Source organism: Pholcus phalangioides, unplaced genomic scaffold (genome assembly GCF_987345545.1).
Source record: "Pholcus phalangioides strain wild (caught in Gottingen) unplaced genomic scaffold, Ppha-v1.0 ptg000013l_1, whole genome shotgun sequence".
Classification (NCBI taxonomy): Eukaryota; Metazoa; Arthropoda; class Arachnida; order Araneae; family Pholcidae; genus Pholcus; species Pholcus phalangioides.
Window position 1 is genome coordinate 23,669,058 of NW_028301606.1, and position 217,638 is coordinate 23,886,695.

At 35.6% G+C, this 217,638-nt stretch overlaps 8 protein-coding genes across 30 annotated transcripts; 4 read left to right on the forward strand and 4 right to left on the reverse strand.

The window, feature by feature from the left end:
* Positions 1-8,306: 8,306 nt before the first annotated feature.
* On the reverse strand, positions 8,307-25,370 carry LOC149078816 (uncharacterized). Its single transcript, XM_089240941.1, has 7 exons — positions 25,101-25,370; positions 22,671-22,705; positions 22,022-22,041; positions 20,809-20,848; positions 20,475-20,516; positions 18,968-19,085; positions 8,307-12,712 (listed from the first exon to the last, which is right to left on the reverse strand). The coding sequence occupies exons 1-7, from the start codon at positions 25,282-25,284 to the stop codon at positions 12,666-12,668; spliced, it is 486 nt and encodes a 161-aa protein (XP_089097067.1). The 5' UTR covers positions 25,285-25,370; the 3' UTR covers positions 8,307-12,665.
* Positions 25,371-26,915: 1,545 nt separating this feature from the next.
* Positions 26,916-30,617, forward strand: LOC149078817 (uncharacterized). Its single transcript, XM_089240942.1, has one exon. It carries the CDS (start codon positions 27,323-27,325, stop codon positions 28,874-28,876), a length of 1,554 nt encoding a protein of 517 aa, XP_089097068.1. The 5' UTR covers positions 26,916-27,322; the 3' UTR covers positions 28,877-30,617.
* Positions 30,618-37,540: 6,923 nt separating this feature from the next.
* On the forward strand, positions 37,541-47,927 carry LOC149078818 (uncharacterized). Of its 2 annotated transcripts, XM_089240951.1 has the most exons (8): positions 37,542-37,667; positions 38,885-38,962; positions 40,806-40,904; positions 42,406-42,594; positions 45,439-45,530; positions 45,624-45,734; positions 47,262-47,355; positions 47,490-47,927. In XM_089240951.1, exons 1-8 carry the CDS (start codon positions 37,622-37,624, stop codon positions 47,633-47,635), a joined length of 855 nt encoding a protein of 284 aa, XP_089097077.1. In that variant the 5' UTR covers positions 37,542-37,621; the 3' UTR covers positions 47,636-47,927. The 2 variants fall into 2 exon arrangements, with proteins under 2 accessions (XP_089097078.1, XP_089097077.1); XM_089240952.1 differs by lacking the exon at positions 38,885-38,962 and having other exon boundaries at positions 37,541-37,667; positions 47,490-47,655.
* A 927-nt stretch (positions 47,928-48,854) lies between these two features.
* On the reverse strand, positions 48,855-98,676 carry LOC149078819 (leucine-rich repeat flightless-interacting protein 2-like). 8 transcript variants are annotated; one of them, XM_089240944.1, is made up of 13 exons: positions 98,191-98,676; positions 96,722-96,839; positions 59,900-59,983; positions 59,697-59,780; positions 58,477-58,587; positions 58,199-58,378; positions 57,710-57,802; positions 56,449-56,635; positions 55,116-55,165; positions 53,841-53,958; positions 51,563-51,642; positions 51,012-51,116; positions 48,855-50,466 (listed from the first exon to the last, which is right to left on the reverse strand). In XM_089240944.1, exons 2-13 carry the CDS (start codon positions 96,803-96,805, stop codon positions 50,359-50,361), a joined length of 1,284 nt encoding a protein of 427 aa, XP_089097070.1. In that variant the 5' UTR covers positions 96,806-96,839; positions 98,191-98,676; the 3' UTR covers positions 48,855-50,358. The 8 variants fall into 8 exon arrangements, with proteins under 8 accessions (XP_089097070.1, XP_089097072.1, XP_089097073.1 ...); XM_089240946.1 differs by lacking the exons at positions 96,722-96,839; positions 98,191-98,676 and adding an exon at positions 89,563-89,829; XM_089240947.1 differs by lacking the exons at positions 96,722-96,839; positions 98,191-98,676 and adding an exon at positions 87,305-87,462.
* Positions 98,677-98,756: 80 nt separating this feature from the next.
* On the forward strand, positions 98,757-141,661 carry LOC149078820 (uncharacterized). Of its 15 annotated transcripts, none has more exons than XM_089240953.1 (23): positions 98,757-98,962; positions 101,530-101,595; positions 103,971-104,093; positions 105,211-105,450; positions 106,849-106,896; positions 107,978-108,133; positions 109,594-109,701; positions 110,893-111,033; positions 111,255-111,453; positions 111,805-111,971; positions 112,458-112,553; positions 113,344-113,490; positions 118,559-121,147; positions 122,245-122,778; positions 123,074-123,821; positions 125,199-125,329; positions 126,983-127,105; positions 131,381-131,475; positions 133,066-133,177; positions 134,446-134,493; positions 138,475-138,564; positions 138,787-138,855; positions 141,411-141,661. In XM_089240953.1, exons 1-22 carry the CDS (start codon positions 98,903-98,905, stop codon positions 138,790-138,792), a joined length of 6,027 nt encoding a protein of 2,008 aa, XP_089097079.1. In that variant the 5' UTR covers positions 98,757-98,902; the 3' UTR covers positions 138,793-138,855; positions 141,411-141,661. The 15 variants fall into 15 exon arrangements, with proteins under 15 accessions (XP_089097079.1, XP_089097080.1, XP_089097087.1 ...); XM_089240954.1 differs by having other exon boundaries at positions 101,533-101,595; XM_089240961.1 differs by lacking the exon at positions 118,559-121,147.
* On the reverse strand, positions 141,638-160,349 carry LOC149078821 (116 kDa U5 small nuclear ribonucleoprotein component). Its single transcript, XM_089240968.1, has 23 exons — positions 160,236-160,349; positions 158,949-159,082; positions 156,760-156,922; positions 156,558-156,636; positions 155,279-155,354; positions 154,319-154,384; positions 154,019-154,054; positions 152,902-152,992; positions 152,663-152,745; positions 152,336-152,502; positions 152,025-152,216; positions 151,799-151,889; positions 151,502-151,637; positions 150,959-151,086; positions 149,827-150,273; positions 147,457-147,550; positions 147,249-147,339; positions 146,675-146,888; positions 145,580-145,667; positions 145,169-145,382; positions 143,218-143,371; positions 142,878-142,985; positions 141,638-141,813 (listed from the first exon to the last, which is right to left on the reverse strand). The coding sequence occupies exons 2-23, from the start codon at positions 159,069-159,071 to the stop codon at positions 141,718-141,720; spliced, it is 2,937 nt and encodes a 978-aa protein (XP_089097094.1). The 5' UTR covers positions 159,072-159,082; positions 160,236-160,349; the 3' UTR covers positions 141,638-141,717.
* A 224-nt stretch (positions 160,350-160,573) lies between these two features.
* Chpf (Chondroitin polymerizing factor) lies at positions 160,574-170,456 on the forward strand. Its single transcript, XM_089240969.1, has 2 exons — positions 160,574-161,518; positions 162,797-170,456. Exons 1-2 carry the CDS (start codon positions 160,706-160,708, stop codon positions 164,294-164,296), a joined length of 2,313 nt encoding a protein of 770 aa, XP_089097095.1. The 5' UTR covers positions 160,574-160,705; the 3' UTR covers positions 164,297-170,456.
* Positions 170,457-180,338: 9,882 nt separating this feature from the next.
* Positions 180,339-191,784, reverse strand: LOC149078823 (uncharacterized). The gene is made up of 6 exons (XM_089240514.1): positions 190,935-191,784; positions 184,151-184,348; positions 183,726-184,010; positions 182,445-182,620; positions 182,031-182,285; positions 180,339-180,961 (listed from the first exon to the last, which is right to left on the reverse strand). Exons 1-6 carry the CDS (start codon positions 191,347-191,349, stop codon positions 180,758-180,760), a joined length of 1,533 nt encoding a protein of 510 aa, XP_089096640.1. The 5' UTR covers positions 191,350-191,784; the 3' UTR covers positions 180,339-180,757.
* Between the last annotated feature and the right edge of the window lie 25,854 nt (positions 191,785-217,638).

Genomic DNA, 217,638 nt, shown 5'->3' on the forward strand with positions numbered 1-217,638 from the left:
TGACAACCAGATGGGTGCACGGTAGCCCAGGTCGACAAGGTACTCGCTTAAAGTACCAAAGGATGTTTAGAGGTGTCGCGAGTTCGATACCTGGTTCGTCCTTGTCAGAAAACTTTACTGACACAGGGGTACAACAAAAACATGATCGCAGGATGAATTGCTACCGCAGGGAGTCCCCCATCGAGGGGCTAGCACACCAACCTCTCGATGAGTATAAAAAACAAGCCTGCCGTTCGGAATCAGCAATAAATTGTAGGTCCCGGTCTAATTAGCCCTCGTGTGCAGAAATGACCGTGGTGCGACAAAAATGATCAATGATCAAATGACAACCAGATGACCCTTCTGTTTGCGTGTTCACTATTTGCCATTATAGGCACCACAGGAAATGTCCTGAAGACAATAATGCCATGGGAAAACTAGGTATCTGTAGAATTCCTTGGAGACTGGAAAATCATCTGTGCTACTCGCCAGTGACGAAGCCGCGTAACTTCAAAGGGGAATAATTATGAGTGGTTAGGAATTTCCGGGCAATAGAAAACCACCTTCGACCATTGGACCCGCTATTTATGACCTAGCGGTAAAAACTTCTAGCAGTCCTACTATAACGATGGAGTATGTATTCACCTGATCTCAGAAAGTGCTAATTAATAAGTGTTGCGTTGATGTCAGCACAAATAAAATTAACTGTCCACTGTGAATGAAAACTTCGTATTTTGAAAGCTTCGTATCACGCAAACTATCTGAAATTAGTCTATAAAATTGAATATTAAGACGTTTCGATTGATTTGCGACCAATTGCATTTTCTAATAAGGCAGAGGCGCCGAAATGAGAAAACATTGAATGGGCTGAAAGTTTCCATTTTTCCCGTATATACGGGCTCAAGCTTTTATGCAGGAGAGGGAGTGGTGCGTTGCATTGTATATTCAATAATTATTGGGGTACTCAGCCCCCTTGTAAAATTTATTGGGGTGCTCAAACAGCCTCAATATTCAGGTTCCGGCGCCTATGCAATGAGGACTGCAGTTGCTGATGAAACGCTTTGTTTATGTTTTGACTCCTGCACGCGTTAATACAGTACCAAAAAGAGAAAAATGTTACATCCGTCCGTCAGATAATAATGGATTCCATTCATTAAAATAATTTTAATTAATTAAAATTGTTTAAATTAATTAATCAACTAATTAAAATAGCTTAAACTAATTGATAGATTAATAAAGATGTGTTAATTTAATAAATTAATTAAAAAGGGTTTAATTAATTAATCAAATAAAGGAGTTTTAAATAATTAATCAAATAATTTGCTCATAATTAAAAGATAGTTGGTTTTTATCAATTATTATCTTATGAACGAGTAAACTATTCCAGATCGGACCGTAGACTCATAGAAATTCGATTCACCGGGACGCGGTTCCAAAAAGGTTGAGAACCACTGACTTAAGCGATCTGTTAATGTGCCGTATAATTGATTTTTACAAAATTAGGTTTGAGATGACGGGCCACATCAGATGACGTCAACGGCCACATTCGGCTGGCTGGCCGTGAGTTTAGCATATATGGCTTAGAGATTGGGTCAGAATGAATTTCTTAAAAAAAAAAAGAAATTTTGTGTTCTTAGCCTTCAAATAGCATTGAAATTAACAGAAATTGACTATAATAACATATAAAGGTAGTATTAGGTATTTTCTTTCGAAATTTCAATTTCTTTTTAAATATTTTTTGCATCAAAAAAATAAATTTCTGATCATCGGGGAGGGGGACGAGCCCCCATGCCCCCTCCCCACAGAAAAAGATTGCTACCGCAGGGAATCCCACACCGAAGGGTTAGTTCACCAACCTCTCGATGAGTATAAAACTAGGGCTGCCGGTCGGAAACTCGGAATCGGTGATAAATTGTAGGTTCCGGTCGACTGGTGCTACAAGAATGATCAAATGATCACAATTGAAACAGTTCACGCATAGTCTCAGGTTTACGTATCAAGTAATAAAGCCCCGCGGAAACCGATAACCTCGAGCAAAAGCGGAAGATCAATCTTAATGTTGATTACGTTTTGATAGACTTCATAAGCGCTAAAGTTTGCGGGTTTGGATAGCCCCACCAACTTTGGTTCTTGTGTGCCGACTGAGTAAGCCTTAGAAATGTTTATCCTAGTTTGCAGGCCTAAACAGTCATGTCAACTTTGGTACTGGTTTGTAGGATATCCTTTAAGGACACGTATGAAGAACCAAAGCCCCACGGAAACCAATAATATCAAGGTCAATAAAAATATAATTCCGCTCGCACACTCTTCCCTGTTAACAAAGCCGTAGCAATTTCTGTTCTGGTTGAGCTCAGGAAGTCATGACAAACTAGTTAGCACAGGTAGCACAGTCAATAACCTTTGCCCTTATTTGGGGCTCAAAATCTAAGTAACTTTCGTTCCGATTCACACCCGTCATCCGTTTTTAAAAAACTGGCTCGCACTCACAGTTGTGTAAGTCTGGCTAACGAAAGCATTAACGAGAGTAACTGTCGTAACGTCGACAGCATCAAATGTACCAACGCCGTTTTTTTTCTATTTCTGTTCACTGACACTGCCTCCCATAACTAGTCTCGAAGTTCGTATCGTCACCTATTCTGATTCGTCGTCTCTCCTCCACCATCCCCTTCTTAGCTGCCAAAAAGTAATTTCTAACCAACCGTGGGCCCCTATTTGTTTTTATTCTCGTGGTCGTCTCGAAGGAGAATTCACACTCTGGGCTAGAAGGTTCACGTGCGAAGAACACGAGCCCCACGGTAACCAATAATTTGAAACGCTATTAACCGATCAACTGGCACAGCAGTCATCAACCAGCTTCTTGTTTGTGGGATCCCATCCGGGAACTTTCGTTCGGGTTTACGAGCTCCATGTCGTGGCAACGTCCTAGCTAGGACTGCCAAGATCTTTCACCCTTGTTTGAAGTTCAGAAAGCCGCCGTAACTATCGTTCCAATTCACCTCCTTCATCCGTTTCTAAGAACTAACGGGCTCGCACTCTAAGTCCGTACACACATTCGGCTGACGCATAACTCCTGCCATCAGATGTTCAAGCGCCATTTCCCTTTTCTCCAGAGCACTCACCGGCGCTCTGCATCCCATAACTGCTCTCGAAGTTCGTATCGTCATCTATTCCGATTCTCTGTCTCTCCTCCACCATCCCCTCCTTAGTTGCCGAGAAGCGATTCTTAACCAACACTGGGACTCTTTATTCTCGTGGGGCTTTTCGAAATGAGAAATTCGAAACGGATATTCTCTAAGGACCACCAGGGCCATCTTAAGAACATCATGGGCCCCTGGGTCAAGTAATTTTTCTGAGGTCTTACCTGGCAAATTCTCAAAAATTTAAACGGTTCTCATTTTTGTGAGGCCCTCCTCTTCTCGAGGGCCCCGGGCCCTTGTGGGCCCATGCGTTAAGAAGGCACGTATGAAGAACGAAAGCCCCACGGTAACCAATAATTTCAAGCGACAATATTTAGTTCAACTGGCATAGTAGTCACACCGCTTTCTAGTTTGCGAGCTCGGACTGCTCAGAAAAACTTTCATTCTTATTTGAGACTCAGCTCCGCAGTAACGACAGTAACTGTGGTAAAGTCGACAGCATCAAATCTTCCAACGCCATTTTATTTTTTTTTATTTCTGTTCACTGACACTGCATACTACTACTTAGAAGTAATGGGCTCGCTCTCAAGTTGTGTTTTTTTTTTTGTCAGCGTAAAGGTGGCTACACACTACTCAGACGTCATGACCCCTATTTTTTATTCTCGTGGGGCATATCGAATTTTGAAATGGATATCTTTTAAGGTCCACGTATGAAGAACCAAAGCCCCACGGGAACCAATAATTTCGAGCAAAAATGAATGTCCAGTTTACTGACTTCTATGTTAGCCCGCTCTTTCTCGTATACGGGTTCGGAAAAACCGCAGAATCTTCCGTTCTAGCTTCTTAGCTCAGGAAGCCGTGGCAACTTTTAGTGTGAGCTAGGACTACTCAAGACTAGTACCAGGAGACGAAATTTTTTTATCAATAGGCTAGCGAGTAAGTTCTCATCTGTGTGATATTCCCCCCCCCCTCCCCCCACCATAAGCAGCACCAGTAAAATGACTCTAAAAACTCGTAGATTTGTATACGCCTATGCGTGCGCATCAAAAATCGCAGTTGCTTCCGTCCAAATATTCCATCCAAAACACTCAGGACCGCAATTGGTCAGCCGAGACAAGCACGCATTTTGGAGCCCCCTCATAATGTTGAAGGAGAGGTTAGAGTGAAATTTGCCCCCCCCCCTCTCTAGTCCGGCGCCCGGGGCACCAGTCTGCAGTTTAAATAGTTTAAATTTTACCGACAAAATTTTTTTCTCCCCAACCCTGGTCTGGAACCCCTTCTACAGAACCATCCCTGATACCGACTATTTTTTTTTACATGTAGAATTTCTGGTCTTCCCTCGAACATATGCACAGTGTCTTCCAAATATACCATTCGTGTAATCGTTTAAGAACATAGATTCCCCGTTCTTCCTATAATGCGATTTCCATGTTAGTACCATCTCGAGGCCACCATGGAACCAAGGCCATTGGGCCTCGAGATGGTCATCCCCCCCCCTCATAGTTATGGGGGGGGATTTCTCCGGGCTGCAAATTTTGTGAGAAGCGAAAAATTTTCCGTTATAAAATCATCGAATATTTTACAGTGAAAAGGGGGGGGGGGAGAAAATTGCGTTTTTCCCTTCCTCCTAAAAAACTTTACGATCCTGCCATGGGTACCGGAAGTGATGTCCTGGAGTCCCCAGACTTGATTCAAAGTACCTGCCTACCATTTTTCATGCCTACTCTCAAAAATCATATTACCAAATCTCATTACCACGGAGGCCCACGACGGCCTTCCATTCATGCTCTTGAGGCCTACTGGTCATGCCTGGTTGGGCTCATACGTTAAGCCGGCCCCATCACATGGCCTATCTAAAATGTAGATCCGTGATCTTTAATCCCGTGGTCAAGGCTATTCCCATGTTTTTCAAAGAAAGCGATTACCGTGGGCTTCTTCAGAAGAATGTGCTGGTTGCGCTTGCAGGCTGTTCACTTTGCCACCCTATATCCAATTTAATATTCTTTACCACATTACAAAAATCTGCCACCTTTCTGAACTTGGACTTTTGCTACCAACGGCTCTCCGGCGTGAGTCATCGTTTTTCAATGGCTTTCCAGAATTGTCTAATGATAACCACTTCAAAGCACTGAACAGGCACACACCAATATCCGAAGCTTGCCGTGACTTCCCTGGGCCTGGCATAGGTTGGAGATGTCCCTTTGAGCAGCACACTTTCAGAACCATTGTTCTGGTACATGTACATTGACCACGTTCAGAGACACCGACATGATGAAAACATTGGGGGGGGGGGGGGAATCTGAAAGTTGCTGATATACCGGATTCAAACACGTACGCAGGAGAGGGAAGGTGCATTGTTTTTTCAGAAATTGTTGGGGGGAGGTAGGCTCAAATACAGGGGCGTAGCCAGAAATTTCGTTCGGGGTGGGGGGACCAAAGTGACAGAACAATGGATTTGACCATCTTTTTCCCCTTTTTCGGTCATTTTCTCACATTTCGGGGGGGGGCGGCCCCTCCAAGTCCCCCCCCCCCCGCTACGCCCTTGCTCAAATAGCCTAAGCTCCTAGGTTCCTGCGTTGACCCTGCTTTGTTCCTCAAATCCGAATTTCGCGGTCAATCTTCAATACATATCTCGTAATTTTAAAAAATATATAAATTTCGAGGACCTTCGCGATTACGATTACTGTGGACATTGTTGTACAGACCCACGGTGTTCCTAAAACATGAATTCTGTGGTTTTCTTAAACCCGTGCTGTTATAAATCTTTAAATCTCCGAAGAAATATGAAATGCCTAGGTTTTCCACGAATGTCATTCGCGTGATCCTGAAGCATTTTATTCCCGTGGTCCTCCGAGAACATCTATTTTTGATTTTCCTAAAATGCTGATTCGGCATTCCTAGATGATTGATTCCGGCATCCTCCTCCTCCGAGAAAAAAATTAGACTCCACGGGTTCCTACAATATAGATCCAATGGTCCTCCTAGAATACAAATGCAGATTTCTCTCATAATTTTAAGGGCCGTGGTCCTCCGATGGAAATTGTTTTCGCACGTTTATACAGTACAGATCTCCTGGTCTTCCTAGAATACGAAACGCGTGGTCCCTTATTAGTGCGTTTCCCGCATCGAGGAGAAATAAAGTTCCCGTGGTTTTCCCCCGAAAAAATCCACAACGTGGGTTTTTACGATATGGATCCAGTGGTCTTAGAATACGAAATCAGACGCTCTCATAAATTTGATTGCTCTGGTCTCCGATGAAAATTTCCATGGGTTCCTACAATATAGATGGATCCCATGGTCTTCCAAGAATTGGAAACTGTGGTATCGTATTGGTGCGATTCCCGCCGCCCCTTTGGTGGGATTCGCGTGGTCCTCCGAGATAAAATTTATTCCGCGGATTCCCACAGTATAGATCTCACGATCTTCCCAGAGCACTAAACCCATGGTCTCATGAATGCGATTATCGTGTTCCTCGTAGAAAAGACACCGCGTTCCTAAGATATGGATCACGGGGTCATCCTAGAACACGAAACCCAGTAGTTTCTTTCCGGTGCGATTCTCGTGGCCCCGCGAGCTAAAATCTATTTCGCATTTTCCCCACGACATCGATCTCATGGTTTTCCCAGAATACGAATCCCGTGATCTGTCATTAATATGATAACCGTGCTTCTCATAGAAAATACGGATTCCGATCTTGTGACCTTAGAATACGAATCGCGTGATAACGCATAATTTTCTGCAATTTGGATCTTGAGGTCTTTCAAACATTCGGATCGAATCCCGTAGTCTCTCATTAATGCAATTTTCGCATGATCTTAGACCAATGGTTTTCCAAGAAATGCGATTAAGATGGGTCTGCTAATATACGAATCTTATGATCTTCCAAACAAATGAATACCTCCATCTGAAATGTAAATCGTTTGGTACTATACTAACGTGATTCTTGTGGGCTTTTGAAATAACGATTCCGGGGCTCCGTACAATATGGATCTACTGATCCGCCCAGAATACAAATCCATAGCCTTTCAAAACGTGATTTTGGAATCGCCGGCACGTCTTTATAGGGAGGGAGGGAAATGGAATTCGAGTTGATCCACTAATGCTTCTTAAAGACAATAATTAAAGCTGTCAGCAATGCCTTTTAGTTTACATCCTTATTCTATAGAATTTGGCTTATTTTATGAAAATTGTGAGTACACCACTCCCCCAAAAAAAAAATTAAAAAGAAAATTAATACTCTTTTTCTTGCATCTTATTTGCAAAATATTTTTTTCTTCTTTTGTGTCACCCTTTGAGTGATAATATTCAACTTACAATCAAGTGCACTTATTTTTGGATAACATTTCAATATTGTTGTTGTGGCCATGGCCCGCACATCCTGGAGCAGAGCCCTTAGGCTAGAATCTTTGGCAACCAGCCTCTATAGCGAATTTATAACTTCAATAAACTACGAGAATTGCCCTGAGCCTTACAGCTGGAGCCCTGTCAGCCCCATTCTTGTTGTGTGGGGAGGGCATGGCTGTGACCATAGACATAGTATTTAATATAATTCACATCCGCGTGGCCATAGCTTATCTTGTGTTGGAGGTATTCCTAGATTCTTTTGTTTCCAATATCATCTTTGAGAATTTTCTACCAGATGGTTAGTGAGAAAAAAAAAAAATTAAATAAATAAATGCATTTAAAAACTCATAGAATTTTGTGGTTCTCAAATGAACATATTCAAATAATTTGGATCGCATTTAGTATTCTTGAATATGTATCTTATCTTCCAAACATGAAACAGTATGTACCTTGGTCTAAATGTTGAATTGGATTCCCTAAAATAGTCTTCTTAGAATGCGACCATGGAATCCCTCAGCCTGAAATATAAATCCTTCCTCTAATGGGAACGATTCGTATCGGCATAACCAGAAAAATCTCTTTCCCAATGTATTATGGGTCGAGGAAAATAAGATTTCTATACTACCGCCACTTGGGCTAGTCCTTGCTGTATGTAGTTAAGGGAGGCTGCAATGTCTCCACTCAGCGTGTTATAAAGAAAAAAGGTTTTGTTTCTGGTGTGTAGTTAGCGCAACTGCCAGTATGCAAGAGGACCGGATTTGATTCCCGGTCAGAATATCTTTGATCACATAATTTTTGTTGGCAGTATAGTTAACAGAAACTGAACTTTAAAAAAACACAAATGGAGAATATTGGCTTCAAATTTATTGTCATCAGATACACTAGCAAAATTCTACACTGCAGCATACGAAAAAAAGAAAAAAAAGAATGTCGTGCATATTTGAGAGTTATAAAACCTGGTCTGAATTTGAGAAAAATTGATCGCAGCGACAAATAATTCTGCATTTTTTAATACTGAATGATTCATCAGTTGCCTACAGGCCAAGCTCTTATGTTGACTCGAAAGGAAGAAAATCTATAGTTGAAAAGATAGACTATATTACAGAGAGTCATGCATAAATATTAAGAGCAGAAATAATATCAATCAACAGCAAACACAAAAAAGATATTGAGTAAAAAAATTAACATACGTACATATCAAGTTAGAAGAAATTCAGTCCCCCCTCTTTTTTTTTTTGAAAGAATGAGAAGAGAAAACACACCCTATTTATAATTTATATAACATTCAACAAGCAAAAACAAAAAGGGCTTCAGCTTACACAAGAACAAACAAACAGGGAACTATAATACACTGGCTACAATCTTTCCACTCAAATAACATTGTTTAAAATATCATATAAAAAACAAATATAACAGTAAACAAAAAATACGATGGGGGGGGGGGGGAATAAACAGAGAAAAGACTTGAAGGGTAAGAGAAATTACAGAACACTATTATGTATAAATGATTTTGATTCATGAGATGATTCTATCGAAAACAGAACTTGTAGCATGAGTGACATAATCTTAATAGTCACGAATTCTAAGTCGAGGAATAACAAGATATTACCAGCTCAAGGGTTTATCAATGTGACAATTTCATGTAATAAAATATAACTTCTCAATTTCTCAATACATACATATATGTAAATGAACATTAATAAATTTTCAGCCATACATAATTTAAGTACGCCAACCCCCCAATTTGTGTTTTTCCAAAATTTTTTATATAAATTCAGTTTTGCTCCAGAAGGAAATTCAAAATAGCAATCGAAAGGCAGGATTAAAAAAAAAAAAAGCACAAGCAAATTACTTTTCCTGCAGTTAGATACATATTTAATTTTTCTATTTATATCAAATTGTGTAAGGAATTACCATTGATTTCTCATTTTATTCTTATCAATTTGACAGGATATGAATGGATGAAACATATGTACTATTGCATACACACCCTATGCATTCATTGCAAAATCAAATATTTTGTATATATTTTTCTCCATTTTTTTCTTCAATATATATCATGGGTTTTATACTGTACATTATTCCAATAAAAATGAAAAAAGATGTTGCGAGGCCAAAAAATAGGATGGATTTTTCTTTTTATTTGAAGGCAGGATCAATCTCAAAAGCAGCAGCAAGAAAATTTGCAAGCTTCGAAAAAATGAGTATTACTCGATTCATGATGCAAAATATGAGCGAAACTTGAGCATTTGTTATTTTGAATGAAAATATTCAGGAAAATCTCAACTGATTTGAGAAATTAACTACAGTGATTTTATCTCCCAGAGAGATGTCTTTCTTGATACATTACTGGATAATCCATTGATAAAATACTGAAAATCATTTTATATATGTGCCATTTACTAAAAATCATTTATATTTAATTTAGCTCAAATTTAAATTGCCTTTATTCAATATTTTTTATCTATGTGTTCTTAAGCGTCTAGATTTATTATTAGATTTTTTCATTCAAAAAAAAAATTACTACCACCATCAAAATGAGATTTTCCTGTGTTAAAAGACATTTTATAAACATGAATCCATTTCTCAAACTATATCATTAAAAAAAAAATAGAATTTTTTTCAAAGAATAAAAACAATTTTTGTGAATTGAATCAGTGAATGTATGTATACAGGGAAAAGAAAAGGCAAAAATATATAACACTCTTATTTGTGCAATTATTTACACATGGAGGGGGTTTCATTTATTTACACATTGAAAATCGATATGCAAATGCACTATGTACCGAATTTACAAATGCATGAAACTAGCTTTGTCGATTCGAAGAATACTAATGGGAATAATCCCTACTTATAGTCTTGACTGTTTCGATCACAGAGACCATTTTAAGAAAAGAAAAGGGGAAAAAAATGTTTATATATATATAAAACAAACACCTTGTTCTTATCCCAAACTTTGAAAATTCACTATGTAAGGGACAATTTAAATATAAGACACAGCACACAAGTAGGCTAAATTTCAATAGAAAAATGAACTATTCTTCATATTAAAAAATTTATACATTAAGATTTTTATTATAATTCAACATTTATCAATTCTGCCAGAAAATTTTGCTTTCATGAAATTTTATTTCAAAGGAATAAAATGATGGAAAGAAAATTTTAAAGTTGTTTTAATAAAGTTTTAAGAGAATTTCAATTTTGACCATGGAATTTTTGGGACTCAAAAGAGACCCAATTAAAAATGTTTCATAAGCTGTCACATTGTTTGAACACTGAATGTTTTTTACACGTAAAGAATTATTTGGACTATGAAAGATAAGAATAATCATAAATCAACAACGTACAATTTAAAAATAATAACAAAAGATGATATTCAGTAACTTCTAAAGACACCAATGACACGTGTATCCTCAGATGCAATCTAAATTTAAAGAGACTACCAAAAAGTAAAATGAAATATTATTTTTTTGATTCATTCCAGCAAGCATTGTTATTGAAAACTGGATTAACAACTATTGGCAGGAATCTGTGATCAAAATAGCAAAAACATTAAAACAGCATATCCTCACAGATTGAACTGGAAATACTCCCATATTTGCATATCATGTATTTACAATATGTAATCACATTGTGACATCAAAAAAGTGTGGGAGGATATTTTTACTACGACAAACTACACTTTTTTTTTCAAATGTAAATAGCTTAAATGTAATAATGCTATTGAATCACTTGGAATACATAGCATATAAGGTTACAATCATTATAAGCTAACACCTAGCTATTCTACTAATTTCACTTATTCAAAGAAAAAATTAGTTTATCATTTTACATCAACACTTTTCACGACAATAGAAGTGGACAACATTTTTATTTCAAGTGCAAAAGAGAAAGCCACTCAATGTTTCTGAGAAATACATACTGATGCACATATTTTTCTTCATCTTTATATTATGCTGCATTGGCACATAAAAAAAATATCCTGGAAAAATATATGAACTAAAAAAATTCTGAAAAGAAATGAAAAATTTGGATATTTTCATTTAAAATACTGTTAGTGCATACAAGCCCTGAATTATAATGGCACATTCTTGCTGTACAGAATGTGTAACTTAGTGTTTCTATCTGCATATATCTATCCTCACTATTTTCACCCACCTCGGTTAATCATATAGTTACATATTCTTATCTCAAAACTATGAATAAACTAATTTTTATCTACAAGTCAGCATCAACAAATTAACCATAGTTAAATTTAAAAAAAAAATGTCCATATAAAGAATAACTGTTGAATGCATAAAACATTATTTCTTTGAAAATGTCATAAACAAATTTGGTCATTGGAGGTTTCACTGTATTGGATATCACAGCTATGTAAGCAAAAAGTTCTAGAAAGACAAAGCAGATGAGAAAACTACAACACATACTGATCGCATTGCATATACAGTGAATAACAATATGCACATTTTTCAAATTATGCCTAAGATACCAAGAATATGAACAAAGTTTTATTTTTCCTAAAATAATGCTTCACATTTTTCTGGAAAAAATTTAGGGCAACAATTTCTGCACAAAAGAAATTAAAAAAAAAAGTTTTTCACATCAGATTAAACTGTCTTATACACATTATATTTTGACATTTGCAGAAAAACCATGTATTCGAATTTGTTTTTAGCTGAACTATGTAGCACACATATGTTGCTTAGCTACGTAAAAAAATGGGCATTCAAGTTTTACCATAGATTTTATAGTCAGGTAATTACATGACTTATATTCTTTAATATCCGGCACATCATATAATTCAGTTGATAATTTATTTTTCCTATCATGTAATTAAATCTAAATTAACTTCAGTTATACGGTATATATTAACACCAGCTATTGTGCAAGCATAAAAGTAAATCCAATCTGGAAAAAAAGAAAAATTTATTATCAGAAAATACATCCTAAAATTTTCTCTTTTGCACTTTTTTCCCTGCTAACCTATTAGTTTGAAACAAATTATGCAGATCACAATGTTTACTACATTTTTAAATAACCTCTTCAAAAACACTATTATATTTATCCAGGTACATGTAGAATAAATGCAAAAAACCGGAGAATGGTTAATACTATGAGAACAGACTACACAGGAAGTCATCAATTATACACTGGTCAAATGATTGCCGGAAAAAAAAATTGCCAATAAAAATTATTTTCCCAAGGTTATTCCTTAAGAGCACCATTGATTGTGACCATCATCTTGCGGGAGCCTAGGCAAAAATAAATTAAAATATGAATCACACAAATATATGCATACAAAATTTAAGATATCATATGTAAAGAATAATAATAAACTTTATAATTATTTGATTAATAAAAAAAAAACAGTATTAACCCTTTACGCCATTTTTAAAATTTTTCTGATTGTATTATAACACGTTTGAAATTGTGAAACCATCACTAATTGCCACCTATTTCCAAAAAGAAATTTTTATTCCCGATTACGAGCTGATAACTGCTTCCCCTCCCAAAAAAAAGAAAATTTACTTTGCCCATCACTTTTATTTCCCTCGCTATGATACAAAAATACCTGCCATGGCACGTATGGCTTTCTAAGAAAATAAATACTTTTTTTGGAAAAAATATATTTTGTATTATTTATACTGAGTGTATATTTCTTTACAGTGCTGAAAGAAAGGCGGGAAAACAGTCTCTTTTCTTGCTCCTTCTCTTATTTAACCTTGAACCAAGAGCTGACTCCGCCCACTAGCAGTAAATTGATTGGAGGGGAACCAATCAGAGTACGGCGCTGCAGTCGGCAATGCCTATATAACACAACAAGTGTCTGGCATAGTTGTTAGATCGGTTACTGCTGCTACAATGGCAGGTTATCGAGATTTAAGGGAGTTTGAACGTGGTGTTATAGCGTAGCCGGTCAATTTGTCGCACTCAACTTGTCGCGCTCAACTCGTCGCGCATCAATTTGTCGCAGTGCCAATTCGTCGCGGTACAAATTCGTCGCGATACAAATTCGTCGCGGTACAAATTCGTCGCAGAGCCAATTCGTCGCGGTACAAATTCGTCGCAGAGCCAATTCGTCGCGGTACAAATTCGTCGCAGAGCCAATTCGTCGCGGTACAAATTCGTCGCAGAGCCAATTCGTCGCGGTACAAATTCGTCGCAGTGACAATTTGTCGTGTAACCAATTCGTCGGGACGTCAATTTATCGCAGAGTCAACTCGTCACGCGATCTGTATGTAGGTTTTTTGTCACATACGTGAAAAAATAAACATGAAGAAAAGTTTTTTTCCATCAAGAAATGCACACAGTTTATTAAATTTTTTTTTTGTCATTTCGAAAAAAATCATCGAAATTACATCGAAATTAAAATTACAATTGATATTAATGTTTTATTATTCAATTATTGTAAATGTTAAAAAAATCATTTTTTCTATGATAAAATTTTAAAATTCTGTAAAAAAATGTCGGTGTTTATGATATTCCCCAAATTACAGCACAGCGGAGGCTCTCTTTAAGTGTAAACTTGTATCTGTCCCATGTGGACTCGAGACTCCCACCAACATTAACCACTACAGTATCTCCACAAGAACCTGAAATAATTAATAATTTAATTTAATTAATATTTCATTTTCACCGGATAAGCCACACTTGTCGCTTTCTCTCGAGATTTCCATTACTCGTAGCGAGGGGAGTTGGGGCGCACACCGAGATGATAAATTGCGATCACATACATTTTCAAAATTTAATTTGCACCGGATAAGTTGCTCAAGTTAAAAACTCAAAAAATCCAACCAATAAAGTTCATAGGTTACATTCGAGCAAATGCAACCGATAATCTTATTGGTTGAATTTTTCAAGTTTTATAAAAGGACTTTTAGAACACTTTCATAGTGTAATGCTAGCCTTAGATATATTGTCGGTAAAAAATTCCTCAAAGATGTATTCTCTACATGGCAGATACATATTCAATAGTGAATTAGGGCCATTCAAGTATTACGTAAGCAGATTTTCAGCCATTTTTGACCCCCTCCCCCTTGTCAGCAAAAATCAGCAAAACACTGACCCCCATCCCCTCCCCTGTCAGCAAAATTTCACCAGCAGCTTAGAATATTTCATATCTTCAAAAAGGGGTGGTTGATGACGTAAGCGACCTTCAACCCCCCCCCCCCGCCATCAAAAGTCAACAAATCCGAAACTCCCTCCCCGATCCTGACGTAATACTTAAATGACCCCTTAGGCAAATTGTGCTTTGGGATGGGCATTGATCCTAATTTATCATCTTGGTGTGTTCCCGCAACACCCCTCGCTGCGAGAAATGGAGATCCCGCCAGAAAGCGGGAGTGCGGCTTATACGGTGAAAATTTAATTTTAAAAATTTATTTTATCATAACTTATCTATCATCTTCGTGTGTTCGCCCAACGCCCCTCGCTGCGAGAAATGGAGATCCCGCCAGAAAGCGGGAAGTGTGGCATGAATACCATGAAAACTGAATTTTGAAAATTTATTTGATCGGCGTACTGACTCTGCGACAAATTTGTACCGCGACGAACTGATTCTGCGACAAATTCGTACCGCGACGAACTGATTCTGCGACAAATTTGTACCGCGACAAATTGACTCTGCGACAAATTTGTACCGCGACGAAATGACTCTGCGACAAATTTGTACCGCGACGAACTGACTCTGCGACAAATTTGTACCGCGACGAGTTTGTAGCACGACGAATTGACGCTGCGACAAATTGATTGCGACGAATTGTCGCGCGACAAGTTGATCGCGACGAATTGACCTAGACCCTGTTATAGTCGGCGCACGAGAGATGGGACATAGCATCTACAAGGTAGCGATGAAATTTGGATTTTCACGATGGTGGGCCATCTCCCCCCGTCCAACATCACTCCCACATCATGCAATCATTATCAGCATCATCTTCATGTGATGCAGATTCTTCAAAGCATTTTTAGAAGCCAAGATATTTCGGGGTGGCTGAAGTAAAGCAGATCAAGTTTGACGAGATATCTCGGGATTGCTGCTGAAAGGGTTAAAAACTTCTTAATTTGGCAAAGTCTAACTCTTCAGCTGTTCCTGTTGGGAATAGCTGATGGTCGTAGTAGGTGGTTGAATCACTTATTGATAATTTGTAATTTAGGGAAAAGAAATTTCTCTCTCACACAGATATGAGGGAAAGGTATTTTTATTTATTTCTCTAGCTATTTGCTCAGTTTAAGGGTTTTAAATTATTCCTCTATAATGATCTAAATGGAACTGTTTACAATATGTGACACATGAAAACAGTGATAACTTAATTTTTTAAAATCTTGATATTTATTACATGCGTTCAGATTTATTAAGACATTCTAATCAACACAATTAAAAATGCTAGTCTAACAACTGAAGGAACTCTATGCTTAGTTATTATAACATAGGTGATAAATATATATATGCAACCACACTCAATGATGAATTATAACGCTTCATTATTAGATCTCAAACAGAGGTTTCAAACTCTTCTCGAGTTGTGAACAATGACTATGCCCATCATCAAATGAAAAGCACCCCTTACAGAAACCTTAACATGTACTTATGCCTAAAATGTGCATAATTATGATCCTTCAATATAATTTTTACATGGTGTTTAATTGAAGTGGCGATCAAGAGCTCGTGAGCACAAAATCTGGCATGATCATAGAGGGCTTCTGGTGCTTTGAGCAGGGTTGGCACAGTATTTACAGTTGATGGTTTTTACCATGGTTTCTACCATCGTGGTAAAAACATATTTTTTCCGCGGTTTTTACTGCCTAGGGAAAACTCATGTTTTTTATACCTTCAGAGAAAGCATTTTTTAAAAATAATTGCAGAAACAGTGATTTACTTACTTTTTTTCATTTTTCTCGAAAACATTCATGATTTTGATACAATGTTGTGTGAACACAGAATGCTGAAATTATTATATTCTTACAAGCATACCATATTAAATTATAATATGCTCATTTTGATCTTATAGTTAGAAATTTTCTTGCCATAATGTAGGGCTTGATCCTAGGTGCCAGGTCACCATAATCGGAATGAGCACCTAAAATTTTTGTTATGTACAGTAATTGTTCAATTAAGTCTATGGACGACACAAAATTTTCTGATTTCACAACTGTGTCTTTTAGCAAAAAAATGAGATATTTGTAGAGGTAAATAAAAGCAGTATTTAGTGCCATTTTTCTAGAGCAAAAAATTATGCTAGGCTCCTAAGCAATTTAACTAGTGCATAATTTTTTTTTCTTTTTGATTTGTCAAGCCCTGTCTTAAAGATAGTCTAATATTGTCATCATATGCTGCTGAATTAAAAGAGAAAATTATGCACCCTATAAATGCTAGTTCAAGTATTTGTTTATAAATAGCAGAGGCAGATTTATGTCTTTGCTGCTTGGTGACTATTAAAATTTTGCCTGCCTTTTCCTGTTTCAAATTGATGTTTTTCACCCCAAAGGTACTTAAATTCACCGCCCTGGACTACAGACTGCTTAGGCACCCCTTCCTTTGTAAATAATGCCTCTGATAGTCATCTAAAAAGTAATCTTATGAGCTCTTGGTGGAAATAAAAATGGGAAAGAACTGGAATATTGATGACGTCATATCATAATTAAAATTGGTTTGTAAAAAAAATGAGAAGCAAAACCTGTACTAACCAATAATAGTTTTTTAGTTTAGAAATAGTAGGTAACAGCCTCTATCTCTATACCAGGGATAGACAGATCCGGGTTGCCATGTCGCCTAAAAAATTAGTACAAGTGCCTAAAATTTTATTTGTGTAGTTTTAAATTGCAATCTGACAGCAGCACAAAATGTTTGGAATTTATAGCAACATATCTGACAACATGAAAAAGGGTCACTATGCCCTGGAAAAGTCTTTTTCTCTGGGTAAAAACTTTTTTCTGGTGCCTAGATTTTCTTGTGATTTGTCCTCGCGCCTGCTCTATACTAAAAGTAATATATAATAACCTTATATAATAATTTCCTTCACATCGATATTACTCTGGTTCTCATTCCTAGTATTAATATACTCCATTTATAATGATAACTCCTTTATAACAATATGTTTCTCTGATCCCTTTGATTATCCGGGTTCAAACACCACCGTTGCCGCAGTGGTGGTTGGCTGAAGTTGGTTTTCTGTGGTTCCCAACTTCGAGGCGTGAATGCGAGCTGATCTGCCTGTTAAAAAGTCTCGCTGCAAAGAGCAACAGGCCTCTAACATTACAATTATTCATTCATTACACTTCACTCTCTATGAGTTGAGAAAAACTCAGTTTAACAAAATTGATTGCAGATGGCAGCACTACGCATTACACAGAAACAAACTTCACGTAAGTTTCACTATACATACACACACTCCAACATGTACCAATTTATTAGTAGTTCTGCAGAGGAATATGGACGAGGTGCATGTCTGGTTTAGTAGTGGTCCCTTTTATTATCATTATATAGGCTTTTCACTGTAGTATGTTTGAGTATATATCAATTGTATAAGATATAAGTACTACATAAGACGGGGCAAAGAAACGAAAATAGGCTTTTACATCAACCTAATTCAAAGTGTGCTGCTGATGAAGACCCAAATATTTGTCGCATTAAACAGTTCTGTTTCTACCATCCTTATGTTTCTTTTTTAAATAAGGCTTAAGTTTATTTGAATTTTTATGATAATTATTATTTAAATAGCTTAATCATTAGTAAATAGAAAAACTGTTACTCTGCATATTAATTATCAGTACATTGAGGCTAATTATATATGGTAAAAACTGTAAAAATCTTGTGCATATATATATATATATATATACAATGTTTTTAACATTTTTACCATGGTATTTACTGGTAAATACCTAGTTTTTACCATGTCCTGGTAAAAACTCAACCCTACGAGGAGCACCACGTGCTTGAAAGCAACAGTTTGAAGATGGCTGCCTTAAAGAGATAAAAAGCAAAAAAGGAAAAGCATCTTCAACTGATGGCCTCAACAGCTCTTTATCTATATTAATGGAGCATGGACATGCGAAATAATGCTAAGGCAGATGCAAATGCAATAATTATCTCTCTTTTATTGGTACAGTTGGTAATCATATATAAATGCTTTTTCTCCTCTCTACACTGAATTGAAAAAGAATTGATGGGGATTTTTTCTCCCATCATACCAGGGTTTAAGCTGGATAAAAAATTCCTTTCGCAAAAAAGCGAAAATGGGGGGAAAAGCTTTAGCAAAATGCTACAATGCTAATGTAATGATTGATGGTTGGATGTCTACTCCTTGCATATCTCCTTTACGCATTTTTGCGAAAGTGGCTACAACTTTTTTCGCATTCTATGATTTTCTTTCGCATAAAAATGCGACCGTAGCTTAAACCCTGCATCATACTCATTAAGATGACTTTACAGTCAGTTTACGACAAAGAGAACTAAATCCCAGAAATCCCAACAGAAAGAATGTTTAAACGGTAATAATGAACATGGTTACCTGCCCGATTCCTGTGTTCACAAAGCCAAATACCTTGCCAAGTGCCCAGATTGAAGTGTCCATCAGTTATTGGGATGGTAAGCTGAGAGCCCAAAAAACATGATTTTATATGTGCTGGCTGTAATTGGATAAAACAAAAGAAGGATGAAATTTTGAAAATGGAACACTTTCCTATCTATACAGTGCACAAAAAAAATTCAAAACTAAAAAAATATGATTCGTAAAACATTCCTTTAATTTGAAAAGTGCACCTTTTCACGATCCTCAACATTAACTTCATCATTTTTCATAATAAAGGTTTAAAAAAAAAAATTAACACAACATAAAACACTGCTGATCCTAACAATAATATGAATTTTTTTTTTCATTGAGATATTTAGGGGTGACTACACATGTACCTAAAAAAAAAAAAAGTATATTTCATTACATCTACAATAAGAAACTTTTGACTAGCACATGCATAAACGTAACATTTCTGAGATAGAAAATTGCTTTCTCAAATTGTGGCAACTTTTGAGATGGGGAGAGTTACTATAGTTACATCAGAATCTATAGAGTATACTGAGTACCTATGTGGAGGCATACACATTGGGGGTTTACCCCCCCCCCCCCCCCCGGAGCATCACATTGAAAATATATATTTTAGTGAAAAAATTAAAACATCAGGATAAAATACCCTTTTCACTACCTTGATCAATTTCTGTAGGTTACCTTTTTTAAGGTTAGTAACTCAAAATATCCCTGGAAGATATTCCCAAAACCCCTACAAAGGTCAATTCTACCTACACATCCTATACCTATCAGATACTTGAAAAGATCATAGCAGGAATAAATTCTAAAATCTATTTGGTGTAATATATTTGCTGTAACTCAAAATATCCCTGGAAGATATTCCCAAAACCCCTACAAAGGTCAATTCTACCTACACATCCTATACCTATCAGATACTTGAAAAGATCATAGCAGGAATAAATTCTAAAATCTATTTGGTGTAATATATTTGCTGTACGCTCTGCTGTGATATGCACTAGTGTTGTCATCGGTACAAGTTCATTTTCTCAACATTTCCCCAATACCAGCAATCAACATCGTCGAAAGATATATCTAAGCCCTCTTAATGGTCTAGTAATACAACTCGGACACATCTTGATGATGCCACTGCTGGTATCGGAGAAACGTTAAGAAAATTATCTCAAATCAAAGACAGTCATTTTTCCCCTGAGAACTTTTCTTCAATGGAAATTGCTACATTGTCCTTTTTCAACCCCCCTTTTTTTATTAATAACGTGATCTCCATATATTCCCAAGAGATCTATATTTGTCCAGGGAATTCCAAATTTATAACTTTATACAGGCAAACTTTCAACTAGTGTAATAGAAAAAAAACTGTACGTTTATTAACCTGCACACCATTAACATAAATTTTCTGGTAGTTTTATGGATAGCATTTGATTTCATGGTGAAAATAATATATAGACATGACAAATATAATAACAAACAATGGTACCATATCATCTGGGCCTTCACATGAATGCCGATACTGCGTGGTCTGAAAATACAAGAAAAACTTTTTAAAAAAAGAAATTATAACAAATCAAAATCAAATGACAAATTAATCAAAATAATGTCCTCTTAAATTAAATGTGAAATTTAGGCTAATGTTTAAAATAAGAGCTTTTCTGTTTGATAATGAGAACAATTTTAAAAATAAATTCGAACAGAGGTAAGTTTTGAAGGCAACCTCTCTACTATAAATGAAAACCCTCTTAAAAAACAAAAAACTTGTTTTCAATAAAGCTTCACAAAACATAATTAAACCTTCAGAAAAATATGATACATACCTCTGGCACCAGCTCAGTAAGAAACATTTCCATATCCTCCCTGCGGAATCAAATAAAATTTCCATACATCATTTACTAGAACTTTCAAACAGTTATAATTATGTTAATAAATAATAAATACATGCCGAATATTTTATGACTGTCAATCACTAAATACTTGTGATTACATTAGATTTAAAAGCTACTTGACCAGTCAGCTGGCTACCACTGAATAGGACGTTGTGCTGATTTTTGGTTGAAAACTAATTAGCAATTATTTCAATTATTATAGTCTTTTGTTGCTGATTTAAAAACACAGTTGTGAACATGAGGAAAGTCAGTTTCAATGTATTCATAAAAAATTTTAATCAGGAAAATACATTTTATAAGTTCTTAATTTTAAAAGAAAAATGATAATTGACCAGATGACTGGTGAAAATGAGAAAAATTCATGCAATATCATTCACTGATGCGAATATCATATAATATACATCTCTGCTCTCAGCATTAATCCAGCAAATATTGATTAAGTTAATGGAAGAAGGCTAATACATTCTTAGTGAGTAGAGTAGAGCTATTTAAACACAGTGTTTTCAAACGCAAACTTTGTCCATCATCAGGACAGCATCCATGCTGCAACTTTGATGCGCAACTCGATACTATCAACTCTCATTCAAATTAACATAATGCTAATCCCCAAAATAAAAATTCAACAAGATTGTTTAATTGAGGAGAAAATAGTGCACAACCATTGAGAGCACATTTGGGTGCTTCTAGGTCAGGCATCTTCAACTGATTGCTCGCGAGCACCACAGTGCTCCCCTAAATCACCCAGAGTTCTTGATGCTCGTGTCCGATTTCGCGCTCGTGAGCACTTCATTAATGTTCCAATTAAACACGCTCTGCAAATTTCATTCAAGCATAGAAAACATTCTGACTTCGTGCATTTGCATACCAAACTTGCCATAAAGGTGCTCTTCCTTTGATGACTGGGTACTGGCAGTGCTCATGACTAGAAAAAGGTTAACGACCTCTGTTCTAGGTGCTCATGAGCAACAGGATCTGCATGCTTGATATAGTCCTGTCTCAATTTTTTTTTTTTTTTGTATGAATATGGCATAAACATTTTTTTTTCCTAGCACAGCTTAAAAACACAAGAGATTGGACACCATTGGTGTAGAGAAGGGATTGACAATCGGGGAAGGGGGGAATTAAACTGTCAGCGGATACTAACCTCACATCTGGATCCCAGTTCTGAAAAAAAAAGAAGAAAATATAATGAAAACCCCATTCTTTTAAAAAAAACATTTACAAGCAAAAAAGCCACATCATTTATTATCATGATGGTCTTTCAGCTCAGAAAGGTTGAGAAATGCTGTTCTATCTATCTATATATATATATATATTTGCAGTGCAACATAAAAAATGATGTTGAAAGAGAAATTCTTCATCACGGTGTACCATTATATAAAATGAATGTAAGGCTGGGATTGCACTATCAAAGTTTGATAAAATCCCTTTTATAAAACTTGAAAAATCCAACCAATAAAGCTCATAAGTTACATTTGTGCAAATGCAACCAATAACCTTATTGGTTGAATTTTTTAAATTTTATAAAAGAACTCTTTAAAAACTTTTATAGTATAATCCCAGCCTTATCGGCAGATGTAAAATACATCTAATTTTTTTACACAAAGACATTTTATAAAGTATTTTATCATATTTAAATTCAGAAAAAAAATAAACAGGTTAATTTCATAAAACTTGATTTCATAATAGTTATTGAGGCCTATTCAGTAAAAAAAAAAAAAAAGACGAGAAAAAGCAGACATAAAAAAATAGCAAGGCATTTCCGAAAAAATAAAAGCTAGATATTTACATACCTCGTTTAGTGCCAAACTTGCCGATGTGTGCATTACTGCAAAATATCAATGAAAAATTGATATTAAATTTTTATCCATATTTCAAAAATTTATTTAGCATTGATGCTTCGTAATTATTTCTCCTATTCCAAATCAGTGAAAATTCAATCAGTGCCAATAAATTTTACTGCAATTTCCTGCATACCCCTGCAAGTCCTGATTTGGCCTTTATATCAACGGTTTGTTGCAGAGGTATGGTTCTAATTAAAAAAAATGCTTTTAAAATGTGTTCAAGAATCACCCTGTACCAGTTTTCAGCGTGAAAATACAGTGTCATAAAATAAAAATAAAAAATCTAAATTTTTGTGCGAACTCCCTGTACCCCCCTAACTTCTAATTAGAAATTTTTTACCCTGTTCCTCCTGAGCCCAGCAAAAAGATTTACATGTTTCTAAGTGCACGAAATAACCGCTGAGATATTCGAATTCAAAAATCGGAGAAAAGGTGGGAAAGAACAGCATGAACTAACGGACAATGTTTCTCTCAGTCGTTTATGCTATTCTTTCTTAATTTTCAACGAATTAAAATATCTCAGCAAATATTGCACTGAGAATTTTTTATTTACTGCAAGAGAGACAGGGCACCAACTTTGCAATTGCAAGTTAGAGGATAGGGGGGGGGGGGGGCTATTTAAAAATTTAGATTTTTTTTTATTTTATGGCATGCTTTCTCTCTTTCAACCAAGCACAACTTAGGTCTATCACCATGGGCAATTTACTACAGAGTAAGTTGCGCTGAAAGTGAGTGTGCATATATCATTGTGTCTGATTTCTCAACGTTGCCATCTATATTGCAGAAGTGAAGTGTAATGATTGAATATTTGTACCATTGTAAGCCGGTTGCTCTCTGTGGCAAGACTTTTCAATGGCGAGATTGGTTCACATTCGCAGATCGAAGTTGGGAACCACAGGAAACCAACTTCAGCGACAGTGTGGTTCAAACCAGGGTCCTCACGATGCAAGTCTATCACTATGACCATTCGACCATCACAGCGGTTTTTACGGCACACTTTATTTTCCTTCTTGAAACTGGTACAGAGAAAAATTATAACTATAAATTATAACTATACTTCTATGACGAGCTGTTTATGAGATAAAGACCAAATTAGGACTTACAGGAGACCCTTTATAACCAGCAGAGGGAAACTTCACTATTTTGAGAGAAAAATATGATTCCTGACCATATTTAACGGCGCGCTCAGGCCCGAACCTCTGAAAAGGGCACCGAAAAACCCAAACTTTACACTTTTTTCTAATTTGAGGGGCCTGATATTTTCTTTTGCGCCCAGGGCATCAATTAACTTTAATCCACCACTGTTCCTGACCCTTGAAATGTATACCCTGAGTGGTATGTGATCCGTCATTCAGGAGTAGCATTTAGACAGTCAATTTTTATTAATTTCTTTCATACTAGCCGTTATAGTTTCAATCCCACAATTGTGTTTTCATTCAATACACAGACTACTTTTGACCAAACCGAGAGTGTTTTTTTTTTGCTCCGACTGTTATATTATTAAAAAAAGTAGAACTGGTTTTTTTATTATTTTTAATCCCATATCTGGTATAGATGTTATGTTTTTAATCTCGATCTCTCATTTAGTCTATGAATATTGGTGTTTTTTTATCGTAATTTTTTTTTTGTTTTAACAGCAACAGTATAATCCCTTTTTGGAGATGTATTGCACATTTTCTTCTTTGCAAGAAAGACGCTGAAAAGCATGACTCTGTTTCACTCTTGGTGACTCATCATCATGCTTTCAGACGCTTCACTCTCTGAAGAAAAAAAATCGCCAACACATCGTCAAAAAAGGGGATCACACTTACCTGCTCCCGAAGATTAAAAAGAATAATGCACGCTTTCGCATTTGACAGGTAGAAAGTGTAGATGCCAATTTCTTCCAACAGTTTCAAAACATCACAATATCAAATTGGCAAACGCATTGCTGTGCATCAAAAGGCTTTGTTATTAATGCTGACACTAACTTTGGAAAGAAAAGCTTGGTTTCTGCCAGGAGTCGAACCCTGATCCTTTTGCGATTAACACATCACTGTTACTCATAAAAAAAGAAAAGCTATATTTCATGGTGCTTCGTTTAAGAAGCAAATTTTCCTGAATTTAGCAATTAATAAACCACTTACATGGGATTCGCTAGGCGGGGGTATATTATCACACAAATATCTCCAAAAAAAGGTAGTATTCAAGTGCGAATTCTAAAGTCTTCGCGAAATGACAGTGATCGGTCACTTCGCACATTGCCCAGACTTCGGGCAGCAGGTACTTCGCGAGAAGACTGACAAGTTGCTGGTCATTTCGCGAAGACTCTAGACTTCGGACAGGGTCCGTAACATAGGTAAAACATGAAATATATTAGAGATAAAACACCATCCTCACTTTCAATGTGAATCAGCCCAACAGCGAAACGAGAAATTTCCGGGACCTGTTTCAAAACTTCGTCAGTTATTAGATGGCATCCTCTAAGAACTGGTCTGATATTAATTTTTTTCTGAAACCAGGCTGAACCGAATTTGAAGCCTGATGAACTACTGTCCGACGAAGCTACGCTCATACGCGACATATTTCTTTTTTTTTTATTTTAATGCTGGTCAAATCGGCTGTGATCACTCTCCGTACGCACCTTTCACTTTCTTAAAACGAGACTAATGCCAGCCGCTTCGAAAAAAAAAATAATAATAAATAAATAAACAACCTCTGACGTCACTAAAATACACTGTCCTTGCGGTCGATGACGTAAACGGAGGACTATGACTAGCGTGACCATATATCCCGTATTTTTTGTCTTGCTCTATCATAAAAACAGATCAATTTTTTTGTGATTTACTTAAATTGTTATTCTTTGCTGAAATCAAGTATAAAACTATTTTCATTAGGATAATTTTAAGCAAAGATATAAATATTTTATTTTAAACATTTGTGCCATGTGTGCCCAATGTTTTTTTTCGTATTTTCTTTACTAGTTTCCCAAACTTTCTGTTCCACCTCCCGCTTCATCAGAAATATTCTCTTATCGCCCCCAACTCAAGTGAACCCATAAGATCCTGTGTTAAATCCGTAGCCTCTATCGCCCACCAAGGAGCGATATTGCCCCCATGGAGGAATGAATATGTTATTCATTCCTCCATGTATTGCCCCACTGAGCTATAAGGAAAGCTTTACTTTATAGCTCAGTGTATTGCCCACTTTGGGAAACACTGATATGGAGTGACCATACATCCCGTATGTCTTGGAACATTACCGTATTTTCACGCGATTTTGATCATCCTGGCGATTTAAAATTTTTATTGAAATCAAGGATTGAAATTATTTTTTAACTCATCCGCCGTCATTTTGAGTGGTTTGTTTCCCGGAATTCACTCTAATCTACCGCAATTTCCTGTAATATTTTCCATCATTGGCGATTTGTTTTTAGAGATTTAGGCCATAGTTGGCGACTTTGTTCATTTTTGGCATTTGTTTTTGGTGATAATTGGTATTTTTGAAATCCCGCGTTTTTCTCAAGGAAATGTCGTCAGCCTAGCAAAGCCTCCACACTCTGCTTGTGACGTCAGTAAGTAGTCTTATTTTCCCTCAGAATATTCAGGGGAAAAAAAATTCCCTGCTCATGCCAGTTTTGTGAGGAAAAGAAATTATCGAACTCAGAATTGGCGATTTCTATGCCCCACATCCAATCACTACGCGGCTTTTGTGATCACAAGACTGTGAGACAATCAGGAAGATTCGACGCCCAAATTAGATGAAACGAAATACGATGCTGTGTGGCAAACTTGCTAAGTAGTCTGAATGACGTTTATGGCAAACACTGCAGAGGCCTTCTATCTCTAGGAGGTGTTGGTCTAGCCATCCCGACCTTTCAGTGTAAAAAAAGTCTAATTTTTTACGTATTTCCAACGAATCCAACTTTAATTTGTACGCTTTATTAAAATCAAGGATTGAAATATAATTAACACTATAAATAGAATATTGATCGATTCATTTTAATCCACTGCAATTTGCAAGAGTACTTCATTTACCACCACTGGAAATTTTTGATGATTTCAGCAGCATTCGGCATTTTTTTTGGCAATACTTTGCTATGTCCCGCATTAGTTTCGAAGAAATATGGTCGTTAAGAATCTGTATCGAGGTGACAGCAGCGCCTCTATACGGGGACCGAAGGAAATTATAAAGCACTATACACACCAATTTAATTCAGGAACTAATATGTGGTGTCACAGGACGTGACATTGGCGTAATAACAGGAATCAATACGCGTAAAGCAAATGAGACTGGCCCATAATGTAAACATTGTCGCGAAAGAATCGCAAATTTATCGTTTTCGAGAACGCCGCAAGAGATTCGACGACTTATTTCAGAGTACATGATGTCAACATCTCATTACGGATTCTTCGGGGCATTTAAACCTCTCCGCCAGAATGGTAAAATTTTCCGTGTAATTGCGTGATGCACGAAACCGACCAGACCCTTATGGATGGCGAGATTAGTTACATATACATCTTATTTGCATATTGTTAAATCGTCCAGGGTCTCGATTGGAAATTATTCAGTTCGATGACTGATACAGAATTGGATGAAATGTTTTTTTCATCGCCCACAGCATGGGAAGGCTTTCTGTACTATTTCAATGCATACAGAGCCTCTTGAGAGATTTATTGACGGATATGGATGACTTCAAAATACCTATCCTTAAGGCTGCCAGGGAAGGAGATCTAGATAGCCTTCTAGCGGTTCTTGATGACGGCTGCGAGCTGGAAGCACAAGCCACAGATGGGAAAACAGCGCTCGGCATTGCTGCTGCCATCGGCCATATAGACATAGTGGAAGCCCTGATAAATAAAGATGCCGACATCGAAGTTCTTGATGAAAACAAGTGCACTCCGTTGATTTTGGCCGTGGAAGGAGGGCATATAGATGTCGTTAAATTCCTGGTGGAGGCTGGGGCGAGCGTAGACATCAAAGATGGGTACGGGTGTACTCCTTTGAATCTTGCCGCTCAACTCGGCCACATAGATATGATATCTACGCTCGTAGAAGCTGGTAGCAACATTGATGCCGAAGACGAAGATGGGCTGACTCCGGTGTGTTTGGCTGCGAAAGGTGGTCACATAGACGTGATGGAGACACTCATAGCGGAAGGCGCTGATGTGTATAAAAAAGACAAAAATGGGAATTTAGCGTTATTCACGGCAGTTAAGAAGAATTCTAAGGATATTTTAAGAACTGTTCTCACTTTAGGCGTGGAAATACATCACATAGATTTAGTCAAATCATTGGTAACGGAACTGAACGTTGATGTCAATGGTGTAGACAGATATGGTCTGACCCCTCTGTGTGCTGCAGCTGAGTTTGGTTGTACTGATATTCTAAAAATACTGATAGAATATGGTGCAGATGTAAACCTGAGGGATATGCAAGGATCATCGCCTTTGTGTATTGCATCTATTTTTGGATTTACTGACATAGTGAAACTGTTGATAGCTTCTGGTGTGGATGTTAACATATACGGACGATGGTCATCTGATGATCAGACACCTCTGTGCTTTGCTGCTGAGCGGGGATTTACGGCAATCGTGCAGGCTCTGATAGAAGCTAATGCCAATGTCAATGCGAAATCTGCCAGAGGCAATACGGCTCTGGATTTGGCCGTTCAAAATGACAGGAAAAGTGTAGCTAAAAAACTGATTCAACATCTTGTACTGTTTGACTGTGAAAGAGCTATACCAGAGTGTATACATAGTAAATTCAGATTGCTTCATTTTTGGAATTCCGCCAAGGATGCAGTAAGAAATATGCATAACTTAAAACTTGGGAAAACTTACATATCGTGGCACAGGTTTTTACTGGAAGACGACGAAAACAAATTAGCCTGGTACTTATCTGATTCGGATGAAATACATGTCCCGTGGAGAGATTTCTCAATACTTTGCACAGAAAATTTCGATGCATATCAGTCCATGATAGCTATACAGTTGGACAAAGGAAGAAAAAGATCCAGTTTCATATCGAAAAGTCGCATCGTTACAAAACATAGCAGTTTGGAAAAACTACCTTTGGAAATCAGGCAAAAAATAATTGAATACTTGGATAATGAAGATTTAGGAATTCTCATAAAAGCAGGGATCGAAGCAATGACTTCAAATCCTGAAGTCTAATTTATAAATACACTATTATTATTATGAATGTTTAAAATTTACTTAGAAGCTTTTAAAAGAAATATCGTATTCCCTCTCGCATTGACCAGCATAAATAATGAATAATTATGGGAAACGGAATAAAATAGCAAATTTGTTTCTCTAGGCATTTGATGATTATTATCATCAAATGCATAAATTGGGCATGCGCTTATTGCTCAAACCAACGTGATATGAAATACAGATACTATGCTTTGCATGTTTGAAGATTGAACAAATATGCTGTCGCTGTTGTACTCAAATATCATGTTTTACATTGCAACTCTTCAGTTTTTTAGTGATTAGTCAAATCCTATAAACACATGATAAAAAAATACAAAAATGTTTTTGTTCCAGCAGGGCTAGTTCTTGACATTTTTCAAGTGTAAGCTTGAAATGAAAAAATTGAAAATATTATTAAAGTGTAAGCTAATAATATATTTTGGTGATAAAAAATTCCCCCCCTCCCCCATTGGTGGTCCCCTTCAGTTGGCGCCTTCTGTGGCCATAGTTTGCGGTATTCAAGGTCGTGCGATCCAGGGATTGACAAAAAAAAAAAAATTAGGCACCAGCCGCTTTTCTCAAGATTAAAAATCTTTTTTCTAAGGAAAACTGTCTATAATTTTTTTCACGCTTTTTTTTTGGGCCTTGGTGACCTTCTCCAATGTTTGTAGAAATGCTTACATAAATTCCGTATTCTCAGACTCCAATTTAGTCATCACACAAAGATAATTTTTAGGTGCCAGTGCCAATTTTTTAGTCACCATCGTAATCTGGCTCCCAGAATTTGCCAGGCCATACTAATTCTGTCATTTAACTCATCTAATCTACGAGAACAAACATGCTTCATATCCAATAAACGAAGATTCATAATAAAAGCAAATATTAAATTTGAACCATCCAATGTAGTTCATAAAACACAATAATCGAGGTTCTAATCAGCCAATTCAATACATTCTGTTAATGTGGATATTTTACAATTTTCTGGAATCTGTGACTCTAATTTCCCAGCTTGCTGACCTTTCTTTTTTTTGTCTTAATGCAGGGGAATATGGTAGGCCTATGCAGACTGAAATATAAATCAGCTGTTATAGAGTCAGACCTTTGTACATGGATATCGGATAGCTAGAGACTTTCTCTAGTCCCATCCTATTTCAATAAATTTATATGAGAAAAATCGTAATGAGTTAAATATATTGTTTTAGTGAATATAACTACGGTTATATTGGTTCATTTTCAGTACGGAATCTTTGAGTATAATGTAAATAATGCTTCCTGAGTTGATACTGAATTTTTGTTCATCAATCTGCATAAAAAGTGTTTGTAGTAAAAATTTAATGAAACAATTTAAGTGTATTTTGCATGACAATTTGACTGTAAATAAAAAATTTCAGGCTCGTAGGCCATGGTCCAGAAAAATCAGTGGTGTTTGTGCTGTGGGTGCTTGGGCACCCATGGAAATTAGTAGAGTCGGGCTGACAATCCTTAGAATTGATTCAGGAATTAAAATTTCCTACATGAAATTCAAAGCGAACACCCATTGATTCAAAATACTTCAGAGTCCCCTTAGGTAAAGTTGCACTTCTTTAGAAGCCTACCAGTTAAATAATTTTATGGACCATGGCACCATAGCATTGAAGTTTTATGTGTTGCATCTAATTCTGGCCAAGAAAGCTCTGATGAGTCTATTGCATTTCAATAAATTGGTTGTTTCTATGGTGTCTTTCTATTAAATGTTTCAGTATTGGTGAAAGATTTGAAATTTTGTAACATGAAACTTGATACATTATTGGAAAAGAAGTTCTCAGGGGCAAAGAGGCCATCGCTACAGTATGAGATAATTTTACGTTAATGTTTTCCCAACACTAGCAGTTGATACCATCAGGAAGTGTTGTAACTTGATACACACACTAAATTTGAAGATCTGTTTTTACGGTGGAAATCCAAGACTTTTCAACTGGCAACACACCAAATGTTCACAGCATGCATGCCTATGTATTTGTAGTTTGTCAGGTGCTGATTGTTCTGATTGGTTGTAGTGAATATTAAATTGTTGATGTCCTTGGACAAAAAGCAACAAGAAATCTGATTGGTGGTCTTGGAAAAGAGAGGATCTCATATATTTCAGAGCTTCTTGTCCAAGGAGTAAAAATGTTGTTCACAGGATATCAGCAACTTGATATTCATTATGACTAATCAGAACAAGCAGCACCGAACGGGGCTGGAAAGTCATAGGCATGCACTGCGAACATTGAAAAAGTTATGAATTTCCAGTGGAAAAGAAATCTGAATTTAAGTATGAAGTAACACTTTCTCTTGATGATGCCAACTACTATTTTACAATGTATCAACTCTGATTACATTGCCATACAGCAATTTACTACTGATCAAGATGGGCCAGAAATGAAGGCGCCGTCTATTAGTGGTTGCCTCAAGTTTGATAGGGAAAGGTCTTGTTATCTATGTTCCAGAGGTGATGAAATGAAGGAAACGTCAAGGGAGTTACCAGTTGCTCCATATATACGGGACTCAAGCCCTTATGCAGGAGAAGGTAGTATGTTGCATTGTATATTCATTAATTAATTGTCGGGATTTAGCCCCTTGTAAAATTTAATTGGGGAAGGGTCAAACTGCCTCAGTCGATGCCAGGATCGAACCTGATGGTAGCCTTCATGGTGGTGGTAGAGACAAGCATCTTGCCACTGCACCACTCTATGATGCCAACAGCTGGTACTGGAGAAACATTGAGTAAAATCAACTCGTACTGATGACAACCACTTGCCTGGAGAACTTCTCTTACAATTGAGACAACAGCTATAATACTTGATACATTATGTTATATGATATATGCAACACAACTACATGTGGTTGTAGATTTTTTTAAAAACCTTGTTTTGTATATCAGTTGTTTGTGCATCGATATCGTCTAAAGCTAGGGAATTCTTTATCTTGTGCTCACAGAAGCAGTCGTCATTGGATTCAAGCGTCCTATTATGCTCGTTTGAGTTTAAGCTTAGTTCTTAAACGGGTTCTCTTCTCCCAATGCTTGGCACAGAAGGTACTCACTTTTCTGAAAAAAATGGTTTTAAGATAAGTTCTTGACAAATCCCAAGTGGTAGGTCACCACGATGACTAACTGGAACTAGGACCTGAAATTTTCCATGTGTAGTTACTAAACTGGAATCTAAGAACCAAAAGATTTTCAGAATTTTTGTCAGCTAGTCAAGTCCCCAAAAAGTTAAAAAAAAAAAAAATTGGATAATTTTTCTTTGGGGGTGGGAGAAATGGTTGACTCCTCATTAGAAAAAAAAATTGCATAGGCAGATACAGAGAAGGGGGGGGGCGATCCCCCTCCATTTAGTGAAAAAATTGTATTATTGGCGGAGGTGGACATATACAACACCACAACAGGCAAAATGCCCAGCGAGGTGGCTGAGAAACAAATTATATGCATAAACAAATATGCCCCCCCCGGTTTTCACTATGTATACTCTAGTTTCCCTCCTGTTCGAGGCACCTGTAATCACTTGTACTCCAAAGTGTTATAAAACTTAAAAACTAATAACCCTAACTTAAAAGCTGTTATCCATGACTCTGTTATGGTCAGTGTTAGAAATATGAGCACTCAGTAAAGTGGTCAATGTGGGAAATACTCAGACTTTGGACATATGCTGTTGCAAATATATATTTTAAAAACTTATTCCCGCTTTGAATGCATCTCTAACCTGCTTGAATGCTTGCATTTTTGTGATACATGGCATCGGAAAAGCTGTACAAATAGAAGAAAAAATTAAATTAGGCAAAAGCCAAATTTTTTAGGAGCCAAGCATATTTCTTCCCGGAGAAACACTTGAAAAGTTTTGGTGAATACAGCATGATAATTATATTTATTTTTACAGTAAACTTTGGATTATGAGTAATTGGGTTTATGATACAAGTGCAGTAATACCTCAGCTAAGATAATTCATTCCAGAAATGACCCAAAATTTGAAAACTAGTTTCATAAAGGAGACTGTAAAAAATAGATATCGACTGAAGGCTGAGATGAAGAACTTAACAATTGGATGAAGAATTCAAAGGAATATGAAAAATGAAGCATATCTTTTATTTTACATTATAAACGGTTGTGCAATCGATTCATGAGCAATTGTGAAAAAGGTGTATGAGTTGGTGTGCTATGTGATGCAAGCGAGGATCTAGAGGGGGAGGGGATCATCCCTCAAAAAAGCCGAATAATATGGGGGGAATTTGTGTGTTCCATAAAATACGGGATGATACGGCACATACACAAAAATCACACTTTCTACATCTCTCTGCATCCACTCCATTTACAGCTAAAGATGCATACAGCTCTATTCCATTGACCGCTGAAAGTGTCTGCTTTTGCTCCATTTAAAGCTGGAGATATCTGCCTCAGTTTCTTTTACAGCTGTAAATATCTGTCTCCACTCCATTCACAGCTGAAGATGTCTGCCTTCGTTCAGATGCGGATCCGAGTGGGACACAATTAGAACAACTGCCCCTTCCAAGAGCAGAATAATATGGGACGATCCAACCAACTTACACAATTCGTCCCTTCCAATACATTGTCCTGGGTCTGCGCATGTGATGTGATATACTCAGCTTATTTCTTGCACATGGAAAAAATAAGTTCCTAGAATGTTCAGACTGTTCATTTTGGTATTAAGAGTGTTACCGTATCCACTGAAATCATTCAAGCTTTTTTCAAATATATTTTCTCTCATCGTAATCATTCGTTTCATATGAAATGGCTCAAAATCTTTCTGAAATAGTAAGAAAAGGGTATATCTGGAGAGCGATTCCGAGGTGGAAATAAATAAATCTGTCTTGAGTAACAGTTACTCAATGGATTCATTTTTATGAACATGAAAATTTGTTTTATGTAGAGATGTGACGTGAGAATATTCTCGGAGAACGAGAATATTCTAAGAATGATCTCCTGGATTTAAAAATTGGAGAATAATCGAGAATATTCTTTTTTTCTTTTAAATAATGAAATTATTTTTACTAATTTTGTTTATATAGTCAAACCTCTCTATCTCAAAACTGACAGGACCGAAAACAATTTCGAGATAGAGAGTTTTCAAGAAATATTTTTTTTAGTAAGTAAAAAATTTTGAAAAATTCTATTGATAAAAACTAAAAAAAAAATACTGTATTAAATTTTACTACGTACTATATAGTATATACTGATGAAATTATTGGTCAAGTTGCACAATCACACTATATGCAAATACACAGTTGGATATACGTTTGAATTTTTATTTTTATCGATTCAGTTTAATTTATACACCTGATTTAAAATAATCCGTAAGCTTAGATCGATGCATGTTTTGCACTTTGAGCCTTCACGATTTCATCTATACTAACAAGAGTTGCAAATATTTTGGGCCCTATCTTCTCAGTTTGCCCCAGAAAATGGTGCAAACGTTTTACAGCATGTGTTTAGCGCGCACACATTTATCATTATCACTTTTTTTTTCTAATTCTTCTGAAGCATGTTCTGCCTGCATTTTCGTTATCCGAGTCGGCCATAAATTCACAAATAATTTTGGTATCAGTCAAGGTGTGCAGCAAGTTTGTAGTGAACTGTCCATTTCCACAAAATGGGAAAATGAAATTTCTAGCTTTTTTTAATGCCCGATGTTTTGAAATTTCATTTTCGACATTGTCCTGAGAATTGTTGAAATTCAAGTGAACCACCAAATCTGATCCTTCATCACTAAGGTGACTGATTCCAAACCTGCAGCTTTCCTGAATCTATTTTGAATTTTCTGTTGGCTGACTTTTTGCCATGCTGAACAAGCCATCCACGTGACATCAAACCCACATGAATCATTATATCCGCCTATGATTGACAAGATCCATGAACACAATGGGCTGTGTAATACAAATCCTTTTTTATCAGTTTCTTTTACCTCCGAAGAAAATCCAGATTTGCGCGAAAGAAAATAAATTTCTGTGTTTTATTTTTACTATCATTGGGCTTGGCCTTCCAGATATAGAATTTTTTGAAAATTACTTCGTGACAGAGAGGTGAGAATGCATTAATTTAGCACAGTAAATGCTAGTAGTTTTTCATTTTTCGAGATATAGAGTTTTTCGAGAAATAGAAGTTTATATTATGAAATATAATTCAATTTTCATTGCCTGAAACATTTAGAACAATTTTTTTTGGCATAATCACCTCATAATGACAAGTTTTAGTTCGAGAATAATCTTAGAATATTCTCGGTCATGGTCAGAGGTTTCAAAAGTTTTTGTAATTAAAATTTTAGGAACCTTAAGATTTTAAAGATTAAAATATTTCTATTAAAATTAGATAAATTTTCAGAAATAAGTTCTAAGCACAAAAAATAAAATCAATGTTAATTGACTGAGGGAACCATTCTTATGATCATCATCATTTTAAAGAAGATAGAGAACTGTCATTTTGTTCAATAAACTCAATGGACATACATTCAAATTTTTTATTACTCATATTTCTTTGCGAGTTTTTCAATTCATCTGTGTTGTTTTGATTTTCTTGCTTTAAAAGCTTAATATTGTAAGCTGCAAACTTTAATATCCCTCTTCTTTCTATTGACAATTCCCTTGTTGTATGTATGAGGTTCTGAAAGCTCTTGCAGCAATTTTAGAATGCAACTTCTATCAAACTCATTCCAATGCACATTCTTTTCCACCACACAACAGCACCAGTGTTTTCTACAGAGTTCCTATAACATTAGTCTTTCTGGAAAGTCCTATTTTTCTGGATATTTGGGTAGTTTTAAAAGAATTCCCTCTCATGGCATACCTTCTGCAGTTGCCGAACAGTGAATAAATTCTGATCCATGCTCATCTTTGCTTAACCCTTTATCTACTGTTTGGTGCTTTGAAGTACCAGGTTAGCTATTTGTTATGTACGAATATACCAAAGATACAAGGTTTTACTCATCATTTGCCTTTATCGTTGCTTTTTATTTACTCTATTCAACTTCAAAAATTTGAATGATTAGTCTCAACACCCATTTCACACAGTTCTGCATCCTCTGAGAATGGGATATCTTTTTTTTAATAAAATACAGCTTCCCTCTTTCACAAACATAAATATAATCACAATTTAGCATAATTTTCTATTATATATATATTTTAATTATTTATAAAAATGTATCTTATAAACATATATATTATTTTTTTAATTTTGGAGACATTCATTACCAAGTAAAAATGAGGTGAAGTTATTTATTGTAACTTCAAGAATATTCTTGAAAATCTTTCAAAAGGTTATTGCAGAGAATTTTACATCCATAAAAATAACTGGAGAATAATAATATTCTCAATTCATTTAAATAATAGTCACTTTTTCCAGAAAATTTCCAGCATTATTTTCCATGAGAATATTCTCCAGTATTCTCAAGAACTTTCCCTAGCAGGACTATTATAAATAACTGGAGAATATTCTCAAATTATTTATAATAATTTGAGAGTATTCACAAATTATTTATAATAGTAATCCTTCCAGAGATTATTCTACTAGATGAGAATATACTTACTAATCCAAACAGCAACCAGTCCATATTCCAAAGAATTTATAACCGATAGGTCACTGCCTGGGTAAGATGAGAATATTCTCCTAAAGATTATTCTCGAGAATTTTACACCTCTACTTTTATGTTAGCGCATACATTCATGTCCACCAAAACATTGAAAAAAAAAACTTCTTTGGTTTCAAACAAAGGATTCAAATTGAAGAGCTGTTTACCAAACTTTTTTTGCTCTTACTATAAGCATAGGTGCCAGAACATTGAGGCCATTTGAGTCTTTCCCCCCCACCTTAAAATTTTTGTGAGGAAGGGGAGGGAACTCAGCATCCCCAATAATTAATGAACAGTGCAACACACCCTCCCCCTTCTATGCACGCACTTTAGTCCTTTATATACAGGAAGACTAGTGACTTTCAGCCCTCCAATGTTTTCTGTGCCTCTAACAATAAGGCATGGACAAAGATATGGGAAGCATTCCCTAACACCAAAGATGTATATTGGTGACCCACACGTGTGTATATGTATTATCATAACAATTTACACCTTTCCCCCCCTTAGACCTTCAAGCATGGCCCCCACATCCTGTAGCGGGCCCCTCGGTCAGACTTTTAACGGGGGCCCCTTCTGTAATTAATTTATAGCGTGAAAAAGCAAAAAATGATGAGATCTGTCCCAGGGCTAGAGCCCTGTCAGCCCCCCCCCCATGTGGGGGGCCATGCCTTCAAGTCTACCTGCACCTATAGGTACGAGACATTATGAATAAGAATAAACAAAACATTATATTTCATGACACAAAAATTACATAATACAAATTATATAACACTATATTTCATGCTCTTGAAAGAAAAAATTACCTTTTTGAGTCGTGTTTCAATAAAAAACATACGCTTTTCAAATCTGGACATCATGCTTCCTACGTACGACCTTGATCGATGTTGAGTGGACTTCTTTGCAAAATATGCGAGACTTGCGAAAAATGGGGAAAAAAACAATTTAAAGTTATTCAGTATCGGAAAAATTTTAGTGAATCAAATTTTGATTTAGTTAATTCAAACGTAAAAAACTTGATTTCTCTTTTTTCTCTGTTGAAATTATTAAAGTCAAAGCCGCCTATGTATCTTTGTTTACAAACAAACCACCGTTCGGCCTAAAGCTTACTTGACATAATCGGCGGTATGGCATGGGTTATATCTTGAATAATGGCGTAGAAATTCCCACCATTGGGTGTAAGTCCTTCACCATCGATGCTTTCTTATTTGGAGTTTAACATTAATTGTGGTTTTGGTTCCCTATAATTTAAGTGGTATAAATAAATATTACGGAGGCGGATTTATAGTTTTGCCGTATTCTTCCATTCAGGTCTAATTTTTGTTATCACTCACTCCTCAAATTTTCTGCCCCGGGCAGTAGCCCGTTTATTCCGTCTTGCAATCACATCTCTTAAGTCACTCACATGCTTGCACACTTTCTCCATCACTCCTTTGGTCACTCACATGCTTGCACAATTTCTCCACCACTCCTTTGGTTGCTGATTGACCTGGTCCCTAATTCCTGCTTGCGTGCTCTCTGGGTCACTCACACATGCCTGCACTTACTATAGGTCATTATTTTGGCTGCTTACTGGCCTGGTTGCTTGCTTGCTCTATGGATCACTCTTTTTGTCACTTGTATGCTTGCACACTGTTTTGGTTCCTCATGACCTGGTCCATCACTCTCTACAAACCTGATCTCTCGCTCACTAGGCCAAGTCACGCTTTTGATCATTTGCATGCCTGTACACGGTCTAGATAACTTTTGTGGTTGCTCACATGGATCACTCTTTTTGTCACTTGTATGCTTGCACACTGTTTTGGTTCCTCATGACCTGGTCCATCACTCTCTACAAACCTGATCTCTCGCTCACTAGGCCAAGTCACGCTTTTGATCATTTGCATGCCTGTACACGGTCTAGATAACTTTTGTGGTTGCTCACAGACTTTGTCCTTTACACTGCATGTCAATCTTTTTGTCACTCATTGATATGGTCCTTTGCCAGTTATTTGGTCACTCACTGACCTAGTCTTTGGCTCTCTAGGCCAGGCTGTCTTAAGAGCATCATGGGACCCCTGGGCCAAATGATGTTTTTGAGGCCCTACCTGGAAAATACTCTAAAATTTCAACCACTTCTCATTTTTGTGATCCCCCCCCCCTCTCCTCTTGAGGCCCCTGGGCCTTGCATTAAGACGGCACTGTTCTAGGCATAGGCGGATTTATGGTTTTCCTATCTGTGGGCACAAACTTGTCACTCTGGGCTATAGTCCCATCCCCTGTAAATACACCTCTGTGCCTAACCATAATTTCCATTTCAAATCTATGCATTTGAAGACATTTGCAGTAAAAACTTTTTTATTCTACATAAAAGGTAGTGTTAAATGGATTTATATTTTCTCTATTTCAATGTCAGTAGGGACATTTCAACTCAAGCATCCTGAAGTTGAGAGCATAGTTGAAGCAGCTTTGAATGATGGTTATAAGCTCCTTGGTAAGGATTTTTTCAACTCTTTCATGGGCAAAGATACAGAGCGTCATGGGAGGAAACAATGCTTTCCTAACATCAATAATGAAATAGACTGCTTTAATATATACATATTTTCAATGAAGAGAGAAATCCTATACAATTATATTTCTCTCTGGTTCCAATGTACTTTTCATAGTATTAATACAGTGGACGTTTTCCTGCTTAGTACAGCTTATTTTGGTGGTCCCATATCTCTTACAAATACTCATCAAGATTTCATGTTTAAACCGTTTTCCCACTTGAAATGTTTTTCGTGCCGTTTTAAACATTGTTAGTTGGATCCATTGTATATTCCACCCAGAGGCACCAACATAAAGAAAACATTGAGGGAGCTGAAACTTAGTGGTTGTCCTGTATATATGGGGACTCAAGCACATATGCTGGAAAGGGAAGGTGTACTGCATTGTTTTTCGGAAATTATTTGGGCCCCCAGCCCTCTTACAAAATTTATTAGGGGGGCGGTTGGGCTCAAATGGCCTCAACCCCTAGGTTCTGGTGCCTATGATTCCACCTAAAATGATACGTTTCTTCTGTCCCTTGGGTACTTTGTATAGATGTTTCACTGTACATATAAAGGAACAGATATAGTTTAATCCCTTTTGGCGATTTGTTTTTGTCACAATACTCCAAAATATTTTAATACAGAAGATAGGTTTTTATGATTCCAACCCCCTTTTTTTGTAATTCCCACCTTTCCCCATTAAATCGCAAGAAAGTCTGTTTTGGGGCAAAAGAAAGAGATGTAGAATTTTAACTCTTTTAACTTGGCTATAGCCTGCTCATCTTCCTGTAAGTATGCCTCTCTATATACTGTGTATAATATATATATATATATATATATATATATGTATATATATGTATATATGTATATATATGGCCCGTAAATATACCTTTCTTTGGGTTGCTTTTATACCCTCTAGGTTACTGACTTACCTTGCCCTCTAAATCAGTATATTAATTGGTCACTCAAGGCTGCAGCACGGAGTAGCTTGGGGGTCTGGTCCCCACCCCGAAAGTTGAGAAAATGACCGAAAAAAAAGGAAAAAGATGACCAAATCGCTTTGGTTCCCCCCTCGAACGAAATTTGTTTTGGTTACTCACATGCTTACACTCTCTCTAGGTAACTCTTTTGGTCATACCCTGAACTTGTCCCTGGTCCTCGAGGCCACTTTGGTTGATCATGTGACTGCAAACCCTCAGGGTCACTCTTTTTGTCCCTTGCTCCCTAGGTCATTATCATGCTCACACACACTCTTTTGCTCACTCTCACTTATGTGGTTCCTTCTCTAGGTCACTCTTTTTGTTACTCACTGACTCCGGCGGAATAGACTTGAAGGTCTGGGAGGGGTCATGATAATGGATAATGACGCTGAGTCTCAAAAACACACATTTTTTTATATATAAAAGTCACTTTATACATCTGTCATGTTGGGGGATGTTCATGTCTGAAATTAAGAATATCGAGAACATACCTGAGTGACAAATAGGCCTTGCTGACAAATCGAGAAAAAAATCTAGGAGCCAAGTGCATCTATGTTGGCCGAACTAGTAATCACACGCACACACAAAATTTGGTGCCAATACCAATTTTTTTGGTTGCCATGATGACCTTGCATTTGTCAAGCCCTGACACAGATTATGAAGTCATGCATTTGTCATTTGTCGATTCTTCAATTTTTGAACATTTATAGATTCATTTTATACATGCATAATTTATTGCGATAGTAACTGTTATTGTTTGGTTTCATATATATGGGATAAATATAAATGTTTCTGAAATTAGTAAAACAATATTTTTTTTGCAAAGACACCGCAGCAGTTTACCATAACGAAGCAGATGTTGGCCGAGTGATAAAGAAATTCATATCTTTGAAGAGGAACGAGATCTTTATAACAACAAAATTAGGTAATTGGTCTGTATGGGTTATATATACTTTCCTCCCACTACACATATTGCAGAATTTAAACCATTTAGTGAAGTTTGAAATTAAAAAGGATTTGTATATCTTGGACTGAACTGATCATGTCACATTTGCATTTATTATAACCATATCAAATATACAACAAAAGTAGGAACAAATTTTATTGAATCAGCAATTAGATGCAAGCTCTATGTCGGGTGCCACCCCACTCTTTATTAAAAAGTGGCATATTCTGTAACTCGTTTAAGAGGTATAATCACATGCATCAGCGCCATGACTCGTCGCCATCACGACTCTCACCTCATCTATTAAAAAGAAATATCCCCTTGGCTGGCCTTTTCATTCATAATCGTTAGGCTCAGCACAGAATCAAACCTGTCAGTTTGTTTCCCCATGTGTTTCGGTTCCGTTGGAAACAGGGTTTAAGCTGAGTAAAAAATTCCTTTTGCAAAAAAGCGAAAATGGGGGAAAAAGCTTAAGCAAAATGCTACAATGCTAATGTAATGATTGATGGCTGGATGTCTACTCGTTTTGTACCTCCTGTATGCATTTTTGCGAAAGTGGCTACTACTTCTTTCGCATTCTACGATTTTCTTTTGCATTTTGCGAAAAATGCAACCGTTGCTTAAACCCTGGTTGGAAGGTAGTTTTTGAGCATTCTGAAGGTCATCTGAAGGCATCATTCAACAATATGCTGCTAAGAAAATGCATGATAAATGTAATTACTCGCCAACAGAAAAATCACTGCTGGGAAAATTCACCAACAGTTTATCACCAGTGAGTGAGTGACTGAGTCATTGAGCAAATGAGTGACCGAATGAATGACAAGGTGAGTGAGCAATTGTGTGAATGACTGTATGAGTGAGTGATTGAATGTGACCGAGTGAGCAATTGTGTGAATGACTGTATGAGTGAGTGATTGAATGTGACCAAGTGAGCGCTTGAGTGAATGACTGTATGAGTGAGTGACTGTATGTGACCGAGTGAGCGCTTGAGTGAATGGCTGTATGTATGACAGAGTGAGTGAATGACTGTGTGAATAATCAAGATAGCTGGTAAGTGACCATGTAACCAAGTGAATGACTATATGAATGATCAAGTGAGTGGACAAGTGACTGGTTAAATAACTGAATGAGTTACTAAGTGAGTGTCTGATTGAATGAGTCAGTAACTGAGTGATCAAATGAGTTGGCAAGTGACCATATGAGTGATCGAGTGAGTTTGTGAGTGACTCGCTCACCTGCTCACTCAAGGATCATAACCCAAACCCTTTTCTGTTGTAATTGTATTCCATAAGTCTGGGACCTGACGACACCAAACTGGTGTATGTGAATAGTCCTGATTGTAACATGTCGGATCCATCGACATCGAGAAAGAAGATGGTACAATCGACTGCACTGATGTTGTGTGAATAGACCCTTAAACTGAAACATGAAATAAAATAATTTTTATATATCGTGAAATAAATTCAAATCTATTCTTCAGGCCCAGCATCCCAAGGTAAAGACAAGGCAAGAGCTGCTGCAATTCAGTCTTTAGAATCATTAGATCTGGATTATGTCGATTTATACCTCATTCACTGGCCTGGAACATCTAAAATCAAATCTGATGACATGAGAAACTCGATTTTGAGGAGAGAAAGTTGGTTGGAGCTTGAAAAGCTTTATGTTGAAGGTATATACCGTAATATGTGTAAAACAATATCATCCTCATAAAAGGACAATTCGAGACATGGTCCTAAAAATCATACAAGTTGCATACAAATGCATCAGTCAATGTCTTGGAACACCCAGGCCCTGCAGGAGTTGAGGGGGGGGGGGGGTCTGAATATGCAGATCAGTCAGCCCATTTGATTTATATTAATATTTTCATCCAATAATTTAAATGGATTTCGTTATTAGATCCATTATAAGTAGAGCCCAGAAGTTCTGTCAAAATGCTATAAATGCCTGTTTTAGAACTTTTTTTTTGTAGAAAACACCTTTTTTGAATTTTTCCTGCCCTAAAGACATATTTTAACATTGTTTTAAGTTTGTTCATAAATTTCAGAAGTCATATTCTGTAGAACTTGAATACTATCAATATAAACCAGTGCATGGAGAATTTCAGAAGTCTTGATCTTTTTAAAAACTTAAGTGTTAATTATTGTCAGAAACCCCAGCCCTATTTAAGCATGAATAGGCACCTGAGAGATAGAAAACTTATTGTTGCTCTGTATTAACTTTGCTTTGCGTGGATGGTGTTAGACATGAATGTTTTTGTTTCAGACAAATGCATCAGTCAATGTCTTGGAACACCCAGGCCTTGCAGGAATTGAGGGGGGCTCTGGAGACCTATTTTTATTTTCTTTAAACCACAAATGCATTGAAAACAACCATGGCACAGGTTGTTTCAGGAATTCAGTATTTCACTGAATTCACCAGACTCCCTCAGGGTCGTGTGACAACACCAGACTCTGCCCTTGAAGTATATGAATGAAAAAAGTTTATAGCTGTGTTAAAACTATAAAAATAACAAATTTTCAAAATAATGCAACAAAAAATAAATGAGAATCATTCGTAACTCGAAAGAGCCCCACAATAATTTTCTCTACAAGCTCTGTGTCTGGTAATGCTGGCCCTGGAACTTACCTAATCCTGAGGGGCCACAAACACCTTACTTTTAGCATGAAATCAATTTAATTTTGAAAATAATGCGGCCATTATAAGTTATAATAGAAACAATAGGTTGGGTAAGTTCAACCAATTTTTATCCAGTTTTTGGACACAATGGCTAGGCTTTTACAGTCCATCTCAAAAGTTTGGATAATGCGCTTTTCTTAAAATAACAAGAAAAATACGGTGAGTAAAATCGGCACCTTTTAATGGATAATTCCTGAAGCATTTCTACATTTATTGAACCTTTTTTTTACGAAAGAACATTTAGAATATTTATACAGTCGAATCCCGTTTTAACGAATACTGTTATAGCGAAAATCTCGTTTTAACGAACACTTTTCTAATCCCTCAAATAAGTTTATGTAGGTAATCTGGAATTCCTTTATAACGAAATTTCATTTTAACGAAGTGATTCCTTCGGTCTCTTGGCATTCGTTATAACAGGATTCGACTGTAGTATCGAAAATACAAGAAATGGCTGTCTCAGACTTACAAAATGTACAGGCTTTTAATAGCTAATAGACTTTTCATTCTTTTTCAACACAACAGCAAAAACACTATCCTTCCATGGATGGAACACTAAATTCTTTACGGTTTCAACATCAAAACTGTACCATGCTTTCTCGATAGAGCTCTTCGTCATCAACAGTTGATTACTGTATTTCATTTGCAAACACATTTACTGTAAACATGTCCCATACATTCCCAATGGGATTCAAGTACGGACTCATTGGCCAGTCTAAAACGATACATTTTTGCAATTAACGAGATTTTTCGCTGCAGCAGGTCTTTGAATAGATACATCATAATGCTGAAATGTCAAGTTTGGTCCTCCTAAATTTTCTCCAATCAGTAGCAAATTGTTCTCGAGGATCTCCTTTAAGAATCAGAGTTTTGACGACCAATTTCAGAAGTTAAGGAAGCCTGACAATTAGAAACAAATGCTGTTCGTACCATTATCGAAGCTCCACTTTAGTGTTTGCTGCATACATCCATCTGGAACATGTTTGTGAGTTACATTTTTTTTCCCCACTAAATATGATACCAAGCTATTTGTCTCGATAAAATATATTTCTTGAACATTTCAGTCTCTCCTCTACCTCTCTTTGGAGCTTCCTTGTGACAGGCGATTTCCTAACCATTCTTGTATGAATCAAATACAAGCTTCTCTGATCTGTTTATGAACTGTATCTGCTGAAATCTCCACTCCAGAATCTTCTTTCATAAATTCATGCAAGGTCTTTTCTTACATTGAAACCAATCTTCTAACAGTTTTGATTTCGCTTAAACTTGTACTGTGTAACCCACCACAGCCAGATTTTGGCTTTTCAGACACATGTTGGGTCAATACACGTCAGACACTATATTTCGACCTGCCCAAAACAATAGCAGTGCCTTTTACAACTTTTCTTTTCTCTTTCAAATAAAGTACTCGAAGGATTTCATCATACAAAATACGAGATCCTTCGGTTTTCAGTTTAAAAAAAATGCTGATCTGATAGCTTTCCACTTTTGTACTATCATGTCTCTGATATGCCATATAGATGCAATCTTTGAAGTTTGCACATAATCAGAAGTTTTTCTAAACTTTTGAGACAGCTATTTTTCAAAATTTTTGGAAATTTAAAAAAATCTAAAACTTATATTTTCCTTGACAATGACAGAAGTTAAAAGTAGGTTTTTACATTCTGATTACAATGAAATAAATCAGAATTTGAAACAGTATCCACACATGGCGCAGTTAAAAATCTATAGTGTTTAAACTTTTGAGACGGACTGTAGTTCTACAGTCTGTGAACTACCATGTTGGTATGGGGTTTTTTTTTTCAATGTTCATTCATGACTTGGATTTGCCTTTCAGGAAAATTCAAAGCGATTGGTGTTTCTAATTACACTTTACGTCATCTAGAAGAACTTATGGAATATTGTTCTGTGAAACCGGCAGTTTTGCAGGTAGGTTGAGAAAGATCAAACATGAGGTTGTTTCTTCTTGTTTAAATGCAATGTCATATTTCATCTGATGCCATGTTTTAATGTTGTTTTCAGCTCGAGGTGCATCCTTATCTGGCACAAGATGATATCAGAAAATTCTGTGAAATTAATGGCATTCATGTGCAGGCGTATTCTTCTCTGGGATCAGGATCCGGATGTCAGGAGGTGAGTAATCCCTCCCCGAGATGTAAAGAGGGCTGTTGCCCCTATCTGAATCTGCGCCCGATTTAAAGTAAATTTTTATTTATACCTGAGTTTTTCTTAGTTCCTTGTTTCATTGCAAGCTACTTGTCTAAGTTTTTTCTAAAATAATTCATGACTAAAAAATTATATAAGGTTCTTTATTTCAATCAATTAATAGATTTATACAGGGAGGGCAATTTCCCTTTAGCGTCAACAGCAGAGCTGACTGGTATAATGTAGATGCATATATATGTTTGGCACTACCATGCCCCCCCCCCATATTCTGCGTTAATATGCAGAAAATCTCTTTCCTCAGTGTATAGCTTGGAAAAAAATAATCTTTCTCACTCAATTCTTGAAGAGTTCAAATCATATAATCACAATATGAAACTCCAGTAGCATGATACAGCACAGTATATCTGATGCAGAACAGAATTAGTCTGCACAACCTCAAATCCTAGGATCAAATACTGAATACCTACTGGTGCACATGCACAGTGCCTACTTAATCGAAAAAATAGTGTCTCCCCTATTCTACTTAACCACAAAATCATGTGTGGCTACTAAAATATAAGTGCATATTGCATATTATATTTTATCATGTATATAGTTTTTATAATTCCACTTTTAATTGGGTTGCTATATTTTAGAAATGTATGACATCCATTTGTTAAGGGCATCTTTTTTTCAGCCACCTCATTGGGTATTTTGCCTGTTGTGGCCTTGTATCACTTAACGAATATACCCATGTAAATGGTCCTTATCCTCTGCATGCACATTTAAAGTATTTGATGGCTTAAAATTTAGCTAGCTACTAAATTACTTAACTTGTGTAAACAGGCCTTTATTTGAAGCAACAAAGCATTTGTGCATTAAATAAAAGCTCTTGTTTTCTTATGTTAAAGACTCACAAATGAGTCTCAAGTATTTGTTTGCAATTTGAAAAATTAAAAAGGAAAATATATATTTTGCTAGTGACTTAGATTTTTTAAAAGTAGAGACACTCATAATTCAGGGTACAACTGCATTTGGGTCATAGATGAATTTTTCTGAGGCCAAATCTGCTTGATTTACAAAAACCTTTCCTTTCCGGTGAAAGAGTTTGATTCTCATCATTAAATTTTTTTTTCATTATTGTTTAATTTTCTGCATCATTACTTCAATCACTAAAATGTTCAGTATTAAAAATAGGTATGAGGTAGAGTGCTGCCATTTTTATACTCACACAGCAATTATCATGCTGTGTATTTGGGCGAACATGCTTCCTGTGAATAAAATTTTTATCTTATTTAATTGCAAATCAGCCCATTTGAATTCATACTCCGAATAATCTGCAAAACAGTGATCTCCATAAACAGAGCAATCCCCTCATCACAGTACACAAAAAATCAATATCCTTATTAATGCACGGTAAATAGCAAATTTAGAGGAGAAGATGCAATTGGGTTAAAAATATTGAAATGGTTAATGTTTGAGTTAAAATATTTAAGAACATTTTTCTGATTTCAGCTTTTGAATGATCCTATGGTGCTTCAAATTTCCAAAACTTTGAATAGATCTCCTGCACAAATACTTTTGCGCTGGGCGATTCAACATGGAATGAGTAAGTAAATTATTTTCTTACAAAATAAATTCCATAATTTCTTTTTAGATGGAAATTTATAAACCATTTTAGTTAAACAAGCATTTATAGATCTTGAACGTGGAAATTAAAAAGTTTATTTTTTTTTCCCCCAGGTGTGATACCAAAAACATCCAAAGTTTTTAGATTGAGAGAAAATCTGGATATTTTGGACTTTTCTTTGAACGATCATCATATGGATGCTTTAAATGGTCTGAACAGAAACCAGCATTATTGTTGGGATCCAGAAAGTATCAAATAAATATAGCATGCATGCTCTAATATATTTTTTCTCCCTATGTACAGCAGAGTATAAAAAAATATATAATCCACACACAATGTAAACAGGATCAAGACCTCCTCAGATTACTGGAAATCCATAGTATACAAAAAACACACATAGTATATACGCTTTACTTAAAAAAAAATATATTGCGAAAAATACTTGAGTTAGCTTCTAGGCCATGAATTTTTGATAAAGACTGAGTGAAAAATTTCAGAGAGTAGTCAAAAGTTTCTTCTTGTACTGATTTTGAAGCAAATATATGTAAAAATATATATAAGGTTTATCTCCAGGCCATAACAGACAAAATGCCCAACGAGGTGTCTGAAAAAAAATGCTTATAAAAAATATAGATCTAAACTATTTAAAGTACAGCAACTCAAGAGCAATAAAAAATCGATATAATTATGATTAAAATATATACTGCCCATAAGTAATTATAGTTGTCTCATCAACTGAGTATGGGTAGCTTCTTGATTTATCCCAATATGTTTATCGTATTTCTTTTTAAATGTGTCAATCGTGTTAGAATTCACTAACCCCCCCCCCCCCCCGAGGTAAGCTATTCCATTTATTCGCAGTCCTATTAGAGAAAACTCCCTGCAACACCACAACCCAGAATTGTCTCTTACCAATCGATGCTGGTGTCCTTTTGATTGGCAGTGTATTAATAACTCATGGTCCATTTTATCATTCTGTTGAAAATTTTAAACACTTCAATCATATCCCTCCACACCTGCGTTCTGTCAATATAAACATATTTAAAAAATCAAGTTTCTCTTCATAGCTTAAGCCTTGTGTGCCATCAAAAGCACGTGTGGCTCTTCTCTGCACCAAGTCAATGTCCCTCTGCAAGTGATGGTCTCCAAAAACTGTATACTCTAATCCAGAATGAACTAAGCCTCGGAGAAGTGAAAGAATCACTTTAGGAGAACACGTTTTCTCGACTACTGTTGAATTAAGTCCTGAATTTGTAATCCGAAGATTTACTGTACCTCCCGGTGCCTTGTTTGACAATTATTTTTTGAATTGCCACCTTGAATACAGTTTTACTCCCACAATATCTTGGAGCATCCCTGGGCAATCTTATGGAGCGTTTTTCTGTATGCATTTTGTGATAAACTTACTGACCATGTTTGTAAGGTCAAAGGGTTTTGTAAAATGAAAGATAAATCAAGTTTGAGAATAATGCTTTAAATGTCAGAATTCAAAAATTTTAATTTTTTCCATATAAAAACAGGGGAAAAAAAATTTACATTAAAAAGAAAAAAAAGCAACTGAAAACAAGCCAGAAATGTCAAAATAAATAAAAAAAGGGGGGAAAAAATCAACAATCCAAACTAAAATTTCTTAGTCGAAAAAAAAAAAAAACAAAAACTTTGATTCACAAAAATTGTGGTTTAGCAGATCTATGTTATTATCTGATTAAAATTTTCAAATTTAACAAGTTTTAGGCACTTCGACAATCTATGTACATTTTGCATTGAAAAAAAACATTTATCCAATAAAAACAAGCCATTTCATCATAAAAAATAAGTTCGTGAATCTGATAGGTTTTTTTTAAATCCCCGAGTTACATAAATACACTTTTGCATTATGACTATTTAGTACCGAATTGCATCACAAGAAAAAAATGAGTATAACATAATAAACTTGAACTCTCACAAATACATAATGAATGCAGATTAATAAAGCTAAAAATTTGTAATTAATATTTACATGTTGTGTATTTCTTATTTCTTTTTTTCGTAGAAAAATGCATATATTTACATGTTAATATATAATTCTAGACTAGAAAAATATTTCACTCTTGCATGTTTCTTAAATCCTATAATATTCGTGGATAAAAATCAAATTAAACATTGTGAAAAAAAAAACTAACAATATGCAATCTAATTTTCAAACCGGTTCCAAGACAAAATCCATCGACTGTTTTATTAGTACTGATAGTAGTCATTTTTCAGTGAGCTACAGAATTGTTAGAATCAGTTTCATGGATGGAAAATTATACCTATTGCATTTGTCATCATGATTGACAGTTAACTCATATTGAGTATGAATGTCAAGTAAAGGTCACATTGGTGAGACAAATGGAAGATAGATCAATAGGAACACATTTTAAGGCATGAAACATAACCACAAGAAAAATGGCATCTTCGAAAGACTATAGTATCTGTATGATAATCAGGCTTTATAATTTTTTATTCAAAATATATGTGCAACGAATGAAAGAATCTTTCAGTATTTTTTTACTCTCAGACTTTAAAAGCAAATGTAATTAATGAGGAATCATGGGAAAACAAATGCGTGTAAAACGAATGTGAAGTAATTATTTGCATTCAGTATAAAAGTCAAATGGGATCAAAAATATTTGACTTGCACATTATAAAGCATGTTAATTTCATCTAATCTTTATAGTTTAAATTATATAAATGTGTTACCATTTATTGTATAAAATTAGAAAAATATCTGGCCACAAATTTTTTTTATACATCGAAATGAGATTGTGAATTGGAAGCACGAGTATCATATAACAATGCAATGTGAGAATTTTCACCAGGAGCATTATCTTCATGATTTTTATATAAATGCCAATCAATTAACACCTTCTCTCTTTTCCTTCCTTTGAATTCACAGTTGGCACAAGGGACTATCACACTTTTATCGATGATGACTATGAGGGACAAAAACATATTTCTCACTTATGTCTTTAGCAATACATTTTTCACAGTTTTCAACTTATCAATCCTTTTTTGAAGGTGAGCGTTTGCAGTTTCGAGTTCATCTGTTCTTGATTGTGCTTCCCTAAGCTGCAAATACATGAAGAGAAAAATACATAAGTTTATTTTAATTTATCATGTTTAAAAGAAGTTGGGAGAACCTCTTGCCTTATTTCAAGAAAATGATAAATGATAGTTAAATACTGCAGAACTCTTATATAATGATATGACTCTTAAGATACCAAGGAAAATTATCATTACAGTGATCTCTCACTTATGTCGATAAAAGGCATAAGTGAGAGGCGTAAGTGAATAGCATTACGATGCTATATCTTTGACCGGGAGTGCAGAAAATCATCTTATAAATGTATAAGTGAGAGGGTTTACGTTTCTAAGTGAGGTATCACTTCATATAGGAAATATAAAATTAATGATATGAATTAATTTTTAATTTATAATTAATAAATGAAAAATAAATGACTGGCAATTCTTTTGCATAATTTAAAAACTGATAGTTAAAAAAAAACAGGCATGAAGTCATACTTAGATATGATTTCTCAATAATATAACTGACTAAATTAAAAAAAATTCAGTAAATGATACAAAACAATGTGTAAACATTATGAAAGGCTAACCTCTCTTTGTAATCTTCTCTTTTCTGCTTTTAACTCATCTTCAATGGTCTCAGCAGCTTCGGCCTGGCTTTTGAACCTATTGACTTGGCCTTCTAGTCTGGCAACCTATTAAAAATATTGACGCAAAAAATTCTAACGTCAATCAACATTCAATGGCAAATATTTGCTTATTTACTATTTTCTAGTTACTGTATTTTATTGTGTATAAGGAACCCCCAGATTTTTTTTTTTGGGTTTAAAATTTGGGAAAAAATTGAAAAGATATATCTATAATATTATCCATGTATAAGAAACCCTTCCAATTTTTGGGATCCAGTTTTTGGTAAAAAAGGGGGTTTCTTATACACGTTAAACTACAGTATATTACATTTAAGATTAAAAATTTATGTCTTTCACTTGTTGTTTTTCCAAATTGAAACTGAAATATAGGTTCCTTCCTGAGTATAAAGCATTTGCTTAATACTGATATGCAAGTAAAGAAAAACGCTACAATAATCACCAAATAAACACTAGAATCATGTGATTATAATGCTATGTTAAAAAAAACTTACACTGCTCTGCAGTGTTGTAATTTCTTGTTCTGCTTTCTTCAACTTGTACTTATAATCACCGACTTGTTTATTGGCTTCCCCTGAAAACAAAGAAAAAAATAACTCAAATACAGGACTAATAAATTACGTGATTAAAGAGTTTTTTTTATTAATGTTACTAAATAATTTCACTATTATTTGAATGATAATACAGCGAAACCTGTATAAAACGGAAGTTCAAGAGACAAATTATTTTCCATTCCAGACAGGTTTCCGTTTCACAGAGGTACACATAAAAATATATGCAGTGATTTATTTCTATCGTTTACAAAACTTGTTTTGAGAACATCACCCTAACTTCTATAAACCAAGGAGTGTTAAAAAGAGACATATATATTATTATTTTGAATTTTTTCATGTTTGTTGTTTCAAATAACTACACATTTGAAATTTCATATTTAATGTTATAGTAATAGTTAAACTTGAATATAAAATGTTCTCCTGAATAACAATAGAATAAACACTTTTGTCAAAATTAAAATTTTTTTAATACAGTGAAACCATTGATAAAACAATCTTCTGCGGACCAAGAAAAATATTGTTGCAGAGGAATTATTGTTATATCGGGAGGCAAAATTGTCCTTACGCGTGATAAAATTTATGATGTCATCTTTTTACATCGTTATTAATAGCATCAGAAAATGTGATTTTATGTATTTATTCACAGCAAAAACTCGTAATTGATTAATTTATTATAAAAATTCACTAAGATGCATTGCCCCTGTAAAGAATTGTATTGCACTTTTGTGTCTTACACAGAAAGAAGCAATACCAATAACTTTAACTTTCGGTGATTTTTTTTGGTTTATGTTGATGTTATCAGATGCCTTCAGAACAGGGAAAACAAGTGACAAAGTTAAAATTAAATTCAAAAAGATTTTGAGCAAAAAAAAAAAAAAAGTGTTACAGCAGTTTCAAAAATATCGTAAAAATATTGTTATTGAGAGATTTAGAGTAAAGGGTATTGTTGTAGCAAGGTTTCACTGTATTTAAAATAAAGATTGCATACCTTTTTAAAAAAAAGTGAAAATGAGATCACCAACCAATAGTGCATGCATTTTTGTGTTCAAATTCAATATGCCTTACTTGTTGCTGGTGGCCATCTCTACACTGAATGAAAATCTCTGCAGTAGCCAAAACACAGTATCGCTGAATTGTGACCAATAATTCAGTCTTCCTAGCGTATTACTCTCCCGAAATGATCTTTTTCCAAGAAATAGGTTTTCTAACAAAAGTTACCATCTCCATCATAAATGAATGCTAAACAAGCTTTTACTAAATTTTAAATAGTAAATCCGCTTCCACTCAAGCCCGATCCCCAGAACCAGTTCAGATAGATAATAAGCATTCATCATTTTTCCAAGAAGTGAAAGAGTTCGCCTAACAAAAGGGGATTCCCTCCCATCCAAAGGACAAAAACATGCAACTTGGCCAAAGACTTTTCCTTTTTTTTCAGGTTTTGTATTTACAAACAGACTAAATATGCCTTCCATTTCCGTGTTAGACAGTTTCCATCTTAAAGAGGTTTCTTATTGAAAAAGCATTAATAATTCACAAGACTAAAACTTAACAAATATAAAGACAGGTTTCTGTCTCGTACAGTGTCAGTCTTAGACAAGTTTCACTCTAATTTGATAAATGGGGAAATTTTTTTTTTCGTGAATTAAGAAAAGGTATGTGTTTTGTTTCTATGAATGAATATTAATGACTATCAAATCTGAGTATTAAATTTTTTTCACCTGCAATATTTTGAAGACCTCCATAACTTCCAATTGCTATTTAGTTGTGAGTATAGGCTTAGCTTTGTTAACCAGTCAACTGTCCAATTTCTCCGAGCGTTACCCGCAGTGCCCACTTTTTTTTGTGAAGATGTGCACGCCTTTTCCCTTTTCTTGGAAGTTTGAAATATTAAAATATTTTTTTTATAGCTTGAATGTGTTGAGACATAATATGAAACCGTCGTCATGTCAGCAAATGCCGCCATAGGCACCAACATTACGTATGGCAGCAACGGCAAACGCCGTCGTAACCACTTGACTGGTTAAAAGCCATTATTTATTAAACTTGCTATTTCCTCAATGAAAATATACTCATTATAATTTATATTAAAAAAAATCAATTATTTATCAATTATTATAGTTCAATAAAAAATCCAAGTAACAAATAGAATGAGAACAGTTATAGAGAGTATATGCATAGTTAATGTAAGGTTTCATGTTAACAAAAATAATAATCTTACTCTGAACTTCTAGGAGTTTCACTTCAGGTCCATTAACTCCAGTGTTCATCAAAGATAATTGCTCTAATTTATAAACTTTTTGTTTTTCCTCCTCATAGTCTAACCTCAACCTATAAATCTATGCATGAAAGAAAAAAAGCCATGTTGAATTTTAACTTGCTCAAATAAGTATTAACAGCATATAAAAAAAATGCTACACATTGATTATTGCGTTTGAAAGCATGTGTTTAAAAATATCATTTTAAAAACACATTTTTCAATGACTATGAGTGTCTCTTTACTCGTAGTATTTGAAATAAGAAATCTGAATATCTGCTGAAGACTACTGAAACTAATGCAAAATATTTATAATTAACTATTAAAAATGATATTAAAATCAAATATACATAATTTGGTATGATATTGCCCTACGTCTGAGCCAGAAAGGCCCCGGAATGTGAGAAAACGTCCAATATACAGATATACCTTAGCACGAACGTCTAGACTTACACATTTTTTTTGTCTAACAAAAATTATTTTTTGTTTTTTCTACCTCAGCTAACAAACGTTTTCATAATATGGATGCACATGCTAACCTAACACAGCCATGTTGTGAGTTGAATTATTGTACCAATCATCACATCAGAATTACTCGAGCTCAATTAACTCATGCCCATTTCAGAACTTTTTTCCAGATGTACCTCTATTTCTCTTTCTGAAAGTTTTTGAACCATTTCATATAAAATGATAATTTTACATCTAATGAAATCATAGATGGAAAATGCATAAAAAAAAAAAAATATTGCCAATGTTTCCAGCGCAAGCCTCTTAGCATCAAACTGAACATTCTGGACATTCTACAAGCTTAATGTTTCCATCTGCATGTATGACACACAGAAATAAGCTGATCAAATCATAAATGAACTGGGACACCTACAAACCCGACTGGGTTGTGACAACATCAGCTTTAGAAGACTAAAGCTGGTGTACATAATGTAAAATTAAATTATTATTTTATTTATCCAACTTTGAAGCTGTTCATTTAAGCCTTCGATCTCTCAGTTGATGTCTTTTTTTTATAGTCTTTCTTAATGTTTTGAAAAAACTTATACTTAAATTTTCGGCCACATCTGGAACAAATCGAATGGTTTTCCATAGAAACCTATGGAAAATTGTGTCTCGGCTAATGAACCTAGTTCCAGAACAAACTACCTTTATTAGTGAGGTATCACTGCTTATGAGACCGCATGGTTAAGTTCATTGTTTTGAAATAATTTGTTTGGGGGGAAAACTTACTTCATCTAAAAGCTCTTGCTTTTCTTCAGCTAGCTTTTTCAATCGAACATCTGAAACAGATGAATTTAAACATGTAATGTGAGGGTTTTTTTTTTTTATTATTATAGCACAATTTGATGTTACGAATTTGCAACACTTTTGTTTTCATGTAATCATACTTGTATAATTCAAATACATAATCATACACTATGACCTTGAAACACAAGATATAGTTGACAAAAAGTTTCATCTATCTTTACAGTCTAACAAATAAAATTCACTTGGGACAGAATGACCTAAACTATACTAGTATTAAAAAAACATAACCAATGTGTATCTATATGCAGACGTGCCAACTTTCGAAATCCAGAAATCCGGAGATTCTCCCGAGGGCCCCCCCCCCGGCACTCAGACTCGATTAAAAAAATTCACAAAAAAAAAAAAAAAAAAAATTCGAAATTTTTTTTTTAAAAATAAATTAAGAAAAGATTACATTCCCTCCCCCCCCCCAAGGCCAGGTTGCCAAGGCCATTGCCCCTGAGCAGAATATAATTCCATGTCAGTCTTTCCGTGCAGAATAGAGAAATCACATCTACATACTGTTCATAAAATATGTGTTTCCTTTCGTGAATGCTATCAGTGATTCTATCTTGGGTATATGAACTCTTAAAAGCTTTATTTTTTAGCTTTATTATAGCTTAAAGTTTTATATTTTCTTTCTGAACATGTTTAATCGGAAGAAACAATTAAAAAAAACTCGAATTACAATCTGCCGACGAAAAAACGTGTTTACCGCACAGCTGTTAATTGAATACAATAACGATTATACAGGAATTTTGGCAATCAAGGTCACGCCCCTGATAAATGATTGCCGATAAACACTGTAAAAACGAAGTCGTGAACAGAACTCTGCGGTCACAGAGACTTTTTTAAGGCTGCTTGATGGAAATGACCACGGCTGTCCTCTATGGGTGTTTTCCTTAACGACGACGGTAATCATTGACGCCACGGCAACGTGAAAGCTCGCGTAAAATCTAATTTTCTGCCAAAATCCGGAGAAATTTTAACAAATCCGGAGAGCGGGAGGAAGGATGAAAAATTCGGAGTCTCCCGCCTAAATCGGGAGAGTTGGCAGGTCTGTACATAGAATGAGATTGAAACAATTTCAAAAATGATCTGAGACATTATTAAATTCATAATTGAAGTAAAACAATGAATCCATTGACATTACTTCCATAACTTACAATTAACAAATCAGAATTTTTGTCATTATTTGTAACTGAAGCTTAGTAGAAAGAAAGAGCATATAATATATATATCCATAAAATTATATCAAAAAGATTAATTTTCTGACCTAATGTTCCTGTCCCTGCTTGTTTTAAAATATCTGCACCTTCCTGAGACACCAGAGCCATCTTTGATATTTTTTTCATTCTTTTCTCATTCTTATATGCTTTTGATTCATCATCATCATCTTCACTTTCTTCATCAATAATTTCAGATTCCTCCTCTTCTCCTCCGACTAATACTAGATTATGTTCCTGAGAAAGAAAATGAATTTCAAAAAAATTATTTTCTAAGAATCACTCATTGTTTTCATACAAATAGCAATGTAAACTAATAGCACCAACTAAATTAACAATAAGTGTTTAATATCTAAATAGCAATGAAATGATGTTCCCTTTATGGTGCGCATGCACAGAGCTGAAAACGGCAAACAAAAATGCTTCCAGATAAAGAAAAATAAATGTTTCAAAATACTATTGGTCTCCTAACAAAAGAAAGATCCCAAGGTGTTGTTCTGAAAAAATTCAAGTACATTCATCTCTCTCAGAAACAAATTAAAAAATAAAAAATTAGCGGCGGAGTTCAATTATTAAAACTGCAAAAAATTATTAAAAATGACAACAGTTGGATATTTATCACCTCTTATCTTTTATTTATCTATAAAAAATTTCTTTTCACTCTCAAACACTTTTTGAGTGACACACGAGTCCTTTTTTTCCCAAGCAAGGGGAAAAAATCTTTCTTTGTCTGTGCTATACAACCAATTGTTATTTGAATGATGTCACTCTAAGAATGTAGGGTTGCAGGTTTTTAAATTCAATCTTGACCTCTATTGCCATTCAAAATATTAATATTTACAATTTTTTTTGTGAGTGACCCATAGTAATTCCGCTGAATTTTTAAAATATTTTTGTGCATATTTAAATGAGTAAAATCACTGGTTATTTTTTTTTAACTTTTCAAAGACATCATCTTCAGACCCTTTCCTTGTAAGTAGTTATTAACCTTTTTTCCATCCTGCACCACCCTGAGTGCAATATGATTTACCTTCATGCAGCCCCCCTACCCATTGGATAATGTGTTTTATATTTGTTACAAAATTTAGTTTTTTGTAATTAATTATGTTAATTATTCATTCTTATCATTGTAAACATATTGATTCCAGCCACCATGAGTGTGTAGTTAAGAACCACTGTTCCAACTGATATGAAACGTTGCCGCAGGCCTACTATGCAAAGAAAGAACAGGTCCACACAGGTTGAAAAAAAAAATTAAGGAATGTTGCAATGAAATATTAAAAATTATCAAATTTACGAGGGAATACTTACAGTAATAAGCTCATCTCTTTGCTTTATGCAATCTTTCAGTAAATTATTCTCCTGCTGTAAATCCTTGAAATCTCTATTTAAAAACTCATGTGCCTATATTAAATAGAAATTAATAATTATCTCATAATTATTAATTATTGATTTCCAGAATTTTTTGAAAGAAACACACATGAATTATGACCAAAATCATTTTACAAATGAAAATAAAACTTTTAATATTTTTTTTAAACAATAAAATTTTGATTGACACATGAACATATGCAAATAAAATGAATCACAAGAGACATTTTTTTCATTGAATTGTATTAGAGTAGGATTATATAGCTCATTTTAATAATTATGTTTTTAAATCTCTAAATTTGTTCCTGATCACTGGCAAGGTAAATAGTATTGATTGTTTTGTCTTCAAGCATATCTGTTTGTTTCCTCGCACATGATTTTTTTAAGAAAGTGAAATGTATGCTACAACTTTAAAATTAATAGCCATACCCTAGATATTGTCTTGTAATCCTTTTGTACAGATAGGTATTGTTCTTCCAATTCTTCAAGTTCATCTTTGAAAGTATCGACTTCATAGGAAAGAGTTGTTTTTTCATTGTCCAACTGAGCAGTACTGATCATTGCTTTTCTAAATTTCTCTTCCAATTCTGTCACCTGACTCATCAACAACTGTTTGAGAAAAAGTGGATATATTCATATGCATATAAAAATCATAAAAATATTCACTTATTTTCTCTCCATCGTGAGTGATTTTTATCTGAACTTACTTTATATTCCTTACTCCCAATTTTTTCCCCTTCATCTTCACTGCTCCGCCTGGAACTTCCTCTGGATCCACCACCACCACCGCTTCCAGATACAAATGAGGGTGATCTAACCTGGACGGGGGGATAAAAAACACATGCCTTTCATAAAAAGAAAAACATAATGAAAAAAAATAAACAGAGTGAATCATATTTATATCAATAGTATGTACGATTACCATAGAATATGAGAGCTGGAAAAAGCAATAGTAAGAAATTTGGAAAAGAATAAATCCTGAGAACACTTAATATTATCACATGCTCAAAGTTTGGAAAGGGAAGGAACAGTAGCCCATTTTTGCTCCTCTAACAATAGTGTTCCTGGTTCACAGATTTCATGTCAAAAGAAGTTTTTGAAAGTGAAATTGCTTCTTAAAATTTATCCCCTATCATTTAAATTTAATGTCATCCACTTAAACATTTTTTTAAAAAACACAAGATGATTATTATTATTATACCTTTAAAAATTATAGCCCTGGTAGTGGAGAAGGGAGATCGAAAACAGCCTACCATAATGTTTTTGTTTTTCAGATTCGCAGTGCACAACTTGCAAAGGGCTAAATTACAACTTGAAAAAGTAAAAGTACACCAGTTTGTGGTCCCATGAACAGTAGCAGTCTCGCACATCAAAACTTGGAGGCTAAAAAAGGTGTACCCTGTCTTAGAAGAGGCCCATCAAAGATCCAAGCCCGGGGGTTCTGCTTAAAATTTAGAATGATTTGGTTTTTATAAACACAAATTTATTTCAGAAAAAATTTAAAAACTTTTAATGATTGACAGATTAAATATCCTTCTAATCGATGCACTGAAAGTTTGGATTGACAATGTGGACATGAGTTCTTTTTTATAATTTTCTAAAATCAGTTTTATAATACTACTTAAAAAAGTAAGTAATGAAAAAGTGTATGAGTGAATTTTTTCAGTAGAAAATATTTAACCATTTTAGTCACTGATGCAGTGCTGTCTTCACCCGGGTACAACCCAAGGGCTTAAAGAAAAGAGGGGTCTCACAAAAATGAGTTGTAGTTAAAATTTTCAAGAATTCGCCAGGTAGGGCCTCAGAAAAATCACTTGGCCCAGAGCCCCATAATGCTGTGAAGAAGGCTCTGCGCTGATGAACACTAATAATGCATGAATGATTATTTATAAATTTTCAGTTAGCTTCAATAGATAGTTTCACTTACCTCTTTGTTTTCATTTCTGATACCTCTTGGTGGGCGAATCGGCTCTGCTATATGATCGTCATACTGGCCATCAACCTGTTCAGACTGCAAGGAACATAAGCATTTAACTAGTTAATGAAGTTCCAGAATCTAATTGAATTCTATTGCAATAAACAGAGGAATAAAAAAAAATTTCATTTTTTTTAATCCTATTTCACTTTTACCTCTCTTTGTTTCTCCAACTCTCGCATACGGATTTCACGAGCTTCGGCTCGAGCTTGTCTTCGTGCAACCAGCCTGGCCTCTGCCTAAAAGAAAAATAATAATAATAGGACAATGTATTTATGTTCATAATGAAAAATCAAAACTGCATCCATTGAATTTTTCAATAAACGTAAAGGGCAAAAAAAGTCGATGTCAAAAGAATATTTTATTCTTGATTTTTTTCCTCCCCAATAGATGAAAAAATCATCTGAAAATAATTTATGAATGTAGAATTTTATTAATTTTTTTTTTCAAAAAGAATTATATGAAGGACGTTAATAATAACTTATTGCTCGAGTCACGTTGGATGTCAGTCGTAAGACGAAATTACAGAAGGAACTGAGAATTTAGAAATGTATCATACACAATTATGTAGTGTACATACAAAAACTGAACATTCAGTATCGGGCTCATTTCGGTTCCCTTCAACCATAGCGAGGTTGGATAATTTTTACTTCATAAAAAATTATGTGGTTATGAATTCAGACGCAACATATTTTTGTCTTTGTTCACTTCTGTGTGAATTCATATTCCATTTATTTTTATTCGAAAATTTTCCAAGAAAACGAGAAAACTAATTTCTTGGTACAGCAGCTGAAAAGGATGCCACGCGGAATGAAACAAAAACACCCGAAATTCGAGGCGATGAAAACACAGAGGTGAGACCTTGAAAAACGGCGGGAGCAGCTGCACATACCATTAGATCCCACAATCAGACAGAGAAGAAAGAAGTTCAGCTGAAAAAACAATTAAAAAAACCCACAACAAACCTGATACATCAAGAAAGAAATCCGCATAAAAGCATTATAAACCCTCACGAAATTCTTCTCATGATAATGCCAAAGGTCACGAAAGAGCACTTGAACTAAGATCATCAACATTAAAATTTTTAACTTATTATTAATACAAAATTATCTTATTATTCGTCCTAAGACAACTAATCCTGCTTATTACTACTGGCCTTCCCCCGAACTGCCGTCACTTGTTAAGCGTGAGAACTACCTTCAAAGTGCATTTCTAGCATTTTATAACGAATTCAGTAAAAAAATAAATAAATACGAAACGTAACTTATTATAGCTGTTCAGAAATAAAAAAAAGGAGTTGATCTATGGGCATGGAGGGAGCAATGAACCCTCCCCCCCCCCCCAGTGCAAATGTGTTAACATCATCATCGTGCCCCCTCCCCAGACATTGAAGTCTAACTCCGCCTATGAGTTGATCAATCGTCAAATAACATTCCAATACGATATCGTATTCAGCGATGTCAAATAAGTAAATAACTTATAACATGTGATGATTCATTTTCCATCGTTTCAGAGATGAAATACTAAAAAAAAGAAAAATATTTCCGCGAAAAACATTGCTGTTTCGATACAAATGGTTAGTAGTAGTTACACAAATTTTTGAAATCAGATATCCACTTCGAAATGATAAAATTGTATAGCTTATTAGATGACGCGTAAAATATCAGGAACTATCTCAATCTGCAATAGCTTTATTGATATTCCATGTCTCATGTGTGTTTGATCATGAGTTTTTTAAAACTTGGGAGAACCCAAGCAGTTTTAATCATTCAAATATAGAAGAGCTTTCGGTAGTATCGAGTCGTAATTTTTTTCATTCCAAGTGCTGCAATATTGTCCCACACGCGTGTGCACGAAATTTTGGGAGGAAAAATTCCTAAACACAGCGGTCTAATGTTCCTAAAAATGCGCGTTGTTCCTTAAATGATGGCAGCGGTAGCCTCGCGTGTTTCTATGAATAAAAATAAATGTATGAATAAAGTCATTATTCAGAAGAAAACTGTTTCCGTGTAGTTTAGAATTATGTAAACTTCACGTGAAACTTCATTTCACGTTATCAGATTACTCGGTTACTTCTTTACACCAAACAATCAATTATACAGCATCCTGATTAAAAAAAAAAGAAGGGTACGCGGACTTATCGCTATGGACACAAAATGAATGAAAAGGGACAAAAAAAAGTTAAACTCATTCAATACGAGATTACGACTATTACGAACATTTTAAAAACATCCTTAATTCACTAGTTAATTACTATTGCATTGAAAATTTCAGGTTTTTGTTACGAAAGCTGAAAATAAGAAGTCCGGTAATATCGAGCAAATTTTTGGTCTGCGTGTGAAATCTAATACGTAATAATTAATTTTCTTTGTGAAATTTAATACGTCTATCTCTCTCAGTGGTTCTCAAACTTCTGGCACCCGCGGATCGTTTCAATCAGTTTTATCTACAAGTAATTATCTCCTGATGGCATCCAATTGGCAACAGCTGGCATAGGCGCCGGAAGTCTGGGGCTGAGGCTATTTCAGCCAGCCAGCCAGCACCCGCCAATAAATTTTGCGAGGGGCGGCTGAAGTAATAATTTAATTATTGGTGGTGGCCTCACCCTCACGAAATTTATGTAGCCGTACGTAAGAGGGGAGGAATTGTTGCATTGATTCATTAATATTTAATGAATCAGTGCAAGCAGTTTGAGATTCGTATATACGAGATGACTGGCAACTTTTAGACTGCTTAATGTTTTCTTCATGTCGGCGCCTCTGACCGCTGGTGCTCAGGGAAACCAAGTCGATACTCAAAATTGCGACGGCCCGTTTGCGGGGAGAACCTCATTCAAATAACGAATATATTTTTACATTTACAGGTAAAAACGGAAGGTTCGAATTCTACCGACTGCAAAGTTTATAACCTTTTCTGGTGTCTAAGAAGTTATCGTATATACTCGTGTATGAGCTGAACATCCTCCCCTATCAATATAGGAACACATTTTTGAACAAAAAACTCGGCTTATACACGAGTATATACGGTAAATAAATTATGTAAAAGCCAGAAATTTAAATAATTTCTGTCGCTTGTAGATTCAAAATGCTCCAGGATTTACTCATCACCATTATCTTCATACAGCGATAGCTGTATATCAATTGCTATATCAATACTTCATAACTGTTGATAACTGGATATAAGACGACGACTTTTACGGGAACAAACACGGTATTGTATAATCAGATTTAACTGGGTTGGATGGCGGAAAATCAGCAACATTTTTGTGAATTCAGTGAAACAAGCAAAAGTTAACGGAATGGTATAATGATATTACAAATACGTCGAGCATATTTGGAGAACAGAAGCATGTAATATATAAATGTGTAATATTCTTAAGGCTCTATCCCATTATAATTAGCAACCCAATATCAATTTTGCTATAGATTTGTCCCGGCATCTGACGAAAAATATCGGCTAGAAATGAATAAATCGTACTTATTCACGTGTATGAACGCAGCATCCCTCAAAGCAGTGCTTTTCTGGTTTCTTCCTGATGTTGTGCTCCACTGGCGATAAGGCATGTCAATGAAAAAGCATAATAGAAAAAAATACACGCATTTCGTCAAAAAGTGCTCATCGGACCGCGTCGAATTTTATGAAAGAAATCGCAACTACCGGCACTAGTTCTCAACCATTTACAGGATAACACCTTAATATAAAATAATAGAGAGAGGAAAAAGTAATATAAGCAAAAAAATATATAAGTCGGGTCTTATTCTTTTCATAGTTTTTTAGTCAACAGCAATGATAATTTGAGTATTTCCGGGCTGATGATCAAAAACGAACGATAAAAGGGAAAAAAACGATGCCGCTTTCAAAAGCAAAATTCAGGCACGTAAATACTGAAATTCTTTAGAAACAGAACTGATCCTCTAAGTTGTAATGAACTTATCGAGGTATAATACATGCATGAAGAAATTTTCACAAATAGTTGAAAAAAGGTACGTCGATTATAAATGCAAGAGAGTCTATGCTACGCTAATCGTAAGTCCAAAAAAGCGACTTCTGCACTTCCATTAGTAAATCATGCTTATCTTTCAAATAGATAATTCCACATCTGCAATATATCTGAATTCGAACGATTTTACACAAAATACAGTACCTGAAAAATATTTTAATACTGCCAAAACACGTTTTTTTTTATAGCCAATTGAACCTTTCAATTTTTGTATTATCGAATTTTGTTATCCCCAAGGAATTCTTTGTCATTTCTTATTTCAAAATTTAATCCAATCTCAGCGAATCCAAGTTGAACCCTCAATCCTACGTTTTTTTATTTATTTAATTTATTAAAAAAAATATTAGAGCATGACACAGTAACAACGCCGTTGGAACTCCTGGCATTTAATTAAGAACAAATTCGGCATCTCCCCAAGGGGTAAGGAGTATACGCACACATACGGGTGGATTCTCATCAACAGACGCTCACCGTGTCATGCCAGACACGACAAACATTCTTTAACATAATCAAAATGAACATATTCGTATCTATGGTATCGTGGCTGCGCAGGCGCAGACAAACATTATGTTAAAGGATGTTTGCCGTGTCTGTAGATGTGAATCCACCCTAACTCATAATTATGATATATAATTTGGAGGGGTAAAATTCCTCAGTGAATAATCTTAAACATCAAGATATATGCATAACAACTTAATCTAAAAAAACAACTACAAGTTATTATGACTTTTCAATAAAAAAGAACGGGAATCGATTAAAATTTTTAACTGGTTAATAAAGCAGTTTTAATCGATTAATCGAATTTTAAGCGAATATTTTCAAATAGTAATCATCAAACGTGGTATAGTGGTAACTACACTGCTCAAAACAATTAGGGGAGCACATGGTTTTAACAAAATTACGCAAAGATGTATACCGATAAGTAACATAAAATGAATCATCCATAATTTAATCCGCCTAGCAGGAAACGGAAGAAGAAAACTTCATATGCAAATCAAAGTTCATGACGTCAAAAACCAGAAAAAGGAGATAAGGGCAGAATTCGGGATGTTGCAGAAACGTCTGTTTTACTGATGTAACTGTGAAATTCGATTGCGCAGTAGTTTTTTTTGAGACAAGGTGACGAGGATGTCTCAACAACGTGATTTACCGGAATCCATGGCATGACGTGTTATAGGCAGACTGGAATCCGGGCAAACACAACGTAGTGTCGCGGACGCTGTTGGAGTCGCCAGAAGTGTTGTTGCAAGGCTGTGGAATCGATTCCAAGAAACAGGAAATGTTAGACGTCGACCAGGGCAAGGTCGGCCACGCGCCACTACAGCAACTGATGACCGGTATATACGGTTAACAGCCTGTCGAAACAGAACAGAGACTATGCAGCTGCAAAGACGGTTGCTCTTGGCAACAGGACGAAGGGTGTCCAGCCAAACAGTACGTAATCGGCTTCATGAGGGAGGGCTCTATGCACGTAGGCCAATGGTCTGCATTCCGTTGACCCCACGCCACCGTGCGGCCCGAAGAAGATGGGCTGCTGAACATCGAGATTGGGAGCAACATGATTGGAGCAAAGTGCTGTTTACAGAAGAGTCCCGATTCAGTCTGGAGTGTGACACCCGACGTGTTCTGGTATGGAGGGACAGGGGCACTCGAAATAACCCCGCATTCGTTCGTGAAAGGTCACAATACAGACGAGCTGGTTGGATGGTATGGGGTGGAATCAGCATAGGCGGACGTACGGACCTGCATATCATTCGGAATGGCACTTTGACGGCCCGAAGGTATGCAGACGAGATACTGCGACCTCATGTCATCTCTTACGCTGGAGATTCCTTTGTTTTCCAGGATGATAATGCCCGACCGCATAGAGCTCGTCTGGTGGAGAACATGCTTGAAGCTGAAACAATACAGCGTATGGAATGGCCAGCGTGCTCTCCTGACCTGAATCCAATCGACCATGTTTGGGACATGCTGGGACGACGCATTGCTGCGCGACCAAGGCCGCCTGTTACTGTCCGAGACTTGCAGATTGCACTTCTTGAGGAGTGGAACCAGGGGCATCGGAAGTGTTTCTAAACTGTGGGTGCTCGTCTTTAGTTTTATATCGGAAATTTTAATTTCTGAATCAATTCTGGGGGTGCTGGGATCCATGCCACAAATCACTATGGGTGCTTGAGCACCCACAGCACCCCCGGCTCCGACGCCACTGAGTGGAACAGTATTCCCCAAAGTCTGATCGATAACCTCATCGCATCCATGGCAAACAGATGTGCAGCAGTCTTAGCTGTTCGAGGAGACCACACGCCCTATTAAAACTCATGCATCATGTCTAAACAGTACTTTTTCTTATCGTTTACATGTAACCAAATTGTTGCCCTAAATCATCTTTTTTCCATATTTTCAAAGAATTAAAGCTTAATTCCAAATTTTTTTACGTCTTTTTTCTGTATTGCGCATTGATACGCGTGTACTATCCATTGTATGCCAATACGTGGCTGTCTCGCACGGTTTTCTTCACTTTTTTGCTTGCTCCCCTAATTGTTTTGAGCAGTGTATATGATATCATTTGATGTTATAAAAATATATGCCATTCATTTCCCGCACCTATCCAATAAATGGATGTGAAAAAAAATATAGAAATATATTACAAAAAGAAGGCCAACGGCTTAAAGGTACTTAACATGCTTAATATACTTGTTATATCTTGGAATTTCTTATAGGATTCTCTTGGATTTTTTTCTTTTAAATGATTTATTTTAGGTTAGTTACTGATTTCAAAACTAATTTCGATTGTCATATTGTTACACCTTTTCTCCCTGAAACTGCCCTCAAACGGTATTAATGAAGGAGGGGAAATGTTTCCAGAATTTAAAAAAAAAAAAAAGTGCTTTTCACAATGGAGACAATAAATTATGGTCCTGTCTTCTAAAACGTCCATAAAACTCGATTTGAAACTGAAATAATTAGTTTTTTTGAATCGACTTATATTCCATGTCGAAAAATTTGATCAAAACACTAATTCAAATATTTTAAATATGGCCATTTATCTTGTATAGAAACATAATTGAAGATATCTAATCGGTTTCGTCAAATAAATCAAGTTAAATGATAAACTTTTGAAAAAAATGTAATCGAATGTTGATCGGATTGTTATAGTCGATTTGTTCAATTGAAATTTCTAACTGCGATTAACAACTGGTCGGAAACTAACCCAATTATTCGGACCAACTCTTAATAAAAGTTAGATTAGGCCTGCTGTTTGATGAAATATTCACATGAAATCTAAGGAAGGTTATAGCAAATCTGGCACGAAAGCTTCATTTTTTGCTCTCTACTTTGAAACTAAGCAAAGGACATGATTACTTCTTTATTTTTTACACAGATCAGTTTTTGTTTATCATCCGGCTTTCGTATTCGAAAAACGTCCTATACGTCAGAATTAGATTGAGGTGCAAGAGCCAAGTACGGTTCACTGAAGTTGTCGACGATGTCATCTCAGGTTCTTTGACATTTTCAGTATACCGAGCGCCCGGTAATGATAATAAAACAGACGTGATCGAAATTATAATGAATGTCCCAAAAATAATGAAAGGCGACGAACATGAAGCGAATGCGATAACAGTAATAGGAAGCACCTAAGAAAATTAGGATCCATGGATAATGATAAACAAGTCGGTCAAAATCAAGCACTAACATCACGCTCTTCTGCGATTACCTCCTTTCTCGATTATTTCCGAGCGTCGTCCCGAATAATAATAATAATAATAAAGACACCGAGTTAAAGAGAGAGAGCCAATACCATACATAGTTCACGAATTGTTAATGCGTGACATACTTATAAAATAGGAAATATATATAGCGCTATTTCCTAGACCACCGTACCTACTGACACCAAAGGGGTCGAGATCTTTGACTTTTACAATACATACATGAATCAATTTCTGAATACCTGATCCTAAACAAACGATGGCTCGAGTTGATATGAGAGGTGGAGATACACGGACATATAGGAGCGCACATGATAAGCGAGAAGTTAGTTTATCAAGGACTCGAAATGAAACAGGATCTGAAACCGTTATGTTAACCCCGATCAGTTTTAAACATATGTATCCTATTTCCTAATAGGGGAAATAAGGTTTTTTTTTTTCTTTTTAAGTTATTTGGAATTCTTAAAATGTCCGAGTGGAAAACAGATGTATTGCTGTTCAACTTTATATACATATATGGACAAATCTAAAATTGTCATTTATAGGAAGTTTCTCCCTTTCGACATAGCAAAGCAATCCTCTTCTCTCTCAAGAGTAACGAGATGGAACTCACAAATACTGGACATGTTTATTGAGTTAAAAGAAATAAAAACGGTACTCATATCTGTAATACTAATAAAATACAAGAATTAAAATATGTACACCTAAAATTTCAATCAGCATCAATTAAAAAAAATTATGTACTACCGTAGCATTTATAATTCATAAATGTAGTACTGAAATTTCATTAATTCCTGGAATCTAGTGATTCAAAACTAATTAGAATTATTTAGTTATCAGAAATTTAAGCACTAACATCACGCAATTGTACATTAATTTTTCATTAATATTCATAGCAAAGCTGGACCAATCTCCAGAAATTTTCATGTCGGGCATGTAACTTGAAATAACACATACCTGAATCAATATTTACTTATATACCTGAAAAACAGGGATGAGTTTTTGCCGGCAATGAAAAAAAGGGGGAAAAAAACCAGGTGAAAATTGGCAAAAATGGAAAAAACGGCAAAAAATAGACGAAATAAAATTGAAAACAGTATTACATTATGGATAATATGTAATTATCAATCATTAGAACTACAATTTTGATGGATACAGTTTTCCACTATTTATTTTCTTCCATATTTATATTAATATATTATTGAACTCAATCTCAATAATATTAATAGTATCAATTGCGGTGGGAGCTTTTCGTGTAAGGTGGTGTTTAAACAAAACTGTTTAAGCATGGTTTTTAAACAAGCTGATTTCCCTTAACAACAATAACGGAAACTGCTACGTGAGAAAAAAAAATTCTTTACTTTTTCCATTCTCAGTTGTCCTTTACTGCGTAACCATATCCAAAGTTTGTTGTACAGTTCTTAATGAAGTGGCGAATTCGTCAATTTTGGTTGCGATTATCAACTTGAACAGTAGGGAAAAGATTATAATACTACATAAATGAAAACCAGAATACAAGGTCTATAATTGTGTTACTCTTTTATGTGCTTCCATTCCGGCTGTGTGGTAGCTTTGGTACCTTGTATATGGTCAAATTTCCCACATTTTGCCATTTCTTTTTGTAATCCTTGAAAATAGTTCTACTATCATCAAATGTTAAAATAGCAAGCTATTGTAATGTTTGCTTTTAATTTAAGAGATGCCAAACAAAAAAAAAAAGACAAAACTTTTAACATAAAGGTTAAAAATACTGTGGGCTTATATAGTCAATGATGGTAATCTATTTAGATATTATCTATTTAATAATTTAGAATGCAACTTTGTGGCACTAACTTCACTGACCCTTATCAAAACTAATGAAATGAAAAGGAATTTTCTTCAGTCTCACTTCTGTGATACAATATCAATTCATGTTGTTGGGTTTCATTAAGAAAAGACTTGTACTTTATTAATAACTTTACTATAAGAAAAAAATGGATCTATTATAGAAAAAATGGGATCTTATTCAAATTTATCTCCAACTCTTTTGTCTAATTGAAAGGAAAACAGCTGATTCCACAAGTAAACAAAATAAAATACTTTGCCTTTGTTAAGTCAGTTAAGATTCTCAGAACTTGCTTCCTAAAGTAAAAGTTCAAATTTTGAATTCCTTTAATTTTTGCCACTCGCAAAAATATGACAAAAACTATTTTTGCCGATTTTTTTCCACTTTGATAAAAACTTGCCAACCTGCTGAAAAATATTATATACATATATCATGTGATTTTCACGTATTCCCAAAAGATCCGTGTGATCTGTTCGGGGAATTTGAATTATTTTATTTATCTTCATTTTACCCTTACGTCATTGTAAAAAAAACATTCTGAATGATTAACAATATATATATGCAAAACAAATACCGTGGGTAAAACTCTATGTGATATTTATATACAGTAAAACTCTTTTGTGGACACCGGTGGGATAAAAAAAAATTCGTCCGTAAAAGAGGGGTGACAGTTAAGCGGTGGTTTGAAATTCATTTCTTGAACGGAATCGAGAAGTTATTTCTCCTTAAAAGAGGGGGGGGGGGAGACTATTAAGAGAGGTTTTATTGTACATAAATATTGTGTGTACTTAATCTTCTACAGAAAAGCATAATAAATTTTAAAAAAATTGAAATTAATATAAATCATTTTCAGAATCCACCTAAGACTACGGTGGCTTACGGTTATATAAGACAGAACTTTACGCAAAAGACTAAAATGGGATTTTTTTTTTGAAATTCCGAACAAAAAAACGAAGCGGTAATGTCAACATAGGGTATGTGGTCGAAAAATTAAGTGTCCGGTCAAATTTTTTACATGCCCCGGGCATGTCGCGAAATAGGTTTATCTAGCCTTCTTTTATTCACGTGATTACAAATTGTGAACGCACGAGCCAGTCAGAGTTTAACCAATACCTCCTATAGATAATATTTATCTGAATTGGGAGACTCAGAAAAAAACTCTAGAGTAGTTCACATAATTCAAATCTTATTTTGTGTATGTGTGTCGAAAACAAACCAATTACGAAAATAGAAACCTTCGAAATGCATTAGATAAAATAAACCGTACATTGAGAAATTTTTAGCTATTTAGTAATATTTTATTCAAAGAAAGACGACCAAGTTTTTCTGAGCATAAAGCGAATGTCAAATATGCTTAGTGTCAATTTACACTGACCTAAAAAGCCAATTCAAAAAATAAAATAAAAAGAGCAATAGAAATTCAACAAATATCCAGGTTAATGCTTGCGTCGATCTTCATCACTAACCATGCTATATGTAACATTGTGTAACAATGTTGACCGCAGCGAGAAAAAACCCATAGCCATTCGTAGAAATGTATGAATTTTTTCGATCATGAACTGAATTCTTTGAAAGAATGAATATCAGATTCCTATCTGGTACAAGACACGGTAAAAAAAATGAAGCTTCTAGGGAAAAATCGTATTCATATGGACTATCAATACACATAATCATTTACTTTCTATAAGAGAAAAAAATATCGATCGTGCTTCATTCCAATAAAAAAGCTATTAAAGGTGTTAAAAATGAAAAGTAAAAATGGTGGCAAGGTTGAACTGGTACATGGAAGAAAACTAATCAAGTAATTTATCACGTTTGAGACCATCGCAGCACCCGAAAAATTAACGGAAAACCATTTGCTCTGCATATTTTATTTCGGAATCACGATGATTCAAGGCTGCTTTTGATAAGCTCGTTTTATAGGAGATACAATACTGATTTCCTCTAACTACTATTAACCAGTCTGGTGATATTAAAACAAATATTAACCAGCCACCTGGACATACGATTGATAAAAGAAAAAAAATCAAGCAAGATATAAACTTTTGGATAGCACCGTAATGATAATTAACCCAAGTGTGCTGCAATCGCTGGACATGTTGAACCATGCAATGATAGACAAATTTTTAATTCGTCCTTCGATAAAAGTAGTATAATCAACATCGAAAATATAGATTTTTCTTTCCTTCTCTGTGTGGAATTGTAAAATAGATCATCAGATGATAATAGACATTCGTTGCCCTGGGGAGAAATGCAATCATAATTAGTATTTTAATGACTGCCGTGCGACACAAAGAGCGTCAGATAAAGGAACGCCCAATTGTCCCGTACGTGAGCTCGTGTCTTTGCTCGTCTTTTGCATAATGAAATTCCTCTTCCTCATCCTCTATGGACTCAAGGCCGGACAAACAAACTAAGGTGCAGAAAAAAAAGCGAATTTTCAAACACCCATGTTTCACTAAAAATATATTTTCGGATAATGTAAGCGATTTTTTCTCACAGCTGCGACGGTACATAAGGAGCTATAAAATGGGGCATAAAATAAAGAGTGAGTTTTACGGCAGAATTCATAATAAGATAAGTTTGTTTTCTCACAAGATCAAATGGGAGATTGGGCACTGTCAATTAAAGAGCCCTAACAAATTCAAACCAGATGAATAAAATAACAGCAAGAGTGATTTGTCGAATAGATGGAAACTTGTCTGGTAGAATAGTTCGAAGTTGCTATTACAATGATAAAAACGTAAAGAGGCTCATGAATCTTCCACGTTTAATTCTTATAAAAATCCTTAGCACTTCACTTTTAGGGTCTCAAATTTAAAGATAAATTAACTTACAAAATTTATAACTACAGCTTACAATAATTTACATCTGGTACGATTAATATTATGAGCCAGAAGCACTTTAAATTGGGGGGAAATAAAAGCGCAGCCCTGATTACTTCAAAGTCAACAAGGATTAAAAACATTTTTATAATTGCCGAAAAACTGATTTAAATACACAACGTTTTTAAATGTGACTAAAAGCACATGCAATACTTAGCTTGTATTTGTAACAAATACAGCACAAAAGTATTAATCAAAGGCAAGTTTATTCGCAATAAGAGACTATATCTAACGCAAGCTATCAGAAATGAAATTTTTATTAGAATAGTCCGAAGTTCTAGAAAGAAAGTCTTTCATCATTTCATTGTATGATGACATGCTAAAGATAATAAGGCATTCCAGGTTAATACTGCATAAATACATCATTCAAGATAGTTCACTCTTCTGCATCAATCTACATATTTAGAAATGAGGCCTTTGAATTATCTCACCAACACCCAAAAAATTCTCTTTTATTTTACTAGAGGATTCGATAGCATTCTGTCACACGTCAAATCTCAGACGTAGTAATGTAAAAATAAATAAATACACACACGCATAAAGAGTAGACCACCAGTATTTGTATTATGCATTTTTATCAGCATATGAAAAAAAAAAATTCGTCAAGCAAACATATCCTGAGTGAACGACCTTGCGAACCGGTAATTCCTTCACGAACACACCCAGCGAAGATATGTCCTATTATCATCAACATACGGGAGATCCACCCAAAAAATTTTCAAAAAATTTAAGTGATTCGTATAATACAGTAAATAAAGAGTACAGTATATCATATTCCCCCTATGATGAAACAAAAAAGAATATCACTTCGAAAACATCAAGTGCATAGATGAAATTTCTAAGAATAAGAATGTTAGGAAATCGGGATAGTTTTATTATCACAGTTTGTCTCCTGAGTCAACAAGTGGCGATCTCGTGAGCGGGATGATGATGGACATGCATAACGCACACTGACAGCAATTCAGTTACCGATTTAATAACTAAATATTTCTATCGCATTTTCAAATATTCAAATATATCTGAGAGATGAATATTTCATGAATATATTCATCTCTCAAATATATTAATGAATATATATATAATATATATTTCATCTCTAGTTATCATAGCGAAATAACTTCATAATTATCTACGGCGTTGAGTGGCTTATAGCTTGATGCATGATGCTAAAACAGTAGCAGAATATTACTCGATGATCGAGATAAGAATATTTTTTGACAAAGCAGAAAGAATGAGCTCTTTCTTGTACAAAATTAGAACAGGAACGGACTAAGATTTAATTTATACTTCAAATATGCAAGAGGGAAGAAAACAAAAACTCTTTAAGAACCAGAATGTTTAAGGATACCGTGTAAAATGAAAAGAATCAGTGAACGTGAAATGATTTCAAACACTTTCCGAGTCTGAAAGACAGGAAATACCGCAACACGAAATCAAGGTGTGGTCAATTGATAGCTTTCGATCAAGTTTAATCGAGACCAAAATAAAAAAAAGTGTTATTATAAAGCAATTTCAACTGTTCACGATGTCTTGGGATTGGTTGCGATGGGATAGATGCCAATAACAGCCAATATAACAAATCACAAGAAAACTGAGAAGTTGATGTTTTTCCCTTTGCATTCTGCTAGTTCCAAATATAATTCGGCTATTCATCTTAATACCAACACTAGAAAAAAGCTATGACAAAAATTCCGTGTAGAGACCTTTTCACAACATAGGTACAACTAATTATTGAGTGTTTTTACAACTTTGAAGTGAGAATTCTTTAGATAATTTTTATCACACCATGGTCATTTTATGCACACGTTGGGCAAATTAGACCAAAACCTTAAATTTATACTCGATTTCAAACTTTTTTTCACGTTACTCTACCGAGACGTTGGTGTTCGGACTAAAAAAAATCATTTCCTTTTATAAGTGGTGTTAATTAAATGGGGGCAGCAAATGTGTTTTTGGGGTCGTCTCTGTGCCACAAATGGAAGTTGTACCTCTGTGTTCGGAAAGATTCGGACAATGACTGAGCAGGTATAAAACTCGTGATCACTGTTCATTCGAAGCGGCGAGCGCGCGTCTACGCACACAAAATCATGAAACACACCATAGGTCAGACATCTTCAACTCGTTGCTCGCGAGCAGCATGGTGCTTCCCGAAGCACCCAGAGTGCTCGATGCTCGTGTTCGATTTTGTGCTCGCGAGCACTTGGTCAACGTTCCAATTAAACACCTTGTACAAATTGCATTCAAGGATTGAAATAATCCTGATTTTATGTATTCGTATGTCAAACTTGCCGTAAGGATGCTCTTTTTTTCTTTTTTTGATGATGGGTACAAGCAGTGCTCGCGACTAGAAAAAGGTTGAAGATCTCTGCCATAGGTGGCTATGGTATATCGCCATTCCAAGTAAAAAACAGGTCTACACACGTAAACAAGAGGGAACGTTGTAGGCCGTGACACATTTGAACATCCTTTAGTACAAATGCCTTATCGAACTGGAATACCAAGAGCACGAAAATTTTTTTTACAATATCCTAAGACAGGCCCGTCATTTAGGGGGGCGCTCCCCCCCCCCCGGCTTTTAAAGATACACTAAAAATGGTATATATTATATATACATACATTGAGTACATGAACTTTGCCCCCCCCCCCCCCTGGAAAAAGTTAAAATGACGGCACTGTCCTAAGATGTAACTGATGTCATAACAAACTTTATTGGCTTAAATAATTAATACTATTAATGATAAAAAAAATGTTACCTATGAACACGGTTTTATAAAATGGTTGATCAATACATTTATGGAGAAGATTGTAATTTAGAGCTGATGAAAAATGTTTAAATTGCAAATCCTGGGAATAAAAGTTTTGATGCTAATAAATCTAAGCTGACTCTTACCACGCTACAAATAATAAACAAAACGAATCTTTTTAAAAGCTTTAGAACTTTCTGCAAAATTTGTTTGCTATTTTTTTTCTTAACACATAAGGATACCATTCAGTCTATAAAACATACCTTAGAATGAAAAGTAGTTAGTCATTACAGGAGTAAAATACATAAACAATTTTAAGCCCATAAAATGGATTGAGAAGAAAAAAAGTCTTACATATTCTATCAGAGAGGACAGCAATTTCCTCATGCTTCCTAATTTCTCTTCTTTGTTTGGCGTTGGGCACCATAACCCCATAGGACTGAAGATTTATTTTTCGATAAAAACAAAAATGCTTTGCTCCTTCAAATAGTGTCACTGGATAGCAACAATTCGCGCATCACAACGCAACAAACTACACAAAAGTATAAACAAACACAAAAATATGCTTCCTCGAAAGTGAAGGGCACATATTGCAATCACAAAACTCTCTCGAGAAAAACCAGTACCCGCTTTTTGAAGACAATAAAGATTACTCCAAATTGACGAGAAAGATAATGGGACAGCGTCGTACGGCAAGTCTGTTGTTGAAGCTTCGATGATGACAACAGAATAGTTGCGCGACTCACTTGATCCAAGGATAAAAACACCCAGTTAGTAGAGGCACTAGAAACTGGACAGATCTGAAGTTCCGTACGAACGTTTCACGTGCAGCGACTGAAGCGCGCGCATTGTAAACACATCACCTACGCAAAAGCGTACGCCGTCACGCACGCGTGCAGAAACAATTTCACAGCTAATTCTTTTCAAACCGAGACAAGATGAAAACCGGGAAGCCTAGAGGCGGCATGTAATGAATATATATCGGCATGAAAGCCACACGCAGTAACGTGGTCTTGTGGCTCTGCTATAGGTGCTTGCGGGAAAGAAAATTGTTACGGATGGAAATTAGATTCCCCAGTGATGATACCAGCCACCGAGAGAGATTCATTTTTTTCTTCTCCATACTTTTTCTTCCATAACTGGTTCGATGAGCAATGTATTTGGGTCACGCATGCTGAAAAAAATAATTACGGACTTTCACTGGAAGCAGTGGTTTTCTTAAAATTATTAAAAAAAAGAGGAAGAATGCGATTACTCTACAGCCATAGCGAAAGAAAAGAGTAATTCAAGAATAGGACACCCCCGCAATGCACTCTCCGCGTTTGATTGAGATGCAAGTGGGCGATGATAAAGACTCGGAGAAAATTATCCTCATCTGCTTGCTTATATTGAACCATACAGAACGTAGAGTGGGTGTCAAGAAGGTGAGACGCTAACATCACCGGCCTCACAAGAGATCAACCATTGACCGGATAGTGCAAACACATTAAACCATGACACACATATTTTTTGGACGCTTTGAAGCAGGTAGAAAATTATATAAAAGAATAGCATGACAATCTTCAGTTTCGTTCGTAATACAGCTCCTCTAACGGCCACTTCCGAACAAAGGTAATCTTCACTTTTATGTGAGAACCGAACGTGTCCTTAACATAACAGATAATCTCCGAACAACGGCATGCTAGATGAGTGTATTGGCAGTCGAGAGGGAGAAAAAGGGATACTGAAGTGATCTATAGTTTTGCCACGAGCCACTAAAGCGATCTGTAAATGCGCCGCGGACCACTAAAGTGATCTGGAACAGCACCGAGTTCATTTAGGTGATCTATAAATGTGCTGCAAGTCACTTTAGTGATCTGAGAATGTCTGTGTGCTGCTTAGCGCATTCTTACTAGATTAGTTTGAGATCCGGGTCACATGAGAGGGACGCATTTGGCCTGCGTGTCGTGGGTTGAGCATGTATGGTCGAGTGGGAATAAAGAACTATTTGGAATTGCTGTGGCACACTGTCTTGGTCCATATCAGTTTTTCTCGCCAAACCGTTTCTATTGTGTTCTACCTCAGCGCTGCAAGCCTAAATTTTAGGATGCCAAAATACCGCTGTAGATCGATTAACAGAACCGCAACTAGATATTTAGTCAGCCGGGGCAACCACACATTTTGGCGCCCCCCCCATAACGTTGAAGGAGAGTTTAAAGTGTGAAATTTGCACCCCCCTCTGGACTGGCGCACCAGAACCGCCTGATCCCATCAGTAGCGGCCTTGTCGATTAATCAATTACATTACAGTATCAATATAATCATATATTTTAATATAATCAATTATATAATTATCGTAACAAATTATCTAATTACTTGTTATATAGATCGCAAATTTTAGTTCTTGTGCTTTCTCCCCCATAAGCCGCTGTGGTGGTCGAGTGGTTATAGTGACGGACTCGCGATGCGAGGATCCGGGTTCGAACCCCACAGTGGCGGTCGGCTGAAGTTGGTTTTCTGTGGTTCCCAACTTCAAGGCGCAAATGCGAGCCGATCTCCCCGTTAAAAAGTCTCGCCACAGAGAGCAACAGTCCTACAACGATAAATCATTCAATCATAACACTTCACTCATAGTTTGAAAAAACTGATGGCAGATGGCAGCACTACACATAACAAGCATTACACAGAAACAAAAAACTTTACGTCAGGTTGCACTACACGTACACGCACATTCCCGCATGTACCGATTCATTGGGGGTTCCGGGGGCGGCTTGGGGGGGGGGGGCTCGGGGAAAAATGGCTAGGGGATCTATGAGGTTCTTAAGTCAGTCACCTCGTTGGGCAATTTGTTGCCTGTTGTGGCGTTGTACTTGTACTTGTAGGGTGAAATAAAAAACAACCGCCATTCTCCCAATAACTGCCACATCTTCAAGGTTCCGATAGTGACCGATGTTGGGAGAATGTTCAGAAGAAAAAAAAATTTGTGTTGGAAAATATTCGTTTACAAAATAATGATTATTTTGTGGGAATTTATTTAAAATTTTATAGCCGTGTTTTAGCCATAAAACTACGCGACAAAAAACTAAACTCAAAAGCTTATGGACGTTTTCCACTGATCGGATAGGAAAAAATACTTTGAATAAAGAAAAACACCAAGTAAGGGTGCGATTTTTATAGTGCACGCGTGTTTCCGATTGGTTAAAAACTCACTCGAATTTCAAGCCAAAAAGTTGAAATTCGGGTTTTCAACCAATCGAAGACGACGTCAACCGTCATGAAGACCTAGCGCCTGCAAGTTCTGCCTTATATATGTATATATGCAGCTGAATGGGACTGCGCACGCGCAGCCTAACTCAGCTAATAGATTTCGCTACAGTAGCACTGAACCTCTCTTTGCTCCAGAGATGCAGATATGGTCCTAGTAAAGATGCCCAAATTAATTTTTTTCTTTTCTAAAATGATTTTGACATATATACAATAAACAAAAATAAATCTGTTTTAAATAGTTTTGGCTCAGGTGTGAAGAGGTCATCGACAATAGCTTTCAGAAAGAAACGATGTCGGTATCTAGATACAAAGTACGAAAGACTGGATACTAAGCAGAGATGATGAATTTTGGAAAAAAAATTCATTTGCTTATGAGAGACTCGAACCACCGTCTCCTCACAGTCCGGTCGAGTGCTCTCTAGCCATCCGGGGACTATTGTCGTTATGAGCCAGTAGCTGACTTATGGGGCTCCTCATGCGAGGTGCCATTCGGCGTACATATGAGGAGGTTGAAGTCAGAGTGGTTCAAGCCAAATTTTCAACAATTTTGACTCAAGTCCAGAAATGCAATCTAGAAGTGCTAAACCAGGCATCTTCAACCCGTTGCTCGCGAGCACCACGGTGCTCCCTGAAGTACCTAGAGTGCTCAACACTCGTACCCGATTTCGTACTCGCGAGCATTTGATCAACATTCCAATTAGAGCATTTGGTGCCAGCCAAATTTATTAGGAGCCAAGAATGATTTTAATCTCAAGAAAAATTGTCCTAAATATTATTTTTTCAACTTCTCCAGGTCTTAGTGTCATTTTCCTATGTTAAAAGACACACTGTGTTGCAAAATCACCACCTCAAAGGAATCGCATCATCGTCATTTCATGCATTTGTATGATAAACTTGCCGTAAGGGTGCTCTTCTTTTGATAAGTACAGGCAGTGCTCGCGACAGGAAAAAGGTTGAAGACCTCTGTGCCAAACTGTAGAACTTTGAAACCAAGAATTAACCAAGTATCAGCTTCAATTTTCGCCTCTACATTGTGGAGTCCCAAAATTTTTAACATGGGAGAACCTATGAAAACAATTCCAGTAAAACCTTTTTCTCAAAATGAAGATTAATCGACTTACACCACTCTGACTTTAACCCCTCATATGCTCTAAGGAAAAGAATTGCCGGTCCTCTGTAGCTTAATAGAAGAGCAATCATACGGACTGCGAGGGAACGGTGGTTTGATTTTCCGCAGAGGCAGGTGAATTTTCTTTCTGAAATTCACCTTCATCTCCGCTCGGTACACTCGTGTGCAAAATTAAGAGAATTAGCGCATTATGTCGAATTTCTAAACAACTAGTGGACAGATTTTAATGAAATTTGATACGAATCCAAAGTTGTAACAGAGAAAGATGTACCATACCATACAAGATGTATTGTAAGTAAAGCTCGTCATTGCAGGAATGGTCAAAATCCACGTTGCGAGATCGAACCGAAAATGAGTAAAATGGGATATGGCCCCCTTTCAGTCAGACAGGTCGCACAGCGAGACGGCATACTGGACACGAGGCAGTTGAGTTCCTGTGGCAATCGGTCCTACTCCTCCAGCAACATCGTTTTCAGTTCCGGGATGGTTCTCGGAGGTGAATGGCGAGATACAATGGCCTTCCCAAGAGCGTCCCAGACATGTTCTATAGGGTTTAGGCCAGGAGATCTGGATGGCCAATCCATAACGCCGAATATCTTTCCAGATAATCGTTGACCAGGTGAGCCCGATGTGTACGAGCGTTGTCGTCCATGAACAGGAACCGAGGGCCAACTGCGCCCCTGAAAAGTCGAACATAGGGCTCCAAGATCTCCTCTCTATATCTCCTATCAGTCACGGACCCTCTGCTAAACACATGGAGGGGCCGTTCAACATGCTTGCCCAGACCATGACACCTCCACCACCATAGTGCTCCATTTCCCTGATGTGGGAGGGGTGGTATCGGGTACCAGGCTCTCTCCAGATGAGTGTAAGTCGAGAATCAGTGTTCCAGGCTGAATCTCGACTCATCTGTGAAGAACACGGTGCTCCACTGAAGTCTGGTCCAAGGCTGATGTTGTCTGCACCATGCTAAAAGCGCTCTCTTGAGTGCTGCAGTTAGCGGGACGCAAACAGCGGGTCTTCTGACATAAAGCCCTCTCTCATGAAGACTTCGGGCAACAGTAAACCGTGAAACTCGAGTTCCAGGGGCAGCATGCCGCTCATGTGAGAGATGTGATGCTGTAGCAGTCTCGTGGCGCCGCACTGAAAGTTCCAAATAACGATCCTCATTGATCGTCGTGGCTCTTTGACGGACGACCTTGTCCAAGTCTTCCCGATATGGATCCAGTATCCTGAAACTGTTTCCACGAATTGCAGATGACACTGGGCGTAAGTAACATCGAGCTCTGTAGCCACCTGCATTTGTGATTGCCCTGCATCCGATCTACCGACGATTCTCCATCTCATCCCGTCATCCATACGTTTGTGGCTACTCATTTTACCTGATAGCTTATAAAATTTACCAAACTCTTGCGAGAAACACGGCGAATGTCGACGAGGAGTACGCGCACACGAATCGTGGAAACGCCTCGTGCTCTTATCATCCCCTCCGTGGTCACAGCTCCGCCCACACGCACGAGTACCCTCACGTATTCGACACTGAATATTTGCATACTTCTTCGGTGGCATTATTAGTATGTTTGGTTCAGTACTTTTTGTGAAAATAGACACAAATGTGCAAATTCTCTTAATTTTGCACACGAGTGTATATATCCAGTATTTTGTGCTCGGTATGAACAGCAGAGAAAAGAGTGACATTTTTCTCTCTTCTTGATTTGGTCAATAAATTTTATGATAACGAGATGTAGGATAAGAGAAATCACGCACTGAAGTTTTGATCATAAACAAGGCCGGAACAGGGGTGGGGCTGAAGAGGGCAGTTTGCCCCGGGTGACAAATTTCTGAAATATCATTATGGGAATACCTTTATAAAATCATTGAACTTTCGAGTGGGGGGGAAGCGAAATCATGTCTGCCGTCTCCCCCTCCCAACAAAAATCATAGTTACGGCGCTGTCATCAGTCGCAACTGGATGAAATATCTAATTTTTTGAACTTGCAATGAAGACACTGCATCTTACAAGTATGAATATGACTAAAATTTTTGGTATATCCGTGAATAATCTGTAGAGTTGTAACTGTGTGAGCCCAGAATTTATATCTTTTCACATTTATTCGAACAATCTTTTTGAACTATACTGCCCATTGTGAAAGACTACCTTCAAGTAAAAAAGTTTCTTATTCAAAAGAGATGAAAAACAAAATCCAAATTAAAAGCATTCAGACCACGCAAAACGGTAATTTCACAGGCAGTTAATGAACAAAAAAACATCCTTTCGATATCAGGATAATTGTAGATGTGTAATCAAAACCATTAACCTATTCTCAACCTGTTGTTTTCTTACATTTACATGCCGTACATACGTCATCAGTATAATTTATTACTGTTTTTCAAGGTCTTGTAAACAGACAAAAATAAAAATAATGGAACTTCAAACCCCCCTTCGGAACGGATATGAGTAACCAGATTAATAATTCATGAACCTGATGCGGTGATTCAGTTGAAGTTTCTCCCATGGAAGAAGAAAAATTCTTTTCTCGGTAATTCTTTTTTTAGTTATTGATATTTTTAGTAAAAATTTTCAGTTACCAGCACAATTAATGACAGTTTACTATCTTGATAATGTAATAAGTTATAGATTTTGAACGTCAGTGGGGTTTTCAAGACCCTAAGTATAAATACTATATTGACGAAAATATTATATTATATATAATATTATTCCGCAATTCCGAACAAGCTTGAAAGATGAACATAAGAATGAAAACTTTGTATAACAGAATTTGTGACGGTTTCCAGTATACACAACTGAAATCGATTGTAAGTATTGTGAAATTTTGTTTGAAAAGACATCCATCTAATGCAGTGTTTCCCAAAATGGGCAACATTGCCCCGCCCTGGTGGGCGATGGAAGCTACGGGTATAATATAGGATCCTAATATACTATACCCCTGACTTTACCCAAGTTCGGGTATAGTATGATGAGAGAAAAAAAAAAAATTCTGATGAAGGGGGCGATGGAACAAAAAGTTCGGGAAACCATGATCTAATGCATGTCCTTTTAGATTGTTTTCGAAGGATATAAAGTACAGTATTGTGTTCTGCAGTAGATTGTGTTGATAATTTTAAACAAAATTTACTACAGAAGGTCTGCGAAGACCAACCATTTTTCTATCTCAGGATCTACATACCCCAAACATATGTAAACTGGTATGTAAAGGGTGGTTTTTCCGGGCAAGAGAGCACCACTTTGTACGCAGGAACTATGATTCTGCCGAGACGACCCTGGTCCCAATTTCAAAAACTAACAGTCCATGCTGCTCTGTCAACTTCGAATCATCTCAAAGTGATTCGTATGTCTTACGACTGTATTGCAGCCACGATCTATCTTTTAATTTACATAAATGTTCACGATATATAAAGAAAAATTTATAAATTGAATTAAGCAGATAATGCTATAAACCCAGGTAGTTAAACGTAAAGAAAATGAGTAAAGCTCAGGACACACAGACTAGAATGTTGAGAAATGAAAACATTTTCTTTTCATTTTTATGCGACGCGACAAATGAAACGAAAACCACGAACAGTGCGTAAAATGTTTGGCGCAAAAGAAAAGAAAAAGTCTATGTTTCTACGGGGCACAATAAGATGGTAGAAAGATTCGTGAAATTACACGTGTATATAAATAACTGAAGGTTATATACTCGTGTATCACGTTTTTTACATCATTTGATAGCCCTTATATAAGCTACGTGTGTAGCCAATTCTATATACAACAGTGGCGTCGGAACGGAACGTACAACAGGACCGATCGACCCCCCAGAATTAATTCAGGAATCACAATAGCTTAAATAAATTTCGGATGGTGCAAGCTGAACACTAAAATTAACACTTCCGAAGCTTTTGCGGATACAAAATAATTGCGATCTCATTCTTTCGTTCTACGCTCCCAAAATATATCGTTAAGATATTCGAAGATTTATCCTCTCACCTGATACGCACTTTCAGAAGTCGAACTTATATCGCAGCCCTTACCAGACAAAGGGACCTGTGTGAAAACCGTTGTAAGGATACCCACTGGATAAATAATTCGTTGCGCTACATGCTATACTATAATATGATCAATGTATCAAACCACAGCAGTAATTATTATTCTTTATCGTATTATACTAGTTAAAACACAACCACTTAATTTTTGCAATTCGTTTTTCTTTATAAATTAACTTTTAATTCATTGAGCCGAGGCTCCTCCACAAAGGGCAGGGCCCAGTGCTGAAGCACCTGTTACATACCCTTAAAAGCGGATCTGACGGCCTATGAAAAACAACCTCTAACTGGAAAAACGAATTTTCGAATTTTAGACATTGAAATGGTTATAAACTTGTTGCTGAAACGAAGCTTAAAACCGTTTACCTAAAAAAGCTCAGCGACAAACACGATTTTTTTTAAAATATACGTATTAATATTTTTTGTTTCGAATTACTGAATGAGAACCGTGTCTGCTTTACAAGTTGACTTGAACGTTTTCTGAATTTGAGCTCGCGATCCCCAGATTGGACAGTTGAGAACCAAACGAATTTGATAACAGGAAAAAAAAAAAAGTAGAATCCTATATGAAATTCGATAAATATGATTTGACTTTTTTCCCCCTAATTAAAAGGTTGGGAAAAATCTATTTCTCACTTTTAGATTTCAAGTGGCGCCATCTGTGGTTTCAGCATACTAACCGTATTCACAGATTTTTCGCCCGTAACTTTGGACAGTTTTGAATTTTAGATTTACATTTTCTTGCGAGTTGTAGAGTCAAGATATCTCGAAGATGCGGAATTTGTATAAGAAAATATGACGTATTTTTTTTATGAGTTTTCTCTATTATTTTTTTTTACCTCACTCATCCGCCATAAGGCAGACAAACAAGAAACCAGTCAGAGAGAAAGATTGCGACTTAAACAAGATCAAGATCGGATTATCTACAGTGTAGATGAAGAATTTCAATAATATGACACATATACTATGTTAAATAGTTCAACTGAGGAATTATATTCGATTAATATACTCTTATTTACGTCGGAAAAGATGGAAATAAATTTCTTATCTCTCTCCCTCTCTCTCTCACACACACACACAAATGTTTTCACTATTTTATTCTGTCTCTATTCTTCACTACGTATTTTGTTTTCACTTTAAAATTAACTGGCGAACCTCCAGAGCTCATTACCATGACCCACAGTTTGCGAACCACTGACCTCAGTAAGTTCTTTTATCAAATAAAATCATGAGAAGACACTAAATATTTTTCACTCAACTTGTTTGAAAAATGTCGTTGATCACGGAAACGCGTGGCCCGCTGCCGTCTTTGACAATACACATTTATAAAATACGTAATAGTAATAACATTATAGTACAGCTCAATGGCCAGCGGACTACATTGAAATTTCAAAGTTGGCTCATGCTGTGTGAAAGGTTGAAAACATCTGCTGTAGAAATACAGAGGTATAATATTTGAAAAACGATAACATTTGACTTACATTGACTTTGAATGAAAATTACTGAATTTTGACCAAAAACCACACACACAAAATATCAAACCGTGATACTGACCCTAAAATTTCTAATGTATAAGATGGCTGGAATCAAATCATCCATTTTAGTGAGTAGAAGGTCCACCCGTTCTGTTTCCAGAAGTACCATGGAGGAAAAACAGCGATTTCACTGCAAGTCCAGACGAACGAGAAAACACGGACACATAAAAATTTGACAATGAACTTGTTACGAGTTTCTAAACTCGTAAACAAACAAACCAGTGTTAATGCAGTATATGAATGATTCTAAGAGGTTAGCTTGCAAGAGATCAGCATCAACATTAGCGCTATTTTTCAGGAGATACGGTTCACTTTACAACTGGAAGGGAAATAGTCATGCAAAACTTCCACAAGATATGTCGGAAGCCAGAAAGCACATGGTGACTCAACGAATGCCAAAACGATCTTAATCTTGTCAAGTTTTGTCTGGAGACAAGGTCCCTTGGCTTAGATTATATTTAAAACACACAAAAACTTCGTTGTTCGGATCGAATGTATGTACAAGGCAAAACAATTTCTATCACATACGCACTGCAGTGCCTACCACAGATATAAATATCCTAAAAAATCAGCATGTTCTATGGAATAACAGCAGAACTCGACCGTGAGAGGAACCTACCTAGAGAATACTGAACAGAAAATGCTCACGTCATTCAGAGACGCTTTTTTTTTTCCATCTCCTCCTCCAAAGAGATAGATTTTAGCTCCAGAAAAGAAAAATAATAAAATAAATACAAAAAGACATTCTGACAAAATGAGGCTTCAAGAAAATAGGAAGAGTGAAAAAATGTAGGAAAAAAAGATTCCGCCTAGAAAAATGAGAGGAAAGAGGAGTCACAGCCGATGAGGCGAGAAAATAACACTTTGGGAGCCTTACGAGAATTCCAGCTCCTGCTGACAGGCTCAAGTCATACTATCCTGAAAGAAGGAAAACATAAATATGTTGGCCAAATTTAAAATACTGTACCCAAAATGTCAAAATGTTTTTCTTTTTAAAGTTCACCGGACTTTACTATTTTCGAAAAAAAACCTACAAAATACTCGTAAACTCATTTCACATACCATTTTTCAAACATGAGGCAGCAAATACAGAGGAAAAAGAATTTTATAAATAAATGGTCTTAATTTCTTTTGAAACTACTCTCTCAAAATTAGAGCAACAGCAATGTGGTCATTCAAAAGTGACTGAGATGGTCATGAAGAATGGAGGGGGGGGGGGGAAAGGAGAAATGAGAGAGGGGAAGGATCTCGTAATGACCATTATCACAGAATTAATTATTCGCTTGAATGGAAAGGGCACATCAAGATGAAGGGAAAGAGGGTATCATACAAATACAGTAGGCTCCGAAGCAGGAAATCGGCGCAACAATAGTTAATGTTCTCTTTGGAACCACATATGCATTTACAGTGAAAACTCGTTACAACGATACCAGATTGAGCGAAAATCCCTCTACAACGATAGTTTTTTCAAATCTTGTTTTGAATTGCCTATAGTCGTGCTAAATTCTCTTCGATACAACGATATTCTATACTACAAATCCCTATAAAGATATTTTTATGCGATTTTGAAACTGTTAAAACGATATTTTACTTTTATATTTCGCTCAAAATCGTCTAGAATTCAATTTAACTTCATAAATTGTTTTCGTTCTTCCAAGGGGAAGTCAGATAACATCGGTGTTTTGCACCACATGATCACCGAAAGTGTTTATGAAGTTATTCGTATTATCACTATCCGTGTAAGACACAAAAGTGCAATACAGTATAAACTTCTTATCTAGGGGTAATGCATCTAAATGAAGTTTATTACGTATCAAGAATATAATTACGTAAACGGACGAAAATTTTACGTAAAATCTGTATAAAAACTGTCGTGTTTAAAAAAAAACAGCAGCAAAGCATGAATCATAAGTTGATTGCTCAGTAACAACTGAAAAAGAATACGCACAAAAAATTATTTAATATATTTTACGACTCTCTGGAATCTTCCTTACTTCACATATGCGTAATTTATGAAATTAATGTATTTAAAACTAATTTAGTCTCCAATAAGACATTTTAAGCTATAAATTAGAATATACGCATTGTTCCTTTGTTGAAATTTGAAAGAAACGGCATTACTAATTATTATCTTACAACTTTGAAAGTACAGATTTTCTTGTAATTAAAATTTATAAACAAATTTGTAAAAACTTAATAGCTCTCGAAAGTACCTTTTTGTCTTATGAGATCCCGTCGAAACAAATTACCAATACGAGATTCGGAAGAAAACATTTGCTATTTTTTTCCCAGCTGAACAAACCGAACACGGAACCGGATCTTCACCACTAAAAGTAGATTTTTAGTAGTCCACACACAAACAACAGGAAAAGACGAAATTTTTACAGGTACTAGTTTGAAAACACCTGAAGATGTTCAGACATTAACGAAATAGAAAAATCTCTACCTTCCCCCTTCTAATGAAAAGAGATGAAATTCGGGAACGTCTCCACCTCATCACTTTTGCATGTTTTGTTTTTTAGTTTCGTAGATCAAAAGAGCTGTGCTACTGCAACAGATAATCATAAACAAGTAGAGCGCATAACTCTATCTATATTCAGAAACGAAGCACTTGTTTTGAAATCGCTGGGTCCATAATTCCACGATCACGGCGATAATGATAAAAGCATGTCTAGTGCACAGAAAAAAAAAATCCTAATGATAGGCGTGACGTAAAGGGGTATTACGCAGTTTTTCAAAACAAAAACTGTTGATTAAGTTGCTGGCCATGATATCGTGATTCTCGTGGAAAAAAATATTTCACAAAAACATTGAAGACAACCTCTATTCTAGCGCATGATCTGTGTATAGAGTACATAAAAAAATTTCAGACAGGCACTTTTTGTCACAACCAGATGAAAAAACAAAACGGAAAACCCACCAATCTGGACTGTCATAAAATGCAAGCACCACCTGTTGTCTCAAAGAAAAAATCTGGCTAATTTGAAAAAAATTAAAATCTGTAATTGAAGCAAATATTATATTTTTCACACTAGATCTCTTATAGATAATAAATTTGTTTGAACGACAAGAAAACAGTAAAGATAAGATGTAACAAATTAGACTACAATACTCTGAATCCGAAATTTTCAATCGAATTAGCATAGCTAAAAAAAAATTTTAAACCTTTCATTGGCAAGCAAGAGGTGTCCCACAATCGACTGACGGTTTTCAAAATGGCATAGCAAGAAAACGGTGACAGATATTAGTCATTCCAGCGGAATATAAATGTGCGAAGTCAGGAATTTCAGCTACATCATTTATATTGCAAGGGCTTGTATAGTTATTAAAATTAAAAAAAAATTAACTTTTTATACCGTTCTCGCGTGCCCAAAATCCGATTAGAAAGTTATTTCTGTCTCTTTTAATGCCAACAAAAAAATTACCAAGTTTCTAAGTGAAATATTCGCTGAGATATTTGCATTAGCCGCTGTGGTGGTCGAGTGGTTATAGTGACGGACTCGCGATGCGAGGATCCGGGTTCGAACCCCACAGTGGTGGTCGGCTGAAGTTGGTTTTCTGTGGTTCCCAACTTCAAGGCGCAAATGCGAGCCGATCTCCCCGTTAAAAAGTCTCGCCACAGAGAGCAACAGTCCTACAACGATAAATCATTCAATCATAACACTTCACTCATAGTTAGAAAAACTAGTGGCAGATGGCAGCACTACACATAACAAGCATTACAGAGAAACAACAAAACTTCACGTCAGGTTTCACTACACGTACACGCACATTCCCGCATGTATCGATTCGTTGGGGGTCTGTCACCGTTTTCTTGCTATCCCATTTTGAAAACCGTCAGTCGATTGTGGGACACTGTAGATTTGAATGGTATAAAAATGTCATTTATTGTTTGCCAACTTCCTTTTCTATCATTTTAGAAGAATGCACGGCAATATGTCTCCTCCACACATGGTATTTCCTTCCAAAATGCAAGGTTAAAAAATCGTTCTTGCTTGGCTTGTCAAGAAATAGGAGACCCGTGTACCTGTCCCATTCTGTTCGTAATTATAGAAATAGAAAATTCATGAACAAACTTACAAGTAAAAATCGAATGCTAAGGAGTTGCTTTGACGCATCAATGCCAAAAAGAGTTCAAAATATAAAATACCTTTACTTGAAAAATATAAGAAAACCATGTTGCTTTTGAGAGCAACACAGCCAAATAAAGAGTTAAACGTCTTGGGTCATTTTTGAATAGCAGATTGTACGCAAATTTATAAAGCTAAATGCACATCTATCATAGACATAGGTTTAGATTTTTTCCGAAATCCGACTTATTGAAAAGTCACGTTACTTCATGCACTTCCTCTAAACATACACCACTGATAAACTCCCAATCTAATTCTTATTATAGGATCAAACAGAGGAAAATTCAAAACAAAAATTTCATCCACATTTTTCAAAGTAAGCTTTCGAGTACGAAATATAAAAATCCCAGTCGCAATGGTCATTACCTGTTACAATTCAATTTTATCAAAATGTTCATGAGTGAGCATTGAAAAAAAATATATATATTTATACTGCACTCATAGAAAAAAAATACGTAGAAATGATATGAAAAACAGAATTCGGTGGAGAGACAAAATCAACAAACAGTTGATATTGTTGATAAACAATAAACATAAATTTGACAAAAAATAATAACAGTTCGAGCCTACTCACCCACAGCAGCGAGGTGAAGAAAACTTGATCACCAACGCCCGAATCAACACTAACCATAGGAAAGGCGACTTGAAATCCGTAAAATAATGAGCACGTCTACCTCCAGAACCCATTCGTTTTATTATTACCTTCCTTGTACAGCTCGAGCGTTGTTCAACGTCTCGTGAGCTTATGGAAAGCTCAAGAGCGCTACAGAAAAGCTCTAAAGTGAGACAGAGGAAGTAAGACTGGGGCCCACTTTATTCTCCATCGTTTCTCCGCATCACTCGAGAAAAAAACCACTTCATCACGAATGAAGTGAACTTGAGAAGGGAGTATTATAATAATGAAACGTCACCCTCGACTTCGCGAACTGAAGTTCGATTCAGACCATAACGCGGAAGTTCTATTACTATACGCATCTCCCCGCACTAAAAATATTTTATTATTCATAATTTCTACTGACTTCCACAATTTTCTTTAATCATCATAAAATATCACTAAATGGTTACAAACACCATTTGATCGTTTGCAAAAAATTACATATTCAAAAGAGAAGGAGCAACTGTAGAAAAAAAAATTTCTCCGTAGAAAAACATTTTCGAGAAAAAGATCGATCGATCTTACTAAACAGACTACTTGAAATTGATGGAGGGGTAACTGAGGGTGGGGGTTACCCGATAGAGGAGGTCCGACGGGTGTAACTAAGAAAACAGAACTTGGTTTTTTTTTTTAAAGTTTGCGTTATATCGAGGAAGCTTCACCGTAGATATAGTACGAGCCAGTATAACTTGAAATGGAAAAATATGAAAAGAAAAGCCAGCTACAATAATTATTTTTGGTCCAGTGATTCCAAAACGTAGTGGCGCGGCACTCATTGGTTGTCATAAAAGTATTTCGAGATTCTACTGAAGAGTGCCGAGATATTCGATTGTTTAAATCTCTTTCCAAAGGGTGCTGCAATCGTGAAATAAGTTTAGGAATCTCTGCTTTAGACAATGCCAGGGTCGTCTACAGAGCATCACAAGCCCCCGGTCAAGTGATGTTCAGGGTTCTCACCTATCTGGAATTATCAGGATGCCAGTTTGCATACTTGTTCTCTAAAATCATAGCACCTCAAAAAATACTATAATAATATTCTACCGGAACCCGATGAGAACCAATGTTGTTGGGAGAAAATTGAAAGCGCTCATCAGAAACGTCTTCTTGGGGTCACTACCCACCCCAAAGCAGAATGTGCAAAAATCTGCGACGTACGTCGCAGAACAATTCACGCTACTGCGAGAACAATTTGGAAGAATTTTGAGAAAAAGTGCAAAAAAAACACTATTATATGTATGGGGGTTTTTACTGCAGAACATTTCCAGTTAGCTGAGGGATCGTCGCAGAACAGTGCTAAACATTCTGCTTTGGGGGCTACGATCGCTTTGGCAAGGTCACAACTCATTAGCTACGGGACGAAAGCCATAAAACTGAAGGTAATAGCAGAACTATTATAATGATTTGCGAGGTCCCTGAAACCACGATTGAACGAAAATTCTACTTTTTATTGCTGTTGCGAAAAGGGACATTTCCAACATCTGCGAGGCCCCCTCCAAGAGCAGTGTTTCTCGACCGTCGTGACATCAATCATACCATAAGATACGATAACAGATCTTCCGATCGAGGTGTCTAAAATAATTAATTTGATCATTTTTAATTAATCAATGTGATGTTTGTTGATAATCATATAATTAGTGTAATTAATGCTGCTTGTATTGTCTTCATTTCAATTTATCGGACCGCGGTCTCAAAAAGGTTGAGAACCACTGCTTTGGAAGTGCAGCTCCTTGCGGTGCCTTATTCGCCTCTATGTCGGGCCGCTGCTGATTACGGGAAACGTTTTGTTACGATTTCTATAAAAAAAAAATTTAGTTTATTTCTACCATTTCGTAATTATTCGGTTGCGAATATAGTGTAAATATGCTTTAACGAAAATGTTGGAAGTGTACGGAAAATTTTTAATAGATGTTTAATTTTGCTCCATTGGCGACAAAACTGTTCGGTACTCGAGACGTTTAGAAGCATTCGAAATCTCAACATCAACTTCGAGAAGAAAAAATAATTTATATATACGAACAAATGAATTTTGATGAATGAATGACGGGTGCTGAGTTGCTGACGAGGCAAAGAAACTCCTGAAAACAAAACAGGAAACAGCCAACGCGTCAGAAATCGCTCTCGTTACGTAAAAACCTCTGCAACTCAAGGAACAATGAGACCTTAGTGTACGCATTAATTCTGGCATCGAGACACAATGAAAGTGGGTGGAATATAATAGGAGTGAAAACTAGATATAAAGAAAAAACGTAATAAGAAAACAATACGGTCTAACCTCATATTAATGCTGATTGGGCTTAAATGATATTCGACAAGAAGCGCTGCACCCGAAAAAATGTTGAAGATAATTATAATTTATAACCTCAGAATTATACGAAAATACCCAACCTTCTAACTCATACAATGATAAATGAAAGAAACCACCCAGGAGACTTCGTTTCGCTCATAAATTTTCCAAAACACATATTTCAGGCCGTAATATTAGACAACCTAGAAGGGTTTCACGTGGGAACAATCTGATAAAAAAAATACCGTATATACTCGTGTATAAGCCGAACCCCGAAATCAGTGCATTTTAGAGGGGAAAAAATTGTATATTTTCATGAAATAAACGTTACAATTAAAAATGATTCGAACTTTTTAATTCATTTCTTCTGATTCTCCAAGCTCTACATCTAAAGCGAAGTCATCATACCATGTGATATCGTTTTTATCTTCAACTGCACTGTCGTCACTTTCAAATACAATGTCATATTCAGTTCCGTCCACTGCGTTACTGATACAGAACATACTTTACAAATACATAACCCTTTTAAAAGCATTCGATGATGATTTCAGTGGAAACAGAATTACACGACTTGTGAACTCACTGACACACTAGGCCAGGCATCTTCAACCCGTTGCTCGCGAGCACCACGGTACTCCCTAAAGTCTCTAGAGTGCTCGATGCTCGTGTCCGATTTCGTGCTCACGAGCACTTGATCATCGTCCCAACACTTAATATTGCATTGAAGGATAGAAATCGTCCGTATTTCATGCATTTGTATGTCAAACTTGCCGGGTGCTCTTCTTTTGATGATGGGTACAGGCTGTGCTCGCGACTAGAACAAGGTTGCAGACCTCCGCACTAGGCCGGGCCGTCTTAAAGGCATCATGGGCCCCCCGGCCAAGTGATTTTCCTGAGGCTCTAACTGGAAAATTCTCGAAAAATTCAACTACTTCTCGTTTTTCTGAGATGCCAAGGTGGGGCCAATGCCGAGTTTCTTTGAGGCACCACTTTTTTGTTGTTCCTTTATCTTCGGAATTCATCCATTTCGTTCATAAATTCAAGTAATATTTAAAACGCTTGTTGACATAGGCGGAAAGAAAGACTTGAAAGTCTGAGAGGCATGATGATGATGCCAGTTCATATATACGCATAGATCAGGCTGCTCCATCTTTGACGCTGGGGGTAGGAAGGGTGGAAGGGATGCTCCTCCACAAGGCTGTAAAATCGACGTTAGTCCACTGGGTATCAAAGATAACGACGTTTTGATTTTTTTGCTTTGGCTTTTCAACAGCATCGGTTCTGTGGGGTTTGAATATAACTACAAAAATTGCTCTACTGATTAGTGACACCATCTAAAGTAGTCCAAAAGACGTCGCGGATCTTCAAGCTAGCCGTGAGGAGGCCATGTAGCTATACGAGTTGGTAAAGTGAGTCGATATTTTCTCTTCAAAAACTGACTCATAAATAAGTGCTTCCCCACCCAAATTAAACTAAAAAATCTCGGCTTATATACGACGACATATATTTAAAAAACTTATCTTTATATATTTGTCAAGTACACAAAAGCTGTTTGGGATGAGGATTCCGAACTGTCAATTGAAAGTGATGCAGAAATTAATATTTTATAAAACAGACACGACGTTTTTCAGCTTAAATTTTTGGGTTTAACCAATGTTAATCAATCAGCGTTTTCACGCTGCAAGCGGCGCAGAAAACCTGCTCTTAGGAAAACAAGGCTTATAAAACTGTTCAACAATTCAAAGATAATTTGTTTCTGGGGCACAAGCACTTGTCAGATGATGCTACAAGAAAAAATATTAGAGAAGCTAAGGCCAGACATTTGGTTCGGGGTAGTTAATATTTCGGAGAAGGACTGAACAAATTATATGCTAGACTTTCGGGTATTTTACATGATACATAAATTCCTTCTTGAACAAGAAATTTACTTTTCGAAAGATAAGATGAACTAAAATTTATATTTTTCAAACCCATTTTAAGAGACTCGAAGAATTAAATAAATTTTTAACCAAAATCGGCAAAGCGCCGATCCGCGTTCCAATCGGATCAAAGTACAAGACAGATTATGGGTCGAAGGGTTAAAACGCATATTTTACATGATGCTGTTGTTCTCTCGGAATTTAAATCACCTGAAGTTTTCTCGTATCAGCAAATTAACGTTCTGTCATGAGTGACAGGCACGAGTCTCTTCCAACCGTTTAGGATGCGCGCTTTTCGTTTTCGTAAGGATTTAGAAGAAAAAAAAAAACCCCGAGAAAACGCACTCGCAGCAAAGGGGGGAAAATGAAGAGAATTGAAAACGAACTGAAAACACACAACTCGCGCAGCAACTAGTACTTATTAAAGGACGCCAAGCTAAAAATAAAACCGGACGAAGCGATTTAAACGGAGGCGTCTGCAAATGAACATTGGGGGGAAAAAAGAGAAGTAGAAAACGACTCAAAAGTATTCGTAATCAAGTTGACTGGGTTCATACTTCCGCTAGTTCGGTCTGCCGACTGTCTGTTATTAAAATAAACGTTAAAATCATTTTTCCTTGCAGAGCGCGAATCAAATATTCACTGGTTCTCCAAATGAATAATTGTACACAGTGAAGAGGGAGGAGAATTAAAAATCTCGCAAGTTTGCTCCGGCCCACACAGTCAACAACCACCGGTTTCCACGTGACCTATTTATGACGAGGGTTACCCAATATGGTCATCATCTGTGGTCAACAGCTTTTATAGATACACGCTGAGCACTTTCTTACAATACAAAAAATTTTTTAAACAAATTAAGTTTATCATCACGGATGTTAGATTTATGGGAAGAAAAATGCGACGACAATTATGATATCACTTCATTATTATATCAGCAATACGAGTTATTTAAAGCAATTGAAATAAAAGTAAAATATAGTCATCTCTCACAATAATGCATCACCTATATCACATCAGCACCTTCTGCTTTACTTTACTGACTATGGCCATCTTTACACATGGAGCTCATCCCGGCATGTCTCGCTGCATAAAGGACCTCTGATAGCCTTCCATAGTAATTAACATCAATTTTGCTATACTTGTAGAGGGGGCCTTCAGTGCACTGTTAGACCCGGGGAACCAAAATGCTATTAAGATGCTTCTATCACAGTCCTGTCCAATTACCATTGAGGCGATTTACTACCCTTTTACCACTAAACAAATGATAGAACTCTTTTCAATATTTTATTGGCAACAACACTTATCAATGATCCAACTTCTTTTCCCCCCTAGAGCCTAGACGTTCTTCATCATATGCAGAGACAGGGGTTCTAAAAATTAGAAACAATGATGGAGCTGACTGATCAAATATACAAGGTGCGTTCCATAAGAACTGAGAGTAAAATCATGAAAAAATCAAGAAATATAGATAGATACAGAAAAATAATTTATTCATTTTCAAAGTATCTTTTCTCACTATAGATATACAATGGTCCTCCATCGTTTAACCCACTTTTCAAAGCGAGTAGAGAAGGGTTTTTTGGAAGCTGTCTCAGTGAACCTTACAAAGCTAAAATAACTCCATTCCTTAGAGCTTCTCCTTAAACATCAGAAACAGCCAGAAATTACAGGTGTAAGACCTAAATGCAGGGGGGATTGTGACATGATTGTAATTTTGAATTTACATATCATGCTCCAGTTTTGAAAAGTTTGAGACAACACATATCAAGGAAGCATCCTGAACTGGTAGAGATTTCAGCTGTGCAGGGTTTACTAAACAGATTCCAGAAAAAGTTTTCTCTACTTGCTTTGAAAAGTGGATTAACGATGGGACCATTGTATATCTATTGTGAGAGAAGATGCTATGAAAAAAAGAATAAATTACTTTTACTGTACATATATATTTCTTGATTTTTAATGATTTTATTCTTAAGTTCTTATGGAATGAACCTTACGTATGTGTAGATATCATCATTATCATGCTCCTTCCCAACCCCACTTCAAGCCATCCACGTCCATTTTTGCTTATAATGCTTTTTGATCCTCCATTAACAAACACAATAATTTAAAATACAGTAAAATCTCTACATAATAATTTTCAAGAGAAAGTAGAAAACTAACATCATAATGGAAATTTATCATTATGGATGGAATCCAATTTGATGTACATTAACCCTGTGATAAATCTTCTAGACCAAAGAATAACATTCTAAATATACAAGATTACCCTTTGGAGATATTGATACCAACTTCACTGCAAAATAGAAAAGAAATTTTTTATCTGAGTGTTATCACCAAATTTGTGCTTGCAAACATCTTTTAGTGTTGTTGGTACCACTAGGAAATTTTAATGAAGACATAAGGTATAAACCATAAATTTTTAACCTTTTATGAATAATGAGCATCATCAGAAGAAGAGTACCCATGTGATATACAGTGAAATCTTGATATAACAATACTCTGGGTGGGTGACCATGAAAAAATACTATTGTAGGGGATTGTCGTTATATTGAGAGCAGTACTATAAAATTAGACTATAGCCATTTTCAAACAAGAAAATGCCCTTGTAGAGGGATTTATCATTATATCATCAAGATAGCGAGGTATACACAAACCAACAAACTCAAAAATCTAATCCTGTAGCCAAAGTGTTCATTTGTGAACCTATTTTGGATTTTTGAAACTGAAAAAAAAACGTATTCAAACAACCAAATATTGCCCTATAGGCCTGCATAAGCTGCACATGTGCAAGAATACATTGGATTAGTTTAATAAAAAAAAGATAAAAATTTGTTGTCCAAGCTTTATTTTAAAGGTAGTTGATAATGGGAATTACCTCTTGAGCAACTTTATCAAGAACTTCATCTTCAACGGAATATAATCTTGAAATCCCTCTTCGGCGAACTCTGGGTGAAGACATATTCTTCAGAATTTGAAGTCACACCTTCGACCAACTGACAAAAAATAAAATAAAAATATTTAATAGACTATTGATGATAGAAATAAATTCCCATCTTAAAAAAAAATTCAAATATGAAACCACTGGAAAACTACAAAGATTATGGATCAGCAAGGAACCCTTGATGGATTTTGTCCCTTGCTTTTTTTAAAATGGTTTTTGTACTTAACTCAAGTGAATAAATTAGTATTAGAATTACGATGGTCATAAGAAGAAACAAGTTTTGAAAGTTTTAGTGAAGAATATATGTAATGTTTGTTAAAGTTGGAATACTGTGAGCAGTCTACAACCATAACTATTCACCTACGAAACTTTTGAAGCAACTCAATGAAGAGACTGAGAAAGAAATTCAAAGGAAAAAAATATATAGTTCTGACATTCACCTCAAGAGGGTGTTCGGTATGTAAATTGTGATGCATATGCTGCTTTTTTCGTCGACCGAATTGTTCAAGCTTCATGGTAAGGTATATAAACATCTCCAGCGTGGCCATTTCTATTTCTTCATCAACAGTAACACATGGAGTTTATAAGAACATGATTTTACTATTGAAACTCTTTTACTAACACTGTGATTTCACAAGGATAGCTTCGCAGAGGCTTTTGGTCTTTAAACATAGTTCGAAAATTCTCCCATCTAATTACGAAGACATTCCTAAAGTTTTATAATTTCCCAATGGGTAGTTAAGGCAGTAGTCAGCTCATACACGCCAACTTCAATTATAGAAATCCTGTACTATGTTGAACTATCACAGATGATATCAACACTTGTACAACAATAATGTTGATTAGAGAAATTATAACAGTTATTGTCAGGGACAGCTCGAGAAAAAATCTCCACCTGTGCAGGACCTATTTTTAGTGCTCTCTAAACACATTAGTTATTGATGTTATAATACAGTTTTTAATGTTATATTAAAGAAGTTGATCAATATTTATTTCAAATGTTCTTCAATACATTTAAATGTTTGACAATTTAAAAATTTTGTACACTGGATAACATTTATCAATTAATTTCACATATGCTAACATCCCGAAAATTATGCGACAAATTTAATAGCAGCCAGAATCATAGCCCCCACCTTAGCCCTTTAAATTGATTATATAGGAAATTTATAGCGTAAAAAATTTATAATTATATACAGGTGGATGACAGGGTGCCTCCAAGGCTAGAACCCTGTCAGCCTCTTTCTCCTACTTCAATAACCATGGCCAGAGAGTAAAATTTCATAAAATAGGAGGCTATACATTTCAAAATTGTCTCCTACTTCATTACAAGGAATGTGGCCTAAATCAAATTTATCATTTGAATAAACCTAAACACGCTCCGAAAATAAAATTGCACTCACCTCCTAAACAGGACACATCGGCTTCCAACATTGCGAGTGCGAAAAACTCACACCCGGAAAATCTGCGCGTGAATTTCAAAGGGCATGTTAAACAGCTTTTTAAGATTGCTTTTCTTTTTTAAACCTCCCTGTGTTACCAATGACTGAATGTAAACATGATATAGCAGACCCAACAAATTTCAATACTCCAGTTGGTCACTTCATCTCACTTCACTTCCATGTGGGTTTCGGAAAAATTAAAGTCTGCAGCTTTTTACGAGAAAAACTGATCCTATATTATTTTTATAATTACCAAATTTTTATCTGAAAAAATATCTTCTGATTGATTGTTATCTCGTTGAAGTTATCAATTTTTATCGAAATGGGATCATTATTACATGCGTACACGTCTCGAGCGTTGTCCAATCAAAAACTAAATCTTAACTTATGATGTCTCGCTTAGTGTAAATACGTGTTTTTTAATTGGTTGATGAGACACACGAACTCCACTGTCACTGCATTTTGACGTGTCCTGTGACTTGTTATTTTTTTTTATTTTTTTTCCAGAGCACATGCGCGTTACCTTTAAACTGATGATGATAGCAGTCCTCTGGTATGGCGGATGCCAACTATGTATTTAGTTAAAAGGGCGTTTAAATTGAATTGTTAATTATGTGTTTATGAATCCTAATTATCAAAACTACAGTTCGATGACTTTGATTTAAAAATAGCAATGTTCAAAAGACTGCGAGAGCGAATAGCTGAAGAAGCTACGAAATTCCCGGTCGGGCAGGTAATGATCATAGTTTTGGTTTGTTTACAACTTTATGTCGTGCTTTTCCCCCCCTTATTGATAATATCTTATGAATTTTCTTTTGTTTTTTATCTATCTTAATAGAGCATCTAATAAAAAAAATGTATCAAATTATCTTTTGTTGCCACATGGGAAAAACGCACGAGAAAAGACGCTTCACTTATCTCTTATGAGTAGATATTGGATCCTAGAGTAGAATTCACACGGAGAAACAGTGATTTTCGGATGGTTTGTTTCATTGAAGCATTTCTGTACGATTGGTACACATTGAAAAATACGTGCAACTCTGTATTTTTTGTGCATGAATATCTATCATACATAGATCTATAAACCCATTTACGTTCTAAGTACAAATTGCTTCCACAAATGTCTAGTATTGAAATGTCTAGTATGTAGCCTTTACATTTGCAATGTAGTACATGCAAGGAGGTTTGTGTAATGGGTCTGATTAATGCACCTAAATTCTATTTGAAAATTAACATTCATTAGCAGCCTAATGAATGAGGAGATCCAAAAGTTATCATATGTTAGGTGAGTGTTGATTCATGCATACCTTGTAAAATTTCAGGGCTGGAGATCTTGCAGTTTGCACATAAACTTCTAGTTATTCAAGTGTAATTTCTATTCTGAGCTGATATTTCAGTTATTTAGCTGTGCTGCTATTGTGCTCGAGTGGTCATAGTGACGGACTCATATCGCAAGGACCCGAGTTGGAACCCCATTGTCGCGTAGTAGTGGTCGGCTGGAGTTGGTTTACTGTGGTTTCAAACTTCGAGGTGTGAATGCTATCCAATTTCTCCGTTTAAAAGTCTCACCACAGAAAGCAACAGGCCTACAACAATACAATTATTCAATCATTACATTTTGTTTGCTCATAGTTAGAAAAATTGATGATAGATGGAAGCAGTACACACAACAAGAATTACACAGAAACAAACTTCACGTCAGGTTTGCTATACATACACACATATTCCAGCATGTACCAATTCGTTAGAAGTTCCGCAGAGAAATATGGACGAGGTGCATGTGTGGTTCAGTAGTAGTGGTTATTTAGCTGTGCATTATTCGCTCAGATCTTGATCCCTGTTAGTGAAAAGATCATGATGCGATGGAAAGGAACATTGGCAGAGGCTTGAGCTACTTTTAATTTAGCAAGCCAGACCTGTTATATAACGATTTCTGAGCTCACGGTCTATAAATTTGAATTATCTTCTATAAGTCCTGTCACATCCCAGGCCAACTGCTGCTGCTGCTTATAACTGTAGGCCTATATGCAACTCGTAAATATTATCTGGAAAATTTCTAACAAATTAGTACCTACATGCTGTAGCATGTATGTGTAGCCTTAACATATCTATGTTGTCAGAGTTATGCCTGTTTCATGTTCTCGTGCTGCCACCTGACTTCCATATTTTCCATTGACATAAGTCAAGGGCATGACAAATCGAGAAAAAAATTTAGGCATCTCTATTACAGCCTTGAGGGCAGGACTCGATATGAAAATCTGCATTTAGGCAACAACCAAATATTTTAGGACCTAAACATATTTCTTTTGCCCAAGCTATAGTGATCAAACACTTGAAATTTTAGGTGCCAATATAAGATTTTTAGTTGCCATGGCAACCTGGTGCCTAGGTTTTTGTCAATCCCCTGATGTAAGTATCTTAATGTAATCTGCTTGCTCTCTGCAGGAAAAAACGGCACATCAACTACTTAATATTTTAAGCAGTTTTTAAAATTTTCCTGGTCTGCAATATAACTGTCACATTGGAAATGTTCTAGTAAGCCTTCGAAACATTCAAACATTGGAAAAGTCTACTAAACGTTCTAGAAATCGCCACCCATTTTCAAGATTTTTTTCCGATTGCGAGCTGATGAATATTTTCTCCTTCAACACAAAGTAACGATAAAAAAACAAGAAAGTGAAAAAAAGCCTATAGTTTTCTGTTATTTATGCTGCATGCAATAATACTATACTACTAAGAAGGAAAAAGAGAAATGCTGTGTCTCTCTCCCCTTCTGTTATCAGACTTTGAACAAAAGATGACTCCCACTGGTGTTTTATTGATAGGATGAGAGATAGGGCAGGACAGTGATTAGCAGTTATGAACATACCACAAAAAACACTGTCTAAACTAGAATGGAGAATTTCTTTGCATTCACTCTGTGACTCTTTGCAAATCAACCAGAGCCTGACCTGGATTTTTAAAGGGGTGAAATTTGTGTATTTTCTGATAACTTTCATCTGATTGGACATTTATGGTTTGCTTAAAATGAATACTTAACATCAGTAGTGAGATTCTGCTGGTTTGCACCAGTTCAATAGAACGATTCTAATTAAATGTTGAGTGTGGCAAACTTGTTAAATTTACACCTGTTATCATGGTTCTCTATGAAGTGAGTGCCTGGGCAGTTACGGGCACAACCAGTGTTACTACCTGTTCGCATCTGAATAATTGTTAAGTTATTTGAATCCCATCACTGTTCAGTATACATGCAAACTTGTTTTTGCTTGTGTATTAAATGTTATCTTTGTTTTGTTTTAGCAGAATTTTGGCTCTAATAACCTAAGGCCCTCTGACTCTCCAGCTAGGTCATCTGATAATGTTGAGGTAAAAGTTAATTCATATTTCTGTTTAAAAACATTTGGAAATTAATTTTCTATGTTTTTTCTTCAGCAGCTTAATGAAACCTATGAATGTCTGTAGGGAGGAAAGGTTCTCGCTTCCCCTTTTTATATTTCAATGTCTATGGCTAGTGGGTAGGAGCTTTATAGACCAAATTGTTTTACCTGCATCAATCTCTATGGATCATATGTACAGTAATGCATTGACTAATACATCACCCTGGATTTACATCATCTTGTCCCGAAAATGGTTTCTTTCAGTTTGACACATTTTGAGCAAATCTTGAAGGCTTCTGACCTCCTGTTCTTAGAATTTAAATATTTAGTTTTGAGAGTTGAGGGAAAGGATAAGAAAGAGTTTAGGGAATCTGCATATTTACCACTCTTTCTCCTCCATTCTCCTGAGATGGGGCATTATCAGTGGAAAAATTTACAGAGACTTGTGTCTTTAGTCTTAGAATGAATCACTGATGTGAATCTATGTAGATTAAACTAACTTGCTTTCTTGATGAAAATTTAATGATAAGGCCTACTGTTTCTTCCTTGTAAACTTCTCATTTTGACCCACTCTATATCAATTGATATCAATATCTCATATCAATTGATATCAATATCTCATATCAATTGATATCAATATCTCATATCAATTGATATCAATATCTCATATCAATTGATATCAATATCTCATATCAATTGATATCAATATCTCATATCAATTGATATCAATATCTCATATCAATTGATATCAATATCTCATATCAATATGTCAATGGATTTTAAAATCCATTCTAATAGGTACATATTTACTGTATATATCTGTAAATAAATTTCCTCTGGTTTACTTTGCAATCGTCAATTTTTTTTTTTTTTTGCTGTGGCAAGAACTTTTTTTTAGATAATGAATAGAAGTGATGAATAGTCGTTCTTTCATAATTTTATTTTACCTATTTGAATGTTCTATTTCTCTCCCTGCTTTGTGTAACAAAAATCTTGGATTAATTGTATACCAAAACTTCAAGTAATACTTGTCTATAGTTATACTTAATAATTAAAGCTATAATTAATGTAACTAAGCTGCAATTGCTCATAACTAAAACTTGTAAATATTTCAGTAGAAACAGTTTTCTACATGAATACCTCTCTTCTGTGTCAGCATCTTTAAGTATTTCTCTTACCGCATGTATTCCCCTTGTCTCCCTTGCTTCTGGTTGTGAGTTTCTGGATTTTTCTTGATGTATATTTGCAGTATTTATGACTCTGTTCCTAAGCATTAGTTATTTTTTTGGGAAGATGTCTACAAGACCTTCTCTTTTCACAAATGCTTGTTTTTGTGTTGTTGGGGTTACCTTGTTGCAATAAGAATAAATTGTCCAGCTATGTACCATATATACTCGTGTATAAGCCAAGTTTTTTTGTGAAAAAATTTGTTCCTGAAGTGGGCGGTCGGCTTATACTTGGGTCAGTTTTTGATTAGAAAATATCGGCCCTCACAATCAGTAGTCATTTTTCTAGCAGTGCTCGAGAAACCGGCATTATTGGTATGGGATATATTAAAATGCCCGAAAATGTCAAAGACGAGGCAAAGAAATCGAAACATCATTGGGTTTGATACCAGCTGGGCTAACGTCGATTTGAAAAGCCTTATGTGAGCATCAACAAGCCTCTCAAAGACGGGAATTTGTGGATGGAATGGATGAATTCTGATGATAAAGAAACCACAAAAGCCTTGAAGAAACCTGACATTGGCCTAGTATGCCAATGGGTACATGAGGCGTGGAATTCAGTTTCCACCGAAATTATCATTCGATCCTTCAAAAAGTGTTGCATCAGCAATGCGATGGACGGAACTGAAGATATCCTCTTTGAAAGTTACAATGGCGATAACAGCGTACCCATCATAGGGGCGATGCTGCACCCTATGATGATCTGATGGATTACAATGAGTTTGGAGACTCGGAAGAAAGGGATTAAAAAGTTTGAATTGTTTTCTATTGTAAACTTCCGTAGGCTATTCATTTTGCATGGAAATATATATTTTTTCTCTGAAATGCACAGATTTTTGGGGGTTGGCTTAACCACAGGTTTTCAATTTATTGCAGTTTTGGTGGTCCTGAAGTGGGGGAGGGGGGGGATCAGCTTATATATGAGTTGGCTTATACACAAGTATATATGGTATTTGCATGCTAGAATGCTGTTTCATGGCATCCTTTGGAAAATGCTAACTTTGTTATCTGATTATTTTAATCACATGAATGAGCTTATTTTTACAGATATAATGTGTGAATGCTTGACCGCTTTTGTGCTGTTTCAGTGATGGTTTAAGTGAATATCCCTTTCCTTCCCAAATTTTATTGCTTGCAGGACCTTATAACACTCAGTGACAGCTCAGCTGTTATTGACCCTCTTCCAAGTTCACCACAATTTAGTATAGCAGGTGATGAGGATGCTTCATTCAGTGATCCAAATTCTCCACAAAAGAAATCGGTAATATATAGGGTTTGTTGGTTTTGTTTAGTTAATAGTTTTTTGTTTCTTATCTCAAAGATAATAGTAATGTTAATGGTAATTATAATTATTTTTTAGACAAAGCTCTATTTACACTATGGATGCACAGTTTTCCACTTGCTGATAATTTTTCATCAATAATTTCTTTTGCGGGTATTGTTCAGTTGTATAATGTATTCAAAAGTGATTGTTATACAAATTTCAGTTGTATAACAACTGCGAATTTATAAAATTTCGAAATATAAATTTAAAAAAAAATTTTATCTAATTTTTAACAGATTTCTACATTTATTGGCTAGATAAAATTTTTGAATAGGTCAGATTGCAAGCCAGAGTTTGTGCACCCATGTTATATACAAAAATGAAGTTTTTACATATGCACATAGAACAAATGAAACATAGTCGAGCCTGCTTAAAACAAAATCAGTTATTTCAAATTTTGCATGGTTTGATAAAGTTTTTTCAACCTTTGTTAAGCATATGCATCAATTTATAATTTATAACTGTTAACATCTGTTGTTTTCAAGAGTGTTTATAATGGGATTTATTCTAATGCATAAAATTTATTGTCTAACTGCTTGTGCTAAGTGTAACAAAATAACATTTATTAGTCTGCATATTCATTCTTTTCATAAGTTCTAGCTATGTTTGCTTTATCTGTTCACGTGTTTACTGTGTCTTTCAAATTCTATCATAATTTATCTTTAGTTTTTCTTCTAACCTTGCATACATTATTTGTTGGAATATATGGCACAATAGTACCTCTCTCCCAACCTTACAAGATTAATTCCTGGAAGTTACTTATGACATGAAAACCATTTATCTTTATAATATTTTCTGCATATGAAAAAATAGGAATCTTTTCCACACACCCAAAATATTTGTATACAAAGTGAATTATAACACAAATTTTGTGTATAATAAAAATATTTTTAATACAAAATTTAAACTAAAATTAAGATATATGCTTTCATGATTTTTTTATTAGTTTACAATTTGAATTATTTTGGTCTGGTGGCCTTATTTCATGACTATTATTTTTGTTTTAGTGAAATTCTATGCTGATATTCCAGAGATTTTCTTTTTTATCATTTAGGTGAACAGCTCTGCTGGTTCCGAGCTGTATTCTACTCCCAACAATAAAAATATGCTTGATGCAAATAGTGTTCAGTCTCCCAATATGAATGCACCGCCATATATACCTCAGACAGATATTGAGAGTGAAGTAGAAGAGCCACCTACTTTGAATTTAGATGGAATATCAAAGGAGCAGTTATTAACAAGCATAGAAATATTGAAAGCCAGGCTTTGCAAGTATAAGAATAAATATGCTGAAGTAAGAATTTTTCCCCTTTGATAAAAGTTTGAAGATATGTTTTATTACAAAATATGCATTACACCAGTTTACAATTGTGATAAACATGTTCTACTTATAAACACAAATCACTTATAATATTTGGTTATATCCATATAAGAGATGTGTGAGCTGTGTGAATTTTATTATAGTGATTCAATTTAAACTTAAATGTTAAAGCATTAAACTTTTGCAATGAGATCTGTGAAGTGAAAATGTCCAAATGTTGACTACTTTAGAGCTTGTAGACTTGTCTTTTATGTTCTGACAAGAGAGCTTTCAGTTTCTTCTCTGCTTTTCACAAGGGTCTTTTAATTCTTTACTTTCTTACCACTTAACTGGCCATCTTCAGCCAAACTGAACGTTAAAGGGTTAATCTTGTGGATCAGTTATAAATGTTAAGAAAAATTGATGTAATATTATAAAGAGATGTATATTGTTGAATAACTTATGCTTTTGTCTTTATTTCTGTTTCTGCTGATTTAACTTTTTACTTCTGCCAAAACTTTACATACGGTTTGCTTATTTTAGCAGTTTCCTATGTATAAACAGGGAGTTTTTCATGAAATTTTTTATAATATAAAACATTAAATTAAGACATTATATTGGACTCATTAAAAGTTTTCAGAAAAGTGGAAACTTTCTATAGATACATGGTGAAAAGTATTAAATTTTAAAATTTAGCTCTCGTAAAGGCTTCTGATGCATATTTCAAAATGCTTACATTTTAACAATTCTGTGCTCAGATAGCAAAATGTTATGTGCGTCACTTTTCCCAAAAAATTGAGTTCACATTCTGGAGTCTCGTTTGTCTAAATTTTTAAAGGGGACAAAATTTCATCTTTCTCTTTCAGTTTATGAAGAAACAATGAGGGCAAATTCTAATAAGTCAAAAAGTCATAATATCCCATTTTGGAAAAAAATATTTACAAATTGTCATCATGAAATTTTGAAATAGTGACAACATTTTGCTATCTTAGCACAGAATTTTCCCTCAGTTTTTCTTTGCTCAATGAAGAAATTTGCTTTCTGATCAACTATTGTTTTTAATAGTCATTTAATTAGAAATTAAATAGAGTGTTACAAAAATGGGGGAAAAAATTATTTCAATTTATGACGTAGTACATTAGTACATTGGGTGTTCAGTTCGTAAAAAATTATCATAGTCATGATATCAATTAATTTTCATATTTGATTCTTGGTCATTCAAACCTGGAGATTTGCACTCATTGTTTTTTTTATGGAAAAAATTCACTTTGATATTAATAGGAATAACATATTTTTGATACTGATATTCTTTTATCCTATGATTTTGGTAATTCCAGTTTATATTTATTTTTTCTAAGATGTCTAAATAATGAAGCAATTTCATTTATTTAGGTTGTTAAAGCATATAAGGTTATGAATGAAGATAAGAAGAAACTTGAGGTATGAATATTTCATGTACATTATTTTATTTTCTAAAGCAAAGCATAAAAATATAGTAGCATAAAATGGATCTAGCTGGCTAGTTTTTCTTTGCATGTTGTTTATGTGAGCTTAAAAATGTTGCTCTTTCTGTTAAAACTTGCAAAACTGTTATCAACAGATTGTTTGCCTAATATTTTCAGTTGAAAATGCAGTAGTAGTTGCAAGAAAAATAACATGATAGAGTACCAAGTGATTTTGATTGAAATTTATAGTTATTGATACTTGTTTTTTTTCATGACAATTTTTTATTTGATAATTTCTCCACTTTAATAGTTAAAAATGTTTGCTAGTCATTGCTATCTATTGTTTTTAGTGGGAAAAAGCTTTATGATTTGAAAAAAATGAATTTTTTTAAATTAGTTATGATTGTTAATTTCACACAAATGTATGCATTGTTTCTTATGTGAAAAATTATGTTGTGTTTTTAATAGCTTTACAGATTTGAAATAAAAGGATTTTTTTAATTAGACATCCAACAAATGATATTCAGACAGGATTAAAAGAGTCTGAAATGTATCTTTTTAAGTAGATCTCGGTCTTATTAGTCATAATTTGCATAAAATGACCCTTGTGTGACAAATGATCAAATGTTAAAATTTTTTCTATAGATTTTATTTGTAAATTATACTGTTAAATTTTTGTTGTGTAAAATTATTCGTGATTGCAGGAATACTCAACTGGTTATTTATTCAGAGTTTCAATTACCAATTCTACTTTAAAAGTCAAAATTTAAAAAAAAAACTTCATTAAAAGTTTTTCTTATGCAATAGCAAAAGTATAAAATATTTCCTGGTTATTAAGGGGGTTGAAACAACTGATTGCATGATGAGGTTTAAAAAAACAAATTAACAATTTCCATGTTTGCTGCATCACATTAATTCAATTTTGTGGTTTTTCTATTACTAATTGGGGAAAAAACTTTTTTACACTAATGACAAATTTTGCATGCTTTTTTCATCTTTTTTTCTGTAATCGCATGTCTTTTAATAACTCTTCCAAGTTGTGACTTCCTGATGAATGCATTGTGTTATGTATATAGCATGCTCTCACTGAAAATCAAGATAAAAGTCTGCGTCGAATAGCAGAACTCAGAGAGCAGTGCCAGCTCGAACAGAAAGCAAAAGCTCATCTTGAAGAGAATTTAAGACTTATTCTTGAAGAGAAAGACTCAAGAATATCTGTTCTGGAAACACAGGTGAAAAAGCACCTTTCCACTTCTAAGGGTGCTGGGCATTTAATTTTGTTATTCTGGGTATTGAATCAGAAATTTAAATATGTATGTGTGTTGGAAAAACTGGGTAATAAAGTCTTGTTTTAAAATACATATGAGGAATTATTTGAATCTCATTATTCAAGACAGTATATACATGTTAAAGTGTTCATTCTATTCTAATATATCAATCAATGTCAACGACTTTGTCTATTTATGAGTTATAAATTATATTTAAAATAAGATTTATTACATATTTTTATGATTACACCTGTTTATTTATTGGACTACTTTTACTTATTTAGTGCTGCAGATTGTAAATAAGTAGCTTTATCTACAGAAGTGTTCAGGATCAGATTAAAATGATTTGAGTAATTCAGGCTCAACATTGTCTTTTGGCAATTGTGATTACCAATTTATCATTACAGACATATTAGTTCTTCATGCATGTAAATTTAGTTACATACTAATATATTTGCATGTATATTATTTTCTATAGATGTCTGAATGCATAAATAGGGGAGAGTGTTACAATAATAAAATTGCATGCAGTATAATTATGTGGGTGGACAAAATTTCTCAACAGGGTGAAAACCTCATTTGCATCGGAAAATAAACATGACAGTCACATGGAATCGCAATGCTATTCCATTTCTTAAAATAGGCAATTGTTACGTGTGAGAGTATTGAATTACCAATTTTCAAATTCTTTAATTTGATTGAGAGAGTTTTACGAGAAGTGCAGTTGCTCTGTTCAAGGTGGATTCAAGAGTGCTAATCAAAGAATCATTAGCCATAAAATGAATCCCAGAGTGTTAGATGCTATTTAAAAAAGTCACTTCAGTGTGGCCACCAGAAAATATTCTGAAAAAATGTTTTGTGCTGTCAAAATGCAGCAAGATTGTCGCATTAATCTAGAGACACACAGATTGTTTAGTTACTCGGTGGTTTCTGGGATGCATGTGACAGCATATCTATAGAGGTTGATGATTGAGTTGGTACAAATGTTTTCAATTAAGTTCAGGTGTGAAAAATTAGTGGGCCATAGAAATATTTGAAAGTCTTAGTCATGCTCTTTCTCTAATTTTCAGACATTTCAGAGCAAAATGGTATCATGTTACTGTTCGTGAAAATCCCATTCACCTCATGAGAGACAAACATTAATTTATGTGTGAATTGGATACCCTCTCAGTTTGGCGGTTGATCATTTTTGATATTTTAAATTGATAAAAGAGGTGAATAGGCATTGGTATAGATTTTTCCACCTGCATTTTGTATTGTTGTATATTTATTCGAATTTTATTAACACTTGTATGGTAGACATTACTATCAGTACATGAACTCAGTACTCCTCACATTTGTGATTCTTAGAGGTTAACCTTATTGATTATTCAGAATGATGGCTTGTTGAGAATTCTATGTTATATTATGCTTTTCTTTTTCAGATCAACCTTTTAAAGGAAGGCCAGTCTTCCAACCCTCCCAGTGAAACTGAGTCAGTAGACCAAAACTCTTTTCCTTGCACTCCAGAGAATGCTTCAATGCAAAAAAAAGTACTTTGTTTTTATTATTATTCTGTTGAATTAAACAAAAATGTATGTTAATCTTTTCTACTGTTTTTAAAGAAAAACCCTTTTTACCAATTTTGTGCAGGTGATAATGCGCTTCACCCCTTCCGAAATCTAAGCATTAAAAAAAAAAGAAACCAAGGAAGAGAAAAATACCCCATCTTTTTTCATTATTTATAATGTGCGCGTATTCTTTCTCGGGAGGGAGAAAACATTGTTTCAAGCACAGCCTCTCTTTTTTTTCCTGTTACCAAAAAAAGAACAAAAGCCTGCTTTGCCCACTGGCAGTTGATCTGACAGGTTGTGGGGTTGGAAAATATGCTTGAATGGGAAAAAAAAACAATGTAGTAGCTGGGTTCATCATTTCCGAAATAAGAGGTATTTTAAAAAAACCCAGATATCTCATGATTGCTAAAATACAAAGCATAGGCGAGATATCTCGCTAATGCCACTGAGAAGTTTAACCCTCTCAGCAGCATTAAACAAAGAAAAAATAATTTTTGTTAGGAAGTAATAAAATCATTTTTTTCTGGTCACTACTTTGAAAACCATCACATCTCAAAAGGAAAAATGTAGAAACATGACTGTTAGGGCATGAGCATTGTAATGGCAACTTTCCATGATTTTGCAAGGATGCAGGATCAGCATGTATTAGTACTTCAACAGATGAAAGATGGCATTTTCAATGTCGACAAGGCAACATCACTGTGATACCAGAGATTTTGTTGTACTTGACAGCTACACATCATTGGCAGTGTGATGTAGATGTTCTGATTGACTATTAATACTTTACCATGCATGCATCTCATACATGTCCTTCTGCAGAATTTATTCTGATCAACTACATAGAAAGTTCATAGGATGATACGCTTGTATCTTGGGCGTTAGTGCTGTCTGTGTGACTGTGTGGCTTATATAAGCATGTAAGTCAATATGATGCTGTATGTGTAAGTTTTTTTTTTTTGGTACATCCTTAGCTATTCCTAGTGCATATGATATGCATTGTTCATATTTTCAGAGATAATGAAACAATTTTATACAGTAATGCAAATTTTAGTTTCTCCTTTTGACACATATTATTATTAATTAGTCAGCAATAATACATTACTCTGTAAATAAGCTAAATATATTGATTTTTTTAGAAAATTTATCTTTTTATCTGGTTTTTATTCAAAGATACAAAAATTGCAGTCACTCTTGAAAGACTGCAAAACAACTATTTTCACAAAGACTGAACAAATCACAGAGCTTTCAAGGGAAAAAGAGATGCTTAGCCAGAAGATTGTGGCTCAGTCTAAAGCCTGTGAAGAGTTTGAGGTACAGATTGAATGTTTTTTTTTTTTAATAGAAGTTAAAATTGTATGTAACAGTAAATTTTTTTAGAAAACATAAATTGGATGAATTATGAAGAAACTTTTTCATTCAAAGAAGAAACTTATGTAGAAACGTAACTGATTATTATATGATGCTTATGGGACAAATTTCATGCAGTTCATTAGAGACAATCAATTTGAAATGATATTTGCTTATGCTTCTAGGAAAAAGAAGGACATATTCGCATGGAATATGATAAAGTCCTAGAAGGTATGAAAAATCGTCTAACAGATTTGGAGCAACAACAAGAAGACAGCATAATGTCAATGGCAGAGACTAAAAAGAATATGCATGAAGAACTGGAACTCAAAGAACGGCAACTAGTCAAAATGAAAGAAGAAATTCGCCAACTGCAATCTGCAGGTAATATATTGCCAGTTTTTTTTATTTTTCCATTTATCGTCTTGACATTTTTTCCCCAGAATCTTTGAGAAGGAATTTTGAAAACCCTATGAAAAACCTTCATGAACTTTTAGAAGCATTGAGTAAATAAATAATAAACCTTTGTATTACATCAAAAAGTGTTTGTTTCATTTTAAATGTTTGTCTAAGAATTGCCATTATCAAATTAAACATTTTGAATACCTTTTAAGAGAATGTATAAAACCATTTGTTGTCATTTTTTTAAACAATTTTCAATTTCTCAAGTTCTGTACATATTTAAAAATAGCCTTTTATTGAAACCCCATTTAGTGAACATTTGTTCCTTCACAGTTGAACAAGAAAAAAATATCAATGTAGAATTGAAAAGGCAGAATGAAGAAAAGGTTCATGAACTTTTGACTCGGGTAGAAACAACAGAGCAAGTAATGGAGGAAGGGAAACAGAGCTTAGTTAAGGAATTATCTAGAGCTAAAGCTGAAGCTATAGCACTGATTCAGGTATGTTTTATGAATTATTTCCTTATGAGTTACCGATAATATTTTCAGAGCCATCATTTAAAAGGAGACATTTTTTGTTTTGAAGAACCAGTGTATTATTCAGATGCCGTCAGTACTCAGAATCAGTTCTGATTTGTTATCAGTTATGATTATGAAACAGAAGGAATTCACCATTTTCTTAATCTTTTAGTTATATTATTCACACCACCTGTCATTTTGATCAAGAGTTACAAAATGCACCATGCATTACTTATTTTCGCAATTACATGTTGAATTAAAATCTGGATTACATGTTATCAGAAAAAAAAAGAAATTCATACGAGTTGCATTAGCAGTGATTCTCAGAAAATGTGTTAATGGTATTGGAGTTTTTTCTTTTAACTGCATTTTTAAAATATATTTTTGTGTTTTTTGATTTTATTGATGGTTTTTTAGATTTTTTTTATTCCATCCAGACTTTTTTTAGATTCATTTTTATATTTATAGCAAGAAAATGCAAAAAAAGTGACAGCTATAGAAGAAGAGTGGTCAGAAAAATTGAAAAGTTTAGAATCAGATCTTGCTGAAAATTTCAAGAATAAGGTAATAAGGGAACTTTGTGAGGGTAAAACAATGTCATGAAATTTTAATCTGAATTCTGATAAGTATAATTATATATATGATAATGAAGTCTAGTGCACTCACCTGGAAAGTAAGAGAATGGGGGTTTGATTCTCTGTAAGGGCAGTTGAATTTTCTATCTTTCCTAAATTTATCTTCACATCAGCCAGCTTTTGAAAAACCTTTATACGTATCAAATATTTACTTTTCAATCTGACATGCATTTTTCCTCCTCAAAAATCTAAGTTGTTTATATATCTGGGGTGTGTATTAGAATTGATGGCAAATACAAGCATTGAGGGACCTTTTTTTTCACAGCTAAGAAATAAAGTGCACATTGGATTCAAGTGTCAGTATGATATTTTAATGCTAGAAATGGGTATATCTTATAAAATCATTAAAACAATTTTCCAGCACAGTTTTATTATTTCATAGTTACTGAAAATATTTAGTAGTAGACAGCCAGACAGAATTTTATTGTGAGGCTGTCACCCTTTTATTTAGCAAGTAATAAAGTGAGTTGATTGCTTTCATTGGAGCTCCCCCTCCTCACCCTTCATTTAGTTTATTAGTATTATTAAATTATGGTTGCACTTGCTTTTAAATTTAAATATTGTTATTATCACGCTGTGAGGCTCTTGATTCTATAGTTGGTTTTTCCAATAGAAACACTTACATAATCACTAGATTTTGTTTGGTATATAAGACTGAACTCACTAATTTAATTTTTATTTAAAAAAAAATCAATGAGAAATATCAATGTTATTTGCAGGAAGAAGAAATTTTTGATCAGCTGAGCTCAAGAGAAAATGAGATACAAAGTTTGAATGCAGAGTTGAGTAATGTGAAGACTCAGCTTAAAAATTTCGAAGAACGAGAAATGAATTATGACTGTAATGTCAAGGAATTAAAAAGTGAAGTATGTTAGCTTTTTTCCCCTTCTGCTGCATGAATAAAAGCTGTTTATAAATGAATCTCAATGCTTTTTTTTAATCAAGTAACACACTAACTTATACACAGGTGTATTTTTTTCAAGTTTTGAACAAACTATTTACTGATAAAAATTGTTTTTTCGGGTTCGAAGACCGTCGTCCGTTTGAGTTTGTTCTCAACGTTTCCCCAACACTAGTGGTTGGCATCTTCAGGAGAATTGATAAACTGGATCAAAGTCAAGTTTTCCGGAGTCTCAGGTTGTATTTATGCACATAAGTGGCTTGAACTACACTATTGTTTTGTGATTGGTCAGTTGATTCTATGGCTGGTAGCGTATTGTAAACAGTTGTTATGCTGGTTGTTATGCTGGGCCATAGAATCAACTGACCAATCACAAAACAATAGTGTAGTTCAAGCCACTTATGTGCATAAATACAACCTGAGACTCCGGAAAACTTGACTTTGATCCAGTTTATCAATTCTCCTGAAGATGCCAACCACTAGTGTTGGGGAAACGTTGAGAACAAACTCAAACGGACGACGGTCTTCGAACCCGAAAAAACAATTTTTATCAAATGATGGCCGCGAAAACCTTATAAACTATTTAAACTATTTACTACTTCACTAATATTTTTTTACTTCCAAAATTAATACTAATTCCACCAGTTTATTCCTAACAAAAAAGAAACTTAATGAAATTGGAAAAATGCAAATTGAATTATAATAGAATACTTTTTAGGAATAAATTGTCCTCTAATTTTTCTGAAATTTTTTGATTGGTGTAGGCCATCCAACTGGATCACATAAAGGACAGGTGGGTCTGGTTGGTATTCTAGGCTCTGAATTTACGCCTTCCTTTGACTGGCATTGCAGAAAGGGAGCGAGCATGCATGCGTTCTCTGAGTAGCAGAGAACATTTTTGTTTCTATTTGTTGTCTTGTGTCTTTCTAATAATTTTGCTAGAAAGTGTTAGTGTCACATTTTTGTTGATGAATTAATATTATCTGAAGATGAGAATAATAAATATAAATCACATATTCATGTAGAATATTATTTAAGTTTGAAAACCGAACTCAACCTCGACATATTACTAAAATGTGATTTCTGCTGCACTGGTTGGGTCAGAAGAACATTATTGGAAATCTTCAGATTGTGTTTTTCATTTATGCGCTTGGGTGTGATATCGAGAATGTATTTCCACAATAATAATAAACATTTAGCAAATTGTTTTAGAAACAACATTTATGAATCAATGAGAAGCTAAACCATATTAAATGGTAAAACTGTGTTACTTCTAATGTTACATAGAAGAAAAGTTGTTATAGAATCAAATAGTAAAAATTTCAATAAAAACATATTAAATATCTTTAAAACTGTAACATGATCTCAGAATTATACGTTGTCAACATGAATAAGTACGGCAGGGGTTACATATACTGAGCTGAGCCGAGTGTTTATTCAGTGTACGACAGAAGGCTTGAAGTGATGTCACTCTCTTTGCCGGATCTTTTAGAGACATGTGACACCAGAGTCCTAATTTAATTTATCAATTTTTGTATATCGACTAGTCACTAATGCACATGCACTCTTAGAATGGACACTCAGAAGTGATGTCAGTAGGTCGAATAAATGTCAGGCTCGTACACTTATCCACAGCAAATAAGTTACCACTACATTAGAAAAAGTTCAATCCCAGACATTTTCTTACATAAATGCTGGTGCAGCTTTTTCAACACTTCTGAGCACAATTATGGTCTGCCACAATAATGGGCAATTTACTACCATTTGATTTCTTTTCACAGGGTAAGTTGCATCAAGGTATCTGTGTACCTAACAGTATACATACACATATAGGGTTACCAGACGTTATTTTTGTCATTTCAAGCATCCTCTTATGTTTTAGAAAATTTGCCCTTTTGTCTTCCTTTTTCAGATATCTGGAATTATATTCCTTTTTTGTGGGGGAAATTTTTTTTTATGCCGAAACATGTCTTGTTTTCCCCTCACACATTTCTACACACTTTGACCAACTGCTCATGAAATTCTCAGAATACAAGAACCAAACTTTCCTCCAAGAAGGGCAGATGTTATTTTAACTATGGCCCAGTTTTTCTTAGGGTAGAAAGAACAAAACCACAAAATCCATTTTAAAAGAATACCATTATTTGCTTACCAACCGCTAATGCCATTTACTGAAGTGGGGAGGGATGGGGTGTTACCTGTTCCATTCAGAAATAAAGAATAGGATGCAAATGAAACTCACTGCTGATTCCTATGACAAAATTGTTCCCCCCCCCCCTCTGGGAAAAAGCAACACTCCCAAAAGAAAAAAAAATCCTCTGATGGTAGGGAAAGAAAACCTTTCGCCTTCCTCCAGGAAAAGTAATAAAACTGACTAGGCTGTGTGAACAAGTGGGGAAATATAGATCTTTATTTGTTCTTTTTTAGTAGTTCAGTACAGTTGGGAAAATGAGAAAATTATTGGATGGCAGTTTTTTTTTGTTAGTTTAGTGGCACTATTGTGGAAATTGAGAAAGTGACGTAATCAAGGGTGCTTGCACAAGCATCCTGCTTTCTCAGTTTTCGAACCTGGTAACCCTACACACAGAATTGATATTGGTTTTATTATTTAGGAAGTCAGTGCTGCCATCTACATTTTAAATTGTGTACAAATTGAAACGATTGAATATTTGTACATTTTGGGGTCTGTTGCTCTGTGATGAGACTTTAACTGAGAGATCAGTTTTCATTTGAGTCTTGAGGTTGTTTTATCACTGTCTGCCTATCAAGGTATTTCATTACTCATAAAATTCTGTAAGCTGTCTAGCCATGTGATAGCTTTGGAAGTTTGGTATTGCTTGACTTTCTGACAATGCTGTGTATCTCATATAGCACAGAGATCTATTTCTCAACTTCCTTTTTTCACTGGCCAACTTCAAACCTTACGATCACTTTCCACCATAAATTTGATTTACATTGATTTTTTTTGCTTTTCCTGATAAAAATGTGTCCTTCACAGTTATATCAATTTTGCCATCTTTAAACTGTTTAATTGTATTCCATCACCACTATCATGATTTTTTCATTCTAACCCAGGCCACATTGGGACGATCTTGAAATTCTGTTTTTACTGTATGTTGAAATAAAAGTTATAATTTTAATAGTGAAGAAATAGTTGAAAGCAAATTCTATTGTGAATTTATATATAAAGCCCTAAATTAGCATTTACATGAGTTTTAAGTGAAATGTTTACTCTCATATACATTCTTATTTAATGTTCACATAATTGATGAGTGAATTCCAGACAAAACTATACTTAAGGGCCGTTCAAGTATTACGTAAGCAAATTTTTAGCCATTTTTGACCCCTCCCCCCCTTTATCAGCAAAATTTCGTCATCAGCTCTGCCCCTCTGAATCCTAACTCATATTTTCACAAAGGGAGGTTGATGACGTAAGCATTATCCAAACCCCCCTCCCCCCCCTTGTCAGCAAATTGGAAACCCCTCACTCCCATCGATGATGACATAATACTTGAATGGCCCCTTATTATATAGGCATTACATGAAATTTATAAATAAATTAATTAAAAAAATTCTATGAGTATAACTCGACCCATATTATTGAGTTTCTCTTGTAAAATACAATTCTAATGAGTCTATGATTGATTTTGAGTCTATGGTGAGCAGAGAGACTTTGTGTGCTTAATTTTTTTGAAAATTACTTTCTCACACATATGCTAAATAATTACAATTTTCCCCATGTCAAGAACATTAATTTTTATTATTTATTAATATGGAAGTTTTTTTTAATTTCTATGTCATTTTGCAATTTATAAAGACGTATCATTTGCTTCTCATTAATATTATCTTTTCCTTGTATATTGGGATTTTCAAACTTGCAAACTGAAACTTTTTTTGTGTGTAACTTATTGCTTGCTTTTCTTTTTCCTTGATTTTTTTTTTTCTGTTCCTTGTATATGTTTAGTTTGAATTTTTTTCGGGCTTGACAGATGTTTAAATAAATAAATAAAATGCTGTTACATTAGTCTGCCACCAAGAAGGGCAAAAAAATATTTTAATCTTGCATAATTCAATCATGCTTTTAACTTTAATTTCTAATTTTTTCTAACTAGAATAGTATGTACCTGTGTATGTTTTGGTTTGGTCTTTTCATTAAAAAATTCCATGTATGATAGTTTCTATAAAAAAAAGCAGCTTTTGGAATGTAGTTGTATACTAGCATGAGAGTTTCATGCATGTGAATCAAATGCACCTTTGAAATTTTTAAACTGAGTGGAAGTATGTTGTCATTCGACAGTAATTTAGTATGATGTTAATGAAATTTATTCAGAGACCATCATCTTGAAATAATTTAAAACTAGAAAGAAATTTATTTTACAATGAAGACTTTTTTATTCAAGAACAATTGACAATGGTAATATAGACAAGAACTGGAGAAAATTTATTTTTGAATTATGATGCATATCCCTAATTTTCCACTGATTCAAACTTTATCTTTGTAGATCCTAAATTGTGTTTACTTTATTTCTTGTGTATTCCAATTTTGTTATATCGTAGAATCATATAGGATGGCCATTTTGATATAAAGTCGCTCGACTAAATTCAGGATCAGTATTTTGCTATACAGAAGTTTTTGGTCTCGTATAGATCAGTTTTGCTTTGATTAGAATTGGGACTTCAATTTAATGCCAAAATGATAATCGCTCCAGTTATAGTCTTTTATGAACTTCTTTGAACTTATACTGCCTGTATCAAACTGTGTGCTCGACATATTGGATTGAGTACTGAAAAACATCTATGCAGCTGAAACTTGGACAGTTATGATGATCATAATAAATAATATTTATAGAACTACACACAGATAAATATATGAAGAGATGTTATGTGCTAATAAAGTATTTCAACTGTAATCACCAAGAGAAATAAAGTGTAAACCAAAGTCTGTCAAGCCCTTGTATGTGTTATTTATAAATATTGTGTCAAAGAAGAAAATACCAATGGTTCTGTTTCTTGTGCTTGTTTCTTTCAAATAGGGTGTTCAGACTAAAGTGACCCTTGATGAGAACCTAGAAACAAATTCAGAAACCTTAGTTCAGAAATTGAAATGTCAGGAAGAGATGACTGCTAAGTATCAGAAAGAATGCTGCAACCTAAGAACCATGGTATCAGAACTTGAAAGGGATATTATAATTTTGAAAAGGGACATTAGTCTGAGTAGCATTTCCAATGAACATTCAATTAGTTATGAGCAAGAAAAATTTAAAAACTGCAAAGAGCGTTTAGATTTGCTCCTGGATGAAAAAGAGTCATCATTTAACCATTTGGAAAAAATTTTGAAGGACAGATATGTATACAAGATGCTATGTTGCGAAAATGGTGACATATTACAATTTTATACCAGAGAAAATGATACTTTGATCTCTCAGAACAACTGTTTAAAACTAAAAGTATGTGACTTGGAAAAGCAACTAGCCTTAGCCAGTTCTGAACTAAAGTTACTTGTAAGTGACATTGATAAACTTTTAAAACTTCAAGATGATAACATGCAAGATAAAATATCAGAATCATTTATCAACAAAATCAGACATGTTGAAGAGTGCAGTGAAGAGGTCCAGTCATCTTTGAAGGATATCGGAAGTTTTTGCTCATCGCACCTCAATCATATTAATTTAATGGAGAGAGAGTTTCAGAATTTATTGTTAAAAAAAAAATTGTGCAATACTTTCACAAAACATTTTCAGACACAAACTTCTGATGAGGATGAAATTCTACCTGAACACTGTACTGATGTGTCTTCCTCTGAGTCAAACGAATTGGCAAATAAAAGTTTGGATTGTAAAGTTTATTATGAAACAGAAAAACAGGAGTCGGAAAAGCCAGAATATTCTGTAAAAAATATCAAGATAAGTGAAATGAGAGACATTTTCTCAAAGATGAATCATAAACTTGAGCATACCTTGAACAAGAATCAAAAATTAATAGATGAATACAAGAAAATGAATCCGCAACAGTCTATTGATAATGTAAAAATTATTTACCATCCAAAATCAAAGAAGCAAAAGAAAAATAGAGCCAATTTGGAAAGTATACGAGAAGTTGATGATGTAGACCCAATGTTACTGCGGGAAGAGACTGGTTCGACTTCTGTCATCTTGTGTGAAGAAGTAGCAGCTCTTACCAATCAAGCACACACATTTGAAAGTCTTCTGAATCAAGTTGAAGAGGAAAATTCAACCATGCAGCAGGAAATTATTACTCTCAAACAGTGGGCAGAGAAGTGTGAGCTTAAATATGTTAGTGAAATAGCATCTTTGCAAAAGTATCTGAATGATGCTAGAGAAGAATGTAGCAATTTGGGTCTAGTTCTTCAAAGTTTAGAATCTGAGATTGAAGAAAGAAACAATAATATTGATTCTTCCACTGATGAGGCTGGAAGTAGACTTCATGTAAGCTATTTAAAGTCGCTTATTCATGATATGCAAAGAAGGGAAGTTGGTCTCAGTAATTTGCTGCAGAAAACGAAGAGCAGATATGAAAATGAAATAGCGAAGATGAATTCTGAACTTGTTGTTCAAATGGAAGCCATAAATTCTCACACTGATTACCTGGACAGTGAAATTCAGTCGCTGAAAGATCATCTGCAAGAATCCCACAAAAGATATGCAGTTGAAAGAGAGCATTTACTACAACAAATAAGTTGTAGGAATCATATCTTGGCACAGCTGAGGAACGTGATACTGAACATCACTGAAATGTTCCATTTGAAAATGACCGAGTTTCAAGATAAAGTTCTTCAAATTTGTGAAACTTACAATCAGAGGATCTCTCTGATAAATCAATCTGTATGCAAAAACATGCGAGTCCTTCTACAGCAATGTAAATTGTTTCATGAACTTCAAAAACAAGATACTTGCTTTGGGCAGCAGTATGAGAGCACTCAGAAATTTAATAAATTGTTAACTGAACTTGACAAGCTTTTCAAAGATGGTTTCATAATTTCAATTAAAAAAATTTTGTCAAGCGATGGTGATGCAATAAGCATAATTGAAGATACATTAAAGAAACATTCACTCGCAGACATTTGTTCAGATAATATTATCCAAATGTGTTGTGATGTTGCATCCATGGAACTTGAAATCACCAAATTGAGAGAAAAGCTATTGAAATATGATGAAATATCCAAGATGAATCATCTCCCTGTTGGAGATCCAGATGCAGTTAGTGTCTTTGTTGAGAATTTGCAATTACAAATATTAAAACGTGAGCAAGAAAACGAAAAGCTTAGACTGAGCTCTGTAAATATGTGGAAATTATTTCAAGTTCAAAAAGGCAGAATAAAAGAATTGAAAGGGGAAATGAAAAATGCAAAAGAAATGTATGTCGAAAATTCCAAGCAAATGAATGAAAAAATTGTGAACTTGATTGATCAGTGGGAAGAAATTTCATGTGGATTGTCTAGAAACTCTGAGAATATAAGTCTTCTTGAAACCATAAAATCCGATTTAGCAAACAAAGGTCTCACATTGGTGGAAAAAGAAAAAGAAGTTGCGAAATTCAAGAATGAATGTGAATGTTTGCATAAAACTTCTACTGAATTATCTTCACAATTGGATTCCCTAAAGGTAAGATTGAATAAATGCATTTTTTTAGAGAAACATGATTGAAAGCAAATAATTTAGAATCCCCACTTGATTTTATGAATCTCCAATTCAGGAACTGATGTGTTTTTATGAAGTAATTCTCTGATCCCATTCATTTCCTTGAATGGCTTTTTACCTGTTATGAACTTATGATTTTGTTTTGAGCTAATTGTTCAAGTTCATTCAAGTTTATAAAAACGAGCATAGACTCTGTTTAGTATTTGTCTCATTTTTACTAGTTTGAGGGAGAAATCTATTGTGCATGTGAGTAGAGAAAAATAGAGCAGAAATTGCTTTAAAATTTAATTTTGTGAAAAAAATTTTTTAATTAAAATTTGAATCCACATGCATTGGATATAGACATATTGGATTTTGGCAGACAACTGATCTACAATTTTCATTTAACGAGGGAAAGCAATCATTTTTATTGTTAACTGCTTCTCGCTTTGTATTTTATCTTAATACAAAAGTGTTTAAAAGCAATGATGCTCCACATTTAAGTAAATATGAAAATCTCAGTGATGTGAACTTACTGATTCTGACATCTCTGGTAGTTTTTACTGATCAGATGTTGCATAAGTTAGCGCATCATGAAAACTCATACATTGCAAGACATCTCACATTTGTTTTTTAGAGGTGGGTGCATATATTATGTAGTTGTGGTTGGATGTTTTTGTAGTCTTGCAACCGGCCGTTATTATAAGATTTTAATAATTTGTTTATATAGAAATTGAAACTCTAATGATGCATGATTGATTTTCTAACCTTTTGCTGTGCATCTATTTGAAAGTGATTTTGAAGTCTTTTGCTTAATCATTTTTCCAGTAGTCTCCTTATGTAATTGTTTTGGTTGCCCAAATAGCAGTTTTGCGAAGTTTTTTTACTTACAGTGTGCAACCAGATGCAAAGGCTTCAGTAGGAGATGAACTTGGGAAACGAATATCAGTATTTTTTTTATGATTGTTGGCTTTCATTTTTCTCCCAAAGATATTTTCAATAATTTTAGTGCATGCTCAACTTGATTGACAATGTGACTAGTGACTCTGTGTGTTGATTGTCCTGTTTTCTATGTAATGTAGGAACAGCTGTTAACTGAAAGTGCAGGGCATGCTAAGGAAAGGGAAATTTTTGAGACTGAAATATCAAAACTTAAACAGGAAATTTCACATTTGGAAGAGGTGAAAAATGATATTCAAAATGATCATCTGTCCAAAATTGCTGTTATGGAAGAAGAATCGAAAATTAAACTTGATGAACAGTCTTCAGAATTCCTATCAAAGTTGAAGAGTAAAGAAGAAGAACTAAGACAGCTTGCAGATTGTGCTGAAAATCAGGAGAAGGAACTAAAAGCAACTCTTCATAATCTCAACTCTGAACTTTCCGATAAGCAAAATGCATTAGAAAGGTTAGAGAAAGAGCTGCTTAATTTAAAATCTACAGATTGTGAAAAAATGGAAGACTTTTTACGGAAAATCAAGCAGCTTGAACAGGAAAGAGAACAACTAATGCTTCAAGCTCAGGAAAGGGTTGCTGCTACTGACCTCAAATACAGAGAAGAAATGGCTTGTCTTCAAGAGAAAGTCAAGGATCTCTCAGAACAGAATAAAGAGATCGTAAGTTATTAGATTTCTAAGCTGTGTGAGGAAATCATATACAGTTGTGTGAAAAGAATTTGTATTTTTAAGGAAATACTAATTTTTATGTATGTGTGTGTGTTTTGTATGCATGCATGCAAGTAAAAATTGACCTGTAATGGCTATAAAAATAGCTGTGCTTCAGGAATTTAGTTTTCCAAAATTTTATTAAAAATAATTTTGTAATGAAACAATAGGTTTGACTGACTTCTGGTATTATTGCTTTTAAGCATCTATTGTAGGCAGTTTCAAATAATTTGCTTTTGCTTTTTAGGCTAAATTAAAGAATGAAAACATCAAATTGAGTTACCAGCTAGATGAAAGCCTTTTGGTTGCTGCAGGAAATCAGTCAGCTGCAGAGAATGAACTATCGAAACTGAAGGAATATATTCAGAAACTGAAAGACAAACTCACAGAAAAAGACGCAGAGTTCATGAAAAAAGAGGAAAAGTTCTCTTCAACCTTATCGGAAAAAAATACTGCGGTAGAAAACTTGAAAAAAGACAAAGAATTGCTTAATGAGAAACTGAGGAACCTTCAAACTGAACTAATCAATGCGAAAGATTTAAGCAGCAAAGTTGCCTTGCTGCAGAGTGAAAACCAAACATTGAAGTCAGAGCTGGATTCTCTGGCAAAGTTAAAGAAAGAGGAAAAAGAAGAGCTGAATTCAAGAATCAGTTCTTTAGAACAGTCTAAGCAAAAGTTGAATGAGAATGTAGAACTCCTTAAAGCTGAAAACAACAGTTTACGGACTACTGAGAATTTATTGAAGGATAAATTGAACTTGGTAGAAAATGAAAAAGTCTCTCTGGCAAATAAACTCATTGAAGCAGGTAATTCAAAGTGCCAGGGTTGTGCAGCTCTAAAGTGTGATTTAGAAAAATTACGTGAAGAGAATCAGGAGAAATTACTTTTAAAAGACTCTGAAGCAGAAAATAAGCTCAAGCTAGTCATTAAAGAATTCTATTCCCAAATGAACATTAAGGACTATGATTGTGATAAAACAGTGTCTGAATTGTTAGGTAAGCATCTATTCTGTTTGATATGTTCAACATGGATACTTGATTGTTTTTCTGCTGATATCCTTCCCATAAATTCATTTTTTTAAGTTCCCATGCTATGGTCATCAATGAATGTTTATTACCTGGTACTGGTGAAAGCACATAATGTCATTTTAGTTTTAGAAGTTTTTGTTTTTGCATATTTTGCAAAACTGTATTGTAAAGAAGGAAGAAGATACATATTTGTGTGTCTCAGAGAGCTAACAGATATACCTGAGTTACAATCAAAACAGTTATTGATTCACCATTTTTTTAAAATTGGCATCAACCAATCTAATGATGTGCGCATGGTGAATGTATACCAGAGTAATTATCAACTTCAAGGAGCAGTTGATTCTGCCATGGATTGATAACTATTATCATTCATGATATGCCACTAATAATTTCACATTTATTCGTAAAACAACTATGAACATCAACACATTTAGTTCAAAATTCAAAACATGCAAAAATATGGTAATGCAATAGATGCTGCTTATTAGAATATCACTGCTAATACTATCATTCAAGTATTGTTATCACTTTTGCAAAATATGGAAGAACCAATATTATAAACATAGGAAAAAAATTCATTTCAGTGAGCTCTATTTGGCAGTAGTAGCCATCATAATCCAACACATGAAACTAATTTCACAATTTCTTATCTATAGTGGAGATAAATTTAATATAAAAACAAAAAGGGCCCCCCTCCCTTCTTCAGTTCTTTGGCAATTTCTTTTGGTTTACCAGATTCACAGTTACTCAACTAAAAAAACTTTCTCATGAGGATCTGTGGAACTTGTACATTTAAAAATTATTATAATTCATAAAACATTAAACAGTTACATTTGACTTCTCTTAGTGAGTGAATGTTATTGTTAAAAGATGCAGGATTTTAACTTAAAGCAAAAATAACTTGTTTTAAAACAATATGAAAAAAAAAACCCAGCATGATTGAAATTTTTTTAACCAGTTATGTGGAATAGAAAAACTGAGTTGTCCCGTTTTTACATGTACTGTTTGATAAAATTGTTTCGATTTCAAACTAGATGTATAGCTATCATATTTGCTTTAGAATTTCAGATATAGTTATCAATTGGTTATTGCTATCAGAAACTCAGTCCTGATATGATCACATCAAGTGCTTTGCACTATACAAGATAATAAAAGTGCAAAACACATGAAATTTTTTTATAAACCCATCAAAATGTGTATCTGCATAGCCCAGTCCTTGCAGGATGAGGGAAGGGGTTGTCCAATGGAAAAATGACTGTTAGTAGTCCATTTTTTTTCATCCTGAAAACAGCAAGCTTTTTATTTTTCTTATTCTAATCCATGTTTCTTTGTTTTATATAATAGAACAGAGCAAATGCATTGAAGAGAAATTGCAGAAGGAGCATAAGTTAGAAGTGGCAGCATTGAGGCAGGATATTTTCGAAAAGGATTATGCATTAGAAGAGATGCATGAGCATTATGAAACCCTAATGAAAGTGAGCTATTGGAGCAGTATTTTTCTATTTTTCTGGTTTTTTGGCCAAAAAAAGTTGTGGTAAATTGTGTAACTAATTATAATGCATATAATTAGGAAGTTATTTAATGTGAAAATTATTTGTACTTAAAATATCAATTGAAATTTATGTTTGAATTTTTATATAACTCAAACTTAATTACCTTAATATTGGTTATTGATTTATCAATACTAAAGGAAAAATGTGCTGTATCAAAGTCTGACTGAAATTCCATCCATTAATTCTCACAGGTTAATCCTGAATTTATGCACTAGATTCTGTTACCCTTCTTTTCATTATAATCAAAAATTTCAAACTAGAATTTTATTTACACTTTCTTTTGGTTTTTTTCTAAGTATAATTTAATTCTGAGTTATTTAAAATGATTAAATATATAATACTATTTAAAATTATTAATATAATATTGATTTGAAACCAATTAAGTTCTTTTTGATAGTTAATTGTTGCCATTGTTAATTGCCGCTGTGGTGGTCGAGTGGTTATAGTGACAGACTCGCGATGCGAGGATCCAGGTTTGAACCCCACAGTGGTGGTCGGCTGAAGTTGGTTTTCTGTGGTTCCCAACTTCAAGGCGCGAATGCGAGCCGATCTCCCTGTTAAAAAGTCTCGCCTCAGAGAGCAACAGGCCTACAACGTTATAAATATTCAATCATTACACTTCACTCACAAATTGAAGTATAGATGGCAGCACTGAAATATCATACACAACACTAGCTACACACTCAGACTGTTAGGTGCACTCACTTTGTTCCAGACTCTGCCACGAAGCTGGGCTGGAAGAGATCTCGGCAACAGGATAAGTCTGGTGGCAGAGACCCTGTCGTTCGTTTGTCGTTGCCATTGTTAATTTTATCCTCATTTGAAAAACAAGACAAATTTGTCTTGAATTTGGTTTAATTTTTTTGTTATTTATTAAAAACTTATATAGAGAATTTTCTTTTTTTTATTCTCGGCTGTTAACAGTTGTAATTATTTTAGTTTTGAGAGAAGCAACAAACTTTGGTAGATTTTACCCTTTTAGCAGCATTGATAGGATATCTTACCTCCTTAAAGTCTTCTTGTTTTAGCATTGACAAGCGTAGATATTTTGTGAAGTTGATTTTTCAATGAAACACTCTTCCCTATACACCTTACTTTGCACCTGCTGAAAATCTGAAGAAATCATCTCTATTTCATTAAAAAAAATTAGGCATTTTATTGGGGGTTTAGCGATTTCTGCTATGCTGCTTAAAGGGTTAATTGGAGTGCACTGCCAAGGACCTGCCACATTGTGTTAAAAAACCTCATGCATTCTATGTGTTTGGTAGGTGCTCTGATCTTAATCTTTTAAATTTGAGGTGAGAAATCTGCAAAATATTTTTGAAGAACAAAACATTTCACATTAGTTCTTTGAAGGAAAACCATAGTAAAAAGCTTCCACTAACTACTTTTTGCATTTCTCCAGATCAAAAATGGTTTTTGGCAACAAATGCTGTCACAATACCCACACATTTGCTCATATTGAAAATCAAGGCAAGAAAAAAAAGTAGCATGAAATTAGTCAGAGGTAAAGCTTTTTGTGCAGTGTCATTAAGTCAACACAATTATTTATTTTTTCTTTTGCATTTATTTTAGGAAAAAGATGCCATAATTAAAGAGTTAGAAAAGAACACGAAAGCGCTTCATGGGAACTCAAATTCAGATCCTCAGGGTACAGAATCCTCAGACTGGGATGATACCTGGGTAGTTCCAGAAGAGGTATATTTTTCTTTAATGGTTAACTTGTTTTAATTGAAGTAAAATATTTACTCTTAATTATTGGTTTCTTCCTGCTTAATAGAACAGATATTAAAATTTTTGCTCACATTGTTGTGGATTCCAGGATAAATTTTCCACAAGAATTTGGTTGAGGTTTACAAATTTTTTCCCCAAGGATTAAACTCTTTATAATCTTTAACGCACATTAAATTAGATTTTACTTAATTATATAATCAATACTAAAGCCCCCTTGTTACACCACACTTAGCCAGACATAGTCATGAAAGGCAGTGGGAAGAAACACGATAATGAAAGCTGGGAAGCATGCTGATGCCAATTCATATACAGGGTGGTAACTATCGACTGCCCAATAATTACTAAGTTTCTAAGTTTTTTCTATTTTAGGATCGGACAAATATTAAGGGAGTTATAACGTTTTGAATTTGTGACATGTCATTTTTCTAATCGTCAGTTATGCCCAAACACCCAACAAAAGTAAATTTCTCCGCCAGCAGTGGGCTGCTACTTCTTGAAAGTGAACTGAAGTATTCAATCTCAATAGAAGCCAAGTTCGGTCTTTTTCTTTCACGATCAGTGCTTTTTCACTCAGTGTAGTGTGATATTATAACCTTGTAATTACGTGTAAGTTTCGTCCACTATATTAGCAAATTTATCTCCAGATTTGAAATGTTAGCCAAATGAGATATATTTGGAATTTTTTATAACCAAATCGAAACTTTTTCCCAAAATGTAGTAATTTACTCTCCTGCAGTGTTTAGTGAAAACATTGGACAGGAGGTGCATGCAGTGCATAGTGTTTACTGTGCGATCATTTTTTTTTCTACTCTGTTTTTCGAATTAAATCACATGTTGGTCAATAAAACGGCAAGATTTTTTGAGTTTTAAAATTTCATCAAAAATGTTACACTTGAAAAGGTTCAATCAAGGATGTAAAAATGGTAGCTTGACCCGATAATGCAGCGCAGTTACCTGCATTATTATTTTATTGTGGGAGCAGTAAAATAATAACAATGATTCAGTCAGAAACTTGTAACAAAACTAGTTATTTTATTAATTTCTATATTTAATATAATTAGTGATTTCAAATTTTTTTTATTTTTTCTATTGATTCGAGTCACATTTTCATACCAAGTTCTACATGTTGCAATGAAGATTTATGATTTCCTTGTGAGACTGCAATTGATTTGTATTGTGCTGAAATATTAATAAATTTATTTGAAATTTTTACGAAAAAGATTTTGATACACTTCAAAATTTATTATAGCCTGCATGATTTGCACAGAACTTGGTAATTTTTTCAGATGAAGTTTTATTGTAGGGTGCATTTATAGGGATTGGTTGCCCCGGGCCCCCTCTTAACAGAGACTGACTTCAGGCTGTTGCCGCCCCCTTTGAGATGTTCTTATATTTTGTTTCTTAATTTTTTTTCCGAAAAATCTCTTTCCCCCCCCCCCCTGCCCCCACCTCTCAGTTTTCAAAATAAAAGCCATCTCTTCAATGTTTGTTTTTCTAAATATGGTTTTGGGTAAGGACCTACTGTTTCGTACGCACATTCATAACATAAATGATATGCCATAAAAATTTTAAGCTGTAATTGTTGGACTTCATCATGACAACTTGTAACTGTTATTGATTTCATTCACCATGCATATTGTGTTAATCAAGTAAATCATGTTGCAGAATTATAATCAAAAGCTGTGATGCCGCATGTAAATCTTCCAAAACTTCTGAATTGGAACTGGGGAAAAAAATAAATCTCATCTCAAAATTGTTAGTGATACTTTATTCATTTAAGGGGTTTCACAACTGCTGAAGTAGATTTCTCAAATGGGACTTTAAAAAATACTTCATTCAGTTGTGAAAAAGTGACAATGCTTTACCATTCAACCAGCTTTGAGTTTGATAATGCCCACCTGGAAACAGGCACCCCCTCCCGATCCCCACCCCCTGCTACAACCAGTTTGACAACAAACACCTGTGCACATTCCAATCGCTAACCCCCCTCTCCCCTGCAATAATTTCTTATTGCTCCTGTGCTGCAATCTTTAGTTCTCACATTCTGGACCATCAAGTGTTTTTTTCCAAGATAAAAAAATTGTTTTGATGTACTAACAGCTTTTTCTAAAGTGATAAAATTATTGCTGTAGGCAGTTGCATCTAAAAAAGGGATTATCGCTGTAGGCAGTTGCATCTAAAAAAAAGTGATTATCGCTGTAGGCAGGTTCAAAATACATTAAGTAAATAAGAATTCCTCCAGGACCAAAGAAAATATTATAGGCAGGTTTATCATTATAGACAGTATCGTTATACACAGGTTTCACTGTATAATTTATATATATATATTGTACACTTTTTATTTAGGGTTATCAATGTCCCCCCTCCCCCTTTTTTTAATATCATTTCGAGATTTGCTTTTTTGTCCTCCTTTTGAGTTTTCAAAAATTATTTTTGTTTCCTCATTGGAGAAATTTTTTTTCACTCTGAAACATATATCTCTTGGTTTCTCCCCCCCCCCCCACATTTTTGCATGCTTTGCCCAATCCGCATCAAAATTCCCAGAATACAAGAACCCAAATTGCCTCCAAGCAGAGCGCTCCAGGATTATATGAAAAAAAAAACTGCTCTGGAAGAAGAAAACTGCAACATCCCTTTTAAGAATACTATTGTTTGCTCACCAACAGCTAATGCTGTGTATGCTGGAGTGGGAAGGAAGGAGGGTCTTACTTCCTCCATTCAGCAATAAAAAAAGTTGGATGCAAATGGCACTTAATGCTGATTCCTATGATGAAATCCTCTTTAGCAAAAAAACAAGGGTCCCGAAAGAAAAAAAAACTTTTGAGGGTGGAGAAAGAGCCATCTAAAAAACTGACCAAGTTCTGTGCAAATCATGCAGGCTATAATAAATTTTGAAGTGTATCAAAATCTTTCTTGATCAATTGCAGTCACAAGGAAATCATAAATCTTCATTGCAACATGTAGAATTTGGTATGAAAATGTGACTCGAATCAATAGAAAAAAAATATAAAATTTGAAATCAATAATTTTATTAAATATAGCAATTAATAAAATAACTAGTTTGGTTACAAGTTTCTGACTGAATTATTGTTATTATTTTACTGTTCCCAGAGTAAAATAATAATAATCCCTGGTAACTGTGGTTACCTGCGTTACCAGGTCAAGCTACCATTTTTACATCCTTAATTGAACCTTTTCAAGCGTAACATTTTTGATGAAATTTTAAAACAACTCAAAAAATCTTGCCGTTTTATTAAACAACATGTGATCTAATTCGAAAAACAGAGTAGAAAAAAAATGATCCCACAGTAAACACTAAACTTTTCACTAAACACTGCAGGAGAGTAAATTATTAAATTTTGGAAAAAAGTGTCGATTTGGTTATAAAAAATTCCAAATATATCTCATTTGGCTAACACTTCAAATCTGGAGATAAATTCGCTAATATAGTGGACGAAACTTACACATAATTACAAGGTTTTAATATCACACTACATTGAGGGAAAAAGCACTGATCGTGAAAGAAAAAGACTGAACTTGGCTTCTATTGAGATTGAATACTTCAGTTCACTTTCAAGAAGTAGCAGCCCACTGCTGGCGGAGATATTTACTTTTGTTGGGTGTTGGGGCATAACTGATCATTAGAAAAATGACACGTCACAAAAATTCAAAACGTTATAACTCCCTTAATATTTGTCCGATCCTAAAAGAGAAAAAAAACTTTTCTATATTAGTTTTTCACAAAAAGGGGATCATGTTTGTAATTATTGGGCAGTCTGTAGTTACCAAACCTCTCACCTTGCTCTAGACAAAGTAATAAAAATGACTGAACAATTCATTATTAAGTGAGAGGAAATGGATCGTTATTGTGCTATTTTTTTTCAGTGGGTTTTGTTTTGGTTGGGAAAGATTATTGTGGTTGCTTGTGATATTTTTTTTTTTTGTTAGTATAGTAGCGCTATCTGTTGGGGAAATTGGGAAAAGTGGCGTTACCATAAGTGCTTGTGCAAGCATCCTCTTTTCTCAGTTTTCAGATCTGGTAACCCTATTTCTATTAGAACCGCTGTAAAAAAAAATGAACTAATATTAAAACCTGGATGAAGTTTTTGAATACTATAGTGCTTTCAGCGTGTAATGCTTTTACTTGTCTCCAGACATGCTCATTATAATAAGTTGTTACTACTGCATTAAAATATTTTTTAATATATAGTACGCTTATGGGAAAATTATCTTTTGCAGAGCTGTGAAACAATGAGTCCTTTAACTAATAAAGGCAATTGCGACAAGCATAAAAAAGAAATAGAAGATCTCCAAGAGGAGCTAGAAAAGTGCAAGTAAGATTTCTTACGTTGTTATTCAGTGTGGTTCTTTCTGATATACTTCCCCAACCCTTCCTAAAGTGCTACGTGAAAGCATTCTTAACCCTTCAAGCAACACAGCACAAATCATTAAACCTCCTGTAAAATCCCATATCTTTTTAATATAGTAGGTTTTGTTCCGATTTTCAGCAGGTGCAAACTAAAGGGTATAAAGAAAAGTGTCTCATCAAGAAATCAACTTTATTAAATATCTGCGCTTGCCACAATGTCAAAATAAGAGGCTTTAAGTAGGCGAAATATCTCGTCATTACTGCTTAAAGGATTAAGCTTGCTGTACTGTTTTCATGCTTGGCATAGTCATTATGATTTTTTACCACTTCAAATACTATTTCAGATTTATTCACTTTGCTCACCAAATAATTTTTCCTTTCAAAAGTAATATAATAAATTTTTCTCTTAATGTTTTTGATACCAGTTCCTGAGGGACATTGTTTGAAACACCTGATCATTAATATATATATATCCACCATTGATTTATCGAAAAGCTGCATTGCACGCAAATCACGTTTTATAGATCAGCGCAGTACTACTGTACACATTACAATAGATTCTTGATAATCCAGTATTTTTCCCTTTGAGCACAGAAGAGAAAAACATATCATTGCATGTTTTTGCGCAGAAGTTTATACAGTGCATGTCGCTTAATGGGACTTGGGTGTCTGATAACAGTGACCGATAGAAAACTATATCCAAAAAGAAATCCAAAAGCAAATGTAACAACAATACTCGTACCTTCAGTTTTATTGAATGGAACAACTGTTTTTTTCCCACACAACTGGTTGCAATGTTAAATCGTGTCATTTTAATTTTCCCTTATTGTTTAAAAAAGGATATTTTTACTATGAGCAAAACTCTTGCGTTTATTATTATTTTTCAGCCATTATGAGGAGTTTGAATGGAATTATCTAGTATTTTTTACGAATTCTGATAATTTTCTCAATGTTTGGTAGGTTCCATAGATCCTCTGAGAAAGTCTTTCTTCTGACCTCTAGAAAGAAGTGCACAGATACATCTTCTGACCTCCTACATGTTCTTGCAAGTTGATGATAATAATTTGTCGGGGGGAGGGAGGGGGAGTCTAGTTCTACCTCAGCATCAAAATGCGCAAAAAAATCTTTTGATGAAAAAAAATTAACACACACACACAACGCAAACTGAAATCTAGATAACTATAAACAAAGTTTTTTCCATTTCATGATACTGGTCCATTCCATACTTTGCAAATGTCATAACAATACTCGAATGATAACATTATCCATGACTCTAGTAAGCAGCATCTACTGCATTACTCAAATGGGCTTTTTCAACTATTTTCCAATAATTCAACGATTTTGGTAATCTAGCACTAGCGGACCCTTGTCTGATATGTGCCGGATTAGTGAGAGTCTACTGTATTTCATCTTTCACTTTTATGAGCAAAACTCCTTTTTGTTACGAGTGAATGCTTTTTATACCATCAGTCTGACATGCACATTTATTTTTAAAAATGCCACTGTGTTCAAATTCTGCATAGTCAGTTTCTTTAATGAATATTTATTTTTTCAGTACGGAGCTTAAGGATCTTAGGATTCTACTTCGGCTCACTCCACCGCAGTCTCTCCATTCCAACAATAATTATGGTTCTTCAATTCCTATTTCAGAGCCCACTGAATTTGAAGTAAGTACATACATTGTATACCTTTTGTACATGACTTGTAATAATACTTGAAATTTTTATAGACAAATATATTCAAATCCTGTTGTAACGAACTTGGAAGAAACTCTAAAGTTTTATTTGCTATATTCACTATATTCGACCTAATAAGAGAACATTCTATGGGACAGGATCAAAACATTCTTTCATTGTATACAGGTGTTTATTATAAGCCTTGTTTGTCTGTTATATAAGGTTAGGGAATAAATATCATTTTTTATATACCACTTTAGTTTTCTATTACATTCACAAAAAGATTATAACCTCCTAGTAGAACTAAAAAGAATTTTAAATGAATCTTTACTAGCATTAAGTTCAATAATTCAACTATTATTTAGTACAATTAGATTGGTATTGAAAGTAATTTTATTGCAGTGTTATAAATACAGAGATGCTTCAGCTTACTAATTTTTCAGCTAATGAAGATTTTTTCTATCTCAGCTAATGAATACAGATTTGGCTAATGAACATTCTCGCTGATATGTATGCACATGCTAATATACAACAATCACATTGTGACCTGAATTTTAGCTTCAGTCATAAGAATTACTGCCACTTGAGACCTATTAACTTATGTCCACCTCGGAATTTTTTTTCCAGATGTACCTTCAATTCTCTTTGAGAATTTTTTCATGTAAATTGAAAGATTCAGCTGGTAGAAAATGCATTGAAAAAAAAAAATAGCCTATGTTTTCAGAGCATGAATTTTTTCAGTGCAAGACTCTAAGCATCAAGCTGAACAGTCTCGACACATTCTAGGAGCTTATTTTTTCCATCTGCATGTTTCAGACACAGAAATGAGCTGACCAAATCGCAAATGGATGGGGACAGCTATGATCCTAACCAGGTTGTGGCAACAACAGATGTAATAGACTAAAGCTAGTGTTGGTTGTGTACATTAGTCTAAAATCAAAAGATCTTCAGTATCTCTCATCTTCCAGTAGAGTCTCATTTATCCAATTTTGAAGCTGTTTAGGTAGTTTTTAAAGTGCTACTTTGTGTTTTAAAAACTTATCTTCAAATTTTGGGTAATTTCTGGAATGAATTAAACGACCTATGGGAAATCACGTTTTGGCTAACGAATGTGATTCCGGAAAATCATCTTCATTATCTGAGGTATCACTGTAAATGAATGTAAAATATCCCTGAATGAATTAGTTGAATACATGAGTATCTGTAATGTAATAGTTTTGTGTTTATTGAAATTGATTTAGAATTTGTCTCCCTTTCAGTATTTGAAAAATATATTGTTTGAATACATGATGGGAAAAGAGACTATGGTAAGATTTATACTGTTTTTTCTTTCCAATGATTACTTTGTTTCTAATTTCTATTGGGGATAATTCTTTATTCAGCAGGCATCTTACAGTGCTTCAAGCCCTTGACGCAATAATTCAGAATCACTGCTCTGCTACTATTTTTAAAATATATAGTCTTAACTGATCTCATAGTATCTCAAAGTGCTCCAGCACACCATTTTAGAATCACTTATGTATGTGTTTGTTATTGAACAGTAGTTAATCTGTAAATCTGAGAGGAAACAGGTTTTGATACATACACTGCTGGCCACCGTAAATGCAACATCCTGAAGGAAGCATGCGAATAATATGAAATTTACAACATGCATTAGCGGAGGTGAGATATGCAAATGATTAGAATTTCAGCGCAGACGCACATCACGCGCGCCTGTGGCGCCACTTCAAAGCGCTATTTAAGGCTTGGAGATTTCGACGATTTGAAGTACGGCAATTGTGTTTTTCTTGTGGTTTTTTCAAAAAAACGATCAATTATGCCTCGTAGAAAACAGCGATCATCTTTTGATCAAGTATCCGAGTTCAACAGAGGAAGGATAGTGGCCTACCGAGATTGTGGATTATGTTTCAGGGAAATCGGTAGTCGTGTTGGACGAAACCGAACAACTGTAATGTGGATATGTGATCGTTGGATGCAGGAGGGTACGACGGACCGTGTTCGATCGCATCCACCTCAGTGCACCACTTCACGTGATGACAGGCGTATTGTGCGTATGGCAGTGACGGATCGCTCAGCCACATCACGAACCATAGCACAGCACATTCAGTCTGTACCGCATCATCCAGTGTCTGCACGTACCATTCGACGCCGTTTACAGCAGAGTGGTCTGTCCGCAAGACGTCCATTGCTTCGTCTACCCTTGACGCAGAACCACAGACGTCTCCGCCGCCAATGGTGCGATGAAAGAAGGATGTGGACGGCACAATGAAATGAAATTGTCTTTACTGACGAGTCACGCTTCTGTCTGCAACACCACGATGGTCGGATTCGAGTCTGGAGACACTGTGGAGAGAGGATGCTGAACAGCTGCGTTATGCACCGTCACACTGGTCCTGCACCAGGTATTATGGTATGGGGCGGTATTGGATATCACTCTCGCACTCCTCTAGTACGCATTGCCGGTACTTTAAAAAGCCAGCGCTACATCTCCGAGGTGTTGGAGCCAGTTGTCCTTCCTTACCTTCAGGGCTTGCCCACAGCCATATTTCAACAGGATAATGTGCGACCACACGTGGCACGCATTGTCCAAAGGTTCTTCATCAATCGCCAGATTGAATTGCTTCCCTGGCCAGCTCGCTCTCCGGATCTTTCGCCGATAGAAAACATGTGGTCCATGGTTGCTCAACGATTGACCCAGATCACATCCCCAGCTGCCACACCAGATCAACTTTGGCAACGCGTGGAAGCTGCTTGGTCTGCTGTACCCCAAGAACACATCCAAAGTCTCTTTGAATCAATGCCGAGGCGTGTGGCAGCGGTGATCTCCAACAATGGCGGCTACTCTGGCTACTGATTTTGGCAGGAACCACACTTCACAGAAGTCTATAAATTTAATCATTTGATGCTTGGTCAACATGTTATCTACAAAATAAATATTGTTGCGATATCTCTTGTCTTTCTTGTAGTTGCAATTTGGGTGGCCAGCAGTGTATATTCACTTATAACATTAAAAAAAATTTCCACATAATAGGAACAGGGAAAATAACTTACGAAGTTTTTACCTCCAAATTCAGAAGACATGGTAGCATTTCTTAAACACATTACAGACATTACTCAGAAACAAACTCCACATTAGGTACACAACATATGCACTGTGTATTCTGACTTACACCAATTCCATCATATTAAAAATTCCTCAAAGAAATGTTTATGTGGTGCATATGCGGTTTATATATAGCAGTAATGGTGTGCAGTCAAATTCTGTTATAACGACACCTCGACTATAACTGGTGGTTTGAGCTAAAATTTCCATAGATAATAATGAAAATGAACCTTGCATGAACCATCAATGAAAACGCACCTCAGATGTAATGCCTTTTTTTGTTGAGTTTGCTTCTGTTCTTATGGCGTTTTAAACAAAAACTTCTAGAATTAGAGCATTGATGCAATGTTTGTCTGCTGCTGGTGCATAACATTCTAAAAAAGATTTATTACATGCTTGACCTGCAACTAGCTCATTAACATGACCCCATACTCGTGACATCTCCGTATTTTCCAGTAATTTTTCCCTTCCAGATTTTTTTTTTAAATAAAAATTCCCCATTTTTTCAATTAGGATTGCTTTAACTCATATTTACTAAAATAAGGGATGAAAGTGATTTGCATAATCTATAAACCTGCATTATAACAAATATGATATCATAGCTGCCAACTTTTGAAAATGAAAATTAGGGAGATTTTCATGCAGACCCATATTTTATGCTAAAACCACTCCCTAATAAATAAAAAAGGGATTTCCCACACATAAAAGTTAAAGCGTAGGGAAAAAATTCCTACTCAGCAGTTGAAGTCAAATAAAATAGGGATTTTACACACATGGAAATTAAACCCTTGGGAAGAAAATCCCTACTCAAAAACAAGTGAAATTGAAGGCCCAAACTTTAAAATTATCTAAAAAACATATGTTCAATCAGAAACGATGTGAACAAACATTCTGCGCGAATTACCCCAAAATCATCGGAAGATGAAGGGAAAAAGCGTTGATTTTTGAAGAACACTGATTTTTTGTGACACTTGATGTTTTTTTTTCATTTCACATGAGTGATGATGGCAGTCTTTCCACCATGACCGATGCTTATGTCCGTAACACAACTTGTACAAAAAGAAAGTCTGCCCTTTTCTGGAACGTTTGATGAAAGGAAATTCATCGGGAATAAGTATCTTTAAAATTGATTAAACATTTTTTTTTTGCTTATCAATATTCATGTTTTGTTATTGCACGTACATTACTTCAACAAAGAGGAAGTTTTGGCCACATGTGCGTCACTATAATCTCCAATTATTATTCAGGACTATTGGCTGCTAAGCTATTTCGCTGCACGATAAGACAAACAACTTTCTTGTTACCATCAGAGGGGTTGTAAAACTTCCTTAAAAAGGGAATTTCCCCATTTACAACGTGTGTCATTTCGAAAGGAGAAAAAAACGGGCAAATGACTTCATGCCCCACAAGAAATTCCTTAAAAATTGTTTTCAGAAGTGGGGATTTTTTTTTAATGAAGTGGGGAATTTTTAGGGACAATTAGGGATTTTTTGTGATTTTTGTACAAATTAGGGAGATTTAAGAACTTTTCGGGAGGTCGAGGGATGAAGCTAAAATTCGGGAGATTCCCGGAAAAATCGGGAGACTTGGCAGCTATGTGATATATTTGTCACGTTAAATTTTTTTACCCTGTGAAATACATTTTAAATCACTGCAGACTTGCTGTGGCCTGCATTTCTTGCCAAGGGTTTTGTTTATAAGCAATATTTGAAAATTCTGATGACAATTGCCAACATTTTTGGCGAGAATCCATATTTATGACCCCAATTTCCTGTATTTTTGTTGATCAAATATGGTCACCCTAGTCACAATGAAATAATAACTTTATGCACAGCATCTGATTACATTTTTAATCAAGATCTTGAAAATGTCAAACTTGGTTGTAATGATGCCTCGGTTATAACAACTAAGTTTCATGTAGTGATCGACGTCACTATAACCAAGTTTGACTGTATTTATTAAAGTACTGTATTAATTGAATTACTCTTGTTTAATCAGTGCATTGTTTCAAGATGAAAAAATCTAATATTTTTTATCAGCCACCTCGCTTGGCATTTTGCCTGTTGTGGTGTTGTATTTGTATCACGAGTTGTATTTATTTTTATTTAATCTCGTACCAATGTAATTGCTTTGAATGTTAAGGAAACTTTTGAATCATGGAATGACCATTTAATCCATATTTCAGACTTTGGTTAAAGTCATAACTGCAGTCTTGAGGTTCAGTGATGAACAGACCAGACTTATCATAGAGAGGGAAAAAGCAAAGCACCAAACAGTAAGTAGGGTTGCCACATGGTTTCCCTATGATCAGTTCATTTCTTATGAATCTAATATTCAGAATATAATTCAATAAATTCAAAAATTAATGAATTAAAAAAAAATTGGTAAAATTTTGTAGGTGTTGAAATAAAAAACATTGTGACTGCATGAAATAGTAGGAAATTAACCATGCTTTACTTATCGTGAAGATTAATCTGGATATTTTTTCCCTAATTAGAAGTAGTGTTTGATGAATTGAAGTGCCTTCTTAGATGCTGCTACAACTACTACTTCTCATTCACAAAGGGTATGATATGGATAATTATTATTATACTTTATCTATCTCTAATGCTTTTCCCACATGGTCTGGTGGTTAGGATACCTGGCTCTCACCCCAGGAGGCCCGGGTTCGATTCCTGGTATGGGAAGTTTTTTTGACAGCTGAATTATTGAGTTGATAGTGTGTCAGACTGTGATCCTGAAGACCAGTGATAGAATCCAGCTCGTTGAAGTTATTTTAATGCCTGAGCAGTAAGATGTTCGTCTACTACCGTGAAGGTTGCCATCATGGACCCAGGTTCAAATCTGAGGGAGGATATAGTTTCCTTAACGAACTTGAGGCGACCATAGATAGATTGCACCTTCATTTCTAATCCATCTCATTAAAGGCAGTAAATTGCAATATAACGATATGGCCAGAGTTGGTGTTTGGTGAAATAGTCTAATGCTTTACTTACTAATTAATAATAAATTTCCCACCTAATTGTTATAGATTTTAAGTGCAGTGCATTTTCTGTTCCTACTAATATTAAAGCATGAAGTTATTTATAGAGATGCTTGTTAAACCCTCTTTCGGCAATAATGAAATATCTTGCCTCTTTAAGACAAGAACCACGTTGGTCATTTTGACCAATTTAAATCTATTTTCAAAATGAACTAGATTGTTCAGATTGCTGAAATTTCATGACTTTTCTTAAAGATACTGAAAAATTATACTGTCCAACTGGCATCAATTTGAGAGAAAGAAAAAAAAAGATTTTTATTCATACAACCATGACCGGTAATGTTATAGACTCTCTCACTACATGCACAGTAAATATTTTGTCCAATCGTGACATCAAATTTCTTCCAAAACTAGATGTTCTCGCTTTGTCTAATTTAGTGTTCCCCAACAGAGGCAATATCACCCTGGGGGTGGGCCTGATGGAGAAGATCAAGTGATAGTGTGCAGAGTCAGCTTTTATTCAGCTTGATAACAGAAGGAGCGAGAGTTGTTCCCCCTTGACTGCAGAGTTGTTTTGGAATGTAACTAGAGTATAGATCAGTGGTTCTCAACGTGGGGCCATATGACTCCTTGTGGTCCTGAGATGTTCTGGGAGGGGGGCACAGGTGAAAATTCGATGAAAGGGGAGGCACGAGAAGTGGTGAAGGAGGCCACAGAAAGCTGTGACAAAATAAAGCTTTCAAGTGAAATATATGACCACTTTCACAATCCAGTAGAGATGTGCATAGAAACAGTTAACCCATGTGCCCTGACCCGAAGCCTCATATTGGGACCTTCATAATGATATATCTGGTACTATGACTTTGGAATGAAAGTATGTAAATATTTAAGCTGTTTCTTCCTGTTAAGTATGGAGGTCCCAGAATATCAGTTTGCTTGGGGATGAATCATGTCGAGACAGCCATGCATAAAATCCCCCCCCCCCCCCAAGAAGTAAGCTCACTGAACTCTAGCTGAGTGTGGGTGCAGTCACATAGTGATGTGTCTGGAGGGTGATTTATTATGTTCATTGGATTTTCCTGTATATATATCTTACAAGACCTATTTTTCTCATATAATTCAGTTCTTGGGGGGCATGGGTCCATGCCTGACCAGGGTTTCAGAGATTGATCAAATTTTTGTTCATTATAAATTTAGTTTTGAATAAACTCAATTCAATTAGTAGAAAGAGTCTCACTCCAACTTAAGAATTGGGGGGGGGGAATGAAAGATGAAAATATGGACCAAAGGGAGCCATGGGCTAAAAAAGGTTGAGAACCACTGTACAAATAGAAAAAGCCCGAGTATTTTTCTTCCTGTTTTTTTTTATCTTCTCGGAATTGGGGCGGGGGGGGGGCACTATCATCTGCACAAAATCAGATTATTCTTCTTGAAAAAAGGTGGCATTTCACTGGAGTTTAATGTAATGATTTCCACTGTGGCAGCAGAGCCATCTTTAGGCAAATTGATTTTTCTGAGGGCCCCCACCTGCTAGAGATGATTACTCATCAATTTATATGCTTAATCTCAATGAGATTTTATCATCACGAGGGCCCCCCCTCCCCATGCTGCCTGGGATAGACCTATACATTAAGATGACACTAAATGACATCCATTCAAGAATTGCTGTATTTACTTGAATCTCACACGTTATTTCTTAGCAATTTAATAGCAGGTCCAGAGAGAAAAGCCACACTGTGTATGTATCATTGAGATTCACAGTAACACCCCAGACTTGCATCATCTAATCCTAAAATTGATTTTTATCAGATAGATGCACTTAGAGCAAATCTTGGTTTCACCACAAAATACGGAGGGAAGGGGTCATCATCATCAATGCGATTAGTCTTGCAACAAATTATTGACGTGGTTAGGGTATTACTGTATGTTAAACTTCACCTGACTTATGGTAGAACTCAATATAGTACTATCGATGATTAATGTGCACTTGTCTAAAATGCCATATTATTTCAGTTTCTTGTGTTCCGATTCATACAGATTGTACTGAATATGTTTTGGATTTTTTTTATTCAGTTCTATATTCTAAGTAGAGTATAAAACATTTGTGTTATTAATTTAAAATTTTTTTTCGCAATTAGAAATTGCAGTGGCTGAATCGGTATTCCAGCTGAAGCGAGCAAATTCTGCCTCTTGCCAGCTTCCTTTCATCAGTTTCATATAGATATCCATTTTTCTATCACTGTACCTTGGAAATTTGTTCTAATGAAAAATGTCCCTGGTGATTATTAATTTTATTCTAATGTGAATCACAATTTAGTAAATGCATATTGTACTTTAATTATGGAATTCAACTATTCTTTTGAAGTTTGAATTAAAACTTTATTTATAAACAATGAGTTATTTATTTACACATATATATCTTAGTCCATTTAAAGTATGAACAAATTATAGAGGATAATTAAGCATGACATCTTGACGGGCGAGTTCGAGCAACATAGGGTCATCGAAGAACTTGTTAATACTAACATCTTCACTCAGACCCTGAAAAAGAAAAAAAATTAATCAGCAAAATTTTAAAGGATTATGCTCACTAAAAAAAAACCGCGACCATTTATTGAGGTGGGGACTTGTTCAAAGCCAAGGTCATCAACGATGTAGAATTTGTATTTCGAATGTCCTTGTGAATGGCCATGATTGTTGTCTTCTATAGCCTTTTGTTTCTGCCAAATAAATTTAATTTTATACAAGATATCGCTCCTTTCACTTATAATTGGTTACATTGGACGCAATATTTTGCTGCGAGTTTCTATACTGCACAACCAATATTTGACTATAATGGACCAAGAAATGACTAATGTTAATAGGGTTGTGATCAAACCCTTCTGTGTGTGGTTCCTGCAGCTTGAATCATTTCATTCTTGCTGGAGTCACGGTATTAACCCAAGATGCCAAAGCTTGTTACTCAGAACAATGGCCAGCCATTTTGCAAAGAGTCTGGACATTGGCTGTAACATATATGTGTGATCACATCAAGACTCTAGGTTCACAATAACCAATTGATAACTTCAACGATCGCACCCCCTCAAGTTAATTTTTTTAAAAAATTAGAAATTGTGAGGATGGAATGGAACTGACTAATGTGTATGTAGAATTATGGCACAAAATATAGTACGTGCCTTATAGAAGTCTTCAAGAGAGGCTTTCGGCTGAGGAACGGTAATGTGATCAGTTGAAAGAAACTGACCATGAACTGTAAAAAGGGACATTTTTTTTACCTTGAACATCCCTTCACCATGGGAAAGAATTTGCAAAAGAAATTTTACATGGACAGTAGTGGCAATTACAGCCCTATTATGACACGGTGAACTGACGAAAATTTTTATCCATAAAGGGGAGCCTTTTGGCATCTTATATAGTCTTGCAGCTTTATAACGATAACTTAAACGGGGAAGAATGAGCTTGGTTCAAACTTTGCAAAAAGAAAAACTTTCCGTGAAAAAAAATTGATAATGTAAACCAAATTCTTGATAACTAAGGCAGCTACTTATACCAGCCAAAAACTGACAGTAGTTTATTAGTTAACTCTGAAAAATTAGACTACCCACTTTTCTTCGTCTAGTTTTTATCATAAATTCTCTGGCCAGATGGGGAGCTGGTTGAGGCTCAAGGGGTCTAATCATGATACTTTTATCCAGAGGATCACCAGGTACAATCTAAAAAAAAAAAACAAAAAAAACAGTCCATTAGAATGAAAATCAATAACTGGTATTGTGTATACAGAAATCATACAGCACTGCAATTAATTCGATTTAAAATATATGGTAAATTTGAATAATCTCAGTCAGCAGAGATATGCTGATCTTTGCTATTATTGTTACATAAAAAACACATCTTAAAAATTGAATGTCAAACAATCCATACTTGAAAATAAAAACTATTATTTACCTGCCAGTGGTGAAATACAGATAAGCAGAATGCTTGTCCTTGTGTGTGAGTTCTCAAATCTGTTTCAAAACCAAATGAATCGATTGCAGGAATGAAAGCTTTTATCGTGTAAAGTGGTGAACCTGGTACTGGCGCATCTTGAGTCACATGCCCACTATTGAATATAATATATATTTATTGAAAAAAATTCAATATATATATATATAGATATTTTGATATAAAATATGTCATGGTCCTGAATAAAAAATCCAAGGAATGGGAAAAACTTCACTATTTTTATCATCAACACGTCTGACGGTATTTTTAAAAACTATAACATGCACAAAAAAACCCTGGATGTAACAGTAAAGGAAGTAAGTGTTGCCATTGTGAACTTCAGATTTAAAAAAAAGTGGGAGGCACCTCAGTTATTTCCTATTTTTCAACTTTGAAATACATTTGCACCTCAAAATTAGAAATATAATCTTTTGTTATGCACACAGGCTGCAGTTCTACATACAATAAAATTAAATTAAATTCAATTAAATAAAATTAATTGAATTCAAATTAAATAAATTGTGTATGAAGTATATGTAAGGTTAAGTAATAGTAGTTCATTCAATATCCGATCTAGTGAATATGAGCTAATTTCCTATTTGAAAGTTTCCCCCACAAAGAGTCAGACTTTCAACATAACACTGGACAACAATGAAATTACATCCTACATGTAAATATACAATTCCCAATGGGTTTGGCTTTCTGAACACAAATATCACCATGGAAAAGTTTTATTAGCTCTTGTTTTTGAGATATTACCATGTTAACAGTCAAAAAATGTGCTTTGTGAGCATTATTAGCAGGGCCGGACAAATCCCAGGCGACTAAAACATTGATATTGGCACCTAAAATTTTTTTTTATGTAGTTGCTAAATTGCAGGCAGAGAGCAGCACAAAATGTTTGGAATTTATAACAGCGTATCTGTTAACATGAAAGAAGCCAGTATGCCAAAGTAAAAAAAAAACATTTTGGACCTGGACCTTTTTTTCAGGTAATTTTTTTTTGATTTGTCCAGTCCTGGTTATTACATAATGAAAAGTGGTAAAGACTATACATAAAACAACATTATCGGGAAAAGGGCAGGGACCTAGTGGCAGCGAATTAATGATCCGCGACTACTAGGAATTCCTTGTTCTAGGGGGAACAGTTACAATCCCTGTCAAGAACTTGATTCTGACGTTCAGTGCCCAGATTTGAACCCATGGACCTTGATGGTAACTTTCACAGTGGAAGACGAGCATCTTACCACTGCGCCACTTGGGTGCTAGAAAATGATTAACCTTTATGCAGGCTGACTACTGTTGGGTAATTTGTAGGAGATGCTTGGTATGTCCAGTACAAGCATAATGCAAAACAAAGTATGTGTCAGATGCGATAAATGAACTATTATGCTGTAAACAATATTTTTATGCACTGTTGTGTTTTATGTAACATTAATGTTGTGGGTCTATATATTGGTGAAATTTCTATATATTTGTGTTGCGTATAAACATATCTGCAACTTTAGAGGAAACCATAGCCAATTCAGCTTTTTCACAGTCAAATTCATGGTTACATAAGAAATGACTATCTTTGTTTTAAACGCAGAAACTTTTGACAAAACTCTTTGTCCAGTGCAATTATATAACAGAAATTTAGGCACTTTCTACTTCAAAATATGGAAGACACGTGCTAGCATCAAGAGAACATGAAACACAACTCTAACAACATAAATACAGGGGCCACACTAAGAACACATGTCCGGCCATATATCTATTTGTTAGAAATTTCCTAGAGGAATATTTATTGGGGGGGGGGGGGGGAAGAGTGCATATTTGGTCAAGCAGTAGTATAGCTAATTGCTAATTCCCTTTAATGAGGTTATACATAAAAATGCAACGTATCTAATAAACAGAGCAACAAAATAGGAATTACCGTCTTCTAGCCAAAACAGTATACACTGCCGACACACAATCAGCAGGAGCCTGTACTTCAACAAAGTAATAGGGTTCCATAAGACGAGGAGTTGCCATGAGAAATGCAGAATATGCAACTCTCCTGGCAGTTGGAATGACTTGACCACCACCTCTGTGAATTGGCTCACCGGCAATTACAGCATCTAATATCTTGAACTTGACATTCCTTATGGCTGTAAAAACAAATGAAAGAAAAACAATTAACTAAAACTGATTTATTTTACACTCAACACACACACACTATTGATGAGGAATGATTCATTTTTAAAAAACACCCATATATATTTAAGGTAGCATGATTGCCAATTTGGTTTTTGAAATTTTTTAAAATGAAAATTAACACAATTACATAGAAAACAAAAACACTAACGTTCTTCACATAAGGGACCTTCTCTGGTAGCCCACTGGAAACCTTGAATAATGCTGTCTTTTACCATGCTCAACAGCGACTTGTCAACCTATGGTAGGAAAGATGAGAAGACCTTATGTGAAAATTATGTTTTGCAAATCTAGTACGAAATGATTTAACAGTTTTGTGAATGAGATTCAGTTGCCCCTCAATATTGGCGGGGGTTGAATATTGGAAATCCGTGAATAACCCAACCCAAACCATAAACTTTTTTTTAGACATCTTGTTTATAACTGCTTTGTGACACATCTGGAGATTCTCAGCAATGTGTTTTGAAAGAACGCCATAATGTATTAGCCATTTAACACAACTGAATAATGACAGTTATAGTACAGAAGTTATGCAGTACATAAATTACATATTTTTGTTATTGCTCCCCCAGAAAAACAGCACTTTCCACGTGAGAGATATGTGGATTGAGGGGTATATAGCAGCTACAGCAATGGCTGACAGAATCTGAAGTTCTTGTTTTTTCATATATCTGACTGCATATTCATCGAACCCATAATAATGGGGAAATAGCAGCAATAAAACTAACCTTTATCAATAGTTCAAGTTTTCCTAGCTAGCTTTTTACTTTCAGAAACATTTTTTTAAACAAGTTTTTTAGAAACATTTTCAGAAGCTATGGAAGTTTCGACAGCTGGCTGATGAGAAGATAAATCCAGGAAAGAAAAATGAATTGCTCTAGTGGATATTCCCGCAATGCGAGCTTTGGCCTGAGTTAGGTCTGGCTGTACATGTATGAACCAGTTCAGAACACGAGCTCAAAGTTTGTTGTCTTTTCAGTCTAGTGTGCTCACCCTAAGAGTGAGAGGACGTGGGTTTCGATTTCAGTTTCATCAGTTTTTAAAGATGCTCATTTAATTATCACTGTAACTGTGTTTCTAAAAAACAGGGGAATAGACTGAATATGAAATTCACGAATACCGAGGGTTGACTGTATATTTGATACAAACCAAATTACATCCTTCAGTAATTTTGTTCTTTAGCTAAAAGCTTCAAAACAAAATGAGTCACGTGAAACCGTATAATTAATTTGTAATAAGACTCTACCTCAGATGGAAGAGTGTCGTCGACCAATATGTTTGGCCCAGTTGAATCGGGACCAAATGCCCATATGGAACGGGCAGCCAGCAGATCCCAATCATATTTAGTTTGAAAAAATTCACCCAGTTTCTTTCTGTTCCAATTTATCTGTACAACTTCATTCTCAATATCTTCCGCAAGACCTTTCTCTAAGGGTTCAGCAATCATTGTGAGTTTGTTCCTAAAAAAAAAACCAGTAATTTATTACATAGCGGCTAATGTTGGAAAATAAGAAGTAGGAAGGTTTTTGCGTGGATCCTAATTCTGTACAAAAATAAGTATAAAAGGGATTTTTGAAAAACAATGTGGGGGATTTTCCATTTTCAAAATAAAATTGTAGAGATTCTCCCCCTCAGCAAAAAACATGACATTGTGCAATGTGAACGCTGAGGTGCGTTCTGAGCCGTCAACAGCCTTAACTGTCCATCAGAAAATTCTGAAACATTCATTATGTCTTGATGAAAGGATGGCAACAATTTCCAAAGCCTCTTTCAAGACAGAAAACAAAACTTTTTTAGAAATTCAAACATAGGTTACTCACTTTTTATTTGGCGTTTCAGCGAAACATTTGAGAGAGGACGTTTCAACAACAGTTTCACAGAACGACACCACAGGATCAGCTACTTTGATATCTGTATAAAAATGTAAACATAACATGATGATCATACAATAGAAATGAACACAGTGTATTGGCAACAAATGTGAGAGTAAAATAAGGTTGATCAAAATTAGAGAGAAAAATAACTCACCTATCTCTGAATACATTTTTCGAAGATCATGCATCACACAATCCAGGTACAGCTCACCCGTTCCAAGGACAACATGTTCACCCGACTCTTCAACCTGAATTGATTACAAAATGTCATACAAGTTACAGTGACAAGCGTCAAAATTATACCATGTTTAAACAACAACACAGGAGCTAAAAATATACAACAAAAGGATGATTAGCTTTTCTGCTGCAAAATTCTTAAGCCAGACACAGTTATTCTGAGTTTGAGGGGCAGCGCCATCGCACAAACATACCTGAACACACCCCTCCTCCCACAAGAGGACCAAGTTCGTGAAGCCAGAGATATCAGCAATGGGATACAACTTGTTGCAGAGATCTGGTGTTCTATCAAGAGGTCCTCATGATTATAAAAAAAGATCTGGTAATATAATTTTTGAGAGTATAAGTATGTAAACTGGCATGCTGGCAAGTCCAGCTAGATAGAGGCTCTGTGAGCATTGCTTGCCCGGGGGTCCATGATGGGCTTAAGACTGTCCAGATTGCCTTTTAGAAACAACTTCTTCAAACATAATACAGTGAAACCTGTCTTGAACAGAATCAAAATATAGGCTGTTCAATGATTAGTGCTTTATTTGCACCTTTATAAAACTGAAATCTGTCTAAGACAGAATATCATTGCAGTCTATATTAACGTTCCATTTTGTACAGGTTTCACTGAACCAAAACAACAAATAAATACATAATAATAACAAAAATCAACATAGGCGCAACAAGGGCCCAAAACTATGTTCTTGAAAACGTAGGCATCATGGTGGATAGGCTATGAAATCATTCTTCCACTTTTTCGGGACTTAGGCTGCCAAGGAGGTGTATGCGGTACAGTTTTGGAGACCATATCTACAACTATATATGCAGGGGGTCTGTCCAAACTTTTTTTTATGGGGTCTTATTTTTGTGAAAAATGCATAATTTTGTAAGAAGCGATACAATCCGAGTTCATTTCATACAAAAGAAATGAAATTTTAAATTTATTGTTTCACTGACTTGTATTTTGTGAAGGATGTTATTTCAGTTTTGGAATTTTGTGAAAGGTATGGAAAATGAACATTAATTTTTCCTGGACAGACTTCTGATATGTTTACTGTTACCATACCGACCTAGGTTTACATTGGAAGAACACGAATGTTTGAAGGGGAAGAACATGATCTATGATCGAAGTGTTTAAAATTTTGAACCGGATGGATAAGATGGACCACAAGTTATTAATATACGCATTATTAATGCATCAATCAATGGCTTCGACAAGGGGATACCAGTATCATTAGTAAGGGACAACTCCAGGTTGTGGCGTTTCAGGGAGTTTTTCCTCTAATAGGGCAGTGAATAAATGAAATAGCTTACCTCCGGGGGTTGTGAATTCTAACACAATTGACACGTTTAAAAAGAAATACCATAGCATATCGGGATAAATTGAGAAGCTATCCTTACTTAGAATAAGAAAACCATCATCTTTTTATAGGCAATATATTATTATTGGTGACATTATGCTTTTATAATAGGTTGCAGTATTTTGGATATTTTTGACCTCCATATTTTTTATGGGCAAATTTTTTTCAGCCACCTCATCAGGCAAATTTGTCTATTGTGGCCTTGGTGTTTGTATTTGTATTAAAATGTGACAGTACAGTAACCATGAATGGCTCATGTGCAGCACTAACACTTAAATTTATTTATGCCCAAGCCCCCAAAGCAGAATATGCTGAAATTTGTGACATACATCAAGAACAATCTCATGAGGAATTTTAAGAAGTGAGTTTTTTTTTTTCGCATGGAAAACACTATAAATAAATTTTCACCGAAGACCATTTTCATTCAGCTGAGGGCTTGTTGCAGAACAATGCGAAATATTCTACTTTGGGGGATCAAGCTACACTCAGGAAGGGCCAGAATAATCAGATCACACATGCCCAATATGAGCTCAGACAAAACCAAAAAAAGGATTAATGTGTCTCATACATTCATAAAATTTTTAAATGCTTATATTAATTTATTACTGGCAGCTGAGTGGTCAGCATTCTCATCCCAGTGAGCGAGAATAGATTTTGTTATGTAAAATAACACAAAAACAATATAATGTAGGCTATCATCTTGTTATTGAGAAATATGGTATCTTTCCCAGAGGGAGTGTTAGTGACTGGATCAGTTTTTCAAATGGGAAAAATGTTTTCTCATATATAAAAATTCAGAAGAAATTTCAGATTAAGGAAGTTTTCCTGTAAATCTCGCTAACAAATCATGGCTATTTACAATAAGTTCTATAAATCTAAAGAACAATATGTACGAAAATCGAATGATTGTTTTGTAACCTTGATCCAGAATTGCTCACCTTGGTTGTTAGAAGGGGATAAGACTTGTTGACTTTTCTGAGACCATCCAACATTTTTGGTAGTTCCGAAGGATTGACTGGCTCGACAGCAATTTTTATGACAGAGTTTGTATTGAATTTCAAAGGTCGGAAAATGTACAGGTCCTCGTCTTCTTCAGCACCAACAATTGTGGCAGTCTTGACAATAGGCTGGTCTATGCCTTCAATGAGAACCCAGTTGCCAGCTGGAACACGATTCAACTCTATTTTATAACGTGCCTCCGAAATCCACAGGCGCCCGACTGCCATGATCCTAGAGTCCTCTTCGTCAATCAGAGTGTAATTCTCACCCAATATACGCACTTCTTGATTTGCGTGCAGAGTTCCACTCATCACACGTCCAAAAACATGGAAACTAGTAGCATCTCTCGTCGAATACTGTTTGGTAGTGTGCACCATCAAAGGCCCCTATAAATTACAATGAAAACAAAGTATTAATTTTGATTTTTTCCCCCACAAAGAACATTGCAGACATCCTTTCAGAAGACACAAGAGCTGAAATCAGAACTAAATTGTTTTCTGCAAAAATTATTCTATAGAACAAACATATTCTCACACATTTTTTTAGTATTACAAGAATTTAAAAAATATTCATACAAGCAAAACATGTCCTGAATGTCTGATCTGTGAGAGGTATCTGTGATGCTTGCTAGAGAATCCAATTTCACCAGGTCTTGATTGTCATTGAAATCATGTTGCATTCAAGAGATTTTAAATTATGGTAGTTTGAGTCTGAATACGTTTTAAAATTTATTTTACATAGTTACTCTCATTCTGATGCTGAAATATGGGCTTAAATGATGCTCACAAGTAGAAAATTTTCTGCTCTAGATGCTCTCAAAAAATTATGCATCTCATTTATGAGGAATTTCAGATGAATCTGTACATGCAGTATGTAATGTATGTGTATATTATCGTATTTATGATGTCATGTATTTGAGAAATGTTGCCACCAATTGTCCAAATTGAAAGTGGCAGATACCTAAATTTTCAAACGAATTGTGTTGATGGGTTTTGCTTGCTTTTTGTGGAGGGATTTTTTTCTTCTTCTTTTGAAAGGAGATAAGATGGTTCCCAAAGTCTGGAAATATACCTCAGAGCTGCAATCCTCCATGGCAACAGCAAGATGATTTTCTGATGGGCCAGTGTATATATGCTCAACTTTGGCTTTTGCATTAGCTGCTGGTGAAGGCACATGATGTACACACATATCCACAAAACCTATAAAATTGAAAGATGAATATTTTATGGGCCAAATTCAGATTTATTTCATCATTTTTCCCTTTTATTTACCCTCATCATTTTTTAGTTCAAGGATATAAACCTCAAATATGTTATAATTTACAAAGAATTTCAAAGCGATGGAAGACATTTACAAAAAGGAATCCGATTGCTTGAGAGTGAACAAACTTTGCTACAAGTTCATCTACAATCCAATTCCTTAATAAGTATATCAATAAGTAAGGATAAAAAAATTATTTAAATAATAAATTTTTATGAGCTCAGTTTTTTTGGGGAAGGGGAAAGGAATTGGATTGTAGATGAACTTGTAGCAAAGTTTGTTCACTCTCAAGCAATTGCTCTTATCAATAATTATTGATTAGTTCACAACATAATGATCAAATGAAACATTTACCATTAAAATCCCCAATAAACTTGGAGCAAATGTTTCTTAGTAGAGGACGGACATTTTGTTTCATCTCAGCTTTAGTGAGCTTTATGTTCAGCTCATCTAAAAGGCGAGGTAATGTTGTGTCGACATCACCAACCACCTGAAAAAAACAAAAAACAATAGAATAATGCTGATCACCATGTTTCTTAAACATGAGTAATAACTAAAAACATTAAAAATATCAATTTTAATAAAAGATTTAGAAGCTATAGTAAAGCTATTAAAAATTTTCATTCAGAAAAATTAATAAATAAAAATTACCTGAGCAAATAGCTTATACAAGGGCTCCAAAATAAATTCGACAAAACTCCTCTGCACAGAGCTATGTGGTGGCTTCTTAGTGAACTTGCGCCTTAAATGAATATTTTTTAGTTATATTAAAAAACAATATACTCCAGCAAAAATAATAAATTTTTGATATTTTAAAATTTTTTCCCCACAATATTACTTATGTTCAATGTGTGTGCTTTTTATTAAAATAACTTACGTCTTGCTGTTGAAGTATATGTCACCCCATAGACGCTTGGAAAAATCACTAATGCTTATGTTGCCAAACGACTGAGAATATAAAGATGCAAAGGATCTGAGGGTGAAGCACAAGCTATATTGAGAACTGGCAAAACACACATTGCCCAGAAGAGGCGATATGACTGGATGATCCTTATCATCGGCATAAAGACTGAAATGAAAAATCGATGAAGACATGAGTGATATTTACTAATAAACTGCAAATCACATAGTAAACTATGGCCTTTGGAACTGATTAGATTGTGAATGCGAATAGAAACAAATATGTACCTCAAAAGACCATTGATTTCTTCTATTATATGTCGCAATTTATAATAGGCATCTTGAGGAGGTAATTTCAACTCCAGCATGAGTCTGTCAATTTTATTTATGCAAATGCATATGGCCACACGTTCTTGCAAAGCATGTTTCAACAAACGCTCAGTATTCAACATTACCTGAATTAATACAAAAGAAAAAGGTAAACCAAATATTATTAAATTTCAAGTGAAAAAAAAATTAATAGAGAAATAAAAAAAGGAATAGATTAAAACACAGTTGCAGCCAAAAAATACCACAACAAAATCATATGGCAAAAAGTTACTGAAATTCACTCACTCCTTCAGCAGCATCGACAAAGAGAATTACTCCATCAGACAAACGAATGGCCGCTGTAACTTCATCTGAAAAATTTACATGTCCTGGAAAGAGAATTATTTTTTGAATCACAGTATAAAGCATCACACATTCAATTCAAGGTACGAAAAAACAACAACAACAACCTTACAAACTTTATCAAAATGAGGTATCGAAAAACATTAAATAATAAATCTGACTCATTAAAAAAAAAAACTTACCTGGTGTATCAAAAACATTGACAAGGAAGGACTTTCCTTTCAAGTCTGGAAGAACCAAAGTTACTGGAGTTGCTTTTATGCTAACACCTCTCTGAAAAGAAAAGAAAAGAAGAAGAAGAAAAAAAAAGATACGAGAGATATAGTGCAATAATAAATTATAATAAAAAAACATACACCTTACATAAAAGTACAAAATTCGATCATAATCAAAAAACTAGATTGAAAATTTTTTCAGAGCTTTATAATCATGTGAAGGGTATTTTCATCTGCAAATATTATTTGGCAGATATGAAGCAATGCACATTATCAATTGATGTTTCATAATAAAATTTCGTATTAATGCAGGAAAGAAGTCACCATTCTGCAAGGGGGATGGACTAACTGTACACAGACAGCTCTGCAATAAACTTGTGCAGGTGTGTGTTGGAAAAAGAAAAGAAAGTGTAGATTACCAGTGGTGAGATAAAAACGTGTTTGTAAAAAATGTAGTTAATTTAATTATATTTTCGTGTCTGCATATACTAATTAAATACAGTTATCTTCGTTATGGCACTGAATGTATTTTCTTACATATATCTGTATGCCAGAAGTAGTGAGTTACGTTTACACTGTGTTGCATTTTTGTCAATATTGGGATGCTATTAATTTGCAGTACTTTTCTTACTCTACACACAGGTACAAGGCACCAAGTGCTATTTCAATAAATAACAGATATAAACATTATAAAACAAGCTAGCTCCATAGAAAGACATACTAAAAAATCTTTTAACAACTCTCCTGTAAAATTTTCCTTTTGTGTTCTTTACTCTGGCATACAGATATATATCATGAAAGGTATAAAAAAGTTAGTCAAACCCTGATTAAAACCCATTATTTCACGGGAAATTTTTTCTCTCGTCAGTGTAAAAAAAACAACAGCAGCAACAAAAAACAGTTCTTCTGTATTTTTAAGATTTAGATAATTTCTTTTTTTGTTATTGTATATACATTAGTGATCATCACCCCAATCCAATTTTTTTTTAAGTTGAAAACTTGGCCTTTTCATACAGGTTGTAACTGTTGAATATTATATTGTATATTTCTTACATTAAATCTGAATACATATCTCAAAACATACTTCTTGCTCTGTGTACAGGGTATCTGTGTAACGAAGCTGAAAATGAATAAGAACCAATAATTAAGAAATGCCAAGTGAATGTGCATAAAAAATATTAAAAAATTAACACAATTTTTTTCAAAGGATGAAATATCAAAACGCGTATATAAAACTTTCATACCAGAATTTTAAGTCAAACAAATAAGTATCAGTACATGCAAAATCATCAAAAGTATCAGAAAGAGGAAAAATTTAAAGGAGACCTGGGAATTGGAAAAGGTTAACGATGACATGGGAAGTAGATGAAGAATAAAAACTTACATTATTTCCTTCACGAGGTCTTACATCCGGATGTGTCTGTTCTATCAAGCAATCAACAAAAGTTGTCTAAAATTACAGAAATAAAAAAGCTAATGTAATATCACCAAAAATAAAGTAAATGAATGTAAAAATATGAAAAAAAAATCTGCATTTATAAGTGGTTCCAAGCTCAGTGATCTTTGAATTTAATCAATCATTCACCCCATACCCGATGAAAAATTACACCATTACAAAAATTGAGATTGCCTAAAAGCACCCCCCCACCCCCCAGGGACGTCAAAATTAGGAAACATATAACCATCTTCTAAGCACGAGATGAGACTTGGTCACGTCACATCAGACGATTCTATTCCTTTCTTCCATGTAAAGCAACTGCTCATAAAGAATCGCTTGTCAGCAATTGAGCCTAGCCGCTGTGGTGGTCGAGTGGTCATAATGACCGACTCGCATCGCGGGGATCTGGGTTCGAACCCCACCGTCACCGCAGTGGTGGTCGGCTGAAGTTGGTTTCCTGTGGTTCCCAACTTCTTCCCATGCCTCTATATTTAATTATCTATTTTTGAAATATTTTCCACAAAAATTTATAAAATTGCATTGAAACAGTATTAAAAGGTAAGCAAACACAATCTAGATCAAGACTTGACAAATAAAAAATAATTTAGGCGCCAGCCAAATTCCTCTGTGAGCCAAGCATGTTTTTTTCAAGTAAAATTGTCAAAAATTATGATTCTCCCCCTTTTTTGGGAATCTGTGACCCTTTTCCATGTTCATTCCCAAGCTAATATAATTTCCAAAATTTTGCATCTTCAGACTCCAATTTAGTAATCACACATAAAATTTTATGCACCAATTCCAATTTTTCAGTTGCCATGACAATCTGGCTCTTGGGATAAGTCAAGTCCTCCTCTAGATGAGTTTGTAACATCAACAGTTCAATTGAACCTCAAAAAAAAAAATTACTTTTCCATGATGAAGGTGACCAATTACTGCCACATTTCGAATGAGGTCCGAATTGTCCATCAAATCAGCCAAAAATCTATTGATACAAATTGAATTTGTTACTAATCAACAGAATTATGGTTTTCTGGAATTAAATCAGTAGATTACTCATCATAGCATACAGTTTGAATTTCAATCTTAAATAAAATATAACTGAATTTTGGAAATCATGCGCCACTAACTAAAAATATGGTTTGGAAAAGGCATAAATGTTGATACAGTGCATGGCACTTCATTTGATCACATCAGGAGGTTTAGGGTTTTGAAAACTATAAAAAATGTATACCTATATCCACAAAAAATCCTGATTGCAAGCTCAATGATCACATGAGTTATTTGTTTGAATGGAAAGCATGGAAATGGAACAACTTCGTTTCTCTCTTCCCCTTAACAGGTTTCAAAATGTTGAATTGTTCTAAAACTAGATTTATTTTCTCTTTAAGGTGAAATCTTTTTTTTTTCAATTCAGAAATTGTGAGGAGTCGAAATGGAACTGTCTAGTGTGTAGTATTACAAATTACAAAAACTTCTTTCAATGTACGGTATGCTCCACAGATTCCTGGAGTCTTCCAGCTGAGGAATTGTGAATGCAGTCAAGTCAGTTGAAAGAAGCTGACCCATGAACTGAAGACTGACTTTTTCACCTCACAAATTGAGACTTCATTATAAGACAATTATTGTAAAGGAAGAGCTAAACACACATGGACCATAGTGACTTACAGCCGAATTAACACATACTGAAATGAGTATGGAAACTTTTGTCAATAAGAAAACGCTCTGACCTCCTACATAAGTCTTGTAGATTGATAACATATAGGGATAAAAAGTCTATGAATCAATCTTAGCTTCAAAAAATGCAAAAAGAAAAACAACATTCGAGGGAAAAAAAATGATAACCTGAATCAAGTCCTGATAACTGTAAACATTTTCCCCCCATGTTATAACATTCGTTCATTCCATACTTAAAAAATGTGTTAACAATATCCAAGTGGTAACATAATCTGTAATTTTAATAAGCATCTACTGTGTTTCAGTTCCTTAAAAAGATATACCTAAACTACATACAAAGACAATTCTCTACCTAGAGCCTCCCCCACCCCCAGCAACTATTACCTATGAAAATTATTGGGCTAATTTTGGGTGCAATAAATTTTTAAGCCATCTCATTCTAATTACAAAAAGGTTTACAAAACCCAAGCTTATATTTCTCATTTATAACTACAATGCATTAAGTACTCACTCCAGTTCATATGTAGTTACCGGCAATTCTTGCTCAACATGAGAAAATTTCTTTTTTTTAACGGGAGCAATAATTGGTTCTGAAAAAAATAAATTATAATAAACTCATATAGGGTTTTTTATTTTATATAATAAATCAGCAGCATCCAATCAACCATCACATTCTTTGTGAAAAAAAAATGCATTAACAGGGAAAAAATTACCAGTCAAAAGTTGTGTGTCTTCTTCCTGGACTATTCTTTCAACATCAGGGCCATATATTTCCTCAGCAGTAGGATAATATTTCTTATCCTCGTGTAGCACAACTTGCCGGTGAGAAATATCGTCGTCGTCATCATCATCTCTTCCATCATCCATCACTTCTTCCTTATAATAATAATTAAAAAAACACAATATTTCAGTTGGAAATGCCAAATATCAGCAAATATTTTTTTTATTTTTTCGGGACTGCTTCCTTTTGCTACATTAAAAAGGCAGTGTCATGAAATTGGAGAATTTTGTGTCATGCATAGACTCCAATTTAGCAATCACATGCAGAAAATTTTAGGGGTCAATACAGATTTTTATAGCCCCCCTGGCAATCTGTCAAGCCCTGCACTATAACAGTTGAACCCCCCATTAAATTGCCAACCTCACAAATTTTTAGTGAAAAAAATATTCCATATAGGGATTATAATGTAAAAAAACCTGTTTTAGCACCAACTCATTGTAATGGCAACTAGTGTTTGGATGTACACAAAGTCAATGTGACACTTTCCAAGACTTTCTATAACATTTCTTCTCCCATTGTTTTTTTTCAACACGAAAAGAGTTGAGTATTTATACTTTTCATTCCAGTTATTATCAGCCAGCATAGCAACAATTTAGAGCATAGTTTCCCAACCTTTCTTGTGCCATCGCCCCCCACTTTTCAGAAATTATTTTCTCCCATCGCCCCCCCCAACGCAATCTAACCCATAGGATTCTATGTTAAACCCGTAGCTTCTAGCCCCCCCCCAGGGGGGCGTTAACGCCAACATTGGGAATCACTGGTTTAGAGAAAATGACTTGAAGAATAAAGAATGGTGTGTGGTCAGGTTTTTTTTTAGAAAGCACATTAAATACTTGAATGCATGTAGGAACCAAAATAACCAAACGTATTCAAAGAAACAGATTTATTGGTAAGAGAAAGTGTACAATGAACATACTGCATCAGTTTGTTCAAGGTTGCCAAGAAAAGATTTTCAACACTGCATGTTTTTATTCGCTGGTCATTGCATTTTGATTAATATCATGTCCTTAGATTTGCTCCGTTCAATCATGTCGAAAGCTGTCTCTCCAATGATTGAAAAACTGGAAATTTGTGATCATAAAATCAATACAGACTAAAAAAAATGCCATGATTATTTCTCTATTTTTTATTTTTTTTGTACTTATAAAATGTGTCACTAAATTTACGCAGAATTAAAATAATTTTGAAGGTAAGTATGTGCTTCTCTGTTAAATTTTATATCAAGAAATATTTAAGTAACTGTGTGTGTGTGTATATTGTATACAATTTTAGAAATTTCCTGAACTTAAAATTGAATGCTTATAAAATAGGTTATTTTCTTTATGGAGCAGCTTACGAGCGGTTAAAGTCTTGGTTGGTTTACCAACCAAGACTTTAACTGCCTCATCCATAGCCCAACATTGCTGATCCTTTGATCATAAGTTCAACTTTTCTTCTACCAAAATTTTTCAAAAATGCCCTTCACCTTCTGACTTGGACTTTAAATCATTCCACATCAACAAAAACTCAAACCAGTTCGTCAACGACCTAACTAGCACACCACCCTTCTCAAAAATTTCTACAATAATTATTTTTCTCCATCACTATCACATTCTTGTTTGTGATTGGCTCATCCATTTTTCTTTTCTTTCCTTCTTCTTTTTCTCTTGCAGCTAGTCATTTCAATTCGACTCTTTGTATGGAACAACAAGCAATTCCTGCTATACAGAGTATTTTCACTACCTTCCAATTCTTTTCTTTGCTACCGATGTAGGAACTTCATACAGTTCCAAAATGCGTTTAGCCACTGTTCCTTTTTCCAATTTTGGGTCTACACAAGGTTTTTCCCTAGTATATTGTCTAACCCAAAAGGTAATTCATTTCTATTTAAGACACTGACACACACAGTAGTTTATAATAAACATGTAAATTTATATAATGGAGCTCCTCTGAAACGCTATAGCCACTATTCGATATAACGTCAAACTTGTTACAGCACCAGAATTCTTTGGGACAAATGTTGGAGTTACAACAGGGTTCAACTGAATATAGTACTGGGCTTGACTATTTTTTTGGTCCCTACTATATCAGAATGCATAATACAGCCAGTTTGTAATACACAGATAAGAAATGTTTTCTCACTTCATGATATTCTATAGCCTCAGTTTCATGCTGTCGATCAAATCTTTCTTCTTCCTCTTCTGAATCACTGTCCAATTCAGGACCAATATAATTTCCGAATTCATCATACAAGTCTGTATCCATAATAAATCGGTCTGAAATGAAGTAAAGAAACAAAAATTAAAATTATATATTCAAAATAACCTTATACTGATCAATGACATTTGATGGCATACTTTGTAATAAGCTATTTGGGCTGATTCCCTATATATGGGATACAATTGTCGAGAGAATATAATAAATGTTCATTCAAATACTTACATGCATATGACTATTTCTCATATTTAGCAAAAAAAATCTCTTTTCAGCATCAGAAAATCTCCCCCCCCCCCCCGTGTTTTTAGTCGTTTTGGCAGTAACTCTAATGCATAGCACCGAAGTTTGTTAGGGAATTAAAAAGTCACCAAATCACGATATACTGTATATTGGGAATTGACCAAAATTTACTCTTGCTTGATTCATGTCCGCATAGTAAAAAACTGCATCGAAAACTGTGAAAAACAAAGAATGCTAGAAGAAAGTTTTAAGGAAAATTTTAGAGAAAAGAAAGCTGTTCATGCTGATTGGATAGTAATAGATCTAGATTATGGACTCGCACTGCTAGGACTCAGCTTTGAAACCCCACCAGAATCACAGTGGCGGTCGGCTGAAGTTGATTTTCTGTGGCTCCCAGCTTTGATTCCTCCCTGTTAAAAAAGTATCGCCAAAGAGAGCAACGAGCCTAGAACAGTAAGTACAAATATTCAATCATTACATATTTCATTCACAATTTCAAACATAGATGGCAGCGCGCACACACTCAAACTCCTAGGTACTTACACACAAATGGTAACAAATTGGCCTTGGCTATAGACCGGAATTGCGCTCAGTTTAAAAGTATGTAGATCTAGAGTAATACTAATAGATTTGAAAAGTAAACGCATGAATGTGTGAAGGCCACAACAAGGAAAAAGAAAAGAAAAACCTCAAAATGGCGCGTTTGCTATTTAAACTTTGAAAAATTTATACCAAAGCTGTTCCTTACTAGAAATCACTTAGACAAATTAGATCAAATAAATGATGCCAAGAACATGCAAAGAAAAACATGTCACGAAATAAAAAATTTAAGGAAAATGCATCATGACATATTCACGCAACATGCCTACATAACGTAACTAGTTGATCCATAATCTGCGGTAAGCGAAAAAATAGAATTCAATTCACAAGATATGAGCATTTATGGATAGAGTAAAAAAATGCGATACACACCTGAATGGCTGAATTTACAGAGTTTTTCCCACGAACCAAGTAGAACTATCTAAAGCCGGTATAAACAGACGCTAGCTACAGCTCGTGGCTGTTGTTTGTCGCGAAAAACTTACTAGATTAGTAGGTAGTTTTTAGAACTTCGTTTGTCATAAATATATACGTCGTTATCATAACCACTGAACTTAGCTATTAAAAATGTTTTAAAAACATGTTAAATTAATTAAAAAACTATTAAAAAATTTTTGGTAATATATGATCAGTATTTTTTAAAGTTGTAGGATATTTTGTTGTTGTTGTTCAATTTGCATGACAGTGAGAAGTGAAGTGCACATCGAGAATCGTCCAATGATGACAACAAAATGTTTTTCTCGACATCGCTGAGATGTGTACTCTGAGACAATGGCCATCGCCGTTAAATTTGGTCGAGTCATCGCCGTGGTTTGAAGAGTCCGGTACCGGAATCATCGAGGATGAAGCGACACAACAACGGCCTGTTTTGTTTCTCTCACCAGATGCCTTTCCTGATAGGCTGCACAGTGGGCATCGCACTGTCGCTGATCGCCATACCTTTAATAGAAGAGCATTGTTTGTGGTACACGAAGGAATCGGTTAGCCGGAGCGCTTTCGTCAGCAGCTCCGAGTCCGTGGACGAATACGAACCAGTACTTAAACTCGACGGCAAACCCAAGGAGGAAGCGTCCCGGGTCGAAAGAGTACAGCTGTACCGTCCTAGGTACTATTCAACAGAGCTTAACATAAGGGAGAAGCTACTCGTAGCTGTTCTAACCACGCCAAAGACAATTGTAACGCTAGGATACGCCCTGAACAGGACTCTGTCCAACCACGGCGGTAAAGTCGTATTTTTTGTGTTGGGTGCTGAGTCCGAGAGCACGGACGTACCTTATACATCTGTTGTTTGGTTCTCGGATAAAAGATCTGTTTTGATCCCTTTCTATATGTTGCAGCACATTGCTGATCATTTCCTAAACGAATATGACTTTTTCTTTTTCGCTAAAGACACAACCTATATAAGAGAGCACAAGCTTAATTCGTTCGTAAGTAGGATCAGCATCAGCCAGTCTGTCCATATTGGAGAGTCGCTGGATTTTGATTCGTTGTATTGCTCCCTGGAAGCTGGTATACTTCTCTCCAATAATATCGTGAAAGCCACTACGGAAGATTTGGATTGGTGTATCCAGCATGCTTTCTCAGACAGTAGTAGCGATAATTTTGGGAGATGCGTCTTGCATGGCACTCAGCAGTCTTGCTCTTCTACTGTTCAGGTATAAATGCTTCTTACTCTTGTCGATGACTTTTATACCATTGTGTGTAAATAAATATATATAAAACTTTAATGTGCATGTCACAACAATAATATATAGTTGTAGTTATAAATCTTTTTTCACTGACACATTTCCATGACTACAGCAAAACCACTTGATAAGGGACACCAGCGGGACCAGACTTTTTGTCTCTTTACTTTAATATAGGTGCCCTTTATTCAGAGGTGAATGAGTTCCTATTCGAAGAGATAGTTAATTTCAACCATTTCTGGAATAGAGATCTTGTGTAGGTTTAGTCACATTTTAACACTGTTTCCCCCCATTGTTTTTATGGTGTTAATTTTGCTTCTGTAAATGGTGTTAATATGTGCTGCATTCAATTCTGTGGATACAAGGCATGTATGGAGTTTGGTACACTTGTTGACAATGAAGCCGTTTTTCCTTAGAGATTAACCAGGCATTAGGGACCGTTCAAGTATTACGTCATCATCGATGGGGGGGGGGGTTTCCGATTTGCTGACTTTTGATGACGAGGGGGGGGGGTTGGATAATGCTTATGTAATCAACCACCCCTTATGAAAATATGAGTTAGGATTCAGAGGGGCAGAGCTGATGACGAAATTTTGCTGACAAGGGGGGGGGGTCAAAAATGGCTAAAAATTTGCTTACGTAATACTTGAATGGCCCCTTAGAACAAGGAGGATGGGGAGAAGGGGGGAAATAAATGTTTTTTCTACTCTGTGTTTGCAATCTTAGTGCAGCAAGTCTTGGTGCCAAGTTGGGATGATAATGGGGCTATTACTAATTTACACCAGTAAAATGCTGTAGTAGCCAAACTTTATGCCAGTACTTCAGAACCATATTATCATATGTCATACCATATGTAAATAGACATACGATAGTATGGTTCCGATTTTTTAAACCCTAGTGAACTTTCTCCAGAAAGAGTTTTGTGGTAATATTTGTTTCAAAGTAAAATGTACAACACAGCTTTTTGTGTACTTTTGCTTCAATTTTTGTTTTTCTATTAATTTGTACAGAAGACCTCATTATAATGTCATCACTTTTGACATTTCAAGGCTAACATCACTTTGTACATGTCTGTGCCAGCATAATTAGTGAGTTGTGATTACTCATTATTAAGTCACTTGCTTATGAAGTCATTTTTATTCTTCCCCCCAGGAATGACATTATCTTTGAGGTCTGACTGTACTTTATACTTTGTTTGTATATTTATTTGTTTCTATCCTGATGCCATTCAAGAAATTGTGATTTCAGGGACTCAAGTATATGTCCCATCCAGTATCCAAGTATACCAGCTTAGAGGATTCAGTCCTAAAATCCTCATGGGCCAAGGATTTGAAGCATGCAGTCACTGTTTATCCAGTCTCAAGTGCAGAAGATCATTACATGCTTCATCATTATTTCAGCGAACAAGAATTACTTGACAACCAAAATAATGTAATGGATTATCAAGACAAAATCTTGAGCATCAGCCATATGCTTCCCGATTGTTGTGGCAATGCAACGTGGCCAGTGGGTATTGAGGCACCATTTAAGGCCCAAAATCGTTTTGACGTTATTCCTTGGGTTTACTTCAATGAGACTCATTTTCTTCTGCCGAATGAACAAACAAGCACTTCACTGATGAAAGGCCTGTGGAAAATGGAAATTGGTGACATTCTGAAGGCGGCTGTGAACTGGGTGCGTGAACATCACGAAGATAGATTCATTTTCCAGAAGCTTGTCAATGGTTACAAAAGATTTGATCCCACCAGAGGCACAGAATACGTTCTGGATCTTGTGTTTCTGAAAGATACTACAGGCAAGGAGATAGTGATGAGGATCGAAGCTGTGAGACCACTGAATGAAGTAGAAATTATTCCAGTGCCTTTTGTTACTGAACATTCACGTGTTGTGCTGTTACTTGTGATAAGAACAAGTGAAATAATCGGTGCCATGCGATTTCTAGAAGATTACGCCAAGAATTGTTTGGAAAAACAGGACACCACTGCTCTACTTATTGTTTTCCTATATGGTCCCAATGAATCTTCTAGAGAAACCGATGATGCCTTCCTTACTGTCAAAAGCTCAATACAAACTCTGACGAATCAATACAAATCCACAGGTGCCAAAATAGCGTGGCTTAGTCTGAAGGGTGTTGGTAGAGTTCCTCCCACTTTTGCGATACTCGATCTGGTCAGTCGAAAGCTATCACCTGACTCAATGATTTTGTTGTGTAGAGTTGGCATGGAAATTCACCATGATTATTTGAATCGTGTTCGAATGAACACTATAATTAGAACACAGGTTTTCTTTCCCATCCCTTACGTTCAGTACCACCCCTCTCTAGCTTACAAAAACCTTGTCCCTCCCGATCATGTCGAAGTGAAAAAAGATTTAGGTCATTTTGATCCACATAGTTATATTCACGCTAGTTTCTATTTGTCCGATTATATGAATTGCCATAAAGGATTCTCGAGCAGGTTGCCTTTTGTACGGACAGATGGGGATTTAAAGAATGAAGAACTTTATAATATGCCATTTGATCTATATAATATGTTCCTAAACTGTGACATCCATGTTATGCGAGCTGTCGAGCCAGATTTACGGCTCAGGTTCAATATTCAATTATGTGATCAAGAATTTCCCGCTTATGAATACAATCAGTGCATGAAACATCAAGCAGTTAAACTGGCGAGTAAATCACAGTTAGCAGCTTCAGTTTTATCTCATACAGAATTTGATAACAGCTTAGAAATGAATGGCATTTTATAACAGAACTTTTTTAATGCATCTATGTAGAGATATTGTGTCACACGTGTGACCTAATTGTTTTTTTTTTATATTATCACTAACAATTTCATTTGGAACATGTTTTCAGGATTGTTAAGCAGATATTTTTGTGCAAAAAATATTTTCTTAGGAATAGGGTGACCAGATTTCTTAGCAATGAAACCAAGAAAATAGCCATTTCTTACCAAATACCACCTATTTATGAGAGAATTGCGTTGTAATCTCTTGGGACAACTAAAGAAGATAGACTGCGACATTAGAACAGGTCTCCTCAAACTGGGAAGTCTGGTCACCCTATTTAAGACTATTTTTGTTTTTCTTATGTGTATGATGATTCTTTCAGTGATTTCAAATTTGAAATATAAAGTCCTAAAATTAATAATTCCCAATTTACCAATTGTCTCAAATTAGAGATGGGATGAATATTTGTCCACTATTTGGTATTCGGCCCTTTTGCCGAATATTTGGTTCGGCCAAATAATGCTTAGGTATTCCACTGAATATCTATATAAATCCAAGTGCAACAAACTAAGTAAAAAACTATTAATTGGAATTTATCAAAGTTTTTAATATTTAAATAAGAAATTGCATAATTAAAATGCAATATCATTTAAAATTACCAATAATTTCATCTTCACTTAAAAATAGTAATTGTATTTATAATTTTGATGAATTTTAAAATATTTGGTATTCGGCCAAGTCACTATTCATCCCATCTCTATCGTAAATGAATCAAATCACATTTGTTACTGTTTAATGTGATGAAGTTTTCTCATAAAAATTCCGTGTCATCTTGATCGAAAGATTAGGGGTATTGATTTATGTTTTTTTTCAACCTGTAAAAGTAATGAATATTATTAATAAAAAAATATAATGCATCACATGTTTTGAAAAAAATAATTGTTTTTTTAAATTATTGTAAAATACTAAATTTTTTGGAAGGCGTTATTATAATTTCCTATACTTCGTTAGTATCTGTAACAATCTAAGTAATTTTTTTTTTACTTGTGCAATGTATGACATAAGTAGCTGAGAATTTTTACACAAGGTCAGTTACCAAGAAAAAATTGTGCAGATAATGTACGTGGTGATTTTGTTGGATTTATATGTGAAATTATATTTATAAAAGAAGCAAGTTTTTTTTTTATGTAATCCCTTTATTTTTTTTGAAGGTCTTACTTGTACAGTGGCGTCACCAATCCACTGCCAAACTGGTGTAAAATTATGAAATCATCACAATATGGGACAATATTTCCCATGTATTTTGTAATTTCTTGCATGCACAGATTAAATTTTATCAATTTGGAGACACAGAGTTTTGGAAACCACTTAGTCCAAAACTTTTCTCATCTGAAATTTGGTTAGCCTTTTCTTTTTCAGATAAGAAACATTTTACAGTTCTGTATGTGAGCATGATCCCTGGAGAAAATATTTATCTGTTAAGATATCAATATTTATTGTCTATCTGAACTATGAACAGACTTCCACCAGCATTTCATAATTTTTTTTACTTAATGTAAAAATAATGTAATAATTTTCTGATTATGATGGTTAGCATAATGTGCTATGACTAAAGGCTGAAACACACTACACTGATGTGACATGATTATCATATAATGTCGGAGACATTGGGAATTCTGATTCATGCAAAACTTGTGACATGGAAATTATGATAAGTGCAATTCCCACTTCAAACAATTTAAATTAAACAGAATTCATAATGTCGCTGACATTACGTGAAATCATGTCAGATCAGTGTAGTGTGTTTTCGCCTTAATACATCTGTTGGCCTCATAAACACTCTTTTCTTGCTCTCTTCGTCCTTTTTTTACATCTCTTGTGAATTCATTATTTTTTGTGACTGTGTGGCAGGGTCATTATGAACAATATATTTATTACTGAGGTTCCTTTGTAATATATTTTCCCTCTTGTAGAACATTTTTTCTACTGCGATTTGCTGTTTCATATTTTAAGTGAGATTGGGTTTTTCCTCTTCTTTTTTACTCACAGTTTTGGGAATAAATGATTTTATGCTCGTGTCAAACAGCTTGTGAGCTAGCTATACTTGAACTTGTATATTGTACGTTATTATAATGTGTATTTTTTGTGTGAAATGTTTAAGTTTATTTGTTATATCTTGCGTGGTGATTGTGCCAAAACAATTTTTTTTCTAATTCTACTTAAAAAAGGAAATTATCTATATTTATGGAAGATATATTTCATTTTTGTCAATAAGTTTTTTATTCTAATTCATTTTGTTGGATGTTTGTTCAATTCTTTAAAACCTGTTGTTTTTTATAAGAGTTGCCATAGATGTTAAGCTTTTAATTTTTCTAATGTGTACTAAACTTAACCAACTTTTCTAATGTTGGTTTCTCGATCAAAGAACCAATTCTAGCTATATTAGATTTGGGTGGAATTTATAACCATAATATGTGCGAGGTTTAATGAATTGGCCGCAGCTTTATTACAAGAAATTATGGTAATTGAATAACAGCTTTGAGTTTATCTAATGGCCCAAACCTGGTTATCTTTGTCTTCATAAGCTATTGTTTGTTTTTTTAAGAAAAATGGAAAATGTATTTGTTATATTAATGTATACACCTGCTGTTATTGGAAGATAGTTTCATCAGGGTATGCCGATTTAAATCAGAAATCGGTTGATTAAATCACTTGATTTTTTAAAAAAAAATCATTGATTTAAATCAAAAAATTTTAATTTTGCTTTTTCTTTACATAACTTCAATGATATTGAAGTAAAAGTAACCGTTGGTATTGTATGCATGTTATTGATATATGTTAAAGTTCGTGATTAAAAGTATAGATCTTTGGGGGTAAATATAGAGAGACTTCAACTTAATCCCTAGATACAGTGCAGAAAGAAAACTGCTCTATTTCTAGATTTTGTGAATGGGAAAAAATTTCAGAAAAATATAGGGATTTGAACTTGCCACTTAGCTGAACTGCACTAAATATTTTCAGTGTATTACAATGTGGCATTTAGGTTCCCCTGATTAAAAAACAGAGCAATTATGTTTTGTATAAAGCCTTTAATTTTATGCCCTAATTGCTGATTCAAAATGATAATAGATGTTGCACCAACATGAATATCATTGGGGTTTGACTACTTTTTGGCCTTAGGTTCTTGTTTGCTTGTTTTTTTACTAAAACCTATTAAATCTGTGAAAGAATAAAAATGTGTAAACTATCAAACAACATCATGTAAGTCGGAAACACATCCATTAATTGTGCAAGAAACAATCTTGTCAATAGAATTTGTTTTATTTAGTTGATGTTGAATGGCCCTTTGGTTGTGCATCGAGCGAATTGAGATGTCTGCATCAGTGTAATTACTGTTATTTGAATGAGTTGGTTGACATGACATCACTCATTATCGTTAACTTAAATAGGCGGGAGGGGGGGGGGCTCAGGTATATAAGCACTTTTCTCTAATAAAAAAATTTTAATCCATGAAGTTAATTTGGGCTCAATGACCTTTCATGTTTACATAAACACAGATTTTTGTTGTTCATATTTTTAGCTTGCAGTTCATTTGTAGTTTACTCATTAATGCTTAATTAAATTTGAGCAATTAGGGGAAAAATCAGTTAGGCGCTATGAAAATATGCATTCTTAATGATTAACAAGATTTGTTTTAATTAATAAGCAGTAAGTTAATTTTAATTAAAAAATCTAATTTTTTTTTTTTTTTTTTTAATCTTTATTTATTTTCATACTCTGAGTTTGATACTTACACTCTATCTTTCGCTTTTCTAAATTTTTTATACGTTACTTATAGTTCACTTGATATGTTTAGTATGTTCACTATGCAAGTGTTAAACTTTTTCCAATACCTATTTATTCTTTTTTTTTTGAGGGCGAGAATATATCTGATGAGCATGGAATAATAAAAAATGGAGCTTATTTGTTTGACATTGTTGAATTTTGAGCAGTATTTCCTGATAGTTACTATACACTTATTTTCATGTCTGTGTGACACATACTGTTTTCTCAATTGTTAAACTTATCACTTTAGCTGATGGATTAGAATTTGTTTTTTGTCCATTATTTTTAATGTAGTTATATGATCTGAAATTGTTAGAATCTCGTCTGTGTTTCGCAAAGAGTTAAGAAATCTCATGAAAGAGGTATTTTTTGTTCCCTTTCACTTTTTTTCTAATATTTAGCATGCCAAAAGCCATATTTATATATATATATATATTGTGCGTATTTGCCAAAAATTCACCTCTTTTGAACAAAATTTACAAAATCAATGTGCCATTTAATGAAGCCTAATTTTTATTACGCGCTTTTTATTGAATATTTATACAAAGTTTTATGCTGTTTCACCCAGTTTCCATTATATTTTTTTCATATAGGTATGTGCTATCGTTTTCAAATTGTTCAGCTGTTTAAGTTTATTTCATTGAATGTAACTTGTTCACACATGCATGCTTTTTAAAATCTTATAACGAGAATTAACGATATATTGTTGTTTAGAGCATACAGTGTATTTGATTTTTTTTTTGTAATTATATTTCAAGCAATTATTGAAAAGAAAAAACTCAAGAATTTTCTTTGTGGATAGATAAATTCACCTACATGTATGAATAATTTCATTTGGGCATCTAAAAAATTTAATGAGTATTTCATATATTTCATTGCAGTTTTCTATACTGAACTGATATTCATCAGCAAATGTTAAAAAATGTGAAATGCTGAGCACAACATCCATATCGCAATACAATCATGTCTAAAAAAAAGTCCAAATATAAGTTATTTTTGTTGCATCTTGTACGATTCCAGGCTGTTGGGACTGTAAACTTCACAGCTTTTTAATGTAACAAAAACATATTGTTTTACACATTATGATTATATCAAATTTTTGATAGCATCAAGTTTAATTTAAATGAAAATTGGAAATTTTACATTAGCTAATGGTGTTTTAGAGTCTCTTGCCATATTTTATTTATGCTACGAAAACAAAGTTTTGTTACATTTTTTGTTAATTTTTATCTGCCAAGATATACCAGAGCTTAAGAGAAAAAAAACGTTTTGGAACCAGGAAATTTTTCATAAGACCTAAGCATAATTTTTTTTTGAGATAAACAGTAAAATTATTTTTTTTTTCATGGTCGCTGCTTGGTGACATAAATTCCAAAAATTTTGCGTTGTCCTTCGACTCAAATGTAGTAATCCGATATAGGAAAGTTTTAGGAGCCAATATTAATTTTTTTGTCACCATGGCAACCTGGAATTTGTCAAGTCCTCTTACTGATATACCTTGTTGTGATTCAAATATATTTGCATTTGCTACAAGTTTCATTTTTACAAATGGGCAATTGATACTACATTGCAACACATAATAAGGTCCCTGCATTTGTAATATCTCTACAAAAAATGATGAATGAAGTTATCATATCGCACCTATGAGGATCTTAACATTGACAAATTATCATATTCTAAGAAATCACATAATTTTCTACACATTCAAGTTGGACTGTTTTGGTTATAATAAAATTATTGCCAATTAAATCCGAAATTTGCATCTCAATTTTTGAATAATTAATGAAATGATTACCTCATGAACTTTTAGAAAATATTGTCTGAGACTTTCATGGCCGGCATTCAATGACTTACAAACGGTTTCCGACAAGAAGAAAATCTCTTAGACCATAGCCTAATTGCCCAGAAACTATTTGCAAGTCATTTTAGAAAATTTGCATATCATTGGTATTGAAAGCACACTTTTTTCAAATTTTGAATAAATATACAGAATTTTTTACCTGTGGAAAAATCCATGCAATTTGTATGTCGTGAAACTGTTTATTGTATGAATAATTTACATTTTAATTTTTCTAAGAGGATTCAAATCTTTTATACATAGAACTAAATGTTTTCTTGTTGCCTTGTTTTCAGTAATTTTATATTGCATCGATAATTTTTTATGTGTTTTGTAAAGTGTAATTTCTTTTTGTAAATTAAGGCTTTGTGAGTTTTTTCCTTGCATATTTTGAAAAGTGTTTTTTATAATGTTTTTTCAACCCTCAATTAGATTTTCAGATGTGTAATGTTTATAGCGATTTATACTATAGTAACGGCATATCAAAACAAAGATGAAATTAGTGTGTTCTGTGTGTGATACATGTTTTAATAAATCTATTTTCATATAACTTTTTGTTATGAGTGAAATTCGTCATAATCTTTGTATTTTTTCTAGTCAGACATTGTCTCTTGAAGTATGTCTACATTCATAGACAAAACCGCGTAACGTGTCTAGAACAGGGGTGGCCAACGTTTTTCCCAAGTTGAGCCACAATGAAGATTATTTTGATATGCGTGTCACTCTACGATTTTAACGCGCAGACCATGCGATCCGTTTTACAGGACAATCAATTTCCCTATTTCTGTTCTAACTAAAAAGTTCTAAGTTCTAAACTCTTTTTTCTCTTATTCTTGTGCCTGTCCTCTTATTTTCACAAACATGTCCAGTTTGTCACTCTTTTGAGCTCTAATTTGTTTTTATTTTTCAGTCGTAGATTAGATTATCACAAGGCAGATTGCGAATGAACGTATATCGGTACAAGTTCATCTTACTTACAACCCCCGCTATAAACTTTGTAAGAGGACTTTGTCTCTTCTCCCCGAGAATTCAGATACACACTGTAATTTCATTATACAACGCGTGCACTCCCATGCGGACGATCCTGAATCTGGTACACATGGGACGCATTTTGGGCAACTTATGCCCAAAGATGAGAAACAAAAAATAGAAAAGCATTTGAATATAGAAAGTCATCACGTAATTATTACTTTGAGAGTGCCTGTTGTACTAAATTATAGGTTTGCGGCCTGATAGACAAGGATTGTTTAAAAGTTGGGGAGAATTTCCTTTTTGATTGAAAAATGGAATATAATTTATTTTTTGAAAAAACCGTTCGCGTCGCACTCCTGATACCATGGTGTGACACGCGTGCCGCAGATTGGCCATCCCTGGTCTAGAGTCCAGACAATCGCGTAACAAATCGGGTGTTCTGCCACTTCTCGTAGACCGAAATCGTCTATGGCAGGGGTTCTCAACCTGTGCTTGTCCTTCCCAGGGGCTCCGCGGTTGCTCCAGAACCGTATAATAAATCAGTAAATTTGATAAATTGAAAAAAAAAAAATTCTACCGGGCTCCGCCATTGGAATTATAGATTAAAAGAGGAGCGCGAGGCGAAAAAAAGGTTGAGAACCGCTTGTCTCTCTGACAATGGTTCTCAACCTTTGGAAGCCCGCGGTCCGGTTGATTTTTATTTATTTTTTTAATAATAACGTGATCCACACGTATTCCCAAGGGACCAGTATGATCCGTCCAGGGAATTTGTTAGTGTTAGTAAACATCCATGCTCGAACCGGGATACGAACCCAGACCTGCACAGTGTGAAGCCAGTTCCCTAACCACTCGACTGCCAGGCGGCTTTTTTATGAATGGAAGGCCCGTTCATTCGCAAGACTAATGGGAAATAAATGTGTGAAACTGACACGTGTAACCACTTATGGCCTGGTTTCATTGTCAGTGCCCGGCAGTTTAGAAACACTAGTCTATGGCAGAGTTTCATAACCTTTTGGATATCACGGACCCCCTTGTAGTGAAGGTGAATGTACCGCGGACCCCCGTATTGAAGGTTAAATTCAGGGCCGAAACTAGAGGGGGCAGGGAGGAGCAACTGCCCCGGGCGGCAAAATCCTAGTTACGGCCCTGAATTTACCGTGGACCCCCGACAGAGAAAATATATTTCAACAACGCTCCTTTATATATAAAAATATATTGTTTTTTTATAATTTGTACTTGATAAAAATTGTAGTAATAAATTATATTTCACAGAGCTAAATATGATATTCATACAATAGTAGTAAATGAAAATGATCCCGCAGTTCTCTTAAGGTGCGGACCACCAGGTGGAAAATACTGGTCTATGGTATCCCATCTCGGATAGATTTTACGGTGTTCGTAACCACACCTACATTCCTGTGACTAAAATGTAGGTGTGGACGCACGAGACAAAGTCAATAGATTATTTGCGATTGTCCCAGTGGCTTCAGAGCAGGGGGTGCTGTGGGGTGCTCAAGCACCCACGGTAATTTATAGCATGGGTCTCGGTATCCCCAGAATTTATTTAAAAATCAACTTTCTACATAGAGCTCCAAACGAGCACCCACAAATTTGAAACACTTCCTACGCCACTGAACTGTCCGTAGGCAGTCGCATGATTTTGTCTATGAGTTTGGAATGGACTTGGCTTAGCACACACACATTGTACTGACTCGGGGCCACGCTGATCTAGCGGTTTTGATAGAGACTTTTCGAATGGGGAAAGGGCAGGGCGAATCACTGAGGGTATGGAAAGTGAACGGGAGAAGAACTTCCACCTCCTGACTGCCAATAACATAATTTTTCATTGAAGGGGGGATCGCCCCTCTGTATCTATTGGCAAATCGCGGATTTTGTGTATAGACTGTGACGAACAAATCGAAAAGTGGACCTACGGTGGTTCTGAATACGATTTTTCGATCAATGAGAAGTTGCGGAACACCTGATTTGTTGCTCGATTTTGTCTATGAGTGTACGTACCCTATGACGTACCCTACCACCATCATGGAGCCCCCCCCCCCCGGGCAAAGTGATGGCCTGGAGCCTTCTACCTGACTGGAAATATCTTCTTATGTATATACCTTCCTAGGTACCTGCATGGGCACCACATACAGCAGCAAGGCTCCTGATCCGATATTTTAGGGGCAGCCACACGGGGTGCTGCTCGAGGAGGGGAGCTAAGTCGGACAAAGAAAGTGGTTGGGGGCGCGCCAAAAATAGTCCCCCCCCCCCCCAGGTAAAGATTTTTTTTTTTCGAGCCGTCCCTGCCCACTACAACGAATTTATAGTGTAAAAAAATTGCAAGGATTGACGCCTTGTATTGACAGTGTTTACAAATTTTTGTTTCAAACTTACTTCTTCGTATCTGTATCTAGTAATTTCGGGGGAAAAATATTCGAATATTATATATATATGTGTACAGCAAATCTATATATGTATATTGTAATTTAAAAATTTATCGTAAGATCGGGGAGTATTGAAATATATATACAATTGGGGGACATAATACATCCATATCTCTATTGTGAGTGTGTTATTGCGGAAACAAGTTCACTGCTCTCTGTAAGAGAAGGCGGAAATGTACAGGAAGCATAGATGCTTTAATAATTGCGTGGTATCGCTCTTGTATCTACGCATTTACTTCCGCTGAACAGTAATTAAGACTCCCTAAGCTGAGCATTTATTTAGGTCACGGCAAAAGAACGATTCATTAGTGCCATTAATCTTTTACGTAATATATATCACTTATCAAGTATACACAGGGACGGGGAATGTTTTAGACGTGTGGGGGTGCTCGGCCCGAGTTTTATGTAGAAGATGAGAAAATAACTCGAGATTTCCGGATTAATTTGGGGGGGGGGGAGGGTGCTCGGCTGTGTGATACAAAATACTGTGTGTGCTCGGACACCTCTAGCTCTGGCTTTTTCTAAAAGAATTTAAATCAGCCCGTGAAAGTCATTGAGCATGAAATTTGTCTGCAACTTCCTCGGTATTTTCCCGAAAATTTGCGGTGGTAATTTCCATCTTCATTCGAGTAGTTCTGACTACCAAAATAATCTGAATGCAATGTGCGACCCATTATTGAAATGATTTACCTTTCAATTATTGAAAGTCTCTTTTATCGAAATTAAGATTCATCATATGCATTGATACTAGGCTTCTTATTCATACCGGCTTGAAATGCTTATTACTGCAGACAAGATATTCTATGGAATGATTTTAGAATTGTGGAGACAAGGTCTACGTATTTTGTTCAGAAACCGTTATACGCTAATTTTACTATTCAAGAGACAACACACGTGTAAGCATAACAATAATAATGAACAATGACCAAATCGAGCTCATCTCATAAGTATGCGAATTCGCGTCTCTTCTCCCAAAATTCATTGTTTGTTGCGGAACATCGATTCTAATTACCAAAACCAATGGCCCATACGAATTTCAGGAAACCCATCAGAGACAAGAAATGAAGATCTGAGAGGCTTTTAGCGGCTGAAACCCCCACGAGAAGTTGTACGAGTTGAGGTAGAGCGTGTTTTTTTTTTCCCGCCCGTACACACACATGCCTAAAATATTCTCGTCGGAACAATACCAGAAATTCTGTATTCCTAAGTACAGCTCCTGCTGGGAAATACGAAAGAGGAACGATGCTCTACCCAGGACCTTTCACGGATACACTCAACCGATCGCGGACGAGAACGGACACTTCCTGCCGGACGTCAAAAAGCCGCCCTTCCAGGGTTGGAAAGCGTACGGGACGACCTGGGACTATGACTACAGCCGACCCTCTGTCGTCAAAGACGTTCCAGTGGAGCCTGGTCTCTGGTTGGTGAGATCCGGACACGCAAAGTGGATAGGAGCCAAGAGAATTTCCTGAGAATTCTTCGAGGGTGGAATTATTAGTATAGTGTCACCGAATTCAGGACAGGACGTAGTCAGGGATTGAAAATATTTAGTTCCGGTGTTTCATCTCTTCCGTATTTTGGATGATCTTTGACTAATACTTTCCTTTTTTTTTCCTACTACCTTTAGTTTCAATTAAAAAATGAGTCAACGAAAAACTGTAATTATGGCTTTTAGTCTGTAATTTTATTGATAATTTTTTTTTTCCAATCATTGTCATGTGATACAAATTGTAATACGGAATTGAATATCCTTTATTGAGTGAAATTTGGACGTAGAAGCATTGTGTCTTATCTTAGCTTCGATTTCTTGATATAATACTGCTAATATACACAGTTCAAAAAATTCCTTGACAGAAATATATACAGACTGTCCCAAATTGTTTGCACAGCGGATATGTCTGCATCCGTTGACTTTATATTTTCGATTACGAAAAGTTTTTTAATGGCGTTTGGTTACTCAAATTGTTTTAAATTTCCCAAGAAATCGCATACATAAAAAAATTATATTAGCATTTTATGTAGATCCTGTCTGCTAAAACTTCCAATTAGTAAAATGTAAATGAAGTTGTGCAGAAGTAACAAAAAAAAAAAAAAAACCCATATTTTTTTCATGCTATATTAACGGAGATGTTTGACTTTGAGATTTTCAGCATTTATAGTCAATGATTAATGGTGTTGGTTCACAAATTGCGAAACGTAAGTTAAATTCAAAGTTGTAAAAATTCTGCAACTGTCAAAAAAAAGAAAGAAAATGTAACTTATTTATTGTTATTTATGAGTTCATTCTATTTGTGTACAGTCCCTAAAAATGGAAACTTTTAAGCCAATGGAAACTTTTAAGCCAATGAAAACCTAGCAACACAGTGATTACGTTGCCAAAACAGTTATTTTATATAGGCCTACGTATATTTTTTTAATACCCCCATATAAATATTGCATTTAAAAATATGAAATTCTTTGGAAGTTTTAGCACAGGGAGACTATAAAAAGTTAATTTTTTTATTTTTATGTATGATACGATCTCTCATGACCTACACATCCTGGACAGTCCCCCCCCCCCACCAGGCTGGGACCTTTGGCTCCTCTTAGCGTGGAAAAACAAAAAAATTATGAAAATTTTCTGAAGCCCCAGGGCTGGAACCCTGCTCTTGTAGGGACTATTGCCTCACACAAATTTTGAAATTTTTAGTAACTGCACGCCCGCCATTTGGAAACTTTTGTGATAGAAAGGGCGTGTGTGTTGTTGAAGTCAACGGATACAAAAACATCTTCCTTCTTTCAAACCGAGCACAACTTAGGTCTATCGCCATCTATGAGCAATTTACTACCCAATGAGTTGTGCCCGAATTGTATGTACCTAACAGTCTGAGTGCGTATCTAGTGTTGCGTCTGATTTTTCATTGCTGCCATCTATATTTCAGCAGTGAAGCGTAATGACAATATTTGCACTGTTTGTAGGCCTGTTGCTCTCAGTGGCGAGATCTCTTAACGGAGGGATCGGCTTGCATTTGCGCCTTGAAGTTGGGAACCACAGAAAACCAACTTCAGCTGACCACCCCACCACTGTCAGGTCCCCGCAATGCGAGTCTGTCACTATGAACACTCGACCACCACAGCGGCTGCAAAAATATCTGCTGCGCAAACAATTTGGCCTAGCCTGTATATGTGAAAAAAGTTCAAAATTTGACATTGCATCCTTCTTTGCTCACATGCATTTTGGCTAATTTTTATAGAGTTTATCAAATGCTTTAGAGAGCTCATTATCTCGCTCTGTTTTTTTATATGTATAAGATTTTTATTTATTTACAATAATAATAATAATAACCCCAGAAGGCATGAAATGCACTTATACTGGAAGAAAAAAAAATAGTCAGTACGGGAAGCACTTTGCATACGGAGTCAGGTCGAAATCCCCAATAGTGGAAGCGAATCTTGCGTAAGATATATGTATTTCTGTGCATCTGAATATGTTTTACATATATTATATGTTTGCGATATTTCTCTTTATTGATTGAGATGTTTTACTCGTTACGACCAGAACAGAACTAAAATCTTGACTTTTTCATATCCAGTTTCAAGTTCCATTTTTGGAAGCAGAAAAAAAAAAGTCTGTAGCTGACAAATTTTTGATGGATAAGGACATAAGGTGTGTGAGGTATGTATTGCCGTCACTTGATATTTGGCGGAAAACTGCGCCAAAAATACCGATGAGTGTGTTGCATTCAGTTCCATTTCGTAGCGCGTCAAGACTTTTCTTTTGTCAAGAACATCAGATACCTATTACTGATGCATAGCTTCTCAGCCATGTGCTAATCACATGCCGATCGTTGTAGGGAAAAAACGACGCATTTGTTCAATGTTTTTTCCCCCTGAAATGCTCGTTGGACACTATCTCCCTTGGGTCGTCATTGAGAAACTGCACACCTGTTTTAAATGTTGACCATGAACTCATCCTGCAGCAGGGCCCTAGGCCTGGATCTTTGGCGGGTCCCCAGGTCATATTTTTTAACGGGTCTCTCTACAGTAAATTTATAGTGTAAAATAAATATAATAGGAATCAACTTGGGCTAGAGACCTCTCAATCCTACCCTTGTGAGGGCTATGATGTTGACAGGTGATACCATTCACAACACAGCTGTGTTCTAGATATGCAGTAGTCGGTTGAGCAACTTCTATCGAATTTTCAATTTTGAGACAAAAATTTGATTGTGTGGCATCTCCCTTTTCTCTCTCTCTCTCTCCCCTCAGATCAAAAAAGTGACGGAGCAAAAATTTCTTCAAATGGAATAAACGACGAATAATTTAACTCGGAACGATAACAACAGAATACAAAAATTGGGGTGAGGGAGCTAGATGGCACTTCATAGTATCTGTTTAATATATGGCATCAATAGACGCCTATCAAAAATAGCTAGAGAACGTTTTGTACAGACGTCAAGTAATAAAATCCACACTTCCTAGACGCTTCGCTATTCCTGTCGCAGTTGTGGCATGACCTTGTCTGAGAGTGAATGGGTGGTTATAAAGGGGCCAAAAAAATTGAATGAAATAACACGACGGACGATTCATTTCTTTAATTGCGTCTGACATGTGTTCTCATTCAAAGTTTTTTTTTTTTTCAAGTCCGCTTCTCCTCACTGATATATATTTTTTCATTTCCAAGTGGGCGTCTGACGTCCTTGAAATCAATCTTGGTGTGATGTGAGAAGTTATTAAGTATGAACATTAATATGAGGTCGCCTTTATATGTCTCGAAAGCGCACATGGGACCACCACATTGTGCCCATCATCTGCCGGAGAGAGAGAACTAGCTCTGCTAGAACTAGAATTCTGGCTGATGACCCCGAAAACGGCTGCAGCAGACAGGAAAGAAACGGATGAACAATAGTCTAAAATTGAAAAAAAAAAGTTAATGTTGTCTGGCATCAAGAGATGAAGTTCATGTTGTTTTATTGAGTCTAAAAATAATATAAAAGGGGATATGGTGTATCATGTGATTTACTCTGGTTCAAATTGAAAGTTCACACACGCGCGTCATATTGAGTCCTGGGAATGAGACTATAAAATGATCGATTTAGAAAAAATAGAGGCTAATATTTTTTTATACGCACTCACTTCAAAAATTTGAAGCTCACAAATATACGCATAGGCGGAGATGGACTTCAAAGTCTGGGAGGGGGGCACGATGATGATGATGCCAATTCATATAAGTACGCAAATGCATTAGATCAGTCGGCTTTACCTTTGACGCTCCGCCAAATGAATATACTGTATATAAAATACTGCGTTCTTAAATCAAAATATATAAAGTCGAACCACACTCTTAAGAGGATACCGTTGGAATCCAAAGCATTGATACAGTATTATATTAGTGGTTTATTCACTTATCAAGTCATGTGAAATAAACGAAATTATTTCATTAAATTTGTTTACTACATCATACACTTTATTATAAAATTTTGGTAAGGCTTTGTAAAAAGTGGTAGAGCTCACGAAGATGGTATTTTTATCGTTGGAAGTGAAATGTGAAGGTGCTTGCCGAGCAATGAAAAAAATCTAAGCTCCAGAACAATTTTTAGGCTCCAACAAAATTTCTGCCCAAACAAACGGATCCAAAATAATGTTTTTTTGACTTTTTCAGGGCATAGTGATCCTCTTTCATGTTGGCAGATATGCTGCTATAAATTCCAAACATTTTTTGCTACTCTCAGCCTGCAATTTAGTAACTACACAAAGAAAGTTTTAGGTGCCAGTACCAATTTTTCAGTCGCCATGGTGACCTGGGATTTGTCCTGTCCTGTTGTAAGTATCGTGTTGTTTATCTGCTTGCAGAGAGACTTTTTTAAGTAGGAGATCGGGGTTCGCATTCGCGCCTTGAAGTTGAACGGCAGAAAAACAATTTCAGCCGACTACCACTGTGCCGACAATGGGGCTAACCGGATGCTTATGCTTCGATTCCGACAGCCCATCCCATGACCAAAAAAATGTCTTGCTGTGTGCTACCAAAAATATTTGCCACATCTATTTTCAAGCACCTTGTATAGCTTTTTGCTCGTAATTTTCTACTAGAAACACTTTTAACACGTTTTGTGCAAACACGTGGACAAAAAAAAAGGAATAAAAAAAAAATTCAGTTCACATTGTAACATTTTAAGATTTCGGCCTGAAATGGGCATTCAGTTTCATAAACTAAAGCGGTACCCATTTATCCGATTTTTCCTTCAAATCTGGACCTCACTAAAAAATTATCCACGTAATTGGTTTATCTTCTTATCCGGTATCAATCTTAGAGATTTGATTGTAGTATTCATCTTTTAGTACTTTTTTTTCCATTATAAGTAGTTCTTACTTTTCGAAAAGTGGTTTTATAATAACCCATTTTGTTGAATTGCTTTTAGTATAGGGCGGAGTTTATCTAACGGTAAATACTGCTATATATATACTGCACGTATTTATACTGTCAGAGTTGTGCGTGTTCTGTGTTATAGTGGTACCATATTTTGAAGTGAAAATGGCAGATGCCTGAGTTTCCGTGTTATGTGAGTACCGTATGCGTGCTCTCTGCGGAGAGATTTTTTTCAATGGGGAAACCAGTTCGGGGCATTCGTATGCAACGGTAAATAAAATTCATTATCATAATTACTGATAAACGTCCCAACTTCATTTAGAACTTTATCTAGATCTATATGTTGAGATGCTAACAAACGTATCCATATACAGTGAAAAACCTCCCATAATGGACACTTCCCTTCAGTAGAAACACTTTTTTTTCAGCAGTCACTTTCAGTAGACAAGCGGAATAAAAATTCAATGTATTTTACTCTGTTAACGGACACTCCCTGTTGACGAAACACGCAATTTTCGGATAAAAGGTTGTCTGTTATTGAGGAGTTATCCACTGAATACAGTAATTTTGTAATGTGATAATTTCAAAATTATTGTAGATGACAATTATCATCAATGGAAGAAATGCAAAACATTTAAAGCAGCTTAGATTATGTGCACTTTTTTTTAGGGATTTTTAATTGAAAATACACTACAGTCCAGATTCACATTATAGAAATTCTGTATATTTTATTTACAATGTTCAAACAGCATTAATGTACAAAATAACAGTATTATTTTCGCTATCGAATCAGGTATTATGTACGTGGTACACTCGTTCCGCACGCTCATAGAAAGAATAGAAACATATTTTATATGTACATAGTCGTGCCATTTGCTGCACTGGTTATGCAATAGTAATTTTTCCGCGTAATATACAAATATTGTGGAGGCTATGTACAATGAGATCTTGTTTATGTGAAGGTACTTATAATTACGTACAGAACCGCACTCAAAAAAAAGAGGAAATTATATCTATTTACAAGTGTATAGTACTGTATTGTCCGTTGTTTTTGAAAATCACTTGAGGGCTGCTTCGTTATTACGCCACCGGATCCACGCACTGGACGGGAGATTCTGGCAACCAAAGTATTCTTTTTCCAGTTCTCTGATAGTCAGCGGAGGTTGCAAATCGCACGGTGCACCGAATATGGTTGTCCTGATGTCTCCGTTGGATCCATCGAAGAAGATTGGTTTCGAGGATTTCATCTTCGCTTCGGCAACCTAAAGACACACGAAAAAGTGGCTATAAGTTGCTGGGCCTAATTTTGGCATGCTCGAGTTGGGAAAATTGCACAGATATCTCATATTTTAAGCAATACATAGAGAGAGATAGCCCCCCTCTCCCCCAGCCCCAGATATCAAGGAAACAGATATTCGTATTCTTATTTATTTTATACTTCAGCTCCTCACGCCACAGCGTGTGAAATAAGGAAAGCAAAGTCGTGTCTCCGGTGATGTAGATGGTAGCATACTTGTCCGTTTTGCAAGAAGGCTTGGGTTCAAGTCCCGGCGAAGACAGATGACTTTCCTTTCCGAGTTCACCCTGAAAATAATATCCAGAAAATATCTGTTTCCTTAAGCAATGTATATTCGTTAACTAACAAAACATCATCTCGACATTTTTTCTCCTACGAAACATCAAAATAATAAAATTGTGCTTCCCCCTTACACTGAAAAAAATTCGCTAGAGCAGTGGAACAGCATCAACCTTTCATTGACCGTGCGGCCTGGTTAATTTTCCTTTTATGATTTGGTCTGGTTGGTCTAGACTCTAGACTGTAGAGTCCCGTTTTTCCCACCCATAATCCAATGGTAAGCTTTATTTCTTCACAGCTCTCCGTGGCCCCCTTTACCACTTGCCATGGCTCCCCTTTCATCTGATTTTCACCCGGGGTCCTCAGAATAGCCTCAAACCATAGAAGGGCCATATGGGCCCCCCCAGGTGGAGAACCACTGCTTTAGGACATAACCTGAACTATTTGTCACTGTTATTAATTAATATTTCTCGCAAAACCCCTAGCGACGTGTTCAGGAACCAACATCCTTTGAAAAATGCAGCGCAAGGGTGTGGATTTTCAAATGTGTGAGATCAGTTGTGTGAGAGACAGTGGCGGATTGCCTTTTCAATGGGAAAAACAAACATTTAATGGTCTATCGATCCATTCACGAATATGCGCAGGCAATACAGCTCTACATGACATAGCCATGATCCTATTATATGGTCAGAAATAATTAGGATAAATTTTCAATACTGGACATTTATGACAATGAGAACAAATTTCCCTGTTACCTTTTGGGCTTCCATGACGCATCCACCAGCATGTCTGAAGTTTCTCCAATAGCTCGTGTACTCTCCCTGCCACGAATATTCTTCCACTTGTCCGCTGGCGAATGCAACGACGTTTCTGTGGCGACTGGAGTGTTCGAGAGCATGTACCAATTGACCGGAATATCCCTGATCGGCTATGATGTACACTCTCTGGGCTAGGCAATCACGAACGTCGTACAAAAGTTCACGGATCGTGTAAACTTCGTTTTCGTCAGCCTGCAATAAATAACAAAATATTGAGATTTATGATTTTTTTTCAAATTAAATCCATAATACTTTTCTATCGCATCACTCGATATTAATAACTGTCATATGACCTTCAGATACAAGTACGTATGAGAAGAACAGAAAAGAAAATGCTCAATTAGGACTCACTTGTCCATTTCCATCGGTATCCCACAGTAAAGAAGTGCCATCGGTTCTAGTTGGGCTGTGGAGGTAAATCACTAAAGAATCTGCACAATTTGGCGACTGACAAATTTTGCGTAAATGATAGCGCATGGTAGCCTTGAAAGCTGATGGATACAGCCTCTGCGGATCATATTGCTCGCCTGTGTGAACATAGAAAATTTGTTTCACAAAAAATTTTAACGACATCTGATGAATATGAAAATTCGGAAACTACATAAATTTTTATTCATAAAAATGTTTGTGGGGGTTAGAGTCAGTGCCGTCTTAACTCGTGGGCCTACCAGGGCACGGCCAGGGAGCCTGAAATGCAGAAGAAGCCTCATGATAATGAGGTCTGGTTACAATTTTCTAGAGTAAGTATGCAACTGTGGGGTATATAAGGTATCTCTAATCGAGCGGGACAAAAAGGGACATCTCAGAAAAATCGCTTTATCTGCTAACGTATGATGCTATGAAGAAGACCCTGGTTAAAGTGAATTATTTTTAATGGTCTTTTGCGAGATAATTTTCACTTTATGAGGACCTTGGCCGACCGAGAGCTTTTTTTTCCTAGGGACTGAATATCAAAAAATTTTAAAAATTGGGAATTTACTAAAAATATCAATTCATCAAGGACAAGTACCTACCGAGCATTGATGAGGACTCAGAGACATCCCCCCGTGACACATGGTGCGATTTCACAATCATTGATCAAAATTTTGGTAAAACTGTCTCTGCGGTTCTCACAAGGGTGGGCCCGAAAAATTTCCGTCATTTTTTACCATTTCAATTCATCGTGGGGAGGGGGGGGGGGCGGTGCGAAAGGTCTAACCCGGCCTGTCAGCCAAAGATCCTAGCGATTCTTTTAAACTGACCATGCCATTAAGGCATGGCTTGGGGGCTTTCAGAAGCATATGGGGTCTCCCATGATAATGAGAACCGGTACTATGATTTCGAAGAGCAGGCATATAAATTGATAGCCTGTCAATTCTAGGCAGATAGAGGGACCCCAGAAGATTACCGCCTGAGTGTCCATGATGTCGTTAAGACGACCTTTTTTGACTTAAGTTTGATAGGTCTATACAGGGCCGCAACTAGATTCTTTGTCAGCTGGGGCAAACTAGCATTTTTGCGCCCTTTCGTAATGTGGAAGGATAGGTTGAAGGGTGAAATTTTCGACCACGCTGGTTCGGCTCTCGGACACCAGATCCCGAGCCTGCCCCCCCCCCCCCCCAGTATCGGCCCTGGGTCTGTAAGCCTACTTACTGTTATCTCCGTTGGCGTAGAACATCTTGATGTTTTCATCAGGAAAACCGTTCTCTTTCAACATGCTGTACATGGACAACATATTATCCTTGTAATGAGGTTTACTCGTCAGTCTGTCCCATCCTCCGGACAGCAAAACAGCATGGTCGCATCGCTCGTATCTCCGACATCTCGTTCTGACCGTTTCACGGGTTGTGCTGCAGCTTCCCGTGTTGAGACGCAATGGATCGCATACCAGGGTGTCTGTCATGTTCTGAGACCTCAATGCAGGACAAGGCGCGTATCCTATACGAATACAAGAAAAGAGTAAAATAAAAATTCACAATCACTTGCATAAAATGTTGAACTGGTTAGTGGGAAATCAATAATTTTTTTTCTCACGGAAGATGAGTGACAATCAAGGATGTATCCAATGATGAACTCACCTTCAAGCTCTTGGCACTGAAGCCTCTGCTTAAGCTGGTCGGGAGTTTCACTATCGACGTGCACCAAAGGAAAGAAGTTAATTTCACAGTGTTTATTCCTGTGCAGCTTTTTAAGATTGAACTTTATCTTCCACTTTCCTTGCAGGAGGAGGTTGTGACATCTTTTGCGCAGGGCCAGGCTCAAGCAATGGCCATCACCTATAAGAAGACATTCGATTTTACTTATCAGTTGAGCACGTTTCATAAAGTTATAACTTATTGAGTTATCATTTTATGAAGCTTGGAATTATCATCAGAATATACCATATTTTAACGTGCATGAGGAACATAGGCGGAGATAGACTTGAAAGTCAGGGTGGGGGGCACGGTCATTATTGCTGGAGGGGTACGATGATGATGATGTGTGTCAGTTCATATATACACATATACATTAGATCAGTCGACTCCACTTTTGACCTTGGGGGGGGGGCAATGAACCCCTGCGCCCTATATCTTCGCCCATAATAAGGAACTCTCTTTTCTGTATAAGGGGACAAAAATTGGGTCCCAAAAATAGGAGGGGGGGGGGTTTCTTATACACATAGATATCATTATATGTAGATACATCTTTTAAATTTTTTTCCAAATTTTAAGCCCAAAGAATCGGGGGGGGGGGGAGGGTTCCTTATGCGCGTTAAAATACGGCAATCATTACAATGAATCAACCAGAATGTTCATTTAGTATAAATTATTCAATAGAAATTCTTAATTTCTCTTTTAAAGCTTTATATTCTAGAAGGCTTTCATAAAAGGTTCCAGGTTAAAAAGACGTGGTCGAGTGTGTGTGTGTTGGAATGTTGGAACCAGGGTCTGCTCTTCATAAGTTTTGGCCCTGAGCAAATGCTAATTTTTGGGGCCCCCTTATAGAACAGGGTGTCTTGCAAGTCCTAATACGGCCTTTATCTCAACCGTTCGTAGGAGAGGTTATGGTTCCAATCTAAAAATGCTTAAAATGTGTTAAAAAAAATACTGTACCAGTTTTGAGAGTGAAAATAAAGTTCATCACAAAATAAAAAAATTACATTTTTATGTGGACACTGGGCACACGCAGGGGAAGAAGTCATGTATGTAGGGCCAACATTAGATGCTTGGTCTGCCGAAGCAAGCACACATTTTGCCCCCCCCCCCCCGGTAATGTTGAAGGAGCATTGGCGTACGCAAAGTGGGGGTTTTGGGGTTCTGACCCCCTCCCCCAAGTCGAGATGATAGTGTTATTGTGCAGGAACAAACGTAACCCCCCCCCCCCCCTTGAGAAAATTCTGCGTACGCCTATGTGAAGGAGAGGTTAAAGGGTCCAATTCGCGCCGCCTCTGTTTCGGAGCCCATCTCCCCATCCCGTCTGCTCTTCTTAGTTGGGGCCATGGGCCGTACTCCAAAGCCAAAAAAGAAAAAAAAAAACAGCCAATTTTTGTTACTCAAAATTTGTAGGCTCTGGGCAGATGGGTCATTTGCATATACGGGGAAACGGCCATGGTTGAAACTATCACCTTCAAATGTTTCGTCCGCATCTGCGGCACATATCTTTAGTGAAAAGAGTAGTGTTAATCGATGCGATCTTTTCAGTTGTCCAGAGCTAGCTGAATTTCCAATTATCTCTGGATAGCCGAGAAGATCACATATTCCGTTCCTGTCTTCACCGAAGATGAGTGTCAAAGCTCGTGGCAGTCAGAACCAGTGTTCACGAATGCGCATCCAAATTCGTTCCTACCCCAATTTTCGAAAATATTCCTCAATTAATCTTCCTAAATTTTAAGTTAAATCTAATCTTCTAAGTTAATCTTCCTTAATTTTTTTATGTTATTTCTACTGATAAAATATATATATTTTTTTATTTAAAAACACCCCTTGTCATGTAATAATAATTTGAAAAAGGAGTGAAATTACTCTTCAAAATTATTTTTTGGGGTAACACTGGTCTGAACACATGCTCCCCTTCCCCACGGGCCATGCCCGGGAGGGGGGGGGGGGTTATATAGTAATGTGTGACCTAGTAGTATGATTTTCTTAAGAGGGTAATGTGTGTGTGAAAGAATAAAATGGTAGGTAGATAATTCCAGACTGGTAGCGGGTTCCCGAAACATCACTTGGCCCAGGGGCCCCATTATGCTGTATAGATGGCCCTGCCGCAGATTGTGGACGAAAAATATTTCATTTAATTTCACAAACATTTTAAACGGTCCTTCTTCAGCCAAAAATCTCGTTTTTGTGAATTACTCACATTTCTCATGTGTAAGCGCAAGTTAAAATATTCATTAGTCATCATAATTGAGACAAGAGGGCCACAAGAAAATAAATTTGTCCAAAGGGAAGCCATAGGTAGTAAATATTTAAGAAAAACGCTGATCAATTTTAGATCAATCAATATATTTATACTACTGGGAAATCATTCTAGAGACCATCTTCTTCTACGAAAGATGATTTTTCATTTGACACTTTTTGTTCAAGTGATTCAGTTCCAGGTAAAAACAGGTGAACACTGTATTCATCATCTACGTACCTCCTGTGAAAGATTATCCTCTCGGATTAATTCTCGAGAATAACGTATTGTAAGAGAATCCTTTCATTCGCGGATTTCCAACCGAATTCCCAAAGAAATGGTTTCGGTTAATTTCGAGAAGAATTCTTTGAAGTCACGCGCTTTCTAACTAGACTGTTGTGCTTGTTAGGGGGTGGGGGTGAAGAAATGCGGCGGTGGCTTTATCATCATTATTCTGGGTATTCGCAGCACGTGCTGCTGAGTACAGAGAAAAGCGGCTATAATGGGATCATCTACGTGTATGTGTACCTGAACAACACAGAATTCCCTTCCTCTCTTTTCAAAGCGCCGACTTTGAACTTTACAGGTGTGTGTGTGTGTGTGTTGCTTGGTGATATGTCGTCTCTTGCATCCTCCATGTCGGGCACAAGCAAGACAAATAGGCTACTAAAGACTCGAGGAGAAGAGAAAAAAAATAAATAAATGCAAGGGACGTTATATATATTCAGGTATAAGAGGATCACAGAATGGAAGGAGGTTTTTAAATGGAACCTTACAAAAGACCCCTTTTATTTGCTTCGATTCTGCGCCGGATACCTTTGATGTTTCGTCGGCGTGTGAATGTTTCCCAAATTTGGCTTTATAGGAAGGAAAAAAATGCATCATTTGGATGCCGTCCGTCGTGAGATTTTCAACGGCATTTTTTCGCAAAGCGATTGAATGACGAATTCTTGATTTCATTGAGACAGGTCGCTTAAAATTGTTTTACTGGAGGTATGTACAGTCGTTAATTGCTAAAACTGTTGAGTATTTACAGACGCGTAACTGCGGCGTATTTACGACGGAGGGGGGCTTGGCGGGCTATAGCTTCAGAGGGGCGGCAGATTTGAGGAATGAGTGACCCAGAAAATTAATAGAATGGGAGAAGGGCGGCAAAATTTGTATAACACTAAATGAATCCGCTTCGGTGAGGCACTCACTGATCTAGGCCCTTATCAGTGAGTGACTAAAATAATGACTTGCAGAGTGAGGAACAGGTCAGTAAGTGACGCAAGTGCCCGAGTGGCATGGTGGTAAGATGCTCGTCTACCATCGTGAAGGTTGTTGTCAGGGTCCCGGGTTCGAACCCAAGGGAGGATATAGATAAGATATTTTCCCTAACGAACTCGAGGCGACCACCGATAGACAGCGCCTTCACTTCCAACCCATCTCACTAATGGCAGTAAATTGCAATGTAGCGATATGGCCAGAGTTGGTGATGGTGAAGTAGTAAGTGACGCAGAGCGTGTGAAAGCATTTGAATGACAAAAAGAGGGACTTAAAGAGTGTAAAAGCATGTGAATGTCCAAAAAAGAACATATGTAAAAGTGTAAATGGATCAAAAGAGTGGCCTATAACCAAGGAACCATGCAAGTGAGCAACCAAAAGCGTGACCCAGAGCGTGTGCAAGCATGTGAGTGATCATAACAGTGTGCAAGCATGTGAGTGATCATAACAGTGTGCAAGCATGTGAGTGATCATAACAGTGTGCAAGCATGTGAGTGACCAAAATAGTGTGCAAACATGTCAATCATTAAACTAGTGACCTGGAGACGCAGATACCAAGCGGGTAGCGTATTCGAGGAAAGTAGTCTAGAGCGGGAGAAGGGCGGCAAGTTCGGGTAGCCCGCAGGCGGCAAATCCATAAATGCGCCTCTGGTTACAAAGTAGTTAGTTGCGGCTCTGCTCATGGTTCTCTTGCTTTGTCAGAATATATTTGCACCACCAATATGAAAATAATAATCGATTCAATCGGATAAACTTTGGTTTCTTCTAACCACTGAATGGATATATATATATCATGCCTCAGTGCGATGCTGTGGACACAGTTTTTCACCGCCTCAAGCAGTCACCGCACACACTTTGAGAACCACATTCTTTCTAAGAATATTATTATAGAGACTGGATAGAGACCCGATAGAGACTGGGTTCTGTAGACAGTGATATCCAATTTCAGCTATTCGCTCCGTTAATCAGGACTGGGTCGGTCGGAGAGTCTTTTTTTATATTGTACACCAGCGGCTCTCAACTGGTGCTCCGCGGAGCTATTGGGGGAGCTCCGTGTGCACTTCCCAGGAGTTTCGCGGCCGCTCGAGGAAAATAAAATAAATAAGTAAATCTGATAAATAAATATAAAAAGAAAGCTTACGGGGCTCTGCTATTGAAATTATATACTAAAATGTACTCCGCCAGTCGAAAAAAGGTTGAGAACCGCTGCTGTGCACATTGCATATATATTGTGTGTACACATTTAATAAAATAAAATTATTTCTCTCTCTCTCTCTCTCTACCCGTATTTCTAATTTTCTTCCAAAAAATATTGAGTTCTGAATTTACAAATATAATGCATAGCCTCAGAGAGGCACATAAAGGGCCATCTTGGGCCTGCTTTCTGTGAGGGACTCGCGGATGTAATACAGTGAATCCTTCATATAACGATGTTCTGTGGACCAAGAAGAAATATCGTTGTAAAGACATTATCGCTATATAGAGAGGCAGCAGTTGAGCATGGGCATCAGTAACCTATAGACATTTCCAAACAAAAACTACTAGATACCGGGCTTAAGCAACAAGTATTAATTTCAGTCATTATTTAGATCAGCGGTTCTCAACCTTATTTGACTCGCGGAGCCCTTTTAAGTTAAAAAATTCTATGGCGGAGCCCCCATAGGCCCATTTTTTAATTATTCATCAAAGTTACTGATTTGTTTATGCTATTTAAAAATTTTTATAGTAATTTTTTTTTAATGTTACTGTTTTTTTTTCATTTTCCTCGAGCGGCCGCGGAGCCCCTGGAGATTGCACAAGGAGCCCTAAGGACTCCGCGGAGCACCGGTTGGGAACCGCTGATTTAAATGATCACACGTCCCGTATTTCCCACAGGACATTTCCTTATATTCACGTAATTTAATAACAGAGACTAGTACACAGGACAATTTTTGGAAAAGACTAGAAAAACAACTAGATGGGTATCATTTCCAACTAAATGGCCGACAAAAAGACCAGATCTAGGTGAAAAATAACTAAATTGGTAACAGCAAAGTCATTTTATCTAAATTTTGTGCAAAACTGAGGTGAATTAATGACAGAATGCGAAAATAATTTCGCATTAAAGAGTCCACGAAAATCTCAGTTAAAGGGGAGTTCAAACTAATACGCAATAACAAAAGTGTAATTTTCCTCAATTATCATTTTAAGGGCTTCGCGGGAGCAAGTAATCCCAGGGCCACCACTGTATAGTCTCTAACTAACCAAATATCTCACGGCTCCTACATCTTGAAGCCAAGCCCGTTGGATGGGATATATGGCAACAATCCAGGTCATAATTTTTAATTGACCTGTTGTTATTCAATATGCAAAAAAAATAAGACATCAACCCCGGGATGGAGCCTTGTTGGTTCCTCCTTCTGTTAAGAGGGGCCATGAAACATCAGACCTTGTGTAGGGTCTCCGCCGTGGCTCTCACATCCTGCAGCAGGGCCCTAGGCTAGGATCTTTCGTGGGCTCCCACTGTAGTGAATTTAGAGTGCGAAAAAAAGAAAATAATGATAAATCGTCCCGGGCTAGAGCCCTGTCAGCTCCACCCTTGTGGAGGGGAGCCATGGGCTCCACTAATGTCTGTTTAGAATTGGGGCCTCTTTCAACGCAAAAAGACCCAGAACCCACAAAAAAGTGTTATCAACTAATTAAAACTCGGGAAAAAATAGATTTTGTAAAAAAATAAATACGTAACTCAATTGGGAAAATTGTCAAGTAAGAATCAAAAAAATTTTTTTCAGTTGAAAGTCAAGTTAAAAAAATGTGATTTACGTACTTTAAAATTCGACTGAATTTTCAGTTATAATCTCTCAAAATGCATCTCATTCAAATCCCATTAAAATATATAGCAGTGTTTCTCAAACTTTCTGAACCAAAGGATCATTAAATTGCCTGAAACAATTTGGCTGAACACTAGCTTCCATATGTGTGTAATTTCATGTTTAATCTTACAGTATACCACAAATATTTGTGGCATGAAATTGAATAATTTTCATTCAATTAGAATCAAATTTTCAGTTCTGCCTACGGATCATAGATTGAAAAACACCGAATTATAGTATCCTATTAAACTAAAATAAATCGTGTACAACATTACTGGAGAGCCAAAATCGGAGAAAAAAATATTACTTGGGCATTTATATAATCATCGACAATGCAACTAAGGGAGAAGAGATAAAATGCAGAACTCACCGATATATTTGCCTCCGTTGATCTCGCATTGCAGCTCCGTCCACGCAACGTCCACGAAGAACACTACTAGGAGATGCCCGAGATTAGCATTTGGATAAGGATCAACGACAAGGACTGCATCGTGCGGAGTCGCCCTGTTGAGCGGACCGTCCTGCAGCACAGCTTTTAGCCGTCCTTCTGTAGTCGGTTCGGCCAAGTACACGTTCATGTCACTCTTCGGGACTTCCATCAGAACGGCACAGTCCTGCTCCGTGGTTAAGAATGCTTCTCGGCAAGTCATGTTTTTCAGGAAGTCGACCGCCGAATCCGCCCATTTCCTCATGATCTCGCTGTCGATCTCAATTGCGTGGATACCGCACGAGCGTGCCAACATCAAAGTCACGGTAATTGTCAATTTCATTAAATTCGAATACATGATAAAGTAAAATCAGCGAGATATTCACGATTTTTTTCCTCCGATATATCAATGAAAACGAGAAGAATTAACGGAAAGCGTCGCTATTTAAACACGTAATTGAGATGAGCTAAAACCTGCCCGGACACTTATTACCACAAGACAGAGCGTAGAAAGGTCAGGTGAGGCCAAAGCCGTGATGAGTTGTGCTTCAAACAAGAAAGGATGGCTGGTCTGCTCGCATAGAAATCGGCATTTTTTTTGCTCCGGTTTATATACTAAAGAAGGGGCAGAATGTAAACATACACACTGTGCCGTGTTCAATGGCCATGAGAAAAGATCAAAGCGGGCCGCTGAAGAGCCCCCCAGTCTCTGCCCCCGAACCCTTGAATGGGCGGTCTTCAAGCTACGGCAAAGTTGCGGTTGGGGGTTTTTCTTTCGGAATAGGGTTGCTGTGCCTCTGGAGAGAGAGATCGAGATGCTGATTTTCAAGTTTTAAAAGACGATCTCTTTCTCTCTCTCGAACCTGCTGATGCTGAGACGAGACGGATCACATCCCACACACACACACCCATCGGATTTACCTCAGCTGTTTATGATTGACACGTGAAGATAAAAAAGAAAATCCGAGAAATAATAATCGAATTTCTAATTGGGTAAAAAGACGGCGCCAAAATTTATTACATTCCCTCGAGGAGGGAAAGATAACGTATAATCGAAATTCATCAAACGATGATCAGATAGAGCAGTGGTGGCGAACCTTCTCATAAACGCATGCCAAAAATTTATAAACAATATTCAAAATGTTGGTAAAGTGTTAACTCGTATGGGATCTTTTTTTTTTTTTTCGAGCTGATAATTTTTTCCATAGTTAATGACACGTATTGAAAGCCGAAAAAATCATTAAAAAATCTATTTCGAATCGCATTTACTTGAAGGAGTGAAAAACCTCAAAACCGCACATAAAATAAATGTATTGAAGTAATATTACTTTCAAAACATATACCACCTTCTTTGTGATTTGAACTATAGTAAGAAAAACATTCGAAAGCAAGGTAAAAAAAAAAATTGCAACAAAACGTTTTAACAAATTAGTGGAATCATACATGCTCTGTAACAAACAAAGAATCGTTGTTGTTAATTGGGGCATCTACCAGCAAAATATATGTATATATTCTATACATGCCAAATATGTATACAAATTCAAAATATGAAAAGAAAACATGACCTCACCTTATGTGGGAAGTGGATTCTGAATTTTTACCTTCGAACTGGCTGCGGTAATGAATGTTCAAAGAACCCTTTCCACATATGCAAAGATGGCATTTAATGGTCAAGCCGTTTATAATATAAGAAATTTAGAAATTTACGTTAATTTTAGAGATATATAAACTCACGTGTCATACACATTGCCGTAGAAATTGAGATTTTTGCTGTTGATTATTTTGGACGTCCGATGTTTTCCATCTTATTCATATTTCGTCACTAAAATAAACTCAATTAAATTCATTCATCAGTCATTCTGCTTTTCAACCTGTATTTGAGATTTATTGTGGAAAATAATAATTATCATGCATATTGTAGAAGAAAAAACTGATAATATAGCCATGAGTTAGCGTTTCCCATACACAGAGATAGACATGAAAGGCTGAGGAGCACAACAATGAAAGTTGGGGCAGGGGCAGGCATGATGATGATGATGATGATGCCTATTCATATGTATTCATATGTATACATATGCATTAGATCAGTCCGTGTGGGTCTGTATTTCCCTCTGTATCACCGCTCATGGTTAGCGTTTTTAAATAATCATAGATTTATTTTTTTAAAATTACATTCAAAGTTTCTATTATTTCCTCTTTCGAATTTTCTTTCTGTCATGTCAATTAATTGATAATTTTCATTAATTTCAAAGTTGTTTTTTCGCAAATCGACAAATTTTTATTTTCAGACTGGAAATCGATTTGCACTTGCATATCATCCACTTAGAGATTTGTAAATTTAGCTTATTTGCTGCCATTGTGCCTGCAAAAAGCTAAGACAATGTGCCAAAAAAAAAATTACTACCAAACTATCCGATCTGCATAAATCTTAAAGAAAAATCTTTAATATCAATAACTGCTTATTAATTACTAGACATTCTCATACGTACGCCATTGAGAACAGAGTTTACTCCCGTTATTCTAGAAAATTTCGTTTGCTTAAAGCGCGTGCTTTATACAGGGTGATTCAGAAAAGATGGGAAAAACATTAACAGGTAATAGTACACACCAATACAAACAATTGTCATCAAAGAATGCATGGTCTAACATGCAACGCAAACTTTGAACGCATCAACGAAACGGCCGCTCCGCATACGTTAAAGCGATATTACTGGGGAAGAAGAAGAAGAAACCATAAGCAAATCGGCGTCACAGTGAATAAAAGGCTTTATTACTATTTTTTTTTCTTTGATGAAAAAATTGTTTGTTTTTGTGTTTACTACCACCTCTTAAAGTTTTTCCCATCTTTTCTGAATCAACCTGTATAAAATTTAAAAAATTATAAGATTTTGAATAATTTCTTAGCTTACAGAATGATATTGTGTCAACAACAAATTGTAATGCATGCTATATGTTAATTTTTCCTGAAATAGGGTGACTATTTCGGACAATACAATTCAGCAGTTTACAATTGAATAGAATTGAATCGCTTATTTCAGAAACAACTCTAGTGCAGAATTTCAAATTTTGAGGTATTTGAGGAAACTTTTAACTTCACTAACTGTGTGGTTTCTGTATTAAACGAATATTCCAAGTATCCTGAATGGAGGTATACAGAACGTTGTTTTAGTGGGTTTCTGCACTAAACAAAGTGTAAATAAATTAATTACAAAAAAACCCAGTATAAACTCAATTTCGAATTTTGTCAGTTATGGGGTTTCTTCTGAAATAAGTGATTCAATTATTATAGTTGCATAATGTGGAGTTGAATTTCAAGGACTTCCAGGATTTAATTTTTAAATTTCATATGAACCGAATTTTCGAATCCACGTTCAATCCGAAACTTAGCTAAAAAAATCAACTTGATAATCTCGCACGATAGAAGTGAAACTTCTCTTTTTAGGTTGTTAAATGTTAAATTCAACAAATACCTTCTAAACTAGTTTGTTTGTGCCAGCTGGAATGAAATATAAAGCTTTTTTGATTCCTAATATCGCATCATTTACAGCTTAAACGGACGTTTAATGTTCCTTGGAGCTCTCACGAACTTTCGAAAAAGTTTCGAAATGATGCAAGTTTGTTTTTTTTAACATTATTTTATTCCCTAATTTTTACACAGTAATTTTTCACCGATTTTGAATCTATAATAAATTCCGAATTATCAATAAGTTCTGGAGAGAGAGTTACTTCTTAAATCAATTTTCATTTTCATTAATTCAGGATTTTGACATCACTCATCTAATCAACTGGGATCAAGAGGTGTCGGAAGTGTATATGCACTCGTGAGTTCTCGGCCCTACCTTTACGGTCCGGTCCGTTTCAAAAGTTTAGATAATGCACTTTTCTTAAAATAACAAGAAAAATACGGCGAGTAGAATATGAACCTTTTAATGGATAATACCTGAAGCGTTTCTACATTTATAGAATTTTTTTTTTTGCGAAAGAACACATTTTTAGAATATTTATAATATCGAAAATACAAAAAATGGCTGTCTCAAAAGTTTAGAGAAAATTCAGATTTATAAAAATTACAAGTTTTTAATAGCTCTAATAGACTTTTTTTTCCTAACAACCTCAAACACATTGTCTTCCATGAATCTGTTAAACTCTGTAGGGTTTCAACATCAACACTGTACCATGCTTCCTCGATAGAGCTGTTCAAGTCATCAACAGTCGAATACTGTATTTCATTTGCAAACACATTTACCGTAAGTATGCGCCATACATTCCCAATAGGATTCAAGTCAGGACTCATCGATGGCCAGTCTGAAACCGATACATTTTCGCATTTAAAGAGTTTTTTCGTGGCAGCAGATCTCTCAATAGACATGTTGAATTGTCAAACTTGGTCCTCCTAAATCTTCTCCAATCAGTAGCAAATTGTTCTCGAGGATCTGCTTTTAGCATCAGAGTTTCGACGACCAATTTTAAAAGTTACGAAAGCATGACCATTAGAAGCACATGCTGCCCATGCATTATAAGCTCCACCTTACGGTCTGCTGAAAACGTCCGTCTGGAACATGTAAGTTACATTTTTTCTTGCATCATTTAATATGATACCAAGCTATTTGTCTCGATAAAATACATGATTTCGTGCCCATTTTTTCACATCCTCTTCCCCATCTCTCTTTGATGCATCCTTGTGACAGGCGATTTCCTAAACTCTTTTATGAATCAAATAAAAGCTTCTCTGATCTGTCTATGAACAGTTGACCCCCATCTGTTGAAATTTTCACTCCAGGATCTTTCACAATTTCATGCAAGGTCATTTTTTGCGTTGAAGCAGCCAATCTTTCAACGGTTTTGTTTTCTCGTAAACTTGTATCGCGTTGCCTACCACAACCAGGTTTTGGCTTTTGGGACCCACGTTGGGTCAATACACGTCAGACACTTCATTTCGACCTGCTCAAAGCAATAGCAATGAATTTTACAGCCTTTCTTTTTTGCTTTAAAATGAAGTACTCGAATCATTTCACCGTACAAAATATGCGACGACTTGGCAATTTTCTTTTTTTAATGAAAACCAATCCGATAGCTTTCCACTTTTATACTATCACGTCTCTGACACTCACGCCATATAGATGCAATCTTCTAAATTTACATATAATCGGAAGTTTTTCTAAAATAGCTGAGACAGCTATTTTTAAAAATTTTGAGTTTAAAAAATCCAAAACTTAGTTTCCTCGACAATGACCGAAGTTTAAAGTAGGTTTTTGCATTCTGATCACAAGCAAAAAAAGTGAAAACCAAAATTTGAAACGGTATCGATGGCTCAGTTAAAAATCTATAGCGTCCAAACTTTTGAGACGGACTGTATATATATGGGATTTCGAATCCTGTATACTAAGCTCAGAACGGTTATACAAAATACTGTGCATACACTATCACCCCAGCTATGACACCACTGTTGAGATCCCCGAGTCTATATAGCCCAGGGACCTGAATCAATACTGAATGATGGTTCAGTAATTTACACAAATTGTCTTCAATTACCAAACCATAAAACCATAAAAGTTGTGACGTATTTAAAATCTCATGGATACGAAATTTACATGCATAAGCCACTGGTTGTTTAGAAACATGCTCCTCTGACACAAATATCGGCAATGATTAACCATAAACTTTATGATGTATTTAGAACTTTAGGGGATATGAAAATTCCAAGAAGATTTCCCAACATTTATGAATTTATTTTCTCTTCACCAGCGTCGTTGCTGATCAATTATAAAATTTCAGTTGTTTTATTCAAAACCATACGGATTTAAAATTTTCTTCAAGATTATGTATCATTAAATTGACACCAATGCCACAAACAATATTGTAATTTGAACCTTTCAATCCAGCCAGCAAAAACTAAGATATTACTTCCCCTAGTTTCCCATCAAAGTTCAACAAAAGTAAATCAACAAGGGCAACAAAATTGATAATTTGAATTTTTCTCGACTTAATATCAAAAAATAAAAAGTTATTCAATTAATACATAATAAAAGAGAAGAAAAAAATTCGATTTGAAATAGACTTCTGTTTAGGCGATTTAATCTTCCACAGTGTTAGAGAAAAGTGCGGGAAGATCAAAAGGATGTTGAAGAAACTCGTCGGCATCTTTGAGAAAAGACATGAAGATTCCTTTCACTTATAGTTACATCAGAGTAGATGAAAGAAGACTAACGACGTATAAATATGTAAGATGTTATGATATAAGCGAAATGTGTAGTCGGTTTCTGTTCAAACTACTGCCTTGTCATCAAACAATAATCTGAAAGATCTTGGCTTTAATTATATAAATAAATTTCCGAAGGAATGGCGTCTTTTGCTGAGAAGCAATCGGGAGCGACCGATCTCTCAATATCAGAGTAATATCTTATTTACAAGGGGAAAGGATTCGTGCGAAATTTCATTGAACATTGAGCTGACTTTGATGGATATGAATCTTTACACTTTACGATTTTTGGATAGTGTTCCTGATTGTATTTACTTATTTAAACGTTAGAAAACCATCAAATTATTATTCTTACAATTCTGTGCATAAACAATGTTTTTAACCCTTTCAATACTGATGGTACCTTAACGTACCACAAATGTTTTTAACCCCGTAAAATCCCTTGCATACGTTGTTGGGTGTTGGTATTTTGAAGTGCAAAAGCTGTATAACTACTTTACGATTACCAGATGACAGCACAAGTATGGGACAAATATATATTTTTTTTCAATATGTTAATTCATAAAATTCAGTTGGTCCTTGTAAAAGTGTTCACTGCATTACGCAAGTGTGCAATGCAGTAAATGTGGGATGTATAGTGCAATGTAGTAAAAAATGGAGCCGCTATGGTGGTCGAGTGATCGCAGTGGCGGACTCGCATCGCGATGATCAGGGTTCGAACCCCACCGTCATTATAGTGGTGGTTGGTTGAAGTTGGTTTTCTGTGGTTCTCCACTTCTAGGCGCAAATCCGAGCCGATCTCCCCGTTAAAAAATCTCGCCACAGAGAGCACACAACAGGCCTACAACAATACAATTATTCAATCATTATACTTCAGTTATAGTTAGAAAAATTGATGGCAGATGGAAGCACTATATACACACACAACAAGCATTACACAGAAACAAACTTCACGTCAGGTTCACTACACATACACACACATTCCAACATGCCCCAATTCGTTAGAAGTTCCGCAGAGGAATATGGACGAGGCGCATGTGTGGTTCAGGAGTAGTAAATGTGGGAAAATTTTGTAAAATGTTCCCCTAACAGATGTATAAAACAAATTACGGCTTTCTTTGTGATATAATAAATATTCATAATTATGAAATTACCAATTCAGCATATATTTGTGTGAATCGGTATTTTTTTATTTTTATTAAAAGCGTATAATGCTGACGAAACTTTCAAGTTCCAGGGTTAATTGAATCGCTGTGTCCAATTTTTGTTTTGGTTTTAGGCTTTAACTAGAACTAAAATGACCTACCAAAATTTACATGATAACTATTTCATTTTTTCATAATGTAGTAGTGAAATAATTAAATAATTGAATATCATTTTTTTAGAAATTTTTAGAAATTGAAATTTATTAACATTAACATTACACACACACATATACATAAATACACCAGAGAGTAATTACAGAACATATACAAAACACATAAACATATACGCTTATGTTGAGCCTAAGGGATCTGGTATGATCCGTCCAAGGCAAACCACTGAAGAAATTATACTGGTGGCAATCACATTTCAAAGCAGAGTGAAAAGCATAATCTTGAGCATTATTTCATTATTAAAAATCATTATTATATCAAATTAAATTACTAGCCAATTTCGAAATTTACCATATTTTCAGAGCGGTAAACCAAATTTAGTTATGTATCTTTGATTTGAGGTAAGGAATTATATATATATTTATATCATTGGTTATTGGTTATCATTTTGGTTATATTTATCTCATTGGTTGTTTATGTAGTTGATTATAGATTTCTCTCTATTATACGGGTTTAAATTTTTGCCATTCTTTAGATAACAGTCTAAGTTGTAGTTTTTAGGGGCAAGATAGATAAACTGTTTTTGGATGGTTTTTTGGGTTTGTGAATGTAATAGGAAATTCCCCATTTGCTTTCCGGGTTTGATCCATTTTTTATATTAAACCAAGAGGGATTTCTTTGTAGAATCATTAATATCTTTACCATATGTAGTTTGCTAAGATTTTAAAACGAAAATCATTTCGATAACGGGCTCTATTTGAATAGAACAATGTACGTAAAATTTTGTTAAGAGAAATATTGATCGTTTAATCATTTGATGGTCATTTAATGATTTTTACATCTGTTTGTGTAATGACCCCAATAGAAATCTACAATTTCTGACCGATATCCGCCAAATTTTGTGCATACAGTGACATAGGCAGACGCAAGATTTTTAGAAGCCAAAATGCCTATTATACAGACAAATTATACGACTACATTACGAGCACATTTCTAAGTTATTAGATCGAAGAAATAAATACCACTGAATGGAGAAAAGAAAGAAAATATGTGTTTTTTTTTAAACCCCTTTCAGTAATGACGGTACTTTAAAGTTCCACTAACATTTTTTAACGCGTCTATAACATCCCTTACATACGTTGTTGATGTTGGTATTTCTCCAAGTATAAGGGCTGTGTATAACGACTTCACGCTTACCAGATGACAGCACAAGTGCTGGACACTTGTTTTATTAAAAAAACACTTGTTATATTTAAAAAAGCTATTTTTTTAAATATGTTAATTGATAAAGTGCAGTTGGATGTTTCGCCCCCTGTAAAAGCGTTTACAAGGGCATTACGGCATTACAGAAAAAAGTAATGCGGTAAAACACTGCTTTTACAAAATTTTCACTAACAAATGTAGCTGTAAAGCAAATTATGGCTTTCTTTATTATAAAATACATAAATATTCAATTATGAAATCACCAATTCAACATTTTTGAATTGGTATGTTTTTTTATCTTTATTGCAAGCGTACAGTGCTGACCAGAGCCGTCATTTCAATTTTTTCCAGGGGGGGGGGGGGAAACATGTACTCAATGTATTTATAATTATGTACGGGGTGATTATAAAAAAACTATCCCGACATATGGGCCCCTAACTATCATACCATTCACAGAAACTGAATGAAATTTTGGCATAAGGTATTTTGAGGTATGCGCTCAAGAATGATATGGGAAAACAACAGTGTCACTCTAACAGTTACGGTTACAGTGAGAAAATTTCGAAAATATCAAATGGCAACACCAAGTTTTTTGTATTGGAATGCGATCTCCATACTGAAAAACACTAAATAGCGTTGGAATGGCACCTGTAGCACGAAAATCCCCGGAGCTAGGCAAGGAAAAAGGACTTTGCCGTGCACCAGAGCATTAATGTTCGTTTCATTCGTCACACCGTTTCTTCGATCCCAGCCTGATTAGTCCTCCACAAGGTCATGTGGAAAATTTGTGAAACACAATAAAATGCTTTATTTTATGCTGCTTCTCTGTCCTTATTGGTTGTCCTCACTTTTAGCCTATCTACCGCCGGTGATTTCCATGCTACAGTTGCCGTTCGAACGCTATTTAGGGTTTTTCACAATGGAGATCACATTCCAATACAAAAAACTTGGTGTTGCCATTTGATATTTTCGAAATTTTCTCACTGTAACCGTAACTGTTGGAGTGACACTGTTGTTTTCCATATCATTCTTGAGCGTATACCTCAAAATACCTTATGCCAAAATTTCATTCAGTTTCTGTGAATAGTATGATAGTTAGGGGCCCATATGTCGCTGTGGTGGTCGAGTGGTTATAATGCCGGACTCGTGATGCGAGGATCCGGGTTCGGACCCCACAGTGGTGGTCGGCTGAAGTTGGTTTTCTGTGGTTCCCAACTTCAAGGCGCAAATGCGAGCCGATCTCCCCGTTAAAAAGTCTCGCCACAGAGAGCAACAGTCCTACAACAGTAAATCATTCAACCATAACACTTCACTCATAGTTAGTAAAACTGAGGGCATATGATAGCACTACACATAACAAGCATTACACAGAAACAAACTTTACGTCAGGTTGCACTACACGTACACGCACATTCCCGCATGTACCGATTCGTTGGGGGGTTGTTCCGCGGGGGGGGGGGGTTGCATGTGTGATGTAGCAGTAGTAGGTAGGGGCTCGGGGATCCATGATGTTCTTAAGTCAGCCACCTCGTTGGGCAATTTGCCTGTTGTGGCGTTGTATTTGATAGTTTTTTTATAATCACCCTGTATATAAGTATATATTTGTATATATACATATACCATTTTTAGTGTATTTTCAAAAGCCGGGGGGGGGGGGCCCTAAATGACGGGCCTGGTGCTGACGAAAGTTTCTAGAACCAAGTTAATTGATTCGTTGTGCAATAAATAATATTTCAAAAAAAATATTATTTTTTGTTGTTAGGTCTTAATTTGAACTAAAATGACACACTAAAATTTTTTTCATTACAATTATTTGATTTTTTTCATAATGTGGCACTGAGAGAGTTTGAAATCAATTACCAAACGATCAAAAGTAATTAACTCGATATTTACGACCGAACAACTGCTATTCAGTTTTCGTCAACATACGGTGGGGGGGGGGGGAGTAAAGAATGCTCAGTTATCGGTAATGAAATGTAGAAACTTTAGTGATCTCTTTTTCCCCCTTGAGAAGACGTTACGTATTCTTTTCTTTTAAAGAAATCTTAATCTTTGTCATCAAAAGCATTAAAAGATGAAGATACGATAACACTAGTAAAAACTAACCATAATATTGAGCAATTTGAGTGAAGAAACGTTTCGTAGGCTATAGCAAGCTGGTTATTGGACCCATTGAAGTCTGGCTCCACCCGATATCAGTGAATATTATGGTGCCATAACTACAGGAGGCTCCGAATGGAACCATCAAAGAAAGTTGCCGCTCGGAGATAATACGGGGAATCACTTTCACTTACACAAAACAAACTTTCGTTCAATTACTTCTCCTTCTGCTTAGTATTGATTGGCGTCACTGGGTCGTCAATATCTGATGGAAATCATCTCAGTCGAGACCGAAAACACAAGCGCCTTTTCTCTCTCTCCTTCGCCTCAATAAATAGCCGATAATCCAAGAACAATCGGGATCCGATCACACTCGGATTATTATTTGAAGTACGTGGAAATCGAAGGAAAACTTACAGCATAAAATCAGAGCCACCCTGCAGTGTGTGTGACAGGCAATACTGTCGGGACCTCGCACTTTCAGGGAGCCCTATAATGACGGATGTTTCTAAGTAGTAAAACAAGGTGACACACAGAGCTTCAAATTTTGAAGAAAAGTTACACAGTACATAATTCTCTTATTAATTCTGGAATTATTTCCCCCGTTAATTATGGAATCATTTTTTTTTTCATAAATTCTCGAATAATTTCCTTCATCAGACTCTGATTTTAGATACTATTCTAGAATTATTACTTTTATGAAGTTCTAATTTTTTTATATAGTTCTTGAAATATGTCTTTCATTAAGCTCTAATTTTAAAAATTTGGCTCTCGAATTATTTCTTCCAATTTAGCTCTAATTTTTGATATAGTTTTGGAATAATTTTTTGCATTGCTTTCGAATTTTCCTCATTTTCATCAATTTTTTGTGTCAATTTGCATTCAATTGCTCATGTTATATGGATTTATTTTTAGATTAATATCAAAGATAATATTTTTCAGGTATTATTTTCGTGCGGAGTTCCGAGTCTATTGAGGGCCGCCCTGCAAAAAAAAAAAAAAATCGATAAACATATAGCAGTGTTTCTCAAAGTGTGTGTTGCGGTTGCTCGGGGCATCGCAAACCTTTGTCAAAGATGTCGCGGCAAACTAGAGATATTGATTTGTGTGTCTATTTATGCTTTCAAGTGGTTTCTTTTATGTGAGAGAAAATATGTGCCAAACCGTTGTGGGAATCCACAGATGAACCATGAATTGGTCAAGGGAGCCGTGGGTGACTAAAGTTTGAGAACCACTGACCAGAACCACCCTTCGCGGGTGTGTGATACCAACGCACACTTGGTCCCGCGTTTTTTGGGGAGAACGGCACTTACGGCAATAATAATTTCTTTTCTAAATTCTTAATTTTTATTCATTCTAGAGAAATCTGCCTTTTAATCTAAAAAGAAATAATTCCGGAACTCTCTATACGCAATTTTATCTGGAAAGAAATAATTCTGGAATTTCCTCTATTTTCATCTAGAAAGAAATAATTCTTTAATTCTGCATTTTCATCTCTATGGAAACAATTCCGGAATTATGCATTTTTATCTAGAAAAAAAAATAATTATGGAATTCTGCATTTTCATAACTCTGGAATAATTGCTTTCAAAAAATGTGAATTTTCATTCATTCTGAAATTCAGAATTTTCATGAGTGTGAGAATTATTTATTTCATTTAATCTGAATTTTTTTTTTTTTTCATGGGTGCTACAATTTTTTCATTCATTTATTCTAATAAGTGCTGGAATCATATTTTTCATTTATTATGAATTCTCATGGGTGCATTAATTATTTTTCCATTTATTGTGAATTCTCATGGGTGCTGGGATTATTTCTGTCAATTATTTCACTTATTTACGATGCATGAATTTTAGGATGCCGACTCCCCCCCCCCCCCCCCCCCCCCCACACACACACACAGAATACATAAAATCTAAGGAAAGCCGAAATTATCAAGGTACCTCGCAATCATTTTCGCACCGGACCCCGCGTCTGGTAAGGGCGACCCTGTCACTGACAGGGGGGAATTGGGAGCGCGGTAGCCAGGTCGATAAGATGCTCGCCTAAAGTACCAAAGGATGTTTAGAAATGTCGCGAGTTCGATACCTGGTTCGTCCTTGTCAGAAAACTTTGCTGACACAGGGGTACAACAAAAACATGATCGCAGGATGAATTGCTACCGCAGGGAGTCCCCCATCGAGGGGCTAGCGCACCAACCTCTGGATGAGTATAAAAAACAAGCCTGCCGTTCGGAATCGGCAATAAATTGTAGGTCCCGGTCTAATTAGCCCTCGTGTGCAGAAAAATGAACGTGGTGCGACAAAAATGATCAAATGATCAAACCTGTCACTGACATATAGCATTGAAATTTCGGTGGCCATAACTGGACATCATTAGAATGACCGTTTGAGCTATATTTCAGTTTTATTTATTCATATTATGGATTTGCGTATTTTCTTACCCCTAGATAAGAAGAAGGAGGAGGAGGAGGAAAAACGATATCGCTCTCGGTCACGCCTTCAACGACAGACATTCTCAAAAGGAAAATTTGTTCGGTGTATACCCTGAAAGTCGTCTTTTTTTTGTTCAATTCGCAGCAGACGTCTGTACCCTAGAGGTATAAGCGTATTCAACGGCCACGTGCGTCGCTTCCTATATATTACTTGTACATATAAAGCAAGAATAACCGGCTATTAAGGCCCTGTATGCCACATCAAAGTCCGCCGAATCTTCACACCTCTTTTATTCGTGTCGGTTCCTTTCATGTCTATATTCCTAGACGTAAAAACGGTAGTAGAAGTTGTTGTAGTACCAGCGATATAACTTACTCCCGGTTAGTAATAAAAAAGAAAAAATAATAATAGGAGTTATGGGCATGGGCTTTCTATGTCTGGGAATGCATTAATGCAAGACACGCCAGGACTGTTTATATCTTCGAAGTGGCGTCATATGGTGATTTCGATGTGGCTCAGTATAGACTGTTCGGAACCTAAATTATTGTTCTTCTAAGAGGTATTTCTGTAATCACGAATGAGAAATAATTGCTGAAGATAAGTTGTGATGATAGTGGAATGTTTTATATGCATGGCCGTCTTAACTAGTTCGAGTCCCGGGGCTCGAACATTTTTCAGCATCCCCCCTCCACCTTAAGCCCCAAATTTAAGAAAATATTTGAGCTGGGGGAAATTCAGTACAAGTATCGCTTTACGCGATTTCGCTATAACGCAATTATGAAAAATAGATTTTAGAAATTGTGACCAGCAAAATTTGTTGTGTAGTTTGATTTTAGTCCTGAAAATAGGCTTGCAAATTAGAGGTGTGACGTAACTAAAGTGACAAAATCTCCATTGGATTTGTTGACGTAGATGAGACATACATGGAAAAAATGCTCAAATTCATCTTAACATACTCCCACTAATGAGCATCTTTTAGTAACATATCGACAATGTCGTCAGAATTTTAATCGAAGAAAACGAACGACCCCAATGAATTTATAATTGTCATATTTTCGAGGGATATTCAGAATTCTCTAACTTTGCTCCTAAAGTTTTTATAAAAAGACGAAGACCGCTGATTGCCAGTTGAATCTCGACTGCTTTCATTTAAAAGTTATCAGACAATCATACCGGAGGCTCTTCAGGGAAGAACACTAAAATTCACTAGAATCGATGAGAAGTAGTGAAGGCAGAAAGTGAAGGGTATATTAATTAAATTTATTCATACAGCCCAAATTGACGAGGTTTATTTACAAGTTATGAATAATTAATTTATTCTAAAAAAAATATTTTGCTGCTGGATATATTGGGTTTATTTATTTACTTTTCTTACCCCATCCTTATTTTACCAATGTTAAATTCCACTCGCTTTGCGTGGTTTCGACTTACGCGATAATTTTATTTATTATATATATATTATATATAATATAGCTTATTAGTTAAATGTTGAGAAATGCAAAAATGAAAGTACGAGCCTACTGGACGAAAACAAATGAGACAAAAACAAATTTACGATAAATTATAGAGTTGATCTTAGAATTCATGAAAATTCAGAAAAAAAGTAAAGAGATAACAGAATTACTGAAAATCTAGAATTGGTGGAAAAAATTATCACAGAATTGATGAAAAAAATTATCACAGAGTTGATGAAAAAATGACCAAAGAATCGATGAAAATTTTTTCACAGAATTGGTGAAAGAAATTATTTCAGAATTGCTGAAATTTCAGAATAAATGAACAAAATAATTTCAGAATTATTGAAAATTCAGAATTGACGGCAGAAGTAATATCAGAACTATTGAAAATCAGAAATTGATGAAAGAAATTATTTTAGAATTATTGAAAATTCAAAATCAAGTAAAGAAATAATTTCAGAGTTTTATTGGAAATTCAGAGTTAAGGAATCAAGTAAATAAATAAGAAATATATTCAGTAAAGAAATAAGAAAGGAATTAAGTAAAGAAATATGAAAGAAATTAAGTAAAGAAATAAAAAAGAAATTAAGTATAAAGAAATAAGAAAGAAATTAAGTGAAGAAATAAGAAAGAAATTAAGTATAAAGAAATAAGAAAGAAATTAAGTAAAGAAATAAGAAAGAAATTAAGTAAAGAAATAAGAAAGAAATTAAGTAAAGAAATAAGAAAGAAATTAAGTAAAGAAATAAGAAAGAAATTAAGTAAAGAAATAAGAAAGAAATTAAGTAAAGAAATAAGAAAGAAATTAAGTAAAGAAATAAGAAAGAAATTAAGTAAAGAAATAAGAAAGAAATTAAGTAAAGAAATAAGAAAGAAATTAAGTAAAGAAATAAGAAAGAAATTAAGTAAAGAAATAAGAAAGAAATTAAGTAAAGAAATAAGAAAGAAATAAGAAAGAAATTAAGTAAAGAAATTAAGTAAAGAAATTAAATAAAGAAATTAAGTAAAGAAATTGAGTAAAGAAATAAGAAAGAAATTAAGTATAAAGAAATAAGAAAGAAATTAAGTATAAAGAAATAAGAAAGAAATTAAGTAAAGAAATAAGAAAGAAATTAAGTAAAGAAATAAAGAAATTAAGTATAAAGAAATAAGAAAAAATTAAGTAAAGAAATAAGAAATTAAGTAAAGAAATAAGAAAGAAATTAAGTAAAGAAATTAAGTAAAGAAATTAAGTAAAGAAATTAAGTAAAGAAATTAAGTAAAGAAATTAAGTAAAGAAATTAAGTAAAGAAATTAAGTAAAGAAATTAAGTAAAGAAATAAGAAAGAAATAAGAAAGAAATTAAGTAAAGAAATAAGAAAGAAATAAGAAAGAAATTAAGTAAAGAAATAAGAAAGAAATTAAGTAAAGAAATAAGAAAGAAATTAAGTAAAGAAATTAAGTAAAGAAATTAAGTAAAGAAATTAAGTAAAGAAATTAAGTAAAGAAATTAAGTAAAGAAATTAAGTAAAGAAATTAAGTAAAGAAATAAGAAAGAAATAAGAAAGAAATAAGAAAGAAATTAAGTAAAGAAATTCTGGAATTATTTCTTTCATTAATTTTTTTATATTTTCCATAATTCTGAAACTATCACTTTTCCATCAGTTCAGATTTTCAGTAATTCGGAAATTCTTTTTTAACTGATTCCGAATTTTTAAAAAAATTCTAAAATCATTTCTTTCATTAACTCTGGATTTTCAATAAATCAATAAGTATTTCTTTTACAAATTCAGAATTATCAATAAATCTGAAATAATTAATGCAGTCCATTTTATAAAGAAATTCAAACTGGTGGACTTCTTTGAAGAAAGGGCATCCAACTGTATGGTGGTAGTCCTAATGATCGACGAAAAAACTAAAAAAAACAATAGGTTATAGCCCACGAATGAACATTTTTTTTCTTATTACTGGTGGGCCAAATAGAAAGGCTGTTGGGCCGGAAACCCCGCCCATTAACGTATTAAAAGGCTTGAAATTAATGAAATAAATAAATTCAGAATAATTTAAAATCCAGAACTAATGAAAGAAATGATTTTAGAATTAATGAAACAAATAGTTTCAGTGTCATTGAATGTCCTTCTTTACTGCTTGAAGGAGCACCGAGGTGCTTGTGAGCAGCAGGTTGAAGAAGCGGCAAAATTCCACTGCTAGGTTCAGATATAATTAATCAGCGAATAAATGCCATTCTGATTTGGAGCTCAATAATTATGGAAGGCCCACTTGTCATTGTCGAAATCAGACTCAAATCTTCGAAAGATTGTTAAAAATATGTTTAAAATGCAGGTTTCGGTCTGCATTTCTGATATTTAATATTAGAATCCTCTAAAGAGGTGGTTCTCAACCTGGGGGCCATATGCCCCCTCCCCTTGTGATCCTGAAATATCCTGAGAGACCACGGGTAAAAATCAGATGAAAGGGGAGCCATGATAATTGGTGAAAGGGGGGTACAAGGAGAGCTGTGAAAAATTAGAGCTTTCAAGTGAAATATGGTGGGAGAAAAATGTTACTACTTTTAGAATCCAGCAGAGCTGTCCGCAGAACCAGGGTCACCTTAACTTACGGGTCTAGGCAGATCCTGTTTCCTCATATGTTCGGCCAATGGGCAAATATTAATTTTTGGTTTTGGGACCCCTTATATATATATAGGGATCTTTGAGGCAGAGGCATGGAGAAAGGGGCTTCTGCCGGAAAAAGGCAGCTAATTTCCGGGCCTTGTAAATTTGTGGACTCTGAGCATATGCTCCATTTGGAGAAGTGAGAAACAGACCCTGGGTCCGTGGGGGCATGGTTCGGGGCCTCATGTCCACAGAGGGAAGGTGGGGTCGCATTTCATCATGTACCCCCCTTCCCTATTTGGTACTATGATTTTCGATTGTAAACATGTAAGCTGTTATTTCTAGTTAAGGATCCAGAGTATCACTTTACCCGAGGACCCATGATGTTGAGATGGCTATGCAATAAAACCTCCACAGCATAACTCAATGAACTCTAGCCCAAGGTAGGCGCAGACCCAGTGTGATGTGTTGGGAGGGTTTATAAAAATGTAAGTTCGTTGGAGATCATCCCGAACTTTACACCAAAATCCCAGGACAAATCCCAGGTGCCGGGTCACCATGGCGACTAAAAAATTGGTACTGGTGCTTAAAACTTTCTTTGTGTAGTTACTAAATTGCAGGCTGAGAGCAGTAAAAAATGTTTTTGAATTTATAGCAGCATATCTGCTGACACGATAGAGGGTCACTATGCCCTGAAAAAGTCAAAAGAAGCATTATTTGGACCTTTTTATTCGGGTAAAAAATAATTTTGGCACCCAAAAAACTGTTTTGGCGCCTAGATTTTTTTTGCGATTTGTCCTGTTTTGCACAGACCTATTTTTTGTCACATATCGTACATTCGGTTCCTGGGAGGGATAATCACCCACCTTCCGAATCCGTGCCTGGCCTAGGGTTACAGAGATGTTTCTTATCTTAATAAAATTTTTGTTTATATTATAAATTTGGTTTTGATTAAATTGAATTCGATAAGTAGAAAGAGTTTCGCTCTTGGATAAGGGTGGGGATCCCTGGATAAGACGAGAAGAAAATATGGTCCAAAAGGAACCATGGACAAGGTTGCGAAACGCTGCTTCGGACCAGACATGGTCCGCAGGTAGACGTGATAAAATTATTCACCCGTTGTAATTGATATTGGATATATTCATATGGGTTCAAATAAAATTATATCTTCATACTTAAATACGGGACACACTAAATTTTTCCAAAAATTTAAATATGTTGCTTTAAATGCAATTTGCTGCACAAATGCATAAGGAAGCCATGGGCGGTAAAAGGTTGAGAAACGCTGCTTTAGACCAGGCATGGTCCGCGACGATGGCATAGGTGGTCCGCAGGTAGACTCGATAAAATTATTCACCCGTTGTATCATCAACGGGACATCACTAAATTTTTTGCCGAAAATTGCAATTTGTTGCTTTTATTGCTAATATTGAGGAAAAATACGGTAAACTGGGATCTTAAATAATAATCCGTAAAATATACGGGACATCGCCAATTACCATTTAAAAAAATTGCTAAAAATAGGCACAATCACTGATCTTAATAAAAACTGCTGAAAAATTATGGAAAAAAGTTAAACCTGACAAATATGTGAGATGAATATTTATAAATTTTGCCATAAAAATTGTAATATAATTCAAATTATGAAAACGCCGTGCCTATCACGACTTTGGTAACTATTAAAAATTCAAATGAATATCGGTGAAAAAAAAAAAAACCGGGACAAATGGAAAAATAAGCGGGACAACAGTTGAAGAACAACAATAATCGGAAAATTACAGTTATGACACGTAATACGGGACACGATTGGTCCGTCAAATTGTTTCAGACATTTTACTGATCCTTGTTTTCAGGAAGGTTGAGAAACACTGCTCTCTAAAGCAGTGTCTCTCTAATTACTGCAGCGCCAACTGAGAAGAAATCCTCGCCTCTCTCTATTATAAAAATAAAACCTGGCGTCAAAAGGCAAAACAGATACCCGAAATGTCTCTGTCACACAACACGGAGACATAATTTCTGATGGTTTTTCTTCTACCTTTAAATAGGGAGGGGGGATTATCGAAGAAGGGAAAGTCACCTTTTCACCTGGCGAGTACCGGAAGATAATCCCCTGCTTTTCCTTAAAAGAAAAACCCCCTCGATCGATCCTCTACAAGGAAAAATGATGTCGGTTCTCTCCTTCTTTTTTGATATATATTATTGTTATTATTATAGTCCACGTGAGCCAACAAAGTCTTTTGGCTTGACTAATTGAATGAGCGGTGCCTTTTGATGTCGGCGGCGAAGATCAACCTAATTAGAAGACAGATTAGACACGCCTCGGAAGCCATTCATATGACGCCTCCTGCGCTTTCTTACCTGCCCGAAGAAAGGAAATCCGATTCTTTCTTCACCCGTCCTCCGAAGGTATATGTATGTCAGGTGTACGTCTCTTCCGAAGTGGAGAAGAGAAGCAAGACGAAAAGAAAACCCCTTATAGAAGAAGAGCAAATACACCAAACGCACTATATTTTGGCAAATCATCGCATATTTGGCTTATTCCAGAATTCTGGAAATTGGCTTCAAAATATTGATGGCCATCAGATGCGTATTTGGGGGAGGGGGAGGAGAGCGACGGACTATTAGTGAGTGAACAAAGAGTAAAAGAGTGTGCAAGCATGTGAATGATCATAAGAGTGACCTAGACAAGTGTTTCTCAACCGCCGGTCCTTAATTGATATAATTCATATTGGGCAGCGAGTGATAAGCCGTTTCATTTTTCCACATTCATTTTCTGTTGGCCATGTGTTTGACTGGGCCTTCGAGTCACGAAAATTAGTAAAACCGGGCCGCGGGCTCGATAAAGGTTGAGAACCACTGACCTAGACAGAGAAAGAAAGAGAGAGAGAGAGAGAAAGAGAGACGGGGAGGTCGGTAATGGGCCGAAAGAATGTGCAAAAAAAAATGAGTGACCAAAACAGTGTGCAAGCATGTGAATGACAAAAAGAGTGACCCAGAGGAGGGATAGGGGATAAGGTCGGTGGGTTACCGAAAGCGTATGCAAGCATGTGAATGATCAAAAACAATGCAAGAATGGAAATAACCAGAGTGACCCAAAGAGCAGGGACCAGGTCAGTGAGTGACCCCAGAGAGTATACAAACGTATGAGTGACGGAAACTGTGCGCAAGCACGTGAATGCATAAAAGGGTGATCACAAACCTAGAGCCGGAATAAGGTGAGCGAGCGATCAAAAGAGCAACGTAGAGAACGTGAAAGTTTTTGAAACCCTTCTCCCATTCTAGTCTAATTTTTTTTACCACTCTCTCCTCAAATTAGCCGCCCTGGGCAATAGTCCCTGTCTTTAGCTCACTCTTTCGGTCACCCACATGCTTATTCACTTTCTTGGTCACATGCTTCCTCATATTCTTTGTCACTTTTTCTACTAAGGTCACAATCATTCTTCCTCACTTTCTTGGTCCGTAATGGAGGACAAATAAGTGCGATTCCAAAATGGAGTGGAGATAAGTGAGATTCCATATTGCCGAAAGGTATTAGCGATTCCATAATGGAGGAGAGATTCCAGAATGGAGGTTGGATAATTTTGATTCTATTACGGAGGAGAGAAAACCGATTCCATAATAGAGGAGACGCAAGTGTGATTCCTTAATTGAGATGAGATAATGGCGATTCCCCCATACATGAGGAGAGAGATGTGGGATTCCTTAATTGAGATGAGATAATGGCGATTCCCCATACATGAGGAGAGAGATGTGGGATTCCATAATGGAGGAGAGCAAAGTGCGATTCCATAATTGAGGACAAATAAGTATGATTCCATAATGGAGAAGAGAAATGTTCGATTCCATAATTGAGGACAAATAAGTATGATTCCATAATGGAGAAGAGAAATGTTCGATTCAAAATTGAGGTGAGGTAAGTGCTACTCCATATTGGAGGAGGAATAATTGCGATTTCATAATGCATGATATATAAGTGGGATTGCATAACGTAGGAGAGGTATGTGTGATTTGATAATTGAGGTGAGATAAGCGCCATTCCAGAATGGAGGACAAATAAGTTTGATTTCATAATGAAACAGAGATAACTGTGATTCCATAATTGAGATGAAATAATGGCGATTCGGTCCATGAGGAAAAAGAGATTCCACAATGGAGGAGAGCAAAGTGCGATTCCATAATAGAGGAGTGATAAGTGCGGTTATACCTAATAGAGGAGCGGCTTGTACGATTCGAAAATGGAGGAGAGATAAGTGCGATTTCATAATGGAGGACAGATAAATGTGATTGCATAATTCAGGAGAGATAAGCGTGATTCCATAATTGAGATGATATAATGGCTATCACATATAATCCCCGATCCAACCGGGGATCCCAGTTGGGTTCGATACCAAATATTAACTCTTGGTTGCTCAGCGGAAAAAGACGAGTCAAACGTCGCGTGGTAAGAATGAAAGACACACGCACGCACACACACTATACATGAGGGGAAAAAAAAGTGGGATTCTGTAAGGGAGGAGAGATAAGTGAGGTTATATAATAGAGGAGAGGTATGTGCGATTCCATGATGGAGGTGAGATAAGCGTGATTCCATAATGGAGGTGAGATAAGCGTGATTCCATAATGAAGGAGAGATGAGTGCGATTCCATAATGCAGGATAGATAAGAGCGTTTTCGTAATGCAGGAGGGATAAGTGCGATTCCATAATTGAGATGATATAATGGCGATTCCATAATTGAGGGAAAAAAGTGGGATTCCATAATTGAGATGATATAATGGCAATTCCATACACGAGGGAGAAAAGTGGGATTCTATAATGGAGGAAGGAGAGGTGCGATTTGGTAATGCAGGATAGATAATTGCGTTTATATAATAGGGGAAAGGTATGTACGATTGCATGATGGGGGAGAGAAAAGTGCGTTTCCAATTTGTGGACTCAATTGTTCACAATTGAGGTGAGATAAGAACGAATCCTTAATGGAGGAGGGATAGGTGATATTCCATAAAGCAGGAGATATATCGGCGATTCCATTATGGATGTGAGATACGTATAATTGCCTTATGAGGAGAGAAAAATGCGATTCCATAATTTTAGGTTTGTTTTCCCCCCATCCTCGGTATATGGATTAGGGCTAGAGCCCCGAACCGTGGGGCCCGGGACAATTATCGTCATTTTTTTTGTTTTTCATACTATAAATTCACTGCAAAAGGGCCCGTGGAAATCTAGCTTGGAGGCGCGTCAATGATTCCAGCCTAGGGGGGCCCTACTCCAGGGGGAACATACTTTCTACTTGATATGCCCACTCAGTGCCGTCTTAACGCGTGGGGGGAACATCCAAGCACGGCCCGGGGGCCTCAGGAGAAGAGGCGTCTCACAAAAATGAGAATTAGTTGAAATTTTGGAGAATTTGCCTGAATTAGCTCCAGAAAAATCACTTATCTCTGGGCCCCCACGATGCTCTTAAGAAAGCCCAGGGCCCATTCTCAGAGCAGAGTTGTTCTTTTTGTTGGTTATTGTAGCACAAATACATGTTTATCAATCAATAAATGAATATTAATTAACAGGAAAGAATGGTAAAAAATATATATATTATGCGTTTTTTAACACAATTTCGCCAACCCTCACCTCTCATACATGACTGATGCTGCCATCTCGTAAATCTTAACAAAAACCACTTGTGTTAAAGTTTTAAAAAATGTTACCTAGATGGCAGTAAATGCCAGATAATTAGGGATGCGTAACTTCGTATTTACGAAATAAGGGGCCATTCAAGTATTACGTAAGCAGATTTTCAGCCATTTATGACCCCCACCCCGTCAGCAAAACACTGACCATCTCCCCCCTGTCAGCAAAATTTCGTCAGCAACTTAGATTATTTCATATCTTCAAAAAGGGATGGTTGATGACGTAAGCAACCTTCAAACCCAAGGGCGTAGTGAGGGGGAGGGACTTGGGGGTCTGGTCCCCCCCCCACGAAATGTGAGAAAATGACTGAAAAAAGGGAAAAAGATGGCCAAATCCATTGTTCTGTCAATTTGGTCCCCCCCCACGAACGAAATTTCTGGCTACGCCCCTGTTCAAACCCACCTCCCCCCCCCCCCGTCATAAAAAGTCAGCAAATCCGAAGCCTCCCCGATACTAACGTAATACTTGAATGACCCCCTAACCGCGATAAATGCGTAATTCACAAATTAAATGCGATAAATGCAAAATTTTTGCCAATTTTGACAAACAAATGCAAAAGTTTGAATTTTTACTACTTTTTCTACAAAATCTCGATAATTTAAATTTTACCGTTAATTCTTCCGTGTGTTTCCAAGCTATAATTGAAACCTTAAAAGAATACGAAACTAAATGCGAAAATAAAGGATCTAGTATCAGAAACTCAGCGCGTTCGTTACATAACTGCGTGCTTCAAATTATTAAAAACACTTCCTTGGTGTGACAACATTTTGCACTACCAATGCTGGGCGCATAAAGTGAATCTTGTGGGTGACGCCTGTTCATTAAAGAATTCAAAGAATTTAATATTCTGTTGTGGCCAAGACGAAGATAACTTTTTTTTTTGCACTCAAGAGAAATGAAGAGTGCGTATATAAGCTATCAAAAAAAAAAAAAAAAGTATCACTGTATACATGGCCCCCACATCCTGTAGCGAGGCCCCTAGGCTGGGATCTTTTGCGGGGCCCCTCGGTTAGACTTTTAACGGGCCCTTTCTGTAGTTAATTTGTAGCGTTAAAAAGTAAAAAAATTAGGGGTGTTAAGGAAAAGCCTATTAAACGTCAAACTATGTTATAATTTTGCATATTACGAACCCTAATAATCATGTTTACAGCAAAAGCAACACAAAAAATTAAGTGAGAAAATGAACTTATACAGTTACAGAATACTTTGAAGCAGGGGCGTAGCCAGAAATTTCGTTCGGGGGACGGGGACCACTTTCATTTCGGGGGGGGGGGGACCAAAGTGACATAACAATGGATTTGGCCATCTTTTTTTCTTTTTTCGGTCATTTTCTCACATTTCGGGGGGAGGGGACCAGACCCCCCCAAGTCCCCCCCCTCGCTACGCCCTTGCTTTGAAGTTAAATACAGTATTTGAAAAAGTGCAGTCCTGTGATGATTTTGAAAAAGTTTTGATCGTACTCTGGTTTCCTGACGAGTGCCGTTTCTTCGATGCCAAATCTCGCCATCTTTGTAGCATCATTATGTCGATTCCTGTAGCGTACTTCCAATTGGAAAAAGTTTCCAAATAACGTGTAGCACTCAGCTATGTCATTCATGTTTCAAGGGGCTGTACAGTTATGGAAAAAAAAAAAACTTTTTATACAGTCCCCGTGTGAAAAAACCCAATTAAAATGTTGTTGCTTTGTCTCTCCTGATGCCAAAAAAAAAAAAAAACGAAAAAAAAAGAAGAAAAAACGTTTTTAAGTGCAATATTCACTGAGATATTCGAGTTCGAAAAAGAGTAAATTTGATAAAAAGCAGCGTTAAATGCGGGCAAAACGTTAAATGCGGGAAATCTCAGTGAATAATTGTACTTAAGAATTTTTTTTTTATGCATGGGGAGAGACAGGGAAACAACTTTCTAATTGTAAGTTAGAGGAGGGGGGGGGGCACATAAAAAGTTAATTTTTTTTATTTCAATAACTATACAGCCCCTTGCAACATGAATGACATAGCTGAGTGCTACACGTTATTTGGAAACTTTTTCCAATTGGAAGTGCACCTCTAGGATCAACGGTCCACCAGTAAAATGCCATATCCCCCCCCCCCCGTTTGCTGTGCACCCTGTATATTTTTAACTTAACATTAATTTTTTTATAACTCCACAATTGGGTTGTGAATCCCCAGTAAAAAGGCAGTGGACCTCTTGCACCGCTAAATGGGATTCGCGAAATTTATTTTCGCTGGTAATAATACCGCGTTATCTGGTAGAAACATTTTTTTCTTTGCTAAAAAGAAACCTCTCTTGTATGGAAGTATATAATGGTGATACTAGAGGAATGCTTCCCCCCCCCCTCGCCCAAAGGGTGGGACTGACAATGCTTCAGCCCTGGGCCCCGAGATGACTCTCATAACATTTTTAATTCATTACACTATATATAAATTTACTATAGAACGGGGCCCACCAAAGATACTAACCTACGTGCCCTGCGGCAGGATGTAGTCCGGGACGATGTAAGATGGAATCTATATCCATAAGGGCTTGTCATGTAATATGTACAACGACATCTTACAGGTTGCATAACAAAGATACAGGGTGTATAGAGGGGATATGACATTTTATAGGCGAACCGTTGATCCCAGAGAGATACTTCCAATCAGAAATAGTTTCCAAACACACCAATGTAGCACCAAAGCCTCCTAGATACAACTATATCTAGGAGGCTTTGGTAGTACTCAGATGTGTCATTCATGTTTCAAGGGATTGTATAGTTATTGAAATATAAAAATATTAATTTTTTGTAGTCCCCGTGCGCTCAAAACCCAACTGGAAAGTTGTTGCCCTGTCTCTTTTGATGCCAACAAAAAAAAATCCACGTTTCTAAATGCAATATTCACTGAGATCTGAGATATTCGAGTTCGAAAATCAGAGGAAATTTGGGAAAAAGTAACGTTAAATGCGTGTAAAACGGTTTTTCTCCATTTAGAGCTGTTTTTTGCACCGACCTTCCTCCGTTTTTTTGAATTCGGAAATGTCAGCGAATATTGCATTTAAAAACATTATTTTTTTTTTTTGGCATCAGGAGAGACGGGACCAACTTTCTAATTGGAAGTTAGAGGATGGTGGAGGAATCGTATAAAAAGTTAATTATATAAAACTCTTTGCGACAAGAATGACACATAGCTGAGTGCTACACGTTATATGGATGTATGTCTCTAGGGTTAATGATTCGTCAGTAAAATGCCATACCCCCTGTTTGCTATGGATCCTGTATAATAGATGGGCCAACGCACAGAGCCGTCTTAAGAGTATCATGGGCCCCCGGGCCAAGTGGTTTTTCGGAAGCCCTATCTGGCAAATCCTAGAAAATTTCAACCGGATCTCACTTTTGTGAGGCCCCTCTTCTCTTGAGACCCCCCGGGCCGTGCCCGGACGGGCCCATGCGTTAAGACGGCACTTCCAACGTCCCCCCCCCCCCCGTGTTAAACAGAGACAAATGTAACTAAACAAGTTTACATTCATTCTGAAATCTCCAATTTTGATTAGTTATGAAATAATTTATTTTACCATTCTGAAGAAGGTTTTGATTAACCACTTCTTTTTTAAAAGTAATTTTTTTTTGAAGTTCTGAAATTACTTTAAATGATTCTGAAATTACTTTAAATGATTCTGAAATT

Coding starts and splice junctions, on each gene's coding strand:
- LOC149078816 (XM_089240941.1), bottom strand. CDS start 25,284: ATGTCGCGTATGAGCGTAGCTTCGTCGGACAGTAGTTCATCAGGCTTC. Junction 22,042..22,670: donor CAAGTTTGGCACTAAACGAG/GTATGTAAATAT, acceptor TTTTTTTTTCAG/AACTGGGATCCAGATGTGAG. Junction 19,086..20,474: donor GTGAAGGCCCAGATGATATG/GTACCATTGTTT, acceptor ATCCAATTACAG/CCAGCACATATAAAATCATG.
- LOC149078817 (XM_089240942.1), top strand. CDS start 27,323: ATGGGAAGGCTTTCTGTACTATTTCAATGCATACAGAGCCTCTTGAGA.
- LOC149078818 (XM_089240951.1), top strand. CDS start 37,622: ATGGGTTATATCTTGAATAATGGCGTAGAAATTCCCACCATTGGGT. Junction 45,531..45,623: donor TGAAACCGGCAGTTTTGCAG/GTAGGTTGAGAA, acceptor TGTTGTTTTCAG/CTCGAGGTGCATCCTTATCT. Junction 45,735..47,261: donor CAGGATCCGGATGTCAGGAG/GTGAGTAATCCC, acceptor TTCTGATTTCAG/CTTTTGAATGATCCTATGGT.
- LOC149078819 (XM_089240943.1), bottom strand. CDS start 84,967: ATGGTACTTCTGGAAACAGAACGGGTGGACCTTCTACTCACTAAAATG. Junction 55,166..56,448: donor AGCAGGGACAGGAACATTAG/GTCAGAAAATTA, acceptor CATCTGTTTCAG/ATGTTCGATTGAAAAAGCTA. Junction 53,959..55,115: donor AGCAAGAGCTTTTAGATGAA/GTAAGTTTTCCC, acceptor TTTCATGCATAG/ATTTATAGGTTGAGGTTAGA.
- LOC149078820 (XM_089240953.1), top strand. CDS start 98,903: ATGTTCAAAAGACTGCGAGAGCGAATAGCTGAAGAAGCTACGAAATTC. Junction 125,330..126,982: donor ATTATGAAACCCTAATGAAA/GTGAGCTATTGG, acceptor CATTTATTTTAG/GAAAAAGATGCCATAATTAA. Junction 133,178..134,445: donor CAGAGCCCACTGAATTTGAA/GTAAGTACATAC, acceptor TCTCCCTTTCAG/TATTTGAAAAATATATTGTT.
- LOC149078821 (XM_089240968.1), bottom strand. CDS start 159,071: ATGGATACAGACTTGTATGATGAATTCGGAAATTATATTGGTCCTGAA. Junction 156,923..158,948: donor AGGCTATAGAATATCATGAA/GTGAGAAAACAT, acceptor TATTATTATAAG/GAAGAAGTGATGGATGATGG. Junction 147,551..149,826: donor ATCCCCTTCTAACAACCAAG/GTGAGCAATTCT, acceptor TAATCAATTCAG/GTTGAAGAGTCGGGTGAACA.
- Chpf (XM_089240969.1), top strand. CDS start 160,706: ATGAAGCGACACAACAACGGCCTGTTTTGTTTCTCTCACCAGATGCCT. Junction 161,519..162,796: donor CTTGCTCTTCTACTGTTCAG/GTATAAATGCTT, acceptor TTGTGATTTCAG/GGACTCAAGTATATGTCCCA.
- LOC149078823 (XM_089240514.1), bottom strand. CDS start 191,349: ATGTATTCGAATTTAATGAAATTGACAATTACCGTGACTTTGATGTTG. Junction 184,349..190,934: donor CAACGGAGGCAAATATATCG/GTGAGTTCTGCA, acceptor GTCTTCTTATAG/GTGATGGCCATTGCTTGAGC. Junction 182,621..183,725: donor CTACGCCAACGGAGATAACA/GTAAGTAGGCTT, acceptor ATGTTCACACAG/GCGAGCAATATGATCCGCAG.